The sequence below is a fragment of the Bos grunniens genome, chromosome 19 (assembly GCF_055505025.1).
Source record: "Bos grunniens cultivar Pamir isolate PY7600 chromosome 19, Bosgru_T2T1.0, whole genome shotgun sequence".
Lineage (NCBI taxonomy): Eukaryota > Metazoa > Chordata > Mammalia > Artiodactyla > Bovidae > Bos > Bos grunniens.
In genome coordinates, this window is record NC_141183.1 from 23,501,104 (window position 1) to 23,725,385 (window position 224,282).

Consider the following 224,282-nt stretch of genomic DNA (forward strand, 5'->3'; position numbering starts at 1 on the left):
TCTTTGCGATTTGTGGAGTGTAGCCTGCCAGGTTCCTCTACCCATGGGATTTTCTAGACAAGAATACTGGGGTTGGGTTGCCATTCGCTGCTTTAGGAAATCTTCCCAACCCAGGGACTGAACCTGCATCTCTTGCATTTCCTACACTGGCAGGCAGATTCTTTACCTTCATGACACTGCTCTTGTAACCTATGAAGCAAAGTTAGCAGTGAAGACCTGAACTGACCCAGGCTGCATCAGTGCTCTTCCTGCCTCTGACATCTCTCTTTTCCACATCGTCTTCCCAGCAACCTTAGTCAAGGTCTGAGAAAGCCTGCTGTAGTAGAAAGAGCCCTATTGTCTTGAGTCCCAAGGTCTTCTTTGCCATTTAACAGCATGTGACCATGGGAAAATCATTTATGAGCCTCAATTTTCCCTGTCTATGAGATGGAAGTAATAGTGGGTGCCATGACTGAAGGGTTAAGAAACTTAATAATCGTGAATATGAAACAACACTCAGGTCACCAAGAATAGGCTTTTTCATTAGTTGCTAAGTGAGCACAAAGTCAGAGCACAAAGTATTCCTTTTCAAAAAACTTTTAATTTTATTGGAGTATAGCTGATTTACAATGTTGTATTCAGTATTCTTTAATAGATTAATGGTTAAACATGGTACATCTGTGGTACATCCATATCTTGAAATAAATAAAATAAACTACTGATACATTAAAAAACTCAGATGGATCTCCAGAGGATTAAGCTGAATGAAAAAAATTCAATCCCCAAAAGTTACACAGTGTATGATTCTATTTTCAAATGACAAAATTTTAGAAGTAGAGGATATATTGGTGGTTGTCAAGGGTTAAGAAGGGGGTGACGTAGAGGCGTGATCATTAAAAGGGTAACATGAAGAATCCTTGTGGTGCTGGAACTGTGGTAGCAGATTTAAGAATTTACAGAGGTTATAAAACTGCATAGAACTTAACAGACAGGTAAAACCAGGGAAATATGACTAAGACTGGTGGATTGAAATAATGGCAATATTCTGGCTGTGATGTTATGCTACAGTTTTACAAAATGTTACTACTGGGTGAATGTGGGCAAAATGTATAAGGGAACTCTCTGTATTATTTTTACAACTGCAATTACCTTAATTTTTAAAAAGGATATGATAGATTATTAATGTTTCTGCTGGGTATAGGAGAGAGAAGGGCCTGCCCTTGTGTTCCCACTGCAGAATTCCAAAGAGGAAGATTAAAAAATATTATTCTCATTGCATCAATAAAATGATTATAACTATGGGGAGTGGGGTATTTGTATCTGATGTAACAGTAATTCCACTCCCTTGAATTTACTTTAAACATTACAGGAAGTTTTTCACAAGAAAAAAAGAATTCTGTAAGTATTATGGTGATGGATGTTAACTAGACTCACTGTGTGACAATTTTGCAATATATACAAATATTGAACCATTATGTTGTAACCTGAAACTAATAAAATGTTATATATCAATTCTACCTCAATAAAACATGAAAAAAAAAAAACCACAAAGTTTTATGTGGTAGGATGTTCATCATGGTATTATCTGTAACAGTAAACATATCTAAATGATTAAAATAGTGGATGAGCTTTATAAATCATGACATATCTAGGTGATGAAATAGTCAACAGACTTTAAACATACTTAAAAATATAATACACCAAGAACAATGCCAGTAGTTCTTCATTTTACTGAGATGTTCTGGGTATTTAAAACAGCTAATATAGGTAAACGCACTTACAAACTGTAAAGTGCTTGGCAAGTGCTCCGTGCTGCTATCCTTTTATTTTGGCTGTGCTGCACAGCATGTAGGATCTTAGTTCCCTGACAAGGGCTGGAACACACATGCCCCCTGCAGTGGAAGCACGGGGTCCTAACCACTGGACCACCAGGGATTTCCATTCCTCTGTGTTATCTTACTGGCTGTCTCTCCCAGCTCCATTCTAGATGAAGTTGTACTTCCAGGCAGGACACTACCTGAGGAACTCCTAGCTGAAGTCATGGGTATGGGGAAACTGACTTCTTCTGGAGTGTGACTCAAAGGACTGGGGCTACTTCCTTTCCAGGAGACTGCCACCCTGTTTCAAATCATCAATAAAACTATGGACATTACCCCCAGCATTTGCACAAACTCACATGTGGCTGTAATTCCAGGGGATTCATAAGAGTCTTTGAAGAAATGTCAGCCCTGATGACTCTGAAAAAGTAGTAGACTCTACTGTATCAACCACCAGTGACTGAGCACCTACTCGGTATCAGGCACTTCCTGAGGTACTTTACACATATTATTTCACTAAATTCTCTTCACCATCTTAAAAGGTTATCTGCATTTCACAGACAAGGAAACCAGGCCTAAAAGAGGTTAAGGGATTTACCAAGGTAGCACAGCTAGTAAACAGCAGCACTGGCATTGGAACTCAAGGCTGTCAGCCCATAAATTTGCAATCTAACCACACACGCTAGGTTTAGAACTGAGGAGGAAACTGCACTGAGGTACATGTCTGGAGGAGCCCCAGAAAATTACCCCTGTTCTTCCAATGCCCCTTGGGTAAACACAGACTTAAAACCATCCAAGGCAAAAGAAAAGTCTCTAAAGAGAAGTAGATCCATTCTGAAGTCTTATATTCCATGAGTTTTTCCATATATCTAACCTCTATCGTTTCTGCTCAAATCCTATCCCGTTACCTCTCTTGTTTCCAGTGGGGATGGTGAATATATGACATGATGCCCCTCCATGAAAGGTCCTGGGACCAGAGGGGATAGAGGAGTTTCTCTTTCCCCAGGACTGCTGAGGCCTCAGTTCCCTTAGTCTCTTGGATCTTCCCCAATGTATCAAACCAAACAATGAGCAGGAGAAAATGGATTAGCAAACTAGAACAAGGAGATCAGCTTGAAGGGTGGCCTGGGACTCTCAGGACCTTAATGCTGGGCTCAGGGTGAAGGTAAGGTGGGCTGTTTTCCCCACCAGGCTCAGCAGCCAGCTTCGTTTGACATCTACTCAGCTGTGGAGGTCCAGCCAGCATCGTTCATGCCAGAGCCTCTTGTTTGTCTCAATATGACATCTCGTAGAAAGGAGGGGCCCGGGGGATTCTGCCATTCTGCATTTATTCCTCCTGTCTCAATACTACGTTGCTGTACTTGCTCAGGAGCAGCCAGTCCACTGGGGAGGGGGGCGCTTAGAGATACCCAGGAAAGAGAATAATCTTGTGAGAAGCCTGGGATCCTAAGACTTTTCTCTCAACATGACAGTCAGGAAGGAAACTGGGGCCTGAGTCCAGACACAGATTGGGAAGAAGAGGTGTCTTCCGTCCCTCTGTCTTTCCTTCCCTCCTCCATGAACTATTCTACCCTGCTGGGACCTAGGCACGCCCACTGCTCACTTTGGCTTCCCTTGGCCCACCTCTCTTATGGACAGGAGAGGGTTAAAGAGATGGTATGGGCAAGCCATAAATTTCCCATCAGTGTGGGGAGGGGAGGACTGTTGGCAGGGAGGGGGGTAAGCTGGGTGGGGGGGGAGCTGGGAAAAAGCCAGGAGGTTGTCTCTAGGTAACAATAAACACTGCAAGCAAGGAGCAGCTGTTACACTTACTCTCTCTGCATCACAATGCTGAAATAACACTAATAAACCAGTGTGCCCAATGCACAGGCATATACACATTCAGGGCCAAGTTCTGCTGTACCCCTAGAGCTGCCCTTTGCTTCAGGTCAGGGCCCTTGGTGCCAGTGGGCATACTTGTCTTGGCCTCGCTATACTTATGTGGAGGATGAGGACTGGTGAGTCAGTCTCAGAGCCAGAGTGGCATTCTCAAAAGAAGGAGGGTTTCAGAGGCTGGGGATTCTGGGTTCAGAACCAGAGGGCTTTCACCGATGGGAAGAGGTCAAATGGGGTAACTCTTGGCTGGGAGTTGGGAGGGGCAGAGGAGAGTGAGAGAGAAAAAAGTGTAGCGAACAGACAACTACTTACCATGTCTTCTCAGATTGGAGGGCATGAGGTAGCCAGAAGTGGAGTCAGCTAAATGGAGGTGGAAGTTAAAGGAGGGTTGAGGAGAAGGTTTAAGAGGTGGTATTGTGGAGTGATCCTTGTATCTCCTGAAGCTGAACTCCCCACACCAGCCTGCACCCTGCCTGGTGCCCTGAGCCTCCCCCTCACAGCACCACTTTTACAGCAGAGCCAGGTGATACGTCCGTTCAGTTCAGGGTTGAGCTTTATTATGGGTGTTCCAGCAGGGGTCCCTGGGTTCCTGATGCTGCCAGGAAGAGCTGGGGGGGTGGAACTGGTCACATCTCCCTACACAAAGAGCAGCTGGCCTGTCCCTTTGTCCAGCCAAAACTGTCTCTGGATCCCCAGGAGCATCCCAGCAGAGGGGCCCCTCATCCCTGCTGGACAGCAGAGCTGCCATCAGTGAAAAGAATAGAAATAGGCAAATGAAAACTTAGGTTCTCTCAGAGAACTCTCCTCCGATTCTTCTCTGAGGTTAGGAAGAGGATATTTATTAACTGTCTAGATATACTGGTATCCAAGATCCTTATTTCCTTTTGCTGAAACAGGGAGGCCCCTGGGACTGTGGTCAGGGGCATGGCTAGTTCTCCTGGTCCTTTTTCTGGCCCTGTGCTGCTGGTGTGACCTTAAACATAGTATTTTATCATCCCCCTGATTCAGAAAGTCTGGAGAAGATGCACGTCGCCTACTTGGCCTGTAAGGGAAGAGAAAATCGGCACCTTTGAAGACCACAGTTTCTGTTTCCAGCAAAGAAAGTATAAGACCAAGTGGTAATCCTTCCAGGTTCTGGTCTTAAAATACTGCCCCCGTACTTAAAAAAAATTTTCTGGGTGTCAGCTGGGTGCCCAGAGCTGTGGCAGGCAAGAGAGGGCAGGGAGCAGTAGCTGTGTCTGCCCAGGAGTGCTGAGCTGCCCAGCACATTACCCTGTGTGTAGCCCATGGACACAGTAGAGTAAGAATAACTAGCCTCTCCTATCCCTTCCTCACTGAGAAGCCTCTCCCTGGGAATGCTCAGCATTCCCTGCCATCTTCTCTCCCATTTCCCTCTCTTCTTAGCTGGGGTCTCTCCTTGCCCCACAATCCAGATGAGAGACCTCTATCCACAAAGCACAGAGTTGGGGAGAAATGGGGCAAAAGGGAGCTCTAACAGGCCCAGATGCCTTCTCCTCTGTCGTTATCATGAGCCACCCTCTATTGTTATGAGTCACCAGAACCTTGAGCTCAGCTGAGCTGCCAGCAGCCTTCTCCCTCCCTACAGCCACTCCAGCCAGGCAGACAGGCACCTACAGGACCCAAGAGCCCACCATCTTCCTACTTCCAGGGCCACAGTCCCCTTCTTCATCCCTAGGAATCTGCACCACAGACACACTGAGAAGAGTTAGAAAGAAGTGTGAGAGACCCCAGCATGTGCTCTGTGCTGTAGCAGAGAGCCAGCTGCCTGTACGGCAGAGCAGGATCACCAGCCAGGAAACCCAGCACAACCTGGGCACAGAGCCTTGTCAGCATGTGAGAGGATGCGTGAGACAGGATGGGGTAAGAAGGCTTTTTCAGGAGCAGGCATCTCCTCCTGGCTCCCTCTCTGGTCACTGTCTCTTCTCCTTGGCTTCTCTCTCCAGGTATTGATGGACATCATGGCACTGACATCTCTGAAATGTCTTCCTTCACCTCCTCCATGGCTTTGGGACTTAGAGAATGGTCTGCATGATAACCTTCGAGGTGTCAAGGTGGGAGGTTCAGACATCCAGCTCTCTTACCAACCAGTGGGACACACTGAGGGAGAAGGAGGAAAGGAGCCCCATCAGAGTAAAAGTTAAACCTGGGCCAACACAGAGTCCCTCAGCAACCCCTCTTCTCTAGAGCGCAGGGGATACTGGGTACTGCTACCTCTGCCTTCACTTACTTCAAGTCTATCCCTCTTTCCCTGCAAAAGCTCAGGGTTACTTCTGGATTCCAGAGCAGGCTCCAGGCTCTGATTCCAAGGCTGCAGATGTCATACCTTTGGTTAAATCTTGAGAGTGTGAGGCAGAGCTAGTGGAGATTGAGGGGAGGGAAGTCTTTTTCCTGAGAGAAACATGAAGAATCTATCAATAATTGAATGGTTTAAGGGCCTTTTAGCTCCTCCAGCATACCTCTAATCCTGGAGTAGGGGTAGACAAGGGGTGAGAAAGAGGGCCTTCAGAAAGCCTGACGCCTCTTGTCTCTCTCCACCGAATGCTCTTCCGTTGCTCTGTTTCTCTAAACAAGAGCCATCTAATAAATCCCCTCAACAACACTCAGTATGAATAGCCTACTTTGAGTTAGGTAGCAACCCCCCGCCCAAAAGTGGGACTACAGGCCTCAGTTTCCAAACTCCCCCTCTCTATCTTCCTTCTTTCTAGCTTCTCCCTGACCTCCGCCACACCTCTTCCTGCAGGTCCTTGGAAGCAGGGGAAATGCAAGGGGGCCTTCTCATCTTGTTGGTAGTAGAAAGGGCAGAGAATCAAGACAGCCAAGGAGATGGCCCTGAGGGTCTAAGAAAAGGGCAAAATGAGCCTGGGGGCACTTAGAAAGGCACATCTGGGTCTTTCCTAGGGACTTTGGGGATATTAAATGGTGAGTGTACTGAGATGAGAACGTATTTCTGGGAGTAGGGCATAACTATTGGGGGCTTGGAGAGTGTGACAAAGTTTCTAAAGCTCACACAGCTTTCCAAGCTCTCTGCCCATCCTTGTCCAGACCTCAACTTAGTCTCATGAAGCACAGAACAAACAATGTTGAATTTTTTTTTAATGTTGACTTTTTTGAGGAAGGAAGGAGACACTAGGAAATGCCATCTTTGGCAACTTGGTGGGCAAGTCACTTCTCTCCATAAGTCTTTCTTAACTCTAGCATCTGAACAGTGAAGGAGGTGGGGGTGGGGACAGCTGGAAACATGCCCCTCTCTCAAGTGTTCATCAATACCTTATAGAATCAGACGGGGCTTCACTAAGAGCTTTGGGCCATGGTGCTGCACAAATACAGAGGCATTTCCGACTCAGCTTTCAGAGCCTTGAGTTTTAATTCTATCTCTCTTCTTGGCCTAGACATAGGATAAGACCACACCTTGCTACATTTTGGGGCATAATTTTCTCTAGTAGTTTTCACTGCAGCAGAAAAATCTGTGATAAGATCTCAGAAAAAGCTCAATATTTAGTCGCCATTGGGGAATCTATACCTTGGTTAAGGAACTGGGGAAGCTGATGTATTTCCTTCCCTGTGCCTTTTAGAATACAGTAAAATCTCATGGGATTGGGTAGTTCTGGAGGATCTGTCTACATGAAAGCAAGGGAATGGAGATGCCCTCTGGAACAGACTGTATGAGGGAAATGTTCCCTCAGTAATGCACCCACCTTACTCCCTTAAGTTGCTTTCAAAACTCAGAGGTCAGAGACAGGAGACTCCAAGAAATGGAAAATAATACTCTGCCAAACCTTTCCCCTTGACTTTCCTCCCAATACCCTACCTACCTACATTTTCTGGTGTTCCCAGGAATTCCCCAAATCCAGGAACAAAAGTAACTCCAGGACAAGATTCAACTGTTTCCCTTCTCTGGGTCTCCGTTTTCACATCTGTAAAACGAATGGTTTGAAAAGATGAGCTCCAAGTTCTCTTCCTTACAACAGTACAGGTCTATGATTCACCCCAAGGCATCAGCCCTCATTTGCATGTAATCTCCATGGCACCTATTTTATGTCTAAACACACAGAAATATCTCTGAACCCTGCCCCTCTCCTCCCTCTCACCGGAGTCTCTGGTTCGTTGGTCCCTAGCTCTTATCCTCACCCTTCAAGGACCTCAAAGCTCTGTCCTCACCTTCCTTTCACAATTTTACAGCACTCACTGGGACAAGCTCAATTGCACAAAACTGGGGAACAAGGAAACAGCCTTACCTAATATTTCTGGCTGCAATTTGGGGGCTCAGAACTGAGTCAACTGGTGAGGTTCTATCCTTTTTGAAGGTCCTGGCAGTTGGGGGGAAATCCCAGTGCCTCTCCTCCTCCTCCACCTCGCTATTCTCCATGCCAGAACGCAAAGTGGCCAGTGATTGATGGGCCTGGGTTCCCGGTAACCGCACCCAGTGGCCCAATCCTCCTCCCCTACCCAATCTCTCCCCTGTCCCTATTCAGAGATCAGATTGTCTCATGTTGGTCCCTGAGGTCCCATTAATTAAAAATACATCCAATTAAATGGCAGGTGAAAACGTGCTATTGGAGCTCTCCACCCCCCTGCCCCAGCTTGGTCCCCCCCACCCCCCTTTTAAGGCTCAGCTGTGCTTTGAGCTGAGAAAAAAAAAAGAGAGAGAGAGGAAGAAAGAGGGAGAGGGAAGAGGAAGACATAGAGGTGGGGGTATGGGGGAAAGCTATTTGAACCTCTGCCAGGGTAGCATGTGCCAGCCTGGGAGGGTGGCACTGTGCCCTGGTGTCTAATTTCTGGAGGTGTGAGTAGGTTCAGTCAGCTGGGTACCCACTTCCATTTCCCTTAAAGGGGCAGAGGGAAGTCAAAGGTGGTGGCTAGCTGTACTGCCCTCCTTCTGGGTTTGGTGAGTGAAAGGTAGACGTGTAAATGGTAGAGGGCCCTTAAGACAGGGTGTGATGTTCAGGGGTTGCAAGAGGCTGAAGCTTCTATTCTTGGTATACTCCTGCTCTTCCCCAAACTGCAAAGAAGATAACGAGAAGCATGGTGGGACCCAGGTGGCAGGGCATGGCATGGCATGGCTCCCCTACCCCTGCCCACAGGAAAGCTGAGAAAAAAATGGAGGAAGGAAGGAAGGAGCCATGATTTGGGTGGGAGCAGATGAGTCAAATAGGATAAAATATACCAGCATGGACATTTGCGTGGGCAGCACCTTATAAGTAAGAGGCTCTGGAGGGACCTATTTGTTCTTTCTCTGTGCAAAAAGCAGCAGTAGTAGTACAAAGTCACCTCAATCTGGCAGGCTGTGAGTAGGGCATCTTTTCTCCTTCACATTTATGGTGTCCCCAGCATTTTGTAAGGCATCTGTCCCGTCTTCCACCCCTCTAAAGCCTTCTGGCCCCAAGCAAGGCAAAGTTAATAGGCACTGAGAGCTGCTGGGTGAGGAGCTATGAAAAAAGGAGTAACTAAAAGTGGTACTCAGAATCCAGGCAGTACTGGGGGGTATCTGCCAACTGAGGGCCCCCGCCTGGCCTCCCTGGCAGTCTCAGTACCTCCTCACTTCACTTTAACGCTAATTGGAGATTTTAATCTGCGCTGCTGCTCTGCTCGGGGTGCTGGGGGGAGCGCCAGCTGTGCAGCAATTCCAGCAGCACCGACTGTTTAATCAAGCTGTCCTCCTGGGGAGGGACCCTCGGGCATGGGGGTAGGAGGGAGGAGGAGAACCTCTGTCATATACCTTAGCCTGTTCAGCCTAGAAGGGCTTCCTGGAGACTGAGGACCAAATGTGGGAGACCTCATTCCCACAAGGGCTCCATGGCCCTTGGATCCTTAGTGGAGCCAATACACATATGGGAGCACCATGAGGCTTAAGGGCCAAAGCAGTTCCCATCCCATCCTGCTTTCTGGCACCTTTTTTGGCACAGAGTCCCAGAGTGTCCTGGGTGTCCTTTAGACACTCAGGCTGTAAATATCTTTCAGATCATCTGAGCCCTGCAGGTTTGTGCTGGGAGAAGTGATGGGGGCATAGAAGGCTGAACTTTGCTATTCTCTCAGTCTTCTCAGTCCTCTTCCTTCCTCTTAAGAGAGTTAACTCTTTAAGAGCTACTTCTTTTGAAACAATTATCATAAGAGATTTTTTTTTTTTCTCTCTCTGAAAACCCAGATACCTCCAAACTCTGGGCTGGAAAGTGACTGTCTAGAGGCTGAGGACAGGTGGAGCCTGTTACACCCCTAAAGAAAGAAACACCTGTACAAGGTGTTTGGTGCCTAAAACTAGGAGGTTTCCCAGGTTTGACTGGGAATCTATTGACATGTCAGTCCACTAGGGAAGAGCATTCAGGGTCTCAGGCCATTTTTTAAGGAAGATCAAGTGCAAGAACAATTAACTATTCTTCTGGCTCCTTGGGCTTCTGGACTCAGGCTCTCTGAGGATGTTTCTCACCCGTCTCAGGGAAAGAGTGTGGTGTCCCGCCTCTCCCTTCACCCAAATGCTGTCCGCTAAGGGGCAGGAGTTTTAATTGGTCAGCAGCGCCCTCGTGTGGCAAAAACCAAGGCTGTAGCAGCCCAAGTGGCCCAGAAGCTTCGAGGGATCAGACATCCAGATTGACAGAGGGGTAGTCACGGAGAAGGCAATGGCACCCCACTCCAGTACTCTTGCCTGGAAAATCCCATGGACGGAGAAGCCTGGTGGGCTGCAGTCCATGGGGTCGCTAAGAGTTGGACACAACTGAGCGACTTCACTTTCACTTTTCACTTTCATGCATTGGAGAAGGAAATGGCAACCCACTCCAGTGTTCTTGCCTGGAGAATCCCAGGGACGGGGGAGCCTGGTGGGCTGCCATCTCTGGGGTCGCAGAGTTGGACACGACTGAAGCGATTTAGCAGCAGGCACGGTACTCCAGGTACCCAATACTTGCGGAGACATTTCCTACTTTCTAACACCTAACTCTCCATCCATCCCACCCTAACTGCCTCACCTCCAATTCAAGGTATGTGCCTACCAGGGGAGGGGGCACCTTACCCAGAGCTGGCATTTGCTCAGGCCTACTGCTTACACTGTCTGGATTGCACGCGTAAAGAGCGATTGTTGACAGAGGAGATCTAAGGTCAAAAGGGTAAGCTGATAACTACAACGGCAGGAGAGGCTCTGGAACCCTTGCCAACTCCCTACAGGTGCCAGACAAGAGCTGCCTCCTAAGCTGGAGACTGAGTTTTACCTACTGATGGGTTCTGCCCTACAGTGATCCATTTGCTACTCCCTGGATGTGTCTTGGAATGAACAGGGACAGACTCTTAAGAGTCTGAGATCCTTGTCCTCAGGAATGGACACAAGATAAAAACCTTTCCCTCAAAAGATTCAAGTTATTCCCCAAGGTTCCAGGCCATAGGGTAGAATGTACATCTGGGACTTCAGGCTTCCAACCCTGAGAAGGGCTGCGTGTCATTAGACCCTAACACTATCCATTTACTGCTCCTTTCTTCCCTCACCCACTAAATGGGAGAAATGGTTTTGAATTACAGAAAAGAGGACGGTATCTAACATTAGGAACGTCGCTCTAAAAATTAGGGCTGGAAGTCACCAAGCCAGAGAGCTGAGTAAACATGGCCTTCCTGATTTGTTTGGAGATATTTAACAATAGACAGAAATATTCCCAGAGAGAAATATGATCCTGTTTGGGGTTGGAGGGTAGGGAGAGGAGAGCACCTACCTCGCTGGAAGAAGGGTAGGGGTAGGCACTGTAGGTTGGTGACCTGCTCAGTTCTGGGCACTGAGGACGGGAATAAGCAGGATGGCAGACCTCTACTTCCGGTGTCCTGCACAGTGTGTGGACGGGGGGATCTCCCATCAAACCTGGGAAGGATGTGGAGAAAGATGAGAAGTAGTAAAAAAGGGACATCAATGTCCTATCCTCAGAAGACAGAGAAAATAGCTTCTTGGGGAAAAAGAAGGCAGGGCTATGTGTGAATGACGTAGTGGGTGAGTGAGGCAGGTGCTGTAGAGAGGCTGAGAGTAACCGATATTAGCATCACATTATTGAGTAATAGCTGACCAAGAGATAAGAACAGGGATGAAGTGACCACTAATGTCAATAAAGGGCGTTGCCCATTCTAGCTAGGAGGGAGGAACTGCTAATCAGAAGGTAGGACACTGGCCTTCCCTGGTGGTCCAGTGGTTGAGAATCTGCCTGCCAGTGCAGGGCACGTGAGTCTGAACCTTGGTCTGGGAGGATTCCACATACCATGGGCAACTAAGCCTGTGTGCCACAACTGCTGAACCTGCGCCCTAGAGCCTGTGCTCCCAACCAGAGAGGAGACCCCCATCTAGAGAAGTCTGATGCACAGCAACAAAGGCCCAGCACAGCAATACATAAATAAAATTTTATTTTAAAAAGAAGGTAGGACACCATAGCAGAGTCAAAAAAAAATTTAAAGCTCTCCTAAGGCAATAGAAATAAAAGCAAAAATTAACAAATGGGACCTAATCAAACTTATAACCTTTTGCACAACAAAGGAAACTATAAACAAAAAGACAACCTACAGACTGGGAGAAAATATTTGCAAATGATGTGACCAACAAAGGCTTAATTTCCAAAGTATACAAACAGCTCATACAACTCAGTGACAAAAAAAACAACTCAGTCTAAAAATGGGCAGAAGACCTAAATAACCATTTCTCCAAAGAAGACATATAGATGGTCTACTGACATGTCTCTATCGATACATGAAAAGATGTTCAACATCACTAATTATTAGAGAAATGCAAATCAAAACTACAATGAGAGACTTTCCTGGTGGTCCAGTAGTTAAGAATCTGCCTGCCAATGCAGGGGTCATGGGTTCGATCCCTGGTCTGGGAAGATTCCATATACCATGGGGCAATTAATTAATGTGTCACAGCTACTTAAGTCTTCATGCTCTAGAGCCTGTGCTCTGCAACCAGAGAAGCCACTGAAATGGGAAGTCTGTGTACTGCAACTAAGAGAAACTCCCGCTCGCCACAACTAGAGGAAGCCTGTGAGCCACAACAAAGATCCAGGGCAGCCAAAAAAAAAACCAATTAATTAAAAAAAACCTACAATGAGGTACCACCTCACACTGGTCAGAATGACCATCATTAAAAAGTCTACAAATAACAAACTCTGGAGGGTGTAGAGAAAAGGGAACCCTCCTGACACTGTTGGTAGCAATGTAAATTGGTGCCGCCAAGATGGAAAACAGTATGGAGGTTCCTTTAAAAACTAAAACCAGAGTTTCCATTTGATCCAGCAGTCCCATTCTTGGGCATATATCGAGACAAAACTATAATCTGAAAAGATGCATACACCCCTATAAGTTCATAGTATTTACAATAGCCAACACACAGAAACAACCTAAATGTCCATCAATATATGAGTGGATAAAGAGGATGTGGGACATATATACAATGGAATACTACTCACCCATAAAAAGAATAAAACAATGCCACTTGCAGCAACATGGATAGACCTAGAGATTATCACACCAAGCGAAGTAAGTCAGAAAGAAGAAGTCAAACACTGTATCACTTACATGTGGAATCTAAAGATATAGAGTACAGACTTGTCATTGCCCAAGGGGAAGGGAGAGAGATAGATTAAGAGTTTGGGACTAGCAGATACAAATTGTTAAATACAGAAGGATTAAACAAGATCCTATTGCATAGTACAGGGAACTATATTTAATATCCTATAATAAACCATAATGGATAATAATTTTTAAAAAAAGCTAAGGTAACTCCCCTGGAGATCTTTGGGACTAAGAACTTCCCTGAGACTGTATGTGTGTGTGTTTAAGTGTTAATCCCTTATAAAAGCAGCCCAGTGGCCTCTGATTAGCTTAAGATCCCTACCTGGCTTGAAACTCTGTGAAAGAGAGTGAATTTGCCAAGGCTCCGGATGTCAGGTAACTAATGGACATTACCAAATTCCTCAGGGGCCATTCCTCCTCCTGCTGCTGTCACCTGTAAAAGAAAATGACATGTAACATTAGACATGAGATAAGGGACCAGACACCAAAAAGGGTATATGCTCTTTCACTCAAGGAGCACGGCCATAGTAGGTAAAATGATGACGATGATCACCACTCTTCTACTTCACAGAGCTGAGAAAGATTCAGATGAACCTGAAGTACACGATCAAAGCCAGTTTTAAGTTTTCTAAGATTCCTAACTCCAGGCAAGTAGCTCCCAGTCTAGTAAAGTAAAAACTATGCTTCCTTTACTTGAGAGAAAAATTGGGAATTCAACATAAAAGGAAGCTCTGAAACCCAGAATTATAAAGGGCAATGAAGGTTCGATGTGAATGCAAAGTTAATGCAAGAAAGTGACTCAAAAGAGGATAACTAATTTTAGATTAGATAATCAGATTGTTCTGAAGGCTCTCTTGTCCAAAACATCTTCTTAAAGAAAGGCTCAGGACTTTCTATGAGACAGAAAGGAGGTTTGTGGGACAGCAGATTTGACACAGTTTGGGCAGGTAGGTTTGTATATTCCCTATGTAGGGATGAATCTGCATGGGGACCAACTTCACATTTCTCCTGTGCTATGAACCACGGTGTGATGGAGAAAATGTAAAGATATGTACTGGGATCTATTTGTCATCAGCAATCAAAACTCATTTTGCAAACCCCCTGCCTCTCTGACCTATACCTATAACCTAGACCTAGATCTATCTCTAAGCTGCCTTTCTCCCAAGATTTTGCTTCCAGTTTAGGAACTCGTTAGCATTCCCCTCCAGGCTCAGGGGCTCCCAGACTCATATGCCCAGAAAATAAGCATGGGAAGGGACATCTGGGAGAGGCCCAAAGAGGGGAAGGGAGTCTCAGCACCAGAGTGAGATGACTTTAGAAACTGCCATGCCTGTCAGCCCGCTGAGCACACTATTCAGGACTCAGGTCACTGTGGAGCACACCACCTTCTTTCCGCTCCACCAAAGAAGAAAACCAACAATCCAAAACTAAAAACATAAGGGAGAGGAGTAGAGTTCACCTCGCCCCCAATTTGCCTGTAATCTCAGAGTATCTTATTTTACTGAGTTCCATAATCCCTTCTCTCATTCAGCAGCTCCCCTTAGTTTCCCAGCAACTGAGATGTTTTCTTTCTCTTTTCCTTCTGATTATTTCAATATAGCTGTATTATAATGCAAAGGAGCCTGAGTTGAAATTTAGGGTAAATTCCTCACAAAATCTCTGAGGATCTTTTCCTACTATCCAACCCCTGGATGATGGCTGGGAACAAGCTCCCTGAATTTGGGGTAACTCTGAGGCATCAGGATCTTTGGTTATGACTTGCCACTTGCTTCCCAACGAGCCAGAGTTCTTGACTCTAAATAAAAATTAGTCGTACAATTTGCATGTCATTGGGTCTTTGAGGTAAAAACATATAAAGCTTCTCAGTTTTTCTACTAAGTTTTTAACCTAACTTTCCCCCTCTATCTGTCCTTCCCCTCCTGACCTGCCCCCCAAATCTCACAGCCTTACTTTCTTTCTTGAGGAAGCACAGGACTGTCAGGAACTGATGCTCTTAAAAATGGAGGCTCTATACTCAATAGGTTAAGATCCTAGACTCTTGGCTTCTAGTCTTGGCTGGCGGCTGCTAACTCACTGTGAGACTGTGGACAAGGCATTTCGTTTCCCTAAGCCTCAGTTTCTTTCTCCATAAATTGGGAAGTTGAATTAGATGGTCTCTAGTTTCCTTTCTAGCACTGGTCATCTGTGATTCTATGAGGAAGAAGACATACTGTCCTTCCATCAGGAAGTGAAGTATTCCTGCCCTTCATACTTTTCTCTCAGGGCTACAGCATAGAGAAGCTCCTCTGTAGATGCCTGCCTTCTCAAGCTGGCTTAAATTGAGGGACGAACAAGTGAGTTCCAGTAGGAGGCCAAACTCCTTTCATTATGAAGAAATGATGTTAAAAAGGTAATCTAATTCTAACCCTGAATCTTGACAAAGCAGATGAGACAAGGCGGGTATGGGGCACAAAAAAGCATGACACCCCCCCTTGCCCCCAACACACAACTTAAGACTGTTTAAGAGTCTGAGCACACATTTGGCCTTGCCCTAGGGAACTCTGTATAACCAGTGACTGCTTAAGCCAATACAACTGTGTGTGGATGGAAGAAAGCACGGACATGTGTAAATACTTCCAGAGCATAGGTGTAGATGTTGTCAATACACATACACTCATCCTGTTCTCTCTTACTTTAGGCCTATATGTGCTGTCTGAGAAGCTATCGTGGGAGGGGACACCGCATCCAGGTCTTTCCCCTCCCCAGAGTCAGAAAGGAAGAGACAGTGAGGCAGGAGCTACTTGGCTTCCTATAAATTGTTTTGTCCTTCCTCACAGCTGCAATCAGAAGCTAAGGGTTCCCGCAGGCCTTGTTCTGATCTGCTGCAGGCGATGGAGGGTTTTTGAAACCGAGAGGACTTGGCTGCAGCCCCATTTCAGCTGCCATTGGGGCTGGCTAATGGCCTCATTCGGGAAGACCCCCGCCTGCTGCACTAAAGAGTCCCCCGCCGACCCCCTCCCCAGTCCCAACCCAATTAATAAATGGGGGCTCCCACTTTATGGCTCTGGGAGAAGGAACCAGAGATACAAATGACCCCTAGGGAGGGAGAGAAAAAGGCCTTCCAAGAATCAAGCCAGAGAATTGTGCATCCACAGGCACATGCTGCCACAGGCTAGTCATATCCCACTTCCAAAGCATTAACGGGGAAGAAACTGGCAAAAAAAACTGTATTTTCTTTCCCAGATCCAGAGTGGGATAGCATTTCTGAAGTCTGAGGGTACACCCCAGGAATCAACTCTCTTTCACCTGGTTCTCCAATCTGAAAAAGACAGAGTGCAGGTGACCATCTGGGCACATAGCACACACTCAACTATTTTCCAGGGGCTATCCCTCCTACTAAACTCTGCAATACTGAACACAGACATATCCCATCAATTATTTGGTTAATAAACATTTTCTACTTCTTAAAAACAAAGCAGCTACCTCCTTCCAAAATCTCATCACCATGAACAGTATAAATATGTCCTGAGGTTATCATCCTTACCCTATCTTGTATTTCTCCCCTCACATCCAAACTATCATCAAGCCTTGCTAATTCTACTGACCCCTCTCTTCTCCTTCCCCTTGTCTTACTCTAGTTGCAGCTCTTAGGGCCTTACATCTGGACAAGAACAGTAATATCCTAGCAAGTTTTTCTGCTTCCATGACCTAGTATAGCTGCAAAAGTCCTGAACATTGTGTTCATCTCATCATGCTCTATTCTGTTGCTGCTTACCAAATCAAATTCCCCATTCAGGCCACCAAGACTGTTCCTTCATTTCCTAATATTTTTTCCTTTATTATCCTGACTACTCCATTCATAGCCCTCTGCATAAAACACAAAAGAAACTTTCTGTAAGTTTTCTCTCTCCAATCACCTTCCTCCCTTCTGTTTCATGTCCTCTATCTTTACTACCTTCAAAGAATCTTTTCTGGTTAACTCTGGTTTTTCCCATTATTTCTTTGCTTTGCTTACCTCTGTACTAGGTTACTGTTTTATTTTATAACCTGCATCAGTGTGTTCACTTATAAACACCAATCTCTCCACTTCCCACTCAACTTTAAGAGTCATCTCTCACTAGACCCAGAAGCTTCCAAAGATGGGACCCTCCCATAATCTTCCCCAGAAGTTGCCCTGTACTCAGGACATGATCCAGCTAATGATATTACTGCTCCCCATAGAAGCAACCCTCAAGGTATAACTCTTGGAATATCATATCAAACAACTACATCAAATACAAACTTATTTTTGTACAATGTCAACTCTCAGGCTGCCACGTGCCGTTACCAACACTGAGCTTGGTACTGAGTCTTTTCAAAATTACAAATTGTTTCATGACTTCAAAGTGTGTTGCAAAACAAAACAAAAATATTGGGGAAAAAAAAAAAGTACAGTAACCATAGGATTTTATCTTCTTAATGCATAGTATATATACTGCTTTCTTTGAAGCCCCCTTAGGATGAGAAGTCCCATTTTGTTCCCTAAGATTTATCCTATATTCTCAGGTCATGACCTGATTTTCTAGAATGCAAATCAATCCCAGAGGCAACAGTAAGGTTGTTTCCTACCAGCCTTGCCTGTAGCTGGTCTCTGACCATCACATTTTTAGAAGGTCCCTTGGAATAGAGAAGTTATTCATGAGTCGCTCTCAACTACTTAGGAAGTACTTCCTGAGAGTAACTTCACTTCCAAATACTGACACCACTTCCTCTGGTTTAGCCCTGTGTGATTTTGTTATTGTGTGTCGCTAAGTCGTATCTGACTCTGCAACTCTGTGGACTACAGCACACCAGGCTCCCCTGTCCTGTGTGATTTGACAGGAAAAAGTGACCTGCCACCTCCTTTTATCTCCTACATATTGCTCAGAACAATAAGGACTTGCCTTTTATCCTTTCCATTCTTTAGCCTCAAGGTGCTTAATAGTCTAGATAATAAAAGCAAAGGTACTGGGATACCCAACATATAGTAGGTTCCAGACAATGTTAGTCACCATTTTCTCCCTTCTTACTCCCAATACTTTCTCAACCTTTCTAGGTCTGTTTTTTCATTGCCTAACGATGGCACTAAACTAGACAAATTAATGCCCTTTTGTAGCTCTAGCATTCTCTGACTCAGATTCATATATTCTGGTTTGTTTGCTCTTCTATGCATCATCCTCACTTGTATCTAAAATGAAGGGGAGAGGAATAACATTATAGTTTCCAGGTTGACCTAAAACATATAAAACCACCTGCAGGGGAATGTTAGTACTCCAAAAATACAAATAATTTTTAGCTTGGTATATCCATATCATTTCCTCCTTAATCCTGGAATACTCTCTTGAACTACGAAGATAGCAGTGCTAAGCAAAATGTCCTATATATAAATTATTTGCTTAATGTAATCTAGTTTCCCGAGTGAAACTGTCTGCACAGCATCCCTCAGTTTAAGGGTTTCAGGCCGATCCTCCAACCATAAAGGTAACACTACTGTAATCAAGGGGACGCTTTACTCTTTAATGGGGCCTCCTTGAAATAAACTGTGAATCTTTAATGCAATTATTCCCTTTCACTACCCCAACCACAATTTTGCCTACCACTCTATCTCTTCTTTAAAAGCAATTATACACTGTTTCTTTCTGCAGCCCCACTACCAGACTTCTCCAGTTCTCCCTTCTTTCCTTTATTTCCATTTCCTTCTCATATTGCTTCATTTTATATGAGAACTTTGGTTCCCTAACAGAAATTGCAAATACTAATTCAAGGCCAAACCTAGAAGCTCCTGAATTTATAAAAGGGATCAGGCTCCTAAGTTTTCTCTAGCTCTCTGAATTCAGCCTCTTTTCTCCAGTGCCAAAAGCATTCAAAATTGCATATGCCTTGGTGGAGAGGGTTATCCGTCCACAAGCTGACCCTAATCAAGGGTGTCCCTCATCAAACACAAGAGGGATCCTCTTCCTGAGACAATCCATCAGAAAGGCTCCTAAAAGACAAGACGTTTAGCTCAGCTCTTCACTTTGCTCTGCTACACTGTAGCCTTCTAAAGGTCTCTCCATGCTGCCTCCCTCAGGGGTGATTTTGGACTTGGATAAAATGTCCTTCACTCTTTTCGAACTATCAACATGATCTTCAAGTTACAACCATACCAGAGCACAACATCCCCATATCTAACTATTTTCAGGTCCGAAGGAACTTATGTCTAAAAGAGTTGATTTCATGGTTATACCTTCTCATTCTATGATGAATGAGAACTATGATGTGGCTGAGGGCTGCATACAGCTTTATTAAGAACTACCCACTTAGAAAGTATTAAAGACTAACTGTGTATCAACCTCTTTCTTTCAGCCTTAGACTACTAATTCTTGAGACAGAGATATGAGAGCAATCCAGCGGTCAAGTGTTTTGGCAACCTACTGATTAATCATCAGGGCATCAGAGCAACCCTCACGTGCTCGCTCTCTTCTCACCAAGCTTTACTTCCTAGAGACACCATCTGCAACTGAGCTATTAGCAAAAGCAAGTTTCAGCATATAAGGGAAGAGAATGAAGTGAAGGTTGACCAGTTAAAGAATCTCTTGTACTCCACAACATAAAGTACTGCAATAATTAAAAGCTCCTTTCATAGCTCTTAGCAATAAGAAAGTTATTTTGCTTTTTCTTTCACCTTTCACCCCATTAAGTTTGTCTCCTGAATTGCTTCTCAGTACCCTTCAAAACTACAAAGCAGCAGTAATTCTAAATTCCTTGCAGGATTAAGCAATCAATATCTCTGGCAGGACTAAAGCATGAGAATTGGGAAGTGAGTGGAGAAAAGAAAGATAGGAAATGAAGTGGACGGACAGGAGATGGAGAGCTAGCTGCACATGGTGAGAGGTGTGGCGGAGTACCACCAGTGATTCCTTTAGGTGTCAAACCTCCCCCAACTGGCTTGGAGTAAACTCTCACTTGAGTACTACTAAGGCTATATAGGAACACTAGAAATGCCACACCTGGACAGAAAAATTAACCAAAGTGTCCAGGAATGCTCTTCCTCTCAGGACAACCAGGAGACTTAGCAGTTCATTTCTCCTTTGGAATGTTTGACTATTTACTTGCTTGAGGAACTCCCCACATCCATTTCCCCTAGCCCTTCAGGATGACTAAGTTGTGAACAGAGAAGTAATTCAAAACCTTAAAAAAAAAAAAAAAAAAGTCAAGCTATGGGGCAATCTTTAATAATAATGAAAATCCCAGTTCAGCACAAAGAACTGTTAACTTACTTGAGGCATTAACCATACCACACAGTTAAGGATGCCTATCTTGGAAAAGATAGTGCCTAAGAAATTTAGGTACTGAACAGTATGGTTCCTACTTAGAAATAGCCTTGAGTGTGATGGAGAAAAAAGTCCAGCTTAGATAGGTCCTCAGCTTTCAGGCCAAGATTTGAAGACTGTCATTGCTATGAAGCAGAAATAATATTCTCTATTAGGTTGAAGTTCACACTCCTAGTCATGAACTTGCAGTATAAAAAGACTGAAAATGAATTCCTTTTCTCTGGAGACTAACAAGAAACACAAGACTCCAGGAACTGGAACAATCTTGAGCTCTCCATTCTCCTTGGGTAAAGATATGACAGCCCACAGGCAAGGGAACATCATACTTAAACTGTGGGGATTCAAAAATACACTGGCAATCCTCATCACCAGTTTTTGAATTAGATTTCTTCCTAATTTCCTTGTTCTGCTGTACTCCTTAATCTTGTATGATTGCTTATTCCACACACAACTTCCTGATACCTATGTCCCCTCTTCTTGTCTCCTGATACTTTTCCTGTCCTGTCTACTTATGTCCTAACTAGCAGGACTGCAACAGACATTACAAGGGAAAGTTCGGTCTTGTGTGTCTTAAACCATGAAAGAGAAGGGAAAGCAATTTTCTCCTCAGTTGGAGACAGGAAAAGTTTTGGAAATAACAGGAATTTTACCCCTATCAACAATTTTGACTTACTTCCTGGATTGGCAATGTATCAGGAAATCTCAACAGAGCTGGGAACACTAATCCATCCCCATGCTGACCTTACTCATGGTAACACAGGAACTGGTGTGGGGATGAGGGTCTCTGATTGAAGAGATTATTTTTTGGCCTAAACAGCCTCATACCAACTTCTTTTGATGACGGTTGAGCTCAAACCCACTTACCTCTCCTTTCAGAAGGAGTCAGGGTACATGAAGCTCAACTCTTTTGACGGCCTGGCACCATCATTACTTTTGTACAATGGTTTTCTACTTTAGAAAATCACATCTTATGGTTTCCCCCAATTCTTATTTTCTAGTTCCCAGTATAATGTTTTGAAGCACCTCTTCAAACCCTAAGAACTTCTTTTTCTGGTAGTCTATGAGTCTACAGAGATTCTGAGACACAGCACCCCTAGCATAAAATGGAGGAAAATTGCCCTTTATATATATAATTAGATCTGCTCAAAGGGTACAAATTAAGAAGTAAATGCAATGGAGCAAAAGTGGTATAGTAACAGGAAATATTTAATTTTCCAATCTCCACTTTCCATTTTTATAAACTGAAAGAAAAAATTTAATATATTACAAAATATCTGTACATAAACAAAGTAAACCCAATGGGAGGCAAAACAAAGAGAGAGAAAGGAATAGTGTCAGTAACCTAATCAGGGAGAATGAGGTCTCAACTGACACTTTTCTGATGCAGCATTCTCTCTCAAAACCTGCTGGTAACCATTTTAGTACTGTAACTATATATGCATATTACACACACGCACACACACACACGCACACACACACACACAAGTGGTTTGGGTGATGTCTATGGCATAAGCTAAAAGAAGTCCTACTTACAAGTTTGTGCTAACTGCCCTGCTTTTAAGCGTATAGATTTGATGTTTTCTTCAAATTCTTATCATTCCAATGGACAGTTGAAGAAGAAACTAAAGAAACCGGGTCAAGCAAATTTGTTTTCAAAACCACAAAAATGATCATGGTCAAACCAGTTTTGCCTCTCACTTGTGAACAGAATCAGATTTCTCATCTGTTCAAAATAATGTGTTTAATGGACTTAATATCTCCCATGGTTCAATAATTAAAACCAAAACCACTTCTGAATATAATTAATTTGGTTTGTAATTTTCTAATACCCAAGTAGAAATTCCACCAAAACTTTACTTCCATCACATTTATAGATAACATAGCTGAAAAATTACCAAATACCTTTTCTTCCTCCACACAGATATTCCAGGATATTTGAGTTTCTTTGTCCCTTTGCCTTTAGAAATAGTCAAAATTGCCAGATCTTTTCTATTGAAAGGTTAGACTCCCAAATTGGGGATGGAGGTTGAAATGGGATCATACACACACACAAACAAACACCACACACACACACACTCACCCCCTTCCCTAATAGAAGGGATAGGGGAATGGAGACTTAAGTACATTATTTAGAATATTTGGCATAATTAAAATTAAGAGTTGGGGAGGGAAAAACATTATTGATGACTGCTGATAACCAAAATACAATTAAAATATATAGAGATTTTATTCATATTTGATGGAAAACCAATTTTTCTCACTGGATACTTTTGAAACGATCCAGGCTTAAGTTCTCTAGTCAAAAATGGGAGAGTTGGGCCCAATGTCTTTAATTCAAATATTCTAAAATACAAAGGCCCATGTCTGAGGACTAAGAAGTCAACAGACAAAAGGTTCAGATGAACTTTAATGCAATTTACCAACAGCGTGTCAGTGAGCCTAGCAAATCTAACTGGACTCACCGGTATAAAAAGCCATCAATGCCAAAATGGCTAGAAGTTTCTCTTTTTAATCAATGATTGGCCCTGAGGGCAAGGCCAGACCAAAACCCAGAGGATAATAAAGAAATACACACACCAGGTATCTGCCTATTTCAATAACAGGGGAAGATAGTCTTTATGTAAGTATCAGAAGAGGATTCTTCTTTAATTTCTTTACATTTTTTTTTATTAACGCATCTCTCTCTCACAAGTAGTGTTTATTTTTTAATATATGAACTTGGCATTGAAACATAAAACTTTACTTAAGAGTTCTGTAAACTATTCTCCAAGATACTGAAACACATTTTGCCTTTTCTTTGTAAAGGGGGGCTAACCTACATTTCACAAGCATCTAGGTCTGTGCAGGTAATTTCTATAAATGTGTATGTTTTAAAAACACATTATATGCTGGTACTCACACAGAACTGGAAGCCAGAATGAGAAACCTCCCAGGTTATCCCATCCTGAAAGTCTTCCCCTCTTTCATTTTCTGATAATAAAGCAAAATTCTTGCCACGAAGTCATAATTTAACCCCTTTTACCAAAACCAAATCTCTCTGGAGGAAAATCTTTAAAAGAATTGGCAGGATATTCATGCTGATATGTGTGTATGTCAATACTGTTCTTTCTTATGGGATACTCTTTCAAAATTACTTTTTTTTAAAAAGGTCTCAGGTAGTGATATATCTTCAGAAAAATATTCACCCTAAACTAAGTTACATTTCCATGTATTTTCAGGATGTATTTTTTTTCCTCTTTGACAATATTACAATGCTCTGTTTCAAAGGTTTTTTTTTACATAAAAAAATATGTGTAAACAGTATGCTAACTGATGTTACTAACCCTCCAGGTATGGAGGGATCATCTCTAACCCTACCTCAGCAGCAATGTCCTAGGCTGTTTGCATCTACAAATCAACTTCACCATCAGAACATGGTTAAAAAAAAAAAATTTCAGAATTGAAGATTTACAGAGAACAATATAGGAGTTTGAATTTCCTTTCCTTTATTTCAAAAAGTAAAGAATTATCCCAGGTTCTTGGGCATCTCAACAATTAATTTTTTTTCCAAACAAATGCCTCAAAAAGAGAGAGACAGAGAGAGAGAGAGAGAGTCTATAAAGATGGGATAAAAAAGGTAAAGAGATAGGATAAAGTCTTCCTACTTGCCCAAGAATGCCACTTTCTACAACCTGCTTCACGTGCAGGGAGAGGGGGGGGCATGTCTTCTCAAAGTGGAGCAAACTTTAAGAATGAGCAATTTATTTGGAAAAAAGGTATGTTCAAGATGCTCAATGGGTAAAAAAAGAGTTCACTTGAAAGCAAAAATGTGAGATGGTGGAGAGGAAGGAAACATTTATTTAAACCAGCCAGTCACTCTGTTTCCCTTAAAGCAAAAGCCTAAGAGCAGCTCAAATTCTGTGAACACTATTCTCTTAAAAAAAAAAAAAACAAACCAAAAACGAAAGAAACCAAAAAACCTAAATTCAAAAGAAACCATTAAAAAAAAAGCCAAACTTTAAGAACCTCTCCTGAGCCATCTCAAAATTGAAACTGTTTCCTTCTTCTGCTCAAGAAGTGCAGGAAATGAACTAATTAAACATTTACTTTTCAATTTAATGACCCTCTCCATATTCTCTACTTATATTTACTAGGTAGAGTTGAAGTAAATATTCTGACTATATCCCATCCAGGAGGAACTGGTGCCAATATCACTATTTTATAAGTCGCTTGCTAGGAGCAAGTGAGCAAGGAATACAACAGGTAGCTTTGCAATAGCCAAATGCAGATGATTACCTCGCTCTGGCAAATTATTTCATTAAAGGTTCAGAGGACTGGATGGAAGAATGGATAGGGAAGGAATCTTTCAGGACTCTGAAGTCTCTAGGTTAGTAAGGAACTCCTCTCCCTCTTCCCCCTCTTGGAGGGACTCTTGTAGGCCCCCGATACACTTTGCCATAAGCAGAAGACTGAGCTGAGGCCCCCCAGTTAAGGCTTGCTCCTGAGCTGCTGGTCCCAGTGGTTCCTGGCCCCAGCTCCCCATAGTTTTGCAATTTGGTCTCTGCATGTACCACAGAGTTGCTGCTTCCCTCAGCCTTCAGGAATGGTTGCCCGACCACTGAGTGTAATGCTAAGGGGACCCTGGCAAAACGGAGGTCCTGGTCCCCTGGGAACTGCACTGACCCTGTGCCCTGGTAACTGCTGGACTCCCCAAGGTGGCTCACAGAGCCCGAGAAGGTCCTGTTCTTCACCAGGGTCTGGGCCAAAGATTCTGTCAAGGCTGGACCAGAGTTGCGTTCATCAGTGTCAGTGGCACTGAACCCTGTTTCAGGCCCGTCAGTGTTTCCGTAAGTCCTGTTAGGATGGGGTCGGGTGGAGTAATCCATTGATCTCAAGGCCTGGTGCTCATGTGGCAGGTGGCCAGGAGGCTCTGCTTCAGGCTGGGATAAAAGTTGCAGCAAGGCGGCTGTCACGGCTGGGTTCAACTCCTGCGGGGCGCTGGAAAGATCGCCTTCAACCAGAGGGGGTGGAGGTGGCGGCGGTGGAGGTCCGGGGGGCTCAGGGGGCCTCTTCTCTGGTGGAAGAATGTGAGGAGGACATGCTGTGGAAGGGTTACTTCTTTTAAACACCATCTTAAAAATCACATGTGATTATAAACACAAACACACACACACACACTGCCCAACATAAACAAATATCAATATAAGTAACCAAATATATATAAAGCAAAAAACCTTGGGATCAGGAAATCGCAATTTATAAATAAAATCAAGTGATTAAAAGTAAAACAGTTGCATTCTGGATCTAACAGCTGGTGTTAAAATCATGTATTTCAAATGATTGTCCTGATTTTTGTCTGAGATCTCCTCCATTTCCTTCCTTAAGGAACTGTTCTAATATGTAGGCTGTTGGTAGCCTCCCCACCCCTTTTTGCTGTTGGATCAAAACATTAATGAAAATAAAGTAGAAAGAAGGAAGATGAGAGGGAACAATACATATGCTGTGGTCACATATCTAGGACATAATCTTGCTGTACAACAGGAAACTTTGTATGGACTTAGCTAACACATTTTACAGAATGTTTGATGATATCAGGTTAACACGTAAAATAAAGCTAGAAGAATATACAGGTGAGATGAAATTAGTAAAAACCTTTCATTACCATCATATATACACATACACTTGCTTCTCCCAGTTTGAGCTCCTTCTCCCCATAATCACAGTCTGAAGAAAACCACCGTACTGTCATTCAGCTTCCTATGTTACAGTAATTATAAAAAGTCACTACAGCAATGTCATGCAGAATGGGCTGTTGATAAACATTTGTTTATCTTGGAGACAGTGAGAAGAGTATTTAGAAATGTATTGAACTAATACTATACTCTGTCTTTCCAAAGGTCTTATTAGAACCACTCCCTAGACATTTTGTTACCCACAACTGGATTAATTTGCCTAACCATGGCAATCATTGTCTGATAATGAACTCCTGCCAAGGCAAGAGACTAGAAATGTAAAATGGTGTGAGTTTGAGGACACACAAAACCAAGTAGTCAGAACCATGCCTTTAGAGAGTTGGGAGTCACCTTGCTGAAGAAAAGACTGTTTTGGGATATCTTTCAAATGACTGATTTTTCTGTTCCCTAATGAAGCATAGTTTTAAATGTCCATATAATCAATTCTTTATTATGAGACAGTGATATAAAGTCATTACTCAGGCAAGCCAAAAGTAGTTTTTATAATTATAACAATTAGGTATTTTGGTAGCATATATACCACAATTATATTTTGCAAAAACAATCAGTAAAGTAAGCATACCCTTAGTGGGCAGATGAAAGTATTCCGAAAATACTACAAAATTGTTGAGCAGTGGGAGGATAAGGTCAGGTGCTATACGTAAATACAATTAGGGTGACCAAGAGTCCCAATTGCCTGAGACTGAAGGAGGTTCCCAGGTTTAAAACTTTTGGTTTTAAAACCAGGACAGTACAAGGACAAGTTGATCATCCTATATACAGTACCCACTCAATTTTTTGTTAACAGACTGGCTGGCTGACTAGATGGTAGAGAAAGCTAAATTAAAGGATGAAAAATTAGCTATAGAAAACTCACAACTTGAAAAGTAGACATCCAAAAACAGGAAAGCTAACTGGACTACAAATATCTATAGATTTCAGAGTTTTTCACTATCAACACTACACATCTCACTACATAAGAACATCACAGTACCAGTTATTTTAAAAAGTATTTTTGGTCTATACATGAAATGGAACACCAGGTTTTTTTTTGTTGTTTTTTTTTAATACTAAAGGGCAAACAACTTTAAAAATGCCTAACTGCAAAAATGGACAAAGCTAAACTTATTTTCTTCCATCTATACTACATTTCATATTTAAACTTTGCCTTTTATACAAATAGTTTAGTTGTATTTCAATAGAACTAATTCTTGAGCTCACATTCTTTCACATTTATGAGAGGACGAAAACTATTTCAAAATAGCAAAGGCAGACTGGTTGTAAAGAACTATTAAAGGCTAATAAAACATCTTAAGAATTAAAAATAAAGATCACATTAAAAAAAAACATAGTTATAAGATTTAAAGTGTTAACAATATTGCCAACCCTTAACAGTCTGTACCAGTGGTGAGAGGGATCAATGAAATATACAAATAACTGAAAATTTCATTTTACTAGTTAGATTCAACCATAACCATTTCTCAACAAGTACAGAATAGCTAAGTGAAGTGAAGTCGCTCAGTTGTGTCTGACTCTTTGTGACCCCATGGACTGTAGCCTACCAGGCTTCTCCGTCCGTGGGATTTTCCAGGCAAGAATACTGGAGTGGGTTACCATTTCCTTCTCCACAGAATAGCTAAATAGTAGCCAAAGGGATAGATTTTCATTTTCTCTGGCTAACTCAGTCTGCCCTCTGGTGGAAGTGCTGATGAACAGCAAAACAGCCACATGAGAGGTAGCAGGAGCAAGATAGAGGCAGAGAGTCACCAACTGGATAATCCAGAAGTGACTGAAATAATTAGTGATGGCATTTTTACTCTCCCCTGAAAAATAAATCCAGTAATTTCTGGCCATGAGCCAGGCCTAAATTTTAGTTCATTTTCACCATTTGGCTGATAGCTTGTTGACTTAATTATTGGGTGAATTTCTTTCAATCACTATGCCATTTAACTTGAATAACTTCTTTCAGTTATTGATTATAATTTTTTTTGGTTGGTGAGGGGGGTGGGTGGTGGTACGAGGGAGGAGAGTATGAGAGATGAGACAAAGAGACCTGCTTTAATTCTAGATTTGCTTTCTCTGTTGAATAACATCCCAGAGTCTCTTAAAAACTATTGGAATTGTTATGACAAAATAGCAAAGCGAGTTAAGAAACACATTCATTAAGAAAGTACAGTAATTCTAGTTCTGCCTCTGCCAATAATATGGTTCCAGTAGTGGGACCACAGATAGGCTTATTTAAATTCCCTAGATCCCAGTTTCCTTATCCACAAAGTAAAGAGGGTAATTTATTTGTTATCTTTTTTGTAAAACTTTACATACAATAACTTATTTGATCCTGTACCAGTGGAAATAAGGCATATGCTCTGCACCAACCGATTTGAAATGTGAATGCAACACCCTAAAAATTGAAGGTTAGTGTACTCCAACAGCCCTTGTACATCTTCTCATTTCCCCAATTCATGGGGTCTTCATGGACAGCAAAAATTTCCAAGGAGTTGAAAACACAGATTGTAAAGATTTTAGAAATAAAGACTGTGAATCAGAATTGACTAGAAAATTTAAAGTTCTTTTCCCTCTAATAAATTGCATGCTGTGCTTATGTAAGATCAAGGTATACATATTTCCTTTTTTCGATTTTTTAAAAAATAATAATGTTCAGTTCCTAATCTGGGGTCCATTCACTTATCCTTCAGGAACAGATTTAAAGAAATCATTTTTATATGCTATTTTTTGGAAAGGAAATGTACGGTGTTAATTACCTGCTTAGAAATCTTCTCAAATCATTCTTTGGGAGATTAACAATGATATTTTATTAGGGCTTTCTTGACTGTATGTTTCCAGGAACTCAGTACCTAGCATTCACTGTTCTAGAGTACAAGTGGCTATTTGTACAATCTGATAATGGTTTGCTTGGAAGGCAGATTTTCAAGTGCTAGTACTAGTTGACCACCACACACACAGTGGTTCAAGATGCATCACTAGCTACAGCTGTGGTTTTCTTGTGTGAGAACATAGGGACTTTACTTACCTACTTCCTAGGAAATGGAAAAACAATCAGTATACGAAAGGTGTTTTAAGAAGCTTTGAGACTTAAATAAAAGAAGCTGGGCAAGAAATACATCACTTGGTGCTATGTTCTTCTGTAGACTAAGTTACAGAAAAACTGAAACTGAGGCCACTGATGTGAAAAAGAAAACATTAGAGATTTTTAAGAGGATCAACAGCACCTGAGCTCAATGAGATTCATGACCGGTCTGTTTACCTGCTGCCTCCTCCTGTGGCATTGTGGGAGTTCTTCGGGGCCCCTGTGGCCCACTGTTCTTGTCACTGTTGTTTTCCTCCAGGTTGCCTGCTGGCTCCTGGGTTTTCATCAGTTGACTCAAAAGAACTGCCAACATATTCTGCATGTCAGCTGGTGTGCTTGAAGCTTCAGGGGTTGTCTGTTCTGCTGAAGGTTGGACCGCTGGGGCAGGGGCTATCTCCTTCAAAGATTCCTCTGGGGCTGTGGGCTCTGAGTCCTGCTGTTGGGAAGTGGCAGCCGTTAGGGCACTGATGGACTGGTTCAGGGCCTCCAGCTGCTGCTGCATCTCTGGGTTGGAGTGGATGTTAAGCAGCTGCGCCATCTGAGGAATGCTCAGGTCCGTTTGGCTCTGCAGCAGGTTCAGTAACACTGCCAATTCACTTTGATTCAACTGCTGTGTGATATCACCGAGGCCTGTGGGGAGACAGTGGAACCAATATAAGAGGATGAGGTGAGGCAAGGCAAGGACCTTTGCCGTCTTCAACTGACAATAGCAACTTACAATATCCAGTGAATGAAGTTTCGTTTTGAATGTCTCATTTTTCATGCCTCCAATTGTGACACATTTGTTATTCTTTATATTTTCACTTAAAAATACAGGGACTAATTAAAATATCTCTGTATTGTGAGTAAAAGTGACTTTATCTATATTCTTCAAGATCAGTGATTTTCAGCCCTTACTGTATATCAGGAGAGATTTAAAATTCAGAAGCCTGAGGTCCTATCCCTAGAAATCTGGCAATTGTTTGGAGGTGTTTATGTTTAAAGCTTTTTAGATGATTATAATGTGCAGCCAGTGTTGAAAGCCACTGTTTTAAATAGACAATGAAGGAAAAGTGAGCGAAGGAAGTTGTAATTCAGAAAAAACGGTTGTACCACAGGAGAGCTACTTTGTTGTTTATAAAAATTCACTATTACACAGTTTTGGATATATTTAGATCAAATAACAGTCCACAGAACTAACTACATTTAGCGACTATGATTTAACATGATTAAATTCTAAGGTCTTATCAAATCTAACACAGACAGGGCTCTGATTATAGGTTAGCGAGCCATGGGTAAACTAATCTTTAAATTCAGCTTACCTAATTCACTAATTTATGCCACACACTGAATTGAGATATTAGTTTTCAGGATAGGGAAATAATGTATTTTAAGTTTTCTAGACCACATGTATAAAACTGGGCTTATCTCCTTTTCCCCTTACATAATGAGGATATCAACTCTTTAATTCTTCAGTGGCTAAAAATTAAAACACACACACAGACACAAATCCTTACACTTGACCTTCAAAATCTGCCAAGTGCTTAATAAAAGCACAAAGGCTCCTTCCCAGCACTGACCTATTGCATCCCCAGCCCCAGGTTCCACCTTGCCAGGAGCTGGCTGAGGTGGTGCTGGACTGCTGTTCTTTACAGGCTCAGCACTTGTCCCTGAGATAGTTTCTTTTCGAGAGGCTTTGGGTGGAGGTGGCTCTTCTACCAAAACACCACTTTGTCGCTGCCGTCGCCGTTTCTTACTCCATAATTCATGGCAATCCTGCCAGTGGGGGAGGCTGGAAAAAGACAAAAGGGGAAATGTGTGTGGGAATGTGCACTACTGAGTGAATGGAGGAATAAGAGATTAAAATGGGAAGGCAAAGAGCAAGGGGAAATGGAAAGGATAAAGAAAATATAAAAATAACCAGAAAAGTTAGTAAACAGCAGCAGCGTAAATAGAATCATGGCATATGGTAGTCTGAGGAACTAAAGATCCAAATGCCCAAAGGATTTCTTTCTACAGTGAGAAATGAAGATCTTGCTAATAACAGAGACACACACACCTGCTCTATAAAAATGTCCATATTCCAGTCAAATGGTTAAGTTTTATAATTGTTTGTGCTTAGCATAACAAAAATTAAGAAGACTTTTTTTTTCTTGGTCAAATTTTAATAGGGAATAAACAGACCAAAGGTGACTGCCTTCTTAATATTTACAAAAAGCCCAGGCAAGGTAGTAATTTAAATCTTGGAACCACATGAGCACATTGTAATTAAACGATCTCTGTGTAAAATCAATTTATGTGTTACTTGGTCTCTAATGACCAAAAAACTGGTTCATTTTTTCTTTCTGCCCATTGAATTTCCATGACTGAATATTTTCATTTGTGAGGTTTAATACATTTCTGGACTTTCCAATACTCAATAAATTCCAGTAAGTTAAATCTTACCACAACACAGATTACCACAGCCAAAATTTCCAATTTTTGCTAAAAAGCTTACATACTTCAGTCACATTCAATGCATCAAAATTCAAACATAATAAATGAATTAGGACATTTCTTTGGATTATCAGATTTGTAGTTATTACCTGTTCATATACTAACATTTCATACATTTAAGATACAGTGTTCCTATAAGAAAGAAATGCCCATAAACTCTGACGTGAAAGTTATAATGCTGTCAGCGAAAGTCAAAGGTTTCTATCAGAATGTGAGATGGGGAGTGTAGAACCTCTGAGGATCCCATATAATAGAGAAAATTAATAAGATTCTGATAGAAGAAAGACACATTCAGAGACCATGTTTTCTATATAAAAATTCAGGACATATGGCCTGATAGATAGACAAACTACTGGTTTGATCCCTGGTCAGAAAACTAGATCTCACATGCCACAACCAGGAGTTCTCATGCCACAACTAAAGATCCCACATGCCATAACTAAGACCTGGTGCAGCCAAACAAATATTTTAAAAAATAAATACATAAAATTAGGACTGTTCTGGCATGTATGGGATAACATGATCATTGCAGATATAAGGAATTAAAAAAGATGAAATGTTTAAAAACCTCTTTATTTGGTTGGCCACTGCAGCTTCTTTTTTAAAAAACCTATTATTTTTAGTTTCTCAGGTTTAGAGTCACTACAAGGCCACCAGCACTTACTCTGGAGGATCCATTTTGCTGAGCTCAACATCTTTAAGGAAATCACTCTGTAGAGTCTGTTCAGCTGTACAACGTTTGCTAGGATCTAACGTCAGCATGTGGTCCAGTAAATCAAGTGCTGCTGAAGGAATGCTGTGGAAAGGAAGAGCAAAAGAACAAGTTCACAATGACTCCACAGTTCTTAAGCCTGTAACCTTATGCCAAAGGTCTCTGAATTTCCAACTCCATGTAAAAACCATGAGAAGGGAGTTGGAACCTGGCTAAACAAGAAAGCAGATTTGCTTCCACACAGGATTCAAGAAATGCAATAGTACCACAGGTAGAAAACATGAAGCCTTGAATGCAAGACTATGATGAAACTCATAATGCTCAAAAATAAAATGTTTTCCTACAGTGTGTTGGCATAATAAACTGGGATAGCACTAATTCCCCAGGGCAGGAAAAAGCTAAGTCCAAACAACAGCCAAACACATAAACAAATAGATGTACATATTTGTCAAACTCACAAAGAGAATTCTTCTCGTAGGCGCCTTCTATATTGCTTCTTCGGTTTCATTGTATTGAAGTAGGGCAGCTTGATAACATCAGGCCACACAGCTGGACAAGGGCTACCACAGAGTCGACTGAAAACAAAGCAAAAAGCAAGAACAAGGAAGTGAGTGAGCATTATAAATTTTAGCGACTCTAGAAGCAGAAATGATTACCTCCTCAAGTATGGGGGCTTTTGCCTTATTAAACTAAAAGGCATGCAGAGAGGTAAAACCTCACCTCACTGCTTTAAGGACAGAGGAGTTGGCTAAAAAATAGTAATGAGAAAATACTGGCACAATAGTCCAAAATGATTCACATATTTGGCTTTGTAAAACATGTTCTTAATGTCCCACATAGATTTTCATTACCAGTTTTGTTCTTGTTCGGTTAGCACTAATTTCAAAGAGCTGAACTGGTCCTATAATGTCCTTGCTGAACTAGCAGAAGAGAGCTTAAGACTGGAATTCTGATGGAAAACTGAGTTTACTGCATAACACATAATGGGTTATACACCATCTTTTTAAAAAAGTGTATATTAGCTTGTCATATTCTTCCCTTTAATCTTATTGCAAAACAAAACAAAAAAAAAAAATTCAAATTCCATCCCAATCCCAGACCTTACCCAAACCCTCTATTAAAGGCTCTCTTTTATAACTATCTGTTTACATAATGCATCACTTACTAAACTCTGAGTTCTTTGAAGGCAGGGACCTATTTCTGAATCCTAAAGTTTAACAGTGATAGGAATTTGTTAGAGAATAGGCTCAATGAATGTTTACTGAATAAAGTTGATCTTAATCTAACCCAAATAAGAATAAACAACTATTCTGAAAACAGTATGCTTTTACATGAAGAACTAATAAAAACTATGCAAATTAAGTAAGTGAAATACACTTACTTACATATATAAGTATATACAGCCCATGACAAAATATATGGTAAACCTGACTGAAGAGAAACTTACTTGGACATAAGGAGCATAAAATCATTTAGTAGAATGAATGAAAAGTATTAGAAATTAGAGGATGAGATTACTGATCAACCTTGGGCACTCAGAACACATACACAGCTGTACCTGATCAGTTCTAGCTGAGCCAGTTCCAGATTGGCTTGAAAAATAGGCTTCTTTGTGAATAGTTCCCCAAGAATGCATCTAGAAATAATAAAATTGAGAGGTCAGAAGAGAAATCCCTGGAGCTTATTTAAAATGTATTTCAATAAACTTTTATAGTGTATCAGGTTGCATCTAATATACTAAAAAAGCCCAAAACTAAGGGCCTAACTTTCATAAAAGAAAATACTTCTTATGGTGAAAAAAAACATTAAGGATTAAGATTTGCTGGTAGATCAAATTTTTGCCACCTATAAAGGACAGTCTATAAGCAGAAACAAGAAGTCAAGGGACTTTCCTGGTACTCCAGTGGTTAAGACTCTGTGCGTCCAATGCAGGGGGCATGTGCTTAATCCCTGATGGGAGAACTAAGATCCTACATGTCACGTAGTGTGGCAAACAAATAAAGAAAAAAGGAGTCAAGAGTCCTTTTCTACCAATTCCACTGTAAATTTAAGGAAATAGCTAAACACAAAAAACTCACTTCAATTTTACAAAGATGCTGAGCAATTTCAGTAAGAATAATATTAGCCTTTTTCTTCATCTGCCCTGCAGAATGGGCACTATATACAGCCCTCTTAACATTATATTTCTAAAGTTCATTGTCATCAGTCAGAATCAGTTTCAACAAGACTTTCAAATATATTATGCTTAAATTCTTTCACCATTTTGAAAAGGCCTTTCAAAACTATATTGACATATTTACACAGTCTCCAAGTATCTCTCCATAAATTATTTATTAATTATAAAAGGAAAACTAGTAACTATTTAGTACTGAAAAAAACAACACCTTAGCTAAGTGACCAAAGTAACATCCCCAGAAAAAGGCAAGCAGGGTTCATGTGAGTACAAATGTAATACCTTAAAAAGAACACTTCTGAAATATAAAAGAATGAAATTCTGCCATCTGCAACATGGATGGACCTAGAGGGTATTATGCTTAAGTGAAATAAGTCAGACAAATATAGTACATTACCATTTATATGTATAATCTAAAAAATAAAATGAATGAAAGAATGTAACAAAACAAAAACAAACACAGATATAGGGAAAAAACTAATGATTACCAGTGGGGAGGAGGAACTGGAAAAGAGCAATATAGAGGTAGGGGATTATTATGTATAAAATAAATAAGCTACAAGGACAGGAATACAGTCAATATTTTACAGTAACTTGAAATGGAATATAATCTACAAAAATTTTGAATTATTATGTTGTATACCTGAAACTAATATTTTAAATTAACTAAACTTAAAATTTCAGCCAAAATCAAAACCGAAAAAAAGCCAAGTAACTGTTCCAGATTAAGAATGAAAACTAAATGTAATATGTGCTACTAAACTGGATCCTCTATTACATGAGGTATTGTTGCCAGGACATTATGAGCGTACTGACAAAATTAGTGTGTGAATATATGGAACTACTGGAGAAGGAAATGGCAACCCACTCCAGTGTTCTTCCCTGGGAAATCCCACGGACAGAGGAGCCTGGCGGGCTACAGTCCATGGGGTCACAAGAGTTAGACATGATTTAGCAACTACACCACCACCACTACCATATAAAATTACTTTCAAATGGTTCTGGAAAAAAGATATATATAGTACACATATACAAACATACATTTTATTCTATGAATATACTGTATGTTATATGTAAGTACATATAACATACAACATATATATATACACACACATATATATTTATATGTGTGTGTATATATATACACATACATTTTATTCTATGAATATACTGTATGTTATATTATATATAAGTACATATATATATTATATATACATACAACACATTTATATATGTGTATATATATAGATATAAAATATATGAATATAAAAGAAATGTAGGGCTTCCCTGGTGGCTCAGTGGCAAAAAAATCTGCCTGCCAATCAACGCAGGAGACACAGGTTTGATTTCTGATCTGGGAAGACCCCACATGCTACAGAGCAACTAAGCCCTTGCACCACAATCACTGACACTGCGCTCTAGAGCCTGGGAGCCGCAACTACTGAAGCCCATGCATCTAGAGACCACGCTCTGCCTGCGACAAGAGAAACCACCACAGTGAGAAGCCTGAGCACTGCAACTAGAGACTAGCCCCCCGCTAGTCACAACCAGAGAAAAGCCCATGCAGCAACAAGACCAAGCACAGCCAAATATAAATAAATAAAATTATTTAAAGAAGGAAATGTGGCAAGTTAAAAATCAGTAAAACTAACATAAATGATCTTAAAATAATTATGTTGAGTAAAAGCTGCCAATGTGAAAAAGAACATGTACATTATGATTCTATTTACCACAAAATTCTAGAAATATAAATCAATCTAAAGAGCGAGCAGGTGGGTGTGGGGAATGGGATGATGTGGACAGTAAAGAGGGACTACAAAGGAACACATGGATAATTCTGCAGCACGTTACTTTGGTTGTGGTGATGGTTTCACCAATGTCAAAACAAATTATACATGTTAAATATATGCAGTTTATTATAAATCTCAATTGAAAGGTTAAAAAATTAGTAAATCTGAATAAAGACTATACTAACATTCTTTGTACTATCCTAGTATCTTTTCTAATTATTTCAAAATAAACTTAAAACATGAAAAAAATTACATCAATACTCTATACTTTTTTATACCTGAAATATTTTTTTCAAAATGTAAGGAAAGAAAAAAAAGGGACAACAAATCTCTTTTATGGCCTGTGTTCTGAAATGAGATTTATTTACAGATACTCCTAAAACCAGTGTTTACAGTCAGCCCTCCATATTTGTAGGTACCATATCCATAGATTCAACCAACCATGAACTGAAAATACTCAGAAAATAAATTCCAGAAAGTTTCAAAAAATCAAAACTTAAATCTGCCACACTGGCAACTATTGGAACATTTACAGTGTTTAGGTATTGTAAGTAATCAGAGATTATTGAAAATATAGTGGAGGATATGTGGGAGGGTGTGTGTAGGCTATATGTAAACACTACACTATTTAATATAACACACTGGAGCATTCTGTAAACACTACACTATTTAATATAACACACTTGAGCATCCCCAGGATTTTGCGTGCAGGGGGTCCTAGAACCAACCCTGCTGTGGGCACGGAGGGACGACTATAATACAGTTTAACTTTGAAATTCTTTAGCTTGACAAAATTTGAGAAAGCAAACAAACGTAGCTTTTAAAGTTAACAGCAACTTTCTTTTAGCATTTGTTAACCTCAAATTCTTACTTCCAATAGTCTCTCAAACCTTATTCACAGAAAGAAAAGTGTAAGCAAAATTTGTTTCTAATATTAACTACCAAATCAAATTCCAAATACAGTGTTATCACAACAGGTAAAATAAAACATAGAAAGAACAACCCTGCTGAGTTTACAGACTCTAAGTACAATGTGTTATATTAGTCTGTGTGGCTTCTCTCTTGATTTTCACACTAAACTGCTCTGCTCCATCGATTAATTCTGCCAAGAACATCCCACAAAAACATCTTCAGAGAGACTACCACGAATCACCAAAGTATTAAGTGCACATCAAAACTCAAGCAAAATCTCAATTCAATGAGTCACTGAGCTTTTAAAGAAAGCATAATTTTCTACAATTTTAATTTTCAACTGTGCTTTTGTGTTTTCAGTTTCTAGTCCTTCAGTGAGGAAGACATCATTATGTAATCAACACTTGGCTACTGCATTGAGGTGGTAGATTGCACAGAAATAATACCAACAGAGCTATGAACTTTCCCTGTGTATCTTAATGGGGTGTTAACTTTAGAGCCTAGCTGTGACAATTTAAAAGCTAATACTGTTAAAGCAAATAGTCCAGAACACAAACATACCCAGCTTGAGTCAGTAAAATTTAACTAAAGCTTCATTTGAGTTGGGTAGGCTACTACAGAAATTAAGCTCTTTCTCCATCACCCTTTTTAATTTTGAAATAAAAGCCCTGTAGTTCTCCTTTGAAAGAATGACATTAATAGAGGAGAGAAAGGATGGAAAAAAGTGATATGCTCCCTGTGAAGTATATGTGTCAGAATCCTAAAGTATGGAGGTCAAGGTCAGTGTGTATAAATAATACAGCTTAAGAAACAATTAACTAACATGACCCATATAATATGTCTATGCCCCTAACATACAAACTGTGGTCTCTAAATATAATTTTCTACTAAAAGGACACCTTAAGAGAAATGGCCAATTCTAGGTCTGTGGCAGGAAATGAACTAGATGAGACTAGAACCAGAAAACAATAGAGGCTATCAATTCCACTATGGTTGAGTCAAAAGGTCCCAAGAATTAACCTGAATAAACTCCCAATGACTGAAGTCTGGACAGTTTGAAGAGGAATAAGGATGATAACTCTAATGAATTAAAACATGTCAAATATGTTTAAATCCATGAGTTCATAATGACACTAAAAACCAAACCCTAAACAACCTCTCTCTGGTCACCTTTGGAGGATAACAGTAAGCCACCTTATTATTTTGAAAACTGGTAAATAAAACGAAAGATTTAACCCGTTAATAAAACCCTTTAAAAAACTTTTTTTTGGCCCCACCCAGGTGGCTTGTGGAATTTCAGCTCCCCAACTAGGGGCTGAACCCATGCTCTCACCAGTGAAAATGTGGAGTCTTAACCACCAGACTGCCAGGTAACTTCCTAATTAAGCCTTTTCAATATCATTTGTACCCAAGGTTAGCCAAATAGATAATCTTTCTTTATTCCAAGAAAGAATGAAATGATTAGAATATCATACCACAAAAAAACCCAAATGAATTGATGGATACAGACCACTAATAGCTAACAACACTTCCAAACAAGACAATCACATATTATTACATAAAGTGGTGTGTGTATATGTAACTCCACTCCAATAGGGGTGAATATTTTATTAGACATTGTTTAGAACTGCCTGTGTAAGAGAATAATAAAAAGTTGACTAATTTGTAATGGATTTTTTTAATTGTTTTTAAATTTTCTACAGATAATGCACCCAGTTATTGCCTGTACTCTGGACAAGAGGCTCCCACCGCTTCCTACCCCCAACTAGGATATACAAGTGACTATGTGATCTGTCAGAAGTACACAAAACCATCTGTAAAATAGTTTCAGGGTCAGTGGGTATTGGGAATCAGACCTGAATTCACCTACAATTTATAGGAAATAAAAATAGAGAACTATGCTTAAAAAATCACCATGAAGATGCAATCAGCAAAGTCTAGATGGTGAGAAACTCTATAGGACAAATAAACCAATTTCTTCTAAAAAAAAATTATAAGGAGGGGGGACCTAAGAGAGATGGAGGGGGAATCTATAATTAAAAGATGAGATATCAATTGCAATCTATGAATCCTATTTGAAACTATGTGTCTGATATTAAGAAATATTTAACAGATTTCTTTGAACTCTGGCTAAAAGTTGATCCCTATTCTTTTGAACTTAAAGAAGAGCTGCAAAAAAACAAATGGAGAGATAAAACATGATACAAGTTCATCAGTATGTGAGTTACAAACAAAAAAAAGATGAAAGGAATCTTACCCACAGCTCCAAACATCTATCGCTGGTGTATAACGCTCCTCTCCCAGCAGAAGTTCTGGAGGTCGGTACCACAGAGTAATAACTTTGTTTGTATAAGGACGGCTGAAAAGTAAAATATAACCATGACATAAATTTACAATGGTTTCCGATGAAAAATACTTGTATAATTAAATGCAAATTAAAACAGCTGTCAATTAGAGATGCGATAATCAAAACAGCTCCATAGCAACCTAACAGTTCAAAAGTAAGCTTGACGGAAGATGATGAAGAAATAACTTCCATTCCAATTTGGGTTGATTTATTTCAGTCTAAAGCAGGTTCAAGAAATCAGAAAGAATTAAGTGTCTAAAATCTAGGTGGTAACACATTTAGAAAATTATGGAACTCTTCAGTTACTGCAATTTACAGAATACTAACATATCCAAGAATAAAAAGGACTTTTTCCTATTTCCCATATGTAATTTTGATGAATGACTCACCTCTCTTCAGAATTATAGAGCCGAGCAAGTCCAAAATCTGCTAGTTTGATCTGCCCACTGTAAAACAAAAATAATTATTTTCATAAGTAACAACAGGAGCTTCCAAATTACACTTAAAAAGTCAAGTGCTGGGACTTCCCTGACAGTCCAGTGGTTAAGACTTGGAGTTTCTGCTTCAGGGGGCACAGGTTCAATTCCTGATCGGGGAACTAAGATCCCATATGCAACAAGATGAGACCAAAAAAAAAAGTCAAGTGCTAATTTAGGAATTAAAGGAATTACAAAAATGAATTTTAACCTTTTAGTTCTGCTCTTAATGGTAACTCTCCCAGATTAAGTTTCTTTGACCACACCACTCCACAAAGCCTAAGGGAGTTTTTTTTAGACTACTATTATGTTTTTGGATATGATTCCTTAACTAAATATTTCTTTTATTTCTTGGCAAACAAAAGTGACAAGAACCTGCTAGATTAAATACTTATGGTTGGGAAAAAACTGAATGGGCTATTTTAGATTAAGGGAGATTTAAGAGGCCTAACAACTAAATCCAATTCATAATCCCTGACTGATTCTGGTTTGAACAAATTAGCTCCACAAAAGACTGTTTTTTTATTCCGGCCACGCCATGGGGCTTGCTGGATCTTAGTTCCCTGACGAGGGATTGAATCTGGGCAACAACAGTAAAAGTGCCAAGGCCTAACCACTGGACTTCCAGGAACTCCCTACAGAAGATATTTTTGACATAACTGAAAAAACACAAAATATGGACAGTTAGAAAATAATATATAATAATTCTGTCAGAGTATTTAGAGTCAAACATACTGATGTAATTTACTTTACTATTTTAAAGTTACTATTTTAAAGTAAATTACATCAGTATGTTTGACTCTAAATACTCTGACAGAATTATTATATATTATTTTCTAACAGTCCATATTTTGTGTTTTTTCAGTTATAAAGGCAGAAAAATAAGGGAGCAAATACAGCAAAATGTTAATTGTTATATAATGTTGATGTTAAAGAGACCACATCCATGTTTCACTCTGCTAAATATCCTTCCTTTGACATTGAATGAAGTAATATTTTAATAAAATGCAACACAAAATGCTGGGAAACTATTTAAAAACCATAATTAACTGTTGGATTAATCTACCTATCTCAATTTTTGTGTACAGTTTGTGTCACCTCTTGGGCAATGAAAAGTCAGTTGACTTTTTTTAAAGGACTGGGGATATCTCAGGGGTTTGATAGCTCAGATCTAGCAGAAAAAATGAGATAGAAGAGGGGGAAAAAAGGCTATTCTACGAGGTGCTCCTCAAAATCTGAGCAATAGGACAAAATATTAAAACCAGGTAACTACTAGCAACAAAATTTTACATTAAATCAACTCAACATTCTTAGTAAAGATTATGGGCACCTTACCCACTTGTCCCATACCTCATCACATTTTAAGTTCAATTTATAAGCAATTTCTGAGAAAAGCAAAAGGAAAGAAATAGCTGTCTTGAGTCCTATATTGAGACAAAAAGGGTTCCTCAAATTCCTTGGCATCCTTACTTTGATCCCAAGACTCAAGGTAAGTTCTACTATGGTACAACTTAAAAGTTAAAATGGCAATAGAGGCACTTTCTCGGTGATCCAGTGGTTTAAGAATCAGCCTGCCAATGCAGGGAACACAGGTTTAATACTTGCTCTGGGATGATTCCATTTGCAGCAAAGCAACTAAGCCTGTGCACCACAACTATTAAGCCCAAACTCTGCAACCAGAGAAGCCACAACAGTGAGAAGAAGCCTGCACTCCGCAGCTAGACAGTAGCCACTGTACACTGCAACTAGAGAAAGTCCAGGTGTAGCAACAAAGACCCAGTACAGCTAAATAAATGAATAAAATTAGCAATTAATTAAATTTAAATAAAATTTTTAAAAAGATGGTGGAAATGATAAAATGTATTAAAAAAAATAGTAATAGATATATGGTTATGGAAAATAAGGCTAGACCTAAGTATCACCAGAACCTAGTTTATTTCCTAATCCATCCCCGTACCCTCTTACTCTCAGTAGATAACCTTCTTCACTGGAAACAGATGTCATCTGTTAGGTGGGAGCTATTTAACATTGTTTTACCTATACTTATTTACACCTCTAACCTTGCTTTCTCCTTTTCCTTCAATTACAGAAAAAATGTGTCAATCTCTTTTCCTGTTCAAGGATAATCCATACTACCACTTCTGGCTTTGATGTCATCTCCTCTAGAACCTCATTCCTTTAAATTACTTTGGTTCTTTCCTGAATCGTCAACTTTCCCCTCTTTATTTTCTTTTTCCTTAGCATTTAAATATGCTCAAAGCTCTGCATCCTTAATAAAAAATTAATAAAAACAAAGTCACAACTACAATCACCTTCCCATTAATTATGCTACCCACCCACTTACCCCACACTTTCACCACTGACCTTTTTTATTTTCAGATTCTCTTCTTGGGTCTTAAAACCTATTTACATCACCTGACATCTATAGCCATGCATTCCTTAAACCTCCATGCATTCCTTAAACCTGCTAATTTTGCATTCATGATATTTCCTTATTTTCTTCTGATCTATCTGACCAGTTTCTCAGGTTTCATCTTCTCATATCTTTTCTATGCTTAGTAACTCCTGAATCTACACTGCTAGTTTGAAACTCACATGTGATCATATGCCTTACTTGGTATCACTACCCTGGATATATTATAGTACCCTGAATATATTAGAGTATGGGGTTTCCTCTTTTGCCTCATGCATCCTATTCTTCCTGTATTCCCTACATTGACCACTGTGCCACCCATCTAGTTTCTCAAGTGAGAAATCTGTGAGTACACTGATTCCCCACCATTTACTCTCTCATCAAGTCTACTAATCTACCAAGTCCATGCTGTCCATCCTCTACTAGCAATGCCTTGGTTAGTTTAAGTTCAGACCATTTCTTATGACATTTTTAGTAAGTCTGTGTGCCCCCAGTCCATACCCTATATAGTGACCATTCAGTGACTTTTCTAAAGCAGAAGACTAATTGGTCTCTCTTATATCTAAAATAATTTGGTTTTATTTATAGTTGTGTAATTAAGATAAATATCACGAAGCCCAACCCCGCCCTCCTCCCTCTCTTATCGACTGTTTTCCCTCCTTCATCCAGCTGAGGACTCCTCTCTACGCCATCTCACTCAAAAGTCTCTGTGTAGACACTAAATCAGCAAGAATAGAGGCTGGTTGGATCAGACTAGACTATGAGACTCCTGTAGCCTGCTTAGAAAACTGAAAAGAAAATTCACTTTAGTCTAGAAGCTCACCAGCTTCCTGAACTTGGGAAGTTAGGGACAGACAGGGGCTAGACCCACCAGAATGGACACCAAACAGGACTGCAATTATTTCCTAGCCTGACACATCCCCCAACAGAAGAGCAAAAGAACAGAAGAAAGTATAGTCCAGAAAACTGCAAGATGATAGCCATCATCATTAAAGTTTTTGATGCCTTATTACTGTATATATAGATGGTTTTAACCAAGTGCAGCTTTAATAAGAATTATGGTGGGTCACAGATATAGTGACAGAAAGGAATCTTTTAATATCACATTTTATCTCATAAAGGTATTTAAGTATAAATAATAATTCTACAGTAATTTGGACAATTAATGAAATGCATTAATTATATAATTTGAAAACAAAAAATTAGCCAGCACCTCTTAATGGCTGTCTCTTATAAATAAAATTTAAATCAGCTCCTCGCAACTGCCCAGCTTCATCTCGCCACTGTGTTTCACTCTTCTTGCCCTAGCAATACTGACTCCTTTTCCAGTTTTTCAAACATGCTATGTTATTTTCACATTTATGTGCTTTTGTAAATTTTGTGAATTTGTAAATGTGAATTTACAAATGTGAATTTGTAAATTCAATCTCTTTTGCCTAGAAATGTGACCCTCTGTTGTCATTCTTTCTGGTAAATGCCTATTCATTCCTTGAAATCACATCTTCCCAGATGCTCCCAAATCTGGGGGTGGGGGAGAGTTTAATAAATGTTTACAGAAATAAGCAATTTATTTGTTTAGCTTCCCTACTAAATGCAACTCTCCAGGGACCAACCAGCCAACATGGGACTTTAGGTGCTAAAACCAGGACAGTCCTGGGCAACCCTGAAGAGCTGGTCACCCAACTCCACAAAGATAGGAAACATGTCATAGTCATTCTATATTCCCATCAATTAATAGATAATGTTTGTTAAACAGAACTGAACAGAAATATTTAATACAAAGGGTGCATCAGACAAGTTCAGTTCAGTTCAGTCGTTCAGTTGTGTCCGACTCTTTGCGACCCCATGAACTGCAGCACGCCAGGCCTCCCTGTCCATCACCAACTCCCAGAGTTTACCCAAACTCGTGTCCATTGAGTCGGTGATGCCATCCAACCATCTCATCCTCTGTCGTCCCCTTCCCTTCCTGCCCTCAATCTTTCCCAGCATCAGGGTCTTTTCAAATGAGTCAGCTCTTTGCATCAGGTGGCCAAAGTATTGGAGTTTCAGCTTCAACATCAGTCGTTCCAATGAACACCCAGGACTGATCTCCTTTAGGATGGACTGGTTGGAACTCCTTGCATCAGACAAAGATGGCTATAAAAAGCCTAATTACCTACAGAACCAACACTGGCCTTATTTCAACGGTCCCAGACTTGCTTTTTATTCCTCAATATGTAGGGCTATTACTCAAGGCTACTGTAAGTAACAAATGATATCACCAATTCACTTTAAGCAAATAGCCAAAGAGGAAAGAAGCAGATGATAAAAACTTCTGAAGGATTAACACTGTTCTTTACCAAATTCCTGTCTGTCTATATTATTAAAACCCAGAAGTAAGTGCTGGCAGTGGAGGAGAAGGGGACGACAGAGGATGAGATGGCTGGATGGCATCAATGGACATGAGTTTGGGTGAACTCCGGGAGTTGGTGATGGACAGGGAGGCCTGGCATGCTGCAATTCATGGGGTCGCAGAGTCGGACACGACTGAGCAACTGAACTGAACTAAACTGAAGTGTTGGCAGAATGGTCAGTCCCCAACTACATCTGTGTTTACTCTGAAATTCGATAACTAAGAAAGTCTCAAAAGCAGCTATAAGAGCAGGTTTCTCCCAATGAAACAAAGGAGAATTTCCTTAACTCAATGTGTGTAGGAATTTGCCTAGGACCACAAAAGTATTACTATGGCAAAAGCTCTCTGAATATTCCTGTAGGATATGAGTGATTCTCTAAAATGTTTGCATTAAAAAAAACCTTTACAAATAAAATAAAAAATACCTTTACAATCCTATCTCCTTTAGCTTCTTACCAAGACTGAGTCTGAGACTGCTGATAAAAGTATCCCATCACAAGTTGTTCCTAAGGTACAGACATCAGATGTACATAAACACAAATACTGCATTATTGGGTCTATCTATAACTCTTTAATTAATTAGCTGAAACTAAGGGTGTCAGAAGAGAGGGAGAAAATGCTTAACCTCATATGGTTACTATGTTACCTGTTGTTCAGCAAAATGTTAGAACACTTAATATCCCGATGCAGGAAATTCTTTTTGTGACAGTAATCCAATCCTTCCATTAGCTGTTTCATGAATGACTTGATATGGTCCTCAGAAAAGTGCACCAAACCAGATTCCAGAAGTCCCATTAAGTCATGGTCCATATATTCAAATACAAGGTAAAAGGCTCCTACACAGGATGAAGAAAAAATTTAGAAAAGAGAAAAAGGATGCTGAAATAACGATGCCTTAATTTTTATATAATTTTGGAGTTGACCATTAGCTCTCTAGAAAAAGATGTTTAACTTTATATATGAAAAAACTAAAACTCCAGCAATGGAGTAACTTGCCTATTTTAATAATAAATAACAGAACTACTATTTGAATTAATCTTCTGACCCACAGTCTGGTGCTTTTTGGACTACTTACGTCTTGAACGGGACAACTCCCCCAATTAGGCTGTATAACTAGTCTTTTATGATCTAAATCAGTTGGCAAATTACAGACTGCTTGGGGCAAATCCCTTCTGTCTACTGCTGTAAATAAAGTTTTATTTGTAACATACAACCATGCCCATTTGTTACACACTCTGAGACAACTTTTGTAGAAGTCTTTACAGAAGTGCTAACAGCACTCACATAATATGCCAGGGGTGCAGACTATTAATGAAATTTATAGTATTTAAGAATTGAAAGAAAAACGAATCATCCAATTCAACATCCTACATTTAAAAGTAAGGTAAAAGCCTAAGAGAATTGTAAAAGATTTGAAATCCACATTATCTGTACACTTTCAGCATGGTACATGATAGAGGCAAATTCTGTAACATAAGAAACACTAGACCTAGTTATACTATAATCTATCCAGTCTAAAATTCTTCTCTCAATAACATAAAGGTATGGATTCTTAGTCTAGAGGGTAGGCTTCAAGGACCCTGAAATAGCATATAACATTTTAAATGTTTTTTTTTTTAAATGTTTTTTTGAAGAATGAATCCATGAGATATTTTAAAAGGTCCATGACTGTCAAAAAGTTAACCACCATTGGATTAAAGGAATACTTTAGCTTTAGTTAAGCCCTCCTACAAAAAAAGAAAACACTAAAATTGCAAAAGAGTGGATAAAGGATACAAAGGGACAACTTAAGAAAGAGAAAAATAAGTAAAATTCATAGACAAGGGAAAAAACTTGTCTTGTCTTGTCTAAGGGAAAAATACCAATCCAAAATAATGGTATCACTCATATTTCACCTATCAGATGACAGTTTTTTAAAAAGATAAATTCAACATTATGGAGGATTAAGTGAGATGGGACTCACTGGTGGGACATAAATTATTATGCAATCTACAATTAAATATGAAAATTCCTTTCACCAAATAATTCTATTTCTAGGAAACTATATTAAGAAATAAATCAAAATGCAAAGATTTATGCAAAGATCCTCAATGCAGTGCTATTATAATATATTTTTAAACTGACAACTAATTGCTCAACAAGGACTGGTGAAATTAAATTTGGATTCATTTATCTTCATGCACAGTCATTAAAACATGTTAATGATACAGGAAATAGCTTATGGCAAGTTATAAAACACTAAATATACCTTGATCTCAGTTATGTTAAAATAAATACAATATCTATGAAGTACTAGAAAGAAATATGCCAAAATATTAACACTATATAGTGATCGTCTATGGATGGCAGTATACTGGAAGGGAGTGGGTGAGAAGTGATTGCCATTCTCCTTTTCCTATTCATCTACATTTTCATTTCTTCCACAATAGGTATGCATCACATCCATTCATTATTTTTTTGTGATTAAAAAAAAAATTTTATTATTTGGCCATTCCGCACAGCATGTTAGTTTCCCTGACCATGGATTGAATCTATGCCCACTTCAGTGAAAGCATGGAGTCCCAAGGAAGTCCATTATTTTATGATTTTTTTTTAAGAAAAAGAATTTGAACAGTATATAGTAAATTACTTATACAGTACAGAATGATATGGATAAAAGCAAGCACCTGTCCAAAAGCAACCAGTTAACATTTTTTTATGCATCTTTACTCTGTATTATTTTTATAATCAGAAAAGGTTAAAAAACACACCCAGAAATATACCTAGTATACTTAATTCTATTCCAGTCTAATTTTCATAAATTTATCTAAGCAGAATTTCCTTTTCTTTAAAACTACTTCTGCCAAACTCAAGAGATACTACTCCCTTAATGCTAATACCTCTGAGGCTCTGTAAAGAAGTCCAACTTAACTTTAACCAATACCCTCCTAATTTTAAGTATTTCAATCATATTTTCTTAATATCCCAGGCTATATTCACATATGCCATCTCTTTACAGCTGCCCATTTCTAAACCTTCAGATTTATTTTAACAGAAGTTGGCTGGATGTCATAGATAGACTACAACAATTTTATTCCCCAAAGACAAGTTACAAATCCAGGAAAACCACAATGTGACCTGAAGAAAATTGTTTTAGAAACACCTGCTTTGGATTCTGAACTGTATGAGCACAAAGCTACGTTTAAAAAAAAAAAGATGCCTATAAATGAAGGAGGGCTTCCCAGTAGCTCAGCCGGTAATGAATCCGACTGTAATGCAAGAGACCCTGGTTCTGGTTCTGGTTCTGGGTCAGGAAGATCCCCTGGAGAAGGGCTAGGCGACCCACTCCAGTATTCTTGGGCTTCCCTGGTGGCTTCAGATGGTAAAGAATCTGCCTGCAATGTGGGAGACTTGGGTTTAAACCCTGGATTGGGAAGATCCCCTGGAGGAGGGCATGGCAATTCACTCCAGTATTCTTGCCTGGAGAATCCCCATGGATACAGTAACCTGGCGGGCTACAGTTCATGGGGTGGCAAAGAGTTGGATATGAATGAGTGACTAAGCACAGCATAAATGAAAGAAGGATGAAAAAATGAGAATAACTGTCTAATCTGGGTTTTAACTTTCATTACTATTATTATAATTTGTGAAAAAAAAAAAAAAAAAACAAAAAGAACACTTCAAAATGTTGCTTGGAGGAGAACCTTACATTTTTTTATGTGCTCGCCTTATTAGGTGTTACAGCACTTTAACTGTAATGATTAACAATCATTTCCAAAGAGTACACTGATGAGGATGGATGGACATTTTATAAAATACGCACTGTTCAGCATAAGAGCAATGTATTAACATCTTAATTTTGATATGAATTAAAGAAGCTGGATTTGTTTAGTACAACCTGTTAAAAAACACAAACATGCAAACAAGAAAGGGAAATAAAATGTACCAATCTACCATACAGAAACATGATTCTTTGCTAGTACCTTTGTCCTTCTTGAAATCCAGTGCATCCTGTTTATCTGTGACAATTTCCTTCATGTTAACAACACTTCGGTGGATCAGCTGACGAAGGATTTTGATCTCACGAATGGCTGTGATTGGGAAGCCCTCTTTTTCATTGTCCAGTCTCACCTTCTTCAGAGCCACTAGCTCTCCTGTTACAGCAAATTCAAACAGTTTTATCATAATTAGCATTTTCTGGCCACCATCATGAATCAACCAATATATGCTCTTGCTCTGATAAACTTAATGCCTACTTTAATGCTACATGCAAGATATTTTATATTGTTTTTTTTTTTTTTTTTAATCCCCAGGTCCCCTTTCTTATCTTTGATTTTTAAATGACTTTAAAATTTTAATTCAATATTCGATTAGGCCTAAAAATTTTGGATTATTAAAATATACCAAAAATTCAACTACTTCATTTTATTTTCAAGGACTAACTCCTTACCAAACAAAGAGCAACTTACAAATTTTATTTTTACCTTTTCTTAAATCCCCCAAAACATTTTCACTGGACAACCAGAAGGAAGGCTTTTAGAGGGTAATAATTATATTATGCTTTTGGAAAATTTTGGTCTATTTTGTAACTTTTGGAGACCAAATTAGAACTCAAAGTTTACTTTTGCTAAATCCACTTAAAGCAGCAGTACTGCTAAATTTTTAACCTTCTGACATCTAGAATTTTTTGGCATTATTTACCTGTGTCTTTGTCTTTGGCTTTATATACCTGGCCATAAGTTCCCTCTCCAATAATCCCAATAATGTCAAACTTGTCCACACAGCGTTTCCCCCAGTCACTTTCTGTTTGTCTTCTTTCTCCGTAACGCGGACAACAAATTCTAAAAAAGGCAAAACAAAAAAATAAAACAAACAAAAAAGCTGCTCTAAAAATTTAAGTGTTTTGTTTTGTTTTTTTTCTGCATCACACAGTTTGTGGAAACTTGTTTCCCAACCAGGGATCAAACCCATGACCTTCAGTGGAAGCTCAGAGTATTAACATGCCAAGGAATTCCCTAAGTGTATTCAAAAAGAACAAAACAGAATTCTTTTATGATGATTTCTCTGATTCCTGGGTCTTTTATCAGTTTCTTTATTAAAAAGGCAGGAATCAAATAATATAAAATAAATAGTAAACAGTCTCTCACAGTGGCTGAGATTTTTCTTTTTTTGGCCTCAGGAAGACATAAGATCAAATAATAGAATTGCTGCTTATTTTCTAACTTCTTACTGGCTTCCTCAACTATAGAATGGGAAAATAATCCCTAAATCATAGGGTTACTATAAAAGTAAAATATAAAACTTTGGCAATAATATATGCTCAATAAACGGCAACTGTTTTTCTTACTAAGAGAAGGCGGCTAACAATCAGAAGATCAAACCCAGATTCTACTACATTATGACATGGCAACTCATGTAGTTCAGGGGAAAAAAAACCCACATCTATTAATTCCTCATTAATATGTACATGATTGACATCCTCTGAATATAACGATTTCTTTCTTCTTTAATACTCTAAGTAGTATGAACTCAAAAGATACCATGGGATCAATGTTCATGGTAAACTTGAACTTGGGAAATTATTACTTTTCTAAAAAACATGACAAAGTATCTGGGGATGCAGATGAAAGAATTTTATCCGTGAAAATAAAGCAAGATCTACACTAGGCCCAATCCTCTATGATCCTAATGGTGTAGGTTATGGTCCAAAGGTAGGGATGGATCCTGCCAAAAACTCACTTTGGTCTCTTTTTGTATGGTTGCTGAGGTGGTGTGATTGCCTTTGGTTCTGGAGAGTCTGGGGGAGATGGATCCCCACCAGGGAGCTCTGGAGGGAGAGGGAGGTCTGTGAGTAGGTGACGTGGTCTTTGTTCCTTCTCTTTCTTCACAGGTTTTGAAGGTAGAGTTTCTTTCGGACTAAACAACAGAGAGGAAAAAAAGAAAAAGATCACAATTACTTAAAGAATGTGCAAATAAAACTCAAAGATTGTAATGTCTGGTTATTAAAAGGTTAAAAAGATTTTACTTTTAAGCGAAAAGCCCCTGTAATATAACATAAAGAAATGGAGTTTAGTCACAGTTCAAGAGACTTGGATTTTGCAAAAAGAAATCTATAGTATATTAAAAAAAAAAACAAAAAAACTTGGATATTATTTGTAGAAACTTTAATAAACTCTTTAATGTCCTCCTGAAGAGGCTATCTGGATTTTTATTGAGATGAAATAAAATACAGGAAGTTATAATCTTAAATTTGCAAAGCACCATGGCAAACCTCCTCTAAAGATTTCAATAATGATGGAAAGCCCAACAGTGTAATACTACTATGTTACTAAAGATGTGGAGAGAAACTTGGAAAAAGCAAAGAGTATTTTAGAGTGTTTTGTAAGAAATACAGCTAAGCTGGAGATCAAAATAAATGATTTATTCTACTGGTTGGGAAGAAAAGGCAATCATATTCAACCACCCAAAATGGATAAATAACTCTCAAACTAAGAATCTAAAAAGAACGAGTCCAAGAGACTATTTTAGTATCATTAAAGCACTGGCGGCTCAAATGGTAATGGTAAAGAACCTTCCTGCCAATGCCAAAGACACGGGTTCAATCCCTGGGTTGGGAAGATCCCCTGGAGAAGGAAATGGCAACCCATGCCAGTATTCTTGCCTGGGAAATTTCCTGGAAAAAGGAGCCTAATGGGCTACAGTTCATGGGGTCACAAGAGTCAGACACGACAATGACTAAACAACAACAACAAAGTACTGGCAGCAGAAAGCCTCTCCAGCAAATTATAATAGTCCGTGGGGGAACAAAAGGGATGGCTTTTCTGGAATAGATTAGAAAATTCAACTTTCAGATCTAATTTTTTAACCACCTCTACTTATGGGTAAAAAAAGGATTTTGCGCTATGCATGTCCTCAGGAAAAATAGGCAGCATACTAATTCATGTCTAGAGATAAAACCATGATAGTCTTTTGTATTCCATCACAGTATCAGAAGATTAAAAAGCATCTGAGAATCCTAACCACAGTAGGAACCTCTTCTACTTTTTCAGCAAGTGGTTATTAAGAGAAAACTTTCATAAATACTTACATAGAACCATAAACACATCTAAGGATAATACAGCTATCCCTTGCAATGTATCTTTTTAAAGCATACTGCTACCTTCAGTGTGTGAAACACAATCTCAAAAGCTACTACTTCCTATTATTTTTCATCATTTTAATCTCAAAAATCATACAAAATAACAGAATCTAGTTTGTACCATATTAACCAGAACTGGGGTAGTCAAGGTAGAGCAAAACGATCATCTGAAATTTTCTGTTAAATTACTGATAGTGATGAACACACACCAACTTGCAGTAAGATTTTTCTACCCTGAAACAAAGTCTGTTACGAGAAAACTCTTGGGTCAGGATGTCATATAGATTTTTTAAATTTCCCCAATTTTTAAGACATTCAGAAAAGAAAATTCCTAATTTTTCAACTACTATGTCAAAATACTTTTTATAAAATTCAATTCATGATTCAAAAATAAAGTCTAGCTTGCTTCTGTGTCACTAGAATTAAATTAACTGAATTCTTTCACCATCATTTCACGTAAGTTCAGTCTATATTTTACATTTACATCTTTTTTCAGTCTGTTATTTCAAGAAAGAATGCGTGTTTGATGGGATATGTACTACCAGTTTAGAGCACACAAGTTAAACAGAGGTTAAATTTTGTTTCAACAAATTCCACATGTACCAAAAACCTTGCAATAATAATGCATAAAATAAAAATGGTAAAATTGCAATGCTTAGAAATATTATGGTCTTTAGCCTTTAGTGTAGGGTACTCACTAAAATAAAGCTCTATATAGTTCTGAGAACATATGGTAGATACAGAAAGGGTCTAACATAGTGGAAGAAATATTGTCGGAGAAGGCAATGGCACCCCACTCCAGTACTCTTGCCTGGAAAATCCCATGGACAGAGGAGCCTGGTAGGCTGCAGTCCATGGGGTCGCTAGGAATCGGACACGACTGAGCGACTTCACTTTCACTTTTCACTTTCATGCACTGGAGAAGGAAATGGCAACCCACTCCAGTGTTCTTGCCTAGAGAATCCCAGGGACGGGGGAGCCTGGTGGGCTGTCGTCTCTGGGGTCACACAGAGTCGGACACGACTGAAGCGACTTAGCAGCAGCAGCAGCAAGTCATTACTTGAAGATTCAGTACCAGAAAGAACACACTGACCCTATCAATATCAGTATTTCCTGCTTCTCCATTTATACCAGCAGATGGGTTCACTCATGGAGACAAAGTTGCATTAATGCCTGTGTATAATTAAAAAAAAAAAAAAGTTGTCAAATCCCAGAGTGCTCAAATTTTAGAATATGGATAGTCTCTTGGAATTTATGATGCTGGAATTTATTCTGTAGGTACAACGTAAACGCCTCTGAGATGTCTTTACTGTTAATAAAAAAAATATGAATTTACATATGAACTACAAAAAAAGAAAATTAGCTTTATTTTGGGCCATGTCACACAGCTTGTAGGTTCTCAATTCCCTGACCAGGGATGGAATTTGGGCCCACAGCAGTGGAAGCTTGGAGTCCTAACCACTGAAAAGTCAAGGAATTCCCCAAAATTAATTTTTGTAATTTTCAAAATTTAAAATAAACTACTTTAAATATCCCCATCCCTGATAGCTCACTGAATAAAGAATCTGCCGGCAAGGCAGCAGACATAGGAGATATGGGTTCGATCTCTGGGTTGGGAAGATCCCCTGGAGGAAGAAATGGCAACACACTCTAGTATTCTTGCCTGGGAAATCCCATGGATAGAGGAGACTGGGTGACTAAACATGCACTTTAAATGTGGCCATTTATCTCATTCCTCTTAAAGAAGGTTGTTTAAAAAGTGATTTATTTTTATAAACGTCTATTAAAATTTGAATGAACATATTAAAAACTTTCTATTAGCATTCTAATAGAATAAAAATAGAAAACAAGCATTCTATTAGCAAAATCCTAAATTCAAACCTGAACGTTTAATAGGTCTTTTATACAAGAGTTCAGTACTTTAAAAATACAGCCTTTAAGAATCCTGTAGACTCTACCCAAGTCTGATAAAACTCCAGATGAACCACGCTATCCAAAAAAAACAAGAGAAGAAAACAACATTTTAAAAACCCTATATGGTTAACTGAAAATTTAAAGAAGAGTATACAGATGATTGGACTTCCCAGGTGGCTCAGTGGTAAAGAACCTGCCTGCCAATGCAAGAGACATAAGAGATGCAGGTTTGATCACTGGGTCAGGAAGATCCCCTGGAGGAGGGCATGGCAACTCACTCCAGTATTCTTGCCTGGAGAATCCCATGGACAGAGCCACAGACAGAGCCTGGGGGAGCGGGGAGTTACAGTCCATAGCGTCGCACAGAGTCGGACACAACTGAAGCAATTTAGCTGCATATATGGATGATCTCCTTAAAAGAAGCATATCCCCATGACCAGCTATGTCTGTGAAGAATGCATTATATCAAAGCGGATGTTTGGAAGTCTTTGCTTCTAGAAATAATAATTGTAGACTGTGAATCAGAAAGGTTTTTGCAAATACCATTAATTAAATTCACTCTTCTATTTCATACCTGGGTTTATATATTTCTGCTCAATATACATACTATACACACACACACACACACGTTTGAAAGAGAGATTAATTCTTTTCCCAAAAGGACAAATCCTCTAATACAACCTTTATATCATCCATGTAACAAATAATTTCTTAACTACATGCCCAATTTCATTTCACACAAGCCTGGCCTTGGTTCCTTCAGCAGTTTTACTTATTCAAATAATCAGTATTTAATGACTACATTCTATGTCTTATGTTTAAAATACTATAGGCGATAAAAAGATGTATAAGTCACATTCTCAACATTTAAGCTCCTGCAGCCTCCTATGAGATAAAGTACAGAGGAATAGAAGTTCCATTCACAATGTTCAGATTTCTTCCTAAAAAGTCTTCTTACATAAAATTATTTTTTCAGGACTTTCCTGGCAGTTCAATGGTTAAGATTCAGCGCTTCCTATACAGGGGGCACAAGTTTGATCCCTGGTTGAGTAACTAGGGTCCCAAATGCCACACAGCCAAAAAAAACTTTTTTTAAATAAACAAATGTTTTTCATGTGAAAGGTGCAGCTGGTTCATGGCACCAAATAAGTAAATGAAGACAAAAACAGAAAAGCCATCTTGAATTTTAAGTTAGTACATAGTGAAAAAATAAAATTGATATTGGAAGAAATCTTCACTTCCATTTTTCTACCTTTAATAAGGACTATTAAATGAAACAGTTACACTTTTGGAATCAGAATATGTAACAAAAATAATTTTTCTCACTTCTCTCTTGCGAGTGTTCTTAAAGACAGCTACACATACTCAAATAAGCACTGAATGATCTTACTTTACCCTTCATTTACAATCTGAAAGATAGAAATCTCTACCTGCCTTCTATCAAAATTGTTCCACATCTGCAAATCTGCACTCTACCCTGACTCATGGTAGATAGGTTCAATGTCTACTTGGTTAGCCAAGTAAACATTTCAAAAGGAAGGTTCCTAGCCACACTGATATGATTCTAGCCACTATGTAAACTAATATTTAAACAAGGTTCTCATGGAAAGATAGTGGCCTAGGTTCCCTCTGGATGACTTCTTTTTCAACAAAACTACAAAAATATATATTTTGTATCTATGGTAAGTATATTGTGTACCTCAAACAAATTTTCCTACATAAATTTCAGGTTCTTTTCTTCTCATTTGTAGTTCTCAGGATATGGCAGAATTCATTAATACCTATTAATATTAGAAAGAGCATGTGGAATTTTTCTTTAAAATAATATTTACCACTATATATAGTAATGGAGCCATTCATTTAAATAGTCTCTTTTCCCATCATTTATTGCACTTGCACCTTCTAAAAAAGCACAGAGAGTAGTTTGAAAAACTATAGACCTAAAGGGCTGAAATGTATCACTATTTAAACTACTGCTGTCACCTGGAAAGTAACAGAAGCTTGGGAATTGATCTGGGATGCACGACTGATAATATTTATTTCTGTGCTTACAACGAAAACTTGTTGTATTAAGTGAAACTCATATTCTCTATAACAAGAGGGCAGAATCTCCATAGAAAAACAATAATCCGAAGACTGCCATGGTATATGTCACTGCTGATTCAAGTTTGTTTGGTTGTACTTGCCTAGCTAAGTCCACCAAGAAATTAAACAAATATATTTCCTAATGTCTTCCATGAAATCAGACTCATGTTTCAAATCATTTCAGGTCTCAATAGTCAAAAGGATTATTAAAATGAGAGCTCTTCTTATCACCACACTGTGAATTTATATTCTAATTAGCAAAGACTCTACATATTGTTCTTTTGCTTCTTAAGGATAATTTTTTTAAAGCATCAAGATGGAAAAAAGTCGATATAAAAGACATTTTTGGGACTACTTAGGATCTTAATATTATTATTATTGATATGCTACTGATATTATTCAATAAATGAATGTTTTTTAGGGTGATAAAGGTATTATGATTATACAGGAAAGTGTTCTTGTTAGAAGAGACATGCTAAACTATTCAAAAAAGTCATAATATCTGTAGTTTAAAAAAATATGGTAAAAAATTAACTGGTCAATCTAGCTGAAGGGCATACAGGTGTTAATTTTTCTGCAGCTATGTAATACTGAAATTTTCAACATAAAAATTCAAGGAGAAAAACACATGATTTTTAAAACTTTCAATCAAAATTATTGATAAATACTCGTGAGAAAAAGGATTACTAGACCTCAAATTATAATTATCTTTTCCTAATCATGTCATACATAAGGACTTTTTCCACTGAAAACCTAACATCACAGGCACTTCCTATTCATGAAAGCATTCTAAACAGACACACATCAGAACCATTTTGACAAAGCCTTGAGAACAAAAACTACATTACACTTAGATCAAGAGGGTTAAAATTTCCCAGTTAACTACAGTACTTACCTATCCATGTCATCATCTCCCAGTAATAAGGGTGGGAGGGGCAGAGGAGGCAACGTTGAAGTTTTTAGGTGTGGAATAGCAGCTGTTACAGATACTTGAGTCTTCACAGAAACCTGTACAGAGGGCTGAGAATTTGCCTGAGAGGACAGAGTAGATGTCCTTGGATGAACAGAGGGGGGCAAAGTTGAAGTACTTGAAGAAAGAACCTGACTAAATGTTGGCTGGGGAGGAGGCAGAGGTGGCTGCTGTGGAATAGCTGGCAGTGGAGGCAAAGGTGGCAAGGGGGGTGTCTGTGGTGGAGGGGTAGTAGTTGGTAAAGGAGGTGGAGAAGTAACTGTGGGAAGAGGAGGAAGGGTCTCCTTTTCAGATGTCTCTGTCTCTTTTGGAGTAACAATCTCCTCTTTCAGTGCTACAGGTTTAGAGTCTTTTGTTCCCTGTACTTTTGTATCTTTAAGAACAGGATGCTTCTCAGAGTTCTCATCCAACTTCACTTTCCCTGTATCTAAAGAATTTTTGACCTCTGTGTTTAGATGTGTTACATTCACCAGTTCAGTATCTGGGGCAGATTTTTCCAATTTTACACCTCTGGGTAACTTTTTAGGCTCCAAGCCTGAATCCTTAGCCTCCACTGAACTGTTCTCTTTTCTAGGTAAAAATATAGGTGAACCCTTGGATTCCTTCCCATCCATTTTTGCTGCTGCTGCAGCTGCTGCTCTCTCCTTCTTTTTCCTACTGAGTTCAGCTCCCAAGCTGGAGTTCAATGGAAGCCTGACAGGTGAGATACTGGAATGTCGACTGCGTGACCCGGATCTCTTCTTTTTACTATGAGAAGATGAGTGTCTTGAATATGCAGGACTTCTACTTCTAGACTTCATTGATTTTCTACTGGAAAAAGAAAAAAAAAATAAATGAATAGACTACAGCAATACGGAAGAAAACAGATTAGTTAAACTATGAAGAACTGTAACTAAAAAAACCCAGTTTGAGTACTTAGCAGTCTTAAAAATAGATTGTTGTTGTTGTTCAGTTGCTCAGTCCTGTCTGACTCTTTGCGACCCCATGGACTGCAGCACACCAGGCTTCCTTGTCCTTTACTATCTCCAAGAAGTTTGCTCAAATTCATGTTCATTGAATCGGTGATGCTATCTAATCATCTCATCCTCTGCCACCCTCTTCTCCTCCTGCCCTCAATCTTCCCCAGCATCAGAGCCTTTTCCAATGACTGGCTCTTCGCATTAGGTGGCCAAAGTATTAGAGTTTCAGCTTTAGCATCAGTCCTTCCTATGAATATTCAGGGTTGATTTCTTTTAGGATTGACTGGTTTAATTGCCTTGCAGTCCATGGCACCCACTCTCAAGAGTCTTCTTCAGCACCACAATTTGAAAGCATCAATTCTTTGGCTTTCAGCCTTCTTTATGGTCCAACTCTCACATCCATACATGACTAATGGGAAAACCATACCTTCGACTATACAGACCTTTGTCGGCAAAGTGATGTCTTTGCTTTGTAATATGTTGTCTAAGTTTGTCATAGCTTTCCTTCCAAGGAGCAAGTGTCTTTTAATTTCACGGCTGCAGTCACCGTTTCCGAAGTGATTTTGAAGCCCAAGAAAATAAAATCTGTCACTGCTTCCATTTTTTTCCCCTTCTATTTGCCATGAAGTGATGGGACTGGATGGTACCATCAAATAATAATAATAATAGTAATAATGTATCAATATTGGTTCATTAATTATAACAAATGTAAGATAATAATAATAGGGGAAACTGAGTTTGAGGATATGAAAGAATTCTTTGTACTAGTTTCAGAATTTTTCTATAAATTTAAAAATGTTCTTTACTCTAAAAAATGGATTAGAAGGAAATAATCCTTCATGGTAACATATTTCAGTCATATAATCTAAAAATTATCCACTACTTATTCAACTGAAAGATGGATGGATATTTTTTCCCATGTTAGAAAATATCCATATTCACGATTACTTTTAGAATTTTGGTTTAAGTATCTGATAAAGTGAAAACATGATTTTTAAAAGTCATACTTAATGCTAAACGTAGTAACTAGCACACTTCACCAAAACCTAAAATTTTAAACTAGAGAGCTATCTAATTGAGAAATCCCAGGAAAAGATTTTGTTCCTGAATCCCCAGTTTATAATTAAGTTGTGCCTATACTAAACAAACTCTCAAGATACAAGACTTAGGATTTACAAACTATGTAAACTGGAGAAACTGTCTTGCCAAAATAATTTATTAGATGTTCTTAAAACTATGATGGCTTCTAGTACTTTCAAATATAAAATGATTTCCAATAAACATTTTAGAAATTCATAAAGCAAGGTATTATTGCATGTTCAACTTATTTTCTCCATTATTAAGAAAGGATTGGGAAGTAAAATCTGGGAATCTAAAAGGCAGATTATTCTAAATTAAAATCCAACCCCCTCTTAATTCTTTTTGCTCTTTAATAAAGTCAAATGTATTACCGGCCTTCTCAGGTAGTGCTAGTGGTAAAGAACTTGCCTGCCAATGCAGGAGACATAAGAGATGCAGGTTCGACCCTTGGGTCAGGAAGATCCTCTGGAGGAGGGCATGGCAACCCACTCCAGTATTCTTGCCAGGAGAATCCCCATGGACAGAGGAGCCTGGCAGGCTAAAATCCATGGGGTCACAAAGAGTCCGACACAACTGAAGGAACTCAGCAGGCACACAATGTGTCAAGTATGACTGGACAAAACATAATTTGCCCAATAGTCTAAAACAAATTGTTCCCATTTCAGATCTTCAATATCTCCCTTTTATGGCTGATCATTGGTAAGACTGATGTGATTCAAAATGTTTCAAAACAAATAGCATATACATGGTAGGGGAAACAACTCACATGATGTTAGTCATGATTTTCTTATACCCATAATGCCTTTTGGAAATTTTCTTCCAAAAGTTAATTAAAATATAAAATAATCACTGGAATCAAACAACAACATTTATATGAACATGAGGATACAAGACAATGAAACTAATTAAATGGATTTACTAAATACCCAGTTACTCTTAAGAAAACTAATACCTCTGTAAACAAAGTGGCTAAAACAAGAGGCTTTCTCTAAATTACAGACTGGGTTGAAACTAACATTATCTCAGGAAAACACTAAGTAATGTCAGAAACATGCCCTACAAGCCACTGTTTCTTTAATCTTTCCGCATGACTAAATCTTCCTAAAGAACTCTGCTACAAATCCTTCAACTTCTGAACAGAAGCTTACTGTAATAGGACATTTGGATGGCTGTAAGTTACATAATGTTAAAGTTGAGGTCCAGATCCACTCTTTAAGGGAAAAAGGGGGTAAAAAGAGGACAACAAATAGGTAAATTGTCTTCAAACAGTGAACAAAACTGTCTTCAATAACAAATGTATTTTTTCCCTGAATTAAGTTAGATTCCACCCATTTGAAATGAAATTGCTACTATTAATCACTACTAATTTGGTGGATGCAAAGATCTTCAAAGTTTCTCTCAAAGCATTTTCAGTCTTTAAAAATGATATTGCTTGTTTAATTCTGCCTGTTTCTCTCAAGGCAAAAAAAAAAAAAAAAAAAAAACGAGAAGACCATAAAAGGGATCTATATGTTCCCTACCCTAAGAAACTGAATGAGGAAAAATATGTACGTATGCACATATCACACACCTACAAACATGTAATGCTCTTTACTAGCCAACTAAAAATGTGCATGTGACTCCAAGATTATTAGTGTTTATATTTGTGTCCTATAGGATCATGTTGTGTTTTCAATTCTTTCTTGATTTATTTTTACCATTACTGCACTAATTACAACTGAGTACAGGAAGAGAGAACTTGAGATTTGAACCCAAAAGGAATTATTGCAAAAGCAGCTTGTTTTTACTGAAACTTGTTTTAGCCTCAATGCAATTCTGTATTCTCAAACCCCCTAACAATCAAAATTCTCAGAACAGCCTTAATGAAACTACTCCCTCAAGAAAACAAATATTCTGAGACTATTTCTTAGGCATCCTTAAAAAAAGCTAAGCAATTTTACAAATAGTACACTTAAGACATCTACTTCACTGTATATAAATTTACTTCTCATTCCTCCAGAAAAAAAAAGTCAACTCTAGCTAATGGTGTACATGCTAAAGTGTTTATAGTGAAGTATACTGATATATGCAACTTACTTTGAGATGAATCAAAACAAATGAAGATGGCTTGATGAAGAGATGGATAGAAATGATAAAATGTATATCAAGTATTAATTGTAGAATCTAGGTGGTACATATTTGAGTCCTGACTACAATAATAAAATGGAGGGGGAAAGCCTAAGGAACTTCATACTCTGACAGCTAGGAACTCTTTTAACTTGATGAATTCAAACTAGTTTATGAAAAATTATAGCTTTAGGTCAGCAAAAATTACTCACATTGACATATAAAAGACATGGCATGGATTTTTTTCTAATTTCTCTACTAGTTTTCAACATTTTTCTCACTCACTGATAAAACTTACTGACCAGGCACTGTACCTGGCCATGCACTCATATTTACTAATCAAACCTCGCAACTCTAGAACTAGGTAGTTATTACTCTTATTTCACACACAGAGAAATTAAATTATATGCCAAAGGTTACAAAACAAGATTAGGATTCCACTCAGATGTGACTCCTAAGCTCAAGTTCTCCTTTTGTGGAAAATGGTAAGACTATAAAGAGGGAGGTACATACACCTCATCACTTAGGAACAAGAACAGTTTTCTGTATACAATTCACTCCAACAATTAAATTTCAAACTAACATGTCTTTATCACCAAAAATATCACAGTGAAGATACTATTAGCATTTTTTAAAAGAAAGATTTTGAAAACTGCTGTGGTCACAAGATAGTGGTGATGCTTGTAAAGAAAATCAAAGTATCCTTGGAACCAATTTCTGCCAGGTTATACCATAAAAGGGAAGAGCTAATCAGTTTAATTCCCACTAGAAACATCAAAGATGGGAGTCTTTTGTAAGTTATCAAAAAAACTATCTATAAGGAAATAAACTTACAGGTCTGGAGACACAGTGGACAACGCAAGTGGTAGATGACCTAGGAAAACAGCCTCAAATAACACAAATGAAATCTCCAATCAGGTCCAATGAAGCCTAAAGCACTAATTCCAAAGTGAATTTCAAAAAGTTAAGACAAAGCAAACGAAATAACTGGATAAACTCTGAGAACCAGTATCAACTCCATGCATTTGGTAAGCAGAAGCCTATGATTTTTTCTCACATAGGAGCTTACAGCTGAAGATCCCAGCACTGGAAGTACCTACCTTTAGCAGCTTTAGGCATGTGAACTCTCCTCTTCAATTCTGGGTTAAGGGGAAGAGCAGTCTCACCTACATTATGACTAGCCAACAGCAAAATGTTCTAGACAATGCCAAACACTGGGGGCTTCCACAAAATGTTAACAGGTCTAATCCCCAGTTCCTCATAAGCCACTGTAGGAAAGAACGGACTGTTAGACAAATAGCTCACCTGGGAAGTGGACTCCGGCTCAGAGAGCGCTTGCTCAGAAAAGGGCTGCTGGACCGCCTTCGACCGTAGGGACTGGGTGATCTCCCACTGTAAGAGCCACTCCTTTCATAGCTGGAAGAACGTCGCCGGCTATAGGGACTCACAGACCTCTGTCGTCTACTGTAGGGACTGGGTGACCGAGTGCTGGACTGGTAGGCAGAAGGCTCCTTGTAAGGCGGGCTGATTGACTGCCTTCTAGAGGTACTTCCCGGACTCTTCTTGTAGGAGTCGTAATTGCTAGAGGTGTGAGATCTCGGGGGACTAAGGTCATAATCTTGGCCGTAAGAAGCTCCGGAGGGGCTATCATCTTGCTTGGGACTGTCGGACCACTTCCGGTGGGGACTCCTGGATCTCCGTTTAGGGCTGTCCACGGTTTTGTAACTTTTGGGTGTTTCCCTCTTCCGATGACTTTTACTTCGGTCTTTGTGTCCCGACTTCAACTCACGCTCTTTCCGGGTCTTCTCCTTATGGAGTTTGGATGACCTGGATTCCTTGTTGCTGCTTTTCGAGATCTGAGCCTTCCCGTGGTCATCATTCTCCTCATTTGAACGCTTTGAACTTCCTGATATCCGGTCCTTCGTCGAGCCCGACTTGCTGGAGGCTTCCAGGTTTTTTTCTTTCTCTGTCTGTTTAGTTTTTAATAAGTCGCGAGTACGTCGGTGCTGGTGGTGACGGTGTTTATGCAGGCGGTCGCTGCGATCAGTCCCGCGACGTTCATCATTTTCCCTCCGGTCCACTTTGAAAGCCAGGTCATCAGAGAAGGTATCGGAATCAGAGCTAATGTCATCATATTCCACCAAAGGTTTGATAACTGTGCCCAAAGGTGCTGCTTCGGGTGTCACCAATCCCATGTCTTTGGAGTGCTTGGACTTATGCCGCTTGTGCTTCGACCCCAAGCGGTGACGCTCTCTGCTGTTGGAGCTGCCACCTCCCGATGACGGCTGCAAAGTTCCAGAAGCTCCCCCACTCCCGTCCTTCTTGCCCCCATGTCTCTCTGGATTGGGCATTCCCTTTCCCCTGGCCTCAAAAAGGGGAAAAAGTTCCCCAGCACTCCAAAAAGTAACCCCCACCCTCCCCCCCAGCCCCACGCCTACCAAAGAGCCCCTACAAGGGGGTGGGGAGGGAAGGGACGGTAGTCCAGGCTCCTCCTCCCTCCCGTCTCCTCAGCACCCTCCTACATGAGGTGGGGGTGAAGGAGCCAGGGAAGAAATGAGAGTTCCTCAGCAGTGGAGTTGCGAGACAACGAGTAGCTGCCCGAATCTGTTTCTCCTCCTCCCCACGCCGAGCCAATCCTCAGGCCCAGACGCCGGGGAGGTCGAAGAAGTAGGAAGCCGACGGCCCGGTGCTGTGTGGCCGACTCTGGCTCTGGGGCCCTGTGAGGACTGCGCGGGCCCTTCCCCTACCCGGTAGCCCGGCTCGGGGCGACTTCCTGTCGCTGGGGTCCCGCGGCCTAGGTGCCTCACGCCCCCTTTGTCCCTCGCTCCTGAGGGACCCCCTTTTCTAGCTTCCGCCTCACCTAAGTACCTCACACACTCGGCCCCTCACACAGACTCACAGTCACACACTAGGTTAAACCGAAACGGCACTAGGAGGAAGGCGGGGGGGAGGGGGTAATCCCAAGAAATACCGCGAGAATCTTCAGTAATCTCGCGGTATTTCGTGCTTCCCTTTCACCTCTCGCCGCTGCTAGCTCAAACAACGCGAGAGCAGGTCTCCAGCAGAGGAGCATTCCGCCAGATTCTCGCGATAAGAATCGGGCTCGCCATTTGAGCAAAACTTTATTAAAACGAACCAGGGAGAATTTTTTAATTTGAAACTTTATTGATAACTCATTGAACAAATACATATTCCGCTTCGGCGCAAACTAATTTTCGTGTGTGTGTGTGTGTGTGTGTGTACCCTGCAAAACACGATTTGCCTGTGTGTGTGTGTGTGTGTGTGTGTGTACCCTGCAAAACACGATTTGCCTCATCCCTGTTTTAAAGATAAGGAAACCAGACTCAGATGCTCTCACTGCTAGGACCCCCGGTTCTATCAGTGGTGGGGGAACTAGGATCCCACAAGCCATGCATCTAGGCCAAAGAAAAAGGAAGACCTAAGAACTTTTTAATCATCTGTGCAAGTAAAATTAATACTGTCAAGAAAAAAGAAAGGAAATAAAGAGAGTATAGAATTTAGTACTTGAACGCAGGTGTGGTGACTTACTCATTGCTGCAAAAGGGCCTGGATGTGAAGGTCTCCACCAGTGTCTAACATGATGGCAGATGGCAGGAAATTTCATGAGTCAATTAGACAAAGTGACTGGTCAGCCTTATTAAACATTGGCATGAGTTCAGCAAAATTACTCTGATATTTTTTTTTTACTCTTTTAAATGAGATCAAGTATTTGACCTAGGATGCACCCACAACAAAATGGAAACGTGGAGATGGCAGAAGTAATTGTGATGATGTGTCAAATAAAACCTTGAAGAATAAAATTCATCATCCAAATTAATCCACCATCATATCAGCAGTAGAAACTTTATTTTTGAGTGATGGAGCTGAATTTTATTATTTTTTTTGGTCAAGTAAATCCTTTGTTTTTAATGATTTTTATTTGGAGGATAATTGCCTTACAGAATTGTGTTGGTTTCTGCCATACATCAATATGAGTCAGCCATAGGCATACATAGTCTCCTCCATCTTGAACCTCCCTCTCACCTTCCAACCTGTGCCACCGCTTATCATTCCAGCAGTAGAAACTTTATTTTTTTGAAATTAATTTTTATTACAGTATAGTTGGTTTACAATGTTATGTTAGTTTCTGCTGTACAGCAAAGTGAATAAGTTATACGTTTATATATGTGTGTGTGTGTGTGTGTTAGTTGCTCAGTCATGTCTGACTCTTTGCGACCCCGTAACTGTAGCCTGCCAGGCTCCCCTGTCCATGGGGATTCTCCAGGCAAGAATAATGGAGTGGATTGCCATTCCCTTCTCCAGAGGATCTTTCTGAACCAGGGATCGAACCCTGGTCTCCTGCACTGCGGGCAGATTCTTTACCGTTTGAGCTACTGGGAAGTCCACGTTTACATATATGTACTTTTTTAGATTTCCTTTCCACTTAGGCTACCAGCCACCACTGATCACTCAATAGGGTTCCCTGTGCTATATGGTCAGAGAAGGCAACGGCAACCCACTCCAGTACTCTTGCCTGGCAAATCCCATGGACGGAGGAGCCTGGTAGGCTGCAGTCCATGGGGTCGCTAGGAGTCAGACATGACTGAGCGACTTCACTTTCACTTTTCACTGTCATGCATTGGAGAAGGAAATGGCAACCCACTCCAGTGTTCTTGCTTGGAGAATTCCACGGACAGAGTAGCCTGGTAGGCTACAGTTCACAAGGTGGCAAAGAGTCGGACATGACTTAGCAACTAAACCACTACCACCACAGTGTATATATTGTTGTTCAGTCACTCAGTCGTGTCTGACTCTTTTCGACTCTGTGGACTGCGGCATGCCAAGCTTCCCTGTCCATCATCTCACAGAGCTTGCTCAAACTCATGTCCATCAAGTCAGTGATGCCATCAAACCATTTCATCCTGTCGTCCCCTTCTCCTCCTACCTTCAATCTTTCCCAGCATCAGGGTCTTTTCCAATTAGTCTGCTCTTCACATCAGGTGGCCAAAGTATCAAAGCTTCAGCTTCATCATCTGTCCTTCCAATGAATATTCAGGATTGATTTCCTTTAGGATTGACTGGTTTCATCTGCTTGTAGTCCGAGGGACTCTCAAGAGTCTTCTCCAACACCACAGCTCAAAAGCATCGATTCTTTGGCACTCAGCCTTCTTCATGATCCAGCTCTCACATCCATACATGACTACTGGAAAAGCCATAGCTTTAACTATACGGACCTTTGTTGGCAAACTGATGTCTCTGCTTCTTAATACGCTGTCTAGGTTGGTCATAACTTTTCTTCCAAGGAGCAAGTGTCTTTTTAATTTCATGGCTGCAGTCACCATCTGCAGTGATTTTGGAGCCCAAGAAAATAAAGTCTGTCACTGTTTCCATTGTTTCCCCATCTATTTGCCATGAAGTGATGGGACCAGACGCAATAATCTTAGTTTTTTGAATGTTGAGTTTTAAGCAAGCTTTTTCATTCTCCTTTCACCTTCATCAAGAGGCTCTTTACTTCCTCTTTGCTTTCTGTCATAAGGGTGGTGTCATCTGCATATCTGAGGTTACTGATATCTTTTGGCAATCTTGATTCCAGCCTGGGATTCATCCAGCCCAGCTTTTCACATGATGTACTCTGCGTAGAAGTTAAATAAGCAGGGTTACAATATACAGTCTTGATGTACTCCTTTCCCAATTTGGAACCAGTCTGTTGTTCCATGTTCGGTTCTAATTGTTGCTTCTTGACCTGCATACTGGTTTCTCAGGAGCAGGTAAGTTGGTCTGGCATTCCCATCTCTTTCAGAATTTTCCACAATTTGTTTTGATCCACACAGTCAAAGGCTTTAGCATAGTCGATGAAGCAGATGTTTTTCTGGAATTCTCTTGCTTTTTCCTGTGATCCATCAGATGTTGGCAAGTTGATCTCTGGTTCCTCTGCCTTTTCTAAATCCAACTGGAACATCTGGAAGTTCTCGGTGCACATATTGCTGAAGCCTAACTTGAACACTAACTTGCTAGTGTGTGAAATGAGTGCAGTTCTGTGGTAGTTTGAACATTCTTTGGCATTGCCTTTGTTTGGGATGAAAACTGACATTTTCCAGTCCTGTGGCCACTGCTGAATTTTCCAAACTTGTTGGCATATTGACTGCAGCACATTCACAGCATCATCTTTTAGGATTTGAAATAGCTCAGCTGAAATTCCATCACTTCTACTAGCTTGGTTCATAGTGATGCTTCCTAGCCCCACTTGACTTCACACTCCAGGATGTCTGGCTCTAGGTGAGTGACCACACCTTCGTGGTTATCTGGGTCATGAAGATCTTTTTTGTATCGTTCTTCTGTATATTCTTGCCACTTCCTCTTGATATCTTCTGCTTCTGTTAGGTCCATACCATTTCTGTCTTTTATTGTACCCATCTTTGCATGAAATGTTCCCTTGGTATCTCTAATTTTCTTGAAAAGATCTCTGTCTTTCCCATTCTATTGTTTTCCTCTATTTCTTTGAATTGATCACTTAGGAAGGCTTTCTTTTCTCTCCTTGCTATTCTTTGGAACTCTGCATTCAAATGGGTATATCTTTATTTTTTTCCTTGCCTTTCACTTCTCTTCTTTTCTCATATATTTGTAAGGCTTCATCAGACAACCATTTTGCCTTTTTGCATTTCTTCTTCTTGGAAGTGGTTTTGATCAACACCTCCTGTACAATATTACAAACCTCTCTCCATAGTTCTTCAGGCATTCTGTCTATCAGAATATTGATCCCAATCTCCCAGTCTGTCTCACACACCCTTTCCCCCTTGGTAATCGTAAGTCTGTTCTCTACATCTGTGACTCTATTTCTGTTTTGCCAATAAATTCATCTGTACCAATTTTCTTGAATCCACATATAAACAATGTTATACAATATTTGCTTTTCTCTTTCTGACTATTTCACTCTGTATGACAATCTCTAGGTCCATCCATGGTTCTGCAAATGGCATTATTTCATTCCTTTTTATGTCTGAGTAATATTTTATTGTATATGTACCACATCTTAGTCCATTCCTCTGTGAAAGGATGTTAAGTTGCTTCCATTTTATTTTAAATTAATTTTATTGGTATGTAGTTGCTTTACAGAAACTTCCTAAAATATTTTATTTATTTATGTATTTGGCTGCCTCGGGTCTTAGTTGCGGCACTTGGGGTCTTCATTGCATCATGCAGGATCTTTTGTGGAGGTGGTCAGACTCTCTAGTTGCACCACAATGGCCTTAGTTTCTCTATGGCATGTGGGATTTTAGTTCCCAGACAAGGGTCAAACCCTTGCCCCCTGCATTGTAAGGTGGGTTCTTAACCACTGGAACACCAAGGAAATCCCAAATCCTTTCTTAATTATCTATTTCCTGTTGAAGCAGACTAGAAACCCCTAATGAATGAATAATAAATGAAGCCTGTTACTGAGTTTTTATAATACCTTCTATTTCTACAGCACTTTTCAATTTTCCACAGAAGTCTTTTAAACCTGTCAATAAATATCAATTAAACAAATAAATAACCTGATGAGGTGACCAGGATGAGTATTATTATATGCAATTCCTATAGGCTGAAATTGAGACTCAGAAGGAGTTGGAGCACATTTACACTAGTAGTAAATGACAGGAGAAGGGACAGCTCTTTCTGTAATCTGTAATCTTTCTGGAAAAACCATAGCTTTGACTATACGGACCTTTGTCGGCAAACTGATGTCTTTGCTCTTTATACACTGTCTAGGTTTGTAACTCAGATTTGAAAACTCAGCAATGGCCACAGGACTGGAAAAGATCAGTTTTTGTTCCATTTCCAAAGAAGGGCAATGCCAAAGAATGTTCAAACTACCATACAATTGCACTCATTTCACATGCTAGCAAGGTCGTGATCAAAATCCTCCAAGCTAGGCTTTAATAGTGTGTGAACCAAGATCTTCCAGATGCATAAGCTGGATTCAGAAAAGGCAGAGGAACCAGAGATCAACTTGCCAACATCTGATGGATCACAGGAAAAAGCAAGAGAATTCCAGAAAAACATCTGCTTCATTGACCATGCTAAAACCTTTGACTGTGTGGATCACAACAAACTGTGGAAAATTCTGAAAGAGATGGGAATACCAGACCAACTTACCTGCCTCCTGAGAAATCTGTGGTGGTGGTGGTGTAGTTGCTCAGTTGTGTCCGACTCTTTGTGACCCCATGGACTATAGCCTGCCAGGCTCCTCTGTCCATGGGATTTTTCAGACAAGAATACTGGAGTGGGTTGCCATTTCCTTCTCCAGGGAGAAATCTGTATGTAGGTCAAGAAGTAACAATTAGAACCGAACATGGAACAACAGACTGGTTCCAAATCGGGAGAGGAATACGTCAAGGCTGTATATTGTCACCCTGCTTATTTAACTTCTATGCAGAGTACATCATGTGAAAAGCTGGGCTGGATGAATCCCAAGCTGGAATCAAGATTTCCAAAAGAAATATCAATAACCTCAGATATGCAGATGATACCACCCTTATAGCAGAAAGCGAAGAAGAACTAAAGAGCCTCTTGATGAAGGTGAAAGAGGAGAATGAAAAAGTTGGCTTAAAACTCAACATTAAAAAACTAAGATCATGGCATCCAGTCCCATCGCTTCATGGCAAATAGATGGGGAAACAATGGAAACAGTGACAGACTATTTTCTTGGGCTCCAAAATCACTGCAGATGGTGACTGCAGCCATGAAATTAAAAAGACACTTACTCCTTGGAAGAAAAGCTATGACAACTTAGTATATTACAAAACAGAGATATTACTTTGCCAACGAAGGTCTGTATAGTCAAAGCTATAATTTTTCCAGTAGTCATGTATGGATGTGAGAGCTGGACCATAAAGAAGGCTGAGCACCAAAGAATTGATGGTTTTGAACTGTGGTTTTGGAGAAGACTCTTGAGAGTTCCTTGGACTACAAGGAGATCAAATCAGTCAATCCTAAAGGAAATCAACCCTGAATATTCATTGGGAGGACTGATGATGAAGCTGAAGCTCCAATACTTTCGCTACCTGCTGCGAAGAGCCAGCTCATTGGAAAAGACCCTGATGCTGGGAAAGATTGAAGGCAGGAGGAGAAGGGGATGACAGAGGGATTAGATGGTTGGATGGCATCACCAATTGGCATCATCAATGGACATGAATTTGAGCAAGCTCACGAAGATATTGAAGGACTGGGAAGCCTGGCATCCTGCACTTGATGGGGTCACCAAATGTCAGACATGACTGAGCTACTGAACAAGAAAAGTTTGTCATAGCTTTTCTTCCAAGGAGCAAGTGTCTTTTAATTTCATAGCTGTTGTCACCATCCACAGTGATTTTGGAGCCCAAGAAAATAAAATGGCATCATTCCAAATCACACACACACACACACACACACACACACACACCACATCTTGTTATCCATTCATCTGTCAATGGACATTTGGGTTGTTTCCATATTTTGGCTACTGTGAATAGTGCTGCTATGTCCAGATACATGTCCAGGAGTGGGATTGCTGGATCATATGGCAACTCTAGTTTTTTGAGGAGCCTCCTTATTGTCTTCTACAGTGGCTGCACCAATTTACTTTCCCACCAACAGAGTAGGAGGATTCCTTTTTCTTCACATCTCTACAGGATTTGTTATTTGTCGCCTTTTTAATGATGCCCATTTTGACCAGTGTGAGGTGGCACCTCATTGTAGGTGGGTTTTTTAAGATTTATGTATTTATTTATTATTTATCTTATTATTTGACTGCGGTGGGTCTTTGTTGTTGCATGTGGGCTTTCTTTAGTTGTGGTGAGTGGGGACTATTGTTTTAGTGTGAGGACTTCTCATTGCAGCGGCTCTCTTGCTACAGAGCACAGGCTCTGTGCAGTCTGCATGTGGGTTTCAGTCATTGTGGCTCTTGGGCTCTAGAGAGCAGGCTCAGTAGTTGTGGTGCATGGGCTCAGTTGCTCCACAGCATGTGGGATCTTCCTGGACCAAGGATTGAACTAGTGTACCTTTGCACTGCAAGGTGGATTCTTAACTGCTGAACCATCAGGTTTAGTCAAATGGCTTTGACTACAAATCAAAACCATTGTAATTTTGACTTGCACATTTCTTTAATAATTAGCCATGTTGAACGTATCTTTCTGTGCCTGCCTGTTGGCCATCTGTGTGTTTTCTTTGGAGAAATGTCTCTTTAGTCTTCTGCCCATTTTTACTTGGGTTGTCTTTTTGTTATTGAGTTGTATGAGCCATTTATATATTTTAGAAATTAAGCCCTTCTCAGTCTCCTCATTCTCAAATGCTCTCCTCCCAGTCTATAGGTTGTCTTTTTATTTTATGGTTTTCTTTGTTGTACAGAAGTTTGCAAGTTTGATTAGGTCCCCTTTAAAAAAAATTTTTGTTTTTATTTCTATTGCCTTGGGAGACCGACCTAAGAAAACATTGGTACAATTTATGTCAGAGAATGTTTTGCCTATGTTCTATTCTAGGAGTTTTATGGTGTTAGACCTTTAAGCCTTTAAGCCATTTTGACTCTCTAGATTTTTAAATACAAAACATACTAAAAACTGCTGGTATTGGTCCAACAAATGGTGAGGACCGTGCCTTTGTAGTATAAGGATTGCTTCACTCTACAGGAAAACTTTGAACTCAGAAATTCCAGGGCTGCATGATTTGTTTGTTTCATGATCTCCCAGGGCAGGGAGTCAGGGTAACTCTGGGAAGCCCAAGTGGCCAGTCAGGTGATGACTGTAGTTTCCCTGTAAGTCCCCCAAAGCAAGTCAGAAAGCTTCTCTTTAGGCTCTACACAAGAGGAAATATTTAACTAAAGTTATAGTAATTTCCCCTCATCCCAAGTCCAATTTGTTAGTTTAGCTTTTGGTTTTAAGAGCCTTTGAAGTCTCCCTCAAAGCTTACTCATTTAAAATCTGTCCATGGTCCTCTTCTTGGTGTGTGTACACCTTGAATTACTTTTCTTATTTAATGACATGTCTGTCCTATATCGGAGACGGCAGTGGCACCCCACTCCAGTACTCTTGCCTGGAAAATTCATGGATGGAGGAGCCTGGTAGGCTGCAGTCCACGGGGTCGCTAAGAGTCGGACACGACTGAGTGACTTCAGTTTCACTTTTCTCTTTCATGCATTGGAGAAGGAAATGGCAACCCACTCCAGGGTTCTTGCCTGGAGAATCCCAGGGATGGCGGAGCCTGGTGGGCTGCTATCTATGGGGTTGCACAGAGTCGGACACGACTGAAGCAACTTAGCAGCAGCAGCTGTCCTATATTTTGACTTTTTGTTTTATAAAAATTGATGTCTTTTTAAAAAAATCTGTGTTTTTTTTTTTTTTTTTTGACTGTATCAGGTCTTAGTTGCAGCATGGGTGATCTTTGTTGCAGTGCTCAGGCTGAGCTGCCCTGCGGCATGTGAGATCTTAGTTCCCTCACCCACTGGGGGATCAAACCCATGTCTCCTGCCTTGATGGGCAAATTCTTAATCACTGGGCCACCAGGGATCTTTACTTTTAGAATACAAATTTTTGACAATGTCATTTCATCTGCATTTTCAAATGAGAAATAGTAACTTCTCATTCTATTTTGTGACTAAAATTTGGTAAAGTTTATTCTGTTTTCAAGTTTTATATGGTTTAACAATTCCTAGCTACTCTAGTACAGTATTTATTGTTCATTTGTATAAAGAGCTTGCATGAGAAACTGTAGCTGTGTATTCAACAGTCATGCTTTGGACATGAGTAAATTAACAAAATATTTTTGAGTGCCTACAGTTTCAGTGACTGTTCATATTTTCAGAACTCTAAATCAGGTGAACCCATCAAGGGCTAGGGCTGTGTTGTCAAGTGTATATTACCAGCTTCTAATACACAGGTGTTAGGACTCCACAGATGCTTGTTGAAACAGCATTTTAGTTTATTTTTTGGCTGCACTGGGCAGTTTGTGGGATCTTAGTTCCTGAACCAGGGATTAAACCTGGGCCCTTGGCAGTGAAAGCATGGACTCTTAACCACTGGCCCACCAGGGAATTCCCACAGCATTTTAAATATAAACTATCTTTGGAAATTCGCAGTTGGATAAATTCTCTCTGTACTTCTTCAATGTTAATATTGCTAGATTTATATTCTATAATATTTGGAACATACTTTTGTACTAAAAAATGTAATCGTTTAAAATTAAAATTTAACTGAGTGTTCTGTTTTTAAAAAATCTGACAACCCTATCAATTTGTCTCTACATATGCACTGAGTCTCTGACATGTGTCAGGAACTAGGCTAGGCAGTATCACTAGACTAGACAGTAGTGAAAGAAATAGACCCGGTGCAGCCGCCCTCCTAGATTTGATAGTTTAGCAGGGAAGACAGACATTGAATACATCATCATGTACTTAATCAAGTACTGAAATAGTAAAACAGAGGACCTTATGAAGTCAGGGTTTAGAGAAAGTTTGCATCTCTAGTCCTGATCAAGAGACATTTACTTTGAGAACTATATAAGAGGGCCTCAGTGAGATGTGGGGGAATGGAGAAGGGGAAAGCCTTCCTGCAGTTAAAAAGGCCTGTTCAAGGACCTTGGGAAAGGAAGGAGTGAAGCAATTGTCTGCAGGTGGAAGGTCAGTGTGGTTGGGATTTGGCAAGGGGAAAAGGGCTAGATTTAGACAGGAATTTTAGCACCAGTAAAAGATTTGCCTACTAAGCCCAGGTACAATGCTAGGTAGTGGGGATTACAAAATGAGGGGCAATTACTGCCTCAAGAAACTCTCTGTGTAGTGACTGAAAGGAATGAGGGTAAGAGGAATAGACAAGAAGTAAATTTTATTTCTACTTTCAAGGAGCATGGTTACGCATATCTTTGTCAAAATAAGCCTGTGACAAATAAAGATTTGTTCTTATCTGTCTGTTCATCTGAACTGTAGTTACCAGCAGGAATTGTTTTGGAGGATGTTTGCATATCATTTTTGAAATATGGGGAAAAGTCTGAGACTAAAGAGCCAGTGGAAATCCACTGCTAAATATCCTTACAGCAAATTAGGTAAAATCCGACTTTTCAGCAGTATTTGAAAAAAAAAAAAAGAGTAACCTTCACTATTTTAAGAACTTCCACCCAGTGCTAGTAGAATTGTATTTTAGCCTGGCTCTTGTTCCAATGGGCAGGAACTACTAACTTCTCGGCATTAATCCAGATTTCTCTTCGTGAAAAGTTACTGATACAAGAGACAGGACCACACATTCTTTGTGATTTGTAGTGTAGAGCGTGAGCGAACCTGCTTGCTTTTACTGACTACAAAAAAAAAAAATACAATCCATTGTGAACACCTTTGGGATCCTAAACATAATTAGCAGTATCTGATGACTGCTGAATATTCATTGGAAGGGCTGATGCTGAAGCTGAAGCTCCAATATTTTGGCCACCTGATTGACGCGAAGACTCCACTCACTGAAAAAGACCCTGATGCTACGAAGAGTTGAGGGCAGGAGAAGGGGAGGACAGAGGATGAGATGGTTGGATGGCATCACCAACTGGATGGACATGAGTTTGAGCAAGTTCTGGAAGTTGGTGATGGGCAGGGAAGCCTGGCCTGCTGCGGTTCATGGGGTCTTAAAGAGTCGGACACGACTGAGCGACTCACCTGAACTGATGACTGCTGCAAACAAGTTTTTCTTAACTCAAAATCTTCCACGTCCTCAGAAATATTGAAAATGCTCAACAAAAATATTTCTGAAATTAAAAAGGAAATTCTGTAATGGAAATTAAGTGTACTGGGCTACCTTGGGACGTCGTGTTACAAAGACCCGACGTCTAGTATCTCAATAAAGGGGAAGTTTTAATAAAATATTCCTAACAGCAATATTCTTCGAAAAGCTAGTATTTCAGGAAAGACAGCTGGGGCTTTTACTTTGCAAACTGCTTGAAAGCCAAATCGAAAGCGCCAACTTCCGCAGAGATGTGGAACACTACCACTACAGAAGCTCCATGCCTAGCTCCGAGAAGTCGGAGACAAACCAGAGAGCAGGCAGGGTGGGGATAATCTCGCGAGAAGCAACGTATAAATCATTTTTCGCGATATTTGGTGCCCAGCCCCTTTCCTCTCTCTCTGTCTCTCTCTCGCAGGATCACGGTTAATCTCGCGATCTTTTGGAAGTTCCGTTGGGGAAGATGGCGGCGGCCGCGAGCACCCTTCTCTTCTTGCCGCCGGGGACTTCAGACTGAGTCTTCCCTGGAAGAGTGGGACTGCAGGTGCCCTGCGTCCCGGGAGCCCGAACCAACTTGGTTCCTCCATTACTGGTGGGGAAGGGCATATCCTCTTGTGTAGGACTTAGGCCCTCCCCGCCGTCAGGATGAAGGCTCAGGGGGAGACCGAGGGTGAGTGACTGAGGGGGAAATCAGGGGGCGGGACACAGCTGGGGGAGCCAATGCCTCCGCGGGGGCCACTCTCCCGAGGGCTCAGGATCTAGGAGGCGGGATATGTCTGAGTTTTAGAGTCTGACTGCCTTCCTTGGTGATGGAGAGCTTCGACTTTGGCGAGATGGGGGCTCCCAACTTGAGTGTGAAGGTTTCCTGTTTGGCAAGGGGCAACATTTGGGCCTCAGAGCATTTTTTAGCCTAAAGAGATGGGAGACCGGGCAAGTTAATGTAAAACTTGCTTTTTCAGAAGAGAAATCTGAATGATGATATAAAACAGTAATAGAACGCTGTATATCAAAGTACTGTAAGATGTTTTGGCGTGAATGAAATGATAGGTCCTTATGGTATTAAAAGCCAGTAGTTTTCAAAAATGTCACAGTGTTCATATCTTGTGGTGTTGTATATTTTAAAAATGCTTTTAATTTCAGTCTTTAAATATCTGAACTAAGAACTGCTGAAAAACACTTTTCTGTGTAACTTTATATTCTCTAAAGTTCCACATTTCAGCTTAGATGCTCCCTTAGCATTTCGGACATAGTTCTATTGATACACGATTATTTTCTTGTCTTCTCCAATGTACTCTGAGCTTAGTAGAGCAGGATCTTGCTTTACTCATCATTGTATTGTCCTGGGCACGTAATGTTGTGTTGTGTTAGTCACTCAGTCGTTTCCGATTCTGTGACCCCACGGAGCCCACCAGGCTCCTTCGCCTATGGAATTCTCCAGGCAAGAACACTGAAGTGGGTTGCCGTTTCCTTCTCCAAGCACATAATAGTTGCTCAAAAAAAAAGTTTCATTGAAGCATTTTTGTAAAGATATTTATCATCGGCCTTCTCAACGGAGAGAAGGGAGGTGTGTTTGAAGGAGAAAGGAAAGAGGGTGCAGAGAATGACAAGTGTTAAGTGGAATCTTAGTGAGGCAGGAATTTTGTCTAGTTTGCTCACTGCTGTGTCTCTGAGATGTAAAATAGTGCCTGAGTGAATGTCTTAAATGTGGGAATTGCCAAACATTTCTCCAGAATCATAAACTGGATGAAACAGCCCCAAGAACAGTTTTCCAGAAGATGAAGGCCTTGGAGGGAGGAGTTGAATCTCTATTTGAAGATGTCACTACTTCAACTTTGATTGCTGACATTCTATTCATCTTTCAAGACATCTTTTCTGTAACATCCCTAAACTAATTACACACTTTTCCTCCTTTGAATTTTGATAGTAATGTGTCTATTTTTAAGAGCATATCTCATTTTGCTTTGTGTGATGGTTATTTTCACATTAACTTATCCACACCCCCTCACAGATGTCATCTCAGGCATATTGTATTTTTGCACTGCTGGTCTCCAGCACAGTCCTTGCTCGTGTTAAGCAGTTAAAAGAATTACAGGAGTGTTGGAGGTTGTAGGAGTTTCCTTCAAACACTATCTGGGATCCATTCTTTTCTACCTTTCTCTTACCTGTGCCTGAAACTCATCCATTAGTCACTTGACATGTTCCTTGTTCATACAGTTTGAATTCAAACAGGAAATAGCTGAATGGCAAATGAAGCTTGTTTTCTTGATAATACTTACAAATTGATCTCTTAAAATAATGTGAAAAAATTAAGAAAGTCTGTATTTTCACATTGAAAACCAACTAACCATAGTAAGGCCATGTTCAAATGTATGCTCTGTATATGTCATGCAAAGGATTTCAGGCATATCATGAAATTATTTTGTTGTTAAATAGTAGTCTTGATCCTCAGGACTGGAGGTGGTTCTTTTTTTGCTTCTCATTAAGTCTGAAGAGAAAGCAGTCCCCTTCTATAGTGTTTGTTAGATTAGGCCCATAATTTCTGTCTACTTGTTATTAGAAATGAATTCTTTGTGTATTTTGAAGTAAATGATATTGGAAAAGATTTTAACTGAGTTCGTACCAGGATGAAGTATGGGAGTTTTGTTTGCAAGAAAAACTGTGGAAGGTCTTGAACGAAGAGTTGCTAATGATGTTTTCTGATTTATATCTTAGAGTCGGAAAAGCTGAGTAAGATGAGTTCTCTCTTGGAACGGCTCCATGCAAAATTTAACCAAAATAGACCTTGGAGTGAAACCATTAAGCTTGTGCGTCAAGTCATGGTGAGGATTATGGTGAACTGGATAAAGTGTTGTGCTTAGAAAATTATTTGATAAGCTAAGTTACCTATGTAGACTTTTTCTAGCTAGTTATTATGGTGTGTCTTCAGTTTTATTTCTCATAACATCATACGAACATGATGGCTTTCAACTTTTAAGAGTCTACCTAAGAAGAAGATATGTTAGTAGAATTTTGTTAATCATGAGTTATAGTAAGCTGGGATATTTTAGGCAAAAGTTGTAAGAAACACACTTATAAAGCATAATGAGTTTCCTAGTGACCTAGTGTTTAGGATTCCCAGCTTTCATTACTGTAACCTTGGGTTCAATCCCTGGTTGAGGAACTAAGATCCCACAAGTCCCACAGCGCTGCCAAAAAAAAAAATACACATGATAGCCTGATATAGAGAAACATTTACTTTTTACTTCCTGTCAAGCTCCTTGATTCTAATGTGTTAATACTTTCATTGTATCTATATTGGTAGTAGAGTTTGCAATCATTTTTAATTAACTTCACTTGTTTACTCTGTGATTTTCTCTACAGTACTTTCTCCTTCCTGAGGCATTCACCAGTATGGGGAGCCCTTAGTTAAGTGGAATACAGGGAGTGGGGTGAGTGTATAGCACAGCACTAGTAAGAGAACTGAATTTGCTGTCAAAAAAACCTTTATTTTAATCTTGACTCCACTACTACCTGTATAACCTTGGACAAATTACTTGTTTTTTTCCTACCCTCAATTTCCTCATCTAGAAGGTAGAGACACCGGTTTGAGTAAGATGAGCAATACCAGTTGGCTTTTTCACACAGTTTTGCTGTAAAGATCAAATGAGATAATGGACACCAAAATGTCATGTTGCTTAGAGATTTCTGTAACTAAGTTCTACAGACATCTTCTGGCTCAGGATTTTATACATAAAAAAGATTTGTTGTTGTTGTTGTTTTTTTAAGTCTTAATGACAATTTTTCCAGTATGGGTATTCAGAGGTTGTCATTTTTTTTACTAGAAGGCAGCCATATTCTAGTTTGAGATACCACCTCTAAATGATATTGTCATTAGAGAAACATCATGAGCTAGAGGACTCCAGGTGGCTACTAAGACCCTCTTTTGGGTTACCAGTTCTTGGTTTGGTCACCATACCTTCCATTGTCTATTTGTTACTTTTGCAGATTCAGAAACCTACTTTTATTGGTATGTAAAAGATTTTGAAGAATTTTCAACAACTGTGTGTGTGCATGCTAAGTCTCTTCAGTCATGTCCAACTCTTTACGACCCTATGGACTGTAGCCTGCTAGGCTCCTCTGTCCATAGGATTCTCCAGGCAAGAATACTGGAGTGGATTGCCATGTCCTCCTCCAGGGGATCTTCTAAACCCAGGAATTAAACCCATGTCTCCTGTGGCTCCTGCACTGCTGGCAGATTCTTTACTGCTGATCCACTGGGGAAGCCCTTTTAAAACTGACATATTAACAAAATCTCAGTAGATTAACATGAAAGTCAGAATGCCTGTTTATTAATGAGGGTTTGTCTTTCCAGTTAACAAAATACTGGTATCCATTGTCTAGAGCAATGGACACAGTCCTTGTCTATTTAAGGTATAAAGGAATCTGGATTATTAATTAAGCAGATGTTTGGGAGCATGGAATTAGAGCCAAGAAAGATGGATTTAGGGCGTGGAAAAGCCTCAAAACCTATCCTTGTATCATAAAACTGCTCATACTTCTGGGGACTAGAATGTTGTACAGAGAGAAACTGCTTCCTTGAATAGGTTTAGAAAAATTATGCTAAATTTTTGCTCTTTGGATTTTTGGATTATGTATCTTGTTTCCTAGAGTGAGTCTGTTGGGTGGGCCAAAAATTTCATTCTGTTTTTTCCGTAACATGGAAAAATCCAAATGAACTTTTTAGCTGGCCCAGTAGTTTGACTAAGGTTTGGTTGTATTTCTTAGATTACATGCATATCACCTTATTAGGTTTGGGAATTGTCAAATTTGAGCCACCCCATTGTGAGTCTTAGGATATAGTCATCTTCTGCAGGAGGCTGATTGCATTTATTACATTTTGATTCTTCTAATTTTTCCCTGAAAATTATTTTAGATCTGGAAATACCTTTGTTGTAGACTTTTTTTTTTGGTTGCACTGTGTCATGTGGGATCTTAGTCCCACAGCCAGGGATTGAACCCACATCCCTTGCTTTGGAAGCATGAAATCTTAACCAGTGGACCACCAGAGAAGTCCTAGATGTGAAAATACCCTTTTCTCCTTTCATGGATATGGATATGGTGTATCCATGTATTCAGTAGATTAACCTTTCCTCTGTTGGACAGATGGACAAAATAACAATTAAAAATTTATAGATTATCTAGAATATATAAGAAATATAGAGTATATAGACTACTTCATAATCTGTAGACTCCTGAAATATTATTTCTAGAATAATGTATGTGTTTACCAAAAACTATTGGCTTGGTTAATTTTTACCTCAAATGTTTTCCTATTTTAATATAGGAGAAGAGGGTTGTAATGAGTTCTGGAGGGCACCAACATTTGGTCAGCTGTTTGGAGACATTGCAGAAAGCTCTCAAAGGTTTGTAAACATTGTTGAAATATGCTAACGTCTTAAAAACGCTCCAGTTTAGGAAAGACTTTTATACTAGAAATGTAAGTTGAGATAGGTAGGTCTCACTCTTGATTTCATTATGAAGTTGAGATGAACTTTTACCTGAACTTTTGAAACATTTATTTTTTATTCTATTTTGAAGGCTGGTAGAGACTCAAAAAATAATTGATGAAGGATAACTAAGATAGCATATAGGAGGGGGAAATTTTTTTCCTTCACATGTTCTCTCCTAATTAACTCAATAAGAAGATGGACTTTTTGACTGTAAGACTTTTACAGTATTTATTAAGAATGTTTTCATAAGAAAACAAAAAGAGGAAAGAAAAAAATGTTTTCAGGAAAGCAAACATGAAATTTAAGTCATGAGCTTGATTATTCAAGCTTATAATTACTACTTCTGTCTGGTTTTGAAGGAAAATGAGAGTAAAAACAGACAAACAGGTTTTACACTGATTATCATAAATGAGTCGGGATTGGATCCATACTCGCTTTACCACTAGATGACTAGCAAGTCCCTAAGTATGTCTTTTTTAAAGATATATGCTATGCTAAGTCACTTCAGTCGTGTCCGACTCTGTGTGACCCCATAGACAGCAGCCCATCAGGCTCCCCTATCCCCGGGATTCTCCAGGCAAGAACACTGGAGTGGGTTGCCATTTCCTTCTCCAATGCATGAAAGTGAAAAGTGAAAGTGAAGTCGCTCAGTCCTGTCCGACTCCTAGCGACCCCATGGACTGCAGCCTACCAGGCTCCTCCATCCATAGGATTTTCCAGGCAAGAGTACTGGAGTGGGGTGCCATTGCCTTCTCCGTCTTTAAAGATAACCTGTCCCAAATGAGTAAAGAAAAAGTGAAAGGAGAAAGGTCCAGTTTTTTTCAAATAGATCTTTTTTTTTTTTTGACCCTTATTGCTTAGGCTGCAGCTAAGCCTTATCAGTGAGCTTTGTGCAAATTATAAGCATTTGAACTATAGATAAGCTTTGTGCAGATTACAAGTATTTGGACTATTGAATGTGTTTATGGCTTTGGAAGGACAGATACACTCCTCAGGATGTTTCTGTCTTTGAAGAATACTATTTAAGTTATTTGGAGCATGCTTTGTGATTTCCTTTTTTTCACCCTTTTGTAGTAACATCTTTACCAGCAATGACTGACCGTTTGGAGTCTATAGCAAGACAGAATGGGTAAGTAGTATATCTGTAGGCAGAAATATTTAACTTAGTGTTGACTTTGGGTGGCTTTATTTATGTGTCTTCTATTAATTTTTGTTTTGATTTGTTCCTGCTAGACTGGGCTCTCATCTCAGTGCCAGTGGCACTGAATGTTACATCACGTCAGATATGTTCTATGTGGAAGTGCAGTTAGATCCTGCAGGACAGCTTTGTGATGTAAAAGTGGCTCACCATGGGGAGAATCCTGTGGTATGTGTTGATATTTCACTGGAATCTGTGGGGTTTACTTAGGGACATTAATTTTTAAAGATATTGTTGGGGTTTGAAATAGCTTGGGTTTAGGTTTTTTCACGAGCCACTGTAGAGATGATGTGATGGGCTACAACATCAGTAGCTGTAGAGTGGAATTTAGAATACTCTGGGTCCATCTCTGACATCATCCAAAGGCTTTGACAAGAAGAAACACCAGAGGAACTTTTTCCAATTCATATCAACAAACATGAGCCGCAGTTGAACAATAGGTGCTGGGGATATGAACAATTTAAATTCCTATCCTCAAAGAACTTATAATCAAGAAGGACAGATAATCTTGTATATAGCTAATGTCTCTGAAAAGCCCTGTAATAGAGACGAATGTAACAGGTGTATAACCAGACAGTTGGATATGAATTCCAAGGATGGCTTTAAAGAGAGGTCCTAATGTTTTAAACAAGCAACTGAAAGTTGATTCCTTTATAAAGTATTTCATATATTTGATTTTTAATTTCATGACCCAACCCCATGGTTTACCAAGTAGGAAGATGTCTTTGATATCTTAATATAAGGACCTTCTATAGTTTTAATGTTTTTGTTAAAAAGCATGTGTTATTAATAAAAAAGAAAAAAACTTTTGATGTCTTCAAGCATTTTAAAGTAGCTTAGAGTTTTAACATAATTTCTTTAATTTCAGAGCTGTCCAGAGCTTGTACAGCAGCTAAGGTGAGCAGCTGACATTTACATTCCCTTTTATTGGCAGACAGTGCTGTTCTTTATAGTTACATTTTGAGAATGGTTAGAATTTACTTTTCTAAGGAACAACTTTATTTTCTTGGGTCAAGATTTTTCAGAGTCTGTACTTGATCACTTTCAGAATTGACTTAGCTTTTTTTTTTTTAACACTCTATTCCATCTATCCTAGGGTTTCCCAACCTTGACAGTATTGCCATTTTGGGTTGGGAGATTCTTTGCTCTAGGGAGTTGCCCAGTTCATTCTTGAATGTTAAACAGCATCCCTGGTTTCTCCCAACTAGTTAGGATCTATGATAACCTCCTGATCTGTGATAATCAAAAATATCTCCAGATATTGTCAGACGTCCTCTGGAGGACAAAATCACTCCTGGTTGAGAACTGCTGAGTTAACCTTAGGAATTCTCTGTGGAACAAAAATAAATAGAACCTAATTATTGAATTAGAGAAAGCTTGAGAAAATTGAGTCTATACTATGGAAAGAACTTTTTTTCACTTTGAGAAAAATTGTTTTATATTTCAGGTTTATGGGTCCTAAATCATAGTAAAGTGCTAGGCTTGAAGACAGTCTCTTTTAGTAATTGATGTCTTTTGTCTTTGGCTTATCTTTTCTCCTTTAATTGAGTGGAGATTTCCATGCTTAAATTTAAACCCAGAATTAACTCTCTGGGAATTTGAGAAAGTTGTTACATCAATTTTATGTTTTAAATATAGTGCAGTTATCAGACATCACACGGAGGAATCTTATGGGTTTAACATTGAGAAATAAGTTTTACACTCAGCCTTCCAGTGATCATTTTAATGTCCTTACAGCCAAATACACCAGATTTGAATGAGCTTTGAAAAATTGCAATGCAACATAGAAAAATAACCTTTTATGATTTCATTTACTCAATAAGTCTAGCAAAGATGTATTATCAGAATAGTCCAGGAAACCAGTATTTCTGGTTCTAATGTAGAATAGGAGACTGTACCAGTTTATGGACTGATGGTGTTCTAAAGTTAATTTGTAAGCATGTTTGGAAGTGGGAACTTTAGAAAGAATATTAGTCTTTACCAGGTATTTTTAATCACTCTGTATAGATGATGATTTTAAGGTAAGGAATATATTTTGCTGTTGCTCTTGTTTCTTTTTAGTGTCTTCATGGCACTTTGGGCAGTAAGTATTCAATAAATGCCTGATCAAGTATCTGACATTTGTCAGAGCAGTACAGTTTTCAACAGACATTTTTTTTTTTAAGTTTGAAAAAGGAATAGAGACTTAGAATTGTTGAGTTGTGTTGGATTCCTGCCTATAAAAGCTTATTTGACTAAGAATCCATCTCTGAATGTTAGGTTTTAGGATGCCAGGATTCCTGGTAGTAGTTTCTTTTTCCTGGGGTAAATCTTGTTATAGGATTGTTATAGGAACATTTCAAAATATATCGTTTGCCTCCACACTACCTATTCTGCCTTTACTTAGGTCTCCCATCTCTCTCCCACTGTTCATTTCCTTTCTCTGCTCTTAGTGTATACATGAAAGTGTCCTATCTTCCTAATTTATTTACTTCCTTTTTCTCTCTAAAAGATTTTTTTTCCTCATGACATCCAGTCATCTCAGTTACAAATTAAGAGGAGAAGTGCTTTATTTAAACTAAGTCTCATTACTGAAGAACAAATTAGTATATGAGGTAACAGGTCTTTTTGACTATCTTTTATACTGTTTATTAGCACCTTCTCCCAAAAAATGGAGCAGAGAAAGGAGAACATTGTATTTTCTTTTGCAACTTTTGATTGATTCCAGAAAACTCTGGGGGGAAAAATAAAAGCAAATTATTAAGATTAGTTTTATATAGCCTTGATTTTTGCTGATACGATTGAGTAGTAATTATATGTTTTATTCTCTTCCCTCTCTCCTCTTCCCTGAACATCTTACAGGGAAAAAAATTTTGATGAATTTTCTAAGCACCTTAAGGGTCTTGTTAATCTTTATAACCTTCCAGGGGACAAGTAAGTATTTTTTGCTTTTGTTTGAAAAATTAGTATAAATCTATAAATCATTTTGTACTTAGAAATTTGCCAAGTCTTCTGCCCTAGCTCATTTGTAATTTCTATTCATTCTGACAGTCTATAACTCAGCTAATTAATGTCCTTTAAAGGTATTTTAAATAAACAGTATCTGCATTAATGATTATAGTGCTAGAAGGTAGATTATAATCCTTGAGGTATCTTCAGCATATTGATTTCTAGGCTGAAAGAAATTGTCATGGGACTGGTTTTATATTTTTAACCTAATTGGGATTCTGCTTACTTGCTTGGTCTTTTAAGTAGAGATAAAAACTAGCTTTGGTAGATCACTAATGATTTTGTTTTTTAATTTTTTTTTTTTTTAATAGATATCTAAGTTGCTTCCAAGGTAGATTTGCTCTCTAGGCTTTCAGTGTTTGTGTATATGTATATTCGTTAACTAATTCTTGTTCTGTTTACTTTCCAGCAAACTGAAGACTAAAATGTACTTGGCTCTCCAATCCTTAGAACAGGATCTATCTAAAATGGCAGTTATGTATTGGTAAGACTGGCTAAAGTATCAATTCTCTTTGACCTTGTTCTTAAAGTTTTTTGTCTATAGGTTACTAGGCTTCTGTTATTTAAAAAATATGTATTATAGATGCATGTTACTATGCATCTGTATTTTACCTGTACTGTACATCTTGTCCATATCCTTTCACTTCCCAAATGATTGCATTCCATTTTCTGAATATCAGTATCCCTAAGTTGTTGGTTGGTATTCCATAGGTTTTATGAGAAGACTTGTGAAACCTGGCCTCCCTTCTGATAAATAATATTATAGTTGTAATTTTTGTTCACCATATTACACACTGGTATATTCTTAGAAATTATCCCTTCACCTTGAGGGTGAAATATAATTGTTAAATGCCCAAGATAGAGTCATTAGGATAGAATTAAAAGATGTGTAAGGGCTGAACTCATTATGACATTATATACTAATACCTTCAGGGCTTAAATGTAAGTAAACATAGATCATTTGTCTTGCAGGAAAGCAACCAATGCTGGTCCCTTGGACAAGATTCTTCATGGAAGTGTTGGCTATCTCACTCCAAGAAGTGGGGGTATGTGATGCTATTTTGCTTGTTTAGAAAAAAACCTAATTTTTAGTTGAAAGATTACTACTTAAAATTTCATCTTGGTTTTATAAGCAGAAGGTGAAAATTACTAGTCATTTGTGATGGTTTTCTTTTTGTTTAATTGAAATGTAGTTGATTTTCAATGTTGTGTTAGTTTCTGGTATATGGTAAACTGATTCAGTTGTATATACTTTTATTCTTTTTCCTATTCTTTTTCATAATAGTTTATTATAAGATACTGAACGTAGTTCCCTGTGCTATACAGTAGGACACTGTTGTATAATAGTTTGTCTCTGCCAATCCCAGACTCCAAATTTACCCCTCTCATTTGTGTATTTTTTAGTGGTTTCTAAGGTGTCAATACTTGCCCTCCCCTAGTTTTCATATTTTTTAATTGTGAAGTAAATTGTTGCTGCTAGAAATAATACTTATGCTTCTGTCGTATTTCACAAGCTGCTTTGGATCATGAGTTCTCATATTTTAAACTATTTTCTTGTATATAGGTTTATAGGAAGGGAATATTTTTCTTTATTTGTAAGTTACCTGATAAAGTAGTGATGTTTTATTTTTCATAGGTCATTTAATGAACTTGAAGTATTATGCCTCTCCTTCTGACCTGCTGGATGATAAGACAACATCCCCTATCATTTTGCATGAGAATAATGGTAAGACTTTCACTATAAAGTAACTAAAGGTTTTGCTCAGTGTTTAAAAAATATTTTAAAAAATTTGAATGCCCAGACCTGCCTGTACTTTCTGGTTTGCTACTCACAAGTAAATATGCCATCCCTATCAAAGTTTTCCATTTCTACCAGAGTTTGCTTCTGATATATACATACACATTCATACATATATACATATGTATATATACGTTTGTTGTCATCTAGTTGCTCAGTCATGCTCAGCTCTTTTGCGACCCAATGGACTGTAGCCTGCCAGGCTCCTTTCCATAGGATATACATACATAATAATAAAGGCTTAATTGATCCTTTTGAATGAGTAAATGAGTGAATGAGAAAATGTAAATGATCTGACTTGAAATTTGCTTTAATCATTACTTTAATGGTAAAGAAGTTAACCAACTTACTAAAGAACTAAAATAATGGATCTTACTTTGTATTTGCACTTTTGGGTGCACTACATGGCTTGCTGGATCTTAGTTCTTTGACCAGAGATGGAACCCCATGCCCTTGGGAGTGAAGGCACAGGGTTCTAACCACGGACTGCCAGGGAATTCCTGTATTTGCACTTTAATAAACTAAAACCTAATGAAAAATGGCCTAATACCTCATTTTGCTCCCCTTTTTAACTTCAATCATTGACTGTCTGTAGTCATAATTCTGTTTAAATGCATTCTGAAGTTGGAGAAAATAAGTTAATATTGGTAATCGGTCTTTAAAATTTTTTTTCCTTAGACTGCATTGTTTCCTATATTTTGTATTATTTACTAACAGAATTATTGGTTTGTTAGAAAGGTACTTGTAGCATTTCTAAGTTATATAGGTATAGAATCTGATAATTAGGGCTGACAAATTACACAGAAGCTAGCTTTTTGTTTTTTTTTTAATGTTAAGATCCTTATAATTTGTGTTACTCTGGAGAATACCATTTTTTTTCTTTTTCCCAGTTCCTCGATCTTTGGGCATGAATGCATCAGTGACAATCGAAGGAACATCTGCTATGTATAAACTCCCAATTGCACCATTAATTATGGGATCACATCCAGTTGACAACAAATGGTAAGTGAAATATAATTCTAGGGTAGCAAAGTCCATTTTTTTTCAACTTTAAGCCCAATAAGAAACAAGTATTACTTTGACTTGGCTCTTCCCACACTTGACTTCCTAGGGGTGGGCTTTTTGTTTTATCCATTTGATTTCTCTTTTCGGTATTTGCATGCTCCTCTTTGAAGTCTGCTCATAGAACACAGTTTTATCATGAGAGAGAAAGAAGAGAACCGTGCTACTTCCACTGGCTTAGTGGTTTAGTGATTGCTCTATGGGATTTTCTTATGGGACTTTATGTTGATCTGGAGCTATGTTGGAGTAATATTAATAACTAGAGAACGTGTTTCAGGATAGATGTTCGATAAGATACTTTAGGGTTAACAAATAGGATATTTTGGAATTGGGGGAAGGAAGTTCAAAGAGTGAAGTTTGATAGTCTTTGTATGTGTTTATATGATACAAACGTGTCTGAGTGTTGAGAACTTTTCATTTTTACATCAATTCAGAATCCCAATCCTCTACTTTTTTTTTTGAAGGACTCCCTCCTTCTCCTTAGTTACCAGTGCCAACAGTGTTGATCTTCCTGCTTGTTTCTTCTTGAAATTTCCCCAGCCACTTCCAGTATCTAGAGCATTTGTTCAGAAAATTCAGAACTGCACAGGTGAGTTTTAAGCAGCATCAGAAGCTAATAATTGTTATAAAAGTAAAAGCAAACTTCAAATTCACATTATCTTAGCCCTCTTTCAGTCTTGACCTCAAAAAACTAGTGATAGGTATAGATATCATGGTGTTTTGAACTAGTCAGTGCTTATTAGTAAGTACTTCTTGAATAAATGGGTGAATGAAGGGAAAACTGAGCTGTCAACATTTTCATCTTACTGTGATTATATTGATCTTTGCTCTTCCAGGAATTCCATTGTTTGAAACTCAGCCAACTTATGTACCCCTCTATGAACTGATCACTCAATTTGAACTGTCAAAGGATCCTGACCCCTTACCTTTGAATCACAACATGCGATTTTATGCTGTAAGTAAGGCGTTATGGATTGTTGTAGATTATGGTTGGACCCAAGATCAGAATCTTCCTTTTATAGGATATCTGAAATCAGAAGACATTCTTTTGGCTTACCAGATCATGTCCTGTTTTCTCAGGCAGGAAATTACAGATATCTTTGAAATGTACTGAAAAAGAACGTAACTTCCAAGTTAGGAAAAATGTACATTGAATTGTTGAAATTTCAAATGAAAGTCTCTTAATGGTATTCTAAACTTTTATAAGCTTATAAGTAGGTATTAAGAATTCTTGCTGTTTAATCCTTTCAAGTGCTGTGAACTTCTGATCTACACAGTACTTACAGAGAAGAAAGTACTGGAATGAGTGAATTAAGGACGGTTTTTAAACCACATCTGAACTTGAATTTATTTGAATGTTTGACAATAGTCTAAAGTAACAGTTCCTCAATTCTGGCTCCATTATAACTGTATACTGCTGCTGCTAAGTCACTTCGGTTGTGTCTGACCCTGTGTGACCCCATAGACGGCAGCCCACCAGGCTCCCCCGTCCCATAGGGTGTTATTAAAAAATAAAAATTTTGCACTTACTGTTCAGGGACCCCTTTTATACAGATTTCTGAGGTAATTTTTATGTTAGCTAGGTTAGGAAACCACTGGCAGAACATTTAGAAAAAAGGGGTCTTTTCAGCCAAGTGAGTGAGTGGCAAGAAATTGCTGATTTTTGAGGAGTAGGGTGTTTTTTTTTTTTTTTTTTTCAGGATAGTTTGTGGTTGGAGTACAGTGGCTGAGTAAATAGCATTTGTTCCCTTTGTTCTTTTTGCCCAGGCTCTTCCAGGTCAACAGCACTGCTATTTCCTCAACAAGGATGCTCCTCTTCCAGATGGTAGAAGTCTACAGGGAACCCTTGTTAGCAAAATCACCTTTCAGCACCCTGGCCGGGTTCCTCTTATCCTGAATCTGATCAGACACCAAGTGGCCTATAACACCCTAATAGGAAGCTGTGTCAAAAGAACTATTCTGAAGGAAGGTACTGCCTTTCCTTTTGCTGTATTTACCGGTAAATGGTACTGATTACTCTGCTACTGCTAAGTCACTTTAGTCGTGTCTGCCCTGTGTGACCGCATAGACGGCGGCCCACCAGGCTCCCCCGTCCCTGGGATTCTCCAGGCAAGAACACTGGAGTGGGTTGCCATTTCCTTCTCCAATGCATGAAAGTGAAAAGTGAAAGTGAAGTCGCTGAGTCGTGCTCGACTTTTAGTGACCCCATGGACTGCAGCCTACCAGGCTCCTCTGCCCATGGGATTTTCCAAGCAAGAGTACTGGAGTGGGGTGCCATTGCTTTCTCCGACTGATTACTCTAGTAGTTCTCTAATTTGGTGGCTCATCATATCACCTGTGGAGCTTCTAAAACTACAAATATTTGGTTTCCATACCAAATGAACTTAATTAGAATTTCTGTGGGAGGAGTTGGGAATCTAGTTTAAGCTCTGTGGATAATTTTGATGGAAGCAATCTGTATATTGGCATATGGAAACTACTGAGTTTTTTTGCAATGGGCTTACTGTTTTTCTGCATGCAGTGGTGTAATTGGGTACCTAGGGCCCTGAATCTTGCAGCAGATATATAAGGTATAATTTGAAATTTTGTAGGAAGAGAGTTCTTGACACCTAAATTTTAGGTTGTTAGGCAGTGCTTCTCACGTTTTAATCCTGAGTATATTTTCTCCACCTTCTTTGGAGAATTTTATCATATAGCTTAAAAACAGATGAGACCTGTGCCCTTTTCTTTCTCTCCCAGGATTCTGGAATGCTGATGTTTTTCACACAGTTTGCTCTTAGAAATCTTGATATGAATTTTGGCTGCTCTAGTTAATCATAGTTAATTTTTTACATTAGTTGTAAACATTTCAGTGGTAGAACTGTGCCATTCAAATGGTAGGCAAGAAGAAACCCAGAAGGTAAATCAGGACATATATTTTATGGGAGTAAGAATTGTTCCAGAAACGAAAAATTTTAGAAAGTTGAAGTAATGACACAGAACATGTGCAAGTATCCTTATGACCCTTCTGTTTCATGTATCTCAATCCTAGGAGATTATCCACATAGCTTTAGAGCATTTAAAAATGAGTTTTTGTGAGATAGTTATGAAGTTAGTCCTACAGAGATACATACTTTTCCCCAAGAAAGTATATAATTCTTGTCTCTGGGCTTTCAGCATGTTTGGCTTAGAAACCAACGATGATAGTTATATGTAAGTGTATTTGGCATAAATATATCATTTTAGATTGTATTCCCTACGTCCATGTTTACCAAACTATGGAATGTATAGCTAACAGCTGTATACTAGTAGAAAGCAGAGTTTATGACAGTGATTCTGATGCTTATCAAATAGAATGAGAAACTCCTCTTGGCCACATTTATTTTCAGAATTGATTTTCAAGGCAGGATGTTTATATCTGCCAAGGACTTTATCAATTTAGGGATTAAATATCTTCATTTAAAAAAACTGAAGTTTACTTTGTTTTAGAGTATTTATAACATAAACTGGTAGATTCTTGGGAATCTGATTTCTTCAATCACCTGTGAGTGCCAGTGGGTTTCATGTTTTTAAAAAAATATATGGGATTTAGTTTCCAGTGAGGGAGAGAAAGGATTTCATAATTAATGATTACTATTTACACATCTCAAGTCTTTTTATCTAGTTGATTATTTTATGATCCTTTTCTTTGCCTTTTAGATTCTCCAGGGCTTCTCCAATTTGAAGTGTGTCCCCTCTCAGAGTCTCGTTTCAGCGTGTCTTTTCAGCACCCTGTGAATGACTCCCTGGTGTGTGGTGAGTTATGTGGGTGGTTAGCACCTCTCTCAGGGTAGCAGTTTGGTCCTTTTATCTCTTCTTGAAAAGTCAGAAACTGAAGCCAAATCCATCCTAAACACCTCCTATATGTTTTATTTTTCAGTGGTAATGGATGTGCAGGACTCAACACATGTGAGCTGTAAACTCTACAAGGGGCTGTCAGATGCACTCATCTGCACAGATGACTTCATTGCCAAAGTTGTTCAAAGGTAGCACTGGCCCTTTTTCATCAGAGTACCATTAAGAGGTGTATAAAGAATGCTGTTTTCAGTAATAAATGAATTAGAAATTTAGGAGGAAGGCATTTAGTCACTGCTTTGAATTCACACTTCTCTGCTTTTGGATCTAGAAGCAATATGAGTTTTTGATTTTATAAATCTCATAAGAGTAATAGGAAGTAAAGTAGGTAACTTCAGACCCAGTGTTAGGGCTCTTTTATGAGGGAGAGAGCTGAAAAAAATGTAGATCTTTTTTTCACTTTTCCTCTGTGTCATTTTTGTAAAAAACACATGTAATATGTCAAACAGCAGTATGTGGGAAGATACTTTAGCCATTCAGCTTCCTGGAAGCATTAATATGTAATTTCAAGATTTTTTAGAGCAGGTACGAGTGGTCTGTTTAGTAAATAAAAATAAATTTTATTGACACATAAGACATGCCTGTAAATGAACACATGTCTGTTCCTTTACATATTGTTTATGGTAGCTTTTGAGCTAAGGTGGCAGAGTAGCTGGACAGAAACCATATAATCTTAAAAAGTCAATATATTACTATCTGGTCTTTTAAGAAAGGTTGTTGACATAGTGTAGAGCAAATTGTTTTCAAACATGTTTATAAACATAAATTTATCTGTAACATAAAAAGTGCTTTGCTTTAAAATAAAAAGGATTTCCTGCCAGTGGTAGTACTTTTCACAGATAGCTTTGGGGTGATTTAAGCTATTTAAGTATAGAATTTGATGGGTCAAGAGATTTTTCTAGTGGTTCATCAATTAAGATAAATTGTATATACATTTACACCATTAATCACATGTGAAGTCCCCAAAGGAGGGCATTTTCTTACTGAGGTCATTATTACCAGTTTTATTTTAGTTTAGTATGGTATCTAATTATTTGGACATCTGTTTAGGATTGGTTTGTTTTTGGTGGCATGTCAAAGGAGGTTGATGATTGCCTCCTGGTCCAGATTTTTTTTTTTTTGGCTCCTCTATGTGGCTTGCAGGATATCAGTTCCCCATCCAAGGATTGAACCTGGGCCCTCAGCAGTGAAAGCTTGGAGTCCTAACCACTAGACTACCAGGGAATTCCTTCCAGATTCTTTTTATTCATTCATTCATATAAAATATTTATTTGGCTGTGCCAGCTCTTAGTTGTGGCATGCGAATCTTTTTTTGTGGCATGTGGGATCTAGTTCCTTACCAGGGATCAAAATCAGGCATCCTGCATTGGGAGTATGGAGTCTTAGCCACTGGACCATCAGGGAAGTCTTCCTCCAGATTCTTTTTAGAATGGGTATATCCAAAGCTCTGGCATTTTACAGAACTGCTCCTGCCTTACAGGTCCTCTGCCTTACCTGAAAACTATTTATTGCACATCTTTACTTAAGGCAAAAGTAAAGCCTTTATCTCAAATGAAAAATTGGTTTAAGTAGCAGCTAATGCATTGTTCATTTTGTTTTTTTCCATCTTATTTTACAGATGTATGTCGATTCCTGTGACGATGAGGGCTATTCGGAGGAAAGCTGAAACCATTCAGGCCGACACTCCAGCACTGTCCCTCATTGCAGAGACAGTTGAAGACATGGTGAAAAAGAACCTGCCCCCGGCTAGCAGCCCAGGGTATGGCATGACCACAGGCAACAACCCAATGAGTGGTACCACTACACCAACCAACACCTTTCCGGGGGGTCCCATTACCACCTTGTTTAATATGAGCATGAGCATCAAAGATCGGCATGAGTCGGTGGGCCATGGGGAGGACTTCAGCAAGGTATCTCAGAACCCAATTCTTACCAGTTTGTTGCAAATCACAGGGAACGGGGGGTCTACCATTGGCTCGAGTCCGACCCCTCCTCATCACACGCCGCCACCTGTCTCTTCGATGGCCGGCAACACCAAGAACCACCCGATGCTCATGAACCTTCTTAAAGATAATCCTGCCCAGGATTTCTCAACCCTTTATGGAAGCAGCCCTTTAGAAAGGCAGAACTCCTCTTCCGGCTCACCCCGGATGGAAATGTGCTCGGGAAGCAACAAGACAAAGAAGAAGAAGTCATCAAGATTACCACCTGACAAACCAAAGCACCAGACTGAAGATGACTTTCAGAGGGAGCTATTTTCAATGGATGTTGACTCACAAAACCCTATCTTTGATGTCAACATGACAGCTGACACGCTGGATACGCCACACATCACTCCAGCTCCAAGCCAGTGTAGTACTCCCCCAACAACTTACCCGCAACCAGTACCTCACCCCCAACCCAGTATTCAAAGGATGGTCCGACTATCCAGTTCAGACAGCATTGGCCCAGATGTAACTGATATCCTTTCAGACATTGCAGAAGAAGCTTCTAAGCTTCCCAGCACTAGTGACGATTGTCCACCCATTGGCACCCCTGTTCGAGATTCTTCAAGCTCTGGGCATTCTCAGAGTGCCCTCTTTGACCCTGATGTCTTTCAAGCCAATAATAATGAAAATCCATACACTGATCCAGCTGACCTTATTGCAGATGCTGCTGGCAGCCCCAGTAGTGACTCACCTACCAATCATTTTTTTCCTGATGGAGTAGATTTCAATCCTGATTTGTTGAACAGCCAGAGCCAAAGTGGTTTTGGAGAAGAATATTTTGATGAAAGCAGCCAAAGTGGAGATAATGATGATTTCAAAGGATTTGCATCTCAGGCACTAAATACTTTGGGGGTGCCAATGCTTGGAGGTGATAATGGGGAGACTAAGTTTAAAGGCAATAGCCAAGCTGACACGGTTGATTTCAGTATTATAGCAGTGGCTGGTAAGGCTTTGGGTCCTACAGATCTTATGGAGCATCACAGTGGTAGCCAGAGTCCTTTATTGACCACTGGGGACTTAGGGAAAGAAAAGACTCAAAAGAGAGTAAAGGAAGGCAATGGTGCCAGTAATAGTAGTCTGTCAGGGACAGGATTAGACAGCAAACCAGGGAAGCGCAGTCGAACCCCTTCTAATGATGGCAAAAGCAAAGATAAGCCTCCAAAGCGGAAGAAGGCAGACACTGAGGGAAAGTCTCCATCTCACAGTTCTAACCGACCTTTCACCCCACCTACTAGTACAGGTGGATCCAAATCTCCAGGCAGTTCAGGAAGATCTCAGACTCCCCCAGGTGTTGCCACACCACCCATTCCCAAAATTACTATTCAGATTCCTAAGGGAACTGTGATGGTGGGCAAGCCCTCTTCTCACAGTCAGTATACCAGCAGTGGTTCTGTGTCTTCCTCAGGAAGTAAAAGCCACCATAGCCATTCTTCCTTATCTTCTGCTTCCAACTCAGGCAAGATGAAAAGCAGTAAATCAGAAGGTTCATCAAGTTCTAAGTTAAGTAGCAGTATATATTCTAGCCAAGGGTCTTCGGGATCTAGCCAATCCAAAAATTCATCCCAGTCTGGGGGAAAGCCAGGCTCCTCTCCTATTACCAAGCATGGACTGAGCAGTGGCTCCAGCAGCACCAAGATGAAACCTCAAGGGAAGCCATCATCACTTATGAATCCTTCTTTAAGTAAACCAAACATATCCCCTTCCCATTCGAGGCCACCTGGAGGCTCTGATAAGCTTGCCTCTCCAATGAAGCCTGTTCCTGGGACTCCCCCATCCTCTAAAGCCAAGTCCCCTATCAGTTCAGGTTCTGGTGGTTCTCACATGTCTGGAACTAGTTCAAGCACCGGTATGAAGTCATCTTCAGGGTTAGGATCCTCAGGCTCATTGTCTCAGAAAACTCCCCCATCATCTAACTCTTGTACAGCATCTTCCTCTTCCTTTTCCTCAAGTGGCTCTTCCATGTCATCCTCTCAGAACCAGCATGGGAGTTCCAAAGGGAAATCTCCCAGCAGAAATAAGAAGCCGTCTTTAACAGCTGTCATAGATAAACTGAAGCATGGGGTTGTCACCAGTGGCCCTGGGGGTGAAGACCCAATGGACGGCCAAATGGGGGTGAGCACAAATTCTAGCCATCCTGTGTCCTCCAAACATAACATGTCTGGAGGAGAGTTCCAGGGCAAGCGTGAGAAAAGTGATAAAGACAAATCAAAGGTTTCCACCTCGGGGGGCTCAGTGGATTCATCTAAGAAGACCTCAGAGTCTAAAAATGTGGGGAGCACGGGTGTGGCAAAAATTATCATCAGCAAGCATGATGGGGGATCCCCCAGCATTAAAGCCAAAGTGACTTTGCAGAAACCTGGGGAAGGTGGTGGAGAAGGGCTCAGGCCTCAGATGGCCTCTTCCAAAAACTATGGCTCTCCACTCATCAGTGGTTCCACTCCAAAGCATGAGCGTGGCTCTCCCAGCCATAGTAAGTCACCAGCATATACCCCCCAGAATCTGGACAGTGAAAGTGAGTCAGGCTCCTCCATAGCAGAGAAATCTTATCAGAACAGTCCTAGCTCAGATGATGGCATCCGACCTCTTCCAGAATACAGCACAGAGAAGCATAAGAAGCACAAAAAAGAAAAGAAGAAAGTAAAGGACAAAGATAGGGACCGGGACAAAGACCGAGACAAGAAAAAATCTCATAGCATCAAGCCAGAGAGTTGGTCTAAATCACCCATCTCTTCAGACCAGTCCTTGTCTATGACAAGTAACACAATCTTATCTACAGACAGGCCCTCAAGGCTCAGCCCTGACTTTATGATTGGGGAGGAAGATGACGATCTTATGGATGTGGCCCTGATTGGCAACTAGGAACCTATTTAAAGCAAAAATATGGCCAGAGAAGAACTAAGTGTATAGGCAAATCATCATAAGGAGTGAGTCAGACAGGTCTGATTTTGTGTTTAAGAATCTTAAATGGCATGGCTTTGACACCAAGTGGGATGAATTTTGAAAGGCATAGCCGGACCCTACTAAAGAGACCATAGGGTTTGATTCTGGTTACCACAAATCACTTGTTCCTTTGCCAGAAAAAAAAAAAAAAGTTTTAAAATATTTGCTTATGAAAGGGAGGGGGTGGGAAGGGCTTAGGGAGAGGGAAGGGTGGGAAACAGTTTTGTGGGAAATATTCATATATATTTTTTCTCCCTTTTTCCATTTTTAGGCCATGTTTTAAACTCATTTTAGTGCATGTATTTGAAGGGCTGGGCAGAAATGAAAAAGCAATACATTCCTTGATGCATTTGCATGAAGGTTGTTCACCTTTGGGTAGTTGTCCATTTGAGGCAGGGGCAAATGAAGGACTTGGGTCATTTTGGACACTTAAGTAATGTTTGGTGTCTGTTTCTTAGAGGAGTGATTGGGGAGGGAAGATGATTTTAGCTATTTATTTGTAATATTTTAACCCTTTATCTGTTTGCTTTTATACAGTGTTTTTTTCTATTCTATGAGGTTCAGGGTTCAAAATGATGGGAGGCAAGGAGGAGGCTTATTTGGTGGTAGGGAGCTTGTGGCTTATGCTGGTAATGTAGTATCAAGCTGAAGCAGATCAGTCAGAGCCCACCTTTGGAGTCAAGTAGAAAACCAAAATGGTGTTTTTGTTATAGGAGGTTTTTCATAGGGTTCAGACATCATAGGAATATTAGGAGTTACCTTTCTGTGGAGGCATTGATTTATAGTTTTTTCCTTTAAAGAAAGCTTGGCTGGCTTTTTGGGATGTAAACATGTTTTCAGATTCAGTAAAGTTTAAAAGTGGGATAGCCTCCCTGACCCAGTGGCATGAAAACCATTACAGAATTCATAGTTCTCCTATTTCTACAATGTGCCAAAAGTCCATATCCCAGCATTTTGTTTGTAGGAGAACTGATGCCATTCCTGAGAACTGGGCTCCTTGTTTCCCTTCATCACAAGGATAAGGAGTCCAGACTTTAATCACTCCACTGTATGCTCCCTTAGATAAAACAGTAAAAAATTTGCAGCCATAGTTCACTTAAAACCGTTTTCAAGCTCACTTGAAGTAATGGGGGCCTGGAATGCTAGGTGGGCATGAAGATAAACCCTTGCTACTATGTAGCAACACAATTGGACCTTTTTGGAAGAACAGGTCTGAGTCTGGATTCTGGGGGACATCAATAAGAAGCCCTTCTCATACATATAGAAATCCAGGAGACCATTTGAGTGCAACACAAGTTCTCAGTATTTGGAGGGTCCTCTCAAAATTCTGCGGCCTTACTTTGATTTTGACACCTGCACTGTGCCATTCCTGATGATTCCATTCAGGATCTGTATCAGCAGGATGGGGCACGATCCCCAGCACAACTCTTCTGGATTAAAAAAAAAAAAAAAAAAAGCCAGGTGATTCATTTGTGTGTGTGTGTGTGTGTGTGTCATAAATGGAGTGACTTCATCAGATACTGAAGAAGATTTCTATATTCAGCTCTTTCTGCAGGTTGGAGTTAGCATAGAGTTGGAAAATCAGCTTTGGCTTTCTTTCCTGACTGTCTCTGATTTCCTTTAGTGTTCTCCCTTTTCTGGTCATCAGCTCTCAACAACTCTGCCACTTTTGTGTCCCAAGGTAATAAGAAGTAGGAAACGAAACATTGCAAAGTGGAGCAAGAAAAGTTATCGGTTACCGTATCAGAGTCAAATGTCTTGGGTGACACTAAGGAGGACATGGGCAAGGTGATACCAGAGTGCTTTATCTTGTGATGCTGATACAGTAGCAGCTTCTCAGACATACAACCAGGTTGGATTTCTCACAAGTTTCTCACCTAGTTTTGAATCTTATCCCATTGGTTTCTGCAGGAAAAAAAAAAAAAGTTAAAATGGTTTTTAAGTTTGGGTGGGGAAAGTATGGGGAATGTACTGCATAATATCAGGGGCTCAGCTCCCCCAAGTAGAGCCAACAAATACCAAAATGAGTAAACTGGGAAGCTTTTTCTCTCTTTCTGTCTTCATCCCAGATCAAAGAATTCCGAGTTAGGATCTGGATGAAGGATAAGCCCCTGAATTGTCGATGGGCACACCCCACACACTGACCCAGCATCTGAACTTGCTTAACAGGGAGCCGGGGCTAAACTGCTTCACCCTGCCTGAGAACCAGGGAGCACTGCATTTCTCCACAGGGTGGAGGAGAAGAGGCAGAATAAACCAAGCCTGGGACACCTCCCTCCTGTCTAGGTGTACTCATTCTTCTGTTTCAAAAGACGACAAGGACATGAAGTCAACTTCTACCTATCTTCTGCTGCTGGTGTCTTATGTATTCTTAGTTTGACCTGATTCCTCTTCTGTCTTTTGGCTTCATGTTAGGGGTTCTTGGTCAAAACCTGCTCTGATGTACATGAAGATTCCAGGTTCAAAAAATCAGTTTATTTTAAAAAGTATGGGGGGAGGCGTGAAATGAAATGATATAATTGCCAAAACTAGGCTTGAGGTTGGTGGCTCTTGGAAGGATTTTCCTTAAGGCCTAGGTCTGAAAATACAGGGCAGCACTATCATGAATTCTGAAAAGAAGCCTTCCAGGGAGCCAGTGAGTCATAGTATCCAGTTGAGTCACTTAAAGCAGATTCCAGTATAGGAAACTCATTCACAATCCCTTGGCAGTCTCATTTTTTTAACCTTTTATCCCTAAATCTCCCTCCCTCTTTATTTCTACCCTTAAGTTTTTTTGAGGGGTAGGAAGTACCTAACATCTCAGAAGCTAGGTTGGGAAACATGCTCAGTTGTAGAAAAACTGAGCTGTAAATTTTGTGTTTTAAAAATGTACATCAGGAGCAGTTGGGGAGGGTCTTTTCTAAAAAAACTTTCAAATTTGATTTTCTGTGCATATGGCCGTTCTGTAAATACTTTGGGGTTTTTCATTTTTTTGAAAGTAGATAAAAATCTGTGGGATTTTTTTCCCAAAACATTACAAAAATGTGTTTATTTACATGCAAATAAATTTCTTTGATAAAAAGCACCATGTGTATGTGTAATACATTTTTAACTTTTGAATACTTTTTGTTTATTCAGCTTTTAAAAAATCCAATCAAAAAAATTTTAACAAAGTAAAAAAATCTCCTGAGTAGTACTTGATAATGGGTTAACTGGAAAGGATAATTGAAATTAGAGAAAAACCTGTGGAAGTTTTCATCTGATTTATCTTGCTCAAGCCACTTTTACTATCTTTTGCAGGCCTCTGTCACCAAATTCATCAGTAGTTCTTGCTGAGAGAAAACTGCTCTGAGATGAGATGCAACTAAAAGGTTGTTTCTATTTGATGGACGTGAAGCAGTAACATTAACAGTGCCTGGGACAGGAGGAGGCTGTAGCATCTAGACCTGGGTGTGTGGGCCTGAGAACAGGTTTCTGAAGCTGGCTTCCTTGCTTAGGAAGTAATTTCTAAGATTTAAAAAAAAGTTAATTTAAAAAAGTGCTTGGAAGGATAAGCCTTTCGGGTAAAATGTGCCCGTTTAAAAGATCTCTGCACTTGTTGCTCTTAAAGTAAGCTCATCTCTTAAATCAGACATTCATAATAAGCCAGTCACTGAAAGTGCAAAGGAAAAGTGGTAGGAAAACAAAATCATCTACTTCGGAATACAATTAGAAGTGGTCCAGCCAGGACTGCTAGAATTTGTGATACAGTTTCCAATATTTTATCTTTGAGATATAATTATGTGGTTTTCCGCTCTAAAGGTAAACATTCCTTATTTCATAGAAATCAGATCATAAGTTTCGAGACCTGGAATTGCTAAAGTATACTATGACATACCATGACACAATCCAGCTTCTATGGAAAGAGAGAGAATGTTAACCATTGGGCAAGGTTCCCCCCAACCCCCGCGCCGCACCGCCTACTCGTTCAGACACGCTTGTTTCTCCCGCCAAAGTGGCGTCAGGATCAGGCTCTCACCAACCAGAGCGCTGATTGGAAGGCGGGTAAGCGCTAGAGCTCATTGGGTGCCAGCGGCGGTCTGGCGGCGGAGGGGCGGGGGAAGCTAAGGCCTTTCTGTCTCACCCGCCCCCACCTCCACCAAAGCGCGCCCCTCCCCCAGCTAAAGAAATGGTCGCCCAGCTTCTGCACTGCACCCCCTGACCACAAGGCACGAGGTGCGGCCTCGCTGCTGGTCCCCAGAGCAGACGGCAACGCAGCTGTCCCCCCGAATCCATGCACAGGGAGATCCACGCCCCACAGCGGCCCCCCAAGCCTCACTGCAACACCCGGTAATGCAATCCACGGAGGCGGGGGAGGCGGCAGCAGCGGCGGCGGCGGCGAAAGCAGCAGCAGCACTGCCCCAATCTAGAGACTACCAGAAAGGAGGAAAATGGCTCCGAGCAGGGACCGCCTGCTGCACTTTGGGTTCAAGGCGACAGTGAGTGATATAGGGGAAGGGAGCTGGGTGGCTGGGAAGGACATGTGTGCCAACACGGGCTACTGGGAAGCGACAAGACTTAAGGGGCTGGGAGGACAAGACAGGCAGCTCAAGTGCTTGGTGGGTTGGTGCGTGCTGTCTGTCGCGGAGGGGAGAGGTGGGGGCTCGGGTGCTGTGTGCAGTTGTCCTGCTTTCTTCTTTCTCACCGGTCGGCGAGCACGCGCGCACTCGCACCCGCCCCACAGCCCCTCCCATAGACAAATACACACAGACACATAGGCACTTCCCTGCCTCTCCTTCTCGCGGTGGGCTTGTCTGCCTTGGAAGCGAGAGCGGGCTCGCGCCGCCGCCACCGCCGCCGCGCTCCCGTAGCTCTTGGGCTGACGGCCGCGGGCTCTGCCCGGGGATGGGGGAGGGGTGGTCCTGCGCCGCTGCGCGCTCCTCCTCCTCCCCCTCCCCACGCTGTTCCGATGCCCGGGCGGCTCTGCCCAATGAGGAGCGGCGTTGCTGGCAGGTGGGGAGTGTTTTTGTTTTGGGTTGAAGTTGAGGCTGAGAAGAGAGAAGAGCTAGCGACGAGCAGTCGTCGCCACCACAGCGGGAGAAGGAGGAGGCCCTGCTGGAGTCGAGAGGTCTCTCCTCCCCGCCGACGGCCCCATCCCGCTGGTCCTCTGCCTCGTCTCGGTACCGGAACTCCGGGGCCTGCCCGGGGCCCCCAGTCTTTGCACGCCGCAGCGCACGGCCCCGGCCGCACCCGCCGGCCCCATGAGGAGGGACGTGAACGGAGTGACCAAGAGCAGGTTTGAGGTGTGCGCTTAGGGCGCGGGGGGGTGGGGGCGGGGGCGGGTGCTAGGGTCCCGTGAGGAAGACTATTTCCGCTCTCATGCCCCGGAAAATTCGCTCCGCACCGAATCTCCTCTTTCGCCTGGCGCCGTCACCCACTGGCCTCGGGCTGCCACACTTCTCTCCCTTTTCTCGCCACCCAGAAGCTCAGTGCAGCCTGGCTTCCCTTGTCCTCCCGGCTGGTCGCCTCCTGCGTCTTCCACTCGCGGGCCCCGGCGGGGGATTAGCTCTGGCGCCCTAATTCCCCCTCCCCCCAATATCATTCAGCTTTCCATTCTTTACACAACCCTTGGCTTGCCTCCCTTCACCCGGCAGAAAAAGCATCACAGCTGCGATCGACCGGAGGGACCTCGTTTCTTTTCTTTCTGCCACTTTATTCTTGAAGCGAGGGGGAAATTATGTGCCCGGGACTTTTTCTCTGAGTTTGAGAGACTGGTTAAACTAGGGGAGTAGGGGTGGTATACTGAGATGATAGAAACGTCCACGGGTTTTCGGTGCTGTGTGGTCTGGGTATTGTTCTGGTACTTCCTCTTCTTTCCCGTGTGGTCCGTACTTCTGTAGCTCATTGTTTCTGGGAACTCTTAGATGTGTACAGGCTTCGAGATTGGGACGAAGGTCTGAGAGACTTAAGAAAATCCTTTCAAGTCCCTTGGTCTCTGAGAACTTTTCCTCTGACGAGAGAGGTTTATAGTAATGGAATTATGGAATGGATGAAGAAATAAAACATCTGAAAGCGTCTTTAGGGAGTAGGCAGTGTTGGGAAATGATTCCTTTGGGAAGTGAAGTATTGTAACTACAGGTGAATTACTGTAGTATAGTAATATACTGGGAGGTTTGTTGAGTGAACAAGAAAGAGAAACAACAGCAAGAAGAGTAAATGTTACCTGGCCTTTTTGGACAGAGAATCAGGTTGACCTGGCATCACTCACATTCAGTGTGGCCCTCACTTAATGTTTTTCTTCATTTTCATTTGAAGGATGAAATTGTAAGACAGACAAAAGTTTCAGGAAACTTGTCAACGAAGCGTAGAGGATGAAATCGTTACCTAAGGGTCTTCAGTTTAATCTTTTCCTTGATTTCTCTTTATGCTTATGGAGAAAATATTTTAATTTACCCACAAAGATCAAGACAGGAAGTGTTTGGGGAGAGTTTAAATTCAGAGCTACAACGTTACTACAGCGCCAGGAGTGGAGAAAATCAGGTAGTTTATGTTTGTGTTTACTTTAATAGAACTTTATGTTGCCCTGATGTAGAGAGACCCAGAAAGCTTAATTTATGATGGTTTCATATTCAGTACTACTGTAGAAGGCCAGACTGTCGTTAGAATTACCAAATAGACATTTAACAGTTAACAGAAATCTTCAAAGGGAAACCCAAATACTGAAGAATTGAGTGGAGGATAGCCTTTTGCCATTGCAGTCAGTTCTTTATCATTTTGCTATTCACTTTTAGGTTGTGTGAGTGATTGTTGGAAAGAGTTCTTTTGTAGTTTGTGCTTTAAAATTGTATCACTATATCCTGTTTTTATACTTATATTTTAATTTGTAGTTTATCTGTACTGGTGGTTCTAAAATAATAAGAAAATGTATTGCTTTATTAAGCATATCTGTTTGTGTTGATTGGTATTAACTGGGAACCAAAGTTTTCTGAAAATGTCTGAGAAGAACAATGAGGGAGGGAACACCACTCCTTCTACAGTGTTTGTGATTAAAATGTTTATTTGTAAACAAAAAGCTACTCTTACTATGATGTGAAGTGTTAATTTTTGTTGTTGTTCATTCTCCAAGTCAGTATCTGACTCTTCATGACCCCATGGAAGTGTTCATGCTGGAATACAAATGAGAAGGAACTGCAAATGATACCTGTTAATGAGTTTCATTATCTGAGTATTTTTTTAAATCATGTACCCCTTAATGACCTAATTCACAAATAATAAAACAATAAACTATTTGGTCTCTCATGAAATAATACACTTATTGCTAATACATTGAAAACATTTAAAATATTTACTTTCAGTGGATAAAAGATGTAGATAAGATAAACAGGCTTTCAGTATCTAAAAATTTACATCACATTTTTTTAATTCTCAAAATCTCAGAAGGTTTTTAAAAGAGTGGTAATTTTACAATTTTAAGTATGTAGCTTTGAGGATTTTTCTGAGTGTAGGAAATTTCTGTAGCAAATATATAACAACTGATTTCAAGTTAGCAATGGTTAATACAAAACGTGAAAGATTATTTTCTTTTGCTTGGCCACTTTTTTGGGGGGGATAACTAAAACTTTTTTGTTTAATTATTTAAAGTGTTTTTATAGGGAATATTCTTGTGTATTATGCTTTTGGATGTTGTTAAGTGCCGGCCACACACTTTACATCTCACACTCAGTTAGAACGGTAAAAAGCAAAACAAAATATTTTTTTAAGTTAAATCGGAGGAGAAGACTACCTATTAGGCAGCTGTATAGCATCCTGTGAAATAGCCAAGTAGATGACTGTTGGATAAAAGAGTTTAAAAAAGATATGCAGATGTGAAAATTGTTTTTGTTGTGTCACTTTGGCATTAGATTACACACTAATAACGCTTATAAGTTAAAATAATGTATACTAAATTGTTTTAGTCTATTAATTGAAACTCATTCAAATACTTGTATATTACTTATAGTACACTTTGTTTTGTGGCAACTTTTGATAATTACCTTTCAAATTTAAAAATGGTTATTCAGTGTGTCCTGTATGTCAGGTGCACTGGGCTAGATGTTTTTACCTCTGTTACTTCTAATTTTCACAATTCTATTTTGAGGAAAGCTAGGGCCTGACAAGTATTCAAGTTGCACAGCTAGTACATTGGGAAGCCAAGATTCCAATCTGCATTTTTTTTTTTTACTCCACTCTATCATTCTGGTCTGTTTTTAGCATTACATAGCATACAAGCTCATAAAATGTGAAAAAGAGCTTTTCTGAAGTTCTTTATCCAGCATGTTTTATTTTGCTTTGCTATTGAGAGAATATAGCTGCCCTTCATTTTAAGCACTGTAACTAGTACTATCTTAACATAGTGACATTAATGACAGACACGTGTCTGGCTAGCCCTTGAATCCAAGTTTAGATTTTTTTCAGTTAAGCCTCTCCACTTTGTCATACTCTTAGTTAGCTCCATTATAAGAATGTAGTACTGTTGGAGGAAAATTCTATCTTATTTGGATTTATTAAAAAGTATAACCTAAGAAAAGTATAGTAGTAACATTCACTGACATTCTCATACTATTTTACAGTTTAATCAGTGCCTAGAGAAGTTAAGACTCATATAGTTAGGAAGTGATAAGTTCCAGTTTGGGTATTTTGGAACACTGGGCATCATTTTATTTATTTTTTTCATTACACATCGCTGTTGCTCTGATGAATCTATAATACTAAAGTTTGCTTGATTAGGTTGTAATATTTCTTTACCTGCTTCATTTTACTTCTTCAGTTTGTCCAAAATAAGAAAAATCATAAACTGTTTTGTGGTAGAAAGAACATACTTCATTGGGAGTTACCAGAACTTGATTTAGTTAATATTGATTTTTGTCAACCAACTGACTATAGCGTTGGTCATCTCTTTCACTTCTCCGGTTTGGTCATTTACCTCCTCTGTAAGAAAAAGAAGTTAAAATCAATTACTGAGGTTCCATTTATTCCAGATCCTATGAATCTAATTTTTTATTGAAAGCTGACCTTGGTCATTTCTTCTGAAATAGCCACTTCAGTATTTGTTAAAGTTTGTAGGCTCAGTCACACAGTTTAGTTAAGACTGCAGTAATGACCCTTTTTTCCCTTAAGGTTTTATCTTCTAATCTAAAGAACATTCTGCATAGTAAATAACCGTATTTTCCAAGTTGGTACATGTGGAAAATGTTGTGTATATTTTCCAGTGGGTCAGAGTCGTTTGTTTCACTCTATTTGAAAGGCATTGCAATGAATGGGAAGAGAACTAGTAAAAGTAAGGAATTTTGTTTTTAACACTTTAGAGATTAGTTTGAAAGCAATTACCTATTACCTAACAGTAGTAAATGGCAACCCACTCTAGTGTTCTTGCCTGGAGAATCCCAGGGATGGCAGAGCCTGGTGGGCTTCTGTCTATGAGGTCGCACAGAGTCGGACACGACTGAAGCGACTTAGCAGCAGCAGCGGCACCAACATTACTATAGAAAATCGAAATCAGAAGTGTGCTTTTTGGGCTCATTCAGACAATCTGTTCTTTTTCGAATAGTGTTACTGATGTTTATTTTACAATCATAGGTGCTTTTGAAGCACAGTACATTGTGTCATGTACTTATATTGTGTTCACTCATTACTTAAAAATAAACATGTTTGTATCTTGCTTCAGTATACATAAGATAAACAGCTAGGTACTGGAAATTGTGCTTAATCCATTAAGTCATTAAATTTTTTTAACTTGGCAGAGACTTTACAAAATGTATGGTTGATATTTAAGTCCTTCATTATAAGATGTAATCTATTTCTACATTGAAGATTTTCATTCATTAAAGCAGTATTTCTGTTAGAAGTATCCACACTTTTAAAGTCATGTCTTCATGTTCTAGGCCATTTGTCAGTTTTTAGCTGTTGGTGTTGTTTTTTAATCTTAATTTTAAAAATCCTTCTATTTTCATCTTCAGAGTTGTGTCTTTTCAAATTTTGGTATTATTTTTCTTGCAGATTAATGAGTACTTTTTAAATTCCTAGCCCTTAGATTACTGTTTCTCAACTGGTGACAGATTGGAAACTAAATTAAAAATTTCAGTAATCTAACTAGTACTGTGGTTTTGCAAGGGTATTTTTAGATGTCCAAAATAAAATATTCCGTTACACTAGGAAAATCCAAGGGAGGGAGGAAGAAGAAAGAATGCCCTTAAACTGACCAAATTTAGCTTCTTGTGCATAGTTGCCTTTACACTGTTTTCCTAGTTAATATCCCAGACTTCATAAATTCTTAGATCAGACCCCCACCCAAAAATCGCCTCAGAAAAATGAAGGCATCCAACGTGGTTTGTTTTTTTTCCAACTGGTGGTTTTATATCTTAATGCACTGGGACCCATTTGATAAAAAGATTTTAACTTGATAATAGCCACTAACAGTAGGTGGTAGTATTGAACTGCGCAGTAGTATTTGTGCTTGATTCATGTGGCTTAATTATATAACGTTAACAAATATATGTATTTAAATGCAATAAATCCAAAACAGATTTGCATTAGCTCTTGAAGACTATTTCTGTTAAAAGAGTGGTACTGCTGGCTAGTTATTTTCAGCACATATCAAATAACTATTTAGCAGGCATGTGATTTAAAGCTATAGGTAAGTAATCTCTTTATTCCCTAATCATATTTCCTCTAATTTGATTTTATGATATTTTGTTGTCTTTATTAAGCCTCATATTTGACAGTTGTAATCAGGTGGAAATATAATTAATTTAATCCATTTTGCTGTCTTTTAAGTTTCTATGAAGTAAAAGTCACCTATTTATAAAACGTGGTAGACAAGGATTATCAGTTATGAAACAGATATTGGCTGTGTCTTCTGTCATTTTTGTCCTAGATCCCAGGAATTTCTAGTAAAAACTAAAAAAGGGAAATAGAACACTGTGAAAGTAAATAGTATATTGATCTTATGCATTACTTTGGTGCTAAGACACAAGTCCTATCTAATGAGGTGAAGATAGGCAATATATCAAATGCCTGCCCAATTTTATATTATCAGATATACCACCTGTTATGATATTTGCTGGTGAGCGAAACTTTCTGATCAACCAAAGTATGCAGGCAGATATAATTTCACAATCATTTAAAAGTAAAAAACGGAAAAGCATTCTCAGTTTCTTACTTGTAATTTGCAATAGTAAGAATATGCCATAAGGTGAGATAAGGTGAAGTCGCTCAGTTGTGTCCGACTCTTCGCAGCCCCACGGACTGTAGCCTACCAGGCTCTTGCATCTGCGGGATTTTCCAGGCAAGAGTACTGGAGTCGGTTGCCATTTCCTTCTCCAGGGGATCTTCCTGACCCAGGGATTGAACCCAGGTCTCCCGCATTGTAGGCGGACACTTTACCATCTGAGCCACCAGGGAAGTCTATGGCTATTTTTGGAGAAGGAAATGGCAACCCACTCCAGTGTTCTTGCCTGGAGAATCCCAGGGACAGAGGAGCCTGGTGGGCTGCTGTCTATGGGGTCGCACAGAGTCGGACACGACTGAAGTGACTTAGCAGCAGCATGGCTATTCTGAGTGGCTTTGAGTTTGTTTTACTGTATGCAGAATGAGAGAATTTATGTGACAGGAGGGACAGGCAAAAAGAAAGCAGTAAAATTTCTAGATTAGAGCAGGCTTTTAAATGTAGAATACCTCTTCCCTCTAGGGAAGGTCATTGCCAACTGCTTTTATTCTGAATTGCAGTTACCAACAAAGAGCCAGGTTTGTTTTATTTTTTGTCTTTTTTGCTTTGTTCAGATGGGTGGGGTGAAGAAAAAGAGAAGAGATTTATAGTTCCTTGAAAATTAACAATGTAATGTTAAGTATAAATGTTAGTTAGCTACAGTTCTCTGTTGGAATATGTTATCCTTTTTTTGTCATCTTATTTTTTGAGCCAGATCATCTACATATTTTAATGTTCTAATTTTGAAGTTAATTTGAGTAAGGAGAGAATGAAAACATTAAGATGACATCTTTAGGGTTTTATAGAAAGGAATAATTTCTTAACTAGGAAACACTTGCCATAAGTGTTTTATATACACATATACATGTGTATCTGTGTGCCTGAGGGTAGATTGTCTCTCTGTACCTCCGTTGTCTCAACTCTAAGGTTCCTTCTAGCATGGAGATTGTATGATTCTCTCTAAATAAATCCCCCAGGTTGCTGTGAGTTGGAAATTAGATATTCAGTTTATTGCCAGTGTTCTTATATTTGTTTCTATTACAGTAAACACAAAACAGCCTTTGTGACCTGACCTTATATTTATTTATTAAATACTATTATATATAAATATTCTTTATTTTATATACACTTTATTTCATTTTTGGCTGTGCTGAGTCTTTGTTGCTATGTGGGCTTTTCTCTAGTTGCAGCCAGCAGAGGCTACTCTCTGGTTGCAGTGTGGGCTTCTCATTGCAGTGGCTTCTCTTGCATGGAAAGAGCCTGGACTTAGGGCATGGGCTTCAGCAGTCTCAGCACATGGGCTCAGTAGTTGAGGCTCCTAGACTCTAGGAGGAGGAGGGGACGACAGAGGATGAGATGACTGGATGGCGTCATCGACTCGATGCACATGAGTTTGGGTGAACTCTGGGAGTTGGAGATGGACAGGGAGACCTGGCGTGCTGCGATTCATGGGGCTGCAAAGAGTTGGACATGACTGAGTGACTAAACTGAACTGAGTCTCTAGAGCACAGGCTTAATAGTTGTGTTACTGGAGCTTGGTTGCTCTGCAGCATGTGGGGTCTTCTCAGATCGGGGATCAAACGTGTGCCTCCTGCATTGGCAGGTGGATTCTTTACCACTGAGTCATCAGGGAAGCCCCTCTGAACCTATACGTGTATATCTGTTTACAGATATGGTTGTTGTTCAGTCACCAAGTCTTGTCCGACTCTATTTCCCAGAGTTTGTCCAAGTTCATGTCCAATGAATCGGTATACCATCCAACCATCTCATCCTCTGTTGCCCTCTTCTCCTTTTGCCTTCAGTCTTTCCTATTTTCAGGGTCTTTTCCAATGAATCAGCTGTGTGGATCAGGTGGCCAAAGTATTGAAGCTTCAGCTTTAGCAGTAGTCCTTCCAAAGAGTGTTCAGGATTGATTTCCTTTAAGATTGACTGGTTTGATCTCCTTGTTTTCCAAGGGACTCTCAAGAGTCTTCTCTAGCACCACAGTTCGAAAGCATCAGCTCTTTGTCGCTCTGCTTTCTTTATTGTCCATCTTTCACATCCGTACATGACGACTGGAAAGATCATAGCCTTGACTATATGGACCTTTGTCAGCAAAGTGATGCCTTTTCTTTTTAACACACTGTCTGGGTTTGTCATAGCTTTCCTGCCAAGAAGTAATCATCTTCTAATGCAGTCATCATCCACAGCGATTTTATAGCCTAAAAAGAGGAAATCTGTTGCTGCTTCCACCTCTTCCCCTTCTATTTACCATAAAGTGATGGGACCAGATGCCATGATCTTAGTTTTTTGAGTGTTCAGTTTTAAGCTGATTTTTTCACTCTCCTCCTTCACCCTCATCAAGAGACTCTAGTTCCTTTTTGCTCTCTGCCATTAGAGTGGTATCATCTGCATATCTGAGGTTGATGTTTCTCCCGGCAGTCTTGATTCCGGCTTGTGTGTGCTTCATCCAGCCCAGCATTTTGCATGATGTGCTCTGCATGTAAGTTAAATAAACAGGATGACAATAAACAGCCTTGTCGTACTCCTTTCTCAATCCTGAACCAGTTAGTTGTTCCATACAGGGTTCTAACTGTTGCTTCTTGACCCGCATACAGGTTTCTCAGGAGATAGGTAAGGTGGTCTGGTATTCCCATCTCTTGAAGACTTTTCCACAGTTTGTTATAGGGGCTTCCCTGGTGGCTCAGAGGTTAAAGCATCTGCCTCCAATGCGGGAGACCCGGGTTCGATCCCTGGGTTGGGAAGATCCGCTGGAGAAGGAAATGGTAACCCACTCCAGTATTCTTGCCATGGAGAATCCCATGGACGGAGAAGCCTGGTAGGCTACAGTCCATGGGGTCGCAAAGAGTCGGATACGACTGAGCGACTTGACTTTCACTTTCACAGTTTGTTATGATCCACACAGTCAAAGGCTTTAGTGTAGTCAGTGAAACAGAGGTAGATGTTTTTCTGGAATTCTCTTGCTTTCTGTATGATTCAGCGAATGTTGGCAATTTGATCTCTGGTTCCTGTGCCTTTTCTAAACCCAGCTTGAACATCTGAAAGTTCTCAGTTCACATAATGCTGAAGCCTACCTTGGAGGATTTTGAGCATAGCCTTATTAGCATAGGAAATGAGTGTAATTGTTCAGTGGTTTGAACATTCTTTAGTACTGCCCTTCTTGGGAATTGGGATGAGGATTGACCTTTTCCAGTCATGTGGCCATTGCTGAGTTTTCCAAATTTGCTGACATATTGAGTGCAGCACTTTAATAGCATCAGATACGGTATATTTGTCTGAATGATTTTTGCCAAGGAGTGAAGAATAGGTATGATTGTGTGATATCCTGGAGTTTAATGTGTTACGATTCACTTTTTAATATTTTTGGAATTTATATACTTGTATAAAGAGAACCTATTTAAAAGCATTAGCTTTAAGTCTGAGTTTGTACCCTGGCTTTGCCATGTACCATCTGTATGACCTTAGTGTGCATGTGTGCTTGGTTGCTCAGTTGTGTCTGACTCTTTGTGACCCCATGAACTGTGTCTCACCAGGCTCTTCTGTCCACGGGATTCTCCAGGCAAGATTATTGGAGTGGGTTGCCGTTTTCTCCCCCAGGGGATCTTCTCGACCCAGAGATCAAACCTGGGTCTCCTGCATTGGCAGGCGCATTCTTTACCACTGAGCCATGTGGGAAGAAGCCCTGTATGACCTAAGACAAGTCATTTAATCTCTCAAATTCTCAAATTTTCAATATCTAAAAAATGGGTATAAAACCTACTACACTGGGTAATAAAGATTAAATTCTATGATGTTTTTATAACATTGAGCAAACATTGTGCATGATCTGTTGTATGATAAAGGCTCAATAAATGATGCCTATTATGATATTACTTTCTGGAGTGAAAGTGGTTTTGAGTAGACTTCGTAAATCATTGTTTTAAATGCTTTAAAGGAATATACTATTTAAAGGAAAAAGTATTATAAAGGAAAGAATGTAACTAATGATTTCTTTTCACCGGATTCAATATTATACGTTGGGTTTATTGGACAGGAACACCTATGAATTTTAATCAGTGTAGTTGAACCTATGAAGTTTAATCAGTAATAATTTGATGATGTTTATATGGAGTTTATACTGTAACCATTATTGTGTTCACTGTTAGGCAGATGTGGGTAAATGTCTCCTAAGATGAGAATCTGGAACCAAATTGTAAGTTGACATTTAAAACAGTCAGCTTTTACCCAAGAAACTGGTCATTCTTCCTTTTCTGGTTTGTAGAAAATAAAGCTATGGCATGACTGAACATGGACAAGTACGTAGAGATGCATTTATTTATTTATTTTTAAGAGCACTGCATTGCTAATACCCTTTCCCCACACTCATCCTTATCAGTTTTTTTTGAAAGTTATTTACATGCCTTCATATAAAGACACTTCTGTTGCAAAAATCACATCATAGCTTGTTTCTGCAGCCCATTTGTAGGAAGGAAACCTGATATATTTTGGAAGTGTCCTTGCATAAGTTGAAGCATTTATTTAATAATGTAACATTCCTAACACATTATCATGAATGGTAACTTCAGGAAGAAAAGGGACTTAATATTCAGTATTCTTAGTCACAGCTGACTGGAGTTATACAAAAGCAGCTTCCCAAATCTAGATCTACACAACAACAAAAAATGCAATTTTACCGAGGTCAACACATTCTTTAAGAAAGAATAATTGTATTTAGATTATTTGCCTCAAAAGGTGGATTAAAGGCCCTAAATGACATAAATTTCATCTGAGCACATCAGTTTCTGGTCCAGACAGAAAAATCTGGCCTAAATATAGGAGTGAAGAACTCAAGGGACCTTCTCTTTGCACTACTGTAAACCCACACTGCACACTGGGGAAAACTTCTCTGTCTTTACAGCTCTTAAATAACGTTTCCAGTATCTATTTCCCTACCTTATTACAAACTGGATTAATACAGTGTTTTATGCCCATTATACCTCTGTTGAAACAAAAAAGATTAAACCTAAAACTCTTACTTTAAAAAAAAATTTATTTTTGGCTATGCTGGGTCTTCCGTGCTACACAGGCTTTTCTCTGGTTGTGGTGGGCAGGGGCTGCTCTCCAGTTGTGATGTGCAGGCTTCAGGAGATGTGGCTCAACAGTTGTGGTTCCTGGGCTCTAGAGCACAGGCTGGATAGATGTGGCAAACGGGCTTAGTTGCTCCTCAGCCTGTAGGATCTTCCTGGGCCAGGCACTGAACCCGTGTCTCCTTCATTTGCAGAGGGATTCTTTACCACTGAGCCACCAGGAAAGCCCCTAAAATAATACTCTGTGACTTAAATGGACAGCGTTAAGGAGGAATAAATGAAACTGGATTTAATTTATGGCAACCGAATTGCACAGTAGAGATAAATAAGTAGCAATCTGAATTAGACATTTAGACTCACCAGTGAAGTTTTTTGTACAATACTAATCCCTTGAAAGAATACTAAGTTAATTTGTATTTACAACTTGAACTCCATAGGGAAATCAGTTTACATATCACGGATTTGCCATCATAAAACCAATAGCTCTTTTCAGGTTTCTGTCCTGTCCTAGATGTTTTAGCCCTAGAAGCAAGAGCAGTAGCTAATGTATAGCACCTAAAATACGGTTATTTTACAACTTGCACATTTTACAACTGAAACACATTCAGTTATACTAATGAAACCATCATACCACGCTACAGCCTCTCAAACTACCAAGAACAAATATATCTGGGAACTCAACAAAGCTAATCTGACCTTGTCTGGGGCACAGAAATTCTCAGTCTAGAAAACCAGGGCATGCTGTTGGTAGGAGTTCAGTTCTGTTTAAATTTTATTTAGCATTAGTAATAGAGTTTTGCCAAGAAAATACACTGGTCATAGCAAACACCCTCTTCCAACAACACAAGAGAAGACTCTACACATGGACATCAGCAGATGGTCAACACCGAAATCAGATTGATTATATTCTTTGCAGCCAAAGATGGAGAAGCTCTATACAGTCAGCAAAAACAAGACCAGGAGCTGACTGTGGCTTAGATCATGAACTCCTTAATTACCAAATTCAGACTGAAATTGAAGAAAGTAGGGAAAACCACTAGACCATTCAGGTATGACCTAAATCAAATCCCTTATGATTAAACAGTGGAAGTGAGAAATAGATTTAAGGGCCTAGATCTGATAAAGTGCCTGATGAACTATGGACTGAGGTTCGTGGTATTGTACAGGAGACAGGGATCAAGACCATCACCATGGAAAAGAAATGCAAAAAAGCAAAATGGCTGTCTGGGGAGACCTTACAAATAGCTGTGAAAAGAAGAGAAGCCAAAAGCAAAGGAGAAAAGGAAAGATATAAGCATCTGAATGCAGAGTTCCAAAGAATAGCAAGAAGAGATAAGAAAGCCTTCCTCAGCAATCAGTGCAAAGAAATAGAGGAAAACAACAGAATGGGAAAGACTAGAAATCTCTTGAAGAAAATTAGAGATACCAAGGGAACATTTCATGCAAAGATGGGCTCAAAATGGTATGGACCTAACAGAAGCAGAAGATATTAAGAAAGCGGTGGCAAGAATACACAGAAGAACTGTACAAAAAAGATCTTCATGACCCAGATAATCACGATGGTGTGATCACTCATCTAGAGCCAGACATTCTGGAATGTGAAGTCAAGTGGGCGTTAGAAAGCATCACTACGATCAAAGCTAGTGGAGGTGATGGAATTCCAGGTGAGCTATTTCAAATCCTGAAAGATGATGCTGTGAAAGTGCTGCACTCAATATGCTAGCAAATCTGGAAAACTTAGCAGTGGCCACAGGACTGGAAAAGGTCAGTTTTCATTCCAATCCCAAAGAAAGGCAATGCCAAAGAAGGTTCAAACTACCACACAATTGCACTCATCTCACACACTAGTAAAGTAATGCTCAAAATTCTCCAACCCAGGCTTCAGCAATACGTGAACCGTGAACTTGCAGATGTTCAAGCTGGTTTTAGAAAAGGCAGAGGAACCAGAGATCAAATTGCCAACATCCGCTGGATCATGGAAAAAGCAAGAGAGTTCCAGAAAAACATCTACTTCTGCTTTATTGACTATGCCAAAGCCTTTGACTGTGTGGATTACAATAAACTGTGGAAAATTCTGAAAGAGATGGGACTACCAGACCACCTGACCTGCCTCTTGAGAAACCTATATGCAGGTCAGGAAGCAACAGTTAGAGCTGGACATGGAACAACAGACTGGTTCCAAATAGGAAAAGGAGTACATCAGGCTGTATATTATCACCCTGCTTATTTAACTTATATGCAGAGTACATTATGAGAAACGCTGGACTGGAAGAAACACAAACTAAAATCAAGATTGCCGGGAGAAATATCAATAACGTCAGATAAGCAGATGACACCACCCTTATGGCAGAAAGTGAAGAGGAACTAAAAAGCCTCTTGATGAAAGTGAAAGTGAAGAGTGAAAAAGTTGGCTTAAAGCTCAACATTCAGAAAATGAAGATCATGGCATCCTGTCCTATCACTTCATGGGAAATAGATGGGGAAACAGTGGAAACAGTGTCAGACTTTATTTTTGGGGGCTCCAAAATCACTGCAGATGTTGACTGCAGCCGTGAAATTAAAAGACGCTTACTCCTTGGAAGGAAAGTTATGACCAACGTAGATAGCATATTCAAAAGCAGAGACATTACTTTGCCAACAAAGGTTCGTCTAGTCAAGGCTATGGTTTTTCCTGTGGTCATGTATGGATGTGAGAGTTGGACTGTGAAGAAGGCTGAGCGCCAAAGAACTGATGCTTTTGAACTGTGGTGTTGGAGAAGACTCTTGAGAGTCCCTTGGACTGCAAGGAGATCCAACCAGTCCATTCTGAAAGAAATGAGCCCTGGGATTTCTTTGGAGGGAATGATGCTGAAGCTGAAACTCCAGTACTTTGGCCATCTCATGTGAAGAGTTGACTCATTGGAAAAGACTCTGATGCTGGGAGGGGTTGGGGGCAGGAGGAGAAGGGGACGACAGAGAATGAGATGGCTGGATGGCATCACTGACTCCATGGACGTGAGTCTGGGTGAACTCCGGGAGTTGGTGATGAACAGGGAGGCCTGGCGTGCTGCAGTCCATGGGGTCGTAAAGAGTCGGACACGACTGAGCGACTGAACTGAACTGAACTGAGTATGTGTTAAATACTGATAGGTGTTAGAAATGCACAGCTGCTCCAAAGCAACTTCTCTTCCTCAGGGAGTTTGTAATCTACATAGGAAGAAAACTGCATGAGAAAAATAATTTAGTGGGTTCCGGCAGTGTTAGCTATATGGGAGAGTTAGAAGAAACAATTTTATTTCTTGGGAAACAGAGTAGTAGGATTACTAAAGAGAGAGCTAATCAGAGTAACTGCTTTTCTCTAAAGCTGGACATTTCTCAGAAGTTTAAGCAGAAATTAATCAAGGTTAGAAGAAGAGTGGACATGGGGAGAGGGGAGGAGAGGGTAAGATTGTATGGAAAAAGTAACCTGGAAACTTTCATTACCATATGTAAAATAGATAGGGAGTTTGCTCTTGGTCTTGGGCAGCTCAGACCGGGGCTCTGTATCAACCTAGAGGAGTGGGATGGGGAGGGAAATGGGAGAGAGGTTCAAGAGGGAGGGGACATATGTATACTTATGGCTGATTCATGTTGACATTGGACAGAAAACAACAAAATTCTGTAAAGCAGTTATCCTTCAATTAAAAATTTAATACATTTTAAAAAATAGAAAGAAAACTAGTAACAGGAAAATAACACTTCCACCAGTAATTCCAGGAATTCATTATATAGTAAGTAGTTATACACATACTGTTCCATTTGTTTTTAAGGCAAATAATAAATATTTTTAAGGAATTTATGAAGGATTGAAAAATGCTGACCCTTGTATATGGAGGGCATCCTGCTAACTTGCTTTCACTAGGACAGATATTTTGAACTATCTTAAAGGTGAAAGTGAAGTTGCTCAGTCGTGTCCGACTGATTCTTTGTGACCCCATGGACTGTAGCCTATCAGGCTTCTCCGTCCATGGGATTCTCCAGGCAAGAATACTGGAGTGGGTTATCATTTCCTTCTCCAGGGGAATCTTCCCGACCCAGGGATCGAACCCGGGTCTCCTGCATTGGAGGCAGACGCTTTAACCTCTGAGCCACCAGGGAAGCCCTATGACAGCTTAATACAGTGTTTTACACATTAAAGAACATGTTCCCATTTATGATTTCATTTGGACTTAGAAAAAAGTCTCATGTAGTAGGTAGAGGATATTTTTCTGCTGTTTTATCGATAAGAAAGCAGATGCTCTGAAAGGCTGTCATTTCCCACATTAAATTGCTAAGTATTTAAAAGCCAGAACTTTAATCCATCCAGTTGACTTGAAGTCTCCTATATGTGCCTGTAGGGCATGCCAACTGAAAATGGGTTGTTTTGAAAAATTTACCCATTGTTAGTTACTCTTTTGATCCATAGCAGGTATTTATAAGATGTTTGGTTAGGATTGATTAACACTAAATTTGTGGCCAAAGAATTGAGCAGAGTTAATTTCATGTGAACTGGAAAGCGTGGACATTGAACCTGTTCTTTGGTTTACTAGCCAACTTAAGTAACTCTTAAACAACTGTGAACAAAGATTCTGTATAAACCCTACCAAGTCATAAATTCCTTTTAGATACCTATGTAATAAACAATATACCACTGTTGAGTGAAAAATAATAACAATTCAGGATACAGTATTTTATGAATAAACATACATTTCTAGGTCAAAGATCAACTAGGCTTAATAGAATAAAAGATTGATATCAGGAAGAATACTAAGAAACAAGAAGAGTGTTTAAATTATTTATTTCAATAATTTGAAATTTGCATTAAAAATAATCCCATCCGTAAAGTGCAAGGTGTTCTGGAGTTATGGCCAAGATCTTTCTGACCCTTCTCCAGGGGAGCTTCCCAACCCAGGGATCGAACCTAGTTCTCCCACACTGCAGGGGATTCTTTATCAGCTGAGCCACCAGGGAAGCCCAAGAATACTGGAGTGGGTAGCCTATCCCTTCTCCAGGGGATCTTCCCGATCCAGGAATCGAACCGGTGTCTCCTGCATTGCAGCTGAGCTACCAGGAAAGCCCCTCTGACCCTTCTAACATCTATCAAATACATGTTCATATGAAATGTGTGATAATTCATAACATTACCTTTCTAGTCTTAACAGTACTACACACCTACCTAGGATCCAGCTTTATTTTTCTAGGTTTTACATATCCTGACTGTTGTCAAGTGACTTGTCAGTATTTCTAGTAACAGTATTATTTCAGAGATGAATTAACAAAATGAAAATGACAGGATTCAGTTTAGCATTAGGCTGGGAGCCAGGGGAAAATATATATGCTCCACATTATCTTAAATGGAAATAATGTTTTTCTCTTGTGAAATTAGGCCTGGATACACATTCAGGTTGAAGGTGCATAGCCAGCCAAATAGTTTTTGTAAGTAGGTTGTTTTGCTTAATGCCAGTGGTACTAGAAAGGAAATGATCAAATTTAAATCTTAAGTATAATTTAACCAAAAATTCCCTGGTGGCGCTATGGCAGAACCCATCTGCCAGTGCAGGAGATGCAAGAGACACAGGTTCAATCCCTGGGTTAGGAAGATTCCCCTGGAGGACGAAATGGCAGCCCACCCCAGTATTCTTGCCTGGGAAATCCCATGGACAGAGGAGCCTGGTGGGCTGCAGTCCATAGCGTCACAAAGAGTTGTTCACCACTAAGCGACTAACAAAAAAACAACCAAAAATAAGCTCTGTAAACCTTCTTGTAGCTTTTATTTACTACGGCTGAAGTTGGACTGTGGCTGATTAAATGACTGGCAGTCTCTGAAGTGTACCATTATTTTAGACAAAGTCAGCTTGAGCATTATCTGCTTTGGCTGTCCTAAAGTAGCCTCAGGTTTCTTAGTTTAATGTGTTTCAGGGATGGGTCTTTCTTCTGCCCACTTCTGTTTTTATAGGCCTTTGGTTTAATTTGGGCAAGGATCGACCCTTCCCAACCCTTGTCTCTTGTGTCTCCAGCATTAGCAGGCAGATTCTTGACCACTGCGCCACCTTTGCTTTAGTATTTGTTCTTGGAAGAGAAGTTAAGTTATAATTAATTGTTCACTATAAAGGGAAGCCCTAGTAGCTCAGTGGTAATGAACCCATATGCCAGTGCAGGAGATATGGGTTCAATAATTTTATAAATGTATGTATCTATTATTATTATGTATGGACATGTTCACATTTTATGAATGAACAAGATTGTTGGACATAAGGTTTAGAACCTTGCTTTTTCTCTTTTAAAAAATTATAATAAGTTTAAAAAAAATTACAGTGTTTTAATTTATATAAATACATGCATAAATTTTTATTTAAAAGCTAAGACATTTCGAGTATGATAATTCCTTCTTATACTGCCCCTAATTCTGATCCTCTTCACCTCTATAGATAAGGAGCAGATAAGCAACCAAGTGTTCCTTATAGCACAGAGAACTATATTCAGTATCCTGAGGTAAACCATAATGGAAAAGAATTAAAAAAAAAAAAAAAAAGAATGCATGTATATGTATAACTGAATCATTTTACAGTGTATAGCAGTGACTAACACAATGTTGTATTAATAAATCAACTATACTTCAATAAAAATTCATTTAAAGAGAAGCAAAAAGAGAGATAAGGACCAGTTTTGAACTTGATGAGTGTCCTTGTAAAGCCTTTTTCTGTACTTTTTTTTTCCCTGTGCTTTTACCGTCTAGTTTTCTGTGTTTATGATTATGTGAGTAGCCTCATACTGTGACTTTGGGAAAACTTAACTACGATATGTCTTTGAGTCTGTTAGATATACTTCTTTTCACAGCAACATAATCATCCGTTATATGGATATTCTAGTTTGTTTAGCTAGCTATTAATGGACCTTTAGGTTTTGTCCTTTGCATTACAAACGCAGATACAGTGAATGTTCTTTTATATGTTCCTTTATGTGAAGTATCAGGAAGAGGGTTTTATAGGGAAAAATCATATAGGAAATATATGATTATTATATTTATTAGATATTGTCAGACTGACTTCTTAATTTATGTTTTGGCCACTAGTGTGTAAGTGACCTTGTTTCTCCACATCTTCACCAGCATGTGATATTTCCCAACTTTTTCAGTGATAGAAGGAAAATTGTGTTATATTGTATTTTGTATTTCCCTCATTACTGCTGAAGTTCAGTATCTTCATGTTTTACTCTTCATGTTTTATTGATCTCTTGTATTTTTTCCATAAGAAAGAAATTTTTATTTCTTCTTGCTTATTTTATTCTGTTAAATTTTGAAAATTAGATTGTCTTTTTTTTTTTTCCTAGATATTCTTTGTATTGGATACTGACCGTTTATGTACCCATGTATTTGCAAAGGTTTTCATTGAATAGTCTTGTCAGTTTCCTCTTGGTGTTTATTTTAAAAAAGTGTCCCTTATCTCAAGATTGGGCTTCCCAGGTGGCCCAGTGGTGAAGAATTCACCTGCAATGCAGGAGTCACCGGTTCACTTGGTCAGGAGGAGCCCTTTGAGAAGGAAATGACAACCCACTCCATTCTTCTTCCCTGGGAAATCCCACAGACAGAGTAGCCTGGTGGGCTATAGTCCATGGGGTCACAAGAGTCGGACACAACTTAGTGACTAGAGAATGACATCTCAAGATTTCCTTATATTCTTCCATGAAGATGAAAAGTGAAAGTGTTAGTTGCTTAGTCACGTCAGACTCATTGCAATCCCATGTAGTGTAGTTTTTAACCTACCTGGAGCTTGTTTGTAAGATAGAGTTTTTTGTTTGTTTTATAAGATAGAGTATTAACTGAACTTTGATAGCCAGTTGTCCCAACATGATTTAGTTCATCTTAGAGACACAAGCAACAGGGCTAGTCTGAGAAGGAACAAGTGAGAGGGTAAGAGGCAGGAAGGCTAGGGGCCTGCAAATGGAGGAAATAGGCTGCAAGTGTTACACATTTTTATCTCTCTCTCAAGCAGCCCGAGGAAACAAATTACAAGTGTCAGATTTTTTTTCCCCCGTTCTCTATACAAAATTAAAAGGAGGCTTCTTTTAAAATGCTCTGTTGTCATGATGACACCTGGTTCCATCTGAACTTAACATTTCTCAAACCTTGAGCCAACCAATGCATTTTTCTTATGGAAATGTTTTTCTTAAGCTATGTTAATGAACTATGTTTTACCCTAGACTCTTTCTTCAAGTCCATTCCGCCTAAGACTCAGAACGGAGAAGGTCTCAACAAACCAGTATGTTTTACTCATAAAATTGTTCTTCTAATCTGTGTTATTCGGAGAAGGCAATGGCACCCCACTCCAGTACTCTTGCCTGGAAAATCCCATGGATGGAGGAGCCTGGTGGGCTGCACTCCATGGGGTCGCTAAGAGTTGGACATGACTGAGCGACTTGACTTTCACTTTCACTTCCCCCCCACTAGTTTTGAAATGCCATTTTTATCATAAAACTAAGTAAATGAATTCAAAGGCCTTTTTGGAACTGTGTTCTTTCATCTATTTTTTATTGCCAGTACCGCAGTTTTAATTAATGGGCTTTACATATTAATTTGAGGGAATTTATATCTTTATTATAATTTCCTTCTCATTCGTGAATATGATAGAGAGTTCTTCCTTTAAGATCTTACATGGTTTTGTTCTTTTTATTTTTGCATACTTGTTTTTGATGTTACTACAAATGGGCTTTTTTTTTGTTACATTTCATTTTTTTTCTGTTTTTTTAAACATTATTTAATCATTAATTCAGTCAACAAATATTTGAGCACTTTCTATGTGTTTGATATTGTTAGAGATGCTGAGACTATAAAAGTGAACAGAACACAAAATCCTGCCTAAATAGAGTTTAAAATTTAGTGAAGGGAAATTGACATGAAACATAAAAAAGTAAATGCATAATGTGTCTGATGCTGATAAATGTTATGGACAGAAAAGGGATAAGAAAAAGAGGAAGGAAGGGAGCTGGGCATGGTTCATATTTTATATAGAATGGTTAAGGAAGAGCTTGCTGGTGGTTAATATTTGAGCAGACTTAAGGGATGTGAGAGTTGGACTGTGCAGAAGGCTGAGTGCCGAAGAATTGATGCTTTTGAACTGTGGTGCTGGAGAAGACTCTTGAGAGTCCGTTGGACTGCAAGGAGATCCAACCAGTCCATTCTAAAGGAGATCAGCCCTGGGTGTTCTTTGGAAGGAATGATGCTAAGGCTGAAACTCCAGTACTTTGGCCACCTCATGCGAAGAGTTGACTCATTGGAAAAGACTCTGATGCTGGAAGGGATTGGGGGCAGGAGGAGAAGGGGACGACAGAGGATGCGATGGCTGGATGGCATCACCGACTTGATGGACGTGAGTCTGAGTGAACTCCGGGAGTTGGTGATGGACAGGGAGGCCTGGCGTGCTGCAGTTCATGGGGTCGCAAAGAGTCGGACATGACTGAGCGACTAAACTGAACTGAACTGAAGGGAACAATGGAGAAAACTCATACAGGCAAAGGAATGTAGAAAGGAAGATGGGAGTGTTCTTGATATATTCTAGGAACGGAGTGAACAGGTCGGTCACTGTGGCCAGATCATGGAGAGGTTGGTTAACTGGTAGGGAAGAGGTCAGAGAGCTGTGAGTTAGGAGTAGAGGTGAGGGTTGGGAGGATGGGTGAGCAGGGCAGAGCAGAAACGGACTTATTGACCATTTTGTCCTTTAGTTTCTATTCTAACAAGGGAAGTCATAGGGATTTTTGAGCAGAAGAATATTCAAGCTTTGAAAGGATCGCTCTTGCTTTGTAGAGAAGTAGTATATAACTGGTATTAAAGGTTCTTTGAGTAATTGAGAAAAGTAGTAATGGTACCTTGTATGAAGTTGGTTGTGGTGGAGATGTAAGAAGTAATTGAATCCTGGATATATTTTAAAGATAGAAATGATAGAATTTGTTGCCATTAGGGAGCTATAATTGTTGTTGATTTTTGTATATTCATTTTTGTGTCCAGTTAGCATGCTTTGAGCTGCACAGTAGAAAACCCTTTTAGTGGCTTAAAGAATTATCTCAAATTATGAGTCCAAAGCAAAGCTTTTCCCCAGGATTAAGAGCCTTGGTTTAGAGAGGTGGTTTTTCAAACTTCAATTTGCTTAACAGTCACCTGGAAAACTGGCAAATTACCTGGGCCCGTGAATTTGCTTTTCTGAGTACCACGGACTTCCCTGGTGACTCAGACAGTCAAGAACGTCTTCTTTGCGGGAGATCTGGGTTTGGTCCCTGGGTCAGAAAGATCCCCTGGAGAAGGAATAGCTACCTACTTCAGTATTCTTGCCTGGAGAATTCCATGCACAGAGGAGCTTTGCAGGCTACAGTTGCAAAGAATCAGATATGACTGAGCGACTAACACTTGACTTTCACCACACTGGGTAACACAGTCTTGGAGCCTGATAAATTAGGACTTCCGGGTTTGAGCAAGACAGTGGAACCGAATCAACTGGGTTCAAATCTCAGCTCTGCTATTTCCTATCTGTATTTTAAAATCTCAGGTATATTGATCTCGAGGGGCTATTTTGTTATTCATTTCTAACTTTATTGCGTTATATGTAAGTGTATTAGTGACTTATATGTTAATAGATTTTTGAAAGTTTCTTTGTGGCCAAGTACATCATCAGTTTTTGTAAATATTCTGTGTTGGAACAAAGTAAAATTTTGTTTATTAAATGCTTGGTTAGGTTTGATGTAGGGGGAAAATATCATACACAAAATTTTTAAATGAGACTGCCTTTTAAAGGGCCCATTGCAGGAAGGAAGAACTGCTTACCCATCAGACACTGGAGACCAGAATACTCCACTTTTTTAACGTTTCTTAAAATTATAGTTTTTCTGTTTATATCAAAATATAAAATTGTGATGAATCAACAGAACAGTAAGGCCTCAGAACTCTTAAGTAAACAAAAGAAGACTCTTAGGTAGATGAGGGAAACACCTAATGATGAACCCGAAGTACACAGGGGACCTCATATTTATGACTGAGAAAATTTTAAAAGTGGATTTAAACTTGGAAAACTTCAAAAGGGGTGATGGTAATTTCAAAAGGGCTGATGACACTTTTGAAAGGGATCATACATAGTGTTTATCCAATAAAACATTAAGAATCTATTATTTTCTTAGGGTCTTAATGATTCCTAATTATGACGTACAGTACTGTCAAATTATGGCAAAGGTAACATTTTATCAGTGCATTTTGACTGAGATCGCTATTTACAGTGGTGAGACATTGGAATACATGTCATCTCTGCACCTCAGTTTTTTAATAAGAAAATGGAGACAGTAGAATCTATCCAGGGTTGTTGTAAGAGTTAATTGATGTATGAAAAGTGTTTATAAGGCTGCCAAGTATGCAATATGCATTCATTAAATTTAAGTTACTGTTATTATTTGACTCTGTTCATTACACATATCTCAGATCAAGCTTTGATATTCAGATTCTCTAGGTTTTTATTAACGTTCTGTCTGTTTTGTCTCTTGGTTTCATTGGAAGAGTATTAAAGTTCTCCGGCCATCTCTATATGTGTTGATTTCTTCTTATAGCGTAGTTTCTGCTCCATATATATGTTTATATTTTAAATAATTTTATTTGTTTACTTACTTTTGGTTATCCTGGATCTTTGTTGCTGTGTGGGCTACTCTCTAGTTGCAGTGTGTGGGCTGCTCATTGCAGTGGCTTCTCTCGGGGGGCACAGGCTCTGCCCGAGTAGGCTTCAGTAGTTGAGACACACAGGCTTCAGAGCACAGGCTCAGTTGCTTACCACGGGCTTAGTTGCTCTGTGGCATGTAGGATCTTCCCAGATCAGGGATTGAGCTGGTGTTCCTGCATTGGCAGGTGAATTCTCAACCACTGCACCACCAGGGAGGTCCTAGGACTGATGGTTCTTTATGCTATTTTTTTGCTCTTCCATGCTTTAAGAAAATCTACTATTAGTAGTAGTAGTAGTAGTAGTAGTATTTCATCAAATTTTTAGTGGTCTTTACAAAGTTGATGAAAATAATCTGGTTTATTACTCCTATAAGCAGAAGTACCTGTTTCACTTTTCTTCTGAAAGTAGATCCTGTTAAAAAGTCCTCTTACTATGGACCTGTGGATGATGAACTTACCTAATTATGTATGGAAACATCTTTTTTCCTTCCTTATTGCCTGGGTCATCTAGGGTGGACTAGGTACAAAGTTGCAGTTATTTTCTCTGAGCACTTTAAAGATTTTTCTCCCATGTCTCTTGACTTCTGTTTTTACTGAGAAGTTGACTGTGAATTTATTTTACCTTTCTTCAAAGACCTTGTTGAGTATACAGTTTTAAATTATATTTTATATTGAGATAATTTACGTGACAAGAATGTTCTTCCTTTTGTAGTATATAATTCAGTCACAGATCTGCAGTCCATTCTGGGAAATTTTCTGTACCTCAGAAAGAACCTTACAACTTTTACACATTACTCCCTATCTCCTGTCACTCCCTTGTTCTAAGCACCCATTTATCTGCTTTTAGTCTCTTTAGATTTCTCTTGCCCAGACTTTCATAGGAATGGAATCATACAGTGTGTGATCTTTTTTGACTGGCTTCTGTGCATGTTTCCAAGGTTCATCCATGTTTTAGCATGTTTGCCATTTTATGACTGTATAGTGAATGCATTGTATGAAAATACCACATTTTATTTCTCCATTCCTTTATTAACAGATGTAAGTATGTGTTTGAAACCTTTTTTCAGTTCTTTCGGGCATGTGCTTAGGAGTGGAATTGCTGGGTCATGCTGTAATTCTATATTTAACATTTTGAGGAACTGCCAACCTATTTTCCACAGCAGCTGCCCATTTTACGTTCCCACCAGCAGTGTGCTATGGTTTAGCTTTCTCCATATTCTTACTGTTACTCTTTTCATTCCCCCCTCCCCTTTTTCTCAAATTATGACGTCTTAGCGTATATGGGGTGTTATCTCATATGGGCTGGTTTAGCTTTGTATTATATTTCTCTAATGAATGATGTTGGCCATTTGTATATCTTCTTTGAAGAAGAGTTTATTCATATTCTTTGTACAGTTTTTAATTGGGTTTTTTGTATTTTTACTGTTGAATTGTGAGAGTTCTTTATTTTGAATACTAGACTTTTATCATATAGATGATTTGCAAATTATTTCTTTGCATGCTTTGTAATTTTTTGTTGAAAGCTAAACATTTTGAATGTAAAATGTGGCAACTCTGGAAATCACATTCTTTCCCCTCCTGGTTTTGATGCTGCTGCTTATTGTAGTAGTAGTGTTTGTTTTGTTTAGTGTCTTTTTCTAAATGAATCCTGTAAACTCTGTATTGTTTGTTGCATGTGGCCACTGAAATCTCTGTTCAATTAGCTTAGTAGTCAGCTCATGATTATGCAGAGTTTTAAACACTAGGAACCAGTCTTTGCTGAGGGGCTCTTTGTACATGTTAGAGCATGCCTTCAGTACTCATCCAGGCAGTTTACAGTTATGCCTTAGCCTTCACTTCCTGTTTCTGCAATGCCTCAAAATCAACCAGAAGTGACAGCTTAGGGTCTTCTCAGGTCTTTCCTGAGTGTGTGTGCAACCCTGGATGTGCATGTGGTCTTCTAGATTCCCAGGAATATATTGGAACTTTGAATACCCTTATGGGTATCTCATTCTCTAGCCCTTTCCCCTTAAGCTCTTTGGTTAGTCTGTTGTCTTTTCCAGTTGTTATCTGTTCCTTAGGCAGCAGTGACTAAAACATTTGCCTGTAAATGGTTTGAACAAAGTAGAGTAATTTTTTTAGCATTAGGCCCCTTTTAGTCCGTGCGGTCATAAAGAGTCAGACATGACTTACTGGGTAATATCAAAAAACAGCCCTTTTAGTCCAGCAAAATAAAGACAGGCCTTTTGAGCTGGTCTTACAGGGAGCAACCAAACAATCAAGACAAATAATTATAACACTTTGAAAATGAGATCTATTCTGGTTCCTCGTTTACCAGCAGTGCAGGCTCTTCTTTTCAGGATACTGCTACTGCAGTTCTGGGGCTTGGAGTAACTTAAATGCCACAAAGCTCTCTGTTCTTAGTGAAATTCAGGCTTTGTGCTTGAATATACACTCCTTGGATTGTTGCAAGCCTTCGGTTAGTTTCTGAAGTTCAAGAACATTTGATTTTGCCAGGTTTTGGTTAATTTTATGGAGAGGTGGGGGCTCCCTGGTGGCTCATATGGTAAAGAATTGGCCTGCAATGTGGGAGACCTGGGTTGGGAAGATCCCCTGGAGGAGGGCATGGCAACCCACTCCAATATTCTTGCCTGGAGAATCCCCATGGACGGAGGAGCCTGGCTGGCTACAGTTCATGGGGTCAGAAAGAGTCGGACATAACTGAGCATCTAAACACAGCACATAGAAAGGTGGGATTTCAAAATTTCTTATTCCATCATTTTTGCTGATGTCACTCTGAGTACACTTTTGATATGAAGTTTTATAAAAGACCTGATTCTGGCTTCCTAATTTTGAAATACTTCAATTATACTAAAAATGTACTTTGTCACTTTCTAATCTTTATTCTGTAGAAGAGTGACCACAACCACTAGTTTGGCCATATCGTGTCCATCATTTTTTATGTACTAATTTTTAACAGCTACTATCACTGATGATGATATATTAATACAGTGAATTTGAGTGGTTATTGTCTTTGTCATATAGAAAGATATCTTGAGATATTAGCTTAAATTCTATCCATTTCATTTGAATTTATCTCCTCAGTGTAAGCCAAATTATTTTTAATTTTACATTTATAAGATGTATAACTAGCTTTGAAAAATCCTAGAGAATGCAGGCAAAAAACAGGACTGGTGATAATGACCCAACGTATTGTAGAGGAAATTTGACAAGGAAAAATAACATCTTAGTTATAAGGTTAATTATAATCTGACAGTCTTGATATGTGGTTGCTGTGACTTTAGAATGAGTAGAACCTGAAATAGCAAGAAACCATAAATTCTCTTTACTTTTAGTTTAGAGAAACATTTAGCCTTTCAGTCAGTGCAACAAATATTTATGTTATGATTTGTTACGTGTGTGACACTGGTTAATCCACTTTCTAAAAGCTTACAGTTTTATAGATTAGAAGACCATCAACATAGTAAGACAAAATTTAAGATCTATAATAGAATTATAAACAGAGTGCTGGATAATAGGCAAGTAGGAAATACCTAGAGCTTGTTGGAATTTCTGAAGAGATTTCAAGTAATTTCCTTTATCTTTGCTGAAGTTCTGAACAAATGGAGAAAACAAGTGTGGCTCGTAGGTTCAAAATACCACTTTTCTTACTAACAGAGACCATATTGAAGGATACAGCTTTCAGTATGTGAGCTAAATTGTGCCTTTTAACTGAAGTCCTTTAGGGAGACCCCCACTTGCTTCAAAGCAGTGCTATATTGACTCAAGCTTCTCTTTGCAAGGGAGAGTCTGGCCCTGAGTAAGTGGTGAATCCTTGCTCCACAGCTTGAAAAAATAGAAGCACAGAGATGAACCAAGTTTTCTCTTCATTTTTGTGAGATTAAGTAGTCACATAGGTTCAGTTAATTTACCCTTTGTCTACAAGTAAAGAAGTACAGAGAAGTCAGGAGTGAGTTTGTAGAAAATTCTTCCTCTGGAAAACCTCAAGTGGGAAAAAGGCATTCCCCTCTAGGAGAGAGACTCAGTGAAGCTTTCCTGAAGGATATGAAATTGGAGAACGTTTTAAAAATGAATCAATTTCTAGGTAGAAGATATAAAGCCATAGAGATGAGAAAGTGTAGGCTCTGTTTGAAAAAGAGGTAGTAGTCTAATTTAACAGAGCATTTGAGTTTTTGGTTTCAATTGTGTTATCCTTTGAGAGTTATTATCAAACATAAACATTTAGCCTTTGAAGAGTAGTTGGCTCTATTTCAAAGTTGTTTGACTTAAAAGATTACAAAACCCATCCCTTTTAAGACAGCAAAGTAAAATTACTTTCAGGCGTTTTTGAAAATCATCTGAAGACAGGAATAAGCTCCCATGTTTTAAAGGATGAGACATCTGTAATCCTCCTTCTATAGGAAGAAGGAAAGCAAGGAAATTAATTTAAAAGTAAGTGACCTAACAGAGGAGAGGAAGGTCAAACCCTATAGAGGAGAATACTGGCAGGAGACAGATGATGATTTGTCTGCAGGACCCCTGAAAAACTCAGAACATAAAAGTATTGTATATTACAGACGGAAGCTGAGAACAGGGGGCATTGGAAATCTGTAATGGGAGATGGACCTGAGCTGCTGCTGAGCTCATGGTGCCACCACCTCCACACGCATCCCTTTTATCCTAATCAGTTGAACAACTGCCATCAACCTTACAGAAGTCAGGAGATTATTCTTTGAAGAAACAAGGTGAGAAGATCAGGACCTTGAAACCTAAACCCAGAGGAGAATGAAGCTAAGGTGGCACATTGAGCCGTGAGAGTTCTAGTTTCCTTCCCTCACCTGGTTCCAGAATTCCGTCAGCAGGTGAGAGATGAGAGTCTCCCTTCTAGTAGGAGAACGCCCCAAAGAAGAGAGAGATGAATTTAAAATTCTGCTTGTATATCAGCATTCTTGTGCCTATCAGTGTTTTTTTTTTAATCTATAAACATGTTTTTGTTTATTTTTTATGGCTGTTGGTGGGCATGACATTCATGACCAAAATCTTCAAAGAACTGTCCATAAAACATACATTCTAGGATGTTTCCAGAAGTCTTGGATTAGTAAGATGGAGGGAATAAAAGGGAGGGGGCTAATTAATAAAATGTTGCCAACATTTTTTAAATGTTTCTTATATCATTGATATTTTAAAATGAATACAGATTAATTTATACCAAATCTGAAGGGTGTAATTCTAGCATTTAAAAATGGAATCCATGTAGATTTATGAAAAATATCATTGTCCTAATTGTTTTTCTTTAGTCTTGAGTCACCACTGGTTTGGGAAGATGAGATCAAGCATACTGCCAAAGAACAGAGTGACCAAGCTTGTGTGCTAGCTAATTTGTTCATACATCTAGCAATGACACTGGCCTGCTTTTTCCTCAGTCTTCATTGATTTTAATTTTGATTTTTCTTTAATGTTTAAGAAAATAACTGGGACTTCCCTGGTGGTCCAGTGGCTAAGACTCTGTGCTCCTAATGCAGGGGGCGTTGGTTTGATCCCTGGTCAGGGAACTAGATTGCACATGCCACAACTAAGAGTTCACACGCTACAACTAAAAGACCCTGTGTGTAACTAAGACCTGAAGCTGCCAAACAAATAAAATAATATTAAAAAAAAAAAGAAAAATAGCTAAATATAAACCTACTTTATTATGGTCTATGTGCATACGTGCTAAGTTGCTTCAGTCGTGTCTGACTCTTTGCTACTCTGTGGACTGTAGCCTGCCAGGCTCCTCTTTCCATGGAATTCTCCAGGCAAGAGTACTGGAGTATTTCCTTCTCCAGGGGATCTTCCTGACCCAGGGATTGAACCCGCATCTCTTAGGTCTTCTGCATTGGCAAGCTGGTTCTTTACCACTAGTGCCACCTGGGAAGCCCAGTATATTCTATACATCTATATAAATTGCATTTATTTATTTGTGTTGGTTCCCTCTTTGGTCTCCTCCTGCCTTTTTTTGGTATCCAGCTTTATTGAGATATAGTTGACATATTTTAACACTGTGAGTTTAAGGTATACAATATGGTGATTTGATATATGTGTATTTTGCAAAACAGTTTCCACAATAAGGTTAGTTAACACAACCATCATCTCACATGGTTAATTATATTGTTTTGAGTGTATTTTTATTTTATTATTTTGGCCCTGCCACACGGCACTAGATTTTAGTTCCCTGACCAGGGATCAAACCTGTGTCCCCTGAAGTGGAAACCACTGGGCTGCCAGGAAAATCCCAGTAATGTTTGTTTTGTGGGAGAACATTTAAGATCTTTTAGTACTTTCAAGTATACAGTACTTATGTATAGTAATGTTCAATATAGTAACATATAGTAATGTTAACTGTAGTCATCACGCTATAGACTAGATTTGCAGAATTTATTCATTTTGTAACTGGTATTTATACCCTTTGCCCTCCCTCTCCAATTTCTCCTACTTCATAGACCCCTGGCAGCCACCACATATAAGTGAGATAATACAGTGTTTGTCTTTCTTTGATTTGACCTTACATGATGCCTTCAAGGTTCATCCATGTTGTAAAAGGCAAGAAAAAGTTCCTTCTTTTTTGTGGCTGAATAATATTCCATTGTGGGTATGTATATGTGTGTGTTTATGTTTATATATATGTGTGTGTATACATGTATATATGTGTGTGTGTGTTTTCTTTATCCATTAATCTAAGTGACAGACACCTAGGTTGTTTCTGTATCTTGGCTACTGTGAATAGCTGCAATGAATGTGGAGTTGCAGATATGTGTTTGAAATAGTAATTTCATTTCCTTTGGATTATACACCTAGAGTAGGGTGACTGGATTATATGGCAGTTATGTTTTAAATTTTATGACGAACCTCCATGTTGTTTTCCGTGGTGGCTGTACCTGTTTACATTCCTACTAACACTTCACAAGTGTCCACCTTTTCACCAGTACTTTTTAGCTCAGGTCTTTTTTTAACCATGCCAAATGGCATGTGAGATCTTAGTTCCCTGACCAGGGATTGAACCTGTGCCCCTTGCATTTGAAGAGCAGAGTCTTAACCAGTGAACCCCCAGGGAAGTCTCTCTCAGTTCTTTGTCTATAGCAATTCTAACAAATGTTGAGATAATATCTCATTGTAGTTTTATGTTTCCCTGATGATGTTGAACACCTTTTCTTTGGGAAAAAAAATCTCTGTTCAGATCCATCACCCATTTTTTTTTTTTTTTTTTTTTGCTATTGTTATATGAATTCTTTGTATATTTTGTGTAATAATCCCTTATCAGACATAGTTTGTGAACATTTTTCTCCCATTTTATAGGTTGCCTTTTCACTTTGTTGATTGTTTCTTTTGCTATGCAGATGTTTTTTAGTTTGATTTAGTTCCACTTGTTTTTTGCCTTCTTTTCTTGTACTTTTGGTGTCATTGCCAAGACCAGTATTAAGGAGTGTTTTCACTATATTTTCTTCTAGGAGTTTTAGGCCTTATATAAGCCTTTAATTCACTTTGAGTTAATTTTTGTGAGTCATATAATATAGAGGTCTAATTTTATTCTTTCACATGTAAATATCCACTTTTCCCAGTACCATCTGTTGAAGAGACTCTCTTTTCCCCGTTGAGTATTCTTGACTCTCTTCAAATATCTGTTGATCATATATTTATGGGTTTATTTCTGGGCTCTCGGTTCTGTTCCATTGGTCTATTTGTCTGTTTTTATGCCAATACCTAATGTTTTGAGTACTAATGCTTCTTAATGTAGTTTCAGATCAGGAAGTATGATCCATCCAGCTTTGTTATGCTCCCTGACAATTGCTTTCGCTATTAAAGGTCTTTTGTGGTTCCATATTAAATTTTAAGCTTTATTTTCTATTTCTGTGAAAAATGTCACTGGAATTTTGATAGGGATTGCATTGCCTAGGTAGATCACTTTGGGTGGTTATGGGCATTTCAGTAGTAATTGTTCCAGTCCATAAACATGGAAATGTTTCTATTTATTAATGTCCTTAATTTTTCTAATCAGTGTCTTACAGTTTTTATGTATAGATCTTTCACCTCTGTGGTTAAATTTATTGCTTTGTATGTTTAAAATTTTTAAATGGAAGTATAATTGATTTATAATGTTGTGCCATTCTCTGCTATAGAGTGAAGTGACTCAGTTTTAAAAATATATACATTCTTTTTTTAATATTTTTTTCTGTTATGATTTATCCCAAGAGATTGAATACAGTTCCCTGTGCTACAGAGTAGGACCTGTTATTTATCCTTTCTAAATGTAATAGTTTGCATTTATCAACTCCAAATTTCCAGTCCACTTGGCAACCACAAGTTCTGATCTCTGTGTTTTACAGATAGGTTCATTTGTGCTATATTTTAGATTCCACATATGAGTAATATCTATGTGGTATTTGTCTTTCTCTTTCTGGTTTACTTCACTTAGTATGATAACCTCTAGTTGCATCCATGTTTCTGCAAATACCATTATTTGTGGTTTTTTTTATGGGTGAGTAGTATCCCATTGTATTGTACCACATCTTCTTTCTCTTTTCATCGGTTGATGGACATTTCAGTTGTTTCCATGCTTGAGCTATTCTGAATAGTAGTGCTATGAACAAAGGGGTGTGTTTATCTTTTTGAATTATAGTTTTATTTGATTATATGCACAGGAGTAGGATTGCTGGGTCATATGATAATTAAATTATAGTTTTCTCAGGAACCTCCATACTTTTTTCCATAGTGGCTGCACCAACTTACATTCCTACTATCAGTGTGGGAGGGTTCCTTTTTCCTCACACCCTCTCCAGCATTTGTTGACTTTTTTAATGATGATCATTCTAACTCCTATGAGGCTATACCTCATTGTATTTTTTTAAAAAAATTATTTATTTGGCTGCACTGGGTTTTAGTTGCAGCATGTTGGATTTTCGATCTTCATTGCAGCATGTGAGATCTTTAATTTTGGCATGTGGGATCTAGTTCCCTGACCAGGGATTGAACCCGAGCCCCCAGCATTGACTAAACTCTGGTGAGTACGGAGTCTTAGCCACTGGACCACCAAGGAAGTCCCCCCATTATATTTTTGATTTGCATTTTTCTAAAGTTATTAGTGATGTTGAGCATCTTTGCATGTGTGTACTGGTCATCTTTATGTCTTTTTTGGAGAAATGTACATTAAGGTATTCTGCCCATTTTTCAATTGGATGTTTTGTTTTTTTTTTTTTTTTGCGCTGTTGAGTTTTATGAGCTGTTTGTTTATTCTGGAGATTAAGCCTCTGTTTATTGCATCATTTGCAAATATTTTCTCCCATTCCATAGGTTGTCTTTTGTATATGTGTGTGTGTGTGTGTATGTATATATATATATATATATAAATGGTTTCCTTTGCTGTGCAAAAGCTTATAAGTTTGATTAGGTCCCATTTGTTTTTGTTTTTATTTCTATTGCCTTGGGAGACTCACATAATGTTTTGCCTATTTTTCCTTCTAGAAGTTTTATGTTTTCATGTCTTACTTTTATGTCTTTAAGCCATTTCGAGTCTTTTTTAAATGCATAGTGTGAGGGTGTGTTCTAACTTCATTAATTTAGATGCACCTGTCCAGCTTACCCAGCACCACTTACTATAGGGGCTTTTTCCCATTTTATATTCTTACCTCTTTTGTTAAAGATTGTTGACCATAGGTGTGTGAATTTATTTATGGGCTCTCTATTCTGTTCCATTGATCCGTATGTTTGTTTTTGTACCAGTACCACACTAGATAGCATATTGAAAAGCAGAGACATTACTTTGCCAACAAAGGTCCATCTAGTCAAGGCTATGGTTTTTCCTGTGGTCGTGTATGGATGTGAGAGTTGGACTGTGAAGAAAGCTGAGCACCAAAGAATTGATGCTTTTGAACTGTGGTGTTGGAGAAGACTTTTGAGAGTCCCTTGGATTGTAAGGAGATCCAACCAGTCCATTCTGAAGGAGATCAGCCAGGGATTTCTTTGGAAGGAATGATGCTAAAGCTGAAACTCCAGTGCTTTGACCACCTCATGCGAAGGGTTGACTCATTGGGAAAGACTCTGATGCTGGGAGGGATTGGGGGCAGGAGGAGAAGGGGACGACAGAGGATGAGATGGCTGGATGGCATCACTGACTCGATGGACGTGAGTCTGAGTGAAGTCCGGGAGTTGGTGATGGACACAGGCCTGGCGTGCTGCAATTCATGGGGTCGCAAAGAGTTGGACACGACTGAGCGACTGAACTGAACTGACCACACTGTTTTGACGGGCTTCCCTGGTGGCTAAGACAATAAAAAACCTGTCTGCAATTCAGGAGACCCAGGTTTGATCCAGGTCATGGAGAAGAGAATGGCTACCCACTCCAGTGTTCTTGCCTGGAGAATTTCATGGACAGAAGAACCTAGCGTACTATAATCCATGGGGTCACAAAGAGTTGGAGAGGAGCTGAATGACTAACACTTTCACTTTCACACTGTTTTGCTCACTGTAGCTTTATAAGATTGTCTGAAGTCTGGGAGAGTTATTAGGTATTTTTTTTAATATTATTTTAAGTGGGATTGTTTAATATTCATCTAGTTTGTTCTTAGTGTATAGAAGCACAACTGATGTTTGTATGTTGATTTTGTAACCTGCAGCTTTAATGGACTTAATTAGGTTTGATGGTTTTATGTTATATCTAAAATTTTTCTGTATAAGGTCATGTTATCTACAAACAGAGATATTTGTACTTCTTTCTTCTGATGTGGATGTCTTTTATTTCTTTCATACCTAATTGCTCTGCTTAGGACTTCTAGTATTATGTTGACTAGGAGTGATTAAAGTACTTTCCTTTTGTTTTTGATCCTGGGGGAAAGCTTTTAGCCTTTCACCATTGTGGTGTCAGCTGTAGGCTTGTTGTATATGGCCTTTAATATGTTGAGGAACATTCCTTTAGTATCCAGTTTTTTCATGAAACAATGTTGGGTTTTGTCAATTTTTTTCTGCATCTATTTAGATGGTCATATTATTTTGGTCTTTCATTTTGTTAATGTGGTGCATCACATTGATTAATTTGTGTGCCTTGAACCATCCTTGTATCATAGGGATAAATCCCATTTAATCATGCTGTATGATGATGTCGAATGTGGTTTGCTGTTATTTTACTGAGAATTTTTGCATCTAAATTCATCAGGAATATAGGCCTATAGTTTTCTTGTAGTTTCCTTCTCTGGCTTTGGGTAATGCTGGCTTCATAGAATGAGTTTGGGAGTAATTTTTGTCTATTTAAATTTTTTACGTCTTTATGATTCATTCTTGGAAGTGTTGAAAAACAAACTGGTGCACATTAAAATTTTGAAGAGTTTATTTGAGCAAACATTGGTTTGAATTGCGAGCACCAGTCCAGAAGTGATTTTAGAAGTGCTCCATGCCCAGGAGCTATGGGCAACGTTTTTATAAATAACACTCTGAAGCAAAGTGATCACTTGTATCTTAAGCATTTGCCTTATTTGGGATTGTTCTTAAGTTTCATTTTCTTATATTCCAGTACACATACACTGGCTTAGGTTTTGGTTGCTATGTCAGCTACCAAGACATTAGAGCCACCTCAGTCTAATTGCTTGGTTATTTTTAATAATAGTAAGTGGTCATGTTTCTAGGAATTACCCATTTCCTGTAATTGTTATAGTATAATTGCTCATAGTTGCATGACTCCAAAACCACTGCTCCAAAATCACTGTAGATGGTGATTGCAGCCATGAAATTAAAAGACGCTTGCTCCTTGGAAGAAAAGCTATGACAAACCTAGACAGCACATTAAAAAGCAGAGACATTACTTGGTCAACAAAGGTCCGTCTAGTCCAGGCTATGGTTTTTCCAGTGTATGGCTGTGAGAGTTGGACCATAAAGAAAGCTGAGCACCGAAGAATTGATGCTTTTGAACTCTGGTGTTGAAAAAGACTCTTGAGAGTCCCTTGGACGGCAGGGAGATCAAACCAGTCCCTCCTAAAGGAAATCAGTCCTTTATATTCATTGGAAGGACTGATGATGAAGTTGAAGCTCCAGTACTCTGGCCACCTGATGTGAGGAACTGACTCATTGAAAGAAAAAAAAAAACCTGATGCTGGGAAGGATTGAGGGCGGGAGGAGAAGGGGACGACAGAGGATGAGATGGTTGGATGGCATCACTGACTTGATGGACATGAGTTTGAGTAAGCTCCAGGAGTTGGTGATGGACAGGGAAGCCTGGCGTACTGCAGTCCATGGGGTTGCAAAGAGTTGGACATGACTGAGCAGCTGAACTGACCCTTTTTATTTCTATGGTATTAGCTGTGAAGTCTCCTCTTTAATTTTGTTTTTTTTTTTAATTTACAATTTTGTTTGAGTCCACTCCTTTCCTCTGATTAGTCTACCTATAGGTTTGTCATTTTGATTATCTTTTTAATGAACCAAGTGTTCACTTTTTATATTGATTTCCTTTCTCTATTTTGTTTGTTTCTGCTCTAATCTTTATTTTCTACTAACTCTGGACTCTGTTCTTTTTCTAGTTCCTTGAGGTGAAATGTTTTCTTTTGGGGATGGGCAATCTTTTTTTCTTTTTTTAATGTTAACATTTATAGCTATAAACACGCCTCTTAAGACTGCATCCCATAAATTTTGGTTTGTTGTGTTTCCATTTTTGTCTGTCTCAAGATATTGTTTGATTCTCTTTTGATTTCTTTTTTGACCTATTGGTTGTTGATTAGTGAGTTGATCAATTTCCATGTATTTGTGAATTTTCTGATTTTCCTTCTGTTACTGACCTCTAGTTTCATGCCTGTGATATTGTGATTTATAACATTTATATGTTTTGGTGTTCATTCTTGATTCTTGACTCCCTAAACCTTTGTAATTTCCTAAGTGATAAGAGCAGGGGAAACATCTTTTGTCATATATGTGGCCTTTTGTCCTTAGTTAAGAGCCATAAAAGTGAAATGGGTGTCTTTCTGTTACAACAGGCCCTTTTCAATCACACCTGAATTTATGTTAATAAGGTGAATTTTTGAAAGCCCCTAGGTAACCGAATGTTGCAGGCCAGTTACTAGGGGAGCCAACCATGATAAGAGGATTGGAACTTTATCCTCTCGGGAGGAGAGAGGAACTAAAATTGAACCAGTCACCAGCCACCATTGATTTAGTCAGTTATATCTGTGTATTGTGACGTATGGAGCCTCCACTTAAAAAACCCCAAAGAATGATGTTCAGAGATCTACCATGTTGGTGGGATCCATATGTCAGGAGGGTGGTCCACCCCAGTGCTTATGGGGACACAAGCTCCTACACTTAGGACCCATCCACCTTATGTACCTCTTCATCTAACTGTTTATCTGAATTTTTTATGGAATTCTATAAACTGGCATAAACATGAGTTAATGTTTCTCTAAGTTCTGTGAACCAGTTCTAGCAAGTTACTTAAACCTGAGAAATGAATTGCAGGAACCTTCAATTTATAGCCAGATGGTCAGAAACATAGGTAATATCCCTGGGCTTGTAATTGGTGTCTGCAGTCAGGGCAGTCGTGTAGGACCAAGCCCTTAACCTGTGGGATCTGATGCTATTTCTTGGTAGATCGTGTCAGAATTGAGTTAAATTTGTAGGCCACCCATTCTGTGTCTGCTGAGAAATGGGATATTGCTTGGGTATTGGAAAATACATGTCTGAATGCCATTATGATCAGGAAAGATACTTGATATAGTTTCTCTCTTAACTGGTTTTGTCAGAATTTGTTTTCTGGCCTAACATATTTTCTGTCCTGGCAAATGTTCTGTGTATGTTTGAGAAGAATGTGTATTTTGCTGTTAATGGATGGACTGTTCTGTGTGTATTTACCAGATTCATTTAGTCTAGGATGTTGTTCAAGTCTTGTGTCCTTATGGATTCTATGGAAGATCTATCTGTTGTTGACAGTGAGGTATTAAAATCTCCTGCAAAAAAAAAAAAAATCTCCTGCTACTACTGTTTTGCTGTTTGTTTCTCCTTTTATTTGTTAAATATTTAGGTGCTCCAGTGTTAGGTTCATGAATGTTTACATTTGTAACTTATGGATGAATTGACCCCCTTTATCATTATATGACCTTTTTTGACTCTGAGTTTCTTTATTTGTCTGCCTTTCAGTCAATTCAGTCGCGTCCGACTCTTTGCAACCCCATGGACTGCAGCACGCCAGGCTTCCTTGTCCTTCACCAACTCCCAGAGCTTACTCAAACTCATGTCCATCGAGTCAGTGATGCCATCCAACTATCTCATCCTCTGTCGCCCCCTTTTCCTCCTGCCTTCAGTCTTTCTCAGCATCAAGGTCTTTTCCAATGAGTCAGTTCTTTGCATCAGGTGGCCAGAGTATTGGAGCTTCAACTTCATCATCAGTCCTTCCAATGAATATTCAGGACTGATTTCCTTTAGGATGGACTGGTTTGATCTTCTTTCAGTCCAAGGGACTCTCAAGAGTCTTCTCCAACACCATGGTTCAAAAGCATCAATTCTTTGGCCCTCAGCTTTCTTTATGGTCCAACTCTCAAAGCCATACACCACCACTGGAAAAACCATAGCCTTGACTAGACGGACCTTTGTTGACAAAATAATGTCTCTGCTTTTCAATATGCTGTCTAGGTTGGTCATAACTTTCCTTCCATCCTTCCAAGGCATAAGTGTCTTTTAATATCATGGCTGCAATCACCATCTGCAGTGATTTTGGAGCCCCCCAAAAATAAAGTCTGACACTGTTTCCACTGTTTCCCCATCTATTTCCCATGAAGTGATGGGACCAGATGCCATGATCTTAGTTTTCTGAATGTTGAGTTTTAAGCCAACTTTTTCACTCTCCTCTTTAACTTTCATCAAGAGGCTCTTTAGTTCTTCTTTGCTTTCTGCTATAAGTGTGGTGTTATCTGCATATCTGAGGTTATTGGTATTTCTCTCAGCAATCTTGGTGTGACTTAGGGACTAACACTCACTTTTCACTGACCTCCCCCCCAAGTGTGATAGGGAGGCCTCGGATCCTAAGCCTCTGCCCAAAGTATTCCAGAGCAGGAATCACCTCCCCACACTCCACCCTTCCCTCCCTCTCCCAACCTGCCGAGTCCCTCCAATCTGAATGATCCAGTGACCTGTCCACCCAGAGGAACGAGCTCACTTTGCAAATAAGGATGGAACTGTTTGCCCTAAAACTTACCTATAACGTGTTTGAGACTCAGTGAGGCTTCTCAGACTGAATTTAGCATTTGTTCACATCCAGATGTAGATAATCTATACAGCATTTTAACAGCATTATCTTATAGGATTTGAAATAGCTCAACTGAAAATCCATCACCTCCACTAGGTTTGTTCATAGTGATGCTTCCTAAGCCCCACTTGACTTCAAATTCCAGGATGTCTGGCTCTAGGTAAATGATCCCACTATCGTGGTTATCTGCCTTTAGTACCAACCTTAATGTCATCTAGTTAAACTCCTTCTCAATGAAAGAATCTGCTGTATGACATCCTTGATATTGTAAAGGCTGGCTGAACAGTAATGGGGAGAGTATCACAGCTTTACACATTCATTAAGCCAAATCTGTCTTAACCACACTATCTCCATTTCTCCTAGGTTGGTTATCTTGAACAATATAGAGCTATTTGATCTTAAAGGACAATTCTTCAGGTATTCGATAGCAGCTATAATGTTCTTCCATTCAGCATGTTGAATATTCCTCTATAATCTTTGCCATTTTCCACAAAACTTAGTTTTAGGCTCTCTCAATATCCCAGAATCCCTTTTCTAAATGATATTTAGTTGACTTCCTTTCTTAAATATGATGTTAAAATTATTGATAAGCACTCAGAATATATAGTAGTTTTGTCTCCTGGTCTGGTCCTCTGCTTTCATTAATGTATCCTAAGATTATAGCTTCTTTCCTTTTAAAATTTGTTACAGTAAGTCACATAAATAAATCATGATAAATTAAAATTCCCTGTTGTGTGTGTGTGTGAAGCTAGCTTTCTAGTTTCATATTTATATAACTAGTAGTTGCTCAATCTAAGACTTTTTAAAATTTACCGTTTACTTTCCTCTTGATACTGTCCTTTTGAAATCATGTTGAACCCTCTTTCTGTTATCCAAGGTTATTATTTACCCTAACGAGTTTCATGGTATCCAGAAATTTTGTTAAATATACTTATGACTTTATTTAAGATATCTAAAACTGCTGCATGGGGATTTTGGTTAAACATGGGCGTTTGACTTAATACATTATTGCCTTTCTTTTCAAATAACACTGACATTACAATAAAAGAATAAAAAGAAGTACAACGTCACAGGAACAAAAATGACAAAAAAATTTTAGAAGATAAGAAAAAATTAGTAGAAGAGTGTTAAATGATTTAGGCAAGTAGAAGGAGGTACACTCTGAGTTGTCTGCGGAGACTAGCTAGCAGGTTTACAAAACCTCCGAAAATACTCAACGCTTGGTAGTAAAAAGTGAAAATACAAGGATGAGGCTGGAGATTCAAAGTAGATAATAGCTGTAGAATGTCTTAAATGAAGTGGTTGAATCCTCCGTAAACTATTTGCCTTTCTAGGAAACTGGGCATTATTTTTTCTCTAAGAAAATGGAGGCTGATATTCTGGATCCATGTATACCAGATGCATGAAAAGGAAGGGACATGGAGCCAAACAGTGAACTTCCATATAGCTTCTTAATGCGATGAATAGAAGTAGACAGCCAAGGATAACCTAACAGTTGAGGAGAGCCTCTAAGATGAGAGGGTGAACAAATAAAAGAGACAAGGTAGAGAGCAGAGGGAGAAAAACAGGGTGGGCCAGAGGGGAAGGGGTATTAACCTGTTAGAAATGAAATGTTGCATCTTTAAAAGAAGAGAACACTCTTTTGAAACTCTTTCAATAAATAAGAAATAACTTTTGGAAATAAAAACTGATACCCCCCAAAAAAATTAGTGCAAAGATTGGAAGCAAAGTTGAAGCAGTTTCATAAAGACACAGATCATAGGTACTGATTATGATTTCAGTAAACTGAGGATACAGAAGACTATACTAAAAACATCCAGAAAGAGTACCTTGAAGTTACAGTCATGTCCGACTCTTTGCGACTGTGTGGACTGTAGCCTGCCAGGCTCCCCTGTCCATGGGGATTCTTCAGGCACAAATACTGGAGTGGGTTGCTATGCCCTCCTCCAGGGAATCTTCCCAACTCAAAGATTAAGCCCCAGTCTCTCACATTGCTGGCAGACTTTTTGCTATCTGAGCCACCAGGAAAGCCCAAGAATACTGGAGTGGGTAGCCTAAACCCTTCTCCAGCGTATCTTCCTGACCCAGGAATCGAACAGGGGTGTTCTGCGTTGTAGGCGGATTCTCAACGACCTAGCTACTAGGAAGAAATTGTCTAAATTTGATAAGCATATAAAAAAAAAAACCAGAGGTAAATATCAGAACTCCCTACAAGATTTGTTAGGTATAGGGAGGATCCTAATGGTTTTCTAATGTCCTTTTGTCTTGGTTGACATTTTATATAAAAATTCAGTTGAGTTATATGGTATAGAGACTATATAAATATATATATATATCAATTAATAACAACCAAATATCTAGCCATATCTTACAGCCTTTGTTTAGCTATCTTGTTCTTAACAGTGACACTGTCTTCTTCATCAGTTCAGTTCAGTCACTTAGTCGTGTCCAACTCTTTGTGACCGCATGGACTGCAGCACACCAGGCCTCCCTGTCCATCACCAACTCCTGGAGTTTACCCAAACTCATGTCTGTTGAGTCAGCGATGCCATCCAACCGTCTCATCCTCTGTCGTCCACTTTTCCTCCTGCCCTCAATCTTCCCCAGCATCAGGGTCTTTTCAGATAAGTCAGCTCTTCGCATCAGGTGGCTGAAGTATTGGAGTTTCAGATTCAACATCAGTCCTTCCAGTGAACACCCAGGACTGATCTCCTTTAGGATGGACTGGTTGGATCTCCTTGCAGTCCAAGGGACTCTCAAGAGTCTTCTCCAATACCACAGTTCAAAAGCTTCAACTTAATATGCTGTCTAGGTTTGTCATAACTTTCCTTCCAAGGAGCAAGCGTCTTTTAATTTCATGGCTGCAATCACCATCTGCAGTGATTTTGGAGCCAAAAAAAATAATGTCAGCCACCATCTCCACTGGTTCCCCATCTATTTGACATAAGTGATGGGACCAGATGCCATGATCTTCATTTTCTGAATATTGAGCTTTAAACCAACTTTTTCACTCTCCTCTTTCAGTTTCATCAAGAGGCTCTTTAGTTCTTCTTCATTTTCTGCCATTAGGGTGGTATCATCTGCATATCTGAGATTATTGATATTTCTCCTGGCAGTCTTGATTCCAACTTGTGCTTCATCCAGCCTAGTGTTTCTCATGATGTACTCTGCATATAAGTTAAATAAGCAGGGTGACAATATACAGGCTTGACATACTCCTTTCCCAATTTGGAACCAGTCTGTTGTTCCATGTCCAGTTCTAACTGTTGCTTCCTGACCTGCATACAGATTTCTCAAGAGGAAGGTCAGGTGGTCTGGTATTCTCATCTTTTTCAGAATTTTCCACAGTTTATTGTGATCCACACAGTCAAGGCTTTGGCATAGTCAATAAAACAGAAATAGATGTTTTTTTGGAATTCTCTTGCTTTTTCAATGATCCAGCAGATGTTGGCAGTTTGATCTCTGGTTCCTCTGCCTTTTCTAAATCCAGCTTGAACATCTGGAAGTTTACGGTTCATGTACTGTTGAAACCTGGCTTGGAGAATTTTGAGCATTACTTTACTAGTGTGTGAGATGAGTGCAATTGTGTGGTAGTTTGAGCACTCTTTGACATTGCCTCTCTTTGGGATTGGAATGAAAACTGACCTTTTCCAATCCTGTGGCCACTGCTGAGTTTTCCAAATTTGCTGGCATATTGAGCATAGCACTTTCACAACGTCATCTTTTAGGACTTGAAATAGCTCACCTGGAATTCCATCACCTCCACTAGCTTTGTTTGTAGTGATGCTTCCTAAGGCCCACCTGACTTCACATTCCAGAATGTCTGGCTCTAGGTGAGTGATCACACCATCCTGATTATCTGGGGCGTGAAGATCTTTTTTGTACAGTTCTTCTGTGTATTCTTGCCACCGCTTTCTTAATATCTTCTGCTTCTGTCAGGTCCATACCATTTCTGTCCTTTATTGAGCCCATCTTTGCATGAAATGTTCCCTTGGTATCTCTACTTTGCTTGAAGAGATCTCTAGTCTTTCCCATTCTCTTATTTTCCTCTGTGTCTTTGCACTGATTACTGAGAAAGGCTTTCTTACCTCTCCTTGCTATTCTTTGGAACTCTGCATTCAAATGCGTGTATCTTTCCTTTTCTCCTTTGCTTTTCACTTCTCTTCTTTTCACATCTATTTGTAGGACCTCCTCAGACAGCCATTTTGCTTTTTGACATTTCTTTTTCTTGGGGATGGTCTTGATTCCTATCTCCTCTACAATGTCACGAACCTCCATCCATAGTTCATCAGGCACTCTATCAGATCTAGTCCCTTAAATCTATTTCTCACTTCCACTGTATAATCATAAGGGATTTGATTTAGGTCATACCTGAATGGTCTAGTAGTTTCCCCCACTTTCTTCAATTTCAGTCTGAATTTAGCATAAGGAGTTCATGATCTGAGCCACAGTCATCTCCTGGTCTTGTTTTTGCTGACTGTATAGAGCTTCTCCATCTTTGGCTGCAAAGAATATAATCAGTCTGATTTTGGTGTTGGCCATCTGGTCAAGTCCATGTGTAGAGCCTTCTTTTGTGTTGTTGGAAGAGAGTGTTTGCTATGACAGAGAGTGTTTGCTATGACAAGTGCATTTTCTTGGCAAAACTCTATTAGTCTTTGCCCTGCTTCATTCCGTATTCCAAGGCCAAATTTGCCTGTTACTCCAGGTGTTTCTTGACTTCCTACTTTTGCATTCCAGTCCCCTATAATGAAAAGGACATCTTTTTTGGGTGTTAGCTCTAAAAGGTCTTGTAGGTCCTCATAGAACCATTCTACCAGCTTCTTCAGTGTTACTGCTCAGGGCATAGACTTGGATTACCGTGATATTGAATGGTTTGCCTTGGAAACGAACAGAGAACATTCTGTCATTTTTGAGATTGCATCCAAGTACTGCGTTTTGGACTCTTTTGTTGACTGATGGGTACTCCATTTCTTCTAAGGGATTCCTGCCCCCAGTAGTAGATATAATGGTCATCTGAGTTAAATTCACCCATTCAAGTCCATTTTAGTTCGCTGATTCCTAGAATGTTGACGTTCACTCTTGTCATCTCACATTTGACCACTTCCAATTTGCCTTGATTCATGGGCCTAACATTCCAGGTTCCTATGCAATATTGCTCCTTACAGCATCGGACCTTACTTCTATCACCAGTCACATCCACAACTGGGTGTTGTTTTTGCTTTGGCTCTGTCTCTTCATTCTTTCTGGAGTTATTTCTCCACTGATCTCCAGTAGTTCATATCATGGCCTAAAAAGTCTAATAGATTTCCTTGGTCTATTAACTTGATATCACTCTTCTTTAATGCCTTTCTTACAGAGTTATTTCTTCCTTTCCCTTTTAAAGAATCTTTCTAATTTAGCATATTGTTTCTTTTTGTTCCCTTTAAATCTAAAATATAATTTCTGGCATGCAGTTAGGATGTCTTGGGTACTGTGTACTTTGTTTCTTACATTATCTAAAACAGGGGAATTCTTTTTCTACAAATAAGTAACATGGCTGTATTAAAATACCATTGCTTTGGAAATATTTCCATAGCAGTAAGATGATTTAGAATGTGTGTTTGTGACTGAGTTGTAAAATTACTGTCTGACATATGTCTTGGAAAATTCCACACATCCTGCCAGTTTTCAGTTTCTGGCACATTGACTAGAGTTTGTACATGAGGAAATCAAACCTTACTTTCCCTTGATTTACTGCCCCCTCTGATAATATGAGATTCAGTTAAATGCTTGCTAATCCTGAGTCAGATCCCATCATGGCCTTTTTGTATCTACTAGTTCTTTTGTGTGTATGTAATGGGGTAGAGCTTCCAAGCGGCTCAATGGTAGAGTATCCTCCTGCCAATGCAGGAGACACGGGTTCAGTCCTTGGGTCAGGAAGATCCCAAGGAGGAGAAAGTGGCAACCCAAAGAATAGAATAGAAGTGTGTGCTTATATTCTGGATATTGAATTGGTAGTGGATATTGATTTTGGTTAAATAAGTAGAAGTCAGGATAAAAGAAAATCTTGGAATATTTAATCAGATGTTAGAAGGCATCCAAAGCAGAAAGTTTGACCTGTTAAGTAATGTATCTGTTTTCTAAATGTATCCCTTCATTGGTGCTTTTATCTACAGATTTCTTTCTTAGGATAAATTTAGTCATGAGATGGTAATGCACTGGCAGCAGTTTGCTTCTAAAAAGCAATTATATTTCTACTAAGGACAAGATGTTGGGTGGAGGAATTACGTACTTATTTGGTTTTAGGTTTATTTAGCCATACAAAAATGTTTTTCCTCTTAAGATTTTGGCAAGAAAATCTAACCAATTGGAAAAACATCTGCTGTTGGTTGAGTGAGGGAATGGCATAATCAGTAAAAATTACTTATAGGAAAAAATTGTTTTAAAAAACTCTGCAGCTTCAACTCTGGACTTCTCTATGGCAGTTCATCCTTAATCTCTCCCAGAAATTTTCTTCCCAGCAAAAGATTTTACCTATGTTGGGCTACTTCTGTATATCTCTAATTTTATTTAAATCTTTGAAATTTAGATCACAAGTCATACACTTTTTAAAAGGAGAACCTGTTTTCACAGCTTTTGCTGTCTAACAACCACTCTGAAACTTAGTGGCTTGAAACAGTTATCCGGCCTGGCAGTTCTTCTGCTAGTCACTCAAAAAGATCACTGGCAAGGCTGCAGTCCTCTGGTGGCTTGGCAGGGGCTTGAGCATCTAAGATGGCCTCACTTACAGTCTGAGATCTTGGTGTCACTATCAGCTGGTACTCTTTTTCCACAAGGCCTGTCATCATGCAGAAGGTTATCTTGGGCTTTCTAACATAGTAGCAGGAGTGTTTCAAAAATTAAAGTTTCCATTACTTGGAAATCAGTGTTATGTTCACACACACACCGTTTTTTTGTTTGCTTTTTGTTTTGGTCAGATCAAAAATCATGTGAACTCGGATGCAAAGGCTGGGAAAATAGACTCCACTTATTGAAGGGAGTACCCATTGCCAAAGGGTATTGTAGCAAGGAGATAAGATTCTTTGGAGGCCCTTATTATAATGTTCTACCATGGTCTGCCCTTTGGCTCCAGTGATTCGCATTCTTGTCACATGCAAAGCATTCTCTCCCAAGACCTCCAAAATCTTCTCCAAAGACAAACAACCTGTAAAAATAAAAAAGTGTAAATAAACAATGGTGAATACCTGTAACTTATCATCAGTATCAAATTTAGAGGTGGATGAGGGTACTGATGCGAAGAACTGACTCTTTTGAAAAGACCCTGAGACTCGGAAAGATTGAAGGTGGGAGAAGAGGGTGACAGAGGATGAGATGGTTGGATGACATCACCGACTCCCTGGACGTGAGTTTGAGTAAACTTCAGGAGTTGGTGATGGTCAGGGAAGCCTGGCATGCTACAGTCCATGAGGTCGCAAAGAGTCAGACTCAACTGAGCAACTGAACTGAACTGAACTGAGGGTACTTACCTGCAATTCCTCTTGATCCAGAGACTTGTGAACTAAAAAGAAAAGTTATCTGCCCCATACACTCAACATACACTGTTATTCAAAGAGATAAAATAACGGTAATATTCCCCAAAAAAAGGGGGAGTAACAGGAGGCAAGGGCTTCCCAGGCGGCACTAGTGTTAAGGAACCTGCCTGGCAGTGCAGGAGACATAAGAGACTCAGGTTCGACCCCTGGGTCAGGAAGATCCTTGGAAGAGGGCATGGCAACCCACTCCAGTATTCTTGCCTGGAGAATCTCATGGACAATAGAGCTAGCTGAGCTATGGTCATGAGGTCACAAAGAGTCGTACATGATTGAAGCAACTTAGCATGCACACATGCACGCATCAGCCCTGAAATGTAGTAGACATGTTGTCAGGGTCACATACTGCAGCTAAAACAGAGCAGAACCCTGTGTTCCTTCTCCCCCATGTCCTCTGCCTGCCTTTTGTCTGTAGAAAATCTTTAGCTGAAGAGTAAGTTTAACAGAGAATCAAGAAAATGCAGAAGCAAAGGAAAACAAACAAAACCAATAATTGTTCAGTTATTAAGCAAAGTCAAGGGCCTTAAGTTCTTCTTCATGGGCAATAAAATCAAGATGGCACTGACGAGACCACTGCATAACCAATTTCAAGATGCCTGTCGGAGCTGACTGTAGCCCCCTCCCTTGGCCTATAAACACACCTGAAACTCTCCTTCAAAAGCTCTTGCCTTGGCTCTTCCCTGGTGGCCTAGTGGTTAAGAATCTGCCTTGTAACACAGGGAATGTGGGTTTGATCCTTGGTTGGGGAACAAGATTGCATGTGCTGCAGGGCAACTAAGCTTGAGTGCCACAACTATTGAGCCTGGGTGCTACAGCTAGAGAGAAGCTTGCACGGTGCAATGAAAGATCTTGCATGCCGCAACTAAACCTACCGCAACCCCCAAATAAATATTTTTTAAAAGTACCAGTGAACAACCCATCCCAAACTAAATAAATCAGATAGCCAAATAAATTGGATATCTGAGGCTGGGGTCTAATAATTCAATTCAAAAAAAAAAAAAAACCTCTTGCCCACTGATTGTCAGTGGTAAGTTGGCCTTTTGACATGAGTCTACTCTGTCCCCGGGTTGCCTGCTTCTGAAATAAAGCATTTTCCTTTCCACCAACCTTGCCTCTCAAGTGTTGGCAAACAGTTGGATCTGACTTTTGGTAACACAGGAGCAGGAAATGTGCCTTGACTGGGGCCCAGTTCTACTTCCTGGGAATGGTTCCCTAATCCACTGTTCTCTGTGATTCTTAGTACTGCGTCATGAGCTCTTAACACTGCTTTCTGAGAGGTTCTCCTTTTACATAAGAAATACCTCAGGGTACTTCCTCCCTACAGAAAGTTGGGAGTCCAGAGGTCTCCTTTCATTTTAAATAGTCTCTGTCCCTTGTTGTAGTTGTACCCAGCAGGTACAACTTCCTTTAAAATTTCTGGGATTTTCTATGAATCTAATTTGTATTATTCCATGTCCCAAAAGCTACATCATTATAACTCTTTTTAAGACAGACCTCTCCCTATTTTGGTTGTGTCTGTCTGCTGTGGCATATATTCCTTCTAGCTGCTTAGAGGCCATTGTGTCTGGTTGAGTCAGCTAGGCATGGCTTTAAATTTTTCTGAATTAGAAGACAACTGCATAACCTTTGGTTTGGCAAAGTTCACATATATGATATCAAAAGTATTATCTGTTTAAAAAAAAAGATAAATTGGACCTTACCAAAATTAAAAATACTCTTTTTTAAAAAAGTGTTCTTTGAAAGACACCATTAAGAAGTAGAAATAACACAGAATGGGAGAAAATATTTACAAGTCATAGAGTAGATAATGAATGTGTATTCAAAATATATTAATATAAAGAGCCCCTAAATCTAAGAAATTAAACAACTCAAAAGGGTAAATGATTTGAATGCATATTTCACCCAAGAAGTCATTTGAACAGCCAAAAAGCACATGAAAAGATGCCCAACAGCATTAGTAATTAGGGAGATGCAAATTGGTACCATAATAACACCCCATTCAGCTCAGTTCAGTCGCTCAGTCGTGTCCGACTCTTTGCGACCCCATGAACCGCAGCACGCCAGGCCTCCCTGTCCATCACCAACTCCCGGAGTTTACCCAAACTCATGTCCATTGAGTTGGTGATGCGATCTAACCATCTCACCTTGTGCTCCCCTTCTCCTCCTGCCTTCAATCTTTCCCAACATCAGGGTCTTTTCAAATGAGTCAGCTCTTCGCATCACGTGGTGCCAAGTATTGGAGTTTCAGCTTCAACATCAGTCCTTCCAATGAACACCCAGGACTGATTTCCTTTAGGATGGACTGGTTTGACCTCCTTTCAGTCCAAGGGACTCAAGAGTCTTCTCCAACACCACAGTTCAAAAGCATCAATTCTTCTGTGCTCAGCCCTCTTTATAGTCCAACACTCACATCCATACATGACCACTGGAAAAACCATAGCCTTGACTAGACGGACCTTTGTTGGCAAAGTAATGTCTCTGCTTTTTAATATGCTGTCTAGGTTGGTCATAACTTTCTTTCCAAGGAGCAAGCGTCTTTTAATTTCATGGCTGCAGTCACCATCTGCAGTGATTTTAGAGCCCCCCCAAATAAATTAGACTAGCTGAAATAAAGTCAACATGAGACTTCCATAGAGGTCCAGTGATTAAGACTCCTTGTTTCCATTGCAGGGTTCGATCCCTGTTTGGAGATCCCAAATGCCCTGTATGGTAAGATACGGACAGACTGGAAACCTTATACATTGCTGGTGGGAATATAAAATGGTACAGCTACTTTGGATATCAATTTAAAAGTTTAAAATAAACTTAACCATATGATACAAGCCATAAACTCTCCATTTTAGATTTTATCCAAGAGAAATAGGAACCTATTTCAACCCAAAGCAAGTGTAACAATTCAAATGTTAGCTAGGAATGAATAAACAAAATTTGTAATTTCATATGCTGAAATACTATTCAGCAATAAAAAGGAATGAACTACTAGTACGTGCTACAACATAGATGAACTTCAAAAACACGCAGAATAAAAGAAGCCACGTCCAAAAAATTGCATTATTTTATGATTCTATTTTTTTGAATGCTCATAAAGGAAAATCTACAGAGACAGAAAGCAGATGAGTAGTTACTTAAAGATTGATTGCTGATGGGCATGAATGATATTTTGGGGATGTTGGAATTCATCAAAACTGAGTGGTAGTGATGGTCTGACGGCTTTGTAAATTTACTAAAAATCATTGCAGTGTACACTGAAAACCAGTGAATTTTATGCTATGTGAATTATGCCCTAATGAAGCTGCTAAAATTTCTGTATACAGATAAAATACCATACTGGTGAAAACTTTGCAATTATTACAACTTTTTTTTTAAGGAAGGGGATAATAAGTTGAGTATCCAAACTTTTTTCATGTGTTTTACTTGTTATATTTTATAATATTACTGTTATATTTTGTAATATTATTCAGTCTGTTGCTGAAATAAATTCATGTTATTTGCACGTTATTTGATGAATTTAGAGTAACATTCAATTTATTAAATTTCTTTTTCCCTCCCCTCCTCTCATCTCCCTTCCCAACCATATCCCTCCGTTTCCTTTGTCTCCCTTCCCCTCCCCTCCACCACCGAGATAGATATGAAGTGAACAAAGCATGGAGGTCTGCTGTGAATTTACAGTCAGAAAATATTTCCTGATCTGTTTAGTAAAAATGACATTCATTGGTTCAGGAATTTATAGGCATTGTGTTGTTCACTGACTGTACTGTGGTGAACTAAACGGACAAGGCCCCCTTCGTCATTATATCAGAGCTTACAGTCTTATATATTGGACACCATACCAGCCCAGGGTGCTTTGGGATTTTATCTGAGAAGGGAACAGTCACATCCAGTTAGGATGATTGGAAAAGGTTTCATGACACAGATAACATGTCCAGTGGGCGTTAATCGATTTCTATTGACAGAATAGGCAAGTTTGGTTGCACGGGTGCTCTTGAGAAGATAACATGAACAAAAAGCACAGAGCCTGTTTGAAGAGAAGTATGTGGTCCTTCGTTCTTATTTTAGTTCTGTTTTCCTTCTCTTGGTCATACTGTAATTGCTATCTGTAATTAAAAGTTACTGCGATTTATAAAATGTACCATTATTTTATATATCACACACAAAAAAGCTTTTGATTTTGATTGTAAGATGATTCCTAAATTCGGAAACTTTAAAATGTGAAAAAAGAATCTTAAAAATTTTTAATTGTGGAAAAATATATATAAAAATTGCCACCCTGTACTTTTTAAAGTGTACAATACATTCAGTATTGTGCAACTGAATTAAATGACTTAAATATTATAGGAGTTTATTTTTCTCTTATATGTAAGTCCAGAAGTATGGTGTCTCTGTAGTCATCTGCAGGCTTTTTCTAGTTTTCTGCTTATCTCTAAACTGTAGTCTTCAGCTTCATGATACAAGATGGAGTTCAGTCATCCTGACCACATTTCAAACAGCATAATTGAGGAAGGAGTAAAGAAGGGGCACACCCTCTCTCATTAAGGACACTCCAAGCCCCCTGATACTGTACACATCACTTTTTCTTATATCCCATTGGCCAGAATGTAATGGGAAATAAAGTCTTCTTTCCACACAGCCATGTGTTAGCTAAAAAATGGGAGTTCTGTTACTCTAGACGTGTAGAAAGGATATTGGGGGATACTAGTAATCTGTGCCAAAATGCATATTAAACTTTTATTTCCTCTATAATGCTTGAATAATATAGGTCAGACCTTTTAATTTCTGGGTTTTGGAGTTGTTAGCTATACTTTACTTTAATCAGCAGGGGTCACTGTTGAGAAAGTGTTTCTTTTCCTATTTCCTTTATTAAACCCAGTTGCCATTTCCCACTCAGATCCTGGATTTAAAACCTCTTGAATTGGTTTCCTGTGTCTTTGTTGTGTGCTGAGCATTTAAATTCATTGTTTTAGTAAACTAATTCCCAAAGTTTGCCAAAGATTTCAAAACTGATCAGGAAAGCTAAAATAATAGCCAAAAAATGCTTCTTCATACTATTCAGGAGCTCTTTGTTATAATTACAGTTTATAAAAAGTAGTTTCACAATTAATATTTCTTAACTAGGTAATTTATAGAAAAACAATTACAGTTTTATACAAAGCAGTAATAAATGTTAATGTATGACAAACCAAATCACTTAGGTTTTTTAAAACCTGGATATATAAGAATGCCCTATCCCTATATACAAGGGATATATTTATATCCCTTATATAAATATATAAGAATGTCCCTCCCTGTAACAGGAGGGCTGTTACAGTGTCTGTTTAGGGGATGATGTCCTATCTTGAAACAAATAATTGAGAGAGAATATTATAGTTGCCCTCATGTTCCCCCACCACCCCCATACCCACATCCTTGTAATTGTTTGCAGACAGATTATTAAAATATGTAATTATATATCCCTGATGACTCAGACGGTGAAGAATTTGCCTGCAGTGCAGGAGATGTAGGTTCAGTCCCTGAGTCTAGAAGATCGTCTGGAGAAGGGAATGGCAACCCTCTCCAATATTCTTGCCTGGAGAATTCTATGGACAGCAGAGTATGGTGGCTGTAGTCCATGGGGTCACAAAGAGTTGGACATGACTGAGCAACTAACACTGTATATCCGCACATTAATATGAAATGAGATAACTAAGAATGTCAGATGTTTGAACAGTGACTTCTCTAAAACAATAATATCTAAAACCTTCACAAATTTTTCTAATTAATTATATCCTTGGTCTAATTGGTTTTGACATCTTTATATGTTGTATGAGAAATCTAGAGTTTGGATTCAGCTGAAATAGTAAGATGTCTAAAACATTCTGTTGCTTCTGTGAAGTATTTACTTTATAAACAGTATCATGAACTAGAGTGGAAGCCATTTGAATTTTCTAGAAAACATCTAAAATTAATGTGTGTCTACCTCTAGGATTATTTTCTAAGTTCCATTGCTATGTCACTTTAAATAATAAAATATTCTGACTCTGTGTTAGAACTATGATTTCATAAGTTCTGGGGTCCTCAATCCTTTTTTTTCTGGTCCATTGATTCTCAGACTTCAGGAAGCATCAGTATCACCTGGAGGGCTTGTTAAAGTACAGGTTGCCTCTCTTTTCCCTCCACCACATCTGGCACCCTGTTTCTGATGCTGTAGATCTGGGGTACAACCCAAGAACTTGCATTTCTAACAAGGTCCTGTGTGATGCTGATGCAGTTATTTGACCACAGTTTGTGAACCATTTATCTTTCTCTACTTGGAGTAGGTTCCCAGGTACTCCCAGAACACTATTCCTTTTCTTCTTTACTTTTTCATATACCTCATGTTGATATAGACACAACAGTGTTTGGCCTATTTAGGCTGAAGAAGTGTGAAGTGAAAGTCACTCAGTCGTGTCCGACTCTTTGCGACCCCATGGAGTATATAGTCCATGGAATTCTCCCAGCCAGAATAGTGGAGTGGGTAGCCGTTCCCTTCTCCAGGGGATCTTCCCGACCCAGGAATCAAACTGGGGTCTCCTGCAATGCAGGCAGATTCTTTACCAACTGAGCTACTAGGGAAGCCCATTTAGGCTAACTTAGGGGGAAAATTTTTTGATTTTTGTTCCTTTTTTTTAAAAAAATATAGAGTTGTACAAGTTGTGTGAACAATACCTAGCAGATTTATATTTTTTATCAGTTTAATTATTGTCTATATTCAAGTGAGTAGAAAGTGCCTTGCTGGGTATTCAATTAAATACTTTGAATATACAAGATAAAGAGTTCAGCATTTCTACTATAAAAGCGATTATCTTTTATATTTTCTGGATTTGAGTTGGGCATAGTCTGTTATATTGGGTGCTTTAGTGATATTTTATACTTAAAAATTTAATTTTTTCCAAAGATCTCAAGCTTAAGATACATGTTGTATGCTAAGAAGTCCCCCAGGCAGGTGTCAACTTTTGATACATTTAGCTGTCTTTGCAAGATATTGTTATTTATGTCATCAACCCTAGATTATTCAGGGTACACTTTATAACTCCTTCATGCATTCTTTCCCGTAAGTGTACCTAGAAAAGAATGATGATGGAACTTCCCTAGCAGTGCACTGGTTAAGACTCCATGCTTCCACTGCAGGGGGCGTATGTTGGATCCCTGCTGGGGGAAACTAAAATCCTGCATGGTGTGGCCAAAAAAAAATGAATAATCATAATAGTCAAGAGTCTTAGAAAATTAGAAACTGTGAAATTTGAGATTTGTTTAGGAGGAAGTGTGATGACTTCATTTTGAAAGACTGTTTTACCAAAAAGGAGTATGATTTTTTTCTTAGTAACGTCCATTAATGGATAGAGATTTTAGGGAAGCAGATTTTTCTTTGATGTCAGGTAATTTCCTAAAGCATGTGATTGTCAGTCAGTAGCTTTATTATAACATAGTGTGTTTGCTACACTGAAACTTAGTAGATGATCCAGCTTTCCATCAGCAACTCTGTAGCTTCTTTAAAATTCCTTTTTTCTCCAGCTTTTTTTTTCATTTCCTATAATCTTACAGAGATCTGTATCGTCTTTTACTTCAACTATAATTTTAACGTATTTCTAGCTTATCTCCTTGATGCCAGCCCAAATTTAGTATTTGCTTATTTCCGTGTTCTTCATTGTAGAGGAGGAACCCCTTAAGTACAGAGCTAATATCTTACTGTCTTTGTATTTAATTGCCTAGAAAGGTGCCTAATACTTACAAGATGTTCAGTAAATGTTCACTGTGTGAAGTCAAGAGGCATCTATGTGATACTTAATAGCAGGGACTGAACATACTCCTCAGTTTCAGTGACATGTGTGTTGTCTTTCCTGACTTTTTATTGGATATATAGATATTTTATTTTTAATGTAGCTTACTAGACAAGCTTATAGTGGAAGAAATTGTGGGTCTGTTTAAAAATACCCATTGTGAGTTACTTCATTAATTTGAGTGATCCTTTGTGCATCCAGAATGCATATGGTTGTGGTTATGAAGCACTATTAGTTTTCTGCATGATTCATAAAACTTGAAGGAGAATGTTCCCTATCCTAGGTTTGTGAACAACTCCATGAACAAATAAATATGAGTTAGATCTGAAAAATAACCTTGCCTTAAGGTTTTTCAAATGGTCACTCTGTACTGATACAATTTTAAGCAAGTAAACTTTTTGTACCTCGGTTTCCTTATATGTAAAATGAAGATTAAGGGTCATAAGAAGATTTGATACATTAATACATGAAAAAGACTAAAAATAGCACCTGGCACATAATATCATCCTTCTGGCTGCTATTAGTTAATTTTTCTCTAAAGATAAAGATAGAGAGCAAATTAAATGTCTCAGACATTTTTTAGCCTAAGGAGTTTCTGAAAATATGACTTTGGTTTATAACATCCATTGTGGTTATTCTCTTCTCTCCTAAGAGGATTACCTCTAAACTGTTGAAGTGAAGTCGCTCAGTCGTGTCCAACTCTTTGCAACCCCATGGACTGTAGCCTACAAGGCTCCTCGGTCCAGGCAAGAGAACTGGCTTGAGTTGCCATTTCCTTCTCCAGGGGATCTTCCCTACCCAGGGATCGAACCCGGGTCTCCCACATTGTAGGCAGATGCTTTACCGTCTGAGCTACCAGGTGGTAGTCTAAACTGTTGAGTTAAACATAATAAAATGTTAAGTAGCACTTGACACAATGATTTTGTTTTTGCAGATGTTCTCAAATAGCGATGAAGCTGTAATCAATAAAAAACTTCCCAAAGAACTCCTATTACGGTAAGTCTAACTTTATGATAGTTTTTTTGTTTTGTATCACATTTGCCTGTTTAAAATAATCTTAAGAGTTTTTGCTCATTTTTGTTTAGGATCTGGATTATCTGAATTTTAAAATTTATTGATGCCTTTATTAAACAGTCTTATCCTAGGAATTACGGCCTTTTAAAAAGTTGCTTGAAACTTTCCTCTATTACACTCGGGATTTTATTAGAATAGCATGACTGAAAAAAGCACATTGTCTTTGCAAAATGTTAGAAGTTACTGTGTTCAGGGGCATCTTCTTGGTCATAGCTGGTACTGCTGTCTAGCCCATAACCAGTCCCTACTTCAGGATGAAAAATATCTCGCTCTAGTGCTGGTAAAAACTAAAATAAATTCTACAGCAACCACATAGAATAATCAAGTGGCTTACATAAAATCTGAATGAGTCAAAAAAAAAAAAAAAAAAAGAGTATTTCTGGCATTCCTAAGTATTTGCATGCTGAGTCCTCCACTAGATTGCAAGATCCTTGGAAGCAGGGATTAAATCCTAGGACTTAAACTTTGAAAATGCTAAGGAAAAAAAAAAAAAAAGAACTGAATTCAACTTGAAATGGATTTTTTCCATGAAAGTAAAACATACATACGAGCTGATTGACTATAGTTGAAAAAACATCCTAGACTACCAGAGCCATTGGAAAATGCACTCTGAATATCTTTGAGTATGCCATAAATTTCAGTGAAATTTTAGCTATCTTAAAGAAGAATGTATTTAAATAAGGTTATGTTCTTCATTGTTCCCATAAACTGAGTACGTTAGGTTATGTTCTTCATTGTTACCATAAACTGAGTATGTTAGGTTACGTTCTTCATTGTTCCCATAAACTGAGTACTTTAGGTTATGTTCTTCATTGTTACCATAAACTGAGTACGTTAAGACACACTTATTTTTAATATTGGGCTTCCCAGGTAGTGCTCCCTGCCAATGCAGGAGACTCAAGAGACGCAGGTTCGATCCTTGGTTTGGGAAGATCCCCTGGAGTGGGAAATGGCAACCCACTCTAGTACTCTTGCCTGGAAAATTCCATGGACAGAGGAGCCTAGCAGGCTACAATCCATGGGGCAGCAAAGGGTCGGCTATGACTGAGCAATCATGCTGTGATCATACTGTGTTTATGTTTTTATATTTTATTAGAGTTTTTCTGTTTTTGTCATGAAACTCAGATTCCTTACAGTGGTCTATGAGACCTCTCATGTTGTGACGGGGAATAATATGATCTGGTTTATATTTTTAAAGCATTAGCCTGGGTACTGTGTGCCAGCCAGATTGGGAGATTGGAGTGGAGAGCAATAAGAAGGCTATTAAAGAAATATAGGCAAGAAATGAGGGTGACACGGATAACATCTTCTGTAATTCTTTACACTGCACCATTGCCTGCCCTGGCCCTTTCTAACTTTAGACACCGTTTCTCATTCCCCTCCCACTCCCTCCCCTCTTTTCCTTTTTTAGATATAATTGACATATAATCTATTAGTTTCAGGTATATAACATAGTGATTTGATATTTGTATATATTGCAAAATGGCGGTCCAGTGGCTAAGACTCCATGCTTCCACTGCTGAGGGTACAGGTTCAATCCTGGTTGGGAATTAAGATCCTGGATCCCACATGGTGCAGCAAAAAAACAATAATAATATATGCAGCAAAAAATAATATATTGCAAAATTATCACCACAGTAAATCTAGTTAATATCCATCACAACCCATAGTTAAAAATTTGTTGGGTTTTTTGTTGTTACTGTTTTAGCCTCTTTTAGAAGCTTGTGCTTCTTCCAGCTCAGCGTTTCTCATGATGTACTCTGCATATAAGTTAAATAAGCAGGGTGACAATATACAGCCTTCACGTACTCCTTATCCTATTTGGAACCAGTCTGCTGTTTCATGTCCAGTTCTAACTGTTGCTTCCTGACCTGCACATAGGTCTCTCAAGAGGCAGGTCAGGTGGTCTGGTATTCCCATCTCTTTGAGAATTTTCCACAGTTTATTGTGATCCACACAGTCAAAGGCTTTGGCATAGTCAATAAAGCAGAAATAGATGTTTTACTGGAACTCTCTTGCTTTTTCAGTGATCCAGCAGATGTTGGCAATTTAATCTCTATTCCTCTGCCTTTTCTAAAACCAGCTTGAACATCTGGAAGTTCACGGTTCACGTATTGCTGAAGATTGCTGAGATTATATGGTAGATCTATCTTTACTTAAGAATCTCATACTGTTTTCTGTAACGTCTGTACCAATTTACATTCCCACCAACTGTGTATGAGGGTTCTCTTTTCTCCACATCCTCACCAACACTTGTTATTTCTTATCTTCTTGATAATAGCCATAGGGGAGTGTTAATATCTCACTGTGGTTTTGATTTAGTCACTGTTTTGCCTTTGCTCTGTTAACTGTTGATGAACTGTAAGGCCTATAGTTGCTAAAACAGATAGTACTGGGGGGAAGACTGGATAAAGAGGAATTCCTATATCAACCAGTTTTTGTTACCACAAACAACTCCTGAATCTCAGTGGCTTTTTCTTACCATTACCTGAAGCTATGGGTTGACTGATTTGTCTTTCAGGCAATGGGTCAACTTTTTGTTTAAACCAATTAAGCCAAATAGAAAATTTTGTGATATCTTTGAAATTACACTAAACAGGGAGCCAGTTAGTTAGTGTAAATATTAATGAATTCTGTCCAGGGCATTTGTAATTTTTTTGAAATTCATTAAATGTAATATTTCCTTAGGAAACTTAAATAGCCTGATAAATATCTTGTGGGAGATACGTTAAGCCTATGTACTGTTACTCATTTTTGTCCACTAATTTTAGCCTCCATTGATGTTACCTGAAACAGTTACTATTGTTATGTTTGCCATGGTTTTATATTTTCATAATTCTTCCTGTATTTATTAGTTAGAATTCTACTGTAAGGAAGACCCTTCACATCTGTTATGTTTATTTATTCAGTTATTTATAATGGTATAGACTTCTGGATATGTGTTTTATTTTATGAGTTATATTGTTACTGTCATTACTTATTGGTCATATTTTTTGTGTGGCTTCTAAATTTGTGGGTGTGTGTATTTGGAATTTCATACCATGTCTGTGTATTAGCTGTTTTAAAAAATACAGTTTAATAAGTAGCATAGACTATTTGGCTTGGTTAGCTTTTTAAGTTACATATTACATTATTTGGTGCAACATGTATCAGTCTACAAGGGGAAAACTTGTGTTGCTAGGGCCAAATTCAGTGCCACAGCCAATTTACCAATGAATTAAGGAAGTGTTCTTGTTTTTTCTTAGCTGTAGTTTACTTTAACTTAGTGATTTTCCTCCTTTCCTTTTGAAACAAAGTTTATTAGTAATGCTCCAGCAGGCTGGAATCCACTGCTTGCATAATGTGAAATTCAGTTAGCAGAATTGACAGTACTTCCTTTCAGAGCAGAACCATGTGCATATCTTTAGGAGTACCTCTTGAAAAATGAATGTCAGTGTTTATAAGACAGAGACTCTTCTGTTTTCCAAGAGCTAATGTAAAGTGACTTGTTTCTCAGGATTCCTTCTGAGAATGATATTGATAACTTTAAAAGTAACAGGAGTCGTAAGTAAGACTGTTTGAACCCACACATGCCCTTTTAGCTATGAAACAGAATGAAATTTCAGAATGAGGATTATCATTATTTACAAGAATCTGAAACTTTTTTCATTAATTTTTCAACTCTTGGGGTGTTGACTCATAATTATCATGTAATACGTTATGTGTATATATGAGTTGGTAGATGAATTTTCTGAAGTTAGATGGAAAGAATGAATTGGCTGGAGTTGTTTGTCTAAATAATCATGCTGTATTGGGTCCCCTGAAGTACTCCTAAGTTTGATGATTTTATGGGAGGACTCAAGGCTCAGCATATAGTCATACTTAGAGCTATGATTTATTACAGGGAAAAGATACAAAGCAGAGTCCGCCCGTATGTCTGTCCAATGTATTGTACTCTTTTCCTCCTAGTAAATAAAACTTCACTTGTTTCACTTAAAAAAATAAAAAGGCTGAATGGAGTGAAATAGGAAACCAGGTTTTGCCTTTAAGAGTCCTTTCCCAGTGGAGTCACACAGGGTGTGCTTAATTCCTCCAAAAATAAGTTACAACAAAAAAGTAAAATGTCTACCAGGGAAGCTTATCAGGGAATAGTGGGAAACCTCTGCAATCCAAATTCTCAAATGCCATCCAAGATGCAGCAGTGCAAGCAACATTTGAAGGGCCTTTCTAATAAGGATAGGACTGCTATGTGAACTCTTTTCTGTATACCTGCTGTCTTATTATATTCTATTCCAGGAAGCTTACAACACTGATAATATCTAGTATTTTCATTCACTTTAATTGCCAGGAGTTCAGGGTGGATAGGGGAGTGTGTTTTCTTACTTTTAAGGGCATAATGGTTAGAAACATCAGCTCTGAAATCTCGACACCTGCATTTTGTCATTTACTAGCTGTAAACTGAAGATTTTAGTACCTACCTTTTAGGAAAGTACTAAAATCCTCCCTAGTGACTTAGTGGTAAGGACTTCGCCTGCCAGTGCAGGAGAGGCAGGTTCAATCCCCTGGATTGAGAAGATCCCCTGGGGAAAGAAATGGTGAGTTACAGTCCATGGAGTCTTGAAAGATTTGGACACGACTTGGCAACTAAACAACAAACAAGGATCCAAAGGGTTGATAAATATGAAGTTCTTACTAGAAAGAGTGCCCAGCACATAGGAAGTGCAATAAAGTGTCATGTATATTACTGTTAATTCTATTTTTTACTCATAGACCATAAAATGATGTGACTAGATACTCAGACTACCAAAAGTGATCATCTCTCACCTTTAAGATGCATTGGCAGATGTTCCTGAATCAAAGAACAGAAAAACAATATTGCTCTTACTGACCATTTCATTTTCTAGTCTTCTCAATTATCCAGAACAAATCAGAGAAACAGAAAGCAAGCTGGAAGATCAAATGTGCATTTTACTTAAAGGATACATGCCAGCCATTTCTCAGTTCCCATTTACTCTTTATTTTTTTCGTTAAACACGGTTAACACAAATTCAATTATGAATATCAGTAAATATGGGATCAGAAGAGTTATGTTGATAGAGGGTCCACTGAGTTTATTATTAGCAATCTGACAATAAGAGAGAATATATAAAAACTAATTTTAAAAGCAAACTTTTCTGGTGGTTCACTGTTTAGAGCTCTGAGCTTCCAGTTCAGGGGGCATCCGGTTGGAGAACTGAGATTCTGTGTGCTGCACAGTGTGGCTTAAAAAAGGAAAGAAAACAAGAAAGAAAAAAAAAGAAAACCAACAAAAACAAACATGTAGGATTGAGAAGAGTAGTGGTTCCCAGATGAGAAAGGGTGGTGGGAAAGGTATAAAGGGGGTCAACTGTATGGTGAATTAATAGAAAATAAATTTTGGGTGGTGAGCATGTTGTAGGGTATACAGAAGTAGAAATACAGTGTTCTACACATGAGACTTATACAGTGTTATAAATCAGAGTTACATCAATTAAAAATAGTAACATTCAAAAATATTACAGTACAGGGTTGTTTATTTAATGAAGAGAAGTTTTTTTAGTGACTTAGTTACTCGTGAGGATTTCACTGAATAGAATGATAATTGATGTTCTTTATGAAAGCCACGAGATATCAAAAAATAATTAAATTATGTCCCCTTAAACCTTTTGGGGGGCAGGGGTTCAGGTGATACATTTTGTTTCATACTGATTTTTAACACAGTAATTTTTAACACAGTTACATATATGACTCTTTATAAACATAAGCATATGTTTAGGCTGTTTTTTCCCGTACCATGTATGTATGATGCATTTTCATTTGAGTTTGCTACTGCAATTGGTGAGAGAATAAAAGATGTATATTTTTATTCTACATTAGCAGAATGCTGAAGTTCAGTAATGAGGCCTCATTCTTGTCCTTTGTAGTCCTTCAGCTTTCTTTCTTTCTTTTAAAGGATTTGCTTCTGTAGAGCAGTTTTAGGTTTACAGTGACATGAGAGGAAGGTACAGAGGTTTCTCACGTGCCCCTTCACACATGCAGGCCTCCACCCCCATTATCAACATAACCCACCAGAATGTTTTTTGTTTATTTGTTTGTTTGCCAAAGATGAACCTATATTAACACCTTCAGCTCAGTTCAGTCGCTCAGTCGTGTCCGACTCTTTGCAACCCCATGAATCGCAGCACGCCAGGCCTCCCTGTCCATCACCAACTCCCGGAGTTCACTGAGACTCATCCTTCGAGTCAGTGATGCCATCCAGCCATCTCATCCTCTCTCGTCCCCTTCTCCTCCTGCCCTCAATCCCTCCCAGCATCAGAGTCTTTTCCAATGAGTCAGCTCTTCACATGAGGTGGCCAGAGTACTGGAGTTTCAGCTTCAGCATCATTCCCTCCAAAAAAATCCCTGGGCTGATCTCCTTCAGAATGGACTGGTTGTATCTCCTTGCAGTCCAAGGGACTCTCAAGAGTCTTCTCCAACACCACAGTTCAAAAGCATCAATTCTTCGGCACTCAGCCTTCTTCACAGTCCAACTCTCACATCCATACATGACCACAGGAAAAACCATAGCCTTGACTAGACGAACCTTTGTTGGCAAAGTAATGTCTCTGCTTTTGAATATGCTATCTAGGTTGGTCATAACTTTCCTTCCAAGGAGTAAGCGTCTTTTAATTTCATGGCTGCAGTCAACATCTGCAGTGATTTTGGAGCCCCCAAAAATAAAGTCTGACACTGTTTCCACTGTTTCCCCATCTATTTCCCATGAAGTGATGGGACCGGATGCTATGATCTTCATTTTCTGAATGTTGAGCTTTAAGCCAACTTTTTCACTCTCCACTTTCACCTTCAAGAGGCTTTTTAGTTCCTCTTCACTTTCTGCCATAAGGGTGGTATCATCTGCATATCTGATGTTATTGATATTTCTCCCAGCAATCTTGATTCCAGCTTGTGTTTCTTCCAGTCCAGCGTTTCTCATGATGTACTCTGCATATAAGTTAAATAAGCAGAGTGACAATATACAGCCTTGACGTACTCCTTATTCTATTTGGAACCAGTCTGTTGTTCCATGTCCAGTTCTAACAGTTGCTTCCTGACCTGCATGCAGATTTCTCAAGAGGCAGGTCAGGTGGTCTGGTATTCCCATCTCTTTCAGAATTTTCCACAGTTTATTGTGATCCACACAGTCAAAGGCTTTGGCATAGTCAGTAAAGCAGAAGTAGATGTTTTTCTGGAACTCTCTTGCTTTTTCCATGATCCAGTGGATGTTGGCAATTTGATCTCTGGTTCCTCTGCCTTTTCTAAAACCAGCTTGAACATCAGGAAGTTCACAGTTCACATATTGCTGAAGCCTGGCTTGGAGAATTTTGAGCATTACTTTACTAGTGTGTGAGATGAGTGCAATTGTGTGGTAGTTTGAGCATTCTTTGGCATTGCCTTTCTTTAGGATTGGAATGAAAACTGACCTTTTCCAGTCCTGTGGCCACTGCTGAGTTTTCCAGATTTGCTGGCATATTGAGTACAGCACTTTCACAGCATCATCTTTCAGGATTTGAAATAGCTCACCTGGAATTCCATCACCTCCACTAGCTTTGTTCGTAGTGATGCTTCCTAAGGCCCACTTGACTTCACATTCCAGGATGTCTGGCTCTAGGTCAGTGATCACACCATCGTGATTATCTGGGTCATGAAGATCTTTTTTGTACAGTTCTTCTGTGTATTCTTGCCACCGCTTCTTAATATCTTCTGCTTCTGTTAGGTCCATACCATTTTGAGCCCATCTTTGCATGAAATGTTCCCTTGGTGTCTCTGATTTTCTTCAAGAGATCTCTAGTCTTTCCCATTCTGTTGTTTTCCTCTATTTCTTTGCATTGATTGCTGAGGAAGGCTTTCTTATCTCTTCTTGCTATTCTTTGGAACTCTGCATTCAGATGCTTATATCTTTCCTTTTCTCCTTTGCTTTTGGCTTCTCTTCTTTTCACAGCTATTTGTAAGGTCTCCCCAGACAGCCATTTTGCTTTTTTGCATTTCTTTTCCATGGTGATGGTCTTGATCCCTGTCTCCTGTACAATGTCACGAACCTCATTCCATAGTTCATCAGGCACTCTATCTAGCAGATCTAGGCCCTTAAATCTATTTCTCACTTCCACTGTATAATCATAAGGGATTTGATTTAGGTCATACCTGAATGGTCTAGTGGTTTTCCCTACTTTCTTCACCTTATAATTATCTTAAGTCTGTAGTTTACCTTAAGGTTCACTCTTGGTGTTGTAGATTTTATGAGGTGAAGTGAAGTCGTTCAGTCGTGTCTGACTCTTTGTGACCCCATGGACTGTAGCCTACCAGGCTCCTCCGTCCTTGGGATTTTCCAGGCAGGAGTACTGGAGTGGGTTGCCATTTCCTTCTGCATAGATTTTATGGGCTTGTACAAATGTGTAGTAACATATCCATCATTACAATATCATACATAGTGTTTTTACTGCTGTAAAAATCCTTTCTGCTCTGCCTGTTTATCTCTCTCACTTTTCATCCCTTGTTGTTGTTCAGTCACTCAGTCGCGTCCAACTCTTTGCAACTCCATGGACTGCAGCCTGGCTTCCCTGTCCTTCACCATCACCTGGAGCTTGCTCAAACTCATTGAGTCGGTGATGCCGTCCAGCCATTTCGTCCTCTCTCGTCCCCTTCTCCTCCTGCCTTCAGTCTTTCCCAGCACCAGGGTCTTATCCCAGGGGACCACTTATTTTTTGATCTCCATAGTTTTGCTTTTTCTGGAATATTACATAGTTGGAATTTCCTTAAACCTTACTATAGTGGGAGACATGCAGTGTACCAATCATTATGTTGGATATAGAAATAAACGGGACTTTTTGTCCTCAAGAAACTCAGTGGGTAGTAGAAAAGACTGACAGGAAAATAATCAATATAAAGGTATAGTGGAGGTTTGCCTAGAGCAAAGCTCACGTGTAGGACATTGCAGCCAACCCTAGAGAGTTCAGAAGATGCTTCCAAGGAAACGAGACCTGAGCTGAGTCATAAAGGGTTAAGTAGTGATTAACTGGATGTTGCAGGAGAGTAAGGAGGAAGAGCATTTCAGATGAGATTATTGTTTCCTCTTTGTGGACAGAGGCAAAGGGTTTTTGATTCAGGCATGCTACAAGATTTGAAGCTCAGGCTCTTTTGCATAATACATAGTATTGTAGTTTAGGACTTTTTCCCCCTAAAGCTTGTCTGGCAAACAAACTCTTCTTTGTGATATTGTTTATATTGGAGAATTCACGAACTTTGCATATACAGTCCGTTAATAAATTGGATGCTGCCTGTCTCAAACTTAATCTCTTGCCTGGTTTGCATGTTTCTCCATAATTGCCCTTTTTTTTTGGCTGTGCCATGTGGCATGCGGGATCTTAGTTCTCCAACCAGGGATGGAACCTTTGCCCCCTGCAGTGGAAGCAAGTCCTAACCACTGGACCACCAGGGAGGTCCTGCCATTTGCTGTTTTAATATTTCCAAGCCTAACACTCCGTTGCCTGGAGGAACTACAACAGCAGTAACAAAATAGTCTTGGGGAGTGAATTGCCTGTTTTATTTTAGTTCTCTTAGAGACTTCAGCTCTTGCTTGGCTCCACATTTTCTTAGCCAGTAACAATTCTCCACTCTTGCCTTGTTGTCTTGGTGAGAGTTGCTCAGTCGTGTCCGACTCTTTGTGACCCCATGGACTACACAGTCCATGGAATTCTCCAGGCTAAAATACTGGAGTGGGGAGCCGTTCCGTTCTCCAGGGGATCTTCCCAACCCAGGGATTGAACGCAGGTCTCTCACATTGCAGGCACATTCTTTAGCAGCTGAGCCAGGAGGAAGCCCTGATGTCTTGGTAGTGATGGACTATTAATAAGATACGTATTAGGCACATTGCCTTTGTGTAGGTTATTTATGTATGTGGACACAAAGCTGTTTGTCTTTTGAGACTGAGAGCCACTTGACTATGTGAACATACTGTTTTTTTTCAAGTCTTTTTTGTCTTCCTATCATTACACATCCTAGTACATGAACTCCCAGCAGGCTCAGCTTGATATTGTGGGGCCAGTTTTTAATAGCCCTAAAATCATGACTCTGTCAAGATTGGGGCCATCTTGAGGACAAAGGAGCATGAGTATCCTAGGAATATAACCCTAGAAGAAAACATTATTTGGAAAATAATCTTTATCTCTTTGTTTCCTGAAGTTTGTGTTTTCTGTGTGTTAATTGTGTTATTGTTCAAGGCTTGGGTGCAGGAGTTAGCTTGCAGAATACAGGATGACCCAATTAGATATATATAGCTGATACTAAGCCAGTGGTTATTGTTTGTATTTTTATTTCTTGCCAGTCCTTTGAGTTTTAACATATTTTTTACTTCTTTTTTTCCTCTTTGTGTTTTTAGATTATTTTAAATTTACTGAAAAGATTCAGAAGTAGTTCAAAGAAATTCCATAAAACTTTTACTTGGATTCCTTAAATGTTAACCTTTGACTGTACTTACATTATTTTTTCTTAACTATTTGGGTTAAGTTGCAAACCATACTTTTTACCCAAGACTTCAGAGTGAATTTTCTACAATCAAAGACTTTCTCATTTATAAACACAGTACAGTAATTGAAATTACTGTAATTTCTAAATACACATTGATGTGATACTATTATGTAGTCTATAGACCTTATCCCTATTTTACTAGTTATCCTATGCATGATCCTGTTCTTTGTGTTCTTTGTAGTACAAGGCAAGAAATCTTTCTGATTCAAGTTGCAGTCCAAGATCACAGGTTGCATTTACTTCTCACTTCTCTTCATCTGGTTTCAATTTTGAAGAGGCCTTCAGTCTTTCTTTGTCTTTTGTAGCCATTGGCAGTTTTGAAGATTCTTTACAGAATGTCCTTCATGAGTAAATTCAGTTGTCACAGTTTTGTAGGAATACCACAGAAGCTAGGTAGTATTCTTACTGTTCATGTGCTGTGCCGTGCTAATCACTGCAGTCATGGCCTACTCTTTGTGACCCTATGGAATGCAGCCCGCCAGGCTCCTCTGTCCATGGGATTCTCCAGGCAAGAATGCTGAAGTGCACTGCCCTGCCCTCCTCCAGGGGATCTTCCTGGCCCAGGGATCGAGCCCACATCTCTTATGTCTCCTGCATTGGCAGGTGGGTTCTTTACCACTAGCACCATCTGGGAGGCTCCCTCATTGTTGGTATCATAAGCATAAGATGTCTGTTTGTCCCATTACTGTTGATGTTAACTTAGATCATCAGGTTAAGGTGGTATCTGCCAGATTTCTCCACTGTAATGTTACCATTTTCCCCCTTATCATTAGTAAGTGTCCTGTGGTGAAATACTTTGAGACTATGTGAATATCTTGTTTCTCATCAAACATTAACTCAGTCAGTTAAAGTTTTTGTTTCTTCCTTGAAACAGTTATTACTGTTGTGGTTACCAAATGGTGATTCTCTAATTCCATCTTTACTTCTACATTTTACTAGTTGGAATTCTCTGAAGAAGAGTTTTCCCTTCTATCGCGTTTTTTCCTTTCTTTAGTAACATCAATATATACTCATGAATTCCTATTTTATTCAGTGTGTGGTAATCGCATTTGTTTTCTGCTCAAAATGTTGCAAATTTAGCCAGTGGGAGTCCCTTAGGGTTATATTCTATGTTCTTTGAATATGTCCCATCATTCTTTGAATATATCCTTGTTTTTTGGCACAAGATACTCTAGGATCTTCTTGTACTTTTCCTGACCCAGTCCTGGAATCAGACATTTTTGCAAGGAGCGCAGGGATGATTTTGAGTGGAGAATGGTATTTAGAAACTAAGATCTCTACCCTACCTATGTTTATTGCTACTGGACATCATTGCTTGTAGATCTTCTCATTAGATGGAGCTAAGAAATACATGTTTGGAGGTGGGTAGTGCATGAACACATCTTTATGCAATTTTATATCTGTATCTATATATAGATGAATAGATAAATTAAACATGACAATTCTCTTATATAACCAGTTTATACTAACAGCTCCAATCCTAGTCTAATACCTTAAGGCTCATTTTAGCTCTCCTTTCCATATTTATGGGTGTAATACGACTCTTCTTCTCTAAGGGAGAAATATGACTCTGTCTACAATATAATTACTTATTTACTCAGTCTTAGATTGCACATGAAATAACCCATTACACTCTGAGGAATCTAATTAGAGTTCATTATTTATAGTTTTTTGTTATGAGTTCATTTGTTTTTGGTCTTTTTCCTGGTGATATACAGAAAATACAGAGTTCAAAAGTTACATTGGTTTTCTTTTTTTACATTATTCGTTTAAAATGTTTTAGTTCATTTTATTCATCTCTGTGTATTCAGTTTGGAGTTTTACTGAATGTATTCATTTGTTTATTTTTAGCAGATAGGTAACTTGGCTGTCCCCAGCCTACAAACTTTGTGTCCCATGTTGTGGGTGGCCCCTGAAATGCAAGTTCAGTTCTTCTAAATTTAGCAGCTTGGAGTGTTTCCACCACTCGCAGTAGTCAGAGGTCTCTTGGGGGTTTGGACGGAATTTGTGCTCCCTCACATCATTCTAACTTTCTTTCTCTGCTCACTTCCTGTTGCCTATGGTTGCTCCAGACTCTGCTCTTGATTCCCCTTCACAGGTTTCTATTCAAGTTCTAAGAGCCCCAAGTACAACCTGTCCTCAGAATAAAACCCATGAAAAAAAAAACAAAACACCTGCAGAGTCACTTGTTGTTCCCTTTTCCCCTTTAATAACTGCCTGCATTTGTTCATCTCTGTTGCCTTCAGATGGTTGTTTTTATGTTCACAATTTGATGTTGTATCTAGAAAGTTAGTCCAGTGGAAACTTACTCAGCCATGACCAGAAGTAGAACCGAATTTTATTTCTGAGTTTATAAAACAAACATGATCAGAGACCAGATAGATCTGTCCAACAGGAGATCTGTCCCTCCTTTCTGCCCCATCCCCATCCTTCTTTTTGAATCTTAAAAATGAGTTCTGACTGAAGAATGATTCTTGACTTTGACTTCTTTTGAGTATTAGATCTCAAACTCAGGCAGATGCCATCTTTGACGTTCATTTTTTGTTAGTGGGTATGGATTAACCAAAAAAATTCCTCTTCATCTAGAGATTTGAATTTGTAAATTAATGAAAAGGCTTTGCTGTTATTCACTGTTGTCATCTCTCTACCCTGGTGTATTTCAGTCCATGATCAACGGGTTAAAAACATGAAGGTGTAGTTGTCTGCAGTTTGCTTTAAAAATATCTGAATTGCACATCTTTTATAAATGTTTTTGAAAATCATAAATTATCACCTTTATATAATATTCATAAGAATCACCTGGAGAAATTGTTTTTTTTTCTGCAGATATCTGGGCTCCACACTCAGAAATTCTACCTTCTCTAGGACCATGCACATCTTTTTTTTTCATATGGCAATAACATCTACTTATAATTAGACCCTAACTTCTTCCGCATTATATTTCAGAAACCTAGCCAAAGTCTTTTTGCTTGAATGGGGAAGTTGAGGCCTACTTTACCTAAACTTGGGTGGCCTAAAGCTAGGCCAGTTTTTCAACAATCTCTTGATAAAAGATGGGGAAAGACTTTTATTGAACCAGTCAAGCAGGATGCTTCAATAGTAACAGACCTTTCATTCGCCCTCAGTTTTCTTATCTCTTTGATCGTAACCATTCTGGTTACGGATAATAGGTATCCTCAAGAAGGAGTTGTGTAAAGGGTTGCAGTGTAAAGTACCAAGCCTGAAGATGATGAAAAGCAGTATAATGTAGTTTTACTGTTCTTGCCTGTCATATGAAAATAGTAGTATTGTTTCACCTTGACTTATCCTACAAATGCACACTTAAAATTATATTGATTTTTTTTTAGTTTAAATTAATGTTAACCATATTTAGAAGGATAAATGCTCTCTGTGAGCCTCCTCTTCACCATCCTCACCAACTGGCCTCTCCCCTCCTCCAGCACCCAGTCACTGTAACTGAAACTCTAGCAGCTTATCCCATCAGTCCATATATTTGGGTTTCTAAAGGTAATTGTCTCTCCTTATCTCCTAGGATAAGTAGAAGTCAGAAGTTACTAAATAATAGCAGACATTTAGACAGACTGTGGGGTGGTTGAAATTTAAGCACAGAGGCTTATCACATTCATCTTAGGCTTCCCTGATAGCTCAGTTGGTTAAAGGATGTGCCTGCAATGCAGGAGACCTGGGTTCTATCCCTGGGTTGGGAAGATCCCCTAGAGAAGGGAAAGGCTACCCACTCCAGTATTCTGGCCTGAGAATTCCATGGGGTCACAAAGAGTCGGAGATGACTGAGCGACTTTACTTTCAAGCACAGAAGCTTATCACATCTATCTTACTAGGAGTCCAAATCAGGACTGGAAAGCCCAAACTAGTATTGCCACAGAGGGGCACAGAGACTGTATTTGTCTTCTTTCTCTCTAATGTAGCATAATGTCAAACCCAGGTGAAAAGCCAACTCAAGGGAATTTTGACATTAGAACCCCAGATAGTACATTCTAAGAATGGAATTATGATTGTTGGGATATGTGCTTCAGAGAGTCTCCTAGGTCTACATTTGACCTCTAACCTGAGGTTTCATGTCTGTCTATTATGCTTTATTTTGTGAAGAACCTTTCTGTTGAAAGGTTACTAAACCTAGTCTAACGAGGATCCATTATCTAAAATTTCTCTCCTGTGTCCCTGCCATGTATAACATTATATTTATGCAAATTACTTAGGGATTACTGGTGATTTGGCAGAAATGGGATCTTGAGGAAGCTCCACAAAAACGATAGTATATAGTGGATGACAGGGAAAAGCAGCAGCATTAAGCAGTGTAGGAAGGTTTGTTGCATTAGGTAAACTTACTGTTTTAGGAATTGAGGTACCTAGATTCATAGTGTATGTATTTATTTGGGAATGGTGTTTGTAATCAGTATTTAGAAAGATGGAAATTTTATTTTATTAAAGAGAGCCATCAGGGTTGTAGCAGGGTCACCTCAAGGGATCAAGAAAGGTGTTCACACTTTCCATCTATGGACAGATGTAGAAAATATGGTATATGTATACATTGGAATATTATTCAGCTTTTAAAAAGGTAGTTCAGATACATTCAACAGCATGGATGAACCTTGAAGACATGAAATAAGAAGCCTGTAACAAAAAGGCAGATACTATATGATTCCACTCATATGAAGTATGTGGAGTAGTTAAATTCATAGAGAAACAAAGCAGAGTGGTGGTTGCCAGGAGCTGGGGAAAGGGAAGTGAGGAGTCACTGTTCACTGTGTATAGAGTTTCAGTTTGGGAAAATGAGAAAGTTCTTGAGATGGCTAGTGGTGGTGGTGCTTGTGCAGCAGTGTGAATGTACTTCATACTATTGAACTGTACATTTAAAAGTGGTTAGCTGGTAAGTTTCATGTTATGTATATTACCTAAACTTAAAAATAGTTTTAAAAAACTTTATTTACAAAATATACATAACTTTTCTGTCTGATGTAATTATTAACTCAGTTTATTCCAAGTTCTAAAATGTGATTGACAGCCTCTAATCACCAAATAGTTTGTTCTGTTACAGTAACTTGGAACAGAAAGTGTAGCCTTCATCTCCAGATTGATGCTTCTTGACCTCCATTTCGTAACACTCCAGTATCTCCAGCTATTTCAAGGAATATCATCTTTATTTATTTTTATTTTATTTTATTTTTTAACTTTACAATATTGTATTAGTTTTGCCATATATCAAAATGAATCCGCCACAGGTATAAAGTACATGCTATACTGTACCTTTTGCCACGTGTAGAAGAGCTTCACTTGTTATTGAGATCAAAATGCCCTTTAAAGGTATTCATGAGTAAGGAGACCTTGAAGCTCAAGTGACCCATTCACTTTATTGCCAGAATGCTCTGACCTGTTTTTATGGGTGGCTTATGGTATAGAGAGTTATCGTTCTTTAGGCAAGTTAATTATTTCAAGTAATAATGCTTCAATAATATTAAACTCTCTAAGAGAGTCTCTACAATACTACTAAACTGTCTAAGAAAAAATTTAGGTGGTGTTTCCTGACATCGATGTGTTAAATGAGTTTTACAATTTCCCAAATTGGAATTAAATACATAGAGATTTAACATTTTATATTTGCTAATTTTTAGGTGTTGCCAATACTTTATTTTTTTCCCTTCAACTGTAAAATTCTTTATAAAGATAACTCTCCCCTAGCCTCTTTCTTTTGATAATCATGGTGTGGAAATTGTTTTTTTACTTTAAAGAAAAAATGTATTGGAAATATTTTATCATGCCTTAATGTGAATGATTGAACTTGTACTTACACATAACATTATCAGGTAAAAGATGACTTTTTCCCGTATGTTTTATATGGGTTGTATAAATTGCTTCAGCTTTTTGTGTGATTATTTAAAGGACTTCTGTCTTTTCCTGCATGTGTTAACATAGCCAATTATTTATAGGCAAAAATCAAGAGAAACTCCTTTGTCATATAATGTATAGTAAAGTTTTTCTCCATCTCTTTTTAGGATATTTTCTTTTCTGGATGTTGTTACCTTGTGTCGCTGTGCTCAGGTCTCCAGGGTAAGAGTGGCTGACATGATTAGAAGAGGATTCCTTGCTGACATTAATGATAATCAGCTTCTGTAGCAGACGAACCATTTCCTTCAGATGGTAGTTGTGTGTTATGTTTCCAAGGATGTTGTTGCACCCATGGCATACCTAAACCCATGTTAATTCTGCAGTGGAATTCTACTATATATATTGTTGCTAACTTTAGTTTTTTGAAACTCTTGACTATTTCTATAATACATGCAGAGGAAGCATCTTCAAGGAAAAAGCATATTAAACGTGCAAAGTAAAAAGATTAGACTTTACTTGGAACTGTAATAATACAGTGTTTCATTATGTTTTCCTACTTCATTTTATGTATATACATGGAAAGCTTTTGATATCTCCTGGTATTTTTTTCTCAAAAGGTTATAACTAGAATTTAATTTTTAAGAAATTACAGCACAAACCAAATTCCTTTCTCAAAGTCAGTTTTTGCATTACTCTTACTTACAAACTTTTGACAACTGACATTACTGTGACAAAACAGTGAAATATCATAATCCTATTGTTGCCAGTAATACTAAGAATAGAGTCTCTGTTGTGGGAAAATTATATTATGAACCATTCCTAGTCTCTTTTGTAATATAGATATATAATATTTAATAACATGAGTGAATACATATATTTACCACCTTTTTATAAAATAGACAATGGCTTTTTGATTGTTCAACAAATATTTGTTGAGAACCTTACTATGTGCCAGGTATAGTTGTAGGTGCTGAATATGTAATATGGTTGGTTATATCAGAGTATTTATCTTTGTAAAGACAGGTTTTCCTTAAAGTTTCCAACACTGATTTCCTCAGGAAAAAAAAAAAAGCACAAAACTTAGCATAGAAAATTCACGTTATCTTGCTAACGTTAATATAATTTCTACATCCTAAAAGCCATACTGAAACTGTATCAGCTATTTAGGAAACAGTCAGTCATATTTTGATGATTTCTATTCATTACATTTCTGTTCCTGGTGCCTGAGTCGTTGCTCTAGTCATAGCTGGTACAAATGAGTTGGGGTTTCTTTTCTGTCTACATTTGAAGCTGAGGTCATCACTGAGAAACAAAATGCCCAGACTGGTGTCTAAACCTGTTCAGTAGCAGAGTCTCATCTCAAGAGTGTTGATTTGAGTGAGTTTTAGTTGTTGTTTTCATGTTCAGGTTCTTCTTCCTTCTTAATGTGTTTTAACTTAAAAGGAAGCACAATGCCAGTCTTTGTTAAATCTGTACAGTTGGTTCATCAGTAGTTAGCCTGTTACTCTCTGCACTTGAAGTATTTTGTTAATGTGCTTTTAAAAAAAAAACTCTGGAGAGAAACCTGTCATTCCTAATTTTAGTCTCAGTTTAGCATGTTTCCTGCTTGCTGGAAAAAGTAGTGTGAGGAAATGAGAAATATCAAGCCGAACCAGAGGTATATTTAGCCTATGAATCTAGTGAACACATGATCTTTACAAGTTCTTGTCTTCCATGGAGCCATTTAAGAACCCATTGGGGGCGTCCCTCGTGGATCAGTGATAAAGAATCCGCCTGCCAGTGCAGGAGACATGGGTTTGATCCCTGATCCAGGAAGAGCCCACATGCCACAGAACAACTAAGCCTGTGCACCGCAACTGCTGAGCTTGTGCTCTAGAGCCCGGGAAGCACAACTATTGAATCCTGTATGCCCTAGAGACTGTACTCTGCAACAGGAGAAGCCACCACAATGAGAAGCCCGCACACTGCAACTTAAAAGTAGCCCCTGCTTGCAGCAACTAGGGAAAAGCCCACACAGCAACGAACACCCAGCACAGCTAATGAAAGATAGATAAAATGTTTTAAAAGAAGAAAGGAGGAAAAAAAAATTAGAAAAATATGAAGCCACAAAATGAAACGTAACATTGAAATCCTAAGAGAACCTTAAAGATTTCTAGAATAATAACTTTGTTTTCTCCTATACCCCTGGCATATGTCTTGCTGGTTGTATGACAGTTACCTGGGACTTAAAAGTGTGCCTGCAGTTTCCTTTTTACAATTTCAGTGTTTCGAATCTGTGTTTTGAATTGTTGTAAAAGGAGATGATATTCTCAGTTTATGAATTAACAGGATTAAGACTTTGCATACACTTTAAATTTAATAAGGAAAACTTTTAAAGGCTTTCTGATTAAAATACAATGCAGAATGATCCATAGCAAGTTAACACTGTAGAGTCATTTTTCACCTTATCCTGAAAAGTTGAAAAGCCTTCTTGCCTCTCTTTAGCTAATTAAAGAAATGTATTAAAAAAAAAAAAAAAAAAGAAATGTATTACCATTGAACTGAGTTGAAAGGAAAGATAACCAATTGGAAAACATGCCTGAGTGAGCTCGTTGGTAATGAGGAAAGCATTAAAGTCTCTGTCACGTATATAGAGAAATGATAGTGTCTTTTGTAAATCCCAGGTCACAGTTTCAGATCCAAACAAGCGATGCTATGGATTAGCATATTTTTATCAAACATGATATATGTATTGAACACAGTACATTCAGAGTCCATCTTCTTTTTTTGGTTTCTTCCTCACCTTGTTCCTGGAGTAACAGACTCGCTTTTCACCAATTGGATCGTCTCATTTTGAAATTAGAAATTCCAGTTAGAAAACAGTCTATGACTATGGTACTTATTACAACCTGTCCTTTCCCCAGCCCCCTAATGTAAGATCTTCCACAGCTGCTAATTTCTGTACCCACTCATTTATGAGATAATCTACTTAGAGAATAAAACATGAATCAGAAATGAGACTCACCTTTTGGGAGTTAATGATGGGTGTGCTGAGACATTTTTTTGGACAATTTCAATCATTATTAGGTTGATTTTTGAACTTGGACTTCACTGGCTTTTTCCCTTTATTTCAGCTTCTCATTTTGTGTCTTTTTCTTCAAAATAGGCCTGGAATGTTCTAGCTTTGGATGGCAGTAACTGGCAGCGAATTGACCTGTTTGATTTCCAGAGGGATATTGAGGTATAATTATGTGGTGTGTGGCCCCATTTCTCTTGTTAGAATGTAATTACAGTATGGAACAAATTAGCCTCAGCTATATAAATCTCCTTTCCCTGGAGAGAGAAACCATTAATTTCAGTGCATCCGAATTTCATGAGAGCCTGCAGTGTTCCCCAAGAACTTGATCAGCTTTTGAGAATAAGCAAAATTATTTTACTGAAATAATAGTAAATTATTTATTACTAAGTTTTTGTTTTTATTTTTGTTGTAGAAATATGGACCTGTGTTTGCTCTTTTTAGGAAGTCTTTTTATATCTGTTTATGGAAAAATAAGTGGAGTTAAGAACTTACTGAGGCATAATATTTGCATAAATTCTTCTTGATGAGCATTTTGGGTTCTAGGAGAGCCTACAGATAAGTTTTTCTTTCATTCTCCAGAAAAATGTATTGGATTACTTTTGCTGTGGAAAGATTTTTTTTTTCCCTTCTCATTTCTCTCTCATATTTCAGCCTTAGTATTGCCTGTTTTCTCAAATGGAGAATGGCTTAAGCTTATGTTATTTTAACCTGAATTTTAACTCTGTGGTCCTTGGTTCTCTCATCTGGAGAGTGCAAATCATAGCTTCCTCACTGTGTTACAAGGATTAAGTAAGATTTAGGTTTAGATTTTTTTCAACTGGGTTGGGTTTTTGTTTTTGTTTTTAACATATTAATGGAGCTTAGTTGTCTTGAGGATTCATGTAAGAAGTTTAAAAAACCTTACATGAACTTTCCATTATCTTCAGAAAGTATCATCAACATGGTGGGTTTTTGTTTTTCCCAGTTCTTTTTATCTTCATGGATGTAAATGTGTAAAGCAACATAACCCACAAAATCATTCAGTAAGCTTTTGTTAAGTGTTCATTGAGTCTCTGCTGTATTTAGAGTGCTATAGTAAATGTACCGAAACAATAATACAGTGACATAAAAGAACTACAGAGCACCATTTCCTCAAATACAAAGTATCTTAAAGATGAACAAAATAAATAACAATGTAGAGTTTAGGCATATTTTAAATAGACCAAGAAAGCTGATTTGATTTAATTAGGTTGTTTAAACGAGTTAGAAGCATTTTAATAATGAGAATATGTTCTTTTCAAGATTTGGTGGCTTATCTTTTTGTATACCTATCTTCTCTATTTTACAGGGCCGGGTAGTGGAGAATATTTCAAAAAGGTGTGGGGGCTTTTTACGAAAGTTAAGTCTTCGTGGGTGTCTTGGAGTAGGAGACAATGCTTTAAGGTAAAAACATAACTACCCATTAACTGATCTTACTGACTGAAGTAAAGAACAACATGAGACACAGCAGCATCTCACCCAGAAAAGGCTGGGATAGTTTTCATATTCTTAAGCTGTTCTGAACCCAGATACACATTCATTGCTTATCATACCAGTATCCAGTAGTGGGATGTGTGGTTTTGGGAATAAAACAAGAACATGTGCTCCCCCACAAAAACCAGCTTCCCCATATTATAAATGGTTCATTTGGAGCCTTGAGTAAAGTTTGTCTGTTTAATTCAAGCTCGGATAATTTTAACTTTGGTTGACAAAAAGATTGATGTTTAAAAGTTTATGGTTGAAAATTAATTTATTCGTAACTTAATGACTTTTTGTACTAATATCCAGGTTTGCCGTTTTGTATCTTCTATTATTTTTTTAATGCTGAGAATTGTGCACATTTTGCCTCAGACCCTTTACTTTGTTTCTTTCCTATAAAGAACCTTTGCACAAAACTGTAGGAACATTGAAGTGCTGAATCTCAATGGGTGTACAAAGACTACAGATGCGTAAGTATTTTATATTTTAGAAGGGTAAGTCATAGCCCATTATGTCCTGCCTGTACTAGCTTTTAATGCAGGCTGCTAAATATATTTAGTAAATTTCATTTTGGTTTCATAGAGAAATGATGTTTCAAGAAAGAGAAAGCAACTTTAGAAGTTAGAAATGGAACAAGAAGCTTATTTTGGAATTTGGCTCAAATTCTGCCTCAAAATTTAAAATAAAACTTAAGTTACTTGATATTATTTAGTAATATTGCTAGTTTTGTTTTCTCTATACCCCCACTCTTTTATCTTATTCATTTTATCTTTTTGTGAAAAATTCCTAAACAGTGTAAATATGCATTTCTTTTTTTGCACTGAGTCTTCGTCGCTTTTGAGCAACCTTTCTCTAGTTGTGGCAAGTGGGGGATACTCTTTGTTATGGTGTGGGGATTTCTCATTGTGGTGGCCTCTCGTTGCAGAGCACAGGCTCTGGGCACGGGCTTCAGTAGTTGCAGCATGCAGGCTTGAGGGCTCTGGAGTGAAGGCTCGCTAGTTGTGGCACACGAGTTTAGTAGCTCTGCAACATGTGGAATCTTCTCAGGCCAGGGATGGAACTCGTGTCCCCCGCATTGGCAGGAGGATTCTTACCTACTGCTCCACCAGGGAAGTCCCAACATGCATTACTACAATAAGCATTTCTGAAAAACAAAAGCTTTTAACATAAGCACATTAAATTCATAAATCTAAATATCTTAAAATCATCAAATAACCACAGGTTAATGTTCAGAATTTTGCATGTTCTAGTGACTTTAGCAGTATATTAAATATAGTTTAAAAGAAAAAAGATACAGACTTCAAAAATCAAGAGTGGAGACCTCTGTTTCTGATAACAACAGTCACTGCCCTCCTGCTATAAACAGCTCTAAAACTGTACAAAACATAGAAAGCAAGCAGTCTGAAATGTTGGACAACATGCAGAGCAGAACTGAGAAACAAATGAGGTGAGCCTTATGATTGTCGTGGCTTTCTGCTTGGTGGCATTTTTGAGATAATGGTACAGGAGAAGGAATGCAAGCAGGGCACAAAGTTCTGTCTGATTTGAAGAGAAAGATCAAAGTTCTGGGAGACCAGGATGACCAAATAGGTGTCTGGAAAGAGGGAAGCTGACTCAAAAAAAGACTACAGAAATCTTCATAAATTTGGCTGAAGAGTAAACTATATATGCACATATTGAGACCCCACAAAGCTGGGCAAAGAATAACTAAAATGGAAAGAACAATTGCTGGGAAACTGAACTGAAGAAGAATTGCCAGAACTTAAATAAGGCAGCCATAAAGAAGGCTGAGCACCGAAAAATTGATGCTTTTGAACTGTGGTGTTGGAGAAGACTCTTGAGAGTCCCTTGGACTGCAAGGAGATCAAACCTGTCAATCCTAAAGAAAATCAGTCCTGAATATTCATTGGAAGGACTGATGCTGAAGTTGAAGCTCCAGTACTTTGGCCACCTGATGTGAAGAGCTGACTCATTAGAAAAGACCCTGATGCTGGGAAAGATTGAAGGCAGGAGGAGAAGGGGACGACAGAGGATGAAATGGTTGGATGGTATCACCAACTCAATGGACATGAGTTTGAGCAAGCTCTGGGAGACGGTGAATGACAGGGAAGCCTGACATGCTGCAGTTCATGGGGTCACAAAGAGTCGGACATGACTGAGCAACTGAACAGCAACAGTATTGATAGGTCTATGATATTTATAGGAGTAATATATAAAATATGTTAGAACATGTGAAAATAATAGCACAAAGGAGAGAGAACAGAACCATTACATATTGGAGTAAAATGCTAATGTTTTTGTGAGAATTAAGTTACTGTTCTGAAATAGATTGTGGTAAATTAAGATACATATTGTATTCTATGAGCAAACTATAAGAAAATAACTCAGGGAAAAGGTAAAAAAATCAACAGGAATTGAAACAGTACACCTGATACAAGAAAACAGTAAAGGAGAGATAGAAAAACAAACTTAAGGAAAGCATGAAACAAACAGAAAAAGAATGGGAGAAAAAATGCAACCATATCAATAATTTTACTGGGACTTCCTTGGTGGTCCAGTGACTAAGACTCCATGCTTTCAATGCAGGGGTTGCTGATTGCATCCCTGGTCAGGGAGCTGAGATTCTACATGCCATGCAGCATATTTCCACCCTTCCACAAAAAAAAAAAAAAAAAAAGATTAAAAAACCAACAATTTTTATTAAATGTGGACAGACTGAACACTTCACCCAGAAGACAAACTGTCAGTATGGATTAAAAAACAAGACCCAGCTTGTGCTGTCTATAAGAGACAAGCTTTAGATTGAAATACACAAATAGGTTCAAAGTAAACAGATGGAAAAATGCATACTGTGCAGATAGAACACTCCACCCAATGATTACAGAATAAACATTCTTTAGATACATACTTGGAACATTCTCTAGGATAGAGCATAGATTGGGCTACTAAATAAGTCTTAATTTAAGAAGATTAAAATCATTCAAAATATATTCTTTGACCAGAACTAGAAAATTAAACTAGAGATTCTCAACAGAATCTTTGGAAATTCAGCATCATGCTTCTATGTAATTTTGAACTGAATGAAAATGAAAAGCTACCACCATTAATGTGATGTGGCCAAGATAGTAATATAGCTCTGCAATCCTGTGTCACAAAAGAGAAAAGAGAGAAAGCTCTTATCAGTAACAGCCTTCAACATTGAGAAATTAGAAAAGGACTTCCCTGGTGATCCACTGGTTAAGAATCTGCCTGCCAATGCAGGGGATGAGGGTTTGATCCCTGGTCCGTGAAGATTCCACCTACCGCAGACTAACTAAGCCCGTGCGCTGCAACTACTGAAGCCTGTTCACACTAGAGCCCATACTCCACAAGGGACACCACAGCAGTGAGAAGCCGGCACACCACAGCGAAGAGTAGCCCCTGCTTGCCCAGTTAAAGGAAGCCCACATGCAGCAACGAAGACCCATCACAGCCAAAAATAAATACATAAAGTTTTTTTTAAAACTTAGCAAAAAGAAGAGCAAAGCCCAAAGCAAGCAGAAGGAAAAAATAAAGATTAGAATGGATATCAGTGAAACAGGAAACAAAAACAGTAACAAAATCAGTAATCATTGAAAAAAGTTTTTTTAATTGATAAACCTAGACTAAGAAAATAAGAGGGTAGACTCAAATTGTCAAAAGCAGACAAGATGAAATGTTTGTCAGGTAGTATCATAAATACATTTAATCAGACAACCTAGGTGAGATGGACCAACTCCTGGGAAGGTACAGATTAACATTCTGAATAAATCTATAGAAGTAAATACAACAATTCAAAATTGTCCCACAAAAAGAAAAGCACAGGCCCATATGACTTCACTGGTGAGTCCATCAAAAGAAGGAAGAATACTAATACTCAAACTCACTCATAAAGTAAAAGAGGAATAATTCATAACTTGTCCTGTGTGGCCAGTATTTTTCTGATACCAAAGCCAAGCAAAAACATCACAATAAAAGGAAGTCTACTATATTCCTCAGACACAGAGATGGAGAAATACTTAATAAAATATTAGCAAACTGAATCCAGCAACATATAAAAGGGTTGGGTCTTATCTAAGTGGGATTTATCCCAGAAATACGTGTGGTTTAACATCTGAAAATCAATTAATGTAATTTTCCATAATATTAGAATAAAGCAGAGAACAACAAACTTTTCTGTATAGGGCTGGATAAGGAAATATTTTAGGCTTTGTTGGCCTTGTAGTCTCTGTCAGTGTCAACTCTGCCAGTGTTTTACAAAGTGGCCACAGATAGTACATTAACAAATGAACATGGCTGTGCTCCAACAAAACTTTATCGCATGTTGCTGAGACATAGTTTAATGTCACATGTCACAAAATAGTATCTTCTTTTGACTTTCTTTCAACCATTTAAAAATACCAAAACCATTCTTGACTTCCTGGACATACAAAAATAAGCAGCTGCTGAGATTTACTGTCCTCTGGAATGAATAAAGGACAAAAACCACAGGATCATTTTCATTGTGATGGGCAGCTTCTAAACTGGCCCCCAAATAATCACTGCCTCTTCCTGTTTGCACTTTTGTGTAATCTTCTCCCCTTGAGTGTACACTGGACATAGTGTCTCATTTTCTAACAATAGAATACTGCAAAAGAGATTGTGTATCACTTTGGAGATTAGGTTCCAAAAAGACTGTGTCTTCTATCTTGCTCTACTTTCTTCTCCAGCTCTGGAAGCATTCTGCCCTCTTGTGAGTAGCTCTGTGAAGAAGCCCATGTGGCAAGAAACTGAGGTCTCTGGCCAACAGCCAGCAAGAACTTAAATTCTATCAAAAACCAAATGGGGAAGCTTGGAATTGGGTCATCTTAAGTCTGCCAACCTCCACTTAACCTAAATGAGTTTGGAAGAGAATCAGTATCTAGCGACCTTTGAGATGGTTCCAGCTGTGGCTAGTATACCTTGATGGTAGCCTTGTGAGAGATCCTGAGTCCAAGTCACCCTGCTGTGCTACCTGTGCACATATTCCTGACTCATGAAAACTGAGATAATAAATAATTATTATTTTAAGCTGCTCGGTTTTAAGGTAATTTGCTATGCAATAGTAGAACTAACTGATGCTTCATTAGATGCAGTAAAAGCACATAACAAACTCTTAACACTCATTTATGAATCTCCTGGTGGTTCAAATGGTTAGGACTCAGTGCTTTCACTGCTGGGACGCAGGTTCAGTCCCTCATTGGGGAACTAAGATCCTGCAAGTTGAGTGGCACCGCCAGAAAAAAAGCAACAAAGAATAGAAAGGAGTTTCCTTAGTATGATCAAAAGCTTCCATGAAAAACCTACTGAGAATAAGAAATACCAGATTTCTACACTGAAAAGCATTAAATTATATATCAAGAATATATAGAGAAAGCAGAAGATACTAAGAGATGGCAAGAATACACAGAAGAACTATACAAAAAAGATCTTCATGACCCAGATAACCACGATGGTATGATCACTCACCTAGAGCCAGACATCCTGGAATGTGAAGTCAAGTGGGCCTTAGGAAGCATCACTACGAACAAAGCTAGTGGAAGTGATGGGATTCCAATTGAGCTATTTCAAATCCCAAAAGATGATGCTGTGAAAGTTAATATGCCAGCAAATCTGGAAAACTCAGCAGTGGCCACAGGACTGGAAAAGGTCAGTTTTCATTCCAGCCCCAAAGAGAGGCAGTGCCAAAGAATGCTCAAACTACCACACAATTGCACTCATCTCACACACTGGTAAAGTAATGCTCAAAATTCTCCAAGCCAGGTTTCAACAGTACATGAACCATAAACTTCCAGATGTTCAAGCTGGATTTAGAAAAGGCAGAGGAACCAGAGATCCATTGGGTTATTGAAAAAGCAAGAGAATTCCAAAAAAACACACATCTATTTCTGCTTTATTGACTATGCCAAAGCCTTTGACTGTGTGGGTCACCACAAACTGTGGAAAATTCTGAAAGAGTTGGGAATACCAGGTAACCTGACCTGCCTCTTGAGAAACCTGTATGCAGGTCAGGAAGCAACAGTTAGAACTGGACATGAAACAGCAGACTTGTTCCAAATTGGGAAAGGAGTATGTCAAGCCTGTATATTGTCACCCTTCTTATTTAACTTATATGCAGAGTACATTATGAGAAACGCTGGGCTGGATGAAGCACAAGCTGGAATCAAGATTGCTGAGAGAAATATCAATAACCTCAGATAGCGGATGACACCACCCTTATGGCAAAAAGCAAAGAAGAACTAAAGAGCCTCTTGGTAAAAGTGAAAGAAGAGAGTGAAAAAGTTGACTTAAAGCTCAACGTTCAGAACACCAAGATCATGGCACCTGGTCCCATCACTTCGTGGCAAATATTTGGGGAAACAGTGGAAACAGCGGCAGACTTTATTTTTGGGGGCTCCAGAATCACTGCATATGGTGACTGCAGCCATGAAATTAAAAGATGCTTACTCCTTGGGAGAAAAGTTATGACCAACCTAGACAGCAAATTAAAAAGCAGAGATATTACTTTGCTAACAAAGGTCTGTCTAGTCAAGGCTATGGTTTTTCCACTAGTCATGTATGATGTGAGAGTTGGGACTATAAAGAAAGCTGAGCACCGAAGAATTGATGCTTTTGAACTGTGGTGTTGGAGAAGACTGTTGAGAGTCCTTTGGACTGCAAGGAGATCCAACCAGTCCATCCTAAAGGAGATCAGTCCTGGGTGTTCGTTGGAAGGACTGATGCTGAAGCTGAAACTCCAATACTTAGGCCACCTGATGTGAAGAAGTGACACGTTTGAAAAGACCCTGATGCTGGGAAAGATTGAGGGCAGGAGGAGAAGGGAACGACAGAGGATGAGATGGTTGGATGGCATCACTCACTCAAGGGACATGAGTTTGAGTAAGCTCAGGGAGTTGGTGATGGACAGGGAGGCCTGGAGTGCTGCATCCATGGAATCACAAAGAGTCAGACACTGAGCAACTGAACTGAACTGAACTGAACTGATACAGAAAACATTCTTACAGTCAATAATAACAAGACAATCCAATTAAAAATAGGCCTGACCTTCCGGGGCGGATGTCACCATGGCGGCGGCCTTGGCTCGGCTCGGGCTCCGCTCGGTCAAGCAGGTTCGGGTTCAGTCTTGCCCCTTCCAGAAGAACGTGGAATCGACAATTTCCTTCCTCCAGGCGGTGAGCAGCGAGAAGTTCGCTCCACGAACCTCAACTGCTCAGTGATTGCGGACGTGAGGCATGACAGCTCCGAGCCTTGCGTGGACGTGCTGCTGTTCGGAGATGGGCATCGCTTGATTATGCGCGGCGCTCACCTGACCGCCCAGGAAGTGCTCACTGCTTTCGCCTCCCACATCCAGGCCAGGGGCGTGGCGGCGAGCAGGGACAAGCCTAGCGCCAGTACCGGGCACTGACAGCACAAAAGAGACCAGTCAACAGATTTTAACCCAAGACTGCTAAGGACACTTATTTAAGAAGAACTTAATTACTTATATCACTATCTGGAGGGCCACAGAATGCCAAAAAAAAGAAGAGGCCTGTGACTACAAACCTAACCAGTGTTTATGGGACGAGGAAAGACGAGGGATGCGGACAAATTTGAATTTATTTCAGTTTCTTACCGTCACTCACTGCTTAACCCTTTTGAATTTGGCTTTTCCTTCCACTACTCAAAGTACCTCTTACTCTATTAGAAATGCTGTTTTCTCAGTCCTCATCTTTCCATTTCAGTCGCATTTGCCACTCTTAATACACTCCTTGTGGAACTTCTCTTCCTCTCCGGTCCCTTGTCTTAACCATAAAGGTGTACTACTCTCCTTTCTTTTATTTTTGGGGCATCTTGTCTTCTGTCATGACTTGAACTGTCCTCTTGGGTTAAATCCTATATTTCTGTTGGGCTCTAATCTTAAGTTCTGTGCTATATAGTCAGGGTACCTACTACCAATTTTCGCCAAATTCCAGCAACACTTTTTGTCCAAAATAAAACTGATAATCTTGCATACTGTCTATAATGATCCTTGAACAACTGCAGGTTTGAACTGCAGGGGTACTCGTATATGCCTATTTTTAAAATAAATACTACATGATCTGTGGTGGTTTGGGGGGAAAAAAAAAATAGACCTGGGACTTCCCTGGTGGTCCAGTGGTCAAGACTCTGCACATCCATTGCATGGGGCACAGATTTGATCTTTGGTCAGGGAACAAAGATCCCACATGCCACACAATGTGGCCCCAAAAAAAGAAAATTAATCAACTGATAAAAGCCCTAAGCACTTAGACAGACGTTTCACCGAGGAAAGAGATGATTGGCTATGTTCAAGAAAGAGTGTTCATTACTAAACTGCAGAAGAAAACCACAAGAGGAAGTTTGACAAAGGCATTTATGATACATTTGGGAAAAGTTGAACACAGACTGGGACTGGGTGTCAGACATTAAGGAATTTAAATCCTTATATGTTAGAAGTATGTCTGAAATATTTGGTGAAATAATATGTCTGGGATTTCCTCTAAAAGATTGGAACAAGGGAAAAAAAGGAAATAGATGAAATAGCGATAGTAGAATATTGATAAATGTCAGAGTTTAATGATGGTATATGTGCATTCTCTGTTAGTCTTGAGAGTATATTTGAGATTTTCCATACCTGAAAAAAAAATTTAAATGAGGAACTTGACCACTGTGAGAAAAGAGCTTTTAACAAATTCATAAAGGAAAGCAGGCAGTAGTATTACATAACTTAGTTTCTTTCAGCCTAACACTAGTCCATCCTCAGTATACCTTGCAAAAATCTGATTATTTTGTTAATGCCATGCACAAGGTTATCGTGAACAGAAAGAGATTTAAGTGAAAGAGCAGAGACAGCTTTTGGTTTTCATGTATCACAACTTGCTAGCATGTTCTAGCTAGCTTTCTGGTGTTGTGAATTTACAAAATGCCTGTAAATCTTTTACCAGCACAAATGTAGTCACTGTGAATAGCTATTAATGTTTCCAAATGTGAATCAAGAACGATCTTCCCCCTGTGCAAATTCTTATACACAGCACAACTTTTTTTATCCTTTGAGAACCTACCTCTTCCTCAACGTTAAAGATCCCTGGATTTATAACTACTTTTTATTAATATTTGGGGTATGGAAATTTTAGTTTTTGTAATACTTGAGAATCATGTATGAAATTCTAAAGATGTGTTATTTGTTTATTGAAAATTATGTATAATATTATTATATGCTTAGTAGACTGTGTTCATATTTGTTTATTATTTTCTCCTTTTTCAGTACATGTACTAGCCTTAGCAAGTTTTGTTCCAAACTCAGGCACCTTGACTTGGCTTCCTGTACATCAATAACAAACATGTCTCTAAAAGCTCTGAGGTAAATTTCTTATAACAAGAATGTCCAATAATCAGAACAAATACTTATTTAAGTTGGAATTGAAAGAAACTTTTGTTTTATAGATATGTACTGTGGTTCAAAATTGACCCTTTGTTTTACCACTTGCCCAAATTATAGGACAAATTCAGATGAAATGACTAGCAGTAACTAGGATTTCTGAACAGAATAGTAGTTTGTACATGAATGAAGTGCTTAGCACAGGATTCTGTATGTAGTAAGCACTCAGTAGGTTTTCATTGTTTTAATGTGATTGTAATTTTTAAAACTACATTACAAAAAGATATTTCTTGAAAGGAGGGTGAAGTGCCCATTCTCTTTGCACTTTTACTTTTTTATCAGCCTTTTATAAATGATTATGGTCCCATGCATTACTTACATTATGAATAATAAGAATTAAACTATTAAAAGAAGAAATTAGATTTAGTTAAGTAGAGTGTAAGTAATATGAAAATGTGGCTCCTTCTATAGTTAAGAACACATATATCTAAGGCTGGTTGGTATAGTAAATAAGGTAGTATAACAGTGTTCATAGTTTATAGCACTTCATGTAAATGAGCTCATTTATTTGAAAATCTTGTGAGGTAGACACTTTCCAGATAAAATCTAAAACACTTCTGAATCCCAGTTATTGTGATTCAACTATGGGAGGTAACTGAATAAGTCATCCTTAAGTTTCTCAGAGTCTATAAGAAGAAAAAAGACACTTAAGTATGTTTTAGTACAGAGGAATAAGTGTCAGGGTAAAAATGAATGCATCAATTTGAGGAGAACTTAGAAGGACTATTGCTAATCTTGGTCTGAGAGAGGCTTTGGCAGACTTCCTGAGGTGACTGCCTGAAGTAACACTATTAATGCTGAAGAATGAACTTGAACCAAGATCCCTGGCTTTATTTTCTAAAACTAAGCAGTATTTTCCAAAAACTGCCCTAAAGCTTGGGATTCTTCTATAGTTTAAATGTATAGTTAAATTAAATGTAAATTAAATTTAAATGTATAGTTAATTCTTCTGTAGTTTAAATCAAAAAATGAAATAGTATTTGATAGAAGGCAGAGATCTAATATCATATATCCTAAATTCAGCCTGTGTAAAATATACCCTATATATGTCCCAGAAAAGAAAATTTTGCAGATCCTTTGTAATTTTTAAAAGAAAATTTTCCATGTCCTCATTACTAATGCTTTGATAAGTGCTTGAATTGTTTGATAGAAAAATTTGAGATTGAATCTGATTCTTCATTAATTACTCTGTTAACTTGAATGAATGAATCACTTAATTTCCATTTCTTGTCTGAGACTGTTAAAGTTGTGATAAGTGCAGAAAGAATATATTTTGAAAAGTATAAAGCTCCATAAAATCTAATATATCTGAAAAACAGCATTGTGCTTGAGCTTGTTAAGGTAGATTTGAGCTAGTCCTCCTAGTGGTGTCTCCCACGTGAACACCGCAAGCATTGATAAATATGCCTTTTGTTGTTATGGAATAACCAATAAAATGAGACATTGGTGCCTTTAGAGTTGGATTTAGTCATATGTTTGTTTCATTTTGTTTTATTCCTAAGTGAGGGATGTCCACTGTTGGAGCAATTAAACATTTCCTGGTGTGACCAAGTAACCAAGGATGGTATCCAAGCTCTAGTGAGAGGCTGTGGAGGTCTTAAAGCCTTATTCTTAAAAGGCTGCACACAGGTAATAATAACTCCCTGTCTTAACTTTAGATTGATAGAGGCGCCATGAGCTTGGTGGGCAGCCCAGGATGTTGGCTAGAGAGATACGTAGTTGTGTGTTACTAACCAAAAACCCATGCTTACCAAAAATTAAAGTATTTTCCCTAGAGTGAAAAAGTAGAAGAGGGAATTCCTTAGACGCCACGCTTCCACTGCAGGGGGCGTGGGTTCAGTCACTGATTGAGGAACTAAGATCATGCATGCCATGCAGCATGGCCTTCCGCACCCCCATCCCGGCCCCCCAAAAAGGAGAAAAATTAACACCTGACCAAAGATAAAATTTTTGAGGAGAGGCAAAGATGAGGAGAGAAAATCATATAGAACAGGTGCTGTTGGCAAGAAAGGTTTCATGTAATTTAATCTGAAAAGAAAACACGCTAGGTTGTCAACTGCCTGAGACCTTGAGCTGGATGTGCAAAGTTCATAGCAACCTACATTTTATAGTGTTGATGCTTATTTCCTGCCAGTCACATCACAAATCCAACATATTTTGTCATTAAAATTTTTAATATCTCAGTGTTTTACAGTGGGGGAAAAAAGGATTTGACATGGTAACAACATGTGGAAGGAAATGATCAAGAGTGGGTTTAGAAGTGACTGACAAAGTAGGGCTATGCTCTTATTCCCCCTTTTTTTATTAATGGTTGCTAAAACCATGCCTTGGTTTCTGTTTTTCTTTTAATGCCCTCATTCTTTCACCATAATGGGAGGATTTCCCATTGTTTGAAACAGAGCTTCGAAAGTATGACTGCCTTAAAACAACAGCTTGAACTTCTGGTTATTTATGGAACCCTGAAAAATATTGATTGGGATGCATCATTATAGTCAAGTTACTTGCCATCTGGTCTCAGCACTGTACTCAGAGCAGTGATCTTCCAGCAGTAGATAAACTACAGATTCCTCTCTCAGCTCCTGCTCCCAAAAGTTTGTTAAGGAACTTTACATGGAGTGTAGAAATGTGAAAGTTACTTTAGTTTCAAAATCCTTCCGGAGAATTCTGTGAAGCATATTTAATTTATCAGAAGAAATATCCATGAACACTAGGCAGTGCTTATCTTTCCCTTGCTTTGGTGATACGAAATTAATGTGGCCCAAACTGATGACAAAGACTAATAACTGTACTAATCATATGAATTGCACTTTTATATGATCCTTTGAAACTTGGTTAGCTACATTTAAAATGTATTGATGAATGTGTACACTCTGTGTGTGTATGTACACTCTTAAACCTTTAAGATTTTAAAGTTTTAAAATACTAAACAATATCAGTAATAGTTTTTTCTCTCTCTTTTTAATTTTTCTAGCTAGAAGATGAAGCTCTCAAGTACATAGGTGCACACTGTCCTGAACTGGTGACTTTGAACTTGCAGACTTGCTTAGTAAGCAGTCCTTCCAACCGCTCTTTTGTGCTAGTAATTCATTTCAGTAATGTTAAGAGTTTCAGTCATAATGACCAGCAGTTTGTCCACTTCATCCCTGAGGATTCAAGTAAACATCATGCTTTTTTACATGCTCAGCATTGCTCACTCCTAGGGCCTTTGACGTAGATGAGATAGAGAGTAGCTTATACAGGATTCCAAGTAAACTCAAGTACAACTCCACCCCTTTCTCTTCTACTTAGGAAAACTTACTTTTTAGAAGTAAATTATTCATAAACTTTGGTCTTTAAAATATTTTTGGTAAATTAATTGCAGTCACATCAATTTAAGATCTATCAGTCATGACTGTTGGGGACCACTGATATAAGTAGATGACAAGCAAAGTATACCCTTAAAATTATTCTCAATTAGTATTTATAGTTTACATTTGATTTGTTTATTTAGACTATCAACTTTTTTGTGTCTATCACAAAAAAGATTTTGATTTTGGATTTTGCTCGTAGAATTAACTGAAACTATTCAGGATCCTAGAACAGTGACGGTACACCTTTAACTTTCCTCTCTTGCCTTAAAAATTACGTATGTGTATTACTTTGGAGTAAGAGCCTCTCGTTGCAGTGAAAAAAGTTAGGGTTTTCCTTGTTTTTGCTAACCCTTCTGGTGGTTATACTTTCTGTTTATTCTTTGGTCACTTGAGACTTAAGAGCACAGTGGTCATTTTAGGGTGACACATATAGGGCCATGTTTTGTGCAGTTTAAGCATCCTGTCCTTCCAGCCCTTAAGCTGCTACTGTTGCTAAGTCGCTTCAGTCATGTCCGACTCTGTGCGACCCCGTAGACTGCAAGGATGGTGCTAAAAGTGATGTTTAAGATGCTCCTAGAGACTGAGTTAAGGAGATGATATTTTGATTCCCATAGTTGCTAACTACCAGAAATTTACCTACTTTCATTTATGAAACTAAAGTCTTTGGCCTGAAAGAAAGATCTTACACAACTTTTGTAAACATGAAACTGTCATCTTACAGTGATAGGAAAAAACGGACACATCTTCAGATTTTATTTATGTACACATGCACAGATATTACATGTTTATGTTACATACATATAAACACATACATACCATGCCTAGCGTTTACCGTTTTGGTTTCCTTTCCTCTACCCTCTGGCATAAAGAACCAGCTCCGTCATGTGTTTATTTTACTGTTTACCTTCACCCAGATCTTAGGGCGTGAGTCATTCCATCCGTCATTCCTGTGCAATGTGATGAAATGATTCTCAGCATTCATAAGACTTCTTGAAGTTTCTGCCCGAAACTGTTGAAGTGACCAAAGTATGTACTTAATGCAGTCTCTTTTTCTTGACTAAGTTGAAAACGTAAAAGTTTAGTAGATTTTTACTCTTTTTAAAAATCATGAGTATCGGTAATATGACTTTCTTCATCTTTTTTCCTCAATAATCCCTTACAGAATTTAAAACGTGAAGGAAAAAAAGGCAGCACAGCCCTCACAATACTTTCCTGTGTATATACACCTTATCAACTCATTCTTATGACAGATCTTGTATCTGTCTTTGCATCCATTTTCAGTTGTGTGTTCTACAATACTGAGAGCGTACTGATTTAAGCAATGAATATTTAAAGTTTGAGGGTTTTTTGTTTGTTTTTGTTTGTTTGTTTCAGTTGTCCTTACAACCGAAGAATACTGCTTGATTAAACAGAGATGACAGGAAAGCTTTATTCTGAGGCTTACACAAAATTAGTGAATCTATCAAGATAGGGATAAATTAGAATGTTGATTATATCCAATACAAGATGTTTATACGTGACATCTTTTTTTTTTAATGTAACATCTTCTGTGTTCTTTTTCATTTTAAAATTAAAACAGTAATTTGAAACATACAAAATTTGAGTTGGATACAACTGTTTCCATTAAATTAGGATAGTCTTTATATTATAAAACTGAAATTTAGAAATAAATGGATCTATGGTTGATATAAGACTGCAGTAGTGTCATCCACAGATTGTTAAAGTAACTTAGTATCAATTTTGAACTTGTAAATGTGTTTATACTGTTAAAATACTGCTGTTCTTATCTGTTTTCTAGGTTTTAAAATCATTTAATTGAACCTACACCAAGATGCACCCCATGCTGTTCCCAGTCCTGTTACTCCCATTAGGTTAAAAGAACCCCATTATAGCTTCTTCCCTTTGCACCAGCAATGAGCACAGATTCTCTTGAAAACTAAATCAAAAGGAACTGGAAGGAAGAAAGAAAGTGTTCATTTTCTTTTAGGTCTGCTACGTGATTAATATCAAATCTGCTTTTCTTTCTTTTTGGCACTTACTTCACAGAGGTAACTTTTTTTTGTCTTTATCTTCTGCTAAGTTACTGATAACTATGGGTTTTTCCCTATTGTTTTTTTAGCAAATCACAGATGAAGGTCTCATTACTATATGCAGAGGGTGCCATAAGTTACAGTCCCTCTGTGCCTCTGGCTGCTCCAACATCACAGATGCCATCCTGAACGCTTTAGGCCAGAACTGCCCTCGGCTTAGGTAAACATTTCTTGTTTATCTCAAAAAATCAGAGAAAAGGAGCAGCAGCTTCCACTCATGCTCATTCCTTGGAAACTTGAAATTTCTAAGGTAGACTCTACAAGGCCACTACTACCTTTTCAGATGCCTACCTACTTGCTTCCTACCTCATTTGATTACATGTAATTGGCCTGAACCTGGGGGTCATAGTCCTCATTTTCTACTTCTTGCTGTCCATACTAGAATATAACTAGTACTAAAATACCAACATTTTATCTCATTACTTGAGAAAAGAAATAAAGTCATTTTCTCTTATTAATGCTTTCATGTAATTTCTTTCCGAAGAAAATTTAGAGGCCTACCTATTCTATTGTAGTAATGATGTCAGGTACATAGCGGGGAATATTTAAAGCGAAAAAACAACTCTTTTGTACTGATGGTTTTAAAGCAAGGTTTATTTCTCTGTGGCTCCTCTTCTCTACCTGAGTACAAGATTGGCTGAATGTTTACTAAGAATGCTATGTTAGCAGACACATGGCATCAAGCCCATCTTGATTTTCAGTCTTTAAAACAAAGCTTCATTGTACTTACATATTAAACGTGTCAGCCATAAACGACTTACAGATATTAATTCATTTAATCATCATAACACCATATAAGCACTGTTATCACCTCTATGTTATAGATGAGAAAACCAAAGCACAAAGAGGTGGAGTAAACAGTTCAAGGTCTCACAGTTAGTAAGGGCAGGAATAAGTGTTCACTCCCAGGCAGTCTAGCTCCAAAACCTACAAAACCACTTTTCTTACCTATAACAATCATTGTAAACCAATAAAAACTTTCTTAAAACTTTTTTGTAATGATCTGGCCATGGGCCTTTATATGGTTTTGCTATAACTTTTTTAGTAATTTGTAAGCAAACATACAGTGTTCTTCGGTATTGTCATACAGACACCACCAGACTTTGCACAGAAAAGAGCTACTACTTTTGATTCCCCAAGCCTGTGGTTGGTGTTTAGGGTTGTGTTCAGCAGTTCCTGAATAGGAGAGTGACTGCCAGCTCAGCTTCCTTCTCTGCTGGGCCTCCCTGAAAGCCTGTGGGAGGAGGCAGGAAGCTTAAGGATATTTTTTTTCATATATATGGAATTTCTTATTTGGGACAGGCCTGTGATTAACCAGTCCCTTCATCGTATTTTTAAAAGCTGTTTAAATCTGAGTGAACCTACATGTGAAATAGGGAAAGAGAATAATTTACTTTAGCAGCAAGATTAACTGAAACAGAGTATTTAATCTCCATTTCCTTTGTTTTCTAGGAGCAGGCTGCCCTCTGGGGGTAAGCAGTATGCTATCAAGAAGGCTTTTTAATGCATTTATCATGCATTTTGGCATTAACTACAAGCTTCTATTATGTTCTTCTGATTGCGTCACCCTGAAATATATTTACAGGACCACTTTTTGATGACTCCATGAAAGAGAATGGCAAGATCTGTATACAGACTTGCTTAGCTGTGAATGTCATTCTGTGTTACATAGACGTTAGGGAATAGGAGGTTGTTTTCTTAAATTCTTGCTCTTTTAGAAGACCCAGTTTTCAGGGACCAAGGGGTTGACTTTCACTTTGTTTTTTTAACAGAATATTAGAAGTGGCAAGATGTTCTCAATTAACCGATGTAGGCTTTACCACTCTGGCCAGGGTAAGTGTTTTCTTCAGGTTCTGTAGGCTTTGTTCAGGATTTTTAATTTCAGAAGAATGAACAACATAGGGAAATGTAAGGAACAGAAAATTGAGGTATGGGATGTGGGAGAATACATCTGTGGCTGGTGTTCCTGAGCATTCTTGGGCAGAAGCTTCAGGCAAGTGCTCTGGAAAGGTAGACATGGGTTGGAAAGCATGACACTCCTTCAAGAGACTTGATTTTCCACTTTTTCATAAGATGCTAGGTTAAACTGAGCAGGCATTTCCTAGTGCTTTGTGAAAGATTTACTTGGTTATTTGGTGTGCAACTGGTGAATGAATGTTGAAAGAAACATGTAAGCCTAATCTAAATGGAGAGATTTTTTTTTCATTATATTTTTAATGGAATAAATTGGCATGAAAAGGTAGGAAAACCAATTACATTTATGGTTTTAAAGTGAAAGTGAAGTCGCTCAGTCGTGCCCAACTCTTTGCGACCCCATGGATAGTAGCCTGCACCAAGCTCCTCCGTCCATGGGATTTTCAAGGCAAGAGTACTGGAGTGGGTTGCCATTTCCTTCTCCATAAATGGAGAGATGTTAAGAGATTTTCTATATTCTCCACAAGATATTAATACATGAAGGGGCTTTTAAGTCACTGTATAATAGTATTTAAAGTATACCATCTTTGACCAGTGTAATGGACCACGAGAAAGGGCATTTGCTTTCAGGGCAGATCAATGGAATACTAATGGGGGAGGGAACAGGGGGCAGCGCTTGGCATAAATAGATTAAGACACAGATTCCCTTCCTGTGCTTCCAAAGAAATCATTTTCATTAAATTGTTTTTGGTTGAAAGGATCTCTATATTATCTCAGTGAATATTCAGGAAATTTATTCCTTTGGACTTCTTAGATAGTAGATACTTTAAGTGTGGAATAATTGAGAAATTCACTATGATACAGGCCTTTTTAAAAAGTGTAAGTAATGGAATAAGGTAGGAAGTGGTATTAAAATGACACCAGTTCTGAAGCTCTTGAGATTTCATCGGTACATTTAATACCATTTATTTTTTTGACCTTAATTTTTTCCTGTATTTTAAATGTTTTTTCTATAATGTTGGGTTGTTTGTATTTTTCAGAATTGCCATGAGCTTGAAAAGATGGACCTGGAAGAGTGTGTTCAGGTAAGATTGTGGTTTTTTACTCGGAAATACAGTATAATAGAAATGTACATAATACATGCACGTCGGAACGTTCAATTCCCTACCCTCACATATTATAGAGCCTGCTTGCTGTCCATTTATTGAGGTGTCATCCAGGCATACCAGGCACAGGTGCTCATGCAATTTGTGCTAGGAAAATACATGTCATCAGTAAGGTTGCCATTAGAAAGAAAGAAGGATCAGGCATTCAGATCATAAAGATATTAAGATATTTCTTTAGATCTACAGGGTTATGATACTAGTAAATAATTAAAGCCCCACGACACTGATAGATATCTGTCCCTTTTTAGCTTAATTGGACCTGGAGCCTCATATATCATAAACCCTAGAGACCCAACTCTGTGTGGAACCCTGTCCTTCAGGCAGGCAGACTTACTACCTTATTAACACTTTCTTTTATTACCAATGTTAAGAGCTTTGAGTTTGTTGGTTGGGTAGGGAGAAATTTTAAAGGGGGACTCCTGAAAAGAAGGTGGACTTCCGTGATGATCCAGTGGTAACAAATCTGCCTGCCAGTCCAGGGGACATGGGTTTGATCCCTGGTCCAGGAAGGTTCCACATGCCACAGGGCAACTAAGCCCATGCGCCATAACTGCTGAAGCCTGTGTGCCCCAGAGGCTGCGCTGCACAGCAAGAGAAGCCTTTGCAATGAGAATCCCGAGCACCACAACTGTAGTAACCCAGGCTCACCAAAACTAGAGAAGGCCTGTGCACAGCAATGAGGCCCAGCACAGCCAAAATAAAAACTTTTAAAAAAAGCAGTGAATTTTTTTAATGGTAAAAATAAAGAATAAAAGATACTTCGGTAACTATAGCAGCTATATATTCAGTAACTCTATATACTCCAGGTAACTGTTTGTTATCTGGACACTACTTAGTACCTGTCAATCCTAATTAAACTAAAACATGTTCACGTCCGTCTCTTGCACGTGCCAGTGTGTCCTTTCCGGTGTCCACTCCTTCTGAATGATGCACACATGCTTGCCCACTATAATCCCCTACCCCTGCCATTTCTTAGCCCCTGTGGAGTTATGTGATTTATAATAATAATTTCAGAATTGGAGACAAATTTGAAAAGAAACGCTGATTTACTTTTCATCCTAAGATAATTATGAAAGACTGTTGTTTCTCAGGAGTTTTTCCTTATTGAATGTTCGTAGTTAACCCAGCAGCTTCTTTCTGCCATCCTTGAGGGAAATAACTGACATACCAGTTACCAGTCCTGAGTTGTAGCATTGTTTGTAAAAATATGGGTTAGATATCTAAAAACTTGAGGATGTTCCTACATTAATTTTTTTCATGGAACAGTGTCTTCTGATTCACTTCCGTGATGGTTCTAAGGAGATCAAACAAAGTCCAGTGGGTAGAAGTTATGAGGGGACAAGTTTTCGTTTATTTCAAAAACAATTTTCAACGGACCTGTTCAAAGATGACTAGATGAATTTAAGTCTAGCCTGGATAGATTCTCAAAAAACAGGTTCTGGTAGCTGATGGGATTTCAACCTTAAGATTCTGTTGTTTGATAATTATCAGGATATCAGACTGGAAGTGTAGTCAAATGTGGTATGGCCCATGAGTTTTTTGCAGTTACACCTAAAATAAGCTTACATGTTTCTTTCAGATAACAGATAGCACATTAATCCAACTTTCTATACACTGTCCTCGACTTCAAGTATTGGTGAGTTTGACTTTGGAAATTTTATATATTTATTGAATTTATTCAAAACTGAGCTCTATTGGTGTCTGGTTACCATCTTGGGAAAGTATATTTCTCCAAATTGTCAACTTACAGAAGACCAAGGGAGGACTTGTCTAAGGGAGAAAGATAGAAACTGGAAAAGTTAAATGTTTTCTCTATCGATGCTTAGAGATTGAAAACTGACAGTTTTTCTCCCTCCTGCATGAATTACACTCCAGCCTGAATGATGCTTAAATTTCTAGAGATCCAAGAGATGAGATGGCCCCAAATACAGTCTGCTTCCTTCTCACTGGGACTAAATGTTCCTATAAAACAGAACCAATCAAAGCTTTACTTGGAGGGAGTTTCTGCTACTGCTTCCAGTAACACTGTGAGAAAGAATTCAGGTTGTCTGTTCTGTATCTAGGCTCATTTTTGGTGTTCTGTGGCACATTAAACCATGTTTCAGTCAAGGGTTCTGTGTTTCACATGGAGGAACCAGGGATTTAAGGAAAACTTGTAAAGTTAACAGGTGACCACATCTTACAGCTGTAAGAATCATCTTCAGGTAATAAACTATTTGGGCATGCCCTGCATCAGGTATTCAATCTTTAGTCCAAATTTCAAAAAAATGTTTACAGGAAAAGCTTGAGTGCCACCCCCGCCCTTGTCCCAGTAAGAGAGGAAAAGTGTTAATAATTTGTGTGTCAAGAGGGTTGTGGGAGATGTCTTATTTTGTTTATGAACTATTTCACAGTCATTATAGGAATTCACAAGATGTATTTAGAATCACCCAGAGAAATGTTGATCATTGATTATCAAAAGCAGAACCCCACCGACTCTGATATGCATTCTTCATTTCACCACATGGCTCTAGTGATGGCTCGATATATTTCGGAATCAAACCAGCAAGCTCTTTTTCCTGGTTACACACAGGCCTCTGATTCAAAGAATGCTATTAAATATTTCAGTGTCCTTCCCTGTTCTATTTGGCTGCAGAGTCTGTCTCACTGTGAGCTGATCACAGACGATGGAATTCGTCACCTGGGGAACGGGGCCTGCGCCCATGACCAGCTGGAGGTGATTGAACTGGACAACTGTCCCCTAATCACAGATGCGTCCCTGGAGCACTTGAAGAGCTGTCACAGCCTCGAGCGGATAGAACTCTATGACTGCCAGCAAATCACGCGGGCTGGAATCAAGAGACTCAGGGTAAAGATGGCAGCATCATCCTCTGGCTCTAGTTTCTCAGCACTCTTTCTTTTTTTCCCCCTCCATTTCCTTTTCTAAGGTTTAGATTCCTGTGATTTATGTATTTACTTGGATTTTCAACAAAGAGAAAAAAAGATGGCAGGGAAACCTAAGGGTAGATAGTTCTTTCCTGTTGTTCCTGATGGAAGTTTAGCAGGATGAAAAAAATAGTGAAAAAATATTTAGTTAAATGGGGTTTAAATTTTTTAATTTGTATAGCCTTTCATATCAAACTCTTGTGCTAGGAATCTTTTTTTTTTTTTTTAAGACAGCAAATGGTGGTTGGATCACCATTTTTTACCTTTTATTTTTGCCCCATCCTTCATAACAGACTCATGTATAGCCAAATCACTGAAAGACAGGTTGCCAGCAAAGAGGTTATAAAAGACTGGATGAATCTTTGTGTTGGATTGTTCTGCTCAACAGACATTTATTGGAACATCTGCTCCACACCTGTTGTGGGAAAGGCCCTCTGCTTAATTTGGCCCTTACAACCAACCTTTAAAAATATCTGTGTTGGCCTTAATAGCATCGGAGTGCATAAAGGAGCAGCAGATTTAAGTTGAAGTTCCAGTTGACCTCAATTCCACCTCTCCCTTTAGACCTGGAGGACTGAGAATGTAATTGCAGTGGGAAGGCCTTGCATCCATATCTCTTCTTTACCAAAAGAGGAAAGCCACAGGTCATCCAGAGCTGCTTCTGTGGCCTATGGTCCCTAGGTCTGCCTGGCTGGATTCCACCCCAGCCGGGGATTCCACCTCTGAATCCTCAAGAATCACTTAGCACTCTTCCAGTCTAGCTATCTGTGTGCATGTCTAGACTCCTAAGTTCCCTAAGAGCAGGATCTCTATCTTGACCATTGTCCCTTTACAGAACTAGCACAATGCCTTGAACATAGTAGGAGTTTAGAAACCATTTATGTAGTAAATGTTAGAAACATGTTAGTTAAAAGAGGATAATGGGTTTTTAAAGATATCAGAGGAAACATTGTCCATAATGGCTTGGAAAAAATTAATTTTTAAGTTTATATAATTTCTTCCAGCTATGGGAATCCAACCAGGAATCCCTTTGGGACAGGTTAAGAGATTAGCATGACCTTTGCCCCCAGTTTTATTATTATGGACGCAGCAGCCAAAGGTATGTGAACTAATATGGTCTTTTGGAATAATCTGGGATGGTATGAAGTAGAACCTAGGTCTCAACATGCTGTCCGTGCTCAGCCTCTGTTCTGCCTTCGTGTCCACTCAGTCCCTCTGGTTTTTCTGAAAAGCAACCTTGCTGTTTCTGTTGAAGGCCTCCCTCTTAGTAACGTTTCTGTCTTGTTTCAGACCCATTTACCCAATATTAAAGTCCACGCCTACTTCGCACCTGTCACTCCACCCCCGTCAGTAGGGGGCAGCAGACAGCGCTTCTGCAGATGCTGCATCATCCTATGACAGTGGAGGTGGTCAACCTTGGTGAACTGAGTATTTAATGACACTTCTAGAGTTACCGTGGATCTCCATTGGAAGCAACCCCAGTGTTCCGGGCAAAGGTTACAAAGTGAGGGCGGTGTCCAGATCCCCAGAGCCACACATAATACGCATACCCACTCTCACCCTGACCCAGTCTGTCTCTGTGACCAGGGGACTGAGTTCGTGCTGGCTTTATCATGTGGATTGGTAAAACTTAACCATTCCTGTTGGATGTGCCCAGAAGAAAATCATAAGCAAGGTAGATGGAAGGGGGCATTCCAGCAAACCCAGTTTTACTGCTACTGTGGTTTCTTTATTTTGTTAAGGGGTTTCTTTGGCAATTTTGGAACAGCAACTGCAGTCCTCCAGGGTCAAGGAAAGCATAGAAAAACAATACATGTTGTATCAGGGACCAGAGGGAAAATTTCTTTGCATCCTATAAATGGTAGCCATCCATTGTGAGATGACTAAAGAGCTGCTGTGCTTCCTTGTTCCCATGCCAACATGCTGAGCATGCTCACAAAGAAGGCTTGTCCATTCCTCCTACTGTGTTTTAGTATTTGGCCCAGAGGTTTGCTAAATGGTTGCATTGAAATCACTGTGGTCCAGATGTGATGACTTATTCACTCAAATTGTCACTGTCTGTAGCACACTGTGTACCTGTCTTTCATTCTCTGTTGCTCCCTCCTGCACTCTTGCTCAATCTGTCATCTGTTCATAGTCTGCTTACTCTCACTCAGTTGTTACTCCTTTGCTGTTGTTGTGTTTACAATTTGCATTTTGGATAATTAGTTGGGGTTACCAAACATTTTTAAAAGAGACATTATCAATAAATATTTTTTTAATTCTAAATTTTACCATTAGGGGACCCTGCCTGAATCTTTGCCAGTCAAGAAAAATTATGAGAAGAAATTGAGCTAAGACTATTTTGATGAAAACAAACTTTGCCTTTTGGTTTTTGTTGTATCTTGTGATAAATGATAATATGCATGATACACCCAGTATTCCCCTCTGCACATTTTTCCTTCCATCTAACTTAATGAGGAGAGAGAAATGCATTATTAGAAAAGAGTGGAATGGCAAATCCCAAAGCTGAAACTGAAAGCCACCGCCACCAAAGCTCAAATATTGTGTGTTGACCAAAATCTAGGTGTGATCAGTGGCATCTCTGATTTGTGCCTGTGAGATTTGTTCTACTTTAGCAGGAATGCTGCTCAAGGAGTTGTGCGATTGAGCTGGGCTGTTTCTCTTTTTTTCCTCCCATTTCAGCTTATCAGGGATGCGAGAATGACCCTATCACAGCTGGTCAACTGTACATCAGTGTTTGGTATCATATCTAATGTTGGAGCCTCAAAGGACTAGAACCTTTTCAGAACCCATCAGCCATCTCTCTCTTGAGCTCCAGACTTTCCATGAATGAAATATCAGAGAAGACAGGTAAAGGCATTGGGGTGGCAGAAAGAGAACATTGAGAGGAAGTAGGGGGTTCAGTGTATTGGGCAGCCTGGTCACCAGAACTTAGAGCAGAGTATTCAGTGTCCATGACTCAAAGTCAAAGAAGAAGTTCCCCCCCATCAAAAAAAAAAAAAAAAAACCATAGAGGATGAGGGAAATAAAATAAGTTTCTGAAGTGTAAGAAGTAGATTTCTAAACATCAAGGTTAGAAACCTTGTGTGATTTTTTTAATAGGGTGACTTTTGGTTTTTTAGGACATTAATGTGCAACCCACCACAATCTTAGGTCATCTTCTACATGATCCAGGCTGTTAAAAGGCTTGTTTTAATGCTGCAGGTGTTAGTAATACTAGCATATGTAAGAATAAAATGTGATTTACTTTTCCATAAGCAATTAGTTGAAAAGGTCCTAGGAACCTACTATCCACCATTAGTTAGCATGTTAAATTTATTTTAAATCTAATTTTATTATTACACCCTTTTAAAAGCTCAAATTATATGTATTTTTCATTTCCTTTCCCTTATCCTCTTTTCAGGTTACCACATAAGGAATATATTTTTTAAAAGTGAAACCCACTCTCCTGGCTATATCCCACATATATACATATACACATTTGCACACACACTTCTAAATGTGGTTGAAAATATTCAGATCCCCAGGTAACTCACTCAAACAAAACTTATATATATATATGTATGTATATGTATTTAGGGGGCAACAGCTCTAACGTACAAAGTTTAAAAAAAAAAAAATAGTGCCTGAATAAAACCTTGATTTATTAGTGAGTGTGGATTTTAATTTCCCAACAGTTGAAGTTCTTGAGGTACTTCTTTATTTAAAAAAGGAACAAACCTATTCACTAGTATATGAATGTCTTGAAAATGCTGTTTCTCTTCTCAAAGAGTGCACCCCTGTGCAAGTCTCTGCGGGCTTGTGCAGGTGAGAACAGAGTCAGTGAGAGCATAAAGGCCCTGGAGTATGCAGCACTGGTGTGTATATGGTCAGGCAGGAGCCTTGTTCCTTTCTCAAGAAAACTTGAGGCCCATAAAGCTTGGAAGGACATGTATTTTTATGCCAATCTGAAACCTGTGTCGGTTAATGATACAGGACTTTGAGAACCCATGGTAAGTTTTGGTCAAGTGGAAAGGGTCCTGTCATTTGAACGTAATATTTCCTGACTCAACATTAGGAAAAACTTATTGGTCTCTTTGTCTGATTCTGGAGTGTGCCTTCAATTAAAAAAAAAACCAGAGTGAAAAGTGAGAAGAGATTTGGGCAAAGTAAGAAGGTATCCTCAAAGTTATTACACATCCAGATCATCTCTTTTCTAAGCATCCTTTTCCCCTTATGGTTTCCAGCATCATCAGTATCTTTTACATCTTCATTGACCCTACCTATGAAGGGAGTGATTCCAGCTTTTTTTTTTTTTTTGCATAGACTTCTCCCATTTCCTTTATATACCCATCCTTGCCTTCTATTTAAAGCTTCACTCCCAGTGATACTGCTAATTTATTTCCATGTCTTCAATCTGGCTTCCTCTCTGAATTCTTGTCCTGATCTGGGCAACCTTGAATTCAGTAACTGTAAGGCAGCTCAGGCCATTTTTCACTGAGTGATCTTTGGTGTGTGCTTACTGAATTTGAAATCAAACTGTCAGATATAAGGAATAAGGGAATCTGGCTTCTTCCGTTTTTTCCAATATTTGGAATATGAAAGCACATTGTGCTTTTATGTAAAAAATATTTCTCATCTTATTCTGTTCTTTAGTGGATGTAAAAGTATTTCTTAAGTGGTTTTTATAAATTTCCACATCCATTAAGTTGATTTAGTAGACATGTAAGTCAGAAATTTTTCATATTCCTTATATCACCTTTTAGAGAGAAATCTGGTGAATATTTTTATGATGCTTTATTTCAGGCTTTCCAAACTGTTTGAATGGTTCAATATAGCTACAGTGCTGTAGCAGTCAAGTTCTTTTATTTCTTCTAATTGCCTTGTAAAATGCATTGTTACTGGTTTGATAACCCACAAATGCCATGGGAGGCTAAACAAAGTATAAGTTGGAACCTGTCTTAGTTTGAAGTTGTTAGGAAGTGTGAGAGTATCCCAGGAAAGAAGAGTTGGTTTCCTACCTGCCTATGGGCAGCGTATCCTTGGTGACTGTGTTATTTAGAGCAAGGAGCACTTGGTCATGGTGGACCCTTGTCCATTTAATGTTTGTTGGGCTGAAAGTCAGATTGCTCATGACAACTGCCACGAGAGAGGAAGGGTTTAAAGGAAATCGGTCTGTTCTGCTTTTTTACCCTCCCTGTGTGCATGATTTAAGGTTAATTTTCTATCCCTGTTGTGCATCCTGGCTGACACTCCTTCAGTGGTATGCTTTGAGCTTCCAGAACATTTTATTAAAAAATTGCCTTCTCTATCTGCCCACCAGTTCTAGGATCTTTAACCACCTCAAACCTAAGCCATGTGAATTAGTCAAGTCTTGTTTGAGAAGACAGATAGGATGTTTCATTGGAGGTCTTGAGGCAGAACCCTCCCCCTTACAATGATCTTGAACCAAAGAACCCTAAAGTGGTAGGAGGGTGAGGGGAGTCACAAAGTCTCAGCCTCTCACCTTTATTTCTATCATAAATGTTAATTAGAAGATTGGAACATACAGAAACCTGTATACAACCATTTCAGTAGGGTATAATTAATCCAGGTAATTTGCTGTGTCCAGATGTCCAAATGTAACATGTCGACATCTCCAGCAAGAGAGCATGCTGCTCTAACTTGCCCTCCCACTTGAAACAAACTTTCTACCATTGGAGGCAAGTGAGTTTTCTGCATGAAGGGCTTCTGCAGCCCACCCATCCCCCTTCCCCATACCCCAAGGCAAGTCTACCTGTTTTGCCCATTTTTATCCTTAAGAACATCAGTTCCACATCTCGGGAACCTTTGATCCTTAAGAAAGTCAGTAAGAACTTCTCAGCTGAGTCTGAGTGAATCTTTGGAGCCCAAGAGAGGTACATTTAATTTTCAGCAGGAAAAAAAAATTGTTGGACAGGTTTACATGGGTGTTAAGAAAAAATGCCGTAATGCAATTCTTTCATCTCTGCCTCCTGTTTTTGTTGAGTAAGCCCTTGGTAGAGGTTAGTTCCCAGGTGTCGGGACTCAGTGTTTCCTCAGGCAGGGTGGTTCACTGCCCTTTTAGGAAAAAGAACCATGAACAACCAAAACTATATCAGTTGACCCTTTTGGTTTTCTGTATTTTTCAGTGTCTTGTTTTGAAGAATCAGGGTGGGGAAATGGTAGTTGCAATTCAAAGTGAAGGAGAAAATTGGTTCTGGAACTGGGGTACTTTGCTTCAGGTACGAGCATCGGTCCTGAATATGTAGAAACAACTGCCTCGCCTGTAGGCAGATTTACTTTCCATCTAATGAACTCCATGCCCTTCTTCCTGGCAAGGAGGGCTTCTACTTTGCACACAGCAGACCAGTGTCACCCAGAAAGGGATCGGCACCTCTGAACACCACCAGTGCTTCCCAGCAACTTCTGGGTGTGGTTTCCACCAGAGCAAGAGCAGGTAGGAAGTAAATGAGAATCCCCATCTCAGGGAGAGATGAGGGAAGAGAGCTGTGCAGACACATGTATTCTCAACTGCCATACCCCCAAGAACCCAGGAAAACCTTTGAAGTAATTTCTTTTTTTTTTTTTTTTAATTAAAGTGAAGGAAGAAAGCTTTGCCCCACTAAGTTTTGGCTTGCAGCGTCTCTTATACTGCTTATTACTATTAACTCAGATCTGTCCCACACTGCTGCTCACATACATGTATGTGCTTGTTACCTTAGCCTAACCCTTCTCATCCCCTGATGTCATTATTCTTTGTTTTCTTTTTTTTATGGCACTAGTGAATGAGAACCTAAAGTCTTAGAAAATCCTAACTTGAAAAAGGAGTCTCTAACTGGCATGGTTTGATTAATTCCTTTACCTTTCCCTGCCTAAAGACTTGAATGATTTTCTTTCCTAGTGCTATATAATAGACCTATAATAAGTGAAACCTTTGCTGCTACTTTTCTGGGTTTACATCAGTTTTTTGTTTTTTTTCTCCTTCCCTTCTCTTAAGAATAATTTCTTATCTGTGCTTCTCTGATGACTGTTAATTTCTAATAAGTACAGGAAGAGGTGAGCCTGAGATTTCTTCTCTCACTTCCCTCCTTACCCTGCCCCTGAAAAATACACTAACCTCTAACATATACAAGATCTGTGAGATGGGGCTCATCATAAGATACTTGGGGATTTTTTTTTTTTCCCCTCACCATGCTGCAGCTCTCAGAGTTGGCCCCTGAGGATCTGTGACTACTCAGTCCGAAGAGTTGCTCCAGGGAGAGAAAGGCCTTAATTTTGCCTTTCTCCCTTCCTGTTTTATGATCACCCTTCAGATGCCTCCCATTCTGGCTGCCTCTTTTTTCCTCCTCCCAGGAATTGTTTTCCAAGTAACCTGCCTTGGTCGTTTCCCAACTCCTCTCCTCACCTTTGCCCACCTTCCAGTGACCCTGAGAGCGCAGACCTGAGAAACAGGCTGTGCAGAGCTCAGAGAACTGTGAGGACTCCCCCTGCCTGCCAGACTCTGCTTGGGGACAGAGATGGATGGGTAAATGGTGCTGTGGGAGAAATTTTATCTTCAAATCAGGCTGTTTGACCCTTTCATGGCCCCGCCTCCACCCCCACTCCCTGAGGAAGGGGTAAAATGCAGAGAACAGTTGACTGGCAGGGTCTGATCCCCAACATCGCTGTCTGGCCTAAGCCTTGTCCAGCCATTCGGCCTGCCCTGGAGTGAGAGCTTCGGTGTGTGGGAGCCGCTGCTTGCTTGTTTCTCCACCAGGCCTGCCCCAACACTTAGCCAGTCCCTGGGGCCAACACAGTTCCTCCGTGGTGACTTAACAGCAGCTTCCATTAGCTGTCCAAGCAACTGTGTTGCCACCCAGTACTTTTGGCGCTTGAGATTGGGGGGTGGGGGGGAGGGAGGGTTATTTAAAATAAATAAAATCCAAGGTGGCAGTAGAGGATTCCTTTTGCTTTAAAAATCTTTGGACTAAAAAAAAAAAAAAAATGTTTTTTATATATAAATATATAAAGTAAATTGTTATGTAACTATTATTGTTTCCTGTATGTTCTAATTTTTGTTTTATGATGTAATTAAAGGAAATAAGCTGTGAAGACTTTTCATTTTGCTGCGGAAATAGCCTGACTTGTAGCTAAGATTCTTAATGTCCTTGAACCCCTGGTGTGTAAAGGCCCCTGAGGCTCAATCTTTTTGGCATCTTTATTTTTTTACTATCCTTTAATTAGTACTCTTCATTAATTTTTTTAAGTATTTAGTATCTTTTCAATAGCCTTTTCAACAGCCTTAATACCCTGCACTCCACTTGTCTCTAAGAAAAATGGAAGACATAAATCAGTTTCTAAAAAACCTTTGTCTTAATTAATATGATAGTAACAGTTCAATCTGAGTTCCTTATCTGTGCAGAGAATTGCCCTTAGACTAAAAAGGAGTGAGGGAGTAGTGTAATGGTTAATCAAATAAACTCCATGTTAGCCCTTCTATCTCAGTTCTTTGCTGGTAAAGTGGGGACAGCAGTACCTGTTTTAGAGTTGTGGAGATTAAAAGCAGTAACAGTGGCATACAGTAAGCACGTTACCTGCTTTTACTCGCTTCATTTCAGTGTCTAGTCTGCTGGAGGCTCCTAGCTTGAAAGATAAACAAAGGCTAAATGCAGTGGTGCCCCTATCCTTCAGTGGAGATAGGGACGAGAAGTGGAGCCGGATCAGCAACCTCAATTTAGATCTCAGGGTATCTCCCCTGCCCTGAAAGACCCCTGGGGAGCCCTGTGGAATCATGAGCCTCACTTGAAATCCACTCATGCTGCATGAGGTAAAGGCCTAGTCTGGACTGGTCATCTGGGGCTGACGGGGTCCCACGCTCCCTTCCAGGGGTACAAGCAGATGCCTGCCTGCTTCCTTGTCCTTATTGAGGCAGCCTTGGTCTTTGAGGGAGGCAAGTTCTAGGTCTTTGAACTTCAATATGCAGATTCTCCCTTCCTGTCCTTTAATCCTGTTAATCCAGTGTTTAAAGTCTTCCTTCTGCCTACCCTCCCTAGCCAGAGGTCAGCAGGTTTAGGACTCACCAGAGATGATCAGTAAATGACAAATGGGGCAAATGATTAATAAAGGCATTTGGGTCTGTCTTCCACACCATGCACACATGGGTTTTTCTTTTCAGTATGTTTAAAGTTTTCCATCAAAGTTTTAAGGGAAGGGGATTGGGAGGAAAAAAAAGGAATGAAATAAAACATGGTCTAATATCACTTACTTAAAAAGTACATATAAAGTTGGTTTTCTACATGGAAAAAAAATACACAGAAAATTAAGTTTCAGGTAGATTATAAACCTAAAAATGAAACAAAATTAAGATTTTAATTCAACTACATTTAAAAAAATAAAGCCGTATAACCTCATTGTTCAAGAATAGCCGTAGTTGAGCAGCTTAGGGCAAGAGTTGCTTATCCATATTGCCAGGGTGTTTGCCTCACAGGCTTGGCCAGCTCAGCTCAGCTTGTCTCAGGGGTTCCAGCGACTTGCTGCTGAGCAGAAAGAAACATGAGCCTGGGGCCTGCTTGTAGGACCCATGATGGTTTGGCTCTTCACCTGAACCCTGGTGAAGCATCTGAGGATTTTAAAAAGGCTTCTGGTGAACACAGGACCCCAAAGAACCAGGCTGGCACCAGTCTCCTCCTCTTGAGCAGGGTACCTCTGGGCCTAGGTCAGAACCAGGTAGTAGCCATCTAGATTCTGCACTGAAAGCAGTTTAAAAAAGAAGGGGCTCTAGTGGGATGAGACAGACCCCCAACCTACTGTGCTGTTCCCAAACATCAAAGCAGCCTGTGGTACATCTGCCACATCAAATGTTCTTCCAGGGCCCGAGTCCAGCTCTTTAGGACCTCCCTGGGTACAGGAGCAGAGAGGAGGGAGAGAGGACAGACAGTGAATAACTAGGACCACCAGCCTGCTGATCAGAAGTGCTGTGCTCCAGGTGATGTCCAGCAAGCACCTGCCATTGTGACCTGTATGACTGTTGGGTTGCGGCAGTGTGGTGGGGAGAGCAAGGGCTTTCCCTCTCCTAATAACTGCCTCAAACCAGGGCATTTTTCCCTCATGAGAATATTGTTACTTTTTACTGAGCAATGAGTAGCTGTTCTTAGCTATATGACTGTTGTTTTGACGCAAAGCTAGCATGGAGCAGATGTTCACCAGTTGGTTGGGGCACAGTACCCACAACACACCTTCAAGGAAACTTTCAGTCTCATTTAAGAGATGGTATAAGACAATCTTAACCTTTCTAGGGCCTGCCAGGCACACAACCTCTCCCTCTAAAATCCCTACCTTTCTTCACCACAGCCACAAAGTACGATTCATCCTTAAGATTCTGAGCCACCTGCAAGGGAGAAGGGGTCACTAAGACAATTCTGTTCTTAGAACCAAACAGAACAAGCTAGGGCAGAGACAGCGAGACTGGGCCTGAGGTTGGAAGAGTATTCAAGCCGCCTTCCAACCTCATGGGACTGTGCAGGGAACCACTGCCTACTTTACCTGGTCACTGAGGAGAATGAGGATGCCCCCGGGGCCCTGATGGAAAAGACGGTGGACCTGATTGGCTGGGAGGGCCAGGAGTTCAGCCAGTTTCCCCAGGAGCTCTACAGCACTGAGTTCATCCAGGGAGATCTCTTGATAAAAGCCTGGGGGTGTGGGCAGCACAGGGGCAGGAGTCAGTGGGGGGTGCCACTGCCCAGAGGGCAAAGTAACAGCTCATTGGGAGGTGCCCAGATGGGGAGAAGGAGTAAAGGAAAAAAGTTTATAAATTCACTTCCATTTTCACCTCCCATTCCTTACCTCTGGCAAGGCCTCAAATTGAGAGGAACCTCCAGTTTAAAGAAGCGATGGGACGCTGTATGAATGACTGAAGCCCAAATGCAGTAACAAGATTATAGTGTTCTAATCCCTTGTACTAACAGAATGACAAATTGGATGGAATTTGTGGAATCAGAGTGTAGAGCATGGAGGAATAAACCCAGGGAAACATACTGGAAGGAGAAGACTAGTCAAATTACAGAAGATGAGAATGCCAAGGGCATGCTGGGTCCCAGACCAGAAGAGGTTTCATGCAGCTACGCCTGGCTTTCTTCTTTTGTTTTCTCAAGACCCCAGAACCTCACCTGAGTCAGGGTTCTTAGGAACCTCATCGTCTTGCCTACAGGTCTCCTGAGCAACATATAAGGTCAGCCGGTGTCGGATCGGCCTGGGCCAAGAGAAAAGTCTACATTCAAACCTGAACTAACAGGTCCCGGTTTTAGCCCCTTTGGGAGAACCCCACCTCCTCCCAGGTGTCTAGGGAGAGGGGTCACCAAGATTTAGTGAATGCTGGACCCTGTGGGGAGAGGAGAGGAGAAAAATCCACCTGTACCCCCAGAAACAGGGATGTACACCGGATGGGCACAGAAAGAAGTCACAGCAGCCTGACTTAAGCCCAACTCTGCTAGCCTTGCTCTGGCCTCAGGCAGCAGGTTGCTGTCCTCAGGTCTCTTACTGTCCTCCTGAGTTTCTTACTTTGTAAAAAGACGTGGGGTTGAATAGTTTTTCAGGTGCCTTCCACTTAAACATTCTATGAAACAGGACTGCAGCTGAGTTGGTAAGTGCCACTACACTGGCAGGGCTTCCCAGGTGGCACTAGTGGTACAGAACCTGCCTGCCAATGCAGGAGACAGACAAATTCGATCCCTGGGTTGGGGAAGATCCCCTGGAGAAGGGCGTGGCAACCAACTCCAATATTTTTTTTTTTTCAACTCCAGTATTCTTGCCTGGAGAATCCCATGGACAGAGGAGCCTGGCAGGCTACAGTTCATAGGGTTGCAAAGCGTCAGAGGTGACTGAAGTGACTTAGCACGCACACACTACAGTGAAAAGGGAACCCTGGTTGGCAATGCCCAGCACCTGGCTCTGAGAGTATTGAAAAGGCGGATCCCGTCAGCAGCTCCACAGATCTGAATGAGGTCCTGGGGAGTAAGCTTCAGCAGATCAGTGCCTGAGAAATCAGACAGGGCTAGATTAGGGGAAGAGAGGCCAGAGACCAAGGGTGGCAAGGGATACGATCCACTATTAGTCTACAAATAGCCCTAGTATATCCAGACGTGGGAGTCAGACTTGGATTCAAATTCCACCTCTGCCACTGGCTAGATATGTGCCCTTGGGCAAGTTATTTAGCCTCTCTGAGCCCTGTCCTCAGGGGTAATGTATAAATTGTATGAGATAATCCACAAGAAGAGAGCCTAGCAAGCATTATGCTGTGTCAACAATTAGTTCTAAATAAAAGTTAGTTTAAGGACACAGAGCAAGCCAGGACAGACAGGCTTCCTGCTTGAGTGCCCTCAGTCCCCTCCAGGTCTGGTCCCTACCTGTGGACCAGATCCCAACCTCACCAGTGAAACTGGCCAGCAACCGCCAGTAGCTGGAGAACCAGTGCCGATGAGCAACCACTGCTGTGTCTCTAGGATGGAGGCTCCGGGGTTCAGACCCTGAGGCATAAAGAGTGGTCCAAGTGACACCATGGTCCCATGGACTGAGAACAAGGTGGAGGGGAAACATCCCTGCCCTTGGGGGTCCCAAGTCTGAGAAGGGAGGCTCATCTTGCCCAAGGGACGTGCCCAATGCCATCAGGCAACCATTTTGCGATCTGTGGCCATACCACATCTGTCCACCAGGGGGCAGGGCCACCCTATTATGGAGAAAGAGGGAACTGCTGAGAAGGCTTTGGAAGAGTTGGGGGTAGGGGGAAGACTCACAAGAGCTAGGCTGCCCCCCAAGGTGTCCAAGGCGAATGATGGTGAGGAGCAGAGCCTATGGGGGAGCAGGGAGTCTGGCTCAGAGGAGCAGGGTGGCCAGTCTCCTACCCCCACTTCCCTAGGCCTGTCCTGGTGTCACCCAATTGTTCCCCAGAAGCTCCCTCAGTGGCACCCCTGGGCCTGCCCCTCGCTGGCCTCCTGAGTTGAGGGCTTCTCTCTTCACTCTCACCCCAGGGGCTGATAGGAGGTGTTTATCCTGCCTCACCTCTCCAGGGACAGGAGCTTGCAGGAGTGGGGAGAGGTCAGAGCAAAAGGGCTCAGAGGCAGGTGGGCCCCTGAAACGGGCTCTGGCCACGGTGAACACTGTGGGGCAAACAAACAGCAAGGTTAGCCTGGACATTCAGGAGTGCAGTGGTGACTGTTGGCAGGCCTTGGGCCAAACTTGGTCCCTGCCCCAGGAGCCCCTCACAGGTAGATCAGATTTCCACACAATGAAGAGAGTTAAACTAGCCTCAGGTCTGGCTGGGGAGTTGGGGAACTTCTGGAGGAGCTACAGCAGCAAGGGAGATGCACCAGGAAGAGGGAGCAGAAGTCGGGTAGTCGCAGCAGCAGGGCACAGGAGAGGCAGGCTGTGAGCGTCTGCTCCTGGGAACCGTCAACTATAGGCACTGCAGTTTGTCCTCGCAGGAAACGGGGACTCACTGGTGTGTATGTGGGGGTGCTGATGATCATGCAGAGAGCCGCAACACCTGAGGCCTCAGTTTCCCCACGTGTACAATGAGGATGTTTTCTCCCCCCCGGCCCCCACTGCCCAGCACACATACCTCCATGAAGATGGTGCTCTCACAGGCTGTCTGATAGTTGTTTCTCTCATGCACGGGCTGTTTCTCAATCTTCTCCCAGTCAGTTTTCAGTTTCCGGTCAGCTCCTTTGGGCTGCAGGAGGATGACAAGGAAATGTCAGCATTCCCCTCCTTACCTGCCCACTTCTCATGACAGGAAGGGCTCTGAGAAAGAGACCAAGCCCCATCCGTCTGTGTACAGAGAAGGAAACAGTCCCAGGTCCAGGGTCTGCAGGCTGAGTGAGGGTCTACCCCAATGCCAAGTCAGATCCACACAGCCAGCAAGGCAGGGTGACAGCCCTGAGAGGGAGGGAGGGAGGGAAGGAGGGGAAAGGGCCCCATGCTGCCCGCACCTTAAACACCTTGAGGAGGCAGCCAGCTGAATGCAGGTGCTCCAGCGGAAGCTCCTTGTCACTGGGCTTGAAAGTGTCGATCTGGAGGCAGAAGGGGATGCTTTTCTCCCCAACTTTTTTCCGAGTGAACTTGGTGCTGATGCAGTGAACCTGAGGTGGAAAAGAAGGGTGACTATCTAGGTCCTGCCCATATTCAAGGGATCTCACCTGAAACCTGCTACCTGTCTGCCACCTGTCAGCCACAGCAACTTTCCATCCCCAACCAGTGTCTGTTCTTAAGGTATACCTTATTAGGTTCTTTCCCTGGTTCAAAATCCCTCAGTGTCTCCTTAAGACTATGAGACGAGAAGCAAAGTCCCTAACCGTGGCATTCAAGCACCTTAAAGAGACAAGTCAAGCCTTTCTGCCTGGCTGCTCTTCTTCCCATCAATGAACCCACTGACCCACTCATCTAGCCTACTTATCACCCCAATACACCTGCATAGCTGTCCCTAGAGTCCTCTACTGGGAAAGCTCTCTGTGCTCACACTTGAGCCCATACATTCCATTCCAGGGTAAAGTTACCAGTTCAAAATTTATCTAAATTGAGTGTCCTGTATTTTATTTGCTAAACCTAGCAGTCTACTCTAGGAAGCCTTCCTGATCTGCACAACCACTACAGTGGTTGTGATTGCCTTCCTGCAATCTTGTGAAGAACAGTTAAAGAATCCAACTTTACAGGTAGGGAAGCTGAGGCTCGTAGAGATTACATTACCCAGGCAAGGTCCATGCCAAGAAGTAGTGGAACTGAAATTGTGCCATATCCACCTGGCTCCTCGTCCAGGTGCTTAGAGTACAGAGGACATTCAAAAAAGGGACTTATATGTGAATTTTGACAATACTTTTTATTATAAAAGGAAATCTATTCAACATAGAAGATGCAAGGGGGCTTCCCTGGCAGCTCAGCTGGTAAAGAATCCGCCTGCAATGCAGGAGACCCCAATTCAATCCCTGAGTCGGGAAGATCCCCTGTAGAAGGGATAGGCTACCCACACCTGTATTCTCGGGCTTCCCTGGTGGCTCAGATGGTAAAGAATCTGCCTGCAATGTGGAAGACCTGGGTTCATATCCCTGGGTTGGGAAGATTCCCTGGAGGAGGACATGGCAACCCACTCCAGTATTCTTGCCTGGCAGGCTACACAGTGCATCAGGTCGCAGAGTCAGGACTGAGCAACTAAGTACAGTACAGCACTGAAAAAGTACAAAGGATACGGGCATCTCCATCACCCCACCACTCACAGAGAGTACTGTTAACATTCAAGTATTGTTTCTTTCTATCTTTTCTCTGCGCAAGAAAAAAACACAACTTTTATATACACACACTTTTATTTTTGCAAAATAGAAATCAAACATTAAACACAAGTCTACATTCTGCCTTTACGTATGGGAAAGCAGTTTCTCTTGTCATGAAATATTTCCAAGACATCATTTTTTTTTCCAAGACATCATTATAATGGCTACACAATTTCCATTATAAACTACTAAACACCTATTTCAAAGTCCACCCTTATCTGATGGACATTTTGATTAATATCTTTTAATATAAAAAATGGCAGGGGCATGAATAGCTGCTAAAGGTACGTTTGTGTAAGAGTCTTTGCCAGTTTGCATGTGTGTGTGTGTGTGTGTGTGTGTGTAGTTGTTTAATCGTCAAGTCATGTCTGACTCTTTGCAACACATGGACTGTAGCCTGCCATTCCTTTGTCCGTGGGATTTCCCAGGCTAGAATACTGGAGTAGATTGCCATTTTCTTCTCCAGGGGATCTTCCTGACCCAGGGATTGAAGGCATATCTCCTGCATTGGCAGGTGGATTCTTTACCATTGAACCACCAAGGAAGCTGTGTGTGTGTGTACATATATACATGTAGTTTTAATTAGCATTATTAACATTTTGTGAGTTTGAACTGTCTACTTGTATTAGCAATTTGTATCTTTCTTTATAAATTGCTTATATCCTTTGCCAATTTTTCTATTGAGCTTTCATATACTTTTTCTTTTTAATGTATGAGAATTTTTTATATATTTAAAATATAACATCATGTATGTTATATGTGGCAACTGTTTTCCCCATGTGATGTCTCCTTTTAATCTTGCCTGCACTTTGCAGACCATTACTTTCTATGAATCTAAATTCTGTCCTGTGTCTTGTCATTTCTTCCATCACCTTAATGTTTAACAAGTCCTTCCCTACGGTGACATTCAATCAACATGTGTCCACCTTTGTTCCTCATGGTGCTTTCTGGAAGTGATTCATTCTTATTACCTCCTCTGACCTCCACCCAAGCTCACCTTTCTTTTCCATATAGGCTGCTGCCACCCTCATCTGACCTCCAGCCTCCTTCCTGTCCCAGCCTCAGACTCACTTGCAGGAAGAGAGAGGTCCTCTTGGTCGGGTCCCAATAAAACTCCACGGTGTTCAGTTGTGAGGGCAGCACTTGGGGTTCCAGCACCCCCACAGACAGAGGGATATCTGCAGGCACAGATTGGCAGGCAGGGAGCAGGGCTCAGCACCACCGCCCGCCCCATCCACAGGGGCCTCTAAGCCAGACAGCAGCCCTGAAGGGCCCTGGTCCCTCCCCAGTCACTTATGTCCAGGATACGGTCCCCCAGGCCGGCTCCACCTCCAGCCGTCCAGCTGTTGCTGCTCAGTGTACTGCAGGCGCCGGTCGTGGAAAACCATACGCACCACGCTCTGTGGGCACAGGAGGGTGCCGTGGCATTTGGGAACCAGCTCCCACCTCTGGGACAAACCAACCTTGCCAGCCTCTCCCTTACCTTCCCTCCCACCCACATGGGGCAAAAGGACTTAGAATAACTAGATCTGTGTCCAGAGGCCACCTGCCACTCAACAAGCAGTGAAACTGAGGAAGTAACCTAGAGCTTCAGTTTCCTCATCTGTAAAATGGAGGAGTTAATCCCTTTGCACTCAGTCACTCTTTCTTCACAGCACTTAGCAGTTTGCGATTTGTAAATCAACTTGTAATCGTATCTAAATTGTTCAATGACATGTTTGTCTCAGTAGAACGCAAGTCCCCGAGGAAAGAAGCCACATCTGTCTCTTTACCCCTGAATCTCTAGTGCATAGAACAGTTTCTGGCAAAGAACGGGAGCTAAATAAAAACTTTTTTTTTTCCTGAGAGATGGAATCATGTGTGTGAATAATGCTATGTAAATGTATTTCTAAATCCTGGTTCTGCTATTTACTGGCTCTGTGTCCTTGAGAAAATAATACTTCATCTCACTGTGCCTTTTTCCTCAACAATTCCCGCCACCACTGAGCTGTTGTGAAGGTCAAATGAAAAGGTGGACGTGAGCGGGTTCTACTTGAGAATGACATCACTGTGGTGACACTGGCTTCCTGCCAGAGGGAGAGTCATAGCCAGCCTTTGCCAGTTCTGGGAGTGGAGGCACTTGCCTTCAGCAGCCGGGGCTCCTGAGTGGCATCGACCAGTTTGGGGTTGCAGAGCATCTGTACCTCATAGGACTGGCCTAGGAGAAATTGAGGGGAAGTGGGCACCCCTCTCAGGGGCAGAGAGGCTGCCTGCCACCCCCAGCCCACCCCAGGTCCAGCCTCCCACTAGCACCCCGCTCGCCCCTCTCCATCCCCAGGCCCAGAGCACCCTGGTTCACCTGTGCCAGCGAAGTGGCTGCACAGAGCATGTACTGGAACACGGGGCAGGGCTGCTCCGCTCAGGGGATGTTGGCCAGCTCTTCCTGAGAGAGGAAGGCATGGCTGGCTTCTGCCCTGTCCACCCCCTCCTCCAAGAGGCTTTGACTCTTTCTGCCAGATTCGCCCTCCAGGGAGCCTACAGTTTGCTGAAGCAGGTACCCCTGCAGCAGCCAGGGCCTAAGGGGTCCCCATTCAGCTGCTCTGGCCTCCAGCAGACATCCCTCAAGGTGCAAATCCCCAACACTACAATATTTGCAAACATCTGCCATCAATTTGGAGAAGGAAATGGCAACCCACTCCAGTATTCTTGGCCTGGAGAATTCCATGGACAGAGGAGCCTGGTGGGCTACAGTCCATGGGGTTGCAAAGAGTCAGACACGAATAAGCGACTAACACACACACACACACCAAATTGGGCTTCCCTGGTGGCTCAGAGGTTAAAGTGTCTGCTTCCAATGCAGGAGACCCGGGTTCCATCCCTGGGTCAGGAAGATCCCCTGGAGAAGGAAGTGGCAATTTGCAACCTCAAGGCTTGCCTGATGGCCAGTGACTGCCCAACATGTGTCCTGAGTGGGTGGGTGGTTAGGGTGCTTTGAGATGTCCTGGGACCCACTAAATTCCAGATACATTTGACCATTTCCCAGTGGGTTCGCAAAGAGTTGGATATGACTGAGCATGCACGCCCTGACCAACCACCCTCCAAGAGCAGGAAGCCCAAAATCTTCAGCTTGAAACAGATGGCCCTACTGTGTCCATCACAAATCAGATCAGGGCCTTCCTCGGGGGCTGGAGGGAGGGGTTCTGGCCCTTACCTGAGCAAGCTGCTTGGCGGCCCACGGTACAGCTCCCTGGGGCTCGGCCACAGGTGCTCCAGCTGGTTGTGCCAAAACAGCATCTTGGAGAGCGAGCAGGACCAGCTGTGTCGCAGAGAGCTCAGCACTGGGTTGGGCTGGACTCCCTGGGCCATCCACCTGGGGCCCCAGGCTTTATACACAGGCAGGGACACACAGAAGGGTGGGGCAAGGCTTCAGCCCCTTATTGGCTGAGCAACCAGGGCTCCAGGAAACTCAGGACCTGTTAGGCAGCCCAAGCTGCCCAGGGGGGGAAAGGAGAAATGATGTCCCTAGGGCTCCCCACCAATCATTAACTCAAAGGGGAGACAGTTTTGCAGCAAAACCAGTCACAGGGATGGATATCCACTAACCCCACCTTCAACGTTCCCCAAGAGGCCCAGGAACCATGAGGGGCACCCTGGAGCTAAGAGATTAGCTCCAGATACATAAGCCAAGATGATTCCTGGAGACCGACTGCCTGGACCCCTCACAGGACGCTATGGGGGCTAGGAGCCTGACCACTCCAGGAGACAGGACAAACAGACACACAGCGTCACGTGGACCTACAAAGGGCCTTTGCTCCCCCTGGCCTCCCCCTGGCCACCCCCCAGCCTCCCCCCATAGAGGGGCAGTGATGGCCCAGCACCTGTCCTGTCACTGGGGGCTGCCTGGCTAGGGGACTGGAGTTTACAGAATATAGTCCAGCTTGCTTTGGAGACAGCTCAGGGTGGTGATGGGAAGGAGAGCACACCCGTGAAGGGGGGTGGGCCTGGGAGTGCCCCCTCCCTGGGGAGGCAGAAGGAGAGGGGGTCCAGCTGGGCGCTCTGCCCTGGGGCGTGGGGCAGGCTGTGTTTGTGGATGGCCCCCTCCCCAGGAAGGCAGAAGGGGAGGGGGTCCAGCTGGGCGCTCTGCCCTGGGGTGTGGAGCAGGCTGTGTTTGTGGATGGCTCCCTTCCTCGGGCTCAGCTCCCGTTGTCACTGTACACAGTCAGCCCCAGCCCGCTGCCCCCACCTCCCACTACTGTATTTGGTGTAAACAGATAAGGGCGTTTCAGAGAGCAGACACAGGGCTCCAAAGATGTGGCCTGACCTCCTGTGACCCTAACTATCAAGGCTTTGTGATTCTGGCAACCCCTCCTCAGAGGAAGGGAGAAGGAAAACCAAAGAGTATGCCTCCCTCCCCGCCAACCCCCACTCCCCCCACACACACACAATGGGCTGGGTTCCTCCAGGTACCTGGCCCCCCAGTCCTGTACCTACATTCTTCTCCTATGAAGCCAGACCAAAGGAGAAAAGGGGATGGGAACATTCCTGCCAATGGGGGCCAAAGAAACTTTGAGTCCCCAAGATCCCCATTAAGACCCCTAAGACTTCAAGACTCACCCATTGCCCAAAGCTGGATTCAAGACCAGAAGATCCCCACCATGGGACCCTCCAAGGCTGGACAGAGCAAGATACCAAGAAAGCCAGAGGAAGGGGCTAGGAAGGGTGAGGAGGCAGGGCGTGGCCCTGGTCTGGGTGGAGCAGGATGAGGAAGTGGCAGTGGGGTGAAGGAATGAGTAGGTGGTGGGAGGTGGTTTGTTATGGAGGATGGAAGTAGAAAAGGCGGAGACTGGTGTGGACCCCTCAGAGGACACCACCAGGAGCTGGTCTGGGGAGGGGGACTGCACCACAGGCATGCAGTATCTTAATTCCCCCTCGAGTGACCGAACCCCTGCGCCCTGTAATGGAAGGCTTAGCTGGACCGGCAGAGAAGTCCCAAAGCATGATATGTTTTTTTAAGGTGGATTTTTTTTCACATCCAAACAGCTCTATCATTGTCTAGGCATGGCATAACTCGATCCTAATAATACCCTTGGGGTTATTCCTTACCCTAAGCCAAGAAAGTAACTTTTTTTTTCTGTAAAAATTGCTAAGGAATAATTCACTGTCCTCCTCTAACCAAAATGTATTGTTTTGTTTTGTCTTTTATCCCAGGCAACATTCTAACCTGGAGAGTTAGAGTGTAAAGCCTACTGCTCCCTCAGAAGAAGAGGGGCTGAGAGGAGTGTCCCTCATCCATTCACTGAACCTACCTAGTAGTAGTAAGTGAAAGTCGCTCAGTCGTGTCTCTTTGAGACCCCAGGGACTGTAGACTGCTTGGCTCCTCTGTCCATGGAATTCTCCAGGCCAGAATACTGGAGTGGATAGCTGTTCCCTTCTCCAGGCAGGGACTCTTCCTGACCCAGGGATCAAAGTGTGGTCTCCTGCATTGCAGGTGGATTCTTTACCAGCTGGGCTACAATTATAGGCCAGTAGTAGTAGGGTGATTTCTTTTCCCAACAAACTGTTTCTGAGGCTTCTAGGTACGCAACTCCACAAGGCATCATACTGAACAGCAGCCCCTAGAGTTTGAGGAGGCACAGACCTGTCTTTGAGTCCCCAGCCTTGTATTCCTGAGAGTTCTTCTCACCATTAGGAAGTCTCACGTTGGAAAGGTACTCGGTTCATGTTTCAAAGTTACCGCCTCCTTTTTTTTATATACAATATATTTTAAAATTATTTATTTATTTTTGGCTGCACTTTGGTGCTGGGCGTGGGCTTTCTCTAGTTGTGGAGAGTGGGGGCTACTCTTCGTTGCAATGCGCAAGCTTGTGGCCCTGGGGCTTAGTTGCCCCATGGCGTGACTCATGTCCCCTGCATTGGCACACGGATTCTGAACCCTCAACCACCAAGGAAGTCCACTGTCTCCTTCTTAAAACCCTTCTGCCACCCGGCCAGTTGGCATTTATGTTCTCCATGTGTCTCAGCCCTTCACCAAATTCCTTCACAGCAGTCATCTGACATGCAGTTTATTCTTTGTTCACTTTGCTTAATGTCTGTTTTCCTATCAGAGTGGAAGTCCCTTGAAAGTAGAGACTAAGAGATGGGTTAGTGTTTAGGTTGAAGAGTATGTTTCTCGAGATAGACCCTGAGTGCAAGCACAGCTGTGTGGCTTTGGGTAAGAAACTAAACCTTTCTGAGGTTCGTGCTGAAACTATAAAAAGGGGATGATGAGAACCTCTACCCCACAGGGCTGGGTAATAATGAATGAGATGATAATTGAGCGCTCAGTAAATGTAGGTGTCTTTTTATTTATTTATTGTGGGCTCACTGCACAGTGTGTGGGATCAGGATCTCAAGTCCCTGACCAGGGGACCAGGGGACAGAACCCACATCACCTAGAGGGGAAATGGGGAGTCTTAACTAATGGACTGCCAGCAAAGTCCCAATATAGATGTCCTTTTCTCTATATATTTCCAGTGCCTAGTCCATTATACAGGTTAATTTATTTAACACTTGAAAGTGTAGGTTTATTTACATAACACACAAATGTAGAGGGTCTGCTTATTTAACAAACAGTTCTTTAGTGTTCAGTGTGACTTCAGAGTGCTTTTCCATCTACCTTCTAAGGTAAATGCTATTTTTTTCTATTATTCTATTATCACTGCCTACCTCCCCCCAATTATACAGATGGGGAAACTGAGGGTCCAAGAAATTAAGTTGCTACCTCAAGGTCACACAGCTAAGACAAGACACAGCCAGGGTTTGAACCCAGGCTGCCTGAACTACTACCCTTTCTCCTAATGACCATACTGTATGACACACTCTGCCTGACAAATGTGTATGGAATTCTGAAACGAGTCTCCAAGCAACACTCCAACTAGAGGAGCTGGAGAGTAAGGCCTACTCCCCCTCCTGCAAAGAAAGGGGCTGATGTGGGGATTTGAATGATAAGTGCATTCATTTATTCAACAGCTCTCAAAGAAGTATTGGACCCTGGAACCTGGATTCTGATGAGGGACTTCTGACCTTTCTGAGCTTCAGCCTCTCCAGCTGCACAATGGGGACAAAATGCTTTCTGTTCCACTCCTGGCCCGTGAGCTCTGAAGATGGCCAAATATGAATGACAGTGGCTGGGCTGCTGCGGTTGGTTTTGTAGAATGGGGGTTGGGGGACTAATGATGGCAGAGAGACAGGATACAGGATTGTGATTTCCTCAGGTGTGGCTATGACTTGGGAATTCCCTTGGGATGAGTAGCAGTGAAGGCTGCAAGGAAACAGCTTTTCTAGGGTATTCGATCTTCCAGGTCCCACTGCATCTTACGACCACCTCTTGAGATAAGAAGGTCCCAATTACAGTCTGTGCAATTTGCCCAAGGTTATTAGCTAGTGGCCAATACTTTGGCCACCTGATGAGAAGAACTGACTCATTGGAAAAGACCCTGATGCTGGGGAAGATTTGAAGGCAGGAGGAGAAGGGGACGACAGAGGATGAAATGGCATCACTGACTCGATGGACATGAGTTTGAGCAAGCTCTGAGAATTGATGATGGACAGGGAAGCCTGGCACACGTGCTGTGGTCCATGGAATCGCAAAGAATCAGACATGACTGAGCAACTGAACTGAACTGATTAGCTAGTGAGAGTGGGCTGGACCCTGAGTCACCTCACTGCCATGCACCCAGGCCAAAACAAGACTCGTTCCTGGCCATCCCCTTAGAAGGCTCTTAGCCCACTACTCTGGCTCTGTTTCCATGTTGCTGCCCCTGGGAACCAGAGAGATGTTCCTGTGACACAAGAATGACCATACCATCATCACTCTTGGTGACATTCTCAAGCTGGGCTATGAAAACCCCTGGGTAACCACACCCATCTTCAGGCATCAGTGGTACACAGTGGTTAGTGCTTGTTAAAAAATTTTTTTGGCTGTGCTAGGTCTTCATCATGGCATTCGGGCTTTCTCTAGTTGCGATACATGGGCTTAGTTGCCTCATGGCATGCGGGGTCTTAGCTCTGCGACCAGGGATTGAACCTGAGTTCCCTGCATTGGAAGATGGATTCTTAACCACTGGAGCATCAGGGAAAGTGCCTAAAATCATTTTTTAGTGGGAAAACTAATATGGATATTCTTGGATTCAAAAGCAAGGCTTTCACAAACACTTAATATAGAGCCTTGTCTTTAAATTCCTTTCCAGTCCTGGGTGAACCACTCTGCCCACCTGCTCCCTCCTCATGCCCCATGGTACCCCTAGATTGTTCACCTGGGTTCCCATGAGTGAGTCTGAGAAGCCTGTTTGTGCAGGAAAACCCGTCTTCCTGGCCCAGCATCCACAGCCATTGGCCCACTTTCTTCTGCCTTTCCCTCTCACCACTCCCCTTCTCCCTTGCTTACAGTCCTGCACTTCCAGAACAGTCTGTTCTATTTCACACCTGGGCTTTGCCCAGGCTGTTCCCTCTGCCTTCCAGCCCTCTTGATGGCCTCTGTCAGCTCAGCTCAAGGCACATCTCTGTTCCCACTGCTCCCTACCCCCAAGTCTGTTCAGAGGGAACCCCTGTATTGTTGGCACTCTCTGGGTCAGGATTTACAAGAGGGCTTCAAAGGCAGTAAACAAGGACCTCCGGAGCCCAAAGCCTCTCTAGGCATTTAGTAGGACCCCATGGTTTAGATGTCACAAATGTAGACTCTTAAAGGCCCCACCTACATCTGCTAAATCGCTTCAGTCATGTCTGACTCTTGGCGACTCTATGGACTGTAGCCTGCCAGGCTCTGCTATCCATGGGATTATCCCAGCAAGAGTACTTGAGTGGGTTGCCATTTTCTCCTCCAGGGGATCTTCCTGACGCAGGGATCGAACTTGCCTCACTTGTGTCTCCAGCATTGGCAAGCAAGTCCTTTTACCACTGGCGCCCCCTGGGAAGCCCACCTACACGCTCCTATCCGAAAGATATACAGTGCTAGTTTCTGTGTGGCCTGCAGGGGGCGGTGTGGGTCCAGGCTGGCCCCGGGAACTCCAGCTGCTGTTTCAACAGTCTAGACAACCAGCCAGAAAATCTCTGCCCTGAAGGAGTTAATAAGCTGAACACTAAGGGAGGAGTTTTAGGCGGGCCCCATCCTGCCTGCCTCAACCTCTCTTTAACATCATCACCCTCATCGCTTCTCGGCCTTTTGGCTAAGATCAAGTGTAGTCACATCATCACCCTCATGCTTCTTTCACTTAATAAAGCCAGTCACCCTCACCTCTAACACCCGGATCCAGTTCCTTCCAGACTTCATCCTCCGGCTTTCCCACCAGGTCTTAGGGGCAGTCTGCACCCCAGTGTGTGCCCAGGGCCCCTCTGCAGCAAAAGAGCCTCCCTTAAGAGTTTGGGGGCCCCAGGTGCTCATATCTCCAAAAGTCTAACCCCTAACAGCCCCACCCCATCCACTGGGCTCCACCTCTTTGCTCACCCCAAAGTGATGACATTGCTGTTGCCTTGGTAACAGATGCTTTGTGGGTGGGTATGGGGAGACTTCAGGACATCAGAGGCATGGGGGAGGGGGCTGGGCAAACTGGTATAGGGCCTGGGAGGGGCAGCCGGGGGTTATGACTTCCCCACCACAGGCCGCCATCAGCCTTATGTCCCCAGCCTCAAGGAGAACAGAAACCGCATAGAAGGGGCATCTTCTTGGAAAGAGAGGCGTTCTCATTGGAGGAGAGGGAAACATCCCCCTCCCGGGAAAACAGGTCTTCAGGACAGTTCAGCCTGGTGGGGTGGGGGAGGGGCTGCACACACTGGAGCCCATGTTGTGCCCCTCCAGGGAGCCTGAGGCACAGAGGGAGGGGGCCGCTCACTCAGGGCGCGTTAGGGACAGTGCCACAGGCAGTGGAAGGGTGGCTGTATGCCAGTGTCCCGAGCTCCAAGGGGTGGAGAGGCCCTCCTCCAGGCCCTGGGGACCTTGCTGTCCCAGAAGCCACAGCCAGGAAGTGTGTCAGGCACTTGCGTAAGAGCCTTCTATATTTCCATAAAATCATAATTACCGATGCCTGCCACGAGCCTTAGCTCATTAGAGTGGCATCTGCCTCTGGGGCCCATGGGGTGGGCTGGCAGGGGGACGTGAGGGAGATGGGACAAGGCCAGGCCTCTCACTGTGTTCTCTGCATTCCCAGCCCCACTGACCCTGGGCACTCTTCCTCTCCCCAGCTGGAGATGAGAACCCAGGCTTGGCCTCAACCATGACAAACGCCCCAACGTGGGAACCCCAATTCTAAAGCTGGAGGGAAAGGCCAGCCACTCATGTGCTCAGCTTGGGCTGTCCTTGACAACCCATGAGGGCAGAGGCCAAAGCAGGGAGGGGCTTGAACTGAAGGTGTTTACAGGAGAAAATAGGTCAGTCCTTATGGAATAGCGGTCAAAGAATCTCAACCCCCAATGGAGGGCCCTGGCGTCATTCAGGCTGGTGATTCTTAATCTTGGGGGATCTTAGATTCTCTGAGGAGCAGAGGAAAGCTCTGGACTCTCCTCCAGAAAATGCTTATCCTCCAGAATTTGATACAACTTCGAGGGGTTCATGAACTCCCTGAAACTCACCTACAAACCCAAGGTTAATAAGAATCCTTAAAATTTTTTAAAAATACAATAGTAATTATCATGTACTTTCTCTGTCCAATTCTTTACATATATTAACTTATAGAATGCTCAAAAGAACACTAAGAGACAGACAATTATCCTCCGCATTTAATCCAATTCCCCGTTTCAAAATAATCTAGTCCAATTCATCCAATCTGAAGAGAAAGAAACTAAAGACCCTCCAGAGATGATGGACAGCTCTCTGCCCAAGATCACAGAGTAGGAAAAAAGAGCAGACCAGGGTGAGGACCAGGTTCTCTTAGTGTGCTGGACTTTGGCCATATGCAGATTCGAAGTCATCTGTTCATCCCATCATCCCCAGGCTCCCGAGAGCCCAGCAGCTGTGCTCATTCACTCAGCTCTCCTAGTAAGAGGCCTCCTGGTAGTTCTATTATGACTTCCGGTCTGAGAGCCTTTTTGAGTGATTGCCACTCATCCTCCTGGAATGCCTTGCCCCTTGCTCCGCCCGCCCCTCATTTCTGCCCTCCAAATCTAAGATGGACAGTGTGCCCCCAAGAGAAGCTAGCCCCATTGCTCCCGCCCAGCTCTGAGCCACTGCAGTGGGAATTGTCAGCACTGAGACAATGACTCAGGCTTAGTTCATGAAAGATTGCT

General features: G+C 39.9%; 3 protein-coding genes and 2 pseudogenes across 29 annotated transcripts; 3 read left to right on the plus strand and 2 right to left on the minus strand.

The window, feature by feature from the left end:
* Positions 1–560: 560 nt before the first annotated feature.
* Positions 561–64,178, minus strand: CDK12 (cyclin dependent kinase 12). 11 transcript variants are annotated; one of them, XR_015147635.1, is made up of 18 exons: positions 62,553–64,178; positions 57,028–57,912; positions 50,735–50,911; positions 49,697–49,836; positions 48,979–49,149; positions 45,663–45,852; positions 40,125–40,181; positions 39,646–39,747; positions 34,072–34,149; positions 32,972–33,088; positions 32,466–32,597; positions 30,886–31,097; positions 29,504–29,956; positions 25,190–25,580; positions 13,540–13,650; positions 11,381–11,523; positions 7,505–7,606; positions 561–5,789 (listed from the first exon to the last, which is right to left on the minus strand). XR_015147635.1 is itself a non-coding variant. In XM_086357894.1 (14 exons), exons 1-14 carry the CDS (start codon positions 63,596–63,598, stop codon positions 24,895–24,897), a joined length of 4,443 nt encoding a protein of 1,480 aa, XP_086214020.1. In that variant the 5' UTR covers positions 63,599–64,178; the 3' UTR covers positions 23,990–24,894. The 11 variants fall into 11 exon arrangements, 4 of the variants coding, with proteins under 4 accessions (XP_086214020.1, XP_086214018.1, XP_086214019.1 ...); XR_015147634.1 differs by having other exon boundaries at positions 25,190–25,607; XR_015147637.1 differs by lacking the exon at positions 25,190–25,580 and adding an exon at positions 5,920–6,080 and having other exon boundaries at positions 4,207–5,789.
* Positions 64,179–75,399: 11,221 nt separating this feature from the next.
* MED1 (mediator complex subunit 1) lies at positions 75,400–100,126 on the plus strand. Of its 7 annotated transcripts, none has more exons than XM_086357901.1 (18): positions 75,400–75,623; positions 77,666–77,772; positions 80,277–80,355; positions 81,517–81,571; positions 81,676–81,808; positions 82,509–82,537; positions 84,482–84,553; positions 85,038–85,112; positions 85,601–85,674; positions 86,265–86,354; positions 87,317–87,428; positions 87,953–88,077; positions 88,325–88,443; positions 89,256–89,457; positions 91,167–91,262; positions 91,387–91,492; positions 92,980–93,120; positions 99,569–100,126. In XM_086357901.1, exons 1-18 carry the CDS (start codon positions 75,599–75,601, stop codon positions 99,618–99,620), a joined length of 1,692 nt encoding a protein of 563 aa, XP_086214027.1. In that variant the 5' UTR covers positions 75,400–75,598; the 3' UTR covers positions 99,621–100,126. The 7 variants fall into 7 exon arrangements, with proteins under 7 accessions (XP_086214027.1, XP_086214028.1, XP_086214025.1 ...); XM_086357902.1 differs by lacking the exon at positions 99,569–100,126 and adding an exon at positions 98,359–99,353; XM_086357899.1 differs by lacking the exon at positions 99,569–100,126 and adding an exon at positions 98,459–99,353.
* Positions 100,127–100,299: 173 nt separating this feature from the next.
* On the plus strand, positions 100,300–201,424 carry FBXL20 (F-box and leucine rich repeat protein 20). 10 transcript variants are annotated; one of them, XR_015147645.1, is made up of 16 exons: positions 100,356–100,746; positions 155,760–155,821; positions 172,468–172,522; positions 175,446–175,520; positions 176,686–176,780; positions 177,257–177,325; positions 186,154–186,249; positions 187,830–187,956; positions 189,299–189,373; positions 191,476–191,664; positions 191,797–191,927; positions 193,540–193,600; positions 194,722–194,766; positions 196,427–196,483; positions 197,483–197,695; positions 199,063–200,040. XR_015147645.1 is itself a non-coding variant. In XM_086357903.1 (15 exons), exons 1-15 carry the CDS (start codon positions 100,699–100,701, stop codon positions 199,168–199,170), a joined length of 1,317 nt encoding a protein of 438 aa, XP_086214029.1. In that variant the 5' UTR covers positions 100,300–100,698; the 3' UTR covers positions 199,171–201,424. The 10 variants fall into 10 exon arrangements, 4 of the variants coding, with proteins under 4 accessions (XP_086214029.1, XP_086214030.1, XP_086214033.1 ...); XR_015147641.1 differs by lacking the exons at positions 100,356–100,746; positions 191,476–191,664 and adding exons at positions 101,276–101,550; positions 201,179–201,424 and having other exon boundaries at positions 199,063–200,625; XR_015147646.1 differs by lacking the exon at positions 100,356–100,746 and adding an exon at positions 101,276–101,550.
* Positions 183,806–184,427, plus strand: LOC147351724 (large ribosomal subunit protein mL53 pseudogene; annotated as a pseudogene).
* A 5,633-nt stretch (positions 201,425–207,057) lies between the features above and the next one.
* LOC147351725 (transcription factor CP2-like protein 1) lies at positions 207,058–216,511 on the minus strand (annotated as a pseudogene). The gene is made up of 14 exons (XR_015147647.1): positions 216,238–216,511; positions 215,376–215,500; positions 215,171–215,244; positions 214,341–214,447; positions 214,119–214,225; positions 211,716–211,865; positions 211,346–211,456; positions 210,787–210,884; positions 210,522–210,576; positions 210,159–210,254; positions 209,674–209,764; positions 208,899–208,981; positions 208,276–208,421; positions 207,058–208,120 (listed from the first exon to the last, which is right to left on the minus strand). The product of XR_015147647.1 is annotated as a transcription factor CP2-like protein 1 (transcript).
* Positions 216,512–224,282: the final 7,771 nt, after the last annotated feature.

What these genes read in the sequence shown, in the direction of transcription:
- FBXL20 (XM_086357903.1), top strand. Translation starts at nt 100,699, where the DNA reads ATGGCTCCGAGCAGGGACCGCCTGCTGCACTTTGGGTTCAAGGCGACA. An exon ending in GTAGGAGACAATGCTTTAAG is followed by an intron (nt 176,781 to 177,256) that starts GTAAAAACATAA and finishes TTTCCTATAAAG; the next exon opens with AACCTTTGCACAAAACTGTA. An exon ending in GCTTTACCACTCTGGCCAGG is followed by an intron (nt 193,601 to 194,721) that starts GTAAGTGTTTTC and finishes TGTATTTTTCAG; the next exon opens with AATTGCCATGAGCTTGAAAA.
- MED1 (XM_086357896.1), top strand. Translation starts at nt 75,599, where the DNA reads ATGAAGGCTCAGGGGGAGACCGAGG. An exon ending in ACCATGGGGAGAATCCTGTG is followed by an intron (nt 81,809 to 82,508) that starts GTATGTGTTGAT and finishes CTTTAATTTCAG; the next exon opens with AGCTGTCCAGAGCTTGTACA. An exon ending in TCTCACTCCAAGAAGTGGGG is followed by an intron (nt 85,675 to 86,264) that starts GTATGTGATGCT and finishes TATTTTTCATAG; the next exon opens with GTCATTTAATGAACTTGAAG.
- CDK12 (XM_086357891.1), bottom strand. Translation starts at nt 63,598, where the DNA reads ATGCCCAATCCAGAGAGACATGGGGGCAAGAAGGACGGGAGTGGGGGA. An exon ending in GCTCAGCTAGAACTGATCAG is followed by an intron (nt 33,089 to 34,071) that starts GTACAGCTGTGT and finishes CTTTGTTTTCAG; the next exon opens with TCGACTCTGTGGTAGCCCTT. An exon ending in GCCACAGGAGGAGGCAGCAG is followed by an intron (nt 25,608 to 29,503) that starts GTAAACAGACCG and finishes ACCCTTCCACAG; the next exon opens with CATGTCCTCCTCACATTCTT.